The 217,132-nt window shown below is 31.7% G+C and overlaps 20 protein-coding genes, 1 non-coding gene and 1 pseudogene across 29 annotated transcripts; 11 read left to right on the plus strand and 11 right to left on the minus strand.

The window, feature by feature from the left end:
* Positions 1-12,827: 12,827 nt before the first annotated feature.
* On the minus strand, positions 12,828-16,305 carry LOC114411656 (F-box/kelch-repeat protein At1g55270-like). The gene is made up of 2 exons (XM_028375297.1): positions 15,912-16,305; positions 12,828-14,783 (listed from the first exon to the last, which is right to left on the minus strand). Exons 1-2 carry the CDS (start codon positions 15,936-15,938, stop codon positions 13,524-13,526), a joined length of 1,287 nt encoding a protein of 428 aa, XP_028231098.1. The 5' UTR covers positions 15,939-16,305; the 3' UTR covers positions 12,828-13,523.
* A 4,250-nt stretch (positions 16,306-20,555) lies between these two features.
* On the minus strand, positions 20,556-24,674 carry LOC114411657 (denticleless protein homolog). Its single transcript, XM_028375298.1, has 17 exons — positions 24,542-24,674; positions 24,351-24,463; positions 24,108-24,216; positions 23,942-24,006; positions 23,818-23,856; positions 23,493-23,589; positions 23,288-23,384; positions 23,097-23,160; positions 22,946-23,022; positions 22,772-22,850; positions 22,387-22,463; positions 22,212-22,296; positions 22,051-22,119; positions 21,892-21,962; positions 21,773-21,821; positions 21,109-21,580; positions 20,556-21,024 (listed from the first exon to the last, which is right to left on the minus strand). Exons 1-16 carry the CDS (start codon positions 24,606-24,608, stop codon positions 21,203-21,205), a joined length of 1,536 nt encoding a protein of 511 aa, XP_028231099.1. The 5' UTR covers positions 24,609-24,674; the 3' UTR covers positions 20,556-21,024; positions 21,109-21,202.
* Positions 24,675-26,099: 1,425 nt separating this feature from the next.
* On the plus strand, positions 26,100-31,602 carry LOC114411658 (polynucleotide 5'-hydroxyl-kinase NOL9-like). Of its 2 annotated transcripts, none has more exons than XM_028375299.1 (9): positions 26,100-26,235; positions 26,992-27,263; positions 27,354-27,387; positions 28,035-28,204; positions 28,357-28,540; positions 28,635-28,815; positions 29,180-29,279; positions 30,093-30,220; positions 31,171-31,602. In XM_028375299.1, exons 2-9 carry the CDS (start codon positions 27,002-27,004, stop codon positions 31,228-31,230), a joined length of 1,119 nt encoding a protein of 372 aa, XP_028231100.1. In that variant the 5' UTR covers positions 26,100-26,235; positions 26,992-27,001; the 3' UTR covers positions 31,231-31,602. The 2 variants fall into 2 exon arrangements, with proteins under 2 accessions (XP_028231100.1, XP_028231101.1); XM_028375300.1 differs by having other exon boundaries at positions 26,123-26,305.
* Positions 31,603-38,610: 7,008 nt separating this feature from the next.
* LOC114411660 (cyclin-dependent protein kinase inhibitor SMR6-like) lies at positions 38,611-39,721 on the plus strand. The gene has a single exon (XM_028375301.1). It carries the CDS (start codon positions 38,845-38,847, stop codon positions 39,175-39,177), a length of 333 nt encoding a protein of 110 aa, XP_028231102.1. The 5' UTR covers positions 38,611-38,844; the 3' UTR covers positions 39,178-39,721.
* An 11,866-nt stretch (positions 39,722-51,587) lies between these two features.
* LOC114411661 (sirohydrochlorin ferrochelatase, chloroplastic) lies at positions 51,588-55,878 on the plus strand. Of its 6 annotated transcripts, none has more exons than XM_028375308.1 (8): positions 51,588-51,688; positions 52,523-52,545; positions 53,186-53,364; positions 53,462-53,701; positions 53,873-53,934; positions 54,409-54,519; positions 54,628-54,720; positions 55,460-55,878. In XM_028375308.1, the coding sequence occupies exons 3-8, from the start codon at positions 53,352-53,354 to the stop codon at positions 55,559-55,561; spliced, it is 621 nt and encodes a 206-aa protein (XP_028231109.1). In that variant the 5' UTR covers positions 51,588-51,688; positions 52,523-52,545; positions 53,186-53,351; the 3' UTR covers positions 55,562-55,878. The 6 variants fall into 6 exon arrangements, with proteins under 6 accessions (XP_028231109.1, XP_028231103.1, XP_028231106.1 ...); XM_028375302.1 differs by having other exon boundaries at positions 53,478-53,701; XM_028375303.1 differs by having other exon boundaries at positions 51,598-51,688; positions 53,151-53,364; positions 53,478-53,701.
* Positions 55,879-57,040: 1,162 nt separating this feature from the next.
* On the plus strand, positions 57,041-60,325 carry LOC114411662. 2 transcript variants are annotated; one of them, XM_028375309.1, is made up of 6 exons: positions 57,041-57,224; positions 57,311-57,439; positions 58,519-58,593; positions 58,710-58,939; positions 59,222-59,269; positions 59,761-60,325. In XM_028375309.1, exons 1-6 carry the CDS (start codon positions 57,116-57,118, stop codon positions 59,950-59,952), a joined length of 783 nt encoding a protein of 260 aa, XP_028231110.1. In that variant the 5' UTR covers positions 57,041-57,115; the 3' UTR covers positions 59,953-60,325. The 2 variants fall into 2 exon arrangements, with proteins under 2 accessions (XP_028231110.1, XP_028231111.1); XM_028375310.1 differs by having other exon boundaries at positions 57,043-57,224; positions 58,713-58,939.
* A 2,565-nt stretch (positions 60,326-62,890) lies between these two features.
* LOC114411663 (cysteine-rich receptor-like protein kinase 42) lies at positions 62,891-67,430 on the minus strand. The gene is made up of 6 exons (XM_028375311.1): positions 66,226-67,430; positions 65,542-65,649; positions 65,090-65,437; positions 64,503-64,737; positions 63,946-64,090; positions 62,891-63,601 (listed from the first exon to the last, which is right to left on the minus strand). The coding sequence occupies exons 1-6, from the start codon at positions 67,013-67,015 to the stop codon at positions 63,224-63,226; spliced, it is 2,004 nt and encodes a 667-aa protein (XP_028231112.1). The 5' UTR covers positions 67,016-67,430; the 3' UTR covers positions 62,891-63,223.
* Positions 67,431-71,398: 3,968 nt separating this feature from the next.
* LOC114411664 (polyribonucleotide nucleotidyltransferase 2, mitochondrial-like) lies at positions 71,399-79,925 on the minus strand. Its single transcript, XM_028375312.1, has 5 exons — positions 79,369-79,925; positions 73,952-74,164; positions 73,404-73,547; positions 72,587-73,285; positions 71,399-72,162 (listed from the first exon to the last, which is right to left on the minus strand). The coding sequence occupies exons 2-5, from the start codon at positions 74,048-74,050 to the stop codon at positions 72,058-72,060; spliced, it is 1,047 nt and encodes a 348-aa protein (XP_028231113.1). The 5' UTR covers positions 74,051-74,164; positions 79,369-79,925; the 3' UTR covers positions 71,399-72,057.
* On the minus strand, positions 79,642-79,935 carry LOC114411665 (polyribonucleotide nucleotidyltransferase 2, mitochondrial-like). The gene has a single exon (XM_028375314.1). The coding sequence runs from the start codon at positions 79,905-79,907 to the stop codon at positions 79,668-79,670; it is 240 nt and encodes a 79-aa protein (XP_028231115.1). The 5' UTR covers positions 79,908-79,935; the 3' UTR covers positions 79,642-79,667.
* A 2,457-nt stretch (positions 79,936-82,392) lies between these two features.
* LOC114411666 (isocitrate dehydrogenase [NADP]-like) lies at positions 82,393-93,535 on the plus strand. Its single transcript, XM_028375315.1, has 15 exons — positions 82,393-82,706; positions 82,804-82,847; positions 83,325-83,434; positions 84,612-84,649; positions 88,999-89,076; positions 89,216-89,269; positions 89,352-89,453; positions 89,563-89,651; positions 89,769-89,872; positions 90,350-90,418; positions 90,499-90,614; positions 91,328-91,362; positions 91,463-91,605; positions 92,618-92,740; positions 93,096-93,535. Exons 1-15 carry the CDS (start codon positions 82,493-82,495, stop codon positions 93,187-93,189), a joined length of 1,413 nt encoding a protein of 470 aa, XP_028231116.1. The 5' UTR covers positions 82,393-82,492; the 3' UTR covers positions 93,190-93,535.
* Positions 93,536-97,255: 3,720 nt separating this feature from the next.
* Positions 97,256-100,429, minus strand: LOC114411428 (transcription factor MYB115-like). The gene is made up of 3 exons (XM_028375118.1): positions 99,759-100,429; positions 99,235-99,361; positions 97,256-97,811 (listed from the first exon to the last, which is right to left on the minus strand). Exons 1-3 carry the CDS (start codon positions 100,307-100,309, stop codon positions 97,545-97,547), a joined length of 945 nt encoding a protein of 314 aa, XP_028230919.1. The 5' UTR covers positions 100,310-100,429; the 3' UTR covers positions 97,256-97,544.
* A 5,685-nt stretch (positions 100,430-106,114) lies between these two features.
* LOC114411667 (DEAD-box ATP-dependent RNA helicase 46-like) lies at positions 106,115-111,445 on the minus strand. 2 transcript variants are annotated; one of them, XM_028375317.1, is made up of 9 exons: positions 111,240-111,445; positions 110,251-110,595; positions 109,639-109,794; positions 109,341-109,409; positions 108,557-108,826; positions 108,012-108,362; positions 107,646-107,923; positions 107,104-107,514; positions 106,115-106,932 (listed from the first exon to the last, which is right to left on the minus strand). In XM_028375317.1, the coding sequence occupies exons 2-9, from the start codon at positions 110,569-110,571 to the stop codon at positions 106,464-106,466; spliced, it is 2,325 nt and encodes a 774-aa protein (XP_028231118.1). In that variant the 5' UTR covers positions 110,572-110,595; positions 111,240-111,445; the 3' UTR covers positions 106,115-106,463. The 2 variants fall into 2 exon arrangements, with proteins under 2 accessions (XP_028231118.1, XP_028231117.1); XM_028375316.1 differs by having other exon boundaries at positions 109,639-109,797.
* A 3,211-nt stretch (positions 111,446-114,656) lies between these two features.
* LOC114411668 (DNA (cytosine-5)-methyltransferase DRM2-like) lies at positions 114,657-120,974 on the minus strand. Its single transcript, XM_028375318.1, has 11 exons — positions 120,669-120,974; positions 120,539-120,572; positions 120,337-120,381; positions 120,125-120,259; positions 119,657-119,756; positions 119,529-119,575; positions 118,459-118,575; positions 117,987-118,086; positions 116,606-116,697; positions 115,690-116,433; positions 114,657-115,259 (listed from the first exon to the last, which is right to left on the minus strand). The coding sequence occupies exons 3-11, from the start codon at positions 120,337-120,339 to the stop codon at positions 114,825-114,827; spliced, it is 1,773 nt and encodes a 590-aa protein (XP_028231119.1). The 5' UTR covers positions 120,340-120,381; positions 120,539-120,572; positions 120,669-120,974; the 3' UTR covers positions 114,657-114,824.
* Positions 120,975-131,180: 10,206 nt separating this feature from the next.
* On the plus strand, positions 131,181-135,402 carry LOC114411669 (polygalacturonase At1g48100-like). The gene is made up of 6 exons (XM_028375319.1): positions 131,181-131,460; positions 132,110-132,241; positions 132,677-132,892; positions 132,985-133,192; positions 134,194-134,384; positions 134,746-135,402. The coding sequence occupies exons 1-6, from the start codon at positions 131,284-131,286 to the stop codon at positions 135,139-135,141; spliced, it is 1,320 nt and encodes a 439-aa protein (XP_028231120.1). The 5' UTR covers positions 131,181-131,283; the 3' UTR covers positions 135,142-135,402.
* Positions 135,403-136,386: 984 nt separating this feature from the next.
* On the minus strand, positions 136,387-140,775 carry LOC114411670 (mitogen-activated protein kinase kinase 3-like). The gene is made up of 9 exons (XM_028375320.1): positions 140,415-140,775; positions 140,024-140,278; positions 139,224-139,442; positions 138,997-139,134; positions 138,690-138,857; positions 138,116-138,229; positions 137,789-137,896; positions 137,309-137,400; positions 136,387-136,942 (listed from the first exon to the last, which is right to left on the minus strand). The coding sequence occupies exons 1-9, from the start codon at positions 140,514-140,516 to the stop codon at positions 136,582-136,584; spliced, it is 1,557 nt and encodes a 518-aa protein (XP_028231121.1). The 5' UTR covers positions 140,517-140,775; the 3' UTR covers positions 136,387-136,581.
* A 2,942-nt stretch (positions 140,776-143,717) lies between these two features.
* Positions 143,718-147,504, plus strand: LOC114411672 (annotated as a pseudogene).
* A 1,431-nt stretch (positions 147,505-148,935) lies between these two features.
* On the plus strand, positions 148,936-153,597 carry LOC114411673 (ADP-ribosylation factor). Its single transcript, XM_028375321.1, has 7 exons — positions 148,936-149,101; positions 149,261-149,420; positions 150,422-150,492; positions 150,745-150,864; positions 152,313-152,431; positions 152,616-152,697; positions 153,180-153,597. The coding sequence occupies exons 2-7, from the start codon at positions 149,273-149,275 to the stop codon at positions 153,183-153,185; spliced, it is 546 nt and encodes a 181-aa protein (XP_028231122.1). The 5' UTR covers positions 148,936-149,101; positions 149,261-149,272; the 3' UTR covers positions 153,186-153,597.
* Positions 153,598-174,472: 20,875 nt separating this feature from the next.
* Positions 174,473-177,657, plus strand: LOC114411674 (myb-related protein 305-like). Its single transcript, XM_028375322.1, has 3 exons — positions 174,473-174,651; positions 174,848-174,977; positions 176,987-177,657. Exons 1-3 carry the CDS (start codon positions 174,510-174,512, stop codon positions 177,333-177,335), a joined length of 621 nt encoding a protein of 206 aa, XP_028231123.1. The 5' UTR covers positions 174,473-174,509; the 3' UTR covers positions 177,336-177,657.
* Positions 177,658-183,769: 6,112 nt separating this feature from the next.
* Positions 183,770-183,841, plus strand: TRNAP-UGG. The gene has a single exon. It is a non-coding gene; the product is annotated as a tRNA-Pro (tRNA).
* Positions 183,842-194,191: 10,350 nt separating this feature from the next.
* On the plus strand, positions 194,192-198,507 carry LOC114411675. Its single transcript, XM_028375324.1, has 3 exons — positions 194,192-194,384; positions 194,511-194,587; positions 194,923-198,507. Exon 3 carries the CDS (start codon positions 194,956-194,958, stop codon positions 198,202-198,204), a length of 3,249 nt encoding a protein of 1,082 aa, XP_028231125.1. The 5' UTR covers positions 194,192-194,384; positions 194,511-194,587; positions 194,923-194,955; the 3' UTR covers positions 198,205-198,507.
* A 453-nt stretch (positions 198,508-198,960) lies between these two features.
* LOC114411676 (universal stress protein A-like protein) lies at positions 198,961-201,334 on the minus strand. The gene is made up of 4 exons (XM_028375325.1): positions 201,108-201,334; positions 200,175-200,296; positions 199,523-199,641; positions 198,961-199,402 (listed from the first exon to the last, which is right to left on the minus strand). The coding sequence occupies exons 1-4, from the start codon at positions 201,283-201,285 to the stop codon at positions 199,294-199,296; spliced, it is 528 nt and encodes a 175-aa protein (XP_028231126.1). The 5' UTR covers positions 201,286-201,334; the 3' UTR covers positions 198,961-199,293.
* Positions 201,335-205,358: 4,024 nt separating this feature from the next.
* On the minus strand, positions 205,359-206,524 carry LOC114413768. Its single transcript, XM_028378314.1, has 2 exons — positions 206,479-206,524; positions 205,359-206,385 (listed from the first exon to the last, which is right to left on the minus strand). The coding sequence occupies exons 1-2, from the start codon at positions 206,522-206,524 to the stop codon at positions 205,892-205,894; spliced, it is 540 nt and encodes a 179-aa protein (XP_028234115.1). The 3' UTR covers positions 205,359-205,891.
* Between the last annotated feature and the right edge of the window lie 10,608 nt (positions 206,525-217,132).

Consider the following 217,132-nt stretch of genomic DNA (forward strand, 5'->3'; position numbering starts at 1 on the left):
GTTAAACCTAGTCTAATCCCTTGTTTTGTCAACTGTCAAATTATATTTTTGGGACTCTGATCGATCATTGCCGGATAAACAAATCATATAAATTTAGAGACTTGGTACGTAATTAGATAAAATCATAGAAATTTAGGTCAATTCATACAGAATTATTCGTTTAATTGTTAGTCGAACTTAAGTTTTGGATATGTGTTTTAGTATAATTTTAATTATTAATTAATAATTATAAAATTTTAATTATATACATACATTATATAAAAAAGAAACTAAATGTGATATATTAAATCTGATAATCGTAACATTAATTATAAAATTCATAATAAGATAATTGTTAATTTTTTTACATAAATAAGAAGTTTTATCCCGTATAGTACTTAAAAAATAATAATTTTTTGTGTGAACCAAATATCTATTCATTGAAAGTCAAGGACTAATTATCTAATATATTTAAAGGAATGATATATTTTAATATTTTTTTTCATATGCACAGGCTAAAAATTAAACTTATAATCATATATGTTTAAGAGATAAAATTATTTATTAATTATGTCATATCATGTCTAATGCTTTTAAGATTTAGCTAATTTAAATTAAATAGAAATAAAGTAAATAATCACGATCATTAACAAAAAAAATAATAAATGATATTTTAACATGTAGGATTTGTTAATGTAAAATCGATCGTTGATATTCTCATAAACTATATATTGACATTACTCACTTTATTTTCTATTGCTCATTTTAGAGGAGTTGGATACATAATACTATCCTATTTAAGGAAGAATGTTCCAGATAGAAAATATGTGTAGTTTTTTAATTTGTAGAAATCCAACTTAGATACCAAAAGATCAATTAAGAGTATTTTTGGTAGGATCTCATAATATTTAACGAGATGGTGGGGCTTGACACTCCTTGTAACAAACTCCAACCTTTATGTTTTTTAATAATATGAAAATCTATTTGTAGTGTTAAAAAAAAAAAAAAAAGAGTAACTTTCGTAGTTGTGGAACTGGTGTTCATTTGTGCTTTCGTGTTTGAATCTAATCTTTCTAGCTACACTTTAGTTGAAATTTATTCACGTTTGATTATATATTGTTATATATAATAATTTTTATTTTTAAAATAATTATGTTAAATATGATTTTCAAGAGCATTAATTTTTAATATGAAATTGTTTCAATTTAATTAATAATATCAAGTTAAAATTCTAAACATACAATTAACTATCTTAAATACTTAGAGGAATACATGATTTTGTCCTCCATAATCATGTTTATCCTATTAGAATAAAATTGTCCTCCATAAAAATGTGATCTGTAAAAAAAAAATGATTGACATTATATTTAGATCCATATGCATAACAATTATTAAACTTATCTTTCTATAATAAAGTATAAGTATATTTTGATGATAAAATGTGTTGGCATAAATATGTTAGTGCACCACTATCTATGTGGCAAAACCAAAAAATACTATTCTTTTTGGTTTGATACTTTGATGCACAGATGACAGATCAATTAATAAGAAAAAAAAAGAAACAGGAAATAAAGAAAAAGTAAATGATTAAGTGTATGTTTGAATTTTAGTTCAAAATGCGGTAAACAAATTTCAAATAATTCTAATAGTTCACAAATTCAGTTTTGCAAAATGAAAGGTCTAGATGTTTTTGTAAACTTTATTTTACTCCAAACATCCGTTTATAACTGAAAAATAGACATGTACTAAATAATACGCAGCCATAATGTAGGAAAATATACATAAAATAGATGATTTGTGAATGAAATTTTAGAAAAAGGAAGTGGTATAATTACTTTCCGCTAAAATAAGATTTTACATGAATTGAGTTTAAGATTTAATTTAATTCAAATTCAGTAATAATATGAAGATTTTTTTATCTTTTAAATTATTCAATTATAAATGATTGAGATTAATAAATTTTATAATAATTACTTTAATATATATATATATATATATATATATATATATTGATTTTAGCTAAAATAAACTTTGTTCTTTTTATTCTACGTTAAAATTTTACTGACATCAATACTAGTGACGAAAATTACACTGCATTTTCTCACTAATAAATTATTTTCTCTTAGTGCATTAAGAGTTCAAGAAAAGTTTTTATAAAAAAATAATTTATAATTAAACGAGTTAGCAAATTTATTTAGATTTTTTGTATATTTAAACGAGTTTAATTTAAGATTTGAATTTAATTTATTAAAAAATTGATTAGTCCTATGAGATTTTTTGGCAAGTTAAATTTTAAATACTCAAAATAAATGACACCTATGCTAGTTTATACATTTCAAACACTATAATCTAAGTTAACCATTTCTTTCTTTTTGTTTCAGTAGTAATATAGTATTTCATTTTATATTTTAATATTATTTCATATATATATATATATTTAACTTATATATAATTTTAAATTCGTCACATTATTTTTTTATAAATTTAATTTTGTAAAATTCTTTCCATTTATTTATTTCAGTTTTTATTAATTTTTCGTTTATTTTATCTATACATTTGCTGACTTTTTATATTTTAATCCTTTTAATTTTTAATTTTTTGGTAGTGATTTTTTTCTAAATTTTTAAATAACACAAATAAAATTAAATTATTTTTATTACCAATTAAAAAATTTCATTTTGGGCTGTCACAATTCACACTTTTTTTGCAGTGAAATTTTATAAATATTATTTTATTACATATTTTAATTAAATATAGAAAATAGAAAATATTTATTTGTGATTATTTTTCTTATTTGTAAATTCTATTATCATCTCTTTGTTTAATTTTTTTTCATTTTATAAGAAGATTTATAAGTTAGTAAATTAACATAAAAAATCGAAATTAAAAATCTTCAAAAATATGAAAATTCAATAAACATATATATGAAATATGTAAATTTTAATAAAATTAAATCAATAATTGAGTAACAAGTTAAAAGCATGTGTAAAAATTAGAAGAGCAAAAAATAATTTGAATTTAAAAAAAGCTTTTATATCATATATAAATAGTTTTTTTTTAAATAAACTAAAAATTATAATTTACACCATATATTGCATGAAGATATACTGATATTTTTTAGTTGTCTTATGAGAAATGGAAATTCAATGTAAAATAATTAAATTCATACTTTTTATCTTTCAATTCTATTAAGGTAAAACTCACAAGTTAATCTTCTGGTGTATAAATAATAAAATACTTATTTTCATTTTTATCTCAAATTTATTTTTAATTTTACTCTCAACAAATTAATTTGATGTATTTTATCTCCAACTTTTAAGAAATTTATGAATTTTATCCTTTATTATTTATCTATTAATAAGCACAAAAGTTGAATGCAAAATTTGCCAAAAAAAAATAAAATAATTTGGATAAAAAGAATAATTATGATATGAGTAAATGACAAAGGATAAAATTTACAAGTTTCTTAAAAATTGAAAATAAAATATGTCAAATTAATTTGTTGAGATAAAATTCGTTAAAAATTAAAAAATTAAAGATAAAAAATACAATTAAATTTAAAATAATTGCTTATAAAATAATTAGCTAGGGTGTAAAATTTTTAAAATGCCATCATATTTTAATCTCAAAATTATTGTCACCATATATTTATCTTTACAAATGACTAGAATATTAACACAAAAGAATTCTCGAAAAACTAATTTAATGACAATTTTTTTACAAGAATAACTAATATCATAGTAGATGCATGAAAACTTTTAAGATTAAATACACCTTACTAGGTTATTAAATATGTAATGATATAACCAACAAGCCCGTTAGGTTTATATATAAGAAAAAGACTAATATATTAGAATGTGATGAATTAAGATTCGAATCTTTAAAAGAGGGATTCATATTTAATATTCAATAATATTTTAAAATATGATTACTTTCAAGAAAAAAAAAACATTATAAAACAAAAGGGTACGCACTTAATGGTATAGGCATTAATTAACTTTCCTTTTTGTATTTTGTTCTGCGCAAAACGTGAACCCATAGTTCTTCACTGCATCCAAAACAATGACTGATGGACATCCAAACAAACATGACAACCCAAAATGATCAAAGAAAGAATATTGATAAGCTTTTAACTATTTTATGAGATTGTACATCCTAAATTAGGTTCCTCCCCTTTGCTGTCCTCTAGCTTCTATTTTGTAGGACACACATTTAAGGATCCATTTCTTTAAAGATATTCCAAGATATCTCATGCAAATCTCTGTCCTCTGAAATTGTGTGTATGTACTGTGTTGTCCTCAATTATTGGGGGAGGGGGGAAGCTTCACTGTTTAGCTTCCATTATTGATTATATATCATCACTTCATCTGTCTGCAAAAACAGATTCCTCAACGTTGTCAGAGACAAACAACTATGCTGCATGTACAGTTCAAGCTTAAAGAGTAGCTCAAGACAAATATATATGAACACTTAATTTCCATATATCATTAGAGCAAAATCTTCCTAGGTGATCAGAACTGAAATCTGTAGGAACAGACTTTTAGGAAATGCTTCATTCCAAAATACAAGCAAAACCATTCTTTGTATTTATTATTTAGCTTATAAATTTTCAGGTAATTTATCAGTTAATTTCACCATATATATTTGATCAAAATAGCTTATAAACTAATGAAAGGAGTTTATAAACTCTCCTGGACGGCCTTATCAAATACTCAAAAGTGGTATCTTTTTTTATCCTTCATTCATGAAAATAAGGACTATGCATGACACTTTTTCACAAAAAAGTATATACCAAAAAGAGACAATTATTTTTGGAGGAACTAAAAGTAATCATTATTTTTTTTCATAAACTAAAACCACATTTAACCATTTTTAAAATATATTTAGTCCATATTTATTCTTATAAATCTAAATCCTCTCATTAAATGATATCATATCAACATGTTGATGTGATAGATGATATAACAATTCAACATATATACTAACATGACATTAATAATATATTGACTTTGCATGTTAGTATTTTAGTTACCATAAAACACTGGTGTGAGTTATCAATTTACAACCTACATGAAGTAATGTCATTTTATATCTACATACACAATTCTGATAGTGTATTAGTGTCACATTATGTGTTGATCACTTCTACATCCTTTGTTGTTATGTCAACGTGCTAGTTCTATATTATTGTTAGCATGTCTTGTCAATAATTTTTTTAAACAAATTTACAGCACAATAATTGTGGACTAAAATTGTTTAATTTTAAAAATGTGAGAATCAAATGACTAATTAAATTTTTTAAACTACCAAAATTATACAATCCTACAACTATAGGAACCAAAGATTTAAACCTTTATTATTTATATCATAGTATCAAAAATATTGTTTTCTATGCCAAAAAGTGTTATACTCGCTCTTATATAATTTAATAAATTTATACAAAATGTGATCATTAAAATATAAATTACATTATCTAAATTATTTATTAAATTTTGTTAAAACTCAATATCATAAATATAATTAAAAGTTTTTTATTTTTAGAGTTTAATGGTTATACATTGTTAATGTAAAAAAGTTTACACTATCAATTAATTAAAAGTATGATATAATTTTTAAAATAATTATTATAAAAATCAACAAAACTTATTATACATAATGGTGTAAAATTTCTTTACACATAAACTTTTTACTCTTATTTTTATATATTTTAAAAATAGTTTAATAGTCATATATAAATGGTGTAAAATATGTTTATATTATTGTTTAATTACTCACCCTTGATATGAATTTTGAAGTAATTATTATAAAGTCAAAAAACTCACCATACATAATAGATTGTGATTAGGTGATAGTATAAAAATTTTTACGTTGTTGTTATTGGTGTATAATTTTTTTCTTTTAAAAAGTATTATGACAATCTTCAAAAATTAATGAAGAAACTCATTTAGGTACATGTTCTTAGAAGTGTCATAATACTTATTCGAAATTGGTTGAGCTACATGCACTGTACTTTGTTACTGGATTTTTAATTAATAGAAGCACCCATAATACTCATAAAAAAAAGTTTCCATAATAATTTTCTTCGATCTTTTCCACCTTTGTCACTCTTTCTCTTTGGGGTGTTTGAAAAGGACCGTTTTGATTAACCTGGCCGAAAGGCCCAAAAGGTAATATTATCCAATGACATCGAGGAGAAATATGGTTTTAATTTAGAAATTGGATGATGGATTTGTGAGCTGACCTCTTGAACATACTCAAATAACAGTCATTATTCTTGCTATTATATTCAATTCGCACCCATGTTGTGATTAAGCCCTCAACAATATTTGATGCTTTTAGATTATTAATATTGTTACTATCTATAGTTAGTTAAGTGTGTCGGTGTACATATGATTGCGGAATTAAAGCTTAAATTATTAAAGTCGTGATCACCTTCTTTAGATCATCAAATAAGATACATGAATCTACTTTTGTAATCTATATATAGGATCTGTTTGGTTGATATTGATATTGGCAGCCATGCCATGAATGGGCATCAAGAAATGGAGAGCTGCATCATCAACTATCAATTGGATATGATTCATCTAATAATTAATTATCATTTATAGTATTTGATTACGATTCTCGAAGGCAATGATTAACAGTGTAGAATGCTCCTTCGTTGGTTATATATTCATGCATGCGAGCTTGACAGAATTTTGTAACCGTTTAAAAGACTCATATATTTAGATTTATTTTATGTTACAAGGGTTTGCATAAGTGTTTGAGAGAGTTTATAAAAATATTTTATGACTAGGATATAAAATATTTTTTAACTTATTTGGTGTGTCTCTCATTCGCTCGCATGGAAAGTTTTGTGAAAAAACAATTGCAATATTTCTTGATGATAAAGTAAGTCATGTTTTTAACATTGAGACGTTGATTTGGGTAGGTGGCTGGAAATATAAATGATATACTAATGTGTGACTTTTAAATTGTCTTGTATATGCTAATGCTTAAGGTACACTTCTCTTAATGAAAAGACTTACGTTCTCTTTTTATGTATTATTTTTAATGTGCATTGATCCTAATCAAGGACGGAGCCAACTTCAAATGGCAGGAGGGGAGGCAAAGTATAAATTTATAAATAAAAAAATTAAAATTATAAAAATTTCTCTTAATTTTTTTTTACAAAAAGTTAATTATAAATTTTGCATGTTACCAAAAACTTTGATCAATTTATAATAAAAATTTGTATTTACATTTAGTATATTTTTCTAAAAAAATCCTATTAATTATGTTCTAAAAATCTATTAAATCTAATTGAATTATGTTACACTCCACATTGTTTTTTACAATACTAATAAAACAAACATAAACCTAAAAAATCCTATATCTTAGTTTCTATTTTGTTCAACTTAGAATATTTCTACCTTATAATATTTGATTGTATAATACGTATGAACAAATAAAAAGAGAGGGGTTGGGGAATTTGATTAAACAAATTAAATTTCTTCAATAAACTTGTAAAAAAAGAATGAAATGGAGTTTTTTGAAACATCGAAAAAAGTAATCGTTTACACGAATAAAAAAAGATTGGAACGAATTTGCTTTCAAATTGTTCAAAATATGAGAAGAATAATGTTGTATCGTGACAACGATCACTATTATAGAAAACAAATTCAGACAAACATCTTCTACAACTTGATATTTGGTTTCTTTTTCTAAGATTCTACACCATGAGTCTAGAAGCATGTAGGAGTCTCACAAACAATGTCAAGAAGAACAAAGGCAAGAGGAAAGAATTAAGAAAAAAAAAACTATTAATTTGGAGTGTTAAAGTTCAAGCTGTCAATCTTTTATGGACTATTCGTAAGCTTACCAAATTAACAAATATTAATATTAGTAATAAATAGTATTTAATTATCGTATCAATTCTATTCAAATCAATACAGATGAAATTCTAATAAAGTAATTTGACTGCAAATACAATTATTTATAACCTTTAAAACGACGATAACACATTATAAAAGAAAGTGACCATGAAAAAGGATAAAAAATAATACTATTCGAATATTTTATCTAAATATAGAAAAATTGTAATTATATTTATAATAAAGACTCTAAAAAGAGAAATATTATATTTGTCTAAAAAGAAAAAAAAAAAACTGTCATTATTTCGAATAAATACTACAAAAATAAAATAGAATATTCTGTAAAATAAATTAATGTTAATATTCCTATAACCGAACTCCTAAATAAAAATAATGAATATAATATAAAATTAAAGTATTATACATGTTAAAAAATTAAATTAAAAAAAACAATATCTTTGAGAAGGTATTATTTCCTGCGCTTGATTCTTGTGGAGCTTCACTGTTAGATCACCTGGTTGCAAGTTTTAATTTGAATCTCATGTGGGGGTAGGACTATGCCTTTTCATCTTACTTGTACGTAGTTCTTTATAAGAATTCAATTAGAATGCCCAGTAATAAAATTTAATGTCTATGTAATATGTCAATAAAAATGTAACATTTTGAATCAATCACGAGTATAATATTTAAGATAATTATTATAAAAATCAATAAATATATTCTATATGATGATTTATAATTGAATGATAATGTAAAAATTATTATTTACTTTTTGTAATAATTACTTTAAAGTTATATCTAAGATTATTTTTAATAAGTTGATAATATAAAAAAATGTACCCTGACGATTCATGAAAATTAAACTCTCTTTATAATTTCTGTGATTGCTAAGCATGTATAGTAGTACACAAGGGACATGTTATCCGACTGTTTAAATGAGGTATTTTGTTGATGCTGGGTGATACACTCTTGATCTGTTTTGTTTTTGAAGATTTGGTCAAACTGTAAAAATCACATGTTTGCCTAATGGTTGTATTTCTTTGTTCAACAAACTTACTGAGATAAGGACATTATGCGAAGCACCATGTTATGAGGGTCTTGTAGAATTTCATGGGGCATTTTACACCCCAGACTCTGGACAGATAAGCATTGCTTTGGATCGAGTACATGGATGGAGGATCGCTTGTAGATATCTTGTGAATGTATAGAAGGATACCTGAACCTATTTTATCTTCCATGTTTCAGAAGCTCCTACATGTAAGGAAAATAATCTTGTATTTCTGTTTCAGTTTTTAATTTCAAAAGGCCCGAAGATATGCTACTTGGCCTTTTATCTTTTGGAAGGGTCAAAGCTATCTCCAATCTACTAGTAAATCTCAAGGGGGAGCTTGAAGATTACTGATTTTGGTATTAGTGCTGGCTTAGAGAAATGTTAGTGTAATTCTAGCAGTCTTAGTTTGTTGTCACTTGTTGCTTCCGTAAATTTTTTTGCAAATGCCAACTTTATTCAGTTTATTGTTTGGTCATTATTACAACCATGCTGTTAAGTTCATGTTCATAAAAAATTGCTACTTTGCAGTGTGCTACATTTGTTGGAACTGTTACATACAGGTCTTGCTCTTGAGTGTGGAACAGGAGAATTCCAATATACAGCTAATGAAGGTCCTGTCAAACTTATCTTGCAAGTATGTGTACTAGTGGTTAATGATGTTACCTGTTTCCTTTTTTTTTATTGGATGTACATGTTGTCTGAGAAGAACATCCTTCTTGACCATTTTTTCTACATGTATTTTTCTTATCACTTGTAGAAAAACTTGTCATCAGAAATAATAACATCAATTACACAAAGGAAACAAAAGTATATCTAATTTAGCATTGCAATAATGCCACAAATTTTAGATAGACAAGATGAATGCTTTGTCTACTAATAAATCATGAATAATCATACAAGTAAACTTGACAACACACATCAATCCAAAATCTTAAGGCTCAAGTTTTCAGATCTTATCTTCTATTATATGGTGTTCAATCTTTTTATTTCTACCTAATGTAGGACTTCACCTCATACTTACTCTAAAAATTTCTCTCTCAAGTGAGTCTCTTTCACATGTAGTCTTCCCTCAAGTGAAAGTCACTTTCAATGCACAAGTATTTAATGATGGTCCTTGGAATTTAGTCATGACTGTCCTGACCCTGCCTAGCCATTATCTTCAACATGCTCTAGTACAAAACCTCAACTACTACCATTTTGACATTTGCATTCTTGCCTGGTGGAAAATAGATTGTTTTCTCTAGAATGTGTTGGTTCCAACCACTAGATACAGCTTATAATTACAAAGTCAATTTTGTCTTTAGACAATTTATTTTATATATACATGATGGCTTGAAGTTGATAATTCTGTTTTGCCCTGCCCTGCTGCAACTGCTTTCGCACCCCTTTATCACAAAGTATGAGGATGCCAAGGTAGATTTAGCACGCTTTGTTCGAAGTGTTTTTGACCCTACACAAAGAATGAAGGATTTAGCAGATGTAAGTGTTTTTTTATCTCTATATTATTTGAGCTGGCATTACATACTTATTTTATTCCACTATTGTGCGAGTAAAAAACATAAAACAATGAGTGGCCATTGGTTAGAGTGTGAAGTGTCGCTTTCCATAGGTTACTTAATGATAATGAGATAAAGTTTATAATGCTCATTTTAGGCCTTAAATCTGCATTATTTATTTTAGGCCCTCTTGCAAACTATGTTTAAATGAAATGACAAGCTCTTTTTTCTCCGCAAGCATTCACTTGAGTTCAAAATGAAGAAAATTAGAATTTCATTTGTTTGTTTTCATGGATACACTGTTTTTGTTATGTGAGTCACTGTTTATGCCAAGATTTTAGAGATTTAGAGAGGTTGCAATTGAAATAGTTTTTACTTTGCATTTTTCTCTCTCTAGCTAGATGTTGACAATACATCATTACTTGCTATTTGATAGTCCTGATGATTTGTGGCAACATACAAGGAACTTGTATATCGAAAGCACGATTTTCAGGTGTGTACTGTGTTGTATGTTTTATTTCCGCATCAAGAAAAATTGTAATTTGTAGAAGTTTACTCTTTTTCGATGATTATAAAAAAAAACGACAGAAAAATTTGCTTGAAAGTAACTTGCTGCTGTTAGGGAAGCAATTTTTGTTCTTAATTTAGCTCTGGTATGCATATGAGATGGAACACATTGAATAAAATTAATTTCTAGAATTTCCATCATACCAAGGGCCTGGTCAAATTGAGTAGATTACAGTTAATCAGTTTAAAATATCAAGAATGGATGATGACATTTTATTAACTTCCTTCCAAAGTCTTCTCTAGACCTCACTAACAATAACATTTATCCTTCGACATTTTGTAGTTTCTCTGGGAAACAACATTGTGGTCCAAGTAATATCTTCACATCTCTATCAAGTATTAGAACTACATTGGTTGGTGACTGGCCTCCTGAAAAGTTGGTGCATGTTGTTGAGAGGCTCCAATGATGTTAATTATTATTTTTAATAATGTTTTTATTTTATTTAACTTTTAAAATACATTTATCATCATATTGGGCTTATAATTCTTTTTCTAATATTTGCATTAGGGTTGGCTTTTAAGTTTTTGCTTTTTTCTTTTTCCCATTTGCACACTTGATTGACATTTATTTATTAAACAACGTTCACATTTCATCAACAACTTTTGTACACTTTTTTTTTTGTTTTTTTTATACCTTTTTTTTATCACAGCCTTTATTTTTTTTTCTTCTCGTATTCTCTCTCTTCCATATGTAGAAGTTATTATAAAATTTTGTTGTGTATCTAACATTTTCTAGTAATGGAAGAAGAAACTATTTTTAATATTTTTTAAAATAAAATTTTCAATCTAATAATCGAATCACATCATATCGTCTTTGATAATTAAGTAATTTTTTTCGTATAATTTAGACATTTATAAATAGCTAATCACTTGATAATTATCTGCTTATATTTTAAACAATATATTTTGTTAAAATCAAGTGAATAAGTATCAAATAATTTTTAAAAAAAATTAAAATCTACTTTCTACAAATTTTGATTTCAAATATTTCATTATTAAAATCAAGAATATCCAAATTTTGATTTCAAATATTTCATTATTGAAATCAACAAAATCAGCTCAATTAATTGAGTAAAATACATGATTTATTTTAAACACTTGGTACTTATCTTTTATTCTTACAGATAAATAAATTATTTCTGGTAAAATAATATTAAAAGTTTCATTTTATAAGAATTTAATATTTGATACCAATTAATGTTGATTCGACACAATAAAATATAATTATTATTTTCATTTCATTATACATTCATATGAGCACGTGTTTTAAATGTTCAACTTATATAATTTGGATATAGAAATTTTATCAATCAAATTAAATTTAAATAATTTGTGAATTACTGGACTAACCAATTCATTTTTTTTATATAAAAACAAGTTTTTCATTTAAGTTAAAAATCTCTTCCATAAATGAATAAAAAAAAATTGTCGACAGTACAAAAGAAGCCACCCTGTAGGTTCAGAATTTTCCTTTTCTTTCTCTAAAGTGATGAATAATATGCAAAACATACACCCATATGCTAAATATGTATATGCAAAATATCTGATTGATTATTGATATACATATTTAGCAGATGGGTGTATATTTTGCACATTATTCATCACTTTTTTACTTCAATGTTGGGTGACCGACAGAAAGAATTATCAACACCACTTACTAAACTAGGAGTTAATCATTTCATTTTGTTGCCTAAAACTTCATTACATGGGTTAATGACATCTGGTGGAACATGCAGTTACATAGCTCTACCCTATGTACATATACCCTATTGAGCTACTCAAAATTCGCCTCACTGTTCAGGTTTGACTCAAAGTTCTAATGATCTTGCTCTCATTTCTGTCACTACTCAAAAAATTGGAGAGGGGTGTACAAGAGCTTACTTGACGCATTTGTAACTTTTGACATGTCATAAAAATAATTTGTAACCACACAGAAGCTATATCCAAGCTGTCAAAAGTTGTATCTTCAATCATAGTACAAAACAGACTGGTAGTGTCTCACCAGTAAACTTGACTCCACTTGTGCTCATATATAAATATGTAATGCAAAGAGTTTTATATAATATTAAGAGTTGACAGTCAGTTGGTATTGCCACAGAAAATGAGGGTGAAAAATTCATAGATGAGTTTTAATATGAAAAATTATATTCAAAAGTAATTCTTGAATTTTTCACCCTCAAATTTATAAGAATACCAAACTGACTCTTTAAGTATTATTCTTCATTTCTTCTCCCCCGTCCAACACTCCAAGTCATACATTGGTTGCAGCAAAACAAAAGACAAGCTAATGATAAACCATGTGATCTGGTAAGCAGCCTACTCAATTTTTTCAAATGTAACAACTATGTATCAATATCTGTAACACTATATGATTACTTGATTAGTAAAACATCTTATCTATGTTTCACCTCTTGGGATGAGCATGATGCCACGGGTTTGAGATGAAAAGCAACAATAGACTGCATCATGGTGTTCTGGCAAGATTTGTCCCAGCTTCTCACACACATATACCATCAAGATGAGAGATATTGTAACTTGTGACATGCTGATTGTCGATTTTTTAGAACTATACAACCTCTAAGCTTGAAGAACCTGACAGTGAACTATGTGGGTTTTGAGTCGGTTTCTCCCAGCAAGGCTAGACCACAGATTTGTGACCAAGGTCTTGAACTGTCCTTTCCCAGCAATAGTTTCCCATAACTGTTCAGCAGATGATCCTTTCAAATCTTCAAGTTTTGAAACATCAACCAGAGAAATGCTCATGTTATTACGGATGATACATAGTTTCCCATTCAGGGGGACAAGAGCAGCAGCCTCCAAAGCCCGTGAGCTCCCCAAATGCAATTTACTGTCAATATGCTTGCTCCATGAATCAGCAACCTCATCATAAACCCGAATCTTGCAGCCATCCTTGCAGTCTAAGGCATAGAGCTTTCCATTTAGGGTAGTGCTAGGGTTCCTCCAGCCAGAAACCAGTCCATCATAAATAGGGTACCAGCTATCATTCTCTGGCTGGTAGACCTCACTCAGAACCTGCCGATGAGAACCAAGTCCCTTCAGGAACCACTTCCCATCATAGACAACTCCTATGAAAGGCACCATTGCAGTGCTCATATCTGAAATAAATGACCATCTATTCTTGTTGGGATCATACACTTCAGCTGATCTCAAGGACCGGTGCACACCCTCATTCTCCCCTCCAGCCACATACAGACAATTGTTTATGACACAAGAGCCAAAGAAGTGCCTCCTACGAAGCATATCTGGGGCACGGTGCCATTTATTTGTCCTAGCATTATAAAATATGACACGTCTCATGGATCCCTTTAGTGGGTCCTTCCCTCCAAACAGGTACAGGTGACAGCCATTGAGAACAGCACAGCCAAAACCAAGAGCTCCAGAATATTCCTTAGGAACAGGTGGCAGTGGCTGCCATAGTTGGTACACAGGATCAAAGGCATGCCATGATATTTTCCCGTCTCGGTCCCTCTTAATGACATATATCCACTCTTCTGCAATTCCAAGACTCTTGCGGAGAGAGTAAAAGAAGTTACCAACCAAAAGACGATACCATCTTTTGCAGACAAGCCGAAGTTTACGGTGTTCAACTCGTGGGACTCGGATTAGGCAAGCAATAGCCAGATCATCAGGGAGTCCTGGAAGTAGAGGGGATTGACTACGGCTTCTGTCACCACGTGCTGGCTTGTTTCTAGTTGGGTGAATGGATGGTTTAATGTCAGGCCGAAGACAGAGCTTTGTTCCAGGGACATACCTCTTTGCTCCAGCAACAGTTTTTAGGCCTGTATCTACTCTGCATAAACACGCAGTCGTATCAACCTGCACAAACACATTTGAAACAAATAATTTGTTTATCTACTCTTTTAATTAAAATGAAAGAACATCCCTTTTATTTCTGTAATCTGTGAAGTTATGATCCATGGAATCAAACATGAGACATTGATGTCCCTCAGCATATAATGCCGATAATACTTGAGATGCAACAGGTAGAGCACCTTGTTTACCAATAAATTAAACATTAATTAGTGAGAGCAATCTTTCAGTTTCAGACAAAGTCATATGAAAAAATAATCTACAATAAGCTTCTTGACATTTTGAAGAATATTGAACTGCATGAGCTGGCACACACAATATGATAAGGCATTTGAAGGTCGTATGTAATGAGACCTACATCAAGTCCTGGGAAATGCATCATAGTACACAGACCTCAAGCCTCAGAAACAATTGGTCCATGTTAGAAGACAATTAATCCACTAGGTCTGTGTCCACCAACCCCCAGATTTCAGGAGGAACAACATGCTTAACTTTTTAGGAAAAAGCACAAGTGGTCACGGAGAATTTGGCAGTTAGATTATTCAAAATATTGTCCTTATCTAAACACCTGGATTACAACATTTAATTGTTAGTATTTCTCATCTCTTATGCCCCCAAAGCCGGTAGCAACATTTCAGTGATTCAGAGAAAATGACTGACAAATTTCGTAGAGGTTAAAAAGCAACACGTATCATAGAAGGGTAGCAAAAGATATGTTCAGTGAGTAATGGCATGCAATAGAATAAAATCAGAGCTTCTTAAAACCACAAGAATCTTCCAAGCACCGATTCTTAAAGTCTTCCCTTCATCCATCCCCACAACACCCCAAAAAGAAGTCTTGAAGCTCCTTTTTAGACAAACATTTTCTGAAGCTCTTTCAAAACAACAAAATTAGGGCAAGGCAAAAAAACCAACAATTAGAATAGTAACATGGACAATGAAAGACCAATCTCCGATGATCTAAAAACATCAAGAGCTACAATCATTTCCAAAGAGATGACCACACGAAAAATGGAACTCAAACCAACCTAGCATTGATTTACCACTTTACCTCGTAAACTAAACATGAAATGGCATATAAACTAGTAAAAGAAAAAAAAAGGGGATAAGAAAAGTGTATAATAAGCTAATTACCAAAGGAGGCTGAATAACTCTGTCCATCTTTCTTTCAGGGCTTCAAAAATGGAGTCTATATCTTTCAAACGCCATACCCAACACGAAATTCAAGGGAATCAAGTCCCACAACCATCTTTTTCTTCTTCCTCTTTGAAAAAAAATTGAAACTTGAGAAGGAAATGAATCAGAAAGCGTGATGAAGGAGGAGACCCATGTGATGTGGAAAATGAGAAGCTCCAAATCGAAAAGAGGGGGAAAACCTAAACCTAAATGGTCGACAGCGAGAAATTGGGGGCAAAGGGGGAAGCACTGAAAGAGGTAAAGAGTTTTTCTTTGGTTCTTCTCAGTGGACTTTAGGGCCCATGGCCTCAACTCAACTCAACGGCACAACCTACCAAGCATAAGACTAAGACCATGTGTCTTCGTCTTCAACAACAGTACACGGATCCTCTGCACCAACTGCAGCTGCAGTTTCAAATATTTCAACCGTTAGATTACATCAATGATAAGAAGTCTGCCACGTGTCATTACAGGTCGCGGGAAGATAGACAACCCTGATTTCACTTACTTTTTTTGTTGATCATAAAATTAATATGAAGTTATTCCTATAAAAAAATTATAATTGATCTTTATCTAAAACTGAAAGTATAATGAAGATGATATCTTTCTCTAAATACCATTTATTCTATACCAAAATACAAGTTGTCCCAACCTTCCAATTCATTTCACATTCTAAGTTCACATTACAGCATTCGATTTTATTTTATTTTTAATGTAAAAAGGAAGGAAAAAAGTAGCATGACATGTGGCAAGATCAGGGAGACTGATATGATCCAATGGTTTATCTTTATTTAACCGGACATTGTGAAATGGAGAGGATCCGCGTCTGAAAAGACAGGAACATTTGGCAACTTGGGTTGGAAGATAGCTATTGTATTGTTTTGTTTTGTTTTGTTTGGAGACTAGGAGGAGGGTTTTGGTTTGGGAATTGGAAAGTCAAAACTTCAAAATACATACAACAATACAATACAAATACCACAACTACTCTGTGTCATATGGGAATTGGATTTGGTGCACTCAACTAATATAGCAGTTATAAATTTGGACTGTTAAATAAAAATCAAATTATTCATATTTTTGGACTTATATTTTTAGTCTGACTTACAAGTTAAAATATTATCCATCAAATTTTTATCAAACGGTTATTATTGGCTGACGGAGTTGAGTTGAAGATTTGCAAAATGCAAACACAACAAACAAAGGGTGAGATTAAAAGTGACAGACAAAGATTCACAACAAAATAACATGGACCCACCTCTGCAGAAAAAGAAAAACACTCCACCAACTATATATTTAATAATGTAATGTAAGATATGTTGCAGGGTGTATGTTTCATTGTTTTTATTGTTTGACCCACTGCACTGCATCTGCTTCTACATCATCATCATCACCCACACACATCATGCTAACTATTCCCACTCCACCAAAGGGTAATTTGGTAGTGGTGGGTGTCCTATCATCCTTTGCATATGATTAGAAATGGGCCATGCTAGAGGAGTTATTAACTTAGATAGAGCATATTTAGAAATTTGTTCTAAAATTACATTTGAAATAAAATTAATTTTACTAACGAATTAATTTTATTTGATAAATTTGTATCAAAACATTATTATTTACTCGTGTTCCTCCTTTTTCCTGCTTCATGTATTCAAAATTACTCTGATTCTGATTGGATTATCATAACCAGCCTACTTACAGTCAGTCTTACACACGCTTTTTGCCGTTTGATTTCCTTTTTCTAGGTGTATAATTAGTTCAATTGCACTTCACTCATTTAACTGTGCATTTTAGTTTCGGAAGCAATAATATATGTGTTTAATGTATCTATCTATACATGATGTAAAGCTTATTGTGATATTGTCATTTTTTTTTTTACAAAAGCTTATTGTCATTGAAATTGAATTATACTACATTGGTGTATTATAACATCAATTACTAAATAAGTTAATTAAATTATTTCAGAATGATAAAAAAAATTAATTACAATGTAAAGAAAGCAAGATATAATCCTATTCTACCAATTAAATAAATGAAATGTCACATCAATGTATGTATAGAAGATTACTAGGTCGGTAACAAGTTTATATGAATGCTAGGCCCATTAACTAAAAATAAAATAAGTAATATATTTTTTGAAGGATAAATAAGATACGTAAATTTAAAGGATGAAAAATCTAGTCTAATAAATATGCATGAATCACTATTTTATTGATGTAAAATATCATCGGCTTTATTGATTATTAATTTATCTGGTTATTTTGAGTAGAGTGTTGAATCACTATGTTATTATATCTTTTAATCATGAATCAGATTTTATAATAAAAATAATGAAATTTTTAAGATATGCTTACGAATAGAATTTAATCATTCATATTTTTATGTTAATGAGCTTGGTTTGTGATCAAGCACGTTGTTTTCACTCTCATGACAAATTTAGTAGAGGTCCTACCGCTATAAATAATGCCATTGTAGATGAAGTTACGTGCTGAATCTTGATTATATACCTAATAACTCTCTCATGAGAAGAAAAAGGTGTACTTAAAAAATAATTCCTTCAAAGTTGAAGTATTTTCCCAACGTGCTCCAAAAATCTGATACTACTCCAACTATATATATGGCATGATGCAGTACAGTAGTATCTTATTTGCAAAGATACATGAGCCATACTTTATCACTGGGATTTCATTCCCCATTGACACCAAACACCTTTCCAGCTGTACACATGTTGGAGCTCTTTTAGGCTTTAGCTACTTAGGACTATACTTTTGGTTTGCATATTCAACAAATGAAAGCAAAATAAACGTAAAAACACAAGTCCTGAACCGAACTATAAACAAAATTACTTTTAACCAAAAGAACTGGAAATTAAACATGCACATAATTTTTTTAACGATCGGTTTAAAAATTGGACCGGTTTTTAACTTAATGGACACAATGAGTTAATGGATTACTTTTTGAATCAGTAATTCAGTGTTGAACTGCACAAATCGATTAAATATTCATGGAATTTTGATTATAAGTTGATCCATTAAATAAATTTTAGATATTTAGTTTAACTTTTGAGTATCTTATTAAATTTTACAAAATAATCTTGATCCAATGGATTTAACCAAATTGGTTTACTGGTTTGACCAATAAATGAGTCCAATCATATCAAGTTGATATCCGATGATCAAATGGATTCGATCAGACTTCCAATTCACGGTAGAAGAAGTCCTCCTTTTAAAACATGTCTCTCAACCTCTATGACCATTAAGCAGACAATGTCCTTTTTATATTCCCATTTGAAGCAATAATTCCAATTACATGACGTAACCAAAATGGCCCCACTAAACTTTCCACACAGTCTTCAAAAGTTTGAGACAGATCGGCTAATGGAATTTACATGGTATTTGATTAAACCCCACTTTCGGTAACAATTTCTTCAATCATCACGGTGTTGGGTGAGTAATTAATTAAAATCACAGTACTACTACTGGATATTGTTTGGTTAATTGAAAATTATGACCTTTTTTGCATTGAACGATGACGGGTCCAATCTAGAAAAAACATAACCACTATCCGAAACATTACATATACACTCTAATTGTCCGTTCCATTTGAACCTACTCGTGGTGTTAGAAAACCTAACAACACGGTCAACGCAAGGCCATGTGCATATCCTTCAAACCATATCGTTGTCAAGAAAGTTACTATCTATATTGTCCTTCTCAAAATATATATGTATAGAGATTTGTCACAAAACCAAGCAGGGTGCAAAATTGGTAAATGGACTTAATTAATAGTCACGATCATATTTAGCTACTGCTCTCATCTCATTTCGCAAAAAGCAAAGTTCTTTTTCGGTGCCTCCCTACCTATCATAAACAGTTACAATTTTATTTTATTTTTTAAAAATGACTTTGAGAATTCAGTGTAGTGTATACCAATAATGGTATGAAGAAATGTGTTGAGCACTAAGGATGAGAGCGATTAATGAAGCCACTTTTCCTTTTTCAAGGAGATATTGATGTGGAGAGATGTCATTCTCAAACTCAGAGACAAGACATGGTTGAGGTCCTTGTGTTGTGGTAGGTGTACAGAACATGGTCATTTTCTGTGTGGCTCAAACTGAACCATTAAATTCCCATGGTTGAAGTCCTTGTGATGTGGAGAGATTCGGCTACGTTTTTCATTTATTGGCAAAGCGCATTTTGATCCGTAGAAGAAAGCCACTGCAGACGAGTCTCGTTCATATTTCTCGTGCATTAAGTACGATGCATAAAACATTTGTCATTGATTTACTTGACAAAATTTCCAGGATTTTCGCACGAACGAGCTCCAAAGAACTTTAATTCTTTTACCGTACATTTGATTTAGAAAATATGAAAATAAAAGAAGTTTTTGAATTAAAATAAAATATAAAAGATATAGGTCTCATAAAATAAGTATAATTTTTCTTCAATATTATTTCTTTCCTCTCTCTCAAACACACAATAAAAATGTTTGAAAATAGAAAATCTTCCAGAAAAAATAAGAATTTTTTTAATCTTAAATTGTGAAATATTAAAACATTAAATTCTAATATATTTGGAAACCAACACATATTTTTTAAGAGAAAAATGCCAAGGTAATATTCTCTAATTTGGTATAGTTTAAAAAAAAATCAGTGCCTTTTTTTTGTGTGAAAATATCACAGCACTTTCATCTCTGTGCATTGCACTTGTAAAGCATGAATAAAAACTTCTGGCTAAAAGATAGCCATTAGCTGGGGGTCAATTTAAGCACCTGATGTCTAGCCATGTCTTCCATTCAAACAGTTCCACTAATTCACATCAAAGAGGGTGTTTCAGTCAAGACTTTTTTAGCAGTCAAAGAGGGTGTATTGCACAAAACCTGACAGAATTCATATGCACATCATTAAGAAATTTTTAGCATACTCCTTTTTTCTCTAGGAAATCAGCAGAAGCAACATCTGTCCAGCTTTTTCATATTTTCGACCTTTTGCCCACCCCAGCTTGATCTGAATTCGGGTATAAAAAAAGAATATTGCTGCTATAACGAATCCTTTTATGTGCTTTACATTTCAAACCTGTAGAAACCATAACAAGTGCCTTAAAACAAGTTTACAAATACAAATAAAGAAATGTTTCAAACCTCAGGAAAAGAACCTTACCCAAGAACATGGCTGAAGAAGTTCCAACCCACCCATGCAAGCACTATGTGCAAAAAAATTTACTTAACTACAGAATTTCGTTGGTTTAATAAGCCTACAAGGTTCTTGAAGATGCTAGAAAGTAGTCTCGGATAGTTCTTTTTAGGGATGATGGAGGATTCAATACAGATGAGGGGCTCTTCAAAGCAGATTCTGGAGTTTTTTCAGAGGATGCATTTAGATCTAATCTTGAGGAAAGTTGGTTCGTATGGCCTTCAGATATGTTCATTTTAGGTGGTGTGATTGGAGTGGGTGACGTAATTGGGTGTAGAGCATCATCGGGTAAAAAAGCATCTTCATTTGTCTTAGAGTACCTTTTTCCATTATTTAAAAGCATTTTGCACTCTATACTAGGAATTGCCATTACTCTTCTTCGGATGGCAGATGCACATTGTATACTAGAGACATAACTGTTTTTATTCCATGTTCGAACCTGAAAATAGCAAATAGGGAGGAGTTACAACGCTGAAAGAAACGAGTTCAGGCCTTTTTAAAAAAAAAATGGGTTAATAGACAATACTAAACTGAAAGCTATTGCAAATAATATGCAAGTATGCAACAATATCTATTGTAAAGTCAGGTACAATTTCAAGTCAAATGAATAAAAAAAGTTAGTTTCACTTACTGTGAAATCATCAGAACATGTTGCTAATTTCCCAATTTCAGAGCTACACCTGTCAAATAAATAATGTTACAAACCAATATATTAAAGAGAACTAGAACCACGCTAGGTTTCCAATTTACCAGTCAACTGCTGTAACTTCACCATCATCATGGCTTTTCAAAATAGTAGGATCTTCCAGAGGTTTGTCAACCTGAATTTTGAAAATTTAGTGAGATTATATCCCTACTGCAACTGAAGTATCAAACTTGCAACATCTAATTAAAAGTAAGAAATGTAACCTTCCAAACATAGGCATTTCCATCACTAGAACCACTGACTATGTTTGATGCATCAGGGCTAATTGCAGACTGAAATTGCACACGAGACAAAGAAGTCAGGAATTAGGACAGAAACTGAATGCAGAATATTTTGGAACACAGGTGGCAGGTGCAATACTCACCTTTACAAAAAATGATTCAATTCGGCACCCAGAAAAAGATTTTAAGGGCCCTTTGTCAAGTTGAAGAGTGTTATACAAATAAATTCTGCAAAGAGGAAGAAACAGTATATTTTAGGTTTAGCTGTACATTCTTAACTCAGAAGAATGAAAAATATACACTATCAAAGGATGATACCGATTATCCATGCAAGAGGCTGAAAGAAAAAGTCCACTTTCATCTTGGGACAAGCTTGATATTCCATGTAATGTTTGCTGAAATGATAATGAAGAATACTGTCAAGAGACTCAAGAATATATCATTTCAAAGCTTTCCAATATAAATAAATAAATAAATAATCCTAATGACATGAAAGGCGTAATACAGCTGAAATTTCCTACCATAACCATTTTAACTTTAAGGATGCTATAGTGATTATTCTGAGAGTTGAGATCATAAGCCCATTATATAACCTCTTACTAAACTTATGAATTGTAATCCAATTTATCCAACACCATTAATTGGTAACTTCCTGAGTGTATAGACAAATATACTATCACTTTAAAACACAGTTTCAACCAACCTTTTCAGCTGACTGAGGACTAGGAGATGTCTGAGTGACAGTACTTTTCAAATTTCTGGTATCCCAGAACTTCAACACACTGAAATAAACCAATTGCTTAGTAAAATCAATTAATTCAAGTAAAAATATCAGAAAATTAGATGTTTACTTCAATAGGTAATTTTTCCAACTAACCTATCCACCGCCCCAGCAGTGGCTATAGAAACCTGGTCCTTGAGACAAAGAACAGATGTAATGCTCATTGGAGCAGCCTGACAAATACAAATTGTCAAAAAAAGTTTGGTTTTGCAAAATATGAAGGAACCTTAATCCAGCAGAGACTAACCTTTCCTCTCCTAGTTCGTCTTGCTTGAGATGAAATATGTGCTCCTTTGACACCACCCATTGAACTAGTGAAGTAAACAAATGATAAATAAAAAAAAAATTGTAAATAAAAAATAAACTTACAAACTAATCACTAACAGATCAGGAAAACAATCATTACAGGAGTTTTACAAATAAAAAACAGTCACTTACCATATGCCAACTTCTCCATGCCTACTCTTAGCAGTGGATTTGCATCTCAAGTCCCAAATACGAAAGGATCCATCTCTAGAACCAGAGACAATAATATCTGAAAATTTGGAGATAAATGAGTATTAATAGCTTAATACATCACACTACAATTATAGGGGAAAAATTCCATAGTTTAAGCAGAAATGCAGGTAAAATGAAACATCACCAGAATTAGTTGGATGAGAACACATAGATTTCACACTTCCTGTGTGCCCAGTCAACACTCCAAGACACTTCTGTTCTTGAACATCCCATAATTTTATCTGTAAACATGTCATAAGAACATTCAAAGCCAAAACCATCTTGGAAAAAAAAAACTACTTATTAAATACTATATCCAGTTACACAAAAGCCTATTAGATTCTAACTCTGTAACATGGAATCAGTATCTATATAGACTTGATTGAACTAAACGTCATAAAAAAAATTATGTGAAAAAGTCCTATGCTAATAATGAGTCACTGTTATGTGCATAAATAACACAAACTTACTGTTTGATCACCAGAAGCAGTGAGAATCTGCGTATCTTCCTGCGAACAAGTACAAGCCATCTCATGTCATACACAACACACTAGAAAATAAACCGCTCAAACTAACGATTCACCAAATATATACCTTAATCCAACAGGTATCAAAAACAGCATTCTGATGTGAAACCCAATGGCAAATCTTCACTTTCTCTGAGAGCAAAAGAGGGCAAATTTTCACATAAGAGATCATAAAACTCTGCTAATCTCCATTATGTCTATTTAATGATAAACAAAGAAAAAGGCAAAGAAACCTGAGTTTTCTTCAAAGTTTGCAGTAACAGGGAAGTTGCGGCGAGTATCAAACAAGGTGACGTAACCGTCCTCGTCGGACACCGCGAGAATGTGTCCAAATTTTGAAGTCTGCGAGAGAGAAAAATAAATAAATAAGAAAGGAACCAAGGTTTTAATTACGAAATGCGAATTTCGATGTGCGTTCAAAATCATAGTAAATCGCGGACAAATGCAGCAACCATTACAGTGAAAGGGTTAGGTACCTTGCAGAAGGAGAGAGAGAGGGGAATGGTGTCCTCGGCGTTGTGCTGTACGGCGAGGAGACCAGTTTCATTGAAGCCGGAGACGAATCCGTCCATACGATGTCGTTTTGGAACTGCGAAACAGCGAAAGAAAATGAGAAAATGTTGTGCAGTTTGAGAGAGAGAGAGAGAGAGAGAGAAGTGCAATATACCTCGGAAGAGTTCTCGGGAGGCGATGTGGGCGAAGAGAGAGTGGGAGCTTGGAGTTTCCATTGGCATTGAGAGGACGAAGACAATGAAAGGAGGGTTAGGTTAGGAATTTGATTTGTGTTTGAAAGAGGGAAATAGGCGCCATGAATACGCGGGAGGGAGGGAACTTCAATTCAATTCATACCCAATATTCATTTATTATGAATTTTTTTTATACAAAATTAAACATTTATATCGTGTAATGCCCCTATTAAAATACTAATTAAACCCTAAATTAAAAATAAACAATTATTTTAAACTCTAAAAGTGATAAACACTATGAAATTAATGTTAAATTAGACTAAATCACACACCAATAACTTGTTTTATTTAAAGGACTGAAATTTGTGTAAATATGTCATGGTGATTTCATTAGAAAGTAAAAAATCTTAATTATAATTGTTAAAAAAAATAATGTTAATTAATGAAAATGTCAAATAAATCCTTAAAAATGGTAGGTGTTATTATTTCAGTCCCTAAATATATGTTAATATTATACTTTATTACACTTTTTAAAAAAAAAAATTGGACAAATATAAATGTCAATTTACATCTTGAAAGACTTTTTTTTTTTAAAAAATATTTCAATTCAGAAACTAACATGACAACGCCTATAAATCTAAGGAGTAAAGTGATCATTTACTCTTAAATTAATCACTTTTATTATGCTAAAAGATAATATGACAAATTGATTTTGGCAAAAATGGTCCTTTACTTTTTTTTGTAAATTTTATTGTCCTCTTGTATCTATTTAAAAAATTTTTTTTAGACCTTAACTCTTAAATTTGAGTTAATATTATGTGATTTTAAGTCTTATTTTAATTGATTTAAAAAAGCAAAATTTATTTTATTAAATCTACTTACATGAAAATTATCAAACTCAATTAATCAATTAATGTTTAAACTAAAAAAGGTCTTATCACACAGTAAAAATAATGTGACAAGTGAGTTGAACAAATATGAAATAATTTTATGCTAAATCTTTTAGTTTTCTTATTGTTTGTGGGACTCTATTTTATGTGATTTTCCCTTTATATATGACCCATTATTGGTTTGAGCATGATAATTATAATTTAAATGAATATAATGTAACATATTTGACATCTCAAAAAGTAAATGAAGGATTTAAAAAAATCGTGTCACAGAATGAAAAACAATCACAAATTTGAAAGAATAACATCAACTCAATTTCATTAAAGAGCAAAATAAAATTTCTCTTAGATTTTATTTATTAAAATCGTAGGAATAAAAAATTAAAGAATTTGTAACTACTAAAAACATATTAGTGAATCAATTGAGGTAAATTTTTCTTAAAATGAACTAGATTCCTTAATATAAAAATTTTATAATATAAAAGATGAAAATAAATTTTATTAAAAAAAATAAAGAAAAACGAAAATTAAAAACATATATATATATATATATATATATATATATATATATATATATATATATATATATATATATATTTGTTTTCTTTAAATGTTTTCTACTCTTATTTTTTTGGAATGAAGACGACTTGTAACACGTGTGATCTGGAATCAAAAGCCCTAAAAACCCCTCCCTCTGATACTTGTCCTATTCATAATAGAACGTTGACAGTGCCATTCTCCGACGACAGTGCCTTCAGCTGTCATTAAGTTCTCGCACGGCACAGGTTCTCTCTTTCGCATTTTCTGGGCATTCGTGGTTTCGCCGCATGTTCCAAACAATTTTTAGGAGAATGTGTATGTGATTGTGATTGTGATTGTGATTGATTGCCTTTTTATTTTCTTCTGAATTTTATGGGTAAGGTAATGATACATTGAGTAGTGCCCGTTGTTAATTAACCCTGCTGCCAAATAACAGATTACTAAATTGAAGTCATAAGGTTGGTTTCAATCCCTCCTACTAACAGAATTAATAAAAAAAAAAAAGGATTATTAGAGTAGACAAAACAAAAGCATGAATACTAACTAACTATCAGTCTATTATTCTTAAGGAGAACATGTCCTGCATACTCTCTCTTTCCCTACAATCTTTTCTTGACCATCCATGTATGGTTGTAGGACCAAGAACAAGATTAACTTTATGTATGTGTGTACATGCATATAGTTTGATATATTTTACTTGCAGCCACAAATATGTAATGTAATTAATAATGTTGATTTTGGCTTTTTATTCTACTCATGTTGTTGATTGGTTGTAAAGGGCAAATTTTTATTCTTCTCAATTTACTCATCACATTTTTAATTTACTTTTAGATCTATGTAGTTAACTTGGACAGTTGTTAATTTTTCTAACTAATCTGATATGTTGCCTTTGTCTCATATTGAGCATCTGTCTTGAGATCAGGTAGTTTGAGATATAAATTTGCACGACTTGCTAACAAAAAAGCTGTTTAATCAATAAAAGCTGTCTTGTAATTTTACAGAGAGAAAGAGATGGATTCTTCTCCTTCACCAGACATATACATCCCAGAGCAATGGTCAGAGGCTGCAGAGTCCATTGCACACAGTTCAATGCCTCCTATTGCTCTTATATGTGGTGCCAAGAATTGTGGGAAGACAACCTTCTCCCGCTATCTCCTAAATGTCCTCTTGCACAAATACACCAAAGTAGCTTATCTGGATACTGATGTTGGCCAACCTGAATTTACTCCTCCAGCTTTTCTTTCACTAACCATTGTTCATAAAGTAACTCCAGGTATGATAGTGAATCCCTATCTTATTTTTTGCCTAAAGAGTAGCTTATAATTTATTTCAAAATTATTCATTTTTTTTTACATTCTTTTAGATTTGACAGTTCCATGCCTGAAAACACCAGAGAGGTATGAAGTGCTATCCTGTCTCAATAATTTGGGGGCTGAATCTTTTTTTTTTTTAATGCTGGTTTGAATTTGAAATATTTGACAAGGCTGCTGACTTGTGATGGCATTTAACATCTATTCAGTAGTCACATATTATTGGACAATTTGGACTATGTAAAGTTTTGGCATGTTGTATACTTCATTTGTTAGTTAGGTTAAGATGATTATACTGAGGTGTAATGCTTGTTTTCTGGTTTAAGTAGAACTGTTTTGACATCAGATCACTGATTGTATTAAAATATAACAAATATTATATATTATCACATTTTACATATGATTTTGTTCTGTACATGGTTGTTCCTTCTTTCTGAAGATGCTTGTAAGAGTCTAGGGTCCTAGGCTTTCTTTTCTGTCTCTCTCTTGCTGCTTTTTTTTTTTTTTGAAGGGGGGGGGGGGGGGGGGGGGAGAGAGGGGAATGGAGTGGTTGGGATTGGGGCCTTTTCTCATTGTTGTAAAGTTTTTTTATAGGCACTGAGTTGGATGATATTTATTGTGAGTGTTTGATCTTTGTGTTCAATCATGTAAGTATTGACCAATTCTAAGTCAGGTATTATTTGATTGAACATGTGATTGACTTGCTTGGTTATCTGTCATTTGTTCTGTAATAGGTGCCTTTTCTTTGGTGATGTTTCTTCTAAGAGAGATCCATCAACATACTTAAGTTATGTATTTGCCATATATGATTATTACCAAAAGAAGTATTGCATCTATGAAAAGGGAGAAAATCCTTGTAAGGTTAAGTTGCCTCTTATTGTGAATACTCCTGGCTGGGTGAAAGGTATGCTCACCTCTTCAGTTGCTAGTCTGATTCTTTTTAATCCTGCATTTGTACTTTTATTACTTCACATAAACTATTTCATTTCTAGAATTGTAGAAATATATCATCTTTTGTGGTAGTTATTCAATGCTTTCTTTTCTCTTTCATTTCAGGTGTTGGTTACGATGTATTAGTGGACATGTTGAAATATATTTCTCCAACACATGTAGTTAAGATAAGCATAGCCAGTGAAAAGAAGAATCTACCTGCTGGAGAATTCTGGTTAGATGGAGAACACGATGAAACAATTAACCTAATTGAGATAAATTCTGCTCATCAGGACTCATTAAATAGATCGTAAGTTCGAGTCTGATCAGAAAGTTATCAATTGCAGCTGCTAATTTGGTCCTTTTCTTTCTATTAACGTAGAATATTGCTATTTGTTTCCCAGGTTGCTTGTTCAGAAGGATGCACGTCTCCTACGTGATCTACGAATAATGGCTTATTTCAAACAGTGCTTTTCTAGTGATTCAAATATTTCTACAATCAAGGAACTTGCACATGCCTTGGCCTCTCACTGTCCTTATGAAGTTCCCATTGCAAGCATAAAGATTCGACATCTTCATTGTGAGGTTGGCTTAAATTTTACTTTTTTACCTTTCTGATTATGAGTCACACTACACCTCAGTGCAATAGTCTGGTTGCTACCTTGTGACTTGATGCTTTAGAAGTTAAAGTTGCATACATCTAACCCTTAACAAGCACCACAATAGTGGAGTCTTGTGACTGAGTTGCCCTTTATAAGTTTGATTTTGAACTTTTGATGCATTTGGTCCATTTTTTATTCTAATCCCACTTGATTTTCAAATCTTTTTTATATAAATATGAATATTAAATATGCTTTCTTGTTAGGAATTTCAACAATATTTCATATATCTATTTTATTTATATAATGGTAAGCAGAACATTTTTTATGGTCTACCCATATCTTTGTAGGTCCCAAGCTCCGAAATATTCTTCAGTTTGAATGCTACCATTGTTGGCTTAGCTGTTGATTCTGAAGGACCTGAAAATTTACCTTGGTGTCTTGGTCTTGGTAGGTTATTTGATTACTGAATTCTGAAATGTTTCAGTTTCATTATGTCTTGCTCTGAAACAGAGGGTCATTTTACTGAAATACTTCTGCAAAAATGAAATTTCAGATCTAAAAAGCTATTAGGTGGCAGTAGTATCACAAACTAGCTGAAAATGTCCCATTCTGTGTTTTCCAAGTCTTGAAAACTTCAAATGCCTCGTAAAAAAATGGGAATTATAATTCTTTTTAAAAGAAAAATTAAATTATTGAACTTGGTAATCAGTTTTAAACATTGGTGCACAAAGATAATGTGAACTCATGTGCATTTGTGAATTAGCTTCTGTTAGAATATAAGCTAGTTTTATTATTGTCAGAGTAGTCTTGTGGAAAATTCTATTTTATATATGTTGTAAAGCTTTTATAAAGTTGTTTTCTGGTTGTATTTTCCTACTTTAAGTAGGCTGTAGGTCCCTAGACTGTAGCCTTCCTTCTTACCTTTGTAAATCAGCTTCATTATATATGTATATTGAGATATGCTGAGAACTTAACTCAGCACTTCAGTAATGTAATTTAATTCAGAATCTTCAACAATGTAGTCCTTAAATTTCACAGCTTCATTAGATCTTGTATGTCTGTCTATATTGGTTGTAACAAGTTTACCAGTGTCTCTTAGCTTTGTAATATCATACTTCCATAAATGTAAAAGATAAAAAAAGAAAAGTGTATCCATGATGGAAACAAATCATACAGATACTGTTCTAGTTGAGTAGTTATGCATTTCAATAATTCTAAGCATATGAATTGTTAAACACATCTTGATTTCTTATGTTTCAGGGATTGTGAGGGGAATTGACACAGTCAAAGGTGTGCTTTATGTCATTACTCCTGTACCACATAATTCTCTCGAAAAAGTCAACGTCTTGCTACAGGGTTATATCCAAATTCCATCTTGTTTATTGCAGGCAAGTTATTGCTTTCGTAACGTAATCTTGTAGAAATGGAAGATAATATGTTTAATGTTTATCCAGACTGCTTTCTTTTGTTGTCTGACAGCCTTCTTACTTGTTAGAATGTGTCGTGTTAAATATTCCTATCTAGGAGCAAAGTGCCGCCTGTGAGAGGCAAACAAAGACTACCAACATGATGAAGCCGTCCCTTGAGACATAAGTTTTCGCCCATTAGATGGAGCTGCCTCTAGGGAGTTGGCCTATCCTAGGATGAAAGCAACAAGGTGTAGCCATTAGCCACCTTAGATTAGTGTTTTAGTTTTAGCCAATTAGATGTGAATAGGTTTTGCAAGAGTTGTCCCAGGTATTTTGTGGTCTTGGCCAGCCAAAAAGGGGTTGGGGGGATCTTGCGGGCTTCTCTTTTGGCCGGTGCAACATTGCTTTTCTTTTCTTGTCCATGCTGTGTTTTGGTTGTTTAGGATTTTCTATGGTGCTGTTTTTCTCTTCTCTTCTTGGATTACAGCTTCTCTTTTATCTGCCTGTTTGGATGTCTTAAAAAGTACGGATGAAGAAGGTTGTTTGTTTGGTTCTGAATATTGATCAAAGGTTTTGTGATTTGTGGGGAGTGCTAGTCGCCTGTGTTCATTTGCAAGTTAGACTAGTGTTCTTTGTCTTATGTTTGTGGGGTTTCTTACTTCTAAGAAGGAGGTGGAGTATTAGAAAATATTTAAGATATAATTAGATTATCTTAGAACATCTTTCTTGATCTGTTTATTTGTATTAGTAGATCTATTCTTTATTCCTGAATGCTGATGTGATACCTGACCAATTAGTATATATGAGTAGTAAATTGAGATATCGCAACACATCTAACAGTGATATTTTCTGATTATTATATCTGTTTCCCATTGTCATGATTAATTAATCATGTTTTTTCTCATATTAAAATAATGACTTATTTTCAGGTTCAGGGATGCATCTCACCTTACATGTCAGCAAATACTTTGACTTTGACTTCAAACTAGTTATTCATGTGTTGGCAAGAGAACCATTATAGTAACATATTAACAGGGTAATAGCCACCATTCCCTTCACGGGTTAGAAGCATCGTTCCATGGAAGGACATATATTGTAATTTACATATGCCCCAGAGCATTTTTTTTTTCTCTGTTCTTGAAAATCCAATTTTGTTTTCGGTTATTTATATTCAGTTACTATTACTTGCGGTATGTTTAATTCCTTTCAAGCTTGGGAATGTGATGGCCAAGTCTGACAAATGTCATTTAAAGAATATGGCCCTTGATTTAAGGTTCTTTGCATAGAACAATGGATGGATTTTTCAAGTTTCCAGTGTTGAATGAAATGATACAAATAATTATTATTTTTAAGCAGGAAAACAATTTTTTTTTCTGTTAAATGGAAATTACAGTAATGTTATGTTGTTTTTATTTATTTTCTATTTTTAACGATATGTACGGAGAATAGAAATAAAAAATTATCTTATATTCTAATATTTAAAATAGGAAATAAAATTATTTTTTCTGATATTTATAAAACAAAGGAGTTAAAATAAGATTGTTTGCTAAATTAAAATTGTAAGTCCTTAAAATAGAAAATAAAATAAAATAAGATAATATTTATATAATCAGTAATTAAAATACCTCCATTAAAAATTAGAACGATCAAAAGTCAAGCACCTAATTTTAATAATAAAATAGGTAATAGAAATGTAAAACAGTTAAGTATAGAGTAGCTTTTTTTGTTTCCCTGGTGAGTTGGACGCCTTTCTTTATGTATCCAAGATAAACATAGGAGTTGGTTGTAACTTGTAATATATAATATGGCTTTCTCGTTTTAGCTTTTTCTCCAGGGGACACGTATTTCTTGCAGATATAAAATAAATTATAAGCTTAATTATATAAGTTCTTAATTGAACTGTGTACATGTTTTGTGTCTCCAGTTCGTTTTAAAAATAATTGAGTCTATTTTTAAAATTAAGTAATTTTAGTTCTTTATTGATTTTCTTCTATTTAAAACTTACATTATGACTTTCCAAATATTTGAGGGTTTGATAAGATGTCAAGTTGAGGTTTGAAGAGAGGAAGTCTTGAGATTTTTTTTTATAATTGAGTTAAATTTGATGTTTTGGTTACTGAGTTTTTAATAGAAGATAATTTAATTGATTTAAATTGTAAAGATTTTGAGTAAAAAAAATTATGCAGAAGAAAATTGAAAAAAAAAACAAATTTACTTTATTTTAAAACGAAGAGAGCTTAATTAGCATGAAAAAAGAAAAACTTAAACTAATGTCCTACATAATGTAAACTCCACTCAATTTGCTATTCGTACCAACGTTTAAGTAAAGTGGACTTGGATTTTGTGGGTTAAGGCTTCAGGTGTTAGTTGCTGGACTCTTCTGCCGTTTTACTTACAAGCTAAGAAGTTGTGGCAGTTGCTTCCTGCACTCCCATAATTATTTCCTGCACCTAATCTAAAAAATTACATTTCTGGATTAGTCTTTCAAATAAAAATTTACATTCCTGATTAGTAATTTCTTACTGTAGCTAGGGGTGACAAAACGTTAGCCGGTCCTGCCCCGCCACCAACACTTAAAAAATGGGTCAATTCGTCCTGTCCCACATTTCGTATATGAGTTGAAAGTGATAGCCTACCTATTTTTGATCGTGTTGACTGATTGACTCGTCAAAACTAAAATATTAAAAATAAATAAATAAGATATATTTTTTAATTGATTTTAATTAATTTTATCTTGTATAAATATTAAATAATAAATACTTATAAAATTAAATGCATTACCTGAAATTTTGAATAGCAATTTATTTATACAAAAAATAAACTAATTAAAAATAATAATTTATATAAAATATCAAAATAAATATTAATTTTTTAAAATACAAAACAAGTTAGCAAGTTGGCTGGCCTCATTTTTTTTTTCTCAATCCATTTTTTGGTAGGCAAAATAGAGTGAGTTGAAGACCTCAACCCAATCGACAAAAAAAAAAAACTGCCAAAACAGATTGGCCCAACAAATAGTTATTGTTCATCATTTCTTTTTATTGCAATATAATGATTGTAATAAGTAGTTAATCTTAACTATGAGATTTTAAGAAAATGAATAATTAGGATGAAAACTAACTTGATTCCTCCTTGTGCTTGTGTTACACATGTAAGATTTCATATTAATAAAAAAATTATTTTATTATCTCGTTTATATAAATTAAAATCAGTGTAATATAAATATTTCAAAATATATTAAAATATGAATCATTTGATTATTTTTTTATTATTTAATTTTGACAAAATTTGACATAAACAATCTTGATAATATGAGATATAATTTAATAGTTGGATAAATAAAAATTACATTATATATCGAATTATAAAAATAATATAATAATTATCAAAGTTACACTAATATAATTTAATCATTCTCTTTATGTATACATAACATACCTTCATCAAAATATGCTAACTAAATAGCTTGAGACAGTCACAACCCTGCTCGACACTAAATCAAGTAATGAACTTCATGATCTCATCTCCAAAAATGAAAAAAGTAAATAAACGGGTATTCGACTAAAAATTGAAATAATGCATGAGAGGAAAAGTAAAGGAGAAAGACCATGATGTCCACGATAAATATTGATTATTGAAGGTGGTGCTTTCGTAAATACACCAAACTCCCCTCATGTACGTGGAGACTAATTAAGTTGTAATTTTCATAACCAACACACAGACCTTATAGGCCAGACATCTAGGTCGTTCAATAAAAAAGAATATATATATATATATATATATATATATATATATATATATATATATATATATATATATATATATATATATATATATATAGGTTTGATACTCCATTTTTACTAGAGTAACTTACACGTTGCCTGTATATTATTGAGTGAGTTCATGTAAAATTTCACCTAAAATATTAAATGAGAGTTATTAAATAACATGTTACAACTTACAAGCATTTCTCCACAGTATGCGTGTATATATATGTATTGGTTACGCCACGGCAATTATGTGTTGTGGGGGCTAACATGGCTGGCTACTTCATCAAAATATCAAACTGGATAAATTAATATGTAGTTTGTTTAAATGATATTGAACTCGATTTTTTAAGTAAGATTTTACGTTTAAAGATGAAAAAAAAAAGTAATTAAGAAAATAAAACTCCATTAACACTAATCAATCAATTTTTTTAAAGAAAATTAGTTATTAATATTTTTTACCAACAATAATATGATTAAAAAAAATATCTGTATAAACCATCCAACTAGACTCGTACTAAAATATCTGGTTCATTATTTCCACAATATATACAGTGCCATGGTTACTTTTTGTTGCTTTTTTTCTTCTCACGTTTGACATTTTTTGGAGGTGAAGGCTTACTCGAAGTGGCTTTCTTCACCTGCGATGTTAACGATGTGTTTAATTTAGAGGGTAAAAGTGAAAAAGAAAAGAGGATAAAAAAAGTAAAAAGTAAGATGATTTTATAAGATAGTATAAAAGAAAATAAAATGAAAGAAAGTTATAAAAAAAAATCCTCCTATTCTGGTTATATAAAAAGTGGAAGAAACAAAAGAAAAAGTGTACAAAACTAAGGATAAAACACAAATCGCGTTTCCTCTACCATATCAAACGGATTACAGGAGCTAGAAATTTCATTTCGTCCATCCTCTATATATCCTCCCACATGTATTGCAAAATTTCAAACAAAGCATAAGTGTATGTTTGAGTGAATATTTATAATTAAAATTAATTTTGATTAAAATTGATTTAGAAATGATGTGATTTATGTTTGTATTTTTATTTTAAAAAAAGTTAATAGTAAAAATCCAATATAAAATTTTAAGTTATATAAAAGTACTTTAATTCAAAATTAAATACTTGTCTTCACCGCGTGTTTAATTAGTAACTCTAAATGAATCCACATCCAACCAAAGTTACAAAGAGTAGTTTTTACATATATATTTTCTCCATATGTGTCCTGAAAAAAATAGTGCGTAATTGGAGATGTGCATATAATTATCTAAGCACACACACTAAATCATATTATCTAGTATTTGAATGTACTTTTAATAATCCAACGTACACACTTACACGGCATTTGGTTATACATTTGCAATGTTGTTTCTCACATTTAAAGAAATTAAAAGCTAACAGTTACAATTCCACGTTTTATTTTATTTAATAAACTAATGTAGTTTCAGGCGTTTGTAACATGAATGCTTGACCTTGATCTAACACAAGGAAGGGATGCTAAGAAATTTCTTGTATCCCACTTTAATATAACTTTTAACTTAGCGGCTTATTTTTCCGCATTCATCTCCTCCTTTATTTGAGAATTTTTTTTATATGTAGAAATTGAAAATATTATCAAATTTATAATATTTGAGAGGTTTTATTAGCCTCTTTGTGCGTCATGAGTTTACCCTTTTTGTATGCTACCATAGCTTCTGACCCTATTGCATCATCTAAGCAGTACGTAGATCACGTTGGGATATATGGGTTGCATTGTACCACTTGCTTTGTCAGCAACTGTTGTGGTTGCAGGAGGTGTTTCAGCTCTTGCGTATCATCCATGGAATATATCTATGGGCCACCAAATTAATTTATAGAAACGTGACCATATAATATAAGGGCCCCCCATTTGTTTTCATTGGAGTATGATATTTAAAAATCATGCTAATGGTCAATTTGAGTTAGGATTATTGTTTCTATCTACATGATAATATGTAGCCAGTTAATCTTTGTCATGCTAGCTTGTACATATGCCATAGTCTTTGCAATATTATGTGTTAGGATTACTGACTATAATATATTTGAGTCCCTCATTCTTTGTACTTTTTGAAACTCTACACAAAATGCATATATATCTTATGGTTTGTCTAGGGTTATATGTATTATTTATTATAATGTTTTTTTTTTCAAATTGGATAAGATTATTATGAATAATAAATTTTTTCTTTTAAATATTTAATACATGTAAAATATATATAAAAAATTTGAACTCCTCAAAATTTCTAGTTAAATTGAAATAACTTCATGTCAATTGATTTACATGCTTGATGATCTTATGACTTGTGTTTGATAAATTATTATTTATATAATTATTTTCAGTGGTTTAAATTCTCTAGTATTGTTTATTCATATCATGTTTTATATTAATAGAAAAAATAAATAACAACAAATTTAGCATATATTGGTTTGGATTATTTAGTGAAAATGTTAAAATATATCATTTTTTACTTTATGATAAATTTGATTGAAAATATTTTAGAATATAATATAAGATGAATATTAAAAAACACAATATGTAAAAAAAATATAATTATTGAAAGTAAAATATATAATCTAAATAATTGATCTATAAATAAAAAAATTACAAGTGTTTAAAATTAATCAAAAACTAAAATTATAAACCAATATATATTTTACAAATAAAATAAAGTTTATATTAATATGTTACATAAATATATTTATTTATCATTTTATTTTTTCAAAAAGTATATATTTTTACTAAATACTTGTGAATCAATAAGTTATTTTAACAATTTTCATCTATTAATTAGCTTTTTAACATATAGCCTATGAGTAAGTTTTATGGGGGAGGGGGGATATCTACGTCATTATCTTCCCAAATCTCATTTTTTTAGAGCAATATGAAAATCTTGTGAAAATATATTAATCGAGTTTGGAAAACCATTGTCTATTTGTTAAGTGGCAAAAATTATTAACATAAGTTAAGTGCTGGATTAAATGATAAATTTCTTTATAGATTTTAAATTAATTAGGAAAACAATTGAGAGCATAAGCTAAACATTGTAAGCATGTTAATGATTTATTGAATAAATAATTGAACTAAAATGATTTGATCCACTCTCATTTGGTATTTTTCAGAACCTTGTCATTTCTCATAGAGCCAACATTATCCGTATAACTGTTTGTTTGATCTGTTTCTTCTATCCTAATGACTTTTTCTGGAGATATTATTTTATTTTTGACTTATTTAAATTTCTTATTACATATACTACGTTTATCATGCTTGTTGCTCTTCATGCCCCAAAAAGAAAAGAAAAATACTCGTGGAAGAACCTATTGGCTTGATTTCTTTCTTCGTTATGCACATTTGGCAATAACAAATATCAACCAAAACAATCCCAATTTAATGTATGTTTTCTCCTCCAAACTCTGAAAAAAGTAAAACTTTTTTTTTTAAAAACAAAAATTTCATCATTTTTTTCGACACGAAATCTTTTGCATTGAATGGAGTGATTGGATTTTATAGTTGGTGAGCACGAACATGTGTAATTCAATGATACGGTCTATCTTTTGGTTGATCCTTTGGAAAATTAATCTTAAATTAAGGAGACATATGATATAAGTGATTTTTTTTTTTTTATGTTTGGGAATCATGATTTTTTAGAATCACAAATGAGAAAACTTATGATTTTTAAAAATAACTATTTTTTTTATTGGTAATAAAATATCTTTAAAACACTTATATAATTTTTTTTGTAAATACCAATAAAATATAATGTTTTTATCATAAAATTTAATAATTTATTATGTCAAATAATCAAATAAGAGTTATGTAATGTTTTTAGTGAAATAATTTTGTAACTCATAAAAGCTGGTTTCCTTTCTCCTCATGTAACAATTTTATGAAGAACATGGTTTAAAAAATATTATTTTTTTTAAAAAAAAACTAAACATTTTCAATTTTAGATTTTCAGAAAACTATTTTTTTCTGGTACCCAAATGTATCTTAAATTAATTTCTGTTAAAATTTATTTTAAACAAAAACAATTTATGCAAGTACAATTTTTTATTTAATGTAAGAATTATTTAAAATTACTTTAACTTAAAATCATTTAAAAATTCAGAATTAATTTAAACACATAACAATATAATATAACATAATTAATAAATAACATGATCATAAATTTTATCGCATATTTCGACCAAATAATATCCTTGTTGACAAAAATAAAGCACTGTAACCTTTTTTTTTATCTAAAATAATATTAGTATTAATTAATATATTTGGCCGGGTCCACACCAAGAGTACGTTATCTGCCGCAGAAACGACGTCGTATGGATCCCCCCTTCTTCTCTGCCACGCCGGTCTTCGTGCCCAGACTGTCTGCAGAAACAACACCAGTCCCCAGAAAAAACTTATTTAATAAAAATAAACACAAAAAACCCAAGGTCAAAACAGGAAATTCCATACCCCGAAAACTAAAGGCGGGAAAAAGAGCCGTTGCTGCCCAAACCAATGAAATTTTGGCGCCAAAACCACACCTTCACTCCTTTCCCTCTGCCCGTAAAAACCCCGGGCACCCCCCTTCTCTCTCTCACTCTTTCCTTTTTTCTTTTTTTCTCTCTCTGTATTTTCCCACGAAAAATCCTCAAACTCAAAACAAACACACAAACACACCCTTTTATTATTCCCTCTCTTCTCTTCAATCCCTCAAAAAACCTTTAAAGTTTCAATCTTTCTTTCTCTAACCCTTTTCTCTTATTCCCTCTTCCTTCATTCCTCAACCACAAAGCTGAAACCTTTCACACAAGGTTCCTTCACTTCCCTCTTTTTTTCCGACATGGGGTTCTCGCATTCGGACTTAGAATCGGAATCCAAGAAGTGGGTAATTGCCGGAATCGGTGTTCGCTCGCTCAAACCCATCAACACAAAGCGCGTTGGCGGCGGCAGCGGTGGCGGCGATGCTGAGAACGAAGAAGAAGAAGCGCGTTCCACGACGCCGACTGCCAAGGAGGCGAGGATACCGGAAAAGTTTCCGTGCCCGCCGGCGCCGAGGAAACGCCGACCACCGCCGTCGAGGTGTGGTAACGGCGGCGGCGGCGGTGTGAGAGAGTTCTTCACACCTCCTGATTTGGAAAGTGTCTTCAAGTGCCATGTTGAGAAAGCCAAATGAATGATTCCACCTCATTCAACTAACAACAACATCAACAAAACAAGGTTTTAGAAGAGAAGAATTGAGGTGTACTTGTATTTGGTCTTGGAAATTTGGTTCCTCTAAAGTGAGCAATTTGTTTCATAGGGTCTCATATAGTATAAAGTAAGTAATCTCAGTCGTTGATGGAAAAATCAATAGTTGATATTACGTGCACATACACAAACAAATTATGTATGTGCTCGTTATATGAGGTGCACATACAGGATAAATTGTGTATGTGTCCGTGACTTCATGAATGGTTGGAATTACTTATAGCATAGGGGTCAAATTTTTGTTCTGAATGCTGGTTGTTGCTCTTTCTTCTTTTCCTCGCAAAAGGAACAAGAACTTGTGTATAAAGTATGAAGGAAAAAAAAACTTATGATATTTAGAAGTTAGAAAGGAGTAGAGTAGTTTTTTTTTTTTTTTTTTAAATTTTGATTAGAGGCTATTATGTAGTTTATTTAGTTCTGTTTTTTTTTTATTTAAATTATTAATGAGAAGCTTTAAATATTTATTTTGAGATTTTGCTCATATTTGGGTGAGAACTGAAATCATGTGATTCCTATGTGAGAGAGGGTTGACACATAGCTAGTGTGGTGTTTTGGGTTTGCGTGCTTTTTATTTTTTAAGTGCAGTGGTGATTCATACTTTTGTGTTGTGAGTGACGATTCTATATTCTAGTGCAATTTTTAGCCTTTTGAAGAGGGTGTGGTGTAGTGTGGTGCAGCTTTTGTTTCCGTTTTTGGGATAGGTTGGTTGGTTTTCTCTACTTTTGTTGCTCAATCTATTTTGCTGTCGCTGCTGGATGCCTAATTGTTAGGTGAACATAGTGTCTATTAAACCAAAAACTGGTACCTAATATCTATGTCCCAGTTTGGTTTGCTTAATGTGAAACTGTTAAACACACATGGGTGCATAAGTTGGAGTTTTTGTTTGTTTGGCAACTAAAAGTTTCTCTTTCAGAGTATAACAAATTTTTTCATGAAATTGTGCATCCCCTGCATGTGTACTAATGCAACATGCCGGGCCCTGTTACTCTAAAATCTAAATCCGTCTTCAAAAGAAGCTTTTTTCTGACTCTATTCTTTGCCTCAAATTATATTTCTCTCTTTAGTTTCCCTCCTACTCTCACCTCAAATATACTGAGGAAATCCCACCAGAAACTGGTTATTTGTTCAGTTTTAAGGAATGACTGATTCTTTTTTTAAATTTTTTTAAAGTTGTTTCAAACACAAATAAACAAATCCAAATACTTTAAAACAAACAATATTGAAAGACAAAAATCTTATTTCTTTTTATTTGTAAGAATCGAAGATGATATCGGGAGATTTATAATATTCATATATCTTATTCAATTAACTAAGTTAAATTCATCTTGTTTCAGTCACAAATAAACCGGATACTTATGTTTTTGCTAAAGGGTCGGGTCTATTGTGGTGAAGGGTATTTTATCTATTGTTTCTTATTGAAGTTCTTGGGTGCATGTCTATTGTGGTTAAGGTTCAAGTGAGGATACAAGTTAGAGCTATTAATGATATAAAATGAGTATATGAGAATGAATCAGTCTTTTTATTTGATGATTCACATTTTTTTAAACTAACCTGGTTGGACCTGAACTCTATAAGTTTATTACATTTTGATTATCAATTGTGTAATATTTCCCTTAATCATACTTTGATATTTTTAATTAAGTGATTATCCTTAAGTGAATTTAGTGGTGATAATCACGATAGAATGATATTTGTTGTTCATACATGTTAAAGGTCGAGACGTATTATTCAACATATATAAATACATGATCGAAAGATATGTTTGATTTAAGTGTATATGGTGTTTTCTTAATTTACAACAACAACAACAACAACGTCTTATCCCACCCACTAGGTGGGGTCGGCTACATGGATCAACTTCTGCCATAATGTTCTATCAAGTACCATACTTCTATCCAAATCATTAAGTTCGAGATCCTTTTTGATAATCTCTCTTATAGTCTTTTTGGGTCTTCTTCTGCCTCGAATTGTTTGTCTTCTCTCCATCTGGTCTACTCTCCTCACTACAGAGTCTACCGGTCTTCTCTCTACATGCCCAAACCACCTAAGTCTATTTTCCACCATCTTCTCTACAATAGGCGCTACTCCAACCCTCTCTCTAATAGCTTCGTTTCTAATTTTATCCTGTCGAGTCTTACCACACATCCACCGCAACATCCTCATCTCCGCTACACCTACTTTATTCTCATGTTGGCTCTTGACCGCCCAACATTCTGTTCCGTACAAAATCGCCGGTCTTACCGCAGTCCGATAAAACTTTCCCTTTAGCTTGATCGGTACCTTTGCATCACATAACACCCCCGATGCTTTTCTCCATTTCATCCATCCTGCTTGAATGCGATGATTCACATCCCCTTCAATTTCTCCATCATCCTGTATTACAGACCCAAGATATTTAAACCGTGTGACTTGAGGGATAATATGGTCTCCTATTTTCACCTCTGAGTTAGAAACCCTCCTTCTTTTGTTGAACTTACATTCCATATACTCTGATTTGCTTCTGCTTAGGCGAAAGCCATGTGTTTCTAGAGCTCTCTCCAAGTTTCCAACCTCTCATTCAACTCCTCCCTCGACTCTCCGAGGAGGACTATGTCATCTGCAAAAAGCATGCATCTCAGCACTATCTCTTGGATTTGTTCCGTGAGGACATCCAGAATTAAGGTAAAAAGGTAGGGGCTAAGGGTTGACCCTTGATGCAAACCAATTGTGATGGGAAAATCGTCTGACTCTCTACCCTGTGTCCTAACACTAGTCGATACCCTATCATACATATATCATACATATCTTGGATAGCTTGAATATATGCAACCCTAACCCCTTTATTTATTATATACTTTATTCTAAATATGAATTATATGATAATATTTAGTTAAATTAAAGAACACATTTTTAGATATATTTATTACAAATTTCTCTTCTCAATTTCTTTCGATGTCATTTTTGAAGTCTTTCTTTACATGGGTTCAAAAGTCATGCAATTGCATCCAGTAGCCTGGTTACGGAACTAAAGGCCATACAAATATGCTAAGATTTTTAATATAATTTTAGTCACGCATATATTTTTTTTAATTTCTCTACAAGCACAACTTTTTTAAACTCGAGAAACACTAATTCTAAGTGCAAGTTTCAGTAAAAAAATGTAAAAGGGTTTTACTTTCTCAATCTTAGATTGCAACTTCTTTAATCTCTACCCTTGAAAAATGATTCTGTTTGTTTTTTTCACAATTCTTAGGATATATATATGTTTTAGCTAGGATGAAAGATAGATAAGAAGAAAACAAAAAGAAACATGAAAATTGGGTATAAAATTAGTATAGAAAGTAGAACCTTAAGATAAATACAATGAAAAGGAAAGAATGAAGACAAGAAAAATATAAATAGATATAGAAATTACAACATTAAACAAGTTAAGAGTCGTACTCCTTCCACTTCTTGGGGCTCCTAGGTTTCAACTCAAATAGTTTTTCTCCACTATGCCCCATACACAAAAGTCATAAACACAAGCGTGTATTGTGTACATAGGAGGGGTCAAAATGTCTCTCTAACCAGCCTAAAGATGCCTTACCCATGTAAAAGAAAAATCTTTTCAACGGCTAAGATGCTGCACAAATTGATAGACCGTGACAAATTAAAATCAATCCCTTCCAACCTCATTAGTCCCCAAGTACCTTTTACACCCTCTGCCACTCTTGCTTTAACTTCTTCTATGCCCCACCCACTTTAGTTTGCCCTTGCACACCACGGCCAACAAGGTCAAGTCCCTCATAACACCCCTTAGATTATTAAAAGTGGAAATAATTAAGGGAAGTACATTAGATGATTAGAATCCTATGCAATTGTTACTATTCCAAAAGGAATGGTTTAAGCATATAGCATATAATATCATTGACGCTCTTGTTGATATCTGGTGTTAGATTTGTGATTTTTGTGGATGAGATTTTTGGGCATGTTCCTATCATGTACCCGAATCCTTAATTAGTTTAAGGAGTAGAGAGGATACGGTTTACATGACCAAGGGATTTGTTTAAAGGGCGATGATGATAAAGCTTACCTAATCTGAGGTTCTATTTGGTGTTGAATAATAAGAAAGGCTTTTCTAGGGATTAGGATCCTTTTAAGAAAGCACACACTAAAGTTGTAGTAAATGTGGTCATTTTAGATAGCTCCTCTTACTTTGTCACATTGTGGTCATTTTAGAATTGGATTTGCGATGGAGTTTCTACCATGATGACCTAAATGGGTACCACCTGATGCTTTCCTATTAGGAAAAATAAAAAATAAAAAATCTCTTCCATATTAGTTTTGACTTTGGCCCTTGCTTCCTTCCAGGAAGCAACTCCTTGTTTTTGTTTTTGTTATATATATTTATTTATGAAATCACATTCTTAGTAACAGGCCAAATTAGTTAGGATCCCTTATATAGCGTTTACAACATAAATCTGCTGCTGCTTGTCAAAATCATTTACCTTAATTTAAATTCCAGTTAAGTCTACAAAATAGCTAGTGCCTGCAGCCATGATGTCAGCAGTTACTATATCACTTGTAAAAGCATAGGCAAATCTACATTCTCCGATTCAATTTAAGAAACAAATTAAATAATTCATTCTTAAAAAAAACAATAATAATTCTCAGTTTTGCTTCTTCCATTGGGTTGATTTGCATTTAAGATGGACTTTAAAAGCAATATATGACTTACATTTAAATGTTGGGTAAAATGTGTTTTAGATCCGTTGGAATTTTGAAAAAATTAATTTTAGTTCATGTGATAACTGGGGTTGCGACAGTTTCTATATATTTAAAATGATAGGTTATGTAAAGTTGTTATTTGAATCCTACTCGAACCATCTATAATTAAAGTCGAGTTAGATAACAAGAGAATTGATTGTACGCGAGTTGTTAAAAAATTCCTGGTATTTATCTTTGATTTTTACAAATAAAAAAAAATCAAGCTAATTTCTTAAACGAAATTTGATCAGCCTAACCTGGTTGAATGATATTACTATATATTAGTATTGAACGACTTAATTTATCAACTTTAAGTATTTCTAAAATGTAATTTTTGTCCTTGATTGATAACAGGGACGAAATCTATCACTTTTTTTTTAAAAAAAAATGAATTAAAATTACTAGTATTTTAAAAATGTACGTATTAAAAATCAATTCTGACTAAATTATGAGAGACATAGGCTAAATGCTCTTATTTTTGCATTATTAGTGATTTTGATACATACAAGGACACAGCAGAAAATCAACTAGGACACGTGTGTGAATGTTTTCAGACTAGGTGATCGATCTTCATCGGATAAATTAGAAAGGAACATTTTTGTAGCTTTCGATTTCTCTTTTCCTAATTGGAACTAACCAAGCAGTCATTTTCGTCAAAGATACAATTCCTGAGTTATAGTGTCCATCAATATCATTGATTGAAGTTTTGTTTTTGCAGTTAGCTACATATATCCTGAGACACGAGTTAGTGGTTGTCAATATTGTGAACGCTCTTAACTAGCTAGTTCTTGGAGATATATGTCCTCAAGCTATAAATTCTTCTGTGGGGACTCAAAATATATCCAAAGACAAAAAATCAAAAATAAAAAGCACATGTGGACCATTGCTGAACAAAATTTTCCTCCCAACTTCTGGTGTAACCCCACCATTCGAAACAAATGGGATTAAGCATTATACATTGGTATTTATGATTAAGATTGTTTCCCAACCTCTACTATTTTTATTATAGTCATACTTAATGGACTTATGCTATGATGTTTATGAGAAGGATTGAACATTAAATCCTATTATTATTTATCCTAATCTCATTTGTGTTTTTGCTCTAGGGTTTCAGGTTGAGGAAAGTGCATCTTTGGTTCTATATTGATTAATTAACTATCCAAAAAGAATAATAGTTTAAGAATCGGTTTATTTAATATTAAGAGAACTGAATTTTAAAAAACTTGTGAATTTAAAAATAATTTTAAAAAAGAATTTACATTAAAATAATTACATTTATTGGATCTTCTTCCTCGAGGCTGTGGTTATTTTGTGTTGCAACATATGTTGGAGTTGCCTATATTCATAATGTTTGTAACTATGGAACTTAGAGCTTCTTATTTGTCACAAATAAAAAAGATAAAGTAAAATTATCTCTAAATTAGAATTTAATTTATATACGTACGCTATCACATAATTTATTTAAACAAAAATATACAATAAGATTTGATTATTTCACCACATTATCCTATTTATTAATATGATGTGAGTAAGATAAATTCCTATCGGATATTTATGTGAAAATGTTTACATTAACAATACATATATAATTAATTAAATTCTTTAAATATAAGTATGAACTTGTATTTTGGTTTGTGTATGTCTAAAATATATGTTTATTGCTATATAATTATAATTTATAATAAATAAATAATTTTAATCATATAAATTATATTATAATTAAAATTCATAATAAATATTTTTTTGAATATATACATTACTTTTAAATTTACAATAAATAACTTAAATTGTAATATAAAATTATTGAAAAATTAAAAAAGCTATTGAGATTTAACTAAAAAATAAAGATAAAAGGGGATAAATTAAAAAATATAGACAACTAACTAATAACTTGATCATTTTTTTTTTAATAGTTATATCCTTAACAATCCCTATATCGTATAATAAATATTTAAAAAAAATAAAAATACCTCCTTCTTGCAAAAGTTTCACCGTTTTCTTGGTTACTTATTTGTCATGTAAATGTTAGCAAAAATTACAATGGACTTTGCATGTTTTAGATTTGGACTAACTATTAGGAGGTAATTCTATTTCCACTCCCCCCTCCTCATAGAATCATTCCTAAGAAATTGAAGGTGAAATATTAAACAAACCCCCTTATTTTTTAAAAGAAAATATCATAAAAGATAATCATTCTCAGTGATGCGTCCTCTTTCTCTCTCTCTCTCTCTATATATATATATTCTAACCTCTTTTTAATCAATAGTAGTGTAGTATTGATTTGGAAACTCATAAATATTATTTTTAAAATTACAATAAAATTACATTAAAACTATTATAGGGTGTATCAATATTTTTTTATAAATATTATTTTTAATTCTTAAGAATATTGATTAACATTTTCTTATATTATGTAAGAAAAATATACTTAATGTGATAAATGAAAATTAAAGTATAAAACATTAACAACTATACTCATGAGCCAATTAATGGCTTGTAATTTAATTACATTTTACTTATAATTTCAATGATTGATCCACGCGGAGAAATTTGAAATGGTGCCATTTGCAAGCCAGTAATGTCATATTCATTTTACTTTTTTTTTATTAAAAACAAAAATACTATAGGAATATTAAATGAGAACATAATTTAACTACTGCATGGTCCAACTTCACAGACCCCAGTCCCACACGCAGTATCAGTTTTCACTTAACACTTAACACGAAGAGAAACTACAATTATAAAATGAAATAAAGTAATATAAAATAAAAAATAGTACTATATAAGCAGTAATAATGTAATGTATATAATTTTGGTGGGTAAATAAATAATGAACTAGAAGTGTGTATATGATGTCAACAAGAGATTTGAAAAGGGTATGGGTGAAATTAATGTACAAGTACAGAGGGTGCAGTAGTTACTGATTAGCGTTTAGCAGTATGCCAGGATTCTCAGCCCCAATCTAGTGGCACATAGCAATGACGTGACTTGTCACCACGGATTGTAGCCTGGTCCGAACTCTACTACTCTACCCTATATACTATACTATACAACACTTTAAAAACACCTTAACATTACATTATGCAAAATTATTACATACTACTACTACACTACTATGTGCATCTTTAGTTGAAATTATCTCCAAAATCTAAGGAATAAAAGCAGACATAACAATTTTTTATTTTTTTTTACATGGAATTTTCAAACATACTCTCTATGCTTTCATTACTCTCCCAATACTTGTAGCTAAAGTTACTACTACTAAACTAACAAACATTCCACACCCCTATGAATCCTCTTTCATTGAACCTTAGGACTATATGAGTCAAAGCATTAAAAAGGAAAGGGTGGGTACTGATTGTTGTTATCCAAAACCCCATAAAATTAATTCCATTTTGTTTTTGTTTTGGTATGAATATTGAACCAAAACAAGTCGGCGGAATACTAAGCACAATGTGATATCATATGGTACACTGAAATACGGTACTATAGTGCATTTAATTGGATTCGTGTGGCATGCATAAACTTATAAGAAAAGGGGAGGGTGCTGGAAAATGGACATAATTGGAAGAGTGGGAGTATTAATTGGAGGTGGAAAAATTGGAAAGAGATAAATGGGCTAAGAAGGAGGAATCCAATGTATGAAAAAAAAAAAAAAAAGAGAGAGAGACTAGAGACACGTACACATGGGTCTCTGAGGAATCCTAAGCATATGAAAAGATTCTAAATTTGGAACCCCAACAGTGAACATGATGGTGGTGTTAGGTGTTACTAATACACACACTCTCTCTCTCTCTCTTTGAAATTTGACTATTTTTTCTTTTCTTTTGTTTGTTTTTGGAGCATTATTAGATTATTAGTAGTTTGGCTGTGACGCGGTTTCAGTCACATCCTGCCACACAGCCCTGCCCGAGCTGCCCGTGAAATTTCGAAGCAAAGTCGGTTGGCGCCAAAACTGTGAAGGCAGACACAAACATTGTTTGTAGCCCGCGAAATGCGGGCTGTGGCGGCTGTCCTGTCCCACAACAACGAAAATTTCCCATCGCATGCCGTCTGAATTTACCCAATTGCCCTCTCTCCTCTGTCCTTTGTGGGACCCACCTCCGTCCTATCCTCACCGTCAAAATTGTTAGTATAATCCAACAGCTTCTATAGTCTCTACCGTAACTCATAACAATGATTTGTTTGATATCCCCTCTTTGATTCTTTTTCCCTCTTCCGGATCATCATCATCTTCTTTAAATTTTATTAGACATTAAAAGTATAGATTTATATATAAAGTATGTAACATCACATAAAATATGTGACGAGTAATTATTGTATAAGTACATTCTACTATTATTCTATGTTACCTGTTCAAATAAGCATTATTTTATTATGAGATGCTCACATTACATATAAAAATTAATTAAAAATTTATTTTGTAAGATATTTTAGTTATTTTTAATTTTTTATTAATTCTTGTTTAATTGTTTGATAAGAAAATTATTTTAATAATTTTTAATATTTTCTGAAATGTTATTTGATGTATGTAGTATTTTATGAATGCTAACTTTTAAATTTTTTAATATTTATCTTTTTTTGTTCTTCAATGTTTATTAAATTTTTTTATATTTATTTATATAATTTTATATTTTTCAAATATTTAAAAAATTATTTTATTAAACACTTATAATTTAATAAAATAATTTTTTAAGTTTTTTAATATATCCATACATTTTTAACATTTTCATGACTTTTTTTTAAGTCAATTTTTTTACTTCTCAATTAAAAACTTTCATGTATAATTCCTACAGACAGAATATTTAAAAATAATTTTAATTTTCTGTTAAAAATACTTCTTAATAATGAAAAAGAAAACATTAAATAGTAGTACTCCATGTTTAATACAAATTTTCTGTTTCTAAATTTGTATTTAAAAAAACCACACATAAAAACTGTTTTAAAAAAGTCAAATCGCTCTAGAATTGGTATTTGGCAGAAATGCTGCAATTGGTGGAAAAAAGAAGATGCATATTTAATGAGTAAGAAAGAATTAAAGTTAGGATATTGCATTAATTAAAATTTATGAGGGTGTGGCAGAGGCGCAGAGGGCAATCATAGTATATAATGACACTAACAGCAACAGCACTCAACTCATCATTGTCCCTCACTCACTTCCATGTTCACATGGGCCCAAACCGATACCCATGGGCCCAAACTATACAATTACTTTGGGTCTCATTCACCCTTCATGGGCTTCGTTGCTCTCCCAAACAAACTTAATGCCGGGCTTACGTAACAGATAAACCCATCTTTCTATTTAAAGAAATTGAAGAAAAAAATCAAACAATGCTTATTCAAGACACAAATACTTAATTCTTAATTTTGTAAAAATTAAGAAATGAAAGAAATTTTCTTAATTCTAATGAAATACTCTCTGTTATAGAATGTATGACGTTTAAGGTTTTGCATAAGTATTAAGAAATATTTTAAAATATTTTTTTGTCTAAAAGTAGCTGTGAAGTTTTCTATTTTCCTTGTTTCACTTTCTAGTCTACAATAAATATACGTATAAATTAATTAAATATAAGAAAAATAAAATTGCTTTATACGTTATAAGGCACAAAATGCATGAAAAACTACGATAAAATTTGCAAAATTTGAAAATCGAATGACAAAATATACAATTTAAATTCATTACCATGGTAATTGGCTCATCACCATTTGTATATCATGTCATCAACGCATGTCACGATTAACGTGCCACGTCAGTAGTAAGCTAATGTTGTTAGACAATTAACTAACGAGGTGGCAAATTTTGTGTAAAAAATGAAATTAAGTAATAAAATGTGCATTACCACCAACAAAAAACAAATAGCAAAAGCTAAAATTAAGAAGAAGAAAAAAAGAAGAAATAGTATTCTTCCTTCTATGAATTGTACAAGTTGTTTTTTAAAACTATTTTGATATTCGTGTTTTTTCTTTCTTTTACTGTCTTACATTTTTTTTTCAATCTTTGTTATTCTTTTTATTTTTTCTATCATATCACAAGAAAATATTTGCCTTTTCAAATGCCATCCTTGTTCATTTTTATGTGTGTTTTAAGGTTATTTTTATATAAATTAAGAAATATAATAAGTATTTTTATTCTAATAAAATAGTTTTGAAATTTTCTATTTCATCCCTTTCTATTTTTCACTCTATAATAAAGGTAAGTGTAAATTAAGGATAAAAAACAAGTAAGAATATAATTGATAAAAGACTAATTAATGTGATATTAAACTTGGAAACTTGAATTATCGTGTCATATTTAATGCTATTACTTTATAGCCTTTTTTTGGGTACACACTCCATAGTTCTCTGCTATTAAAGGTTTTCAATTACATAAAATTACAAATATCAACACCCTCACATTATTCAAGAGGTATAGTTTTACATTATGAATGAGTTCTTTTTTTTTTTTACTGACATCATGAATGAATGAGTTAAATATGATTATTTTGTTTGATTATTTTTTTACAATTTTTTTGTATATTGAATAATAGAATCATAACTTAATTGCATAATATTTTTTACACCCTCACTAGCAAAAGTGTTAGGAACCCAAAGCAATGTTACTGGGCCAATAGCAACTCCTAGTTACACCCACTTAATGGGCTTGGTTGGTCCAAAACATTCTATCAAAAATTAATGGCGGGCTTATGTAACAGACAAACCCATCCTTTGTTAATGAAATTGGACAAAAATGAAACAATGCTTATTTAAAACAAAAATACTTAATTATAATGTTTATTCAAAACAAAATTGTTTAATTATCAAAGGATCTAATTTAGTTGGTCCAATAAGATGTTGTGTGTTGTTATAAACCTTCCGATGTGTGTCTTGGATTCTTAAAAATAAAAAAAAGTAAAACTGCTTAATTACATTACAAGACACAAAATGCATGGAAATATAAAAATTAAGAGATAAATTCATGAAATTTTAAAAATTGAATGATAAAATGTATAATTTAATTTTGTTACCATATGCTAATTGCCACATAATCATTTATATGTCATGTCATGATAGTGATATTTTTTAAAAATAATATTAACTCCATAGAAAACTTGAATTCTTATGTCATATTTAATGCTATTACTTTATATCCCTTTTTCTAACATACTTTATAGTCCTTTACTATTAAAGGTTTTCGATTATATAAAATTACAAATAACACCCTCACAAAATAGAAGAGGTATAGTTTTACGAATGACTTTTTTTTTTTTATTGACACTATGAATGAACACTTAAATATGATTAGTTTGTTCGATTTTTTTTTAAAAGAGAAAAATTAGAACAAGTTATTTTTATAAATAGTTTGATTTTCATAGATTTTCAGTGTTATTTTTTATTAAATGATTATAAATAATCTAAAATATGATTATTAAAATAATTTATAATTATTATATGAATCAATAATTTTATCATATATTAATCTATAATTGGATGAGAATATAATTTTTCTACACTATTAATTTCTGAAAAATTATTAAATTTAAGAAGCTTAATTTTTATTAAAAAACTAAAATAAGCATTTTTAATTTTAAAAAAATAAATAAACTGGATAATAGAGCTTAGCTTTCATTCAGAAGAAGAAAAACTTGCTCTATTCTGTATATTATCTCTGAACGTTCTGTTTCCTTCAATTCGTGGCCTCTCTCAGTAGAATCACCACTTTCTGCCACCGTCAGGTTCGTTCTGTTTTTCTCTTCCTTCTATGTTTTGGATGATAAAATTCCCCGTTGTCTAATGCTGCGTTCATGTTTTCTCCTTCAATTTAACAATGAAAAGTCATTGAGATAATAATCGAGTTCCATACTTAGTGGAAACAAATTTTTTTTCAGTTCGAAAATTCGAATTTGTTAGGTCTCTTTACATATTAAGAAGCCAAAAACTAAATTAACAAATCACCGCACATGTGACTAGAAACCTTATCAGCATTGATACTTGATCCACACCTTACTAAAAACAGGTCAGAAACCCACAAAACCAAAAATAAGACTTTATTCAGTGTTCACAAAGTTTTTCCTTTCTCCTTGCATACCAACTGTTTGATTCACGTCTTGTAAGCACTTGTCATCACTTAATCCACCCTGAAAGAGGATATTTCAACCCACTCCTTCCTTATATTGTTTCGTTGCCAGGAATAAAGACTTGAGAATCAAACTCTTTATCTCTCCACAGACAAATAAACCATCAAAACCTTCATCTTTCTGCTTCTTGGAAACATGAAGCTGTTTAATTAGAATCTAACGGGACAGGTCGGGAGCGGGTTTAGCTCCCTCTATCTCCATCCTTGCAAAAGATGGGACAGGTTTGGGGTCGGGTTTACAAGACACGAGGATAAAAAATTTAAACTCTACCCTTGGGATCCTGCCTCATAGTTGGCTTCTTAATATGTGAAGTTTTCTTGGTTTTCTATTCTTTTTTTTTTTTTTTTGCAGCTAGTTTCATAAATCTTGGTGCATTAACAATTTAGCTTAAGCTTTGTGAATACTGAATAGAGTCTTTTTTTGGTTTTGTAGGTTTCTGACTTGGTTTTAGTAAGGTATGGATCAAGTATCAATACTGATGAGGATGGTAGTCAGATGTGCGGTGATTTGTTAAATTAGTTTTTGGTTGAATAAAAATGACAGATAAGCACATAATTGAATTGAAACTATGAGTTTGTTGTTTTGTTATAGTTCAATGTTTAAGTTATAGAAATAACTTTGATGAACTGCTGTGTTCGCGTTGGAATTTGTGCATTTGATTTGTACTATTTGTTTTTCTGGACTATAAGGGTTTGGTTGTGCATATGGGTTTTGGTGTTTACATGTTTACAACAGTGACTGTTATCAATGTGAGCATTGTTTTCAAGTGTTTTGTAGACACGAGTCCTAGTTGGTATCCTACAATTATTGTTGAGTTGGTTGTTTATTTTCTGATGTAAATGATAGTGAATTCTGAGATTGGATGTCAATATATTTAGCAGGTTGTTCTTGTTCTCTTAGTTTATTTGTGTGGATGGACAATCAGAATGAAATTTGTCCTTTGTGTATAGTATTATTTATTTTGATTTTAATTACTTTTCCACAAAGTGAAAATCTAAAAAATGGATTATTGTTGTTTGAGTGAGATGCGGCGGTGTCTGATTGTCCTTTTTTTTAATAGACCATTGTGGTCATTGGTTTGATAACCATTTGCAGGATTCACCTTTTCTTATATCAGTTGGTGGAAACTATAAATTGTGGCTGGAGTTGGATAGGAACGGAGCAGAACAGAACTATAGTATCTCATCTCTCTTGATAGTAGAAGTGGTGCTGACTTTCTTGTGATCAGTGATGCTGGTGAAATCTCTCTCACTTCATTCTCATGCCTTCTCAAGGTACTTTTTGCTTTAATTCTCAATTAAGTTTTTGGGTACCCTTTTTCTTTTTCATTGTATACGTCATCTCAAATTTTCTCCTTTTTTCTCTTATTAGCGTTGTTCTGTTGCAGTTGCAGTTTTTCTGCAAGTGAAATTGGAACAAACCCAAGTTGGGTTCCCTTAAAGTCCTTAAATAGCCTCTGCTGTTCCTCCAAGCCTAGAAAGTTATGCAGATTTTTGTGTCTGAGCACTCAAAATGGTGGCTTCAGAGAAAACTCTGGTGAAGTTGGACTTGGAGATGCAGTGATAATTGTGGATCATGGCTCGCGTCGCAAAGAGTCAAATCTCATGCTTAGTAAGCTAAACTCATCTGTTTGTGTATTACCACTGTTTTTGTATTAACTTGATATGTGATTTATTTAGTTTTTTGGTGGGTGGGGTGGGGGGTTGGAGTTTACTAAAATTGGTAATGTACTAGGGAATATTTTAATTTTATGTCTAAAAGTTATCTTGTTTTGGATGTCAGATGAATTTGTGGAGATGTTTAAGCATAAAACTGGGTATGAGATTGTGGAACCTGCTCATATGGTAATTTCTGTAATCTGTTGAGATTTTCATGATGTCAAGTGCCTAAAGACCATATGAAGATAAAATTGAAATCTGAATGATGGTAGATAGATACTTCATACTTGAACTGCTACAGCCTATAGGCTATTTGTCATCTCTTGCCTCAATTTAAGGATAAAGCTTCCTAGGTCTTTGAAAAAGAACCTGCGAGCATGTGAGCAAGTCTGGCATTGTTTTAGGGTTCTTAGCACTTTCCTTGGTTTGTTTGGCATGCACAATAATACATGATTTGCCTGCATGACGAAATGTAGTTGTGCTGCTTACCCTTTCTTTCCCGGTCTGACCTGGGATCTAGATTTGTATGGCAGAAATAACAATTGTAGTAACACCATTTTCTTTGTGCATCTAGCCATGTCTTTGCCTTTTCATTTCATGACAAAATTGTAGCTATGGAGCAAATTCTCGATGCTTCATAATTGTATTTCACATTTACAGGAATTAGCAGAACCATCAATAAGAGATGCTTTTCAATCTTGCGTTGAACAAGGTGCTCATCGCATTATTGTTAGTCCCTTTTTTCTCTCTCCTGGAAGGCATTGGACTCAGGTAAGTCTACATAGAATTCTCTCTTACTTTTCTATTAATTGTCCAAATGATTCTGACTTGATGAAGATAGAAAATAGTAAAAAAAATTTAAACTCCACTATTATGCAGGATATTCCTTCCTTAAGTGCAGAGGCAGCAAAGGAACACCCAGATGTGTCATACATTGTAACTGCACCCCTTGGATTACATGAACTACTTGTGGTATGAATTCTCTTAAGCATGTTTTATTCATATTAAGTATCCTGAGTTGAATTTGTTTAAATACTCACTATAAGTTGTTCCGTTTCCAAATTTCAAGTTTGACTGTATTTTTGTTGTGGTCAGCTTTGATTTGACTTATTATTCCTTAAATATTTTTTTTCAAATAACGTTTTACAAACCTACTGGAGTGTGTTTAATGGTTGGAAGGTTCTTTCTTTTGTAGTCTTGACTTGATCATAGCGATATGCAAGGCATGGAAACAAAACCCTTTGGTTTTAGGTTACTTCTTTAAGATTAATTTAACCTATGCCAAGTGTTCTCTAGGCACCTGGTTTATTTATTTAGGGAGTCAGCTTGGTGGGACTTCTCTCAAGTGATAACCCATGACTGCAATCCTTGTCACAGATTTCAAATAGAAGGATATAGCTGACTACACTAATTGAATGAGGATCTCAACTATCCTGTCTTAAAGTGTGTTTACCATGTTGTGGCTATTGCAATGGTTCATATAGTTCTGCTCTCACAACTAGAAGCTTTTCAATGCTGCTTGTCCTCTATGCACATTCTATACTTTGTTCCTCACTGTAAAGAACTGTACGTCAGTATGTGGAAGAGTGTGTCAATGTGTTTTTGGGGGGGAGGGGGAGGGGGGTTTACAACACTAAAATACCAAATAATGGATATTTTGCATTATAATTATATATTTGTCATTTTAAACTATAACCATCTTGTGCTGCAGGATGTTGTGAATGATAGAATCAAACATTGCTTAAAGCATGTGGCTGGAGATGCAGATGAGTGTTCAGTTTGTTCTGGGACTGGTAAATGCAGGCTCTATTAATTTGTGAAACTAGATTGTTTTGGATGCTATTAAATGAGGCTGGAAGTCGAGGAATCTGTAAATTGGGTTGCAACTGTTCTGAAGTTGTTATTACGACGCACTTGAACTTTGCTTCATGTTTGGTTCGACGTGACTTCTTGAGGAGCTTCGTTTATGTTTCTTACTCCAAGTTGTATCAGTATTTAACATTAATGTTGAGGTTTCGCTTACCCATTTGCAAATCATCAAGAAACTACCCATCTTTCTCTCTATTTATTTGTGATTTGTGTCAAAATAAATAAATGAAATGAAATTAAGAATCTGCCTTATTTGCTCGACACCGCAAATAAATTAAGGACCTTGTTAAGTGTATATATGTTGTTTATAATATATATTCTTTCAATACAATATTTTAATAATAAGTATTGCAAATACTGTTTTTATTATAATAATACATGTTTTTTTTTAAATAAATTCAGATTAACTTTCCCTAAAATAAGTTATATCATCCTTAATGGTGAGAAATTGAGGCAACATGAGATGTCAATGATTAAAGTTAAACTTTAAGCGTGCCTAGCTAGGATAGGATTCAAAACTATTAAATGAATAAATCTAATTATAATTAGACTAACCTTATTTTCTACTTGAAGGCTTACCTATATGCTAATTCTGACGGTAGCAAATATGACATACCTGACCTTAATGTGTGAAGGTCGTGTAATTAAGTATTCATTGTTGATGAGGTTTTCCTATTTAAAGTCAGGTATTACTAATCGGTGATTTTTAGTTACAAAGTATCCATTATTGTCTTTTCACAAGACTAAAATTTATTGAAATATTTAGCTAATTTTTTTGTCATCTAGAATATTTACTAATTTTACTAATAATTAATCTCTATTGAAAAATTTGATTGAGCACTTGTAATAAGATCTTTTCTTTTGACTGTATTTTTTAATTTTGTTTTCTCTATTATAAAATTTAAATAGAATAAATTGCTTTAAAAATCTAGTTCTAATTTCATTTGAACCAACCTCATATTTATAATTATCAATGATGTGCTAGAGGTATTAGAAAAGGAGTAAATAATCTATTTATTGAATGTATAAATGGATTTTACATATTTTAATGTATGACTTTAATAACTCATTTAAAAGTTATGCCTATCATAATTTATGATTAAGATTGGAAGTTTTTTTATTGACATAAAACTTAAACCGTTAGAAATTTGTTAGTAATTTTTTGATGTATTTTTAACTAGTAACAAGTAATACCATTAACATTATTTCTCTTAATTGAAATTCTTAAGCTTGAGTCCTACCTATACAACCGTGTTAAATAGTTAGAGAGATAACTTTGTTGTTGATAGTAATTCTACCCGTAAACAAGATTATTTTTAATTAAGAATACATGTGATCTACATAAAAAAAAAAATTAATTGGCATTTAAAAATATCTTTGAGGAGTTTTCATCATTTTGTTTGTCCTGAAAAAGAGTTAATTACAAGGTAAATAAAGGAGGTAATGTAGTGCCCATTGCTCCATAAGCATGAGGGAGTGAAAGAAGAAGAGAAAGAAAATGAAGGGTCAAACACAGGCTACAAAGTTGGTTAATCTATACAGATTTTGCGTTTCGTCTTCTTCTTCTTCAATCTCTCGCTTCAACCACTTCACTCTCACTACCACCGGTACCTTTCTTCTTCTTCTTTACTTTTAATTTCCACCTCTCTCTCTCTCTCTTCTTATCAATTTCTTGTTTTAATTTTTGTTTCAGATTACAATAAATTCAAATTCGCTTGCGCGAAAGCGAAGAACCTCCAACTCTCACTCTCCCAACGCGCCTTCGTTTTTCTTTCCCCTCTTAACGTTGCCGCTAATTACCTCCGTAGTTATCGCGTTTCTGGTAAATTAACTGATTCTCTTGCTCCAATCATCATTGTTCATTGTCAATTAACTGCTTAAAAATTTGTTAGTGCCACTTTGTAATTGTTAGAGTTTAATTTCCACCGGAGAAAGCAGTGTATGCACTTACATAGTAAATGTTTTTTTATTTTTTACACTAACATCCAATCATAATTTGTCGTGGACGCTAAGTTTGTTGATTTTTACAATAGAGTTTAAATTTATGCATACACTCATTTTTTATTAGTTGGCAGTGTAAAACCTTTTAAAATTTATGCATTCATTGTCATTTCTTATTGGTTGATAGTGTAAAACATTTTAAACTTACGGTGAATAGAACTTAAGCTCTTTCTTTTCACTATAGTTAGGTAGAGTGTAATGTTTTGTACAGTGTAAAAGTTTTTACACTATCAATCTATCAAAAATCATGTTAAAAATGACTTTTAAGATAATTATTATATGAAATTATCATATATGGTAATTTTTGATTGGCTGACTGGATAAAAACTCTTTATGTTGTTTGTGCATGTATTATTTACTTTAATTTTTATTTTATTTTTCTATCAGTGAAGTAGTGCACTACCTAGTAGCTCCAACTGCAAACTCCAAGAAAATGTAGGATTGCTTATACATAAGTTTTGGTTTCATAAGTTTTGATAGAGATAATATTTATTATTGAATATGATTCATGATTTCTACGAGGAATTTGGAAGTTTCCAGGGAGAGACAATATTGAATAGGAATCGTACAATGCAAAACTAGTAATTTGTTCCATTAGCTTGACCCTAGAGATGAAGTTTTCTTGGCTTGTTATTAGGTTTTTAACTTTTATACAAGCTTGGTTTTGTACCATTTCAATTGGTTTTTAACTTTTATACAAGCTTGGTTTGTTTAGGTTGACATGTAGGCATGCGATGGTTTTAATTTGACAAGTTTCTTCAGTCTGGCAATGTAGCATGGTGCTAGAAATGCCAGGAAATTAAAAGTTTGCTTTATTTGATTATAAGTGATACCCAAAGGATATGTGCTAGATTTGAAAGTTGGTAATCACGTGTATGGGGTTGTTTGTGCATATTCCAGGCAGTTACATATGCAGCGGAAGCATTTTAGGTGTGTCAATTGCATCTGCACCAATTATAGCTCATGCCATGGATGGTGAGCTGCATATCTGATTGGTATTATGTACTTTAGTTTTTCTGTTTATTTTCTTAGTAACTGTCCTCAGTGCCGTCTTTTTCTTTCATTGACAAGAGTGTTTTATTTGCAACAAGTAGCTGGGGATGCATTGGTGGATGATCATGAATCACAGGACCTTTCAGAGGAGGAAATAGATGTGCATCACTTGTTGAGATTGGCTAGGAAACTTTGGCTGCCTGCTTTTTTCTTTCTTACAGTGTTGTCAAACTTGGGCGACTCAATTACAATATTATTCATTAAACTTACTTTGTTCCTCCTCAGTACAAAGCCCAGCCCTTTCTCTGTCTATGTATTTGTTGATAAGGTCAGATACTGCATTAATAATCTGACACTGTAAACTAAAGAATGTACCTGAATTATCTTTGTTCCCTCACCCCCCATTCCCCCCCCAAAAAAAATCCAACCACCTTAAGATTTTTTCTGCTTCAAGCTTTCAACATATTTCTGTGGTTAACTCTTGATTTTTCGTTATGTGACAATGATTTTTGTGACCTTATTCTTAACCATATATGTTTTTGAACATTGATAATGTTTTTGTCATCTTATTTTACTGACAATGTGTTGTTTATAATGTCTTATATTGCAGTTGTGCCAACAACATATGCGCCAAGAAACTCGATTCTTTAAAGCAAAGGTGCATGGCTATCTCATTTATTTGGTTATGTATGGAAATCTAATAAACTATTTCAGTTTTCCCCCTTATACTCTAATATCATTTCGTGATAAACTGGTTAAGTAATTGAATTTCCTTTGCAGTTCCTGTAGCATTTAATCACATATTATTGTCTGGAAACCAGCATTTTTTCTTATCTGCAGCCTTCTGAAAGCAAATAGGGGAACCTAAAGTTAGCGTGTTCCAACAAACTAACTTGCATGCCCAATGATACTATAATCAGATATTCATTCAGATGTAATGATGTTGCATTGATATAGTTGATCTGCTATGTTGGGAAAACAAGTATCATATTTTTACTCAGAATTTATAGTGATTATCATCATCAAAATCAAAATACAGGACATTAAAGATCATACTCATGCTCTGAATTTCAGTGATCCCGACAACTAGGAACATTTTTTTGCTGGGTGACTATTGCCTCTGACATCTGGTGATCCTTTTATCTGCAGTCACTGTACGCCAGCAAAGTCGAAGTGCAGGACTATAAGCTTCTTTGCTTGGCTGATGTTGAAGTGAGAGATCAAAAGTTCACGTTGGTTGGAGTTCTTGGTAGTTGGTGGCCTATACCTCATTTGCCATTTTGGGAAGCATTCTCTTTTGTCAGAAATAGAATTGGAAGCATCTTGGTGAAAACAACTTAACAAGGTAGTCTGCTAATTTAAAATTAGCTCTCCTTCTAAGTTCTATATAGTTGGGCCTCTGTTGGTTTTGTCCCTTTTGGAGCTTCAACAAAATCAATGTTGTTCATCGAAGAAGAAAATGAGGGGTAGGAAGAGTTGATGAATGATGAATGAGACAGGACTGATGATTACTTGCAATTAAAGTAGCCTGTCAAATACTAACTGCATAGGCTATAAGGTCATCCCTCTCGTTGTTTAATGGGTCAAATATGCAAAAATTTACATCTTTGTAAAAGTGCGACATCTCAACATTCTGTCAGCCCCTACTCTTCCTCTGCCACTTTTTGATATTTTAAAGTAATTGTTAGTATTGAAGTTTTAGTTTATCTGAAAATATGTAATTTTACAAAAGTAAGGATGTGGTATTTTTTTTTTAAAAAATATTCCGATATATACATAGTAGAGTTAAGAAAGTATTAACTGAATGAGAGAATGAATTTATATTTTTTCAATTAAAAATATGTGAAGACTTTTTCTTTTATCCTTGTATATAATCTTACAGTGAATTACTTTAAGGCAAGTATTTCCAGAGCATTTGTTAATAATTTAAATAAAAAAATAAACTTTATGGTGAACTAGATATTTTACTTTTTTAATTCACCAAAAAAAAGAAGATATTTTACTCTTCTTTTTTAACAAATACTTTTAAGAAACTACTACTAGAATTTTATTTTAAGAGATGAATTATTGGTCAAAGTGTCGGCAACACTTGCATCTGTGAAAATGAAAACGTACCTAAACGTGACTACTTGAATGCCAAAAAAATGGCCTAAAGACGAAACGTTATCATTTGTTGGGTGTGTTCGTTTTGTTTGGAGGAATACAGAATATAGGCTTGGACTTGGACCTATAAGTAAATATGAGACAATTCGGTCTATTTCCTCCCCAACCTGTCCCCGTGTCTGATGAAATACAGGGTCCAAGTTGATTAAGATGCTTTGGGTTTGGTTGCATTTGGATTTTGATATTTTAATTTTTTTTAAGCAACACAAACTTCATCAATTTGATAAATTTTGAGTTCATTCGAGTTTGAGTAATATTTATATTTTTAATATATTTCATTTAAAATGTTAAATTATTAAATAAATAAAGGTGTAGTTACTCATTTAGTCTTTATAGTTTTCAAACTTATTCTTTTTGGTCTCTATAATTAATAAGTGAGTTTTTTAGTTTATGAAATTTACATTTTAATTATCAAAAGGTATTTACTGTTAAAATTCTTTAACTAACAGAGTTGACATTTTTTAACTACATTTGGAAATTAAAATATAAATTTTAGAGACTAAAAAATTCACTTATTAACTATATGGACTAAAATTGATAAATTTGAAAATGGTAGAAACTAAATGAATAATTAAACCATAAATAAACAAATCTAAATATATATTTATATTAGTAATTATTGTAAGAAACAATAACTATATATTTGGATGGTATAAAATAAAATGCACATTATTTTTTCATGTGGTTATATAGTTATTAATTAGTTTTTAGAAAATTTCTGTCAACAGGTGGTGCTCCACTCTTACATTCATAATTATAAATATCGCATATTTAATTATTTTATTTATATCAGAAACATATTGAGTAGGCAAGAGGCATCACATGTTTTGAATTTCACTGGGCCAGCTTATTTAAATTTATTTGTTAAAAAAATATTTCTTTTAATAAAAAAACAGTTTCTCATTTTTTAGTGTGTTTGTCTAGATTGCTTCTGTTTAATTTTTTTTTTGTTTTGCTTATTTTGAAAAGCAAATCCTATCTTATTAAATAAAACACTTATTTAAGTTTAAACAAACTATCTAATATGATGCGATTACAATTGGACATTTAGTCTAATGTTATTGTTGGTTTTATTTTACTTTGTTGGATAAAAAACGTTAAAAAAAGTTTAAAATCTCTTCAAATATAATAGTTTGTGTGCCGAAGAAGTGAGATGGTGATAGATTATTATTGTGCCTATAAGAAAAGATGCAAGATATTTAAGCCTCGAATGTAAATTTGGACAAATCTTATATACATTTTTTTATGCTTTTAAGTGTCATCTTTAGATTTTTATAAAAAAAGTGTCATCTTTAGATAAAACTTCAATTCTAATTGGATAACAACATAAAAAAATATTTAATAAATTGCATCTAAGATAGGGTCATTTAAAAACTCAATTTCTAAACATGAACCCATAAGAGAATCCATTCAGCAAACCTAGAATCCAGCCTCTGTGATTGAAATTTGAACACATTCTCAATAGGAGAATTGTTTTCTATGCTTTCTAACAAGTGACAATGTCAACGCACCCTTTCCACAAAATAAGAAAAAACTCAACACAACTTGGTCTTGGACTTGTTAAACCTGTGCAATTTTTCATCTTTATTATTATATTATTTCTTAAATGATTTCCCCCTTAATATTGTAAGAAAATTCCAAAATTATAAAAATGAAATAAGTGATTTCATCATAATTAGGGAAGTTGCTAGTTTTTCCGTCAGGGTGGTTGGTAAGACATTGCTTATAGCAAATTGTCATAGTAAATAACCAGCAAACTCACAAGCTGTTACATCAGAAATAGAATTAGCAGTTATTCAAATCTTGAAAGTTGTTACATCACTGTCAATTTGAAAGTCAGCTACCACAGCCAAATCCCGTTTCACATCAATGCCGGAAAAATAATGGTACACGACCCACTCCACTTGTATTATTAAAGAATGAGCATGTTAAATGCATGACATTTTTCAAATTACAATAATATTAATAAACACAACATCTTTTCTTTGATATAGTAAGCAAATTTGAAAAGTAAACTCATCTTTTAACAATTATAAATACTAGTAATGACACTGTAGCAAGGTGATGGATATAGTCTATAAATAATTAAGGATATATGATCAGTAGCAGTCAAGCGTTAATTTAATGTTTTGAATCTAGATTTACCAAAATCTGAAATTTTACAAGTGTTTACATACCAGATGTACATGCAAAAAATCTTAGTTAAATTATGTACTCAATGTCTCGTATGTGAACTTATCTACTCTCTTGAAAAATCTCATATCACTTGTCTCAATTAGTGTTGAAAAGTTTAATATTGTCTATCTCAATTACTAGAATGAGGTTTAAGTATTGATGAGTAACACTTCATTTAACGCCAACTGATTTCAAGATAAAATGTAAGATGCCCTATCCTTTTTTTTGGTTGGTTGGTTGGGGGGACCTCCCAAAAACATGGAATTATTGGGAATCAAGCTTCCATAATTGTTTCTTCATTTCTTGTTGGCCCAATTAAGCTGCATGTGCTAGAGAACTCAGAGGGGCTGTAGGACACACCAGTCTTCTTAAATGTGTTTGATGAGGAGCTGCCTATGCTAAAACCTAATGGAGATGCTTGATCTAGCAATCTAGAGTTCAAAAATGGAGGTTGTTTTGGTATAGGGACATCCAAATTTGAATTACTTAAGATGCTAACAACTTGAGTCATGGATGGCCTCAGGGAAGCAGAAGCTTGTGTGCATAGCAATCCAATTTGAAACACCCTTGATGCTTCTCTTGCAGGAAAATCTTCTCCCAAGCCAGGATCAACAGCTTCACCCAATCTGTTTGATTGGTAAAGTTTCCAAACCTGGTGCCAAAAGAACAATATTCTACATTGGTAATCACAAACATGAAGTATTTAGGATGCAACGGGAAGAGCTTATTTATTGCCTTGACTCATCTTAGAACATAAGACAAGTACTTGTGTAAGTGTTTGAGAACGCCAACAATTATAACTTATGATATATCTATAAGTTGTTTTTAGCTTATTTTAATAAGTTCTTTAGAATAATGTATGGAAACAATTTAACCATTATTTATTTTTAATTATAGAAACAACTTATACATAAGCATTAATGTGATAAGCCCTTATTCAATAAGGGTTTAATTAAGCTGATTCCAAGTTTTATGCTAATCAGGCACTAGTCTTACTGTTTGCAAAAGGGAACCAGAATCCTCACGGAAGACATTATTCTTCCTGCCACTTGCAATCTCCAGAACAAGTACTCCAAAACTATAGACATCTGCTTTATCTGTAAGTTGTCCTTGAATGAGATACTCAGGAGCCATGTAACCTCTGCTCCAAGAAATGAAAAAAGCTGGTGTCACTTGAAACTATGAAACTTATGAACAAAAAAATAAAATAAAAACTACACAATTTTAATTACTAGCTCATGCTTTTGTCTTGAATGGTTTCTTTATATGAAATTAGTGCCTTTTCACAATAGGGGTGTGTTAGAATTTTGAATTGAAAAAACTATTCTTGATCCTTCACTTAAAAGCATTAAACTTAATGCAATGGACTTGTGTAAGAGAGCATGTTATTGACAGACAAATGAGTCAAAGCTTATTTCTGTTTTATACCTAAATAGTCTAACTTTTTAGCTTGTTAAAAAACCAATAGATTACATAACAGGAAGTGGCATGCTCATTTGGAAATGTAGGTTTTCTTGCATGCATAATATCATGTGCTAAAATCAAATACTTACAATGTTCCAGCAATTCCAGTGCTTAGATGCGTTTTATCAGTACCGAAACACCGGGCAAGACCAAAATCTGCAATCTTGGGGTTGAGATTCTCATCCAGAAGAACATTGCTACTTTTTATGTCTCGATGAATGATTCTTATTTCAGAGCCTCCATGAAGATATGCAAGTCCTTCTGCAGTTCCAAGAATTATTTCAAACCGCTGCTTCCATTTAAGAATCCTTGTTATGTCCTTTTCTGCAAAGTAGATTAGTATGTCACAATTTGCATGTTGGCTGGTTGATTTTATGAAATTAGGAAGGGTTAAATATATTTTTAGTCCTTGCAAATAGGACAATGCTCTCTTTTGGTCCTTCAATTATGAAAATGTGTCATATATGGTCTTATTTCCATAAATGAGGGACCAAAAGCAGATGATTTTTATATGAAGGACAAGGATTACATCCGACACATTTTTATAAACGAGTGACTAAAAAGAAGCAATTTACTTGAGGAACTAAAAACATATTCAACCCAATTAAGAAATTAATTTGAAACATAGTAGTACAATATTTTCATTAATAGTTATTATGAGAGAAAGGGAACTTACCAAAAATGAATTGATCTAAGCTCTTGTTAGGTAGGTACTCATACACAATGAGGCTCTCAGGGCCTTCAATGCTACAGCCCAATAGTTTGACAAGGTTCTTGTGTTGCATTCCACTAATCAAATTCACTTCATTGAAGAAATCATCCACCCATTGCCTATTATTGAAGACCAATCTCTTAACAGCAACATCATTCCCATTTGGCAAAGTCCCTTTGTATACAGAACCAGCTCCTCCTTGGCCTATTTTTCTTGAAGAGCTGAAATAATCTGTGGCCTTCTCAAGAGTTTCATATTTGTAATTCAAGCTAGAATTCTTTAAGGAAGGAGGAACCTCGATAAAATTGTTTTCTGAGTGATTCAGGAGAAAATGGAATACAGCATCAGAAAAATTGCCAAACAATCATTCCAAATATATCTTATTGGTATACCAATAGTATTCTACAGAACATTACTTTTTCTCTTTTTGGTGAAGGCCACATAAGAGGCCGCGAGAGTGAGCACTACAACAGCTGCAGCCAAGACTGACCCTGCTGCTACGATGGCTCGTTTTCTGGAAGAATCTGAAAAATGAAACATGGACAATTGCATCAACATGTATATAAAAAAAAAGACTTAATGTATCTGTGCCATCTATGAACTAAAATAAACTTAAAACAACAAAACTAACCCAAGAGTTATAGCAACGTAGTAGTATAGTTAAAAGTTGAAAAGCAGCATTTAAGTTACAATGATACAATAACAAATTCATCTCCATCTTCTTTCCCTCTCTATTTGTCATATATTCTATAAACAGGTGAAGGAATTTGAAAGTGCATGGTAAAAAAATATAATTGTAATTCCCAGTTGAGCTTCAGCTTCCCAATCCCAACCACAAGTTTGGATAAACTTCTCAATAAACACTTACAGAGGAAGAAAACAAAAAGCAAAGTGAATCAAAGTAAGTTAAAATTAACTTATGCACCCCAGCTTTTGGAAAAGTTAAACGAGAGAGTTTTTACATAAAAGTTTGATTTTAACTTACAAGAGATGTTTAATTCATCTTTTTCTCCTATAATTACAGGTTGAGAAGTTTATCCAAACGGAATCAGGAAACTGATGAAGAATATAAAAACTTCAAACAAGAACAACACTCTTACCATCTCCTTGGCCATCTTCACCTCCTTGATTGTAGAACTTAACAGTTGAATATCTCAAATAACACCCAGTATTCAAGGCCCTCCCTTCCCTCTTAGGCAAACACCCTTTAACTTCATTTTCAGCTTTCCTTAAGCAATCACTACACCCTTTTACCCCAACAGTTTTCCAGCACTGTGCCAAGGCATAAACTCCCCCACCTTCTCCCACTGCAAAAATGCCTCTTCCCTCATTCACAGCCACCCTCACCACACTCTCAACCACTTTGGCAACACTCTCAGCAAACACCAACTTCTCACCATCACCAACCACAGCACCATACTGTGAGGTGCAGTTCACTGTGTCCCTCAAAGGGTCAGTGTCCTCAGTGTAGAAACTGTAGTTGTCATAGCGAAGGAAGCAGCCATCAAGGTAAATTCGAGCCGAAACCGAAGGGAGGCAGCGAGGGAGCTTGGTGCGGCTGGATGCAAAGCACTGAAGGCAATCAACGCTGGAAAGGTCTTGGAAGCATTGTGCCAAGCCATAGATAGGAGTGGTTGATGACATGCCCTCAGAGTGAGTTCCCCAGTTTTGTTTTGTCACAACTTCTTGAAGTTTTTCCATTTCTTTGGTGAATATGGGGAAGTAATCACCACTTGTTGGTGACTTCTGTGTGCTGCAGTAGTGCCCCACTTCTGAGATTCTTGGATCAGATAGTGCTGAGTGGGAGAAAAAACACAATAGGGTGGCCACTGTGAAGATAACAACAACAAATGATGGATTGTTGTACTTGTTATCATATTTGGAAGCCATGTTACTTGTTATCAAGGCTTTAAAATGTAGTTGTGGTTAAGTTCGTGGTTTCGTCACGATCCTTGATATTCAAGAAAATTACTATAGACAAATACGGCTGATACCACAACAATTGTGGTTGTGATTAATAAAACTTCAAAAAAATTGATGTTGTGGCCGAAATTGCAGTCTTGGACTGTTTATTTTTTTTAAAGCTTTTTTGTTATGTTTGCTCGTATTCTAAGCTTTTCTCTCTATTTCTTCTGCAATTTCTTCTGCAAGAAATAGAGTTATAAGTCTTTTGTTTTTGTGTGTGTTTTGAGAGTTGGAGTGGAAGAGGCAAGGGAGACAGAGGATTTGCGTGTGGTTGGCACCTTGGACTTTTCATTCTTCTTGTTGCCATCATGTTGTAGCGTCTAACATCATCACTTTTGAACATGCATCACTAAAGGAAATGGAATGTTCAAACCAAGTACATATTCATTATTAAGAATGATTTCTACTTCCTCCCTGACATTATAATTATCATTCTAAATTGTTTGAAATACCAAAAAAACTAATAAATAAACACAAGAGAATAATAATAAAGTCAATCTTATCATTATTATTATTATTATTATTATTATTATTATTATTATTTTATTTTTAATTTTTATAGCCCTTATAATTAATATTATTATAGATATAAGTTGAAAAAAATAATTAACGTTACATTAAAATGTTAAATTTGAGATAATTTTTTTCTTTTTTACGATTATTATTGTGGGATGAAGAGAAAAATTTCTAATGATATTGAAGGAGGAAGGTTAAGAACATGTTCTCATGGTAATCATTATTATGGGATGAATGAAGTAATTTCTAATAATATTAAAGGAGGAAGGTTAATAATAAATTCTGATAGACGGAGTTATAAGAAGTCATGAATTTAAATATTTTTAATAAGATAACATATTAATTACTAACATTTTTCGATAAAAAAAATACATTCACACACATTAAAAAAATATTAGTGAGACTTGTTATATAAAAGTGAAATCTGTAAAATTTTATAATTTTTAATAAATTTTAACTAATAATTAAAGGTGTGTTTAGGAGAATATATTAATAACATTTATTATATATTACATTAGTTAGAGTTTAATATATATGTATTATAAGTGTAAATATTACTTATTCAATTAGTTATACCATCTATCATCTAGCCAAAAATTCATCACAGGACATGCCGACATGGTAGAAATGAGATTTTATTAGCTCTTTACTCTGATATTCCTCTAGTTTGTATGCCATTTAAATTGGAATAATATAAGAACATTTGCGCATTAACATAATTTTTTTATTTAAAAGAAATCAGCAAAGGGCTTATATCTTTATTTTTATGGAAAGCTAGAACTATTAAGGTGGAATATAGAGAATTTATATAATATGAAACATGAATCATAATAAAGTTACTTCTTAATTTTTTAAAATTGTATTCCCCATTTATCATTCGCTGAAAATGTTGTTAATTTTTTGGCATATTATATATCAGTCGAGAATAAAAAGCGCAACTCATTTAAACCGTAATTTTTATTTATGACTTTTTTAAAAAAAAATTAAAGCTAAGTGCTATCGACAAATTGAATTTGGTTTTTATTTTTTATTTTTTGAAAAAAATCTCTTCTAAGTGTTTGTTTTGGAATTTTGTAGTTGTAATATGGCGATGTTTATTAACAACTTTTGAGAATTAAATTCTTATGGACCAAGCCCTACGCTTTCTAGAAGGTATGAATGAATAGACACCGTTCAAAGAATCAAAATCCATTTGTTTTGAGTCCAACTTTGGGTTTGAACTGCACAACATATTTCACAAGTTATTCAATGACCCTTCTTAAATGAGAAAATGTTTCGATGTAGAATATAAGTAGACTTACATAGAATGTACATAGACTTCTTAATAAGAATAGAAGCCTAACCAAAGTCATAGATGTCACTCTTGACTTATATTAAAGTTAAAAAAGAAAAATAAAACTAAAAGTTGAGAATAACATGATATATATGAGTTCGATGTCTCTCTATCTACTGGAAGTACTACTAAGAGAAAGAAAGACACAATGTTCTTGTAAGATTTACCTGTGTTGTGTTTTTCTCTTTTTACTGGATGTTTCCCGTCATTAATTTTTTTTTTTAGTTTGGCATATATTGAAAGAATATTAATTAAAAGGTGAGAGAAATTATTTTTTACTGTAAATTAAAACAATTTTGCTATATGGTTATATAACCAAAATTAAGCAAGTAAAATTACTTATGGTTTAGGTGGTAAAGGAGAAAGAAAGGGACTTAGATTCTATTTTTATACAAAAAAAGAAAGGAAAAAATATATCCTAATTATGAGTACACTATACCAGTTAATAATAAAAGTGATATAAATATTAATAGTAGTAAACAACATTTTTTAGAGGCATAAAAAAAAAGGTTGAACTGCCTTATACTTCCATCACGCTGTTTACTTATAAAACAAACTTTGTTAAACTACATACTTTATTTTTGGGTGGCTTTAAACTATATACTTGAAGCAGAAGCTTGTGTGAATATTAATCCAATTTGAAACACCCTTGGCGCTTTAGAGGCAGGAAAATCATCTCTCAAGCAAGGATCAACAGCTGCAGTCAATCATGTTTGGTTGGTGAAGTTGCCAAACTAGGTGCCAAAAGGACAATATTCCAAATTGGCAATAACAAACATGAATGATTACAAAGCTCATGCTTTTGGGTTGACTAGTGTTTTTTAAGGTATCAATGTCTATTCACACTAGAGATGTGTTTGCAATTTAGGTTGTTACTAACAGAGAACTGAATCAAGACCTATTTTGCGCTTTTATCTAATATTTTCATATTTTAGGATCGGTTAAATTGTCAAAAGAACAATTAGACTACAGAGAATTCATAGTGATCCTTATCTTTTTGGTGTATAATAACAGTTCGAATCTAAATCATCAAGCATCTATTCCAATTCACCACCGTTAAGCCGATCATAGTGAATATTTATAGTGACCCTTTTGGTCTTACCTAAACTATAGATTTTATTCCACCTATATTGATTTGTAACTAATGGATTGAATTGAATTGGCTTACAAAGCTAAAGTGCTAAGAATTTAGTCGGTCTCTTTAGTTTGTTTAACTTGATTAGTGGGTTGATTCAAAGGTTTGATTATGAAAAATATATAAAATCCAAAAATTCTTAAATAACATTGAATAGATTTAAAAAATACAATGAAAATTAGCTCGTAGATTAAAGTGCTAACTGCAGACCAAAGTATCTTGTATCGTGAAAAAAAATAAAAATAAAATAAAATGAAGAGATACTTCAAATACTATCTAACAAAGTGCTAATGACATGCTAGGAGCTTCTAGCAAAAGTAATAAATTATACGGACCAACCCACTAGTTTTGACCATATACCCCAGCTAAGCTATGAATGCGTATAAGCTTTCTGACTTTGTGCGCAAGATTTAAATAAGTTGTTTCTGACTTTTGTGGTTGTTGACTTGAGATTACAGAGTTGACTAGCTTATAGAAGAATAATTGTTTGCTTTGACAGTAAAATAATGAGGGCATACTCATTTTGCCGGAGTCAGGATTTGGTTATGCTGTTTAATTAGGGTCAAAATTTTAAGTGATTAATTCAAGAGTGGGTATTGCAAAAAAATAGTTTTTTTTTCTCTTATCCATGTAGATATTGCAAAAAAATTTTAAGTGATCAATTCATAGCTTCCAAGATGTAATGATTATCTGAAAAACATACAACTTAGTGTTATTAAGACTTTTTATGTTAAGATCTTAGTAATAGTAATGCTTATCTACTGTATAAAGATTTGCAAATAACTTGGTCATCAGGGGGAGGATCTTTAACTGAAGCAATCATAGAAAACGCCATCGGAAGATTGCTTTAATTAATGTCGGCGTAATTACTTCTCAAAATTATTCATGTAACTTATAAATTAACTAAAAAGTTAGTGATGCATATCTACATGGATAAGAGAAAAAAAACTATTCTTTTGCAATACCCACCCTTTATATATACACGCGTTAGTCATCATCTTTGAATCATGTATGCAAATAACAATGAACAGGGTACTTCTCATTCTCATACCCACACTTTAAAAAAACATTCGTATCTCAATCCATACTCGCATAGGTAATTAATTTAATATTTGTATCTTTTCCCGTGGAATATCTATTTGTACATTCCCATACCCATTACCTACACTTTAATTATGAGAAATTGATAAATAAAATATTGATAGAAGTGGTTCGAACCACCTCTATAAATAAATTCTTTTAAACTGTAAGAACGCTTTTTTTCACTGTGATACAAGATGCCCCCTCAACGTAAATAAAACACAATAGTACCATGAATAAGAAAAACAAGAAAACTCGGGGGAACTGAGAATAATATACTAGTGCCCAAAATTTAAAGGCTTAGATGACAAGGCCAAAAAAATCATTCAAAAAAATGGGGGTTTGGGATTCCTTGAGTGTAAGCAATGGTATTGTCAGCCCCCTTGAGCTATAGGACGTGAATAAGGCAAACTCTAGTCCCCACAACAGTTGCCACACCATTTAATCAATCTACTTGGGCATCAAAACCCAACAAAAATCAATCAAGAATTAAACCTTATTTTATATCAAATACTATGGATAACTAACATCAAAACATCAGCCGGTTACATGGACGTTCACCACTCAATAGTTTCTTATTGTGAAATGGCAGTCATGATGGCAAACTTGCATCGAGCATCTCAAAGACCCATTTTCCAACAACTTTCTCAAGCTTCATACCGTTAATCTAAGGAAAGCAGTGCAAAGTTCCCAAAGTCCATTGCCGCATTCTCAGCACCTTAACAAATATTAAGCATCATCGTGCCAAGGCAAGTTACATGGATCAAATTGTTGCTATTAAGCTCTACCGAATACCAGATTTTCAATAAAACCATTGATGTTGCTTACACTGCTGGAAGAACTTTTTTCCAAACCATGGGAGTATGAATCCATGGGCTAACGAAAGGAATTACCGTTAGGAAGTTATTGATCATCCACAAAAGACAATACTGGAACTCCCTTGCTAGAAAAGCTTGAGCACACAACTCGCATCTCATCACCTATTTTAAAGTGCCTTTTGTTATTTTCCTGCATGACAAAACAAGAATAGGTTAGCAAGTGAACTGGATGGTTCATGGTGCAGATGAAAAAGTTGGTTAGGCAATTATACATGAAGAGGAAGAGAATAAATACAATTTAATAATAGTGGTGTGGGTTTTAGAACATAAAGGAATTCTTGAGCTTATGTGTGAAGTAATGCTACAAAGAAAAATAGATCAATAGTTGCAGAAATGGAAAACAAGAAGAAAGGCATCAATTTTTTAAGCCTGTGAACTTGTGCGTATGAATGATCAGCAAAGCAATTCCATTGACAAACTGATAATGATTAATAAATACATCATTATGGCCACTAAAAAACATATATTATGGTTAACTAAAAAATGCCAAATGACTAGAGAATATCTCCTTAACATGAAATCTTGAGAAAAGAGGATACAAAAATGACTCCTACCTCAAACCGGTAAATTCCTCTAAGTCCTCCACCCAAATCCAACACTAACCCATGTGCACCAATTTGCGAGACTTTGGCAGTTACTTCGCTTCCGAGTTTCAGATCTTCTGCAGTTACCTTATCTTTAGGTCCCTGCTCATCCCCTTTTGGCCTTTGAAGATCAGATTTTGACTCTTTGTGCATTGAAAGTTTTGACTTCTTAACATTTGTATAAGGCAGGGGACCTGAATGAGAAGATGGAGCATCAACATCTCGAGATCTACAAGATTTAGCATTTTGAGATCGAGATTTTGACTTGAGATCCAATTGCACCCCATTATCTACTTGAGGATTTTTTGAAGACAGATTCAAGCTGGATGATTTCTCCTCTTCATCACATTCTGCAGCACTACGTATTAAAATTACTGGTACTTGGGAGGTTTCGGATTTTGCTTCCCCCAACTCAAGATTGCCTAAAGACAACTCAGAAGCAGAATTTTGTTCTTCTTGTATACTAGACACATTCCCAACCGGTGCCCAAATGTTGGCTGTTTCTTTTACAGATGCAACAGATTCTTCAACTACAACATTAGTCTCCAATCCTCCAGGATGAGGCAAAGTTGCTTTAAGGGATAATTTAATGTTACCATGAACATCTTGGCCTATGCATATCAAAGAAAGCTTCTGGCCAACAGAGACAACCTCTGAAACTCTGGAGACCTAAGGATGCACAGTTATTAAAGACACATTAATACATACAAATTGCTATGCCTGTTAATAGCAGACCTGACACATGATTCTTAATGATTAGCAATTAAAATAGTTAAATCATACATACCGGTTCATGTGACAACTCAGAAATGTGGAGTAGGCCCTGCTGGCCACCATTAAACTCCACAAAAGCTCCGTATTCTTTTATAGTGGTGACAATACCTGTGTAGATACCTCCAACTTCAATTTGACGGCCCACAATAAAATCAATCTGACAAACATGGTTGAACTTCAGTATGACAGCCACAAGGAAAAAGATGAGGGTAAATATTTAACCATTTGTCACTAATATATGCAGGAATTAGCATGTATATGAACAAAAAATGAACTTAACAGATGACTCAGCACCCGAGGCTTGCACCAAGTGGGAGTGATGTAGCCAGTCTCCACAAGCAGAGAGTATGTTTCCAGTATATATGAACAATTATATAGAATAAAAAATGATTTACTAGAGAAATCTTAATTCTTAAGGAAAGTATTGCTTCATGACATCATCAGCAGATCAATTCCTGATATAGGGCAGACAATTATCTCGTGTACAACAACGAGAATAAAATTCCAAACAAAAAGCACAATTGGATAAAAATTAGTGGTTCAACAGAATGGAAGGAATACCTTTTCTAGTATTTTGTCCATTACAGATTGATTCTTAGCAACTATTGTAAGTGTTCCATCACCTACAGACATCCGTGCACCTGATTGTAGTACATACATAACAACATGTTCAGTAAATGTGTTCTGTTCCTCAACGTACACATAATATATACCACAGCATGCAAAAACTCTTCTGCAAGCATGTTCATATTTAGGAGCCAAAAAAGGGACTATATGATAGCTAAAGGAACTAAAAGATAAGCTAAAATTATATTGGAATGGTTCTGATACCCATTTTATTCCATTGCTTCCTTTATATAGCCTTTCTACAAGATATTTTCTGCTAAGTTGTTATAACAGACTTTCGAATTTGTTAAACTATTACAGGTATCAATTAAAACGTGGGAAATTACTTTCGGCGCTTAATGAGTAAGATTCTAGAAGCTGTGTAATGGGCATGTTCTCACACGTAATTTGCAAGGTATTTGGGCCTGTGAGTGTCACGTTTGTTTCTGCTATTTATAGCTGTGAATTCCTCTTTGTTGTCTGCTGTGTAGTTTGGGACTGCTGCAGTCTCTATGTGTTCTGTTATTTGGATGTTGCTATCATCGCCCTCCCCTTCAAAAGGAACCTCGTCCTCGAGGTTAAAAGTGTGCTTCACATCGGACCAAGACTCCCATGAGGCGTCCTCTGGAGGAAGACCTGCCCACTGGACGAACACCTTGCGAGCCGCCGGGGTAACCGAGGTGTCCCACTGCCAATCTAAGAACGCCAAAGGAGTGACGAGGGGATGATGCTCCACGCTGGACGGCGGTAGGGCAGCGGAGGTAAGGGGAAGAGGGCCTTGGTGACGTTTCAGCAGGGAAACATGGAACACCGGATGGATGCGAGATGACGGAGGAAGCTGGAGTCTATAAGCGACGGAGCCGATGCGTTCGATCACTTGATAAGGACCGTAGTAGCGCTTGGAGAGTTTGGAGTAGGCAGGAGCTACGGACTTCTGTCGGTAGGGTCGAAGCTTGACATAAGCCCAATCTCCGACGGAAAATTGCAGATCACGGCGGTGCTTGTTCGCAGAAGTCGTCATGAACTCTTGAGCTTTGCGAAGACGCCGGAGTAATGTGTTGTGAAGTTCGGTGCGATCCGTTAGCATGGAATCGACAGCATCAATAGGGGAGGTCCCGCGGACATAGTCAATTAGAGAAGGGGGTGCTTTGCCGTAGGTAACTTCGAAGGGGGTGTAGCCCGTGCTAGTATGAACAGTGGTATTGTAAGACCATTCAGCGAGCGATAAAAATCGAGACCAGTGGTGGGGTTTGTGATGCACGAATGAGCGGAGATATTGCTCCAGGACGCAGTTGACCACTTCGGTTTGGCCGTCGGACTGGGGATGATATGCCGTACTCATCCGTAACTTAGTGCCACTAAGCTTAAAGAGTTCTCTCCAGAAGCTGCTGAGAAACAGAGCGTCCCTGTCGGAGATTAAACTCCGGGGAAAACCATGGTGTTTACAAACCATGTCAAAGAAGAGGCAAGCAACCTTATGAGCCGTGTGACTGGTGGGTAATGGACCAAAGTGAGCACCCTTCGAAAAACGGTCTACGACTACTAGAATGACTGTGTATCCCTTCGAAAGAGGAAGACCGGTTATAAAATCGATAGATAAATCTTCCCATACCGCGGAGGGGAGGGGAATGGGTTGAAGCAGGCCCGGTGGCTTCTGTGGTTCGTACTTCGTCTGTTGGCAGGTAATACACTGGGCCACAAAACGGCGGACATCGGAACGTATGTTGGGCCAGTCAAAGCTTTGACGAAGGCGGTGAAGAGTTTTGGTGGCGCCGGTGTGTCCCCCAAGGGGAGTGGAATGAAATTCCTCCATAAGAACCTCAGTGAAATGAGTGGGGAAAGGAAGCCAAAGTCGGTGATGGCGAAAAAGTAAATCGTTGTGTACCGTCAGGGAAGGATGAGCCGCGGGTGTAGACCGAACTTGGTGTACTAAGTCCCGATACTGGGGTTCCTGCATAAGCGTGTGGCGGAGCTTATCCATAAAGTCGTAGTGTGGGACTGAGAAGGAAAAGCATTCGCCCTGAGGAAGACGAGACAACGCGTCGGCAACAATATTAGAGCTTCCCGGCTTATATTTGATGTCGTAATCATATCCCAGGAGTTTCACGAGGTAAGTTTGCTGCTCCGGGGTCTGAATGACTTGCGACATAAGGTCCTTGAGGCTCCTATGGTCGGTGAGGATGGTGAATGAAGAGCCCAAGAGGTAATGGCGCCATTTGCGGACGGCAGCCGTTATGGCATGAAGTTCACGGACGTACGCCGATGCCCGTTGTAAACGAGGGCATAGTACTTTGCTGAAGTAGGCGATGGGGTGGTGTCGCTGGAGGAGAACAGCCCCGATAGCCACCGCAGACGCGTCCGTTTCCAGGATAAAAGGCAGAGAAAAATCCGGGGTAGCTAGGATTGGAGCTTGGGTCATTAAGGTCTTGAGGGTGTCAAAAGCCGTGGATGCTGTCGGGGACCAGAGAAATTGATCCTTGCGAAGAAGGGCGGTAAGAGGAGCTGCTACGGAAGCGTATCCCTGAATGAATTTACGATAAAAGCCGGTGAGGCCGAGGAATCCTCGAAGGGCCGTGGTGGTGGTGGGAATCGGCCAATCAATCATGGCCTGGACCTTATCAGGATCTGGAGCAATGCCTTGTGCCGAGATGATATGTCCCAAATAATTGAGCTGAGATTGGGCGAAAAGGCACTTAGAAGCTTTGAGGAAAAACTGTTTGTCAAGTAATGTGGAGAGTACAGAGTCCAGATGAGAAGCATGGGTGGAAATGTCTGGGCTGTAAACTAGTATGTCGTCGAAGAAAACGGCGACAAACTTCCTCAGGAATGGCCGGAGGGCATCGTGCATGGCCGCCTGGAAGGTTGAAGGTGCGTTGCACAGGCCGAAAGGCATTACGCAGTATTCGTAATGACCCTGATGAGTGCGAAAAGCCGTCTTGGGGATATCGGAAGCTGCCATCCGAATTTGGTGGAAACCCTGTCGTAAATCAAGTTTCGAAAAACATGAGGCCTTGCCCAAATCGTCCAACAACTCATCGATTGTGGGCATGGGAAATCGGTCTTTAACCGTAATGGAATTCAAGGCTCTATAGTCCACGCAACACCGCCAGGAACCATCCTTTTTCTTTACTAATAGGATCGGGGATGAAAAAGGGCTATGGCTGGGCTGAATCAGACCCGAAGCCAGCATGGAGGAAATCTGGGTTTCGATTTCGGTTTTTTGGAAGTGGGGGTAGCGATAAGGTTTGACATTGACGGGGGTGGAGTGAGGAAGGAGATGGATGTGATGTTGGATGTTGCGGGAAGGAGGTAGGTGGTCTGGTTCATTAAAAATGGAGGCATAACGGTTGAGGACGATGGTGATGGAGGGAGGGGTAGGGGGTGAAGCTGGTAAAGGGGAGACGGGTTGGGCCGGTATGGGGGTTATGTGGTATAAGGCGGAAATACTGTGAGTTTGGGCAAAACGTTTAAGCTGATGGGCCGAGGCTGAGGTTAAGGTGGGGGGTGCGTCAGCAAATAGGGTAATAGTGTGGCCCAAGTAGGGAAAAGTCATGGTCAGCGCGGAGTAATCCGTGGTAACGGGCCCAAGGAGTTTCAGCCACTGAACCCCTAAGACTATATCGGCGCCGCAGAGGGGAAGGTGGAAGAGGTCAAGAGTAAACTCATGCCCTTGGAGGGAGAGAAGGGTTTGGGGAGAGAGGGTGTCACAATCTAAGGTATTGCCGTTTCCTACCATGACACGTAACGGCGGGGTAGGGGCAGTGGGGAGAGCCAAGAAGCGCGCTATTCGAGTCTGAATGAAGTTATGAGAACTTCCACCGTCAACGAGAACAATCAATTGATGGTGGCCAATCATGCCGAGGAGACGAAACGTCTGGGGAGCAACTGTTCCTTCCATGGCGTTGAGGCTGATCTGGGAAACGAGAGGAGGGTCAGGGTTAGGGTCCGGGGAAATATCAGGGTTCTCAATATCTTCGTCAGCTAGGAGTAGGTGTAATCGAGACCGGCAGCGATGACCATGTGACCATTTATCGTCACAGTGGTAGCAAAGGCCTTGATCGCGGCGGATGGCTAACTCTTCGGCGGAGAGGCGTTTGACGGGGATGCGTGGGGAAGGGAGAGGGGTAGGAGATTTGGGGAAAGGTGATGTAGTGGGTTTTGGGGAAAATGATTGTGGTGGGGCAGGGGAGGGATGCGGCGGGGCTGGGAACGGAGGACGGGACCCGCGACGGCGGTCGATCAACTTATCCTCCTGAAGACGGGCGAGTTCGATGGCCTGAGGAAGGGACATGGGCCGTAAGGCCTGGACCTCGCGGCGGAGCTCGGGGATGAGGCCGGAAACGAAGCAGCTGAGTAGGGAGGAGGGAGCAATGCCAATCGTGCGGTTGGCAAGGCGTTCGAAGGCTGTCAGGTAGTCTGTAACAGAGCCGGTTTGCTGGAGTTTGAAGAGACTGCCCTGAGGGTCATCATAGAACGAAGGGGCGAACCTTGATTCGAGAGCCTGGAGCATCGCGGGCCAGGAGGGAAAATACCCGTTACGGTGCATCCACTGGTACCACGAAAGTGCCGGGCCGTCCATGTAGAAGGAGGCTATAGTAAGGCGTTCGAGTTCCGGGATCCCCTGGTAGTCGAAAAACTAGGACACCTTAAATATCCATCCGAGGGGGTCGTGGCCATCGAAACGCGGGACATCAAGCTTCAAATGATGGTGGCGTGAAATTGGGGAAGGGGGAGGTTGGGTGGCAGAGACGGGGGAAGAATGAGGGACCGCGACGGCGGCGAGGCGGTCAAAGAGGGACTCGATTTGGGTGGTGAGGGAGGCATGGATGTTGTCTATTTTGATGTTGAGGGAATGGTGGTTCTGAGACAAGGAAGCCTGGCCTTCTGTAAGGGAGATCTGACCCTGCGAAAGGCGTTGGACAGCATCGTCAAGTTTATCGAGAGTGACTTGACGCGTGTGATGCTCAGGCATGGGGCGAGGCAGGTCGGACCAGTTGATAGCTAAAGGAACTAAAAGATAAGCTAAAATTATATTGGAATGGTTCTGATACCCATTTTATTCCATTGCTTCCTTTATATAGCCTTTCTACAAGATATTTTCTGCTAAGTTGTTATAACAGACTTTCGAATTTGTTAAACTATTACAGGTATCAATTAAAACGTGGGAAATTACTTTCGGCGCTTAATGAGTAAGATTCTAGAAGCTGTGTAATGGGCATGTTCTCACACGTAATTTGCAAGGTATTTGGGCCTGTGAGTGTCACGTTTGTTTCTGCTATTTATAGCTGTGAATTCCTCTTTGTTGTCTGCTGTGTAGTTTGGGACTGCTGCAGTCTCTATGTGTTCTGTTATTTGGATGTTGCTATCACTATATTTCAATATGTAGTTTTAAGAGAATTTAGATATAAACATTGCAATTAATGACAAAACAAGATCAAGAAGGATCAGAACTAGCAACAACAACAAAGTCTATCTTACTAGGTGAGGTCAGTACATGGATCACATGACGCCATTCAACACAGCATATCAGAACTAGCAAACCCAAAAAATGTGAACAAATGAATCCTTCCTCAAAAAGCATATCAGGAAGTGTAAGAGAACTTCTTCATCATACAGTCTAAATGGCAGGTGAAGACAGGTAAACAATTAATTAAGAATGTTAAACAAAATTTCATTTAGCGGCGGTGACGGTGGAGAGGACGTTGGTGTTGTCCATGGCCAAAACGACGGCGCCATTGGCGAAGCGCGCGATCTTGCAGGTCTCGAGCGTGATCACGCGCGAACCGATTTCGAATTGCTCTGTGAAGGTCTCGAGGTGCTTGGTGGCGGCGGCGACGAAGGTGCGGAAGCGGAAGGCACGCCATGTGAGGAAGTGCGGCAGGGTGCGGAGGAGTGGCTTCGTTCTCTTCATTCGCAACGGGTGAAGGGAAATGAAGGAAGAAGAAGCTCGCTGATGGTACAAACAGTAGTTACGCCTTCAACTTGGCGAATGAAGGGCAAAAATAACATATGGATTTCTTTTACAAATTATTTATCTAAATGGATTAGTTTTGAAATTATTTATCCCTTGATCTGTTTTTTTACTATAATACACCTTCCCGAGGGGCGCATTTTCCCTAAAGGTGACATGACTCAACTAGTGGTGGGACAGGTCTGAACGAGTGGCAAATGACTTAAGACGCGCCCTGCGGCGCGATTGGTAGCGCTGCAGCAGGCGTGTTGGGTCGCTGGAGACCCAGACACGTCCATGTACTTTGTAACCAAATGTAAACCCATTATAACCAAATGTCATTACTTTGTATGATTTTTTTTTCATGTTAATTTTATATTATTACCACTTTAACGTATCAATCTTATTGTGCAATGCTTTTAAAATAAATGACGATAATGTGAATGATACATAATTATAACCAAATATTAAATTATTAAGTTACAAAAAATTACAATTTTTCACACAAAAAATATAAACAAAATTACTATTTCATTTTATCGTCCTTGTAATTTGGATATATAACACAATTTACATTTCTAATTAGGTAAAGTTTAGCAGTGATCATCAACAAATTGTTACATATATAATACAATTTTCTTATTAATTTAAATTAAATGTGTTAAATAGCTTATAAGACAATTAAGAGACATTGACTTGATTCGGGAAACAATGACTTGATTTAGATTTTAATTTTTTTTCTTATTAATACAGATCGTTGAACTTGTCCAGTCTACGAAAGCTAATGAACTTCAAACGAAATAAAAAACATTGGTTGTGGCTTCGGGGGAAGGACTGGCTTGGAGGGGGGACCACGGGTCAGCTGGACGTGTTTGGGTCTCTAGCGCGACCCAACGCGCATGAGTCCCTAGCGCGACCCAACGCGCCCAATCGCGCCTGTACGCAAGGCGCGTCCTAAGTCATCTGCCACTCGTTCAGACCTATCCCATCGCTAGTCGAGTCATGCCATGTGTCACCTTTATGGGGAACGCGCCCCCTTGGGGAGGCGCATTGTAGTAAAAAAACAGACCAACTGGGTAAATAATTTCAAAACAAACCCATTTAGGTAAATAATTTGTAAAAGGAACCCCATTTGGTATTTTTACCATGAATAAAGTGGTAGGGTTTAGGGTTTAACAATTAAAATTAAAAATAAAATAAAAATATGTATTTTAATTTTTATTACACATTAAATTAAGAATTACTACCACATCAAAAATAAAATAAAATTAAGGATTACTAGTACTTAACTAAGAATATTTTTTATAGTACTTAGAATATGTTTGTTAGTGTGTTGTTATTAAAACTCTTTCTATGTAACTATGTCTATGGTTTTTGTTAAGAAAAAATTGAACTCTTGTTAGAATTATTAAGGATTTAATTTTTATATATTATCTTTATAAATTATATACTATCAACTTTACTGATTATCACTATAACTTTAAACGTATATATTGTATATAATAATTTTTAATTGAGTGCCAATATATAAAATTATACTAACAATGTATTTTCTTAATTTTTTAATTAATAATTATACAACAATATAATATATACTGCTATATTTTTTATATAATGATGATAACTATATCATTATATTGTAACTTTAATTAAAATGTAGTAGTTTAACCAACACATTGTTTTGACGCATGTTAGGCTCACATGGTTTTATTTTTATATCATCCTACTTCATAAAGTTAAATATTTGGAAGTTTTAATTTTGGCAACGCTTTGAAATTAGTCATACTTTTTAATTTTAATATTTGAAAATTCTTTGTAAAATTACAATTATTATTTTATAACAATCTACTTTTATATTATAAATCTAAATTCTCATCTTTAATCGAAAATATTTTTAAGAATTATTATTAAATGAAATATAATATGTGGAGAAGGGACATTTTAAAGATTGAACCAATTATCGATTAAGTTAAGATATTAAATTGATGAATTATTGGTTAAATTAATAAATCAATAGTTAAAATGCATAAAACAGTATAATAATATAAAATATAAGTATATTTATTATGTGTCACACTGATCATGGTAGTCTAATAATAGTAAGTTGATATACTAAATAATCTTAAAAACTTTCCAAAATTAAGACAATACTTTTTTGTTTCCTCCTCGTATAAAGTTTTGAATTTGATAGTATTCAAATAAAAAATTAGAAATGTTTTATATTCCTCCTTCTTTTAGCATTGATGTATCCTTCAAAATATCGTGCCGGTCAAAATATTTATTCAATTGATTCAAACATATTTTTATAGTTATAATATATATTTTTCTTTTCAGTCTATTATTTACAAATCTCACACTTAAAAAATATAGCTTTTAGTATATGTTAATGGTGAAATTGCGTTAAGTAAAAATTTAAACCGGAATGAGGATTATTCCAGCTCAATTATGGGAGTATATAGTAATGCTAGAAAAAGCACACTTTGGGTGAAGCTTGTCTAGCAAGTCGCATTGAAAATTGTAAGCTGCACTGCAGAGAGTGAGAGCGAATGGTAAGAGTATCAGCGGTTCGATTAAGCGCCACCATGTTCTCCTCAACCTCTCTCAGAAACCCTAACTTCCTCCTCCTTCCAACTCGCTTCGACGCACCCGTTCTTCGCTCCCACACGCTTTCCTTCTCCAATCGCCTCTCGCTTCGATGCTACGCTGCTCGCGCCGCCTTCGACAGAGTTCCCGTTCTCAATCCCATCGTCGAAATGGACGGTAACATCTTCACACTGCACCAGCATAAGTAGTAGTTTTAGCTTGTTTTGCTTCATCACTGTTTGTTTGATTGGTTTTGCTTTGCTTTGCTCTTTAGGTGATGAAATGACGAGGATTATATGGAGGATGATCAAGGATAAAGTATGAATGAATGCTTCAATTTCTTAGTCTTTATTTATTTTTCTTAGAGTAATACACGACACCAAATTAATTATGGACAAAATGCACATGCAATTTCTTAAGTGCTTTTGGTATCGTTCCTAAGTTAAAATTGGAGTTTCTCATTGATAATCTGGCTGCACTCTGCATAATAAAGGTTAGCATAGGTTACCAAACTCTATTTCTATTTGGAAAATAGCTTCAAAAGCACTAAAAGGATTGCATGTAGGTTTTATCCATTATTAATTAATACTTGGAATTTTAACATCTTGTCAATTTTTCTCTGAAATTATTAGTTTTGTGATGTTCGCAAATGATGTCACTTGAATCCCTCAAATTACAAAAATACGGGCTAAATTGACTGATGTTCAGTAATTTTAGGGTATTACTCTTATTATAATTATTTTGGTGGTTTTGGATTTGCTTTTAATGTGAACAAGTGGTTTTGTTTCACTGCAGCTTATATTTCCTTACCTGGATTTGAACATAAAGTACTTTGATTTGGGGCTTCAAAATCGTGATGCTACTGATGACAGAGTTACTGTGGAAAGTGCTGAAGCCACTCTCAAGTGAGTTTTTTTAATCAATGGGAAGTGGCAAAAACAAAAGGCATGCATAGCACTTTAACTATTTATACTTGATTCTTGTTGTTTTTGAGTATAATACCCCGGTTGAATCACATCAGAATGAGGGGGATCCAGAGATTGTACAAGTATGAAACTGTACAATTGAAGATGGTTTAAAAGAATTAATTGGTATTTCTTATACCAATAAGATGCATCTACTTTTCGGTAGTTATCACTTAAGAATTTCACAATTAAGCGTGTTTGGTTTGAAGTAGTTATGAGATGGGTGACCTTTTAGAAAGTTTTCCAAAAAACGTGAGTGAGGACAAATCACGTTGAAAAGTCTTGTGTTGGTTTGTGGGACAATCATTAATCTTAGAAGCATATTGGTTTGTGGGTGACTTGGACTAGTTATGTGATGGTTGATCTTCTGGGAAGTTTCCGAGAAAGTGTGTGAGTAAGGATAAAACATGTTGAAAAATCTCTTGTTGGTTTGTGGGAATAATCGATGATCTTGAAAGCAGTTGAGCACTGTCAGAGTTGGTTGTCGAGGTCTCAGAAAGGGCTATCTACAGAGAATTTTGACTGGTGAAGGGTTTTGACCAACAAGGATGTTCAGTGAAGTATCATAATGTGAGAACCACCGAGAGGTTGACAATCAGGGGGCTTACATTGAGAATGATATTATGGCAGAGTTGGGTAAGGGAGGTGTAAAGAGAGATTAAACTAGTATATAAAGTTTTTGGACGTGGTGAGAATTCGAAAGACTCTAATGGTACTTATTTAGCTTCAGAAAATTTGCTTTAGACCTAAAACAACCACTTGCTAGGAGAGAGTTGATAAGGGGAAGCTGCTTGTGTTTGTCGTATTTTATTTTCCATTTGGATGCTTGAAGTCTGAGTATGTGTTTAGATAATTTGTTTAGGGTCCTTGATAAGCTTTGTGCTTGTCTTCCTACTTCAATAGTTTTTTGTTGGTTATTTTTGAAGGGTTTGTTTTACCATTTACCAAAAAGGAGGCAAATATTTTGTGGCAATGACATTGTTTTGTTCATGAATCTTTTGGTACATTTGGTTGGAGTGGAACACTTGCATTCTCTTTCTTTATTCTAATAACACTATTTAATAAACAAATTTTGAGTCCCTTCCCATGTGTTAATTGAAGCTGTTGTTTGCTGCAGGTATAACGTCGCTGTGAAATGTGCAACAATAACTCCTGGTTAGTTATATTCGAATTTAAATAAACCAAATATTCTTATTGGAGATTACTTACTCGACATTGTATTTTCTTTTTTAGCTAAGTCAGTAAGTCTAACCATTGTTAGTAGTTCGATTGTTGGTAGTTAGTTAGAACAACTGTTATAATTGTCACTAACTAACTTAGGTTAGTTGACACTTACATAACTATAATTGTTATATAAACAGAGTTGTAAACTGTTTTCAGTTAGGTTGAATTCCTTAGTACAATTCTCTTACTCCTTCTCTCTAAATCTGTTATGGTATACAGAGCTAGGTTGATCCTAAGCTAATTTTCATGGCTTCCGCATTAGAGAACTCTACTGGTGGTTCGCCACCTCCTCCTCCTCCTCCATTGCAACCTCCTGTGGTATTGTCTTCTTCGACTTTGTTTTTGCACTCTATTTTCGAGAAGCTTAGGACTTCCAATTATCTTCTATGGTGCAGTCAAGTGCAACTAGTGGTTAAAGGTCATGGTTTATCTCACTTTCTTGTTGCTCCGATCATTCTGCCGCAATTTGCGCCAATTGTGATGTAGGCATTGTGTCGTCGGAGTACCTAGTTGAGAGAAGCAAGATCAAATTCTTCTTTCCTGGTTACAATCGACGATCTCTGGAATTGTTCTTCCTCGTCTTGTAGGATGCACAACTTCGTGGCATCTATGGGAGAATCTTCACACCCATTTCCATTCGATTGCTCGTGCGAGGAAGCATCAGCTTCGAAACCTCTCTCTTGACATTCACAAAATCACTGACTATCTTCTTCATGTTCAGACGTTGGTTGATGCGCTTACCTCCATTGGTGTTTTGGTCTCGCAAAGCGAACAAGTTGATATCATTGTTGAAGGATTACCGACAGAGTATGAGACCATGGTATCCTATATCTACAACAAATCTAAGCCTATGTTTGTGGATGATGTAGAATCGCTCCTTCTTGCTCATGAATCACGTCTTGACAAACTCAGAAAGAAATCTCTAGGTGCTGTAAATCTTACTAAGTGTAACCCTAATTCTACCACCAATTTCCAATCTCGGATTAGTGTTAGAGTTAACTCTAATCCTCTGGCGCATCTCACTCAAGCTTCTAATGATGCTGCTAACAATTACAATAGTTACAACAATTCCAGCAGAGGTGGTGGCTGGAATTTCTATTGTGACGACCGTGGTGGTAGTTGCTGTCACGGTGGGGGTCGCGGCAAATTTGCATATGCTCATTGTCAAGTTTGCCACAAATTTGGTCATGAAGCATCCTTTTTCTGTCATAGGTATGATGAAAACAACCTATGAATTACACCAATAACCAAGTATCCACTCAGCCCTCACAATCTTATAATCAAACACCTATCCAAACCTCACAGCGGTCTTCTACCACTGCATCCTCCTCTAATCAAACCCCAAATAGTACCTATCCACCATCACAACCTTTTAATCCCTATGACCCTTATCCCTTTTTCCCTTACTCACCTCAATACATGCCACCTCAGTATTTTTATCCTCCACCTCAATTTCAGTCTCAGCTTGTGAACCCTACTGCATCATCACCCTCTCCACATGCCCATGTTGCTAGTGTTCAACCAGTGCAATCTACAAACTGGTATCCTGATTCTGGTGCTTCTCACCATGTGACTAATGTGTCACAAAATATTCAGCAAGCTACCACCTTTGAAGGTCCAGATCAAATCACCATTGGCAATGGTCAGGGCTTGAACATTAATGCCTTAGGTGTTTCATCTTTTCATTCTCCCTTTAACTCAAAAATTCCTCTTACTTTTAAGAATCTTTTATTTGTGCCTTCTATCACTAAAAACCTTCTTAGTGTCAGTCAATTCTGTAAAGATAACTCAGTTTTCTTTGAATTTCATCCCAATCCTGTGATATCTGCTCCAGCACTCCCTACTTCAGTGCAATCCACTGCAGAATCTCCTCCTTTACTGGTCAGACCTGATAATACTCCCTCAATTTGTATAAGAGCAAAAGCTGGCATTGTTAAACCAAGGCTGCAACCAACTTTGCCTCTCACTCATGCTGAACCTAAGTCCACCAAATCAGCTCCATCTAATCCTACTTGGCATGCAGCTATGAAGGCAGAATATGATGCTCTTCTTCTTAACAACACTTGGACACTTGTGGATCTCCCTTCCTCAAGGTCTCCTATTGGTTGCAAATGGGTCTTTAGGGTCAAGGAAAACCCTGATGGTACGGTTAGCAAGTATAAAGCTAGGCTTGTTGTCAAAGGCTTTCATCAAAGACTTGGTTATGATTACAATTAGACCTTCTCACCTGTAATCAAACCAGTTACAGTCAGGTCTCAGAGATGGCAGATCTGGTAGATAGCTTTAACCTGGAGTATATGGCAGCATAGGAATGGGACAATTTTCTCATATGATACCTTCAATGGCAGTCAATTGATGGAGGATGCCACTTTCCTTTGTTGGTCGTGGTTTAAAAACTTGGAAAAGGGTTTTGAAATACCTTTTAATCATTGGTCCAGTAACTTGAGAGAGGGATTTTGTAATCAGGTGAGGGATACATACATAGGATTTTGGTAGATTATAGATAACAGTATGGTCAGTTTTATGGTTTTCTAATTCTAGTATTAAAACCTGTATTAGGAAACCATAATTCTGCTAATCTTGGACATCAATTGTACTCCTTCAGTACCCCTGGTACTGTCTTATATATAATATTTTATCTTTGCTGATAAAAAAAAAAAAAAAAAACCAGTTACAGTCAGTATTCTTTTGACACTTGCTGTTACTAACAAATGGAAGCTTCAAAAACTAGATGTCAACAATGCTTTTCTGAATGACATTCTTGAAGAGGAAGTCTACATGACTCAACCTCCTGGATTTGAGGACTCCAACAAACATCTGGTTTGCAAACTAAATAAAACTGTTTATGGTCTAAAACAAGTCCCTAGGGCTTGGTTTGAGAAAATCAGAAATACCCTTTTTACCTACAATTTCAAATCCAGCAAGTGTGATCCTTCATTTTTTATATGCTGGTCTATGTAGATGATATTATTGTCACAGACAATAATCATACCTTTATTAAATCTCTGGTTTCTAAACTCAATTCTGAGTTCTCCCTCAAAGATTTGGGTGATCTTGATTACTTTCTGGGAATTGAAGTCAGCTCTCAACCTAATGGATCTCTTCTACTTATTCAGTCCAAGTACAATAGAGATTTATTAGCAGAGACTACTATGGATGAGGCTTTTATAGATCAGTTGTGGGTGCTCTTCTGTATGCTACTACAATAACAAGGCCAGATATTAGTTTTTCTGTCAACAAAGTCTGCAAGTTTACGAGTAAACCTACTGAATAGTATTGTATGGCAGTGAAGAGGATACTTAGGTATCTCAAAGGGACTATCAATTTTGGAATAGCTATGCAGCCTAATTTCTCTGTCTCATTATTCTGTTCATGCCTATTGTGATGCTGACTGGGCATCAGATCCTGATGATAGAAGGTCAACCTCAGGCGCAGCAATCTTCCTAGGGCCAAATTTGGTCTCTTGGTGGTCCAAAAAGCAATTAGTAGTGGCTAGGTCCAATACTGGAGCCAAATACCGAAGTTTAGTCCTAGCCACAGCTAAAGTAACATGAATTTAATCTCTTTTGGCCGAGCTCAAAGTTCCTCATGCTCCTCCTGTTATCTTTTGTGACAACCTGAGCACAGTTGCCTTAGCTCACAATCCTGCTATGCACTACAAAACCAAACACATAGAACTGGACTTGTTTTTTGTTCAAGAGAAGGTTATCGGAAAACATGTTCAAGTGGTTCATGTCCCTGCTGCTGATCAAAGGGCAAACATCCCCACTAAAGCTCTCACACCCTCCAACTTCACTGCTTACAGGTCCAAGCTCAGAGTGGTTGAAAAGATTTCTGCCAACCCCTCATGAGCTTGCAGGGGGTATTGGAGTATACTTACTCGACACTGTTTTTTCTTTTTAAGCTAAGTCTGTAAGTCTAACCATTGTCAGTAGTTAGACTGCTGGTAGTTAGTTATTAGTTAGGACAGCTGTGTTATAGCTGCCACTAACTAACTTAGGTTAGTTTACAGTTACATAACTGTAACTGTAACTCAGTTGGGTTGAATTCCTCAATACAATTCTCTTCTCTCTCTTTCTTTCTTCTCTCTAAATCTGTTAATTCTGTATCATGATTCATGAATTAATAGACTACTTTGTTCCATAGTCAGAAGTTTTGCTAGATTTAGTGTACTGGTTTGTTCATATTACATAGTGCACTGCAAGTGGACACTAGTGCATAATCTTGATTTATCATTTTTGTGCAGAACTGATATTATCTTAACCCTTCCAAATTTTCAGATGAGACCCGAGTGAAAGAATTTGGACTGAAGTCTATGTGGAGAAGCCCCAATGGCACAATTAGGAATATTTTAAATGGTATTGTATTTAAAGTTACTTAATAACAAATGTTCAGAACCCAAGTTAATTAAGCTTTGGTTCTTTGTTTGCTGAAAATGTTACTCTATTCTAAACCTTCTTCAAAATTTTCTGTGATATTTTTTTCCTTTCTTTGTAGGTACTGTTTTCCGTGAACCCATAATATGCTGCAACATACCGAGAATTGTTTCCGGTAAGGCCTTAACTCTTGTTTGATCCTTAATAGAGGTGAAATATTGCAAAGTACCATTTAGAACTTATCCTTTTGTTTACAGGATGGAAAAAACCCATTTGTATTGGTAGGCATGCTTTTGGTGACCAGTATCGGGCCACTGATGCAATAATTACAGGACCAGGGAAGCTTAAGTTGGTATTTGGTATGTTAATTTCCAAATCCCTGCTTCCAATGGAGTTGAAACTTTTTTAAAGTTATTATTTAGAATATCACACATGTAGTTTACAAACTTATGTTCATCTCTAATTTAGTCCCAGAAGATGGTGATGCTCCAATGGAGCTTGATGTTTACAATTTCAAAGGCCCAGGTGTAGCACTTGCTATGTATAATGTTGATGAGGTTTGCATCATTTTATATTTTCAGTATGTATACAGTAATATGCTTTTGTTAAATATTTCAAGAAGTTGATTTTGTTGTTTTGGTTGCATTTCAACATTAGCTTTCTTAATGTGGCAGTCTATTCGAGCATTTGCTGAATCATCAATGTCACTTGCATTTGCAAAGAAATGGCCACTTTACTTGAGCACCAAAAACACAATTCTAAAGAAATATGATGGCAGGTGATTATTATTATGTCTTTTTTCATATATATTTTTGTTAGGTGCTTGGCACAAGTATCAGCAATAAGTTAGGGCAGACTCAATTATAGTTATGTTGCCAACTGTATGAACAGTTGGTCAGTAGTTTGACTTTGACAGTGGAAAGTATTAAGAATGGAGGGAAATAATAATGGGGAGGTTTAATCTTTAGAGTTTGATTAGGGATTGGGAAGGGAGAACCGGGACTCCCAAATTTCCTCGGACTTTGAGATATTTAGTTCTGTACTATTTCTTCCCTCTGGATTCTTGCTATCACCATCGATTCAGATTTGGGAATAAGAGTGATAGTGATATCCAATAAAGCTCATCTTTTTATATCTGTTTGTTTCTACTCTTGGAGTGTCACCTTTGTATGATAAACTTATTCAGTTCTTTGTAATTCAAACAGCCTTTTGTTTGTTGTTATTGGAGATGATTTACAGTTTGACATTATTACAGATTTAAGGACATATTCCAGGAGGTGTATGAAGAAAGGTGGAGGCAAAAGTTTGAAGAACACTCAATATGGTTTGTTTTGATGTTTATGAACCAATTTGCTTTGATGCATTACATATACACAGATGATTGACACTTTTAAGTAACTTCAGGTATGAGCATAGGCTAATTGATGACATGGTAGCATATGCACTCAAAAGTGAAGGTGGATATGTTTGGGCTTGCAAGAATTATGATGGTGATGTCCAAAGTGATTTACTTGCTCAAGGTAATATGGAATTGTAGATTGTTGAAAACTCATCTTCTATGTCCAAAATGGGAACTTAGTATGATGATAGTATGTATGATGATAACAAGCAGTAATTGGTTGATTAGCCCTTCCTGCACTTCTGTTTATCCAAAAGTGGTTAAGTTTCACCAATACAAAAAAGCATTATGTCCTAGTCCAGTAGTCCTAGCCATTTGGCTCAATTAGCGTATAAATCAGGATACTTGAAATTGGGATCATGCAGGTTATGTGAGCTCTGTTTATAATTTTATATTGAGGACCCTAAATGTAGAGATGATAACACCATAATTTGCTTTGATTGGATCTTCTAATTATTGCTGGCTAATGTTATCAAATAAATTAACTTTGCTTATGGCATAACTATGAAAATCTTGGTTATTACTGGTTTACTAAACCTTTATAAATTACACATGAGAAAATGGCCTTAAGGAAAGGATTTATTGGAAAAAAAAGCAATCACCAAAAGTTGTTATAAAATGCCAAGTTTTGCAAACAAACAACACCTACTACTCTTGCTTTACATTTACCTGACGCCTGTGAATATGTATCTGTTCTGGGTTGGTTGTTAATTTAATATTTCATTGTTGTCTTTATGGAATGTGGAAGAGGACATTTGAAAATTTGGTGACATAAATACTTCTAACATGCTAGGATGTATCATTTAAATTAAGTTTCTTGAATTCTGTGTGCAGGTTTTGGCTCATTGGGTCTCATGACTTCTGTGCTGGTGCGTATTAGAATATTATTTCAGCATTTTTTCATCAACATTGTTATCTCTATTTTGGTTATTGAACATCATACTTTATTTTCCACCCTAAAATTTGCAGTTATCTTCTGATGGCAAGACATTAGAAGCTGAGGCAGCTCATGGAACTGTAACTCGACATTTTCGGTTTCATCAGAAGGGACAAGAAACTAGTACAAACAGTATTGCTTCCATATTTGCATGGACAAGAGGACTGGAACATAGGTACTTTGTTGCTTTATTCAAGCTGCAAATTATAGTGCATTTTGATGCTCTTTGGAAGTTTTCCTTTGTTAATCTTATTTCCAAGTATGAGCGGACACTTCAATGCTTTTGCTTAAGTTTTAGATTGGAGTAAGCGATGTAATTGGATAAATTGTAATCTCTTTTTAATGCATACACTTGAAGGTGCCTGCCATTTTTTGATGTCAAATTGTCAATAAATTAGGAAATGGCCTTCCATAGTTCCATATACTTATGTGGCCTTCCTCTTTTCCATTAAGCTTTTTCCCAGACTAACATTGAACCCATGATATTTTGGAAATCTACCATGAGAATGAGGTCTAACTATTTTCAAGGTTGACAGTTTTCCCCTTGTCCTGTTTTCCTTTGTTGATAACTATAAGTCATCATCTCTGTTGTGGCATTGTTTTTGTGGCAATGTGGATGCCATTTTGATAACTTGGGATTTTTATAGACAAGGATCACTGGGAGTTCTTATAACCGATATATGCTGGTTCTAGAAATTCTGGGATGAGGATTAAATTTGTTATCTAGTCAAAACAAAGCAATTTGTCAAGGAGATGGGATTGAATCCCTCCTTTAGGGAAGCACCATTCTACTGGGGAAGGGGGACATCAATTTCACTCTCCTTTTTTCCTGAACTCACCTGTGCATGTCCTTTTGCTCATGACTTTCCTACCTGAGATGGGAAGGTATCTCTTGTCAGTTACTGTTTTTGAGGCAAGAGCCCAATGTATTTCCGTACTGTGGTTCATAGGTACAACAGACTAACTTCCGTCAGGAAACAAACAAAACATGTTTCTCTTGATACTCTCCATTTAAGATTACTTAGCTGTTTAATTTTGGGCATGGACTCATTTTGAATTATCTGCAAGAGGGCTTGCGGTGGTGATCTTGTATTAACTGATTTACTCTTTTTTTTCCTTATGTTCCCCCTTCTTCATTCTCCTTTTTCTCTGAATCTGTTATTGACATGATTGTTATTATTTACTAGAGCGAAGCTGGATAATAATGAAAAATTACGGGATTTTACTCAAAATTTGGAGGCTGCATGTGTTGAGACAGTGGAATCAGGAAAGATGACTAAAGATCTTGCAATTCTGATTCATGGACCTAAGTAAGTAGATCTTTCTTCCCTCTGCTTACTCATTTGAATAATTTAATATTGCAAATATCTTCAAAAAGTTTGTGTTACAATTTGTAGCTAACTTCCTTATTCTTGTCTTCTACTTTGAACCATTTCCTCTTAAGAATGAAATATTTAATGAAATATTTGGATCTTGGACAAAATCTAATGAAGTTTGAATAAGCAATGTTTGTTTGTTTAAACCTGTTTATTAATCATTTGATTCCAATTTATTTCTTAAAATTAACACATGAATTTGATTTGCGTGTTTATATTTATAGTGTCTACAATTTAAACTGGGTTGTGGCATCATATTGTTTGACACCCGAGCATGCATGATGTGCAGGGTATCAAGGGAATTTTACTTGAACACGGAGGAATTTATTGATGCTGTGGCACATAATCTTCAGAAAAAGCTCCGAGAGCCTGCAGTGGTCTAGACATTATTTTTGCAGGGGGGAAGAGGAACATAAGTTGGAAAAGCTAAAAAGTGGTTTGATGGGTGCTTAATTTTTTGGCCTGTGATGCTGCTTTTGGTTGGAATCATGGGACCCTAGGATCTGAGGAAAATTTTAATTGGTGGTTGGGTGGATAATTGATTCTTGGATTTTTGGCCACTGACTGTCCCATTCTTACACACACCACCATTACAGTTATTTAAAACGGTAAAAATCCGTCAGTACGGACCAGCAGAATTAGGAAAGTACAAAATTTTGATGTGAATAATGCAGATGATGGATCATGTTTTTATTGTAATTTGATTGGTTTATATATATATATATATATATATATATATATATATATATATATATCCAAACAAAAATCAAGTTACTCTAAAATCATGTTTACTTAAGATTAATTCTATAAATTCACGTTGATTTCAAATCAATTTTACAAATGCTAGTTGGTACACATATTAAGAAATCTAATCTTTTCGTATTGTGAATATTTCCAACAACTTAAAAATTCCTCGCGTGGAGGAAATGAACATAAGGAAGAAGCCAAGGAGAGACACTCAGACACTTCAGGACAGTCATTGGCATGCGGTGAACCATTCACATTAGCAGCTGATTGGTATGTTGGGAGGAGAAAAGGAGCAACGCGGCATACTCAATGGGTTGAAGAAAGAAAAAAAGAAGAGCAATTTTGGATTTTTCATGCAATAAACTATATTTTTTAATATTAATAAATAGCTTTTGGTATATAAAAAAAATTTGAACTTAATTCAACTCACTTTAACTCATGGGTTAAGTGGGTCAACTCTATGTAATCCTGCCAATCTTAATTTAAACTTGGTGTAGAAGTTTCAATACCAATTGTCTTAATTTGATTTGATTCTTGAACTTCAAATAAAGTTCATTCCCACTCTCACTTTCGTTCCACCATTACCTTGCTGTAGGCAGGGCCTACCAAGTGAAATAGAAAGGAAACCCTCGTGTGCATTTCAATGGTTGAAACCTCAGCACCTTCTTTGTACACTTAGTTCATATACGTACAAATACTTGTAACTCAAAATTGTTGGTTCTCTAATGTATACAAGCATCGTTGCTTTCTCAAACTCATTTTCAACCAGTCACCTCTTCAACATTATTAATTAATTAATTGGTCTCAATATATATATACTACACCACATAGCTACAATGCAAATAATTGTAAATGAAACAAATCCAAATTTGGAAATCGTGGTCCTTCTTAGGTTTGTTCTCTGCGACGTACTATATCAGCCACAAATCTCACCCATTCTTTTAACTTTAACAGAGTGATGTGGAACGCGAGTGAAACGTGGTCCATTTTGTAGTATTGTTCAATTTAATTTTTCTTGTCAAATATTTATCTGTTTTATTAATTTATGAGGTTGTGGAAGAACATTCTTGTTGGTCTCAATAAAATTGAATCCAGATCCTTTGAATGAAAAATGTGATCAGAAGAATTCTTTTTATTAAGGATAGTCAATTAAGTTATTCAAAAAATATTAATTATCAATAAAATTAATAGATATTTCATATATTAACATAATAATTAATTATGAAAAAAAAAACACTTGTTGGTCGTGGATATTTGCATTTTTTTTGTTATCAAACTAAATGGCGTTAAAATATCTTTCCTAACTTGTACCATCTTTCACACGTGTTTTTTTTCCTTTCCATTTTTTAGAAGACAAGTTTGTAAGACATGCCACCAGTGTTTTTAGATTAATTTTGGTAAAACAATTTACTACGATAATAAACATGTATAATTGATGAGTATTGAGATTATTTTATTTTGATAAAAGTATGTGTTTTTCAAAAAGCTTCTTTCAAAAGAATAAAGTAATTATTTCTTTAATAATAATTGAACTAAAATAAAAAAATTTGAACCGGTTTTTTTGGAGAGAAAAACTTTTCTGAAGAGTTTTTAAAAAGGTTTCTCTAAAACTGAAACAAACATGAAAAGCATAACACTTAACTATTAACCAGAGGCCATCTTATATTTTATTAAAATATAGAAGGCATGTAAGAACACGCATCATGTGAGGAGTGATCACAACTGAACGAAAGAGCAAGTTCATCGTCACAACTGCATCTAAGCAATGGTTTGAAATAATATTGATTGTAAAATATTTATGTATTAGGCTTGAGATGGTTGTGCCATCTTTGGTGCTTCCCAATCCTGTTGGGCAGTAACTTGGCAATTTGTGACCATTTCTATAGCCCAAATTGGTTCACCAATTCCATAAGAGAACGAACTAAAAAAACCACAAACTGAAATTAATTAAATAGGGTGGAATGAGAATGGAACTTTGTGAAGGAAACATGGTTTGAGTTTGTGGTTTGAAGCAAAAGGCTTCTTGAAAGGTATGGGAGGTGTTGTGGCCTTTGGAAGTTTGAATAAGAGACTGGGAGCTGAGAAGAGAATGTTGCAAGTCATATCGGGAATAAGGGCTTCTTATGGTTATAAGTTGTAGTGAGACCTAGAATTCGAAGTAACAGTGTAAGGGCAAATGTGGAAAATAACCTTTAACGCATTAGCTTTTTACGACTTTAGCTCATAGTTAGTGTAACGCTTCAGGTTCTACTTTTTGCCACCGCTAAAAAAAAAGGGGGGTATTGTTTATTATTTATTTTATTATTTATAAACACTTCATTAATATTTATTATATTTTTCTCTCTTCTTATCAAAAAATATTGTCTGAACTACTATAATTCCAATCATTTTTTGACACAACACACACATATATATATATATAGATAGATAGATAGCATGTGTGGTTCTTGTATAGCGATAATACTTTTAATTACTTAAAAGGTTATTGAATGCTAACATGAATTCACATTCATTTTCATGAGAGTCATTTGGAGGGAGAAATCCTTAATTCCATTTGAGAGCTTTCTGCTCACTTTCTATAAAATTGTTTTAAGTGAGAGTAATTATGCGAAATAGCAAATTTAGGCCATTGTTATATATATACTTTCTTTTATAACTAATAGGTCTTATTAATTATTGCTCCAACGATATTAGTTAAAAAAACTAAAAAAAAATTATATAAATCATAAAAGTTTTATTTTCAAATTATTCTTTTGAGGACTTTTGTATATATTATTCAATTTCAAACCAAAAAATAAAAAAACAGTATTTTTAAAACAACATTTTAAAAAAGATTATAGACAAAATAATTTTTCATCTTTCAATAAAAATATTTTTACTTTAAATTTTTTAATGAATGCTTTTAGGATTTGTTAGTATTTCCCTTACTAATATACCTCATCATATATATTGGTTTTTCAAAAAATACCCTTTATATACACCTTCCTAAACTAAACAAGTAATAAAAATTTTGTGCTGCAGATGAAGTTTTTTCTTTCAAGGCGACATTCTCCCTTGTGTCCCTTTATTTAATCAACGTGAGTCATTGTCCGATCGAGTCCTTGAACCACGGTTCTGTGAGAGTGTTTCCGAACAACAGCAATATAAGCAAAAACATCAGAAGCCATAACTCATCCAATAGCAGCTCCTCCATCACCTCCACTACAACCCCATAACTATAAAGGATGGTGTATATAAAGGGTACCATTGAAACATTAAACGCACCAGGAGGTATATTAGTAACTAAGTGAGGTATATATAGCAATTGTCCAAATTTATAATCCCTTGAGAACCTTTCATTGAACTATTTACTATTGATCCTACCTATCACAAGGTTAATCTTATCATAATTTCATTCAAACATTTGTAATCTACACAGGATAATTTTCATATCTTTAATTGTCGGTTATAACCAAGTCAATATGAGTGGAATTTCTTAGGTACTCATAGATGAATTGACGGTTAATTATCTCTTGTCTTATGAAATCGGATACAAGAAAAATCTTTATATATAGAGAGAGATTAGTCGAACAAGATATAGCAAATTTAGAGATGTTCTATACTTCTACACCAAAAGTTGGAGACATAAATCCTATATAGCCGAAAGTTAGATACATTAAAAAACTGATCGACTATATATGGAAACTGAAATATAGTCACAAATGACACAAAACGATACACCGGTTCTTCCACTTTTATTAATAAATAAAAAGTATTTTGCACCATATATCTTATCAAATTAAGACCTTAACATAAATAACCATGCATGCATATATGCCTCCTTTAATAAGTATTTAGCACCATTCTGATTAATTTCCCTGTTCATTGTACCATATGGTAAGTGTTTCAACTATCAACATTAATAATTATTATCAACTTGCATTGGCGCATGGCTGCTGCTGCTTCCACTGAACACATCACGTACGTTAGCTCAACATACAAAAGAGCAAGCTCACAACTGCATCTTATTCTTCTTTGGTTCTTTTGTAGCATCTTCAGCAGCACTAACCTTTTTGATGTAGCCATGGAGGAGTGACCCTTCATAAATTGTGTGCTTGTGTCTCTTGCAATTTTGGCGCCGTTTGGTGGTGTTCCAATGGTTCTTAATGGTGTTCTCAGGCCTACCAGGCAACCTTTTTGCAATCTCCGACCATTTGTTTCCAAGTTTTTTATGGGCTTTTATTAGAATCATGTCTTCCTCCAGGGTCCATGAGTCCTTCTATAGGATTAATAGACAAATAAAAAACGTGTGTGAATATATACATGAAATTACAGAGGACAAATGAATCAAAATTGGGCACCACTATGTTTTGTTGCTAGCTATAAACTAATGAATATATATAACAGTAGGTGGTGAAATATATAACAAATTTATGTTACATATGAATATAAACCTGAAAATAGTTATGCTGTTAGTATTTTATTTATTTATTTTTAATGACAATTTTTTTTCTTTTTTAAAGAAAAAGTATTTTTTTTAAAATACCAATGTTATTAATACATTTTAATATAGTTTTTTTGTATCTTGAGGTAAATCTCCTTAAGATTTCACTAGTAAAGAATAGGCCCATGATATTTATTAGGCTTTAGCTATCTCACTTTTTATCGAGGTAAATCTTTTTGTTATTGACAAAAGCTTACTGAACTTATAAATTATGTGTTTCGGTTAAGAACACATGTCAGAAAAATAATGAAATTTTTAAATAAGTTCATATAAAAACATCGTAAAGAAGTTATAAAAACAATTTTTAATTTGTTTTTTTACACTAATCGTTAAAAAAATTAATTTTTTTAATTGAAGTATAGGAGTAGATATATCAAGCTAGAAACATCATAACACAAAATAAATTTAAAATAATATTGTTTATATCAAACAGTAAAAATATTACATATAAATGTCAAAAAAATTATTTAAATTTATGTATTTCAAACAATGTGTAATAATAAGAATAAAATATTGATAAAAATGTTACATCATACTATCTCACAATGACACGCAATTGTAAAAATGAAACAAATGTCTATAAAATTTCCTCTAAAGTTATTGCTAAAAGTTTTTGTTTGAATAGATTTCACATCACACAAAATAGTTTCAAGGCTTTTCTTTAATGTTGTGATTAAATAATTTTTTATTGATAACATACGATCATTTGAGGAAAAAAAAACATTCAAAATTTACCTAACTACATAACATTCATCTCTCACTTGAATATACATTGCAAGAGATAAAGACAAATTTTAAACGAGCATATTCTTGTTTGGAAGTATTTGTTAGAAATAAAATAAAATGTATGTTTCGAAGATTTTTTTTTCAGAAAATTGAAATGTTATAAAAGTGTTATACGATCATATTACCATATGTATAAACACACGTGTAAAAGAAAGTTTTGTCATGAATATTCTTAAAAAAAATAGTGTCAGTTATAAAATTATACACATACAAATTTAATTGCATGTTTTTTTTTTTTATTTCTAATGTTTATTTTCGTTATCACCAATTACTATTAAGTAATTGAATGTTTATGTTTAATTTAACACATAAATTATGTGCTATTTTTATGTAAGTTAAACTTTAATCCCATGATTAACAAAGAAAAATGGTGTATGTATATCTACGAAATAAGAATAGAAAGGGAAGGAACCTTAATGTTTGGCATGAGATGGTTGTGCCATCTTTCCCGACACTGCTTCCCAATCCTTCCGGGCAGTAACTTTGCAATTTGCGACCATTTCTTAAGTCCGAATTGGTTTACCAATTCCACAAGAGCACTAAAAAACCACATACTCAACTTCATTAAATATTCACGATTATTTTTCACCATTAGAAAAGATCTTGAAATGAAATTAATCAAAGGAAAATTAAAATCTACTCAAATTGCATAAAATTTAAAGACATAACATAATTGACTTTTCATTTTGTTTATGAAAAATACAGCAAAGAAAACTAAAATTAGAGACAAAATAATTTATGTATAATTATTAAAAATTGTCATGAAAATTTTTATGATCCAATAATAAGTAAGTGAAATGTAATTTTTGTCATTAAATTTTTGTTCATCGATGATTCATTGATTTTTTCATAGTAAGAAAGAAAAACGAGAGAAAAAGATAGAGAAGGAAATAAAATAGGAAATTATATGCATAAATAATTACAACATATATATACTTGTCCTGTTCCAGAGTCCACTGTCCTTTGATTATGTTATCATTTGCAATGTTGGTATCCATATTCACCTTTACCACCTTCATCTTTTGTTGCACACTCCTCTGATTAGTGTGCCAATGATAGTCATCCATCACCAATCCATACTCATTAGAGAGAGAAAGAGGTGATGATGACTTGGAGGAAGAAGCTTCAGATGAATGAACCATCAATTGTTGTGAAAAATCCCAAATGATTTTTCCTTTATGGTGGTGACCATGCAAAGCATCCATTTTGTTGGGGTGGTGATGGTGGATGTTAACAAAGCCTCCAAGGAAAGACCCTCTATACAAGGGGGTGGTGATGTTGGAGGAAGGACCCTCCATCACAAAGGTAGGCACATTCGTGATGAAGTCTTGAAAATGATGAAAAGTAGTGTTGTTGGGGTGAAACATGATGGGCTGGGGTGATGGTGGAATTAGAATCGAGCTTTGCGAAGGAAACATGGTTTGAGTCGTAGGTGGGAAAGGGCTTGAAAGGTATTGTGGCCCTTGAAAGCTTGAATCAAATTCCATGCAGAAAAGCTCTCAATAGTTGAGTTGCGTGAGTAATGAAAAAGAAAAAGAGAAAGAGAGAGAACTTTTTGTGTGTTTGATGTGATGGTGGGACCTGGAAATCCAAGAGACAAAGTCGGGGCAAATGTGAAAATACCCATTGATGCATAAGCATTCTACTCTTTGCTACCTCGAGAAAGAAAATGGGGGTTTTATTCCCATTTCTTTTATTTTTGGTAAGAGTAACGAACAATTCATAAACACTTTGTTTTAAGATCTTCATTAACATATATTATTATTTTCTCTCTCTCTTTTCTAATTGAAAAATTATTGTCTAGACCACTATGACATGCAATCATGTGAGTTCTTTCTCGTAATCTTTTTATCTCTTTTCTTACTAGATGTTAACTGTGTTTGCAAATCATTTTTATAATCCTTTTTCCTTCTGTTTTGCATTAAAGTTGCTTTTTTCCTTCTTTTCTGTAGTAAAGATATTTTTTTTTTTGAGAAAAAGAGAGGAGTTATGATGCAATCGTTAAAAAAGTGTTGTATTTTTAGGAAGGTTTCTGGATAGGTGAAAGAGATAAGAAAGATTCTGTACAGGTAGAAGACATGACTTATTATAATGCATTACTGATTAAGAAAACTTTAATCACAATCACAATTGGTATGCCTATAAAACTTTTAGTGAAAAGAAAAAAAGCCTGGTCTGGGTACTAGAGAACTGAAACTGAGGTTTAATGTGTAAAAAATATAATTATTTCAAAAGAGTTTAATAATATATTATCTCAAATTTTGTTGTTCATTAAAAAATTAATTGGAATAAAGTCTAGTTAATTTATTAGTCTTCAATATATATATATATATATATATATATATATATCAGCTTACAGCCATGTCTAACCTGTTTTTTTTATCGAATATATGTTGTTTATAAATTTTAAAAAGAAAGTCACGAGAATTAACATATATAGTTGGCTAACATTTTTTTCCCACTTTATCATCATTTCATCTTGATTATATTATTTTTATTCGTCAAGGTTGAAGGTGAGAAAGTACAATATATTTGCTTTTGATTCTTTCAATCGAGAAAAATCATCATTTTCTAAGGAAAGTTAGGAGACTGTTCAACAAAGCACCAAACCATATATGGTAAGAGAGATACGAAGTTTTATGATGATTTTCGTAACAATTTAACTAACCAGATATTTGCTGACAAAAGGAGCTTGAATGACATCATAAAATATTAATTGTGAACATCAACATGTAACCGACCGCTTCAAAATTTTGGCGTTTCCTTAACTTTTTTAATGTCTTATTTTTCCATTTAATAAAATATTAATTGTGTAAGTCTTTATAATATTAAAATTAAGCATTTATACAATATAATGTAATATAATATATACACTCATAAATTGTTAACCACCACACTTTCTTATGCAAGTTATTAAGTTCTACATTTCATTATTTAAGAATTTGATTTCGTTGAGGAAAGAAAAATAATGGTGTTATTTTAAGAAGAAAAAAAAAAGGAAAAATAACTTTAGTACTATTTTTACCTTACTTTAGACTATAATTCAGTAAGATCTCTACTTAACCATAAAACTTTGTCTACTCTTAAGGATAAGATCTTAATTTTTTTGTCAACATCGTTCTACTAGGAGAGGAAACTTTTCAAATAGGATGTAACTTTCTCTTATTTTCCCACACTTGCAATTTCTTTGTGGGCTTAAGTATTAAAGTTTTTAGCATGTATATCCTTCACTAATACTACTATCAATGAACAATATTATCAAGAATATAAAATATAAATAATATTATTCTATGTTAGATATATGAATTGCTAGCTTTCATACCTTCATGTGAGGCTAACAAGGCCATATTTATTTATTGTAATTTAATTTAAATTAATTTTAGTGACTTATACATAAATTGATTATGTAGTTTTCAATTATTTTAAATTAAATTTTAGTTGGATGAACAGAAACATATACCAGAAATAACACAATATTCCATAACATAAAAATTAAAGTTCTACACATTACCACAACACATAGACCCCAGGGGTTTAGAAAACTCCCCCATACCTTGATTTCAAAGCTTAAAGTACGTTTAACGTGTAAAAATATAAAATTTAACTATATATAATTAGATTTAAGTGAATATTTCTAAAGAATTTAATCATATATTATCTCAAATTTTGTTGCTTAATAAGAAATTGATTGAAATAATGAATAGTTTACGTTAGTCTTAAAAAAACAAAATATCAACTTACGATCATGTATAACCTATTTTTTCATCAAATATTCTTTTTATAAATTTAAAATGAAAGAATCATGAATTAACATATATAATTGGCTAACATCAAATTCTTTTTTCCCACTTCATCTTCATCTCACTTGATTATCTTATTTTTATTTGTCGAGGCTGAAGGTGAGGAACCAAACCATATATATGGTATGAGAGATACAAAGTTTCATGATGATTTTCGTAAAAATGTAACTAACCAGGTATATGCTAACAAAAGAACCTTGAATGACATCATCATCAATTTCGGGTTTTATGTTTTAAAAAAGAGGGGCAAGAAAGTCAATTTTGTGTCAAGTCTATTGCCATAATTTTTGTCTCATTTAGCATCGTGTTTGAAAATTGAAACTAAGGGTTGGGTTAAAGATCAACATATATATATGTAACCGACCCCTTCAAAATTTTGACCATTCCTTAGCTAATTTAATGCTTTCTTTTTACATTTAATAAAATATTATTTGTGAAGTATTTATATATATTATAATTAAGTAATGAAATAAATGTTGATGTTTTAATAAAAAAGAGACTTTTATTATAATACAATATGATATATACACTCAAACTGTTAACCACCTCACTTTCGTATGCAAGTTATCAAGTTCTCCATTATATTATTTTAGAATTTGATTTATTTAAGAAAGAAAACTAATTGTGTTATTTTAAGGATAAATTGATCCGTTAGTCCCTATATTTTAATCAAATTTTTAATTAGATTTCTAAAAAAAATCTTTAAATTAGGTCCTAAACTTTTATTTATTTTTTCAATTAAATCCTCTCGTCACATTATGAAAATTAATTGTCAACATCTAATTAGAGGTACAAACAATAGACTAATACTTTAAGTGTGTTGTAACCATAGTTAAGCTAATTGTGAGAATTTTATAGAGTTTCAATATTTTGTATAGCCAAACAATTATGAAAAGATTGTGAAACAATATTTGAATTGAGTCGACTTATAAAAGTTAAAATTCTCTATAAACTTTTCATAATTGATTGAGTTGTGTTATAATACACTTTAGAAATATCAGTTTATTGTGTGTATCTCTAATAAAGTATTTATGATTAATTTATCATGACATTAATTAGACAAGAGGACCTAATGAAAATTTAGGGACTCAAAAAGAGAAAAAAATATTTAGGAATCTAATTAAAAATTTGGTAAAAATATGGAATCGTTGGAGGCAGTATTGTAATAGCCGAAAGATTAGCTTCACTAAGAAACTAAATATACTGTGACTGAAATTAAATAACAAACACAAAACAAAACATGGATAAACTTTCAATTCTTCAAGGTATAGATGGATCGGATCCGATTGGATTAGGTTTGATTAAACTTTCCCTTAACGATCCAACATTAATTTTACCACACTTGTACTTAATTACTTGGTCAGTCAATGTTTGAACATTTAAAAATTATTTTTTTATATTTTATAAGAGGTAATTTTTTTTGAACAATAATTTATTTTTGTCTAAAGTTTTGTAAATATATAATGAATAAATATCATCCAAAAAGATTAAATTGTGACTATATTTTTCACATTTACCTTTGGGTCAATGTTATATTGATAGTCAGTCATGATCCATCCATAATCACTAGAGAAGCAAAGAGATGATGGTAATTTGGAGGAAGAAGCTTCAGATGGATGAACCATGGTTTGCTGTGAAAAATCCCATAATGCAAAGCATTATTGTTTGGTGCTAACGTCACAGGGTGACGATGGTGAATGTTAACAAAGCTTCCAAGGGAAGAACCATCACCTATAGAAGGGGTTGGTATCCCATAGAAAGGGGTGGTGATGGGATTGGAAAAACTCTATCACAAAGGAAGGGTTGTAGGTAGGCACATTCACGGTGCAATCTTGAAAATGGTCGAAAGTGTTGTTGGGGTGAAACATGGGTGGTGGTGAAGGTGGAATGAGAATGGAGTTTTGCGAGGGAAACATGGTTTGAGTTCGTGGACTCCAGCAAGAATTTTCAAGGAAAAGACTTGAAAGGTATAATGGCCACCGGAAACTTGGAACAAACTCCATGTTGAAAATTCACAATCGAGATAGTTTTGAAAAAGAGAAAGAGAGAGAAATTGTTGTATGTAATATGGGAAATAGAGGGTATTTATAGCTATAAGCTGTAGTGGGAACCTAAGTTTTCTATGGCTTTGATTCAGAGTTGGTGTGACTACTGAGGTTCTACTTTTTGTTACTGTCGGTAAGAACTGAGGTTTTTTTGGCATTTACTTTTTTTGGGAGTAATTAATAATCCTTAAACACTTCATTAATAGTTATTATTTTTTTAAAATTTAATGGGTATGTACAGTTAATCAATTAGAAATAATTTTCTATATGACTTTTAATTAGTTATTATCAAAGTCAAAAAATTAATATCATATAAAATGATTTGTAATTATATGTCAATGCAAAATAATTTTGTATTATTGATGTATATTCTTTTTTATCTCTTTTTTATCATATTACAACATATGATTGATTTTAAAATTAATAATTAATCTCACATATCAATACAAGATTTTTCAACATGATTTAAATCACTTGTATATTTTTTTAAAAACTTTCAAAAAATCATTCATCCCAAAATTATTTTAAGTAAAATATAAAAAATTCTTAAAGAATAAATTATCAAAAAGTAAATTCATATGATGGTATAAGTAATTCTAAGACATTTATTAAATATACCTCCTTTTTATTTTTCTTTAATTTTTTCTCATACTAGCCTCTTAAACCAGTCTCTCATCTCTTTTTCCCTCCATCTTGTACCTCATTGTCGCACCCACCATCTTTGGATTCATCTCCGTCTTACCCAACCAAAAAAAATTCCCAACTCTTAAAAGTTCCCAAACCAATCCTATGCTAACTGCCAATCACTTTTAATTTAATGATATAAATCTAAGTTTACCAGTTAAGGCGATTGATATTTTCACTTTCCCTCTATTAATATATTCCCCTTTTCTTTTTATTTTCCTAAAATATCCTTGTAAATGCACATTTTCTCCCTCGCTTTCTTTTGAAAAAAGCACTCCCTTAATCTGCAAATTTACCAATTGCATCATACCTCCAATGTTTTGCCTTGTGCCCAAAATCCTATCATGCATTCTCAAAGCATCTACAAGAGTCATGTAGAAGAAAATATCAAACCCTGAACCCTCTCAGTAGTCAATCTTGTTCTTAATTTTTATTTTTTATTTTTGAAGAAGCAAAACAAATTTCATTACGAAAAAAAGATGTCAAAACCACGTGATTAAAATAAATAGATAAAAAAACAAATCTTGTAAATAATAACATTAACTAAATTAACTCGTAATCAATCACAAAATACAATAAATCAAACTAAAAAAAATCAAATTAAAACAAAAAGGCTGTAGAAGAAGAAAAATGTATGATCTCAAGCCACCCCCACCCCAAAAACACACAGATGTGTGTGTCTGAAACTACCTAGAATTGTCCTTCAAACAATTCAACACTACTTCATCACAAGCAATGGACTTAACAAATTGAAACAAAAGGCTGTAGAAGAAGCCGGCAACATATGATCCAATAGATTTCAATAATAACATGCTGCCACTCAGAAAAGTGGAGGAATACAACATCAAAATGATAGTAGTTGAATAATTTCTGTTCATCTATATGAAGTCGAGTTTTACCAAAATAACAAAAAAAACCCCGCAATATTCTTACTAGGTTCATCTATGCAATTTCCAGGCTTCTACAAAGCCCCTCAAAATATATATTTGCCATGAATTCCACTACCAAATCCTAACTTGCTCATGTTCCAATAACAATTCCCTTCCACTAATGTAATAAGACCAAAACAACCTTAGTATTTATGTGTAGATAGTGTCTGGATAACCAAAATCCTAATCCACATTTACAGGATCATCTTGACCTATCATTCCTTCTTCCTCGGGAATCATCCCTTCCTCCACTTCTCCATTGTAAGATGAATGAGATCCACCATGTCTTCCATCACCCTGGGAGGGGGTTGAGTTTCGGTGAGGACTGCATGCACGCTGCCGTTGAGATGACGGAGATGATTGACCTCGTCCCATCATTGATCGATGAAAACTGTAAACTGGGGAATGTTCGCGAACTGCTGGGCCCTTCACCTGTCTATGAGGGCTAGGACTGCGGCTTCGGTCCCGGTTAAAGCTCTTGTTGCGATCACTATCCCATCCACCACGTTCCATCATTGCCTTGTGAAAGCTGCCACCTTGGGAATGTTGAGGTAATGCGGCCCTGTTAGGACTACGACTGCGATCCCGGTTGACGCTTTTGAAGCGATCACTCCAACTTGATCCCTTGTCTGGGCTCCGATCCCTATCATTCCTATACCACAAAATAAAACACTTGTAAGCATTACATAAAAAACATGTAGATCAGCATTAAGAATTAAGAATCCTTCAACAAAACCCAAATCCTCTGGTAAAATAATAAAAAAGGGGGGATGTATTTTCCAAAATATAACAGAAAATATCACTAATAATAAACAAAACTAACCTCTGGGACTCATAGTCAAACCCACGGCCTCCACCTCTGCCAGAAGCAGAAGTACCCCTCCCTCCATAATTTGAATCACTACCTCGTCCACCGTATCCCGCATCATTACCCCTTCCACCATATCCAGAGTCATTATTCCTTCCACCATATCCAGAATCACCACCTCGTCCACCAGAACCCCATCGTCTGGATCTGCCCATCCCACCACCACTCCGTGATGACATATCACGAAGTTCTGGAGGCACCTTCTGGTTTGCACCTTCCAAAACTTTGATGAGATCTGAAGCATATTTAGCATCATGGTCACCAAAGAAAGTGTAAGCTAGCCCAGTGGCTCCAGCTCTTCCAGTCCTTCCAATCCTATGAACATAATCTTCCACTCCTGTAGGGAAGTCATAATTGACAACCACCCTGCAAAATATTTATGGTCATTGTCAAATACAATAGTCACTTTTCCAAGACAAGTTCTACTACAGAGGGTAAAGTACCCAACACATGGGCCTCAGAATAAAAAAAATACAATAAAACAAACAATTAACAACCTAATGTCCTTGATATCCAGTCCCCGGGCAGCAACATCTGTGGCCACAAGCACAGGAGACCTCCCAGTTCGAAACTGATTCAACACATGATCCCTCTCAGCCTGGGATTTATCCCCATGAATAGCAGCAGCTCCAAACTGACGTGTCAGATTACGAGCAAGTTGATCACACATTTTCTTGGTAGAACAAAAAATAATTATCTTTGATCCTGAATCCTGTGACCGCAAAATATGTTCCAGCCGTCTTTGTTTCTCCATTGGTGGCAATACTTCAACATGCTGATATAGTAACAAGAAAAATGGCATAAGAATGAAAGCGGGGAAAATAAAACATTGCACCCAAGTATAGCAGTAGCAGACATCAAACCTGAGTAATGGACTTATTAGCAACAAGCTCATCTACATTCCCAATGTTCACCTGTACAGGCTTGACTAGCAGATCAGCTGCAATTTTCCTAACCTCCTTTGGCCATGTTGCAGTAAACATTAGAGTTTGCCTGCGATTAGGCACCTCATTCACAATTTTCCTAATTTGAGGTTCAAAACCCATATCCAGCATCCTGTCTGCCTCATCTAGCACCAGGTAAGAAACCTGATTAAGACTAATTCTTCTCATCTCAAGAATATCATTCAAGCGACCAGGAGTGGCTACCACAATATCTGCTCCACGATCAATGTCTCTCAGTTGAGGACCCTTTGGTGCTCCTCCATACAAACACTATAAAAATAATGAATGAATAAATAAATAGTAGCAAACCCAGCCAGGCAATCCAATGAAGAATGATACTACAAGCAATATTCATTTAACAATCTCAAATTTGTGAGTTCATCAAAAAATTTCAAAGGAACCCAAGCTGAAGCATGAAAACCCAACAAAAAAATAATTTGATGAAAATGAGAACAATTACTTACAGCACATGAAATTCTAGATGATTTCCCAAATTTCACAGCTTCATCTTGTATCTGTGTTGCCAACTCCCTTGTTGGTGAAAGTACCAATGCAGTGGGGCCCATTTTGGAGTTATTGCCAGAGCGCTTGAGGTGAATAAATGCCGGAACTAAATACCCCAAGGTTTTCCCTGAGCCTGTTTTAGCAATGGCAACTATATCTCTACCTTGAAGAGCAATGGGCCATGACTGTGCCTGAATTGGAGTTGGGGCTGAGAACCCAGCATTTTGTACCTAAAAAAGGAAAATCCAGGAGATTGGTTTTCTTTGGGACTTATAGAGGAGTTAATGCCGGAAGAAGCATTGTCCCTCATATGCAAGCCACCAATGCTTGCTGATGCAAGGTAGCACATGAGGAGAGGCCTCTTCTTCCGTACAGACCAAGTGGCAGACTGAATCATGACCAACAGCAGTCCCAGCCACGAACTTGGATGGTTCGGAAAGCCCTTCCAAAAACTTGGTCCACCATAAAGGACGCTCCAAAGTCCAAACTAAATGCTAGCCCCACAAAAGAGGGCACCACAGCGTACGACATTAGCTCCTCCCCAGGAGCAAATATCGCACCTACGACAAAAAAGTAAAGATGGCAGAAAAATTATGAGCCTGAAACTTATAAATTGGAGCTTCAGGAATCAGAGACTTGCACAAGGAAAAATTGGGTCAGATACCTGTGGAAACTTGGGTATCCTCCTAACTGCCACTACTGAAGACAGACAAGAAAACAAGAAAAGAGAATAGAAGCCGATACCTCTCTCAGAAGCTCAGATGGAAAGCCAGTTGACCCAAATGATGCAAGGGGTGGAGGTACATTGTCTCCCTAACAAAAATATGAAAAACCTCAATTAAATTTTAATTGGAGCAAAACCTAAAAGCAAGGCAATCAAATTATATGGAATTTTCCAAATATATTCTAAAACCATTTAATAAATTAACTTTTTTTACCAAAGTATATAGTAACAATAATGAAAGATGCAAATGTACAGAGATCATAATGACATATAATGTGACATAATTATTTGCTATGTAATTATAATATATATACTCACAGTCACAGATATTTCATGCCGATGTCGATAAGACTCAGGAGATAGTCCAGCTCCAGCATCCGAAGCCCCATGACCTCTGACAGAAGAATCAACATTGCCAGCAACATGTGTTCCATTTGAAACATCATGAGAAGCATAACTTCCCCCTTTGGAACTCTTCTAATACAAGATGAAAGACATGAAAGATAAGTCCCCCAAACAAACTATGATGGACAGAAATATACAATTGATTTACAAATACTGCATTTCTTTTCCCTCTACAGCTCTACCAATATGATGCTTTCATTTCCTACACAACTGTAATGCCCAAACATCTGAAGCATCCATTTAAGAAAAAATACAATTAAATTCAATACATGCTTCTTAATGTTTTAGTTCAATACAGACTAGCTTCATCCCATCCCCTAACTGTAGAGATCCTAATACGTATATCATAACCAGTGGTTTCAAATAAATATCAAAAGTTGCTTAAAAATCATCGTCACTAAACCACAACCAATTGGTATAATATTACATACAACTAACTACATATCAAAAAATTCTGTGCCATAGGTCATGTCAGCTACCACATGAACACATTAAAATACAACAAATAAAGTGAAGCATAAGTACCTGATTATTCCGTGATCCAGCTTCGTTAGACCCACCACTGCCATTTCTATCATACCTATCACTGAAATCAGGACTATGACCACATTGCGACCCTTGAGACGATTGTTGAACCTGGACAGAAGAATTGGGCACTGAAGAAGACTTTGGCTGGGCAGTTGAGCTTGAGGAGGGCCTCTCATACTGGGTGACATTAGTCTCAGGATTCCAAAAGTAAAGATACCCAGTCTTGCCATCCACAAGACCTCGCCATGGTTTAGGGAGTGTCGGGTCTGCTGGTGCATAGCGCGGACCCATCGAAGATGCAGTTGCTGTGGCAGCCATAGCAAGGAAACCAGCAATACAATTCTAATATCCAATAATAATAAATTAAACAAGTCAGTAATAACCTACTCGAAAATAAAAAGTAAAACTAGCTATGAATAATTCTCAGTTAAAACATAAAAATGACTAGGTAAAACTAAAACACATTCAAATTAACACATTCGATTTGACAAGTTGGCAACAATATCACAATTAAATTAAAATAAAAATAACATACATTATCAACCAAATCAAACATTCACCGTTAACCTAAATTTCATAATCCAAGCGAATCTAAAATGTTTACACCCAGCACGTTAACAAACCCTAATCTACACCTACAGCATTCACAGCTACGGATTTTCACCAGGAACCAAAACAAATCCGAAGGAAAAACTTCGAAGCTGAAAAAATATCAGTATAACGCATAAAGTACACGGCATAATCGATTTCAGAATAACGCAAATCCAGCGAAAACAATCGCACGCATGCAGCAGCAAAAATCCAATTCCGAAAAACCGAAGCCTTAGATTCAATCAAAACGCACAAACAGTACTCGTGCGTGGGCACACCCTAAGATTTGACACTCAGATCTGGTCGATTACGGAATGCTGTATGTAAAGCACGACATTCACCTAAAAAATTGGGAGAAGAAAAAAAACAACGAAACGAATCGAATCTTATTATACCGATTGAAGAGCGAGAAGTGGCAGTAGATTCTGCGAGCTAGGTCGGGGTTTCTCTCTCTCTCTCTCTCTCTCTCTCGGAGATTGAAACCAATTCGGGTTCGGATTTCGGGTCGCAGAGACTAACGGCGCGCTTCGTAAAAGGGGCGAAAAGTGAAAAAAAGGAGGAACGAAAGAGGAGGAAGAAGAGGGAAACTACAATGAATGAAAGTGGGTTATTTATAGGATTCAGAATGTGTGTATTAATTTTGAAGGGAAATGAAAGGGTTGGGTTAGGTTGGGCGTGTGACCATGGTTAGGGACTTGAACATGAATTGTTGACCATGGTTAAGCGTCGTGAGGGGGAGCAAGTGGCAAGTTGTTCTGTGTTGGATCGTGTATTCAACCGTGGCTGCATCGGCCCGATCCAACTTTTCATTGCATGTCTAGTAAGTTTTGAACAAAAAAAAAATAAGATACGATAGTTTTGATAAAATAATCATATTGGTGGAAAAGAGTTCAAAATTCGAATCTGATGGACCATTATACTCTTTTAATAACACCAAAATACAAATGGTTATTGGTAAAAATCTAGTTTTTTACCAAGAGTTTGGAGAAAATGGAAGGATACTATAATAGTGAAGCTTATTGGTAAAAATCTAGTTTTTTACCATGCGTGACAGTTATTAATCATATTGGAAGTTATTTATTACTTATAATTGGGTGGCTCCACATGCTATGGAACTTGCCAAGGGTGGGAAAAGTCAAAAAGGTCTTGCCTAGAATTAAAAATTAATTAGGGCTCCCATCCAAATACTTTCATGTAGGCTTATGCAGCATGTTGCCCAACATGCAGGTCTAAATATTGCTACAATAACCACCAATTTTCACATGAACGTGGCCACTATGAATGCCACTTTGAATGTGACATTGATAACAATTGGATACAGAATGACAATAGTTTATGCCTGTAGAAATTATTGCCCTAAACAATATGTTGTTTATAGAGCCATCAAAGCCACAAGACTTAACAAAGGGAAAAGAAAAGGCTCATTTTGAAGAAGGCGAGATTGCTATGGTGGAAAAATCTTCCTTCTGTCAAAATTAGTTAGGGGTTTGCTGCTCATCTTCTTTTCACATGTTTAATGATGATTGGTTTCAAAAACTTTTCAATCATGTCGTGGATCGTTAAGGAGATTTTGGATCAAGGAAGGCTTCGACATACTTTGAAGGAAGTGTAGGTACACTCTATATGAATTTGGGTTTTGGTGAATACTATAGAAACGACAACCCAATGTGTGATGCTTCACATCTCATTGGGTAACTTATCATAGGTTTGCTCAGCGATTTATGCCAGACCCATCCTTCATAGCAGGGGGCATGCTTTAGAAGTATTTGGAAGATCTTAAAACAATAAATAACTCATCCATGGACACATGTGAAGGCTAGGGCTTTAATAAAATCATTCTTCCATCTAGGCAACAAATGGGTGTGTAAGCAAATTCTTTTAAATACTACTTGAATTGTTGAGTACTTATTAATGTTGAGTATTTAGGCAATAAGTTCACGTGGCAAAGACAAAGTGTTGGGAGCAGTTTGGTTTCTCAAAGGCTAGATAGAAGAATTAGTGGCCATGCTTGGCGGTTAGCGACAAGTACATACAAAACTAAAAGTGCATATGATTGGCTTCAAAAGGATAAAAGGGCACTGGAAACTTTATGGTCTTGGACTTGAATTTGGAAGCTAAAACTTTCGACAAACATGCAATTACTCATATGGTTAGTCTGCCATCTTACTATACTTGTTTGTAATATCTTTCTAAGTAGAGGTATTGTAACTTTACCAACCTTCTCATACTAGCATATGCCTTAGAAACTATTGGTCATTACCTATTTTGGTGTCCATTCATTTTTTTTGTTTAGTTAGTGTGTGGTATCTCGTTATCATTAACTCCTATTTCAAGAATAGCTCATATGTGGGGCACAATGTGGTGGAAGATTAGGGTTTAATAACTTTTTATTATAGTTTTTTATAATTAATTATTTTTAATTAATTTATAATTAAACTTAATAATTCTATTAATCACAATTATTAGTTAACAATCTATAAGGGGACTAAAATCACCAATTTGTAAAACTACAAGGACCAAATGTTAATGATTAAAAATTAAGAAAACCAAAATATTGGATTTAGAAAAATGAGGGAACCAAAATTATAAGTCTAAATAATTATATAGGATGAAAAAAAAAAAACCCTAATAAGTTTCTAGGTTTGTCCCTGGTGAACCATTAAAGTATCTAATAATCTTCATCCTGATTCTGCCATATACATACATAGGAGGTAAGCAAATTTATCAACAACTTAAAATAGACATAGGCTATATTTTGAAATTTCAACATCCAAAATAAACAACACTAAAAAATGTGATATAATCAGCAACCTAATTCCGTCTATAATCATTAATAGATTATTAAAATCTCAATATTAAAATCTCCACTATATCTAACATACACTAGTTAAGATGGATTAATTATTAAATATGTTCTAAGTTTGACATTTTAACACCATTTATAACTAATGAAATTTGATAGAAGCAAAATTCATTACGCCTAGTAACAACTTTTTCATACATTGAACATCTAATGTCCCAGTAATTTACCTTCTTGAGGTTATGTTTGTGTAATTGTTTGCATTTGCAAACAGACGTTGACAAAAACATTCAGACCCTTATGTTCAGTGGACCGTTGGATTTATCTTGGAATTTGTGCAACAAGTTAGACATACAACCAAACATGCACTAGGAATATGCGATATAGTATTACATTACAGCATTGATAATTAGAAATGGAAATCCATGATTTAAACCCTCCAATACAATCATTTTTTTTTCTATATACAAATTGCAAATACGCCAAATGCTTCCTTAATCTACAAACGAGGGAATACACGAAGAGGCCCTAAGCTCTACTGAAACTTTATGTCCGAAGGCTGTTTCAATAAATTTTCTTCTCATAAATTTTGCCCTTGAAGATTGTTCTTTTTCTCAAAGCTATATTGATTCCATATAAACTTGTACTTTAGTAACTAAAGATACCCGAGTGGGTAAAAACCAAAGAAAACAACACTAAAATGCAAAAGGCAACACAAGATTAATCTTGCTCTTGGCAACAACTGTTCATCCTGCCAATTCAACACGACTACCAGCAACAGCATCTATGATCATCTCATCTCTTTAAAAAGACAAAAATTGAGCTTTTTGAGGTCAAATACCACCACGAGACCAATTAAATAACTGGTCAAACACAATTGCTGCTATTCGCAGTCATGATTATATCATAAAGAGAAATTTGGAAGAAGAAAAAAACAGCATCGCAAGGATCAATTAGTAGATTCATCCACCATGTTTACTGAACCCACATACGTATTAATAAAATAGTAACCTGGAATCAGAAATTTTAAGATAATTTTTTTATTTGAAAACGTTGCCTTTCTTTGGCAACAAAAATGGAATGAGAAGTATCTGTCTCTAATGTTGCAGGTTTATATACGAAGATCCTAATTGTTTGGATTAAATACAAAACCGGAGAAAGAGGCTTCTTGGGACAAAAATCATCGATATTTGGCCGACATATTTTTTACCAAGTCTAGAATCCTAAAATAATCAAAGAAGAGAGAAGATTCTTTTCCCTCCAGTCCATCCCGGCTGACCCTGTTGCTACCAGCCAGGTTATTACATGGACTGCCACCAACAATTAGATCAAAACCACCAAATGTGCTCATCAGCTGTTCCAAGCGATCACCGTCTAGCTCCCTTACATCATCCATATCATATAGATTACCTTTCTGGTTTGTTTGCTCCCACCAACTTCTAACAATATTCCTATTAACTTCCGATTTTTCAACAGACACAACATTCTTGAGAGGGATGCCAAGCCGATGAAGAGCTACCTCCGCCCCACCAATTCCAGAAAAGAGAGAAAGAAGATTGATACCATTAGGATACATCTCCTTCAGAACTGACAAGTGGTATGCCACAGTGTCAACCTGAAATAAACTGAACCAAATAAGGAAAGAGAAATTTACGTGATAACATTAATGCATTAACCACTAGTTTCATAGAAAAGAAAACATGCTGAAACTGCATATGATTTCACTTTGACAGCATTATTCTTAATACAACAAACCAAAGCCTTTGCTAAGGTCTCACAACATAGATTGAATGTTGCCATAGGGTTCTGCCAAAAATCAATATTCTTTATGGAGGTAAGAGGTTATTTACATATAAATCATTTTTAACAGGTTCTTTCTATTATTCTTGGTCTTCCTCTACTTGATTCATCTGAATATGCATAAAAATTAAAATATTACTGAATAGTTCCAAGCGGTATCACATTTCTTTATGACAGTAAACACATCCGGAAGGATCTCTATGGAGGCTACATTATTTATATAGGAAGAGAGGGAATTATCATACCTGGAATGAATTACCAAGTGACTTGTATCTGTCAGTCCTACTTATCCCACCTCCTCTGGTGTGGTTCCTTGGGAAGCCCAACAGTGTTTCTACTTCATCAGGCTCTAATGGAGCAACCTTATTTCTTCCCACCCAAACCAAATTCCATTTCCTACACTGATGAAGAACATACTTCTGTACACTTTCAGGTGGATCTTCATCATAGATTTCTACAGCTTTCCTAATTCTTTCTGTTAGTTTTGCACTGCCAATACATGTTTGCAAACAATTAAGCTTGGTCCTAATATCCCATGAGGGCCACCATTTCTTTGTTAGGGGAAAAGCCTCATGTATTGTGCGCGGTGGAAGTGGTAGAAGTGGGAACCTATTTTGGATGGGGAGATTGTGAATATATCCCCTTTTCCTGGCTGCAGCACAGAAAAACTTCGAATCTACAAACTCAGGTTCAACATCATACAAGAATCTTGAAATTGTTTGCCAAACACCTTTTGGTGCTAAGGCTACATTCTCGTAATAGAAGTAAGGAGGCCCAATGGCATCTTCTGGAAGCCTTCTGTGTGTTATGAAGCTTGACTCTGTAGGTACACCAAACCCAATCATCGGATTTGGAAGATGAAGAGCTTCAGCATCCTCGTCATCTTCATTGAGGATTTTCTTCTCACATCCCCTAGGCTTTTTCCTTCCCAGCACTTCATAATCATATAATCTTCGTTTATTGGACTTAGCATAGTCATTGTATTGTAACTGTAAAAAGAACATTAAAATAACTTAAACATGTGACAGATAAATGAAAGGGGGAAGGGGGAGCAACAAATGGATGATGCTAGATAATTTGAAGGAAAAATTTACAGAAAATTAAATGCATTAAATTTCTATTTTATTCATCCAAAGATTACCATTATGGCTACATTGCTACCTTTTCTTGAGGAGGCAGAAGAGCATCTTCAGCCTTTGCCATTTGAGCAACACCTATAAAATCTACCAATTCTTCAAGTGAGGCGTTTGGGCCTGCAGTGTTTCATTAGAACAATGAGCCAAGAAAATAGAGTAAAAAGCTCATAAACAGACACTATGTAAACTTGCGAACACAAACAAACAAGAGACTGTGTGAGGTTATTATTGCAGTTGACCATGTTAATTTGTTTAAATTGATATTTGGAAAAACACCAAAATTTAGGACCTATTAATTTATTATACAAGCTTCACAAATGCGTTAAACAGTATATCATTCTTTAGAGATAATTATATAATACATGATCTGATTCTCATATGATGATTTATAGCCATTATATCTGGCATGCAACCCTGATTATAGTGTTAGCAATTAAATCATTCTTCGCTAGAAGTAATTACAGTATATTCATAAGGTGATTGTGTATTAGAAGATTTTCATCATCTATTATCCACAATAACGGTGATTCCAAACTGAAATGAATTTGTCTCTTCTCTGGAAATTATTGAAGCATGTAATCTTCACTTCAGGCAAGGGAAAAAACTACTAGGCACATATGTTCTGTCCATTATCTTGAGTATACAATAGTATAAAATGCAGATTGATATGCATTCAGCAGGTAGGAATCCACTGAGACATTCAAAAAGTTAGTACTGTGGCAGAGAATGAGGAAACACTATCCTGGATAACCATGTGAAATGAGAGTGATGAAAATGATGGATAGCATTGATTCATTAAAAAGATTCCAAGAATAACTTCAAAACCATGGTCCTGCTGGACTAGTTGATCCCGATCTCTATGAAACTAATAGTGTTGGACCTTTCAAAAAGGCTATATGATTAAATCTTCATAAAGCTGGACACTTAACTAAAGCATATTATATAATGCAAGGTGTTTAGATGACAATGTTTGTTCTTCATTCTTCAAGCACTCATAATCACATTTGAAACTACAAGTATTCAAATTCCAATGTAAAAGAGTTTAGTATGTCTAAATCAAACATTAGGAATATGAAGGGTTCACCCAGAAAAAGCTTTCAGAGATGCATTTTAGAAATGTGACAACAACTTGTGCTAAGAGCTCATATAAAATATCCAACAACTTACAGTAAATAGAATATCAATCCTTAAACCTAGGAAACAAAAATAATCGAGCAGCAATATTTTTTTTTATTTAATGGCTCAATTGCCCAAGGGACACAAATCAAGGTGCTCAAAACCAATTGAAGATAATGAATCAGTATCATACAACAAGCAACAATAATAAAATAAATTTCTATCATTTTTGCAAAAATAACAAGCTAACAACTCAAGCCATACATATGAATGGATCATACAAAACGCACCTAATCTTTCTATGGCAATTAAAGCCTCCACCTGCTTGTACCCCATTTTCACCAAAGACCGTAAGGTATCATCATTCTCAGACATAGTTTTTGCAATTTCCTACAAAAAATATCAAATAAAATAAGCAGGCTGTTTCTTATAATATATAACATGCCCCTTTATTGTTTCCTAGCAAGCAATTCCAGACCTCTCATAAATGTTTGTAAAAGCAAGTGGAAGCATGATGACATTTCATTTTTCTTTGAAGTAGGAAAATGAAATTGTACAAGTCCCTAAGATGCCCAACAAAGAAACACAAACCATCCTAATCTGTTTCATGTTTGAAAATGATTACATGCCACATTGCATGTCCTATAGCACAAGCAGAAACCATCCCACTAGATGACACTAAAGGCAGATAATAACAAGATATAAGATGAATCAGATCATACAGTCTAAAAAAAACATCAAAGCACAAAAAGAAGAGATTACTTCATCATCAGAAAAAATATCAGTATCTGAGAAATCATCCCAAGAACTCCCTGCATTCTCTGAAGAACAAGGATCTGGCTCAATTCGCTGCAGTGGACGGGAAGAACTTTCTAGAGCCTGCAAATATGAAAACAAAAATATCAAGACAATTGTAACATAATAGTCAAAAACTTATAATATGCAAATGGTATATTAAAGATATCAGAAAGAAATCTAAAAATATGTCAGTAGAACAAAAGAATCAAAATGAAAGGTACCAAAATTAAAGGAATTCAAGATGAATAACAAGTCACAAATTACACACACAATCTAAGAGAATTAAGAACATTGTCGGGAAATATATATATATAAAAAAAAGATGATGACAAAAATAGAAAAGTGTATAGCAAATTAGATAAAAATTAGAAAAATGTGATATGGGCAGTCTAAAAGAAGAAAAGAACACGTGAAAAAACAGTCGTATAAAGTGTGAAGGATCAAAGGTCAAAACAGAGGTAACTTTTTGTGGAATATTTTACCTAAAAATACCCCAAACAACAGAGTTCCAGGGGTAAAAATGGGTTTTTGAAGGATATATCATGGTAGCGCCGCTATAGTGCCATAGCACATGAAAAGCCACTATTTTGGCCACTGATAAAAACCATTATGCTATTTGAATCCCATAGCAGTCCATGGCCACTCAGTTCCACCAATCCGCTATAGTGCATTATTGACTGCTATGTGTAGATGTATGCAACCTTACCCTTGCACGTGGAGAGACTGTTTTCAAAATTTGAACTTGTGGCTTCCAAGTCACAAGATAGCAACCTTACCCTTGCTACAAGGCTCACCCTCTCCAGATTAGACAGGATGGCCCAAAAAAATTAACTACCAATGAAAACCAACAAGATTCACAATTCATTGTGTAGATTGTAAGATGCTAACAACTTCACAATATGGAAATGAAACTCTATTAATTTCGAAAACATGAGGCAAGACAACTACGGAAGAGAAATTCATTATAATTCAATAATAGCTCAAAGAGACAAAGGTCACAACAATGCTCAAGACTTATGAAAACATTAACTCACCTTGTATGTGAGAAGTTCTTCAAGTAGTTTATCTTCATTTTCCTCACCTGGATATTCATCAGAGCAATATTTATTTGTGAACTTTATGAATCAAATCTATATTTAAATAGAATAAAGAAATGCTTTACCATATTCCTGAATTACTTTAGAAACCATTTCTCTAGAAAATCCCATGCTGACGAAGTGATCAAGCACCTTGGAATTAGCCAAAACTGCAGATGAGCTTGCCTGAAGGGGGAGAGAATAGGACATTAGTAGCTAAAAATTAATACATGTATGAATTCCACAAAATCTAAACAGTAAAATAGACATTATACATGAAAAATAGTTTTGTATGGTTTCAATCCGGAAGTTTTTTTTCTTTCTGCATTGACCTGCAAGGTTAGTTTATCATTTTGGTTCATTATGGTTAGTTGGTTATCAAGTACGCCAGCAACAATCGGAATTAGAGAAGGCCAAAATCCCAAAAGAAAATTTATAGTTGCCAAAGACAACGTATTTGCATTATCTTAAACTTTCTGGTAATATATCCTCAAAATTCTTAATATTCAACCACTCAAAACATAAAGAAAAAGAAAAAGTCTCTAAAAGCTTACCTCTCCAGAGCCAGTAACAGCATCTCCATTAGGAAGGGTTAAACATGAAGACGACGAGTTATAGTTCTGAATTTCAAGCTCATCTTCAGTGTTCCAATCAAAATTGTCACTCTCCAAACCAGAATCATCTCCTCCCTGCCAAAAAGAAACTAAGATATTCTCCCAAAGAAACTAAGAATGAGGACTCGTAAAGAACCAAAATATGCTCATACCATCTTCAATCTCTCAGTTACTTCGCAGAATAAAAGATAATTAGGCTGCCCAAGCACAGAAGTAAGAGTATTAGCATCACACAAAACTAAGCTAATCAAACACAAAAGCCTAAAATCATGCCAAACCCTAAACAAACGAATTCAACACCGATTACAAATTCAAACAACACAGAGATTCACAAACCACGATTAGAATCCCTACCAGTCTGAGAAAGCAGGAGCGCGAATCCCTACCTCTGCACAAAACTCAAAAAAAATGCACGTCAGCTCAAATTCAACCTCGTAAAACTCAAAATTAAACAAACAAAAACGGCAAAGAGAGAGAACACAACCCTTCTTCGCATACGAATTTCGCGAAGAGGAAGAAGGAGCACTCGCTAGTGATGGCGAGTAACGAGAGAGAGGGTTTTGAAATTTGCAGAAACAGACTCAGACTGAGTGACGTCCCTGAATCAAGTACAAATTCAGGGACAATGCAACAACACAAGCATGGAAAAACTTTCCATACTCGCGCAGTTTTTTCTGTGAAAATTTCTGTGTTCCACTCCCGCTGGGGACACGTTAATCAGGGACAAAGTTTCTCACAAATCAGTGCACGTGTTTTGATCTGAACCGTTTGATTGCAACACCAGCTCTAGAGCTGGTTTTGTTTTCGGGAGGAGTAAGGAAAAGAAATGGAAAGAAATGTAGAAATCTTACTCTACAAAGTGAATTAGGGTTAATATAACATTAATTTTATTTTACAAAATTATGTTTAAATGGTTTTTAAATATAAAATAAATAAATAATTCTTTATCATTAAAAATTTGTTTAAATTGTTCTTTTAAATTTTTATTATTTACTTTTCGTATATTAAGTTTTAAAAAAATAGTTTTTATTCTCAAAAGTTTCATTTTATTACTTTTTTGTTAATAACATTTAACTTTGCTTATATTTTAAATTTTAAAATAATTAATTTAATATAATGATGGCTAAAAATTGTTATTATTTTTATTTTATTTTAAAAAAATAAACAACTGAACGCGTCTTCGTATGCTGAGAAGCCCAAAAGTCTTTAAGAACACTAAGAAGAGAGGAAGTTGGAGGGAGTGACGACGTGAGATAGAAGGAAGACGACACCAAAGCTAAAGAGAAGACATTTTCTTCATACTTTCACCATTTTCTTTCATTCAAACATTGTTTTCTCCTTGTATTGAGCTCTCCTTATTATTATTACTAGAGGGCTAGAAACTTCATTGTTGGGGAGTTTTTCTACTGAGCATTCTTAATGTAAAACTTCTAACTATTTATTTAATATTATTTCTAGTATTCTCTGTTTCTATCTGTGTTTATTGTACGTACTTGTGGCTTAATCATCCATTTGTATGCTTGGTTAGGTTTTGGGTGTTGGAAAATGCTTAGAATCCTTAGAACTTGGTAGAGCAACTAGGGGTCTTTATATCTAAGAATAGAGTGCAGTAATCTAGTATATTTTGCATCTTGTGCGTAGTACAACTCCATTAGAATGAGTTTGTTGAGGAATCAAGAACACAAACTAAGAGAGTTAGGCTCTTTCATATAATGAATCATGGTCTGAGTAAATCGATGGTGCAAGAACGCTAGAGTAATATTAAATAGAGAAAAACCTATTAGTACGACAAGAGGAAGTTCAATAGAATACTCCCCGACGCTTTTATTTTGATATTTATTTCGTTCTACATCTTTGTGTTTAATTTGTCATTCGTTTAAGTTTAGAAGAATTAATCGAAGAAAATCAAACCATGAATGAGTCTCTCTATTTTTATTACCAAAGTTGAAAATGTTTACACACTGAATATACGACATCTAAGTAAAACAAATTATCTGTGGACACGATACTTGGACTTACCGTTTTAATTATTACTTGTGCAAATTGATATACTTGTCAATAGTTCAACACATTACAAAAAAGATTTTTGTGAAGTGTGAGGATGGGAGGGAGAATGTATCTTCGGTGAGTTGGAAAAAATATGTTCTCCAAAGGCTTATGGGGGAGGGGTTAAGGGTTAAAGATATATTGTTTTTCAATTTTACTCTTTTGGCAAAATATAAATAGTATTTATTTAACAATAGAGGTGACCTTTGGAATAAGGTTCTTGAGTCAAAATATTTTGGGTGAAGGGAGTTTTGTGATTGTGGGACTTTATCATTTGAGTCCATTTGGTAAGAGATTTGAAATTAGTGTGTGAGGGAACACAAAACATGTGGTTTGATGAGCTTATTGAGTGGGGGGTTGGTGATGGTAAAAATAATAGTGTTTAGGAGGATAGGTGGGTAAGACAATACTCTCTTCAAAATCTATTTTCAAGGATATTTTAAAATTCAAAACAAAAAGGAGAGGTAATTGGAAGTATGGGATGTTGGAGGGGTGGTAATTGGAAGTAGGGTTTTGCTTGGAGAAGAGAGTAGTTTGAGTGGGAAAATAGGGTGGTGGTGGATTTTTTGTTGGTGTTGGATGGAGTTAGAGTTGGTATTGGAGGGGAAGAATATTGGATTTTGTTAGAGGATGGATCTAATTCATACTCAATTAAATCGACATATAAAGTTTTATTGGGTTCAAGGTTTGATTCCTCTGAGGTTGACATTTTCAAAACTTTGTGGGAAATTAAAATTCCTCTAAAGGTATCTTTTATGTTGTGGAGAAAATTCTTGGATAGGATCCCAACAAAGGTGAATTTACATAGAAGACAAATCCAAATTCATGAATAAGAATTGTTTTGTGCTTTCTATAAAAAGGTGATTGAAGATGTATCTCATTTGTTTTTTACTTGTCCAATTACTCATAATATTTGGAAGTGCTAGTACAACATTATGAGATTAAATTTTTCTCTTCCTGGATCTACAATAGATCACTTTTGGCAACATGCACATGGGTTGATTGGGAGGAAAGCTAATGATTGGTGGGTGGTGGGTTAGTGTTCTATTATCTGGAACTTATGGTTTCAGGGGAATGACATTGTATTCGAAGGAAAACAACTTGATTGTAAGAAAGTGTGGCACAAAACCATGTTTTTCGTGTGGACATGGCTAAAAGCACTCCAAAAAGATTTCCCAACCACATATCAAATGTGGCAAGTTGATCTAAGAGCTTCAATGGAAAATTTCAAGTTTATTTGCTGATTTAATACAAATTTTGGTTTGGGATTATGTGGGAGGTGTTGTATCTCTCTTTTTTTAATGTAGTTATTAGTTTGTATAAATTAAGATTCAACTTTTATATATGTTACTAAGTTGTATTTCTTCCTTGTTTTGATATGCACTATCGGGTTGTCCAATTCAGGGAGAGCCATTGGAGATGTATATGTTCATATTGCACACCTTGTGTTATATAATAAATATATTATTGCTGATAAAAAAAAATGAAAGTGATTTTTTTTCTTGCAGACATGCTACATAGGACAACATATATTGTTGAGAAAGTTGATGCATTTAGGAGCCTTGAAAAACACTCAAAACAATGTGAAGCTTGCGTCTTCAGCGCAACCTCAAGCCTATTTTCGTGATAAACTGCGATTTTGTTGTACAATTGTACAATGGAATTGTACAATTTGTTGATCTGAAATCGATACTCATTATAGATTCTATTCATAATATATTTGACCCTCTATTTTATTCATTTTAATTAGCAATACAATTTGTTTATTTTATTGAATCCGTTAAAATATTAATGCATCTCACATGTCACTGATCACTATATAGCAAGCAAATAAACGGAATGCACGGATACTTTTTAAACAAGTGTCACGTGAAAACAAATGCATGCTTTGAGTTCATAGTTTGCCTTACGTATGTATTTCACATGTCGTATAAGTTAAAGGAGCATTTGAACTTTGGAGTATTTTTATTATTTTTTAATAATGTAGCCTCTCGATGCTTCTCTCTAGGCTCTTGTAGACATTAGAAACTCTCTCTTATTTATTTTATTTTATTTTTGATAAATAGATTAAGCTAGAGAAACATGTGCCGTGGAAGTCTAGATTAATGTGTGACATTCTGTACTTAAAATGAAAAAAAAAAAAAAAAGATGGGGTAAGTTTTGGTAATTGGTGCAGGTGCAGTTAACAGGAAATTAATAAAAGAAAAATAATTATATAAGTCATGTGCATGGGATACTTCAACTTCAACATGCAGTTGAAGGAGGGAGAAAGTAATGATAAGGGGAACTGCATATCCTGTGTTGACAGTTATAAGTTTCTTGAAAAAAAAAACTTTGATTTCACATCTTTTAAAAATATATAAACCTTTGGCCAAAAAAGGTATATAATTTTTTTTGGATACTATATAAACTTTTTTTTGGTGGATTAGAAGGAAAAAAAATTATAGACGTAATGTACAATTTTCATTTTTCTTTTTCACGATAGTAGTTACATGGTTAGAACTTATAATATTGTGTATATTATTCAAACTTCTATCACTAATGCGTAGTATTAATTACGTAAATGACATAAAAATTAATAGTGACAGGCTCACATAAGTAAATGAGTTTTTGGTTTGGCTCGCATAAGTAAAGTTACTATTCAATAAGAAGTTTATATATTAATTTTGATAATTTTTTATTAAATATTTTAGATAAAATTTAATTGCAATTAATAATTAATAGTTACTTGCTAAATTTACTGAATTTATGTTTTTAATAAAAAATAATATCACTAATTATAAACAACTTATAGAACATAATTAATGCTTGCACCTTTGGTGGTAATATTTTTTATATTTAAAATTAATGAAATGCTGTTTGCATTCAATTGCATCTCAAAAAAGGTTAAACGATTTAACTATTTTATCAAGGAAAAAAAATATTATATTAAGTTCCTTATATTTTTGACATCGAATTTTCTAATCAAATGATTACACGTGAATATTTATTTTAAATTTCATTGCAGATATTTAATGAAAAGAATGCCTATGTACCATTATTTGAATGAAAATCTTGATTATAAGGACACGATAACTTGATTTAGGTTTTTCCTTTAATCAAATGAAAAAAAAAATTCTAGATTTGATTATATGAATTCAATAACTAATTTTACATCAGAACGTAAGAGAAATAAATATAAATAATACCACTAAATATATATTTTCCATGGCCTTAAAGTCTCAAATATCCCTTCAGCCGACCCTGAAAATTGTGGTGTAAAAATTAAGATTAAGAGTTTTGATTTTGACATTGGTTGTTTTTGCTTTATTTATTTATTTTATTTCAAATCTTGAGCAACTTGACTTGAAGCAAACAAACTTCCTGATTTTATTCATATCTGAAGTCTATAGAGATTGATTAGAAGTTAAATTGTCCATTAAACAACAAATGCAAATGTGTGGCCTATTATTAATGTGTTCCTGATTCCTGTTATAGTACAAGACTAGAATACTACTGATTAATACATGCGGGGTCTCTTCTTGCATATGATCGCAATCATGATCAGACATATCCATACTTTAAGTCTTGGATATTAATTATAATCATCAACCATTTGAAACTTCTTAGTTTACAAGGAGAGATCAGTTAAGAAACAATCTGAAACATGTCAATTTTATACATGTATCTAAAACTTGGATATTGCACATTAAATAAGTAATCTGCACCTATATAATATAACTTCGAAGCCAAGTAACAATTAGGAGCCTCATAATAACTAAGTGACGAATTTCGAACCCACATGTTTGAACATTGCTAAGTTTTGGAAGCAATAATTCTCTATCAGGCTATATTGTTTTTATAGAGAATTTTAGGTACCTGGAGATATTGAAATTTATTTATTTAAAGATTTAATATTTCTTAACACATGTTGTTATACTATTTTTAATCACATGTTTAAAGAACCTGTAAAAAAAAAAAAATACTTAAAGGATATAATTACGGTTAATCATTATTATATTGATTTTTTGTGTCCTATATCATACTTAAATTATTATATTAATTTTTGTGTGTCCTAGATCATAGTTAGAGACTTTCTAAGTACGAATTAAATGCGTAATTTCTTGCCTAGCTATTTATGTGTTAAATTTTCTTTAATTTTAAGAGAAATTACATTTGTTTTCTACCTTATTAGATGAGATATTAATCTCATCACCTGTGTTGCGTGATTGTCATAAATCTAAAGAAATTTTACACATCAAACAAAGAAAATTAAATATAAATTCTTTTCATGTAAATATAACATAGCCTTACTGTCTGCTTCAACCTGTGAGTTATAATTCTATCAAATTATATTTGACATTTGAGGAAATTAAAAATAAATGCTTTGGTTTTGGTAAAGAGTATGACCCACTTCAATCTCAATTTAATTAATGTACCTCTAACTACTAGAAGATGATAGATAAAACCCTAAGTATATAGATTGATGTTCAGTATTGGTCGTTGAAGAAGAGCTAATAACATGGTTACATGGATGACGGCGTGATCTCTGTGTCTTTGAAATGAAATGGGTTGCAAATATATATATAGTACTTTAATTTTCAAACATTGCGTCTCCACTGGATTTCCTTTTTCCGAACGCTTCACTACAATCTTCTGCAACATTACTTGACATGGCCTTTAATTCTTATTTAAAATACTCTTTTCATCAGTTCCAAAAAAAAATAAGTATCGTATTTAAAAAAAAAATTAAACGTCGAAATGATTTTTTTTATTTAAATTAAAAAATATTATATTTTAAGAATTAAAAAAAGTTTTTTTGTAATGGATACTCAATGGAAGCTATTTAATATTGAAATTCACATCTTATCATTGTTTAGAAATAGACCATGTAGAAAAAAAAACTCAATAAAAAAAAGTAAGGTTTAAAGTCTTTGAAAATGTCTTTTTGAACTTAGAGTATAAACAAATTTTGAAGTAGTTCCAGAAGTATTAGATATCATACTAGGTATTTTTTTTTTAAAAAAAAAAATACTCTGAACTTTACTAAAATATTGTAACCTATAAACTAAAGTGATAGATATTTTAAGCTTGGAGAAAACCACGAATTGTAGATAGAGAAATAAGATACAACGTTGCAGTAAAAAAAATGGCCAAGAAGAATATTGCACGAGATATGTTGAATCATCAGTCTATGTGTGAAATAAATATAGAGATATGTTAAATTCAAAATATGAATTTTAGACAATTTTAGCAAGGTACGTAGGTAATTGCAACCAGCTCTCATAATGAGAAACTTCTCCAATTATATACAGTTTGGACATTATCAATATCTTTTTTTTTACTGAAGACATTATCAATATCTAAAAGCTGTTTTATTAATCATTAATCACATTCTTTTCACGAGTTCATCAGATGGCTGAATTTATAAATCGATCCTAAAGCATATTGACTACTTTCTGTCTCCGTTTAATTGGTATAGAACATTAAGAATATAAAGATTTTATGACTAACGAGGATTCCAAATTCTGTCCAAAAAAAAAAAAAGAGGATTCCAAAGTGATCATATATTCAAATATGCCAATCAAAAGTAGTTATGAAGTCATTTAGTATCTATACATGGTGTCACACAAACTTCAACTTTAGGTATTAATTAATGTTGGCTTAAAGAATAATCATATATGCGGTTTTGCCGTGTTGGTTTAACTGTACATCAAAATATAATGTTAGACTAAAATGTAACATATTCTTAAGAAAGATATAACTTTAATAAAATAGGTCAAGGGCAAAAACGATCGATTACAAGTTAACATGTACAACTTTTTTTTTTTTTTCGTTTTCTTACAAGTTAACTCAATTAGTATTATTAGTTTAGGTAAAACAAATATTATTAGAACCAGTTAAGATTAGATAACAATATTTTGTTAGTGTAATAAACAGAATTAATTTTAAATTTTTTTGTTAGTTGAATAATAAAAATTGAATATAAAACAGAAGCAAAAAGAATAGAGGACGAAAATGCTCTGTCAAAAAAAAAAAAAGAGGACGAAAATGCATTTTTTTTCAACCTAATTAACGTAAGCACCACTGATTTAACGATTCTCTTTTAATAATCACAAATTTTAATTACAATTCACAGAATTTTTTTTGATACACAAATCACAGCAATTTCTATTGTGATCACACGGCTAATGAAAATAATTTTGGTTTGATAAAAAAATTAACTGCAACTATTAACATTTAAATATTTTTTAATTACAGTATTAAATAGTATAAGTTTAATTAAATATCTATTTGAATAAGTATAACATTTAAAATGATTTTGTCACATTCAAATTCGCGGCATATGTAGCATCATAACTTGAATTACTGTTGAACATTAATTCACATGCGGTGTCACTTTCATAGGTTGATTTATTTAGCTTCCCAATAGTTCCCTTTGCCGTTTTGGTTGCCGGGTTTGATGGCTTTCTAAGTACGAATTAAATGCGTAATTTATGTGTTAAATTTTCTTAAATTTTTCTTTAATTTTTAAGTAAATAGAAGAAAGATTAAATATTGATAAATTAGTTTATATGTAACAACATTGTGTTGGTCTAACTAACCAACAAAAATGATCTAATTGGTAAAATTCATATCCTATTATGATGTGTGTTAGAATTTTATTATTAATGTGAAGACTTTCTTGATAGATTATTTGTAAATATAAATATTGATTGAGACATGTTCTTGTTTTGATAAATTCCTGTTATTTGATTTTTTTTGTTAGCTAAAAAAATATTATGTTGGTGCAAATGAAATTGGACTTAAATATCTTAAGACTTCAAATTTGAATTTTATAAATAAAAAAATAATTAAAAAGAAAAACTTTATTAAAAGTGGCAAGTCAAGTTCTTTAACAAGATTCAACAAAATTGATCAATATTTTACATCAATCATCCTAAACTAAAAAAAATATACTTGAAATTTTCTATTTTAAAATATATTATATACATATTTTAAAAACTAATAAAATAATATAATTTTTAATATATAGGTACTACTTTTTATGATAATGAAATTTATTTAAATTATATATATATATATATATATATATATATATATAATATTATATATATAATTTAATACAGTATAAATTAAATTGGCTTTCTAATAATACTAAATATTATCTTTATTATGTACAACATAAAGAAAAATTATTAATTACGTTAAATACCATGTTTACAAATATAATATGTAGTCAAATGATTGGGTATAGAAATTAAGAGATAAATTATTAAATATGTTTATAAATTCATTAATATTATGTTATTTATTTTAAATAAAAACACTAAATAATTAAATTCAAATATCTATATATATATGTTTTAATTATTTCTATAATTAGTTTTCATTTCAAAAAAATATTTTTAATATATATAAATTTATATGAAAAGTCATATGTTTACCAAACATATATTGTATTATATTTAATAGGATGTCACATAAAGATAGAATGGAATACAAAATCAGTATGTGTTTATTCTATTTGTTTGTACAATTTTAGTGAAATTAAAAATATCACTTTAAAAAAAATTATGAGTAAATTTGTTTAAACTTAAAAAAATAATTTTAAAATAAGTGTTTTTCATATAAATATTTTTTTAAGAAGCAGATATAATTTGTTTTTTAAAATAAGTAAGAAATTATTTTTTTTAAGTAGAAATAATTTAGATAACAAAAAAATAATAAAAAAAAACTATTTATTTTATTAAAATAAATATTTATTTCAACAAATAAATTTAAACAAATTGATCCTATATCCTATTCTATTTTATTTTAAAATGTGATTTTGGATCCTTTGCCACGTAAAGCATTATTGTCGCATGAAATGTTGTTTAATGATTAAAATATTTATTGAGCTAACCCTTAATTGCCTAATCTTGGAAGAGGAAATCATTGACCTAGACCATATCCTCATGGCAAGGTTCCTTCCCATTAAACGAAACAAAAAAGGATAATCACAACATAGAACATTTAAACAAGCAATAAATTAATAATCACTATGCGATGACAATGTTTTATATAATTGTCAACTAAACTAACTGGAATAAAAGAAAGCAAGCGCCACAACCAACAAGTCATTGGTGCATGCTTGAAGTAGACTTTTGGCAGGTCAAGCAAGTAATAACAGCTAATTATTATTATTATTAGTAGTGTGTCTTTTACTTTTTGGGTGTAAAACCAATTTCTTTAGAAATAATATTGTTTCTTACCAAAAGGATATAAATACTTGGAAAGGAACACATTAGAAAGATGACATGAAAAGAAATAAAAATGATTATTGTTATCACAAAAAGAAGAGAAAAATGTTAGATGAGTCCGTGAGTGCAACACTTGAAATATAAAAAATCATTACTAAATTTCTTAAGTTGCGTCATATCATATGTCATGAGGATTGAAATCAGATGTTCTGGTGTCTTGTATTTTTCTTTTCTTTTTAAGGTATTATCTTTTAATTGCAAGAATAAGCGAGGAGAAAAATAGAGAGAAAAAACCCTAGCCATTAATTTGAGTCCATGGTATGGGCCGGCCTACCACAACGTGCTACCAATAAGATTCAACTCTAACATTACAGTTAAAATTCATCCGTATCGAAACTCAAAGAATGTGAATGATAGGTCAATCTAAATCTAGAAAAAAAGGGAATATTGTATAATCAATACATGTACAATAAAATCCTTGACTTTTAAAATATACTTGATATTATGTGCTTAAATGATACGTACTATGAAAGATATTTATACCATCATGGTACTCTAATTAAACTTTTGTTATAAAAACGAACAATTTTCAATTAAATAACAAAACCATTGCAATTAAATTCTAGCATTGTCCATTACCTGTGAACTGGTCACGATTTGCTACTGTTTGGCTCGTGTTTATAGCAAGTGTCACAATTTTTTTCTCTATAAATAGAGCTTCAACTTCCCGCTTTGTAGCAGCAGAAAATCTCTTACCTTCAAATCATTTCATTCTTCACCTTCTTATTACTTAATTTGTATCTCTGTGTCTCTTTGAAAATAAAGAATTATATGAATATGAAACTAAACACCATTGCATTGATCATTGGCATTGCATTTTCTGTGTGGTCTTCAAGCTGCACAGCTGCACGAGTCAGCCACTGGAGGAAACTCAAAGCTGCCTATGCTACAACTTTTAATGTGTTAGACTATGGTGCTAAAGGTGATGGACATGCAGACGATACAAAGGTACATGATTTCATATTCATTCCTTGTTAGCTAGCTCATGGATTCAATTTCACTTTTGCTGTCAGCCATTTCACTTTTCATAGATGATGACAAAAGTCAATGGCTTTTTCCTCAGCCTAGCTTGTTAACCTAAGAAAAAAGAAAAGAAAAGAAGCAGCCGTAGTTACACTTTTGTTCTCCTTATTATATCATTTTATGAATTTGTTTCTCCCATTTTTATTTTCATGAATTTGATATTTCATTATTTTAATTATACAATTTTGATCCATTTGTTTATTAAAAATCTAACATTTAATAGAAATGTTGACGTGACTTTGTATCATGTCCATGTCCACATGCATGAATGAATGGGTTAATATGACAGTGTGCGGTAAAATATCACCTTAACATTTATGTTAAGTATTGGATATTAAGTTAATAAATGAATCAAAACTACACAACTAAAATAGTGGAGGATTAAATTTGTGGAAAAAAAATACAGACCAAATTTGTAAAACAACTATACTACGAAACCAAAAGTTAATTAGGCTAACAAGTTTAAAAGAAGAAAAAAAAAATAAAACCTCCAGTTTGTTGCACTTATGGTAGCTTCTCATTAATTATATTTATTTCTATATAAGTATTAACTTGTTTCCATATTAAAAAACAGGCCTTTCAAAATGCATGGGTAGCTGCTTGTAAGGTGGAGGGCTCAACAATGGTTGTTCCATCTGGTTCTGTATTTTTGGTGAAACCAATCTCTTTCTCAGGCCCTAATTGTGAGCCAAACATTGTTTTTCAGGTGAAGGAATTAGTTCATCTCTTCCCACATTTTCCTCTCCTATATGTCACCCTACAAGCACTAGAACATAGGTCAATGGCCCTTTTTGACTTAATATTTTGTTTTTATTTCATATTTTTATGGCGAAGACATTTTTATGCAGATAAAAAAATTAATTATTTTTTACTCAAATTGAAGAATCCTTTAAATGTTGAAAGGATGTTTATTAGTTAAAAGTCATGTCCCTTGCCTTTAATATAATGTCCATTGGTTTAAAGATAAATTTTAATATAATATTAAAGTCTATAGTTCATTTTCTTGTAAGGAATATTGAAAAATCTCACGTTACCTACCTAAATTCCTAGTGCCAAATTATATACATGTTGGATAACTTTATGTAATGTCAGTTGATTTTAAAATGAAACTCACATATTATGTTCATAAAAATACATGTAGTTGGATGGCAAAATCATTGCACCTACAGGCTCTGCAGCTTGGGGATCTGGTACCTTGCAATGGCTTGAATTCTCAAAGCTTAACAAGATTACAATCAGAGGCAAAGGTGTCATTGATGGTCAAGGCTCTGTTTGGTGGAATAATGACTCTCCCACTTACAATCCCACAGAAGTGATGCTGGAAAGCAATGGAAGACTTCCTAGCACAAAACCAACAGTAAGAGTCCTTTTGTATCGTTGAACTTCTTAACATATTGAAACTGAAATTCTCATGTGCTATGCTATTAATTACTTCTTTATTATAATTAGGCACTCAGGTTCTATGGAAGTGATGGTGTAACAGTCACAGGCATAACAATTCAGAATAGTCAACAAACCCATCTCAAGTTTGACTCTTGCACAAATGTTCAAGTCTCTGGCATTAGCGTTTCATCACCTGGTGATAGCCCCAACACTGATGGAATTCACTTACAAAATTCTCAAAACGTGGTTATCTATAGCAGCACACTTGCTTGTGGTAAGCATAATAATTATATATAATATATACAAAAAATCAAAATCGTAAACGTATCATTTCATCATTTTGAATGAGATTTCAAACATAATTTACACAAACACTATCTCAGCTCGTGAATGAAATTATATTAATCTTGTATGGGTCCGCAGTCCAATATATATAACTTCTAAGTTCTAACTACCATGCTATGAGACCAACAAAATAAAATAAAGAGAAATTAAGCTCCGAGTTGCAGTCCCTTGTGAGGTCCACCTTCTCAACTTGTATACTAGTCACGAATCACAATCCAATTAATATAATTTCTAAATACCATGATATGAGACCAATATTAACAAAATAAAATAAATAGAAACACTAATAATACAATGGGGATACACAACATAGAGAGTGAAATCCATGTCATCCAATGATTTTTCATGTGAATTTTATACATAAAAAATGATTTAGAAGAAATTAAATCACTTTTTTCATTTCCTATCTTCTCTCCCTTCACGGATCAAAAATTGATACGTTTTGGTGACATTTTTTAATTGAGGAACAAATAAGGAGATAACAAGAAGTGTGTTATTATAGCATAGATATCTTCCCTCCTTTTATGGTGCAGCTGGTTTTTGCTGATGTATCATGTGTTCATTACCTGAGATATTAGTTTCTTTTGTTTGTTTTGTTTTTATTTTCATATGTATAAAAAAATATCATTCTTTAAATGAATAATAGAACCATAAATAAATCATCTCAAAATAATTGACTCATACTTAATTGAGTATAATTTTGATACACTTTTAGTATAATTTTTTTTGTATGATCAACTAAATAGAAATCACTCCACATAACTTTTTAAGAAATTAATACAGAAGTCAATAATTTAATTTCCTCCTTAATAGATATGAAATTGTTTAATTTTTGAAAGAAATCAACAAATTAAGCAGGGAAGTATGAACACTCAAACGTGGTCAATAATTTGTTCATATGAGTTAAATTTGTTGTACTAAATCGTGCAGGTGATGACTGTATCTCTATACAAACTGGTTGCTCGGACATATATGTACACAATGTCAATTGTGGGCCTGGCCATGGAATCAGCATTGGAAGTCTTGGAAGAGAGAACACCAAAGCCTGTGTTAGAAATGTCACCGTCCGAGATGTTACTATCCAAAATACTCTCACTGGTGTCAGAATTAAAACATGGCAGGTATAGTCAAGTGCCACCACCCTTTTTGTTTTACACCTTAGTAGGTTAGGTTACATTATTTTTCCAACTTTTACACTATTGTTAAGACCAATGATATATTGACATCTTTATCTTTCGAACACCTATTTTGAGGCCCAGTTATTGAGTTTTAGTCATTGATCCAACACATTGGCTTACTTTGTTAGGTCTGGAATCTGTAATCAAAGCAACACCTTTTTATTTTTTTATTTTATTTTATTTCTCTCTTGTCAATTATACCACTTATCATATCTATATTTTCTTGAAATGTCTATTAGCAATATAGTGTCCACCAATTATTTTCCATAGGTTAATTGAAAGTTTGTTTTTTTGTGTTCCACAGGGTGGGTCTGGCTCGGTCCAAAACATCATGTTCTCCAATGTTCAAGTTTCTGGGGTTCAAATTCCAATTTTGATCGACCAATACTATTGTGATGGTGGCAAGTGTAGGAATGAATCATCAGCTGTGGCAGTGTCAGCCATACATTATGTGAATATAAAGGGAACATACACTAAGCAGCCTATTTATTTTGCATGTAGTGACAACTTACCTTGCACTGGCATAACCCTTGATACCATACGGCTAGAATCAGCCCAAGAAACTAAAAATTCCAATGTTCCATTTTGTTGGGAAGCATATGGGGAGTTGAAGACCAAAACAGTCCCTCCCGTTGAATGTCTTCAGAGAGGAAACCCATCAAAAGCAGGTGGAATCAATTCTAAAATTGATTCTTGCTAAATTTATCAACACAATGTCAGGGATATATAGATTAACATTATTATATATACATACCATGGAAAGTTGTTACTAGTTAGTTATCATGATATCTTAAAATTAGTTCACATTCATGTAATATAATTCTCGATTCAGTGGATTGTAATATGTGTGCCGAAAAGATGTTGGGGGAGAAGATTTACTAGCCACCATATGCTTAGATTTAAAAATGTATCTAGTGGAAAGAATGAATTAGCCTTATGATATATCATTTTTTTCCCAATTTATGAGTGCCACAACCTTTTACTTTTTTTTTAAACTCAAAGTTAATGCAGTAGTGTAAGATTTTATTGCATTCACATGTGAATTTTTAACTCATAGGATTGACGTAATGGTGTAAAATTTTATTGTGTTGACATGCAGGAGAGCGATTTATTTAGTAGGAGAATTCATATTTGATTCTCTCTGTGTAAAATTTTTTTTAGATCAACAGCAATTATACATCGCAAACAAAATTAATCTTTAACTCGATAGGATAGGAGATGCCCATTATCTCTAACTTTGGGTAAACAAAAAGACTTTTACTTTTTTGGTGTTTTAATACGGGTCTAGGTTGTGGTGGGCCTATAAGAGTGACTTGCGAAGTAATCCTGACGAGACAACTAACTGAATCTAGAATCCTTGCTTGATATATACGAGCCATGATGAGCTAAGTAGAAGACAAGCAGTTCTGATTTGATTTATTCTTTGTTTGACATGTTTCTTACTCTCAACAAATATAGTGCAATTTGGTTTTTGTTATGTTCCAATTGAATTAAGCTGAGGTCCAGGTCAAATTCCGGGGTCTCTTGGCTGAAATGAGCTTGTGTTTGTTGAGGCTGAAGTTGTGTAGAAAATGAATAAGTAGCTACCAAATGCACTCAGGTGATCTTTCGCAGTAATAGAAGAAAACAAAGAAGGTTGAGAGTAAAATATGAAGTGAGAAAACTGATTCATTAAAATCTGAATGAATGAGTCAGTAATGGTACAAACTTGGTTTATATACAAAGAGCTAACTATTAACAGATACATGCGCATCTAATTAACTGTTTTAACTAACTGATACACGTGGCAACGTATCAGGTAACAGCCCCACCACCGTGAGTTTAGGGTTGATAAATGTCAACCATGCCCAGCTTGGATAGAAAGGACTGAAAGAGCCTAGGCAACAAGCTTTGGTAAAGATATCTGCTGTTTGCTCAACAGAAGCAAGAGGAAGTACTAAAGTAGTTGTAACAAAATCAAATGCTAAATTTAAATGAATTCATATCACTATAAACAATTTTTCAAAAAATGGATACATGGCAAATTTGTAAGTGTTTTTACACGTGGGAGAACAGGATTCTGTGAAAATCAAGATTCTTGGTGTTATGTGTGTCGAATTGTGTGACCAAGTGACACCATAATGTAATATAACATTACTGGTTATTGGTTAATGTATAGCTCTTGTTTGACAATGGTGTAGCATCCAATAAGGCTTTTTGGTTCCACAATGAATTGTTCATGAAATATACCCATTCTTTTGCTAGGAATGTCAATTCCAAGATCCTTGAAGTTTGGCAAGCCCTCTACTTGAATGCCATCTCCACATATGAGGAACTGATTTCCAATTATGAAGGATCCCGATACCCTAATTGCAACTCCATCTTCACCGTGAGCGCGGCATTGGAGCCTCTCAACAACATGCACCAACTTTTCAGGAGGCCAGTCACCAACTAATGTAGTTCTAATACTTGATAGAGATGTAAAGATATTACTTGGACCACAATGTTGTTTCCCAGAGAAACTACAAAATGTAGAAGGATAACTTTATTGTTAGTGAGGTCTAGAGAAGACTTTGGAAGGAATTTCATACAATTTCATAATCCATTCTTGATATATTGTAAATTGATTAACCATAATCTACTCAGTTTGACCAGGCCCTTGATAAAATGGAAAGTCCAGAAATCAATTTTACTAGATATACTCCATTTCATACGTCATACCAGAGCTAAATTAAGAACAAAAATTGTTGCTCTTACAGAAGCAATTTACTTTCAAGTGATTGTTTCTCTTGTATTTTTCTAAATCATAGTAAAAACTAAAAAGAGATCAACTGTAACAAATGACAATTTTTCTTGATGCAGAAACAAATATACAAAACAGTACACACCTGAAAATTGAGCTTTCGCTATATAAATTCTTTGTATGTTGCCACAAATCATCAGGTCCATCAAATAGCAAGTAATAATGTATTGTCAACATCTGGAGAGAAAAAATGCAAGGTAAAGATAATTTCCAATATTATGTAATTTCATGCCGTAGACAATGAATGAACCACATAACAAAAATAGTGTATCCATGCAAAACAAACTAATGAAATTCTAATTTTCTTCAAATGAATGCTTTAAAGAAAAAAAGAGCTTGTAATTTCATTTAGACATAGTTTGCAAGAAGGCCTAAAATAAATGATGCAGACTTAAGGCCTAAAATGAGCATTATAAACTTTATCTAATATCAGTGAAGCAACCTATGGAAAGCAAAATTTCAAACTGTAACTAATAGCCACTCATTGTGTTATGTTTTTTTACTTGCACAACAGAATAAAATATGTATGCAACCTCAAATAATATAATAATTGGAAGCTACTTACATCTGCTAAATCCTTCAATCTTTGTGTAGGATCAAAAACGCTTCGAACAAATCCTGCCAAATCAACCTTGGCATCATCATGCTTTGTGATAAAGGGGTGCGAAAGCAGCTGCAATAGGGAAACACTGAATTACCAACTTCAAGCCATCATGTATATGTCCAATGAAGTGTATAAAGACAAGATTGACTTTGTAAGCTGTATCTAGTGGTGTCTGACAAGATTGACTTTGTAAGCTGTATCTAGTGGTTTCAACAGCCACAAAATTGCATAGCATAGATGCCAGACACCATGCTCATATCACATTAAGGTTTATCTCATTTTCCTCACCTGCTCTGCTGTTGGCCTAGTATCTGGATCCTTTTGTAAGCAAGCATCAACAAAAGAGCAGAATTCAGGTGAAAACTTGTTTTTCAATGGTGATGGTGATGGATCATCCAGGATCTGTCACAAAACAAAGTATAATTATTTGCAGACAGAAAAAGTACATGTGAAATCAGATTACTAGAATGAAATAGTCATTCATGTGTAGCAGGGTTTGGACATATTTCTATATCATTGAGCATAATAAATGCCCATTATTTACCATGTACTGGCAAAGAACTCAAAATTCAGATGTACAAACTTGGGAAGATTTATTTTGAGTAACATTGTATGCCATATTGAACATAATATGAATCATCTCATTTATCTGAAATTTATGGCATATTGCAATGCTAAATTAGATATAATTTGTTTCCTTTTGTGTGATTACTGCTATTATTTTAGATGAAAAGTTTTTCTACAAGTGATAAGAAAAAGACATGTAAATAAATGGTCAACAAGGACGTTCTTCTCAGAAAACATGCACATTCAATCATACAAAAGGAAAAAAAATAGCATAAATAAGCATTGGCACACACACCTGCAACATAAGATTGACAGGACCTTCATTTGCAGTATACGGGAATTCTCCTGTCCCACACTCAAAAAGTGCAAGACCAAGGCTCCAAATATCAGCTGGATAAGAATAGCTTTCATTTCGAATCCTCTCAGGTGACATATATGTAACAGTTCCAACAAATGTAGCACACTACAAAGTAGCAATTTTTTTATGAACATGGATTTCATAGAATGGTTGTAATAATGACTAAACAATAAAGCTGACATTTGCAAACAATTTCATGGAAGCAACAAGTGACAATAAACTAAGACTGATGGAATATACTAACCATTGCCACTGAATTCTCTAAGCCGGCACTAATACCAAAATCAGTAATCTTTGGCTCCCCCTTGAGATTTACTAGTAGATTGGCAGGCTTTATGTCTCTGTGAACTAGATGTCTAACTCCATGGAGATAGCTTAGACCCTTCCAAAAGATAAAAGGCCAAGTAGCATATCTTAGTGCATTTTGAAATTAAAAACTGAAAACAAAAATACAGATATTATTTTCATTACATGCAGGAGCTTCTGAAACATGGAAGATAGAATAGGTTCAGGTATCCTTCTATGCATTCGTAAGATATCTGCAAGCGATCCTCCATCCATGTACTCCAAAGCTATGCTTATCTGTCCAGAGTCTGGAGTGTAAAATGCCCCATGAAATTCTACAAGACCCTCATAACACGGTGCTTCACATAATGTCCTTATCTCAGTAAGGAGCTGCTGCCTTTTCTCCTAATTGGCACAAAGAAATACAACCATTAGGCAAAAGGGTGATTTTTACAATTTGACCTTTTAAAATTTTGAATAAAGAGACTATAAATAGAGTTTAATTTTCATACACCGTCCGCATAATTTTTTTTATATTGTGATTAAAAATAACCCTAGATATGACTTTTAAAGTAATTACTACAAAAAGTAAATAATAGTTTTTACATTGCCATCCGATTACAAAGCATCATTTATGGTAAGTTTATTGACTTTTACAATAATTACTTTAAAGCTATATTAACAATAATTTCTTATTGGTTGACAATGTAATATTTTTACACACATAGTGCATAGAAATTAAACTCTATTACAAAAAGTCATCAATCTTATCATACAAGGCAATGTATAATTACATTACAATGTAAAAAACTTTTACACTATCAGTCTAAAAAACCTTCACACAGTGCATGCATTCTAATTAAATTCTTACAAAGAATTACAAGTAACATGGAAAGGCGTAGTCCTACCCCACACGAGATTGATATTAAAATTTTCAAACAAGTGAATTTATAGTGAAATGCAACAAAAGGGGCACGAAACAATACCTTCTCGAAGATGTTGATCTTCTTTAATGCCAGAATCCTATGTGTTGGTATATGTATAGCTCTCTGCACAACACTACTGGCACCACTCCCTATTGCTCCAAAGATTCTCATCTCATGAGAACCACACCTATACGTTTTCTCACTGTGATCAGTTTCATCCACGGACCTAGATGTGCACTTCTGCAACCCAAGCTCGTTGATATTGTACACCCCATATGATCTACTCAACAAGTTCACAGTCCCACCATCCGAGAACTTCTCAATTGAATCAATCAACCAAAACCAAAAAACAAAATAACAAAAAAAAATATATTAGACAAAACCATCCAAACCCTTTTTAATATTATTAAGACCATGTTTGGATAAAGAGTAATGAGTGAGAGAAGGTTACTGTGTAAGAATCACAAGGGTCCAACGTTGAACTTGATGAGAACCCCTTCTCGGCATCAAATAAAGGTGCAAGCTTTTTTCTCAATTCCTCCAACCCAGACATTGTTGTGAGGATTCACATCAAAAAATTGAATGTGGTCTCAAAAGGAAACAAACCCGAGAAGCTGTGACCCTTTTGCAGTTGTGATCTAAGGCAAAAAACAAAAGGGGTTTCAGTTTTAATGGGCAATTTAAGGTTTTTGCGTGGGTTATTGGGGTGGAAAGGAACAAAGGAACAGAATGTGTTTGTGAGATTCAAGGTAAAAGTAAGCGGTGTTGCCAACGTCAGGGTACTCAAACTCGTGCGTGGGTTTCTGTGTCACCCGGACCGTGTTTAGCAGTAATTAGGTCTAAAGCAAAATTTATATTTAAGTTTTAATTTATTATCATTATTTTATTTATTTTTCTATATTCATTAAAATTTAATCTTTTTTAATATATAAACGACAAATTCAATCAACGGTAATATTATATAAGATTTAAATAGTTTTAGTTTTAATTTTTTTCGACAATAATTATAATTACAAAAAAGACTATTAATGATATTTTAGAAACAATGCATGATTTAGAAAAAATATTTTTTTACATAATATAATACTTCAATTAGAGTATAATTATTTAGTATGCACTTTTGCAATATCTTTATTTTTAAAAATAAATCAAGAGCAATATACTATTTTTTTAACTTTTAAAATTTAAATAAAAATTAATCATGATTTAATATTTAAAAATGTGTTCAAATTAACTTTCAATTAAAGATATTCTTTTAAATATAAAATGATTGATACAAACAGAATTTTAGTTAAATATATAAGATGTTGACATCAACATTTGCACCAAAATATTTTTTCATATGTTCAATAATTTAGGAAGGAGATGTAAAATAATTTTCTTAACTTTCTTAAATAAATAATAAAATTACATTTAAATTATTTATAATAATACTTACATCTATATTTAATACCTGTGGTCTTTTTGAAGCAATAATATTTGTGGTCTTATTAATAAAAATAAAAGTATATAATATATTATACTATAACAGAATTTATCATTTAATAATTTAAATTAATAAAAATTATTTTATTAAAAAACGTATAAAATTATTGAGGTCCAAAAAAAACAATTGTAGGTTTGAGGTCTCAATGGCCTAGTGATTTACAGGTCCTGTATGTCACACACGAAAATCAAAGGCTGCATATACAGAGTGTATTTTTTTTCCCTCGCAAGTGGTTTATTCTTCTGTAATACACTATTCTAACTATTTAGTATTGATCGTACAGTCTAATCTTTATACATTTACTGCATAATAAGTTTTAAATGATTAACAATCAAAATTCATAATTTTACTTTTAAAATAATTATTATAAAAATTAATATATATCAAACTAAATTGAGATTGAATGATAATATATACTTATTATCCATGTAAAATGTTTTATCTATTGTTAATCAATTAGAAATTAGTCTATCAATAACTTTTGAAATTCTTATAAAATTAAATAATTTTCAATTAAATGACAATCTATGATCAGATGTCAAGGAAAAAAATATTTACATTATTAGTATATTTTAATTAAATTCTTATAGTATTATTATAAAAATATTGTTATATAATTTTTTACTTGTTTTAAAATGGTCTCCATTATTATTTGTTTAAGTATATAATAGTTTCAAGGTAGAATAACTTTTAGTCTCTTTATTTTCGGTCAAGACTTTGTTGTCACTTCGAAAATTTGGCTTAGAATCCAGAGTGAAAAATTATTATTCATTTATTTTGAGTTGATTTTTCTATTTGGAGTATGAAATTCCTTGTAGAGTGTCTTTTCTTTATCGGGAAAAACTAAAGCAAACCAGGATCGCAACCTGGTCACAGAATTCATCTCATTTTAAGTTTTGGTGAAGAAATTTCTGCACAATTAAAACAATATATTACGACTTTGGTAGAGTAGGAGGATTCACCATATACTCATATTTCAAAGGAAATGAATTCAGGAATAAAGTATACGAATTGTGAATAACTATAACCAAATGCTTTGGGATGATCATGGGCATATGGGTTCAGAGAAATTTTGGCAAATAAAGTCACCAACACTACAAGGCTGAGTGTGAGTTAGCCTCTGCCTTTTTTTTTTTTTTTTTATCTAAATCAATGATGCAGAAAGTTATATAATGAATATGATAAGAAGTATTGTCCCCGTATCAATCAATCAAATTTGGCGAATAAATAATATTATTCATAAAAAAATGAAAAAAGTAGAATTTATATTTAGTGTGTACTATTAATCAATTCAAATTACCATATATGATATATAAATAAAAATATTATATATATATATATATACACATTATTTTTTGCTTGAAAATATGTTATAATAGCTCGTGGTTAAGTTTTTTCTTGAGACTTAAATGATCAAAGTTCAAATTTTGCTTGTGTCAAATTTTTAATTTTGTTAAAAAAGAGGATAAATAATTAAATTTAATATAAATATTAAATATGTTATCAAAAGAGAACAAACATGCTCCAACCATAAAGCCGAAAGGATCCCTCCAAGTTACACCGGCCCAATTACATATTTTATGTTTTATCCTATGTGTAACTCAACCTGGGTCCGGTGAACCATTGAATCACAATCGGACCAATTTGACCACTTGGGTTGGTCCAATTTTTAACACTTTTAATTCTTTATGTTTTAGATTATATTTAGCTGGATCATTTTTGTTTTTAAAAAGTTTAATTTAATAATTTATATTTTTAAAGTGAGTCAAAATAGTTGTTATCAAACAATGATAATTTTCGATTTTTTGAGATACAATTTTGAAAAATCTAATATTAAATTCTTTTCTAGTCCCTTTTAGACATATTTTTCATGATCATTAGTTGAATTTTATAAATAAGTGAATCTAACCGAGATAAGTTTTATATTTCAATTTAATTAAAAAAATTCAAAATCACGTTCTAAAATATATACATATATATATATATATATATATATATATATATATATATATATATATATATATATATATAATCAATCAACATCAAGAGTTTAATTTAATACATTTACTTTTAAAATAAGTATTATGAAAATAAATAATTTTTAATTATATGGCAATTACTAATAATTTGATGACAAAGACAAAAAGTTGTTCTAATTAAATTCTAACATCAAATGCATTGTCCATTGCCTGTGAACTATACTGTGTGGCTCGTCTGCATGACAATTAACAAGTGTTACAAAAGCTTTTTCTATAAATAGAGCTTCACCTTCTTATTACTTAATTTGTATCTCTGTGTCTCTTTGAAAATGAAGAATTATATGAATATGAAACTAAACAGCATTGCATTGGTCATTGGCATTGCATTTTCTGTGTGGTCTTCAAGCTGCACAGCTGCACGAGTCAGCCACTGGAGGAAACTTAAAGCTGCCTATGCTACAACTTTTAATGTGTTAGACTATGGTGCTAAAGGTGATGGACATGCAGATGATACAAAGGTACATGATTTCATATTCATTCCTTGTTAGCTAGCTCATGGATTCAATTTCACTTTTGCTGTCAGCCATTTCACTTTTCATACAGAGTGAACCTCAAAAAATTACAATATGATAAGAATTCTATGTTTGGAATAATTTTGTTACTTAGATGTGAATGGCTGCTTAACCTAAGAAAATATTAAAAAGGAAAAGATAGCGACAAAACTTAAATATAGTTTTATATGTATTTTCGGTGCATTTTTTTAATCGAAATTAGAATTTTATCTCAGTAATCTATATTGACCTTTAATGCAAAGTAGTGTTATGCCAATTATCAAAGTAAAACTCTAATTCTAATTAAAGAATAACAGCAAAAACGCCTAAAAGAGTGCATCTAAGTTTTGTTCAAGTGATAAACACCTAGTTTGTGAGTGTGTATTTTTTGCACCAAGGTAGCTTCTCATTAACTTGGTTCCACATTAAAAAAACAGGCCTTTGAAGATGCATGGGCAGCTGCTTGTAAGGTGGAGGGTTCAACAATGGTTGTTCCATCTGATTCTGTATTTTTGGTGAAACCAATCTCTTTCTCAGGCCCTAATTGTGAGCCAAACATTGTTTTTCAGGTGAAGGAATTAGTCCTATCTCTCTCCTATATGTGATCCTACAAGCACAAGAACATAGGCCAAGGGCCCTTCTGGATTTCTTTTGAGAAAATATTATTTTTTATTTTATATTTTTACTAATATTCATCTGAGTTTAATTTATGTGCATTACTATTTTTTTAAAAAAATTATACTGTCTCTCAATTAATTATAAATCATGATTGATAATTTAATATAATTTTTAAAATAATTATTATAAAAATCAACAAACTTAATTATCATAAATAACAATTTGTGATTACATGGACCATCTACTTTAATCATAAAAAGACAAAACGATGAAGACATTTTTACAATTACAAGTGAGAACAAAATTTTTCAAAACAATTTTGTTTTCCTAAAACTCAAGAAAATCTTTTTTTCAGAAATGTTGAAAGGATGCTTATGTTTATAAAAGTCATGCAACTGGATGGTAAAATCGTTGCACCTACAAGCTCTGAAGCTTGGGGCTCTGGTACCTTGCAATGACTTGAATTCTCAAAGCTTAACAAGATAACAATCAAAGGTAAAGGTGTCATTGATGGTCAAGGCTCTGTTTGGTGGAATGACTCTCCCACTTACAATCCGACAAAAGTGATGGTGGAAAGCAGTGGAAGACTTCCAAGCACAAGACCAACAGTAACAGTACTCCTTGGTTCATTGAACTTCTCTTAACACTGAATTTAAAATTCTCATGTGTTCTGTTATTATTTCTTTGAGTTAAATATGACTTTTGTTTTAATTCTACAAAAAATTTATTCATCATTTTAGTCCTTACATTTAAAAAAAAAAACCCTTTTAGTTTTTAATTAGATACTAATTAAAATACATTTCTTTTAATAAATATAAGAAATAAAAGTGATTCAAAATTTGTGATATTTTAAGAGAGCAAAATCACACTTTAACCCTTCTTTATTACGATTATATACTGGCACTTAGGTTCTATGGAAGTGATGAGTCACAGGTATAACAATTCAGAACAGTCAACAGACCCATCTAAAATTTGACTCTTGCACACACGTTCAGGTCTATGATATAAATGTTTCATCACCTGGTGATAGCCCCAAAACTGATGGAATTCACTTACAAAACTCCCAAGGTGTGGTCATCTATAGCAGCACACTTGCTTCTGGTAAGCATAATCCTGAAAGAAATCAAAATCTTAAATGTATCATTTCATCATCTTGAATGAGATATACACTATCCAATCTCGTGAAAGCAAATATTAATAATCCTTTGTATGGGTCCAAAGTCTCAACTTTTATTGGTCACCATCCAATATAACTTCTAACTACCATCTTATGAGAAGAAGAAAAAAAACTACTAACAGTATAAATATTATATGAGTTTGTTTAAAGTTAAAAAAAATAACTTTAAAATAAGTAAAATATTATTATTTTTAAATAAAAATAATTTAAACAAATACACTAAAAAATAAAAATAAAAAATTATTTTTATTAAAATAAATACTTATTTCAACAAATAAATTTAAACAAAATGACCTATATCATCTTCTCGTGAATGCCAAAAAATTAAGCACCGATTGGGTGGGTGATGGGTCCACCTTCTCAACTTGTTTATTAATTAGTCACATAATCCAATATAATTTTCAAATACTACCATGATATGAAACCAACAAAATAAAAAAAGAGAAATAGTGATAATACAATGGGGATACTTTTCGCAATGATACTCTCGGACATATATGTACACAATGTCAATTGTGGGCCTGGCCATGGAATCAGCATTGGAAGTCTTGGCAAAGAGAACACCAAAGCCTGTGTTAGAAATGTCACTGTCCAAGATGTTACTATCCAAAATACCCTCACTGGTGTGAGAATTTAAACATGGCAGGTATAGTCACGTACTCACGTGCCATCACTCTTTTTCCACCTTTGTAAGTTACATTATTTTTTTCCATCTTAGTAAGTTTCACTATAGTTCTTTTTTTAGGAACACTAACAATAGTCATATAGTAGTGGTGACACGTGAGTACGTAACTATACTTGAAAAACAACACTAGTCCTTAAAGGTGAAATATTTTAGGGAGTCTTCACATATTCTCACGAGTTGAGACTTCAATGCTGAACTCAGTATATGCAAGATACAGATAGAGGATACAAATTTGTGAGAGACTAATTCAAACCTTATTATGTATGTTTATACCATTTTTTAATTCGATTATTTCACTGTTTCTTATGTTAGGTGGCATGAAAAATGACTCATTGGATAACATCCCTACCTTTAATGAATTTTTAGTCATGATCCTGTGTTTCGCATATGAATTGAGGTTCCTTCACCATTGAAAGGTTCCAATTATATGACTTTTGAAACCTAGTTATTAGGCCAATGCATTGGCTTAATTTGTCAAATTAGGTCAAGAATCTAAAGAGACGTCCAAGATAATCCCTTTTATTTTTCTCTCTTCGTATCATGCTTTATATCATCATGCATCATATTTATACTTTCTTTCAATTTGATGTCAATTAGCAATCACCAATTCTTTTCCATAGGTTAATTGAAAGTTGTTTTTATTTGTATTGCAAAGGGTGGCTCTGGCTCTGTCCAAAACATCATGTTCTCCCATGTTCAAGTTTCAGGGGTTAAGACTCCGATTTTGATTGACCAATACTATTGCGAGGGTGGCAAGCGTGGGAATGAATCATCAGCTGTGGCAGTATCAAGCATACATTATGTAAACATAAAGGGAACATACACTAAGGTGCCTATTTATTTTGCCTGTAGTGACAACTTACCTTGTACTGGCATAACCCTTGACACCATACAACTAGAATCAACTCAAACTCAAAATTCCAATGTTACTTTTTGTTGGGAAGCATATGGGGAGTTGAAGACCATAACAGTCCCTCCTGTTAAATGTCTTCAGAGAGGAAACCCACCAAGCACAGGAATCAATTCTAAGATAGATTCTTGCTGAATTTAACAACACAAAGTCAAGGATATTGTTGCAAAACTGAGGAAAATAAATATAAGAAACATTTATGTTAATGGATCACAAACTACTACATAAATAAACTTGACAAAATTTATATATTTTTTCATGTTTATTGATCTTTTCACTTATATGGTATTTGTCTTTTTTTATTTATATTCAAGTTTATTATTATTTTTTTTGCTTATATGGTATTTATCTTTTTTTATTTATATTCAATTTGGGAAGAAGATTTACAAGTATATTTAGATTGAAAATTTTGTTTGGAAAGAATGTGTTGGCCATATTTATAAGTGACTTGCAAAAGTAAAATAAATAAAAAGTTACTATTATGCACAATAATATAATAAAACATCTTTATGATGTAGTATGAAAACAAATAAGCTATACATTAATATTATTAAAATGCTTACAATGTTAATTATAAATTATTATACGCAATAAGTTGTTAACTTTTATACTATATGTTTATCATTCAACTCCTTAGAATAACTCATTATTTCATCTAGCATGAAAAAAAAAATGTACAAAAGCTCAAAAAAATTCCAAGGAATTAATTTAAGACTATATATATATGTGTGGTTTTAGTCTTATAAATAAGTGAACTTAATTTAAGTAAAAAGAATTATGATTTTTATTCATTCAAAAATTGAAATTATGGTTTTAATTCTTTATAAAGTGAGCAAATTTTAGTTTTGATCTCCATAAAAATATTTATTAATTTTTTTCTTTCTAAAATTTAAAATTATTATTTTTTGTCCTAATATTTATTTCATGATAGATAAATAATATGTATATTAAAGATCTAGAAAAAAAATTTAGAGACGCTCAATTTTTTTGATAAACATGTAATCAAATTTAATATCATATAGATGGATACATCTTGTGTCCATTAATTGCATTTTTTCAAATATCTTATTTTATGTAAATCAAAAATATATTTAATCTTTTTTTTACTCAAAGGGTTAGGATGTTGAGAATCAAATCAAATAAAGTATAAGATTGAAGATCGGTTAAAAAAATAAAAAATCATAGAAAAATCAATGGTCATTGGTTTTTTTTTTATGTTTTAAATTATATTATTTCGATCCAATTCTTGGTTTGACGTGCAAAAACTGAATCAAATTAAACCAAAATGATCTAGTAATGTATTATTTTTAATAATTTGCTGGATATGATATGATATATGATTTGTAAATTATGTTTATTCTTTTAAAATGAAGCAAGTAATTGTACTTTATTGCAATTGATGATGCTTTATTTTATACATGACACAAGTCTTGACAATTGATTCTGAAATAAATCACAAAAGATTTGATCAACTTAGTTTTAATGAATTTCATGAATAATTTAAATGGAGTTAAACCGTACCCACAAACACCCTGTTAAGAAAAAATTGATTACAGAAGGAGAATTGGAGGACACACAATGCGTCGCCGTATCGAAGACATTTGTTGTTAAATAACGGTGGAAGTGAAACTGCGATCTCTCTCTCTCTTTCACTCTTTCTCCGAGAACAAAAAAAAAAAACGTGATTCGCTCTTCTCTTCGAATAAACCACAAAACCAACAAACGAGAAGAGGTAAGCAAATTCCACCCCTCTCCGATTCAATAATCCCTTTCGAATTCGATCTCTCATTTTCATCAATCTCTCTGTTCCAATTTTTATTTTCTTAATTTATTATAATGACTTAACTTTGTTATGTGATTGGAATGAAATTGTGATGGATCTGCGATTTAGGAGTGAGAGAAGATGGGGTTGTCGTTCACGAAGCTGTTCAGCAGGTTGTTTGCGAAGAAGGAAATGAGGATTCTGATGGTAGGTCTCGATGCTGCTGGTAAGACAACCATCTTGTACAAGCTCAAGCTTGGAGAAATCGTCACCACCATCCCCACCATCGGTATTTTCACTTTCCTTACTCTGTTACTGTTACTCCTCAATTTTCCTTTTTAATATATGTTCTAACGTAGTTATTATTGCGTTTTTTTTTTTAATTTTCTTTTACTTTGAATTATAATTATAATTATGTGGTAATGTAATAATAGTTGTAATTATTATAATTATAATTCAAACACGGCGGACTAAGATTCGAATGAATATCAACTAGGAGAGGTGCACACATTTAGCGTGTGACGACGGTGTTAGGAACAGGATTGTCTTTGAAGGAGGATAATTGTGTACATCGCACATCTGAAGTTTGTTATTCAGATTAGTGTAGTGATTGTGATTTTTGAATATGTGACAAGATGAACTCGTCACACGAATTGATGGATCCCCTGGGGGTGATAAAATTGTGTTGTTATTTTTCGTTATGGAAATCATACTTTCATAGGAATGTTAAAAACTAAGAGTGTGTTTGGATTAACGTTGGAGGGCTCCTAAACGCCTCTTTGTGCATTCCGAAGTACCAAAAGTAGAAGTAACTCCTTTGTTACTTTTGAAAGAACGTCAGTTACGTTGAATGTAATTGGTTCCCAAACACACTAAAAGTTTGCACATAATGAATACATGTGTGTGAAAGAGGGGTTGTTTCTTTCTAATGACATTTTTTTTTAAGAATAGTAATTGTGGCAATTCAGAGGAGGTGGAAGTTTCTGCTATATGCATGTAGGAGTCAATTTTTAATTATTGGTACATAGACAGTTAAATCAACAGAAATTACATTCTATTCTATGAAAATTTATTTTGGGAGGCATAAAAGTGTGACTAGTCTTTCACAGATTTCAATTGATCTGCTATATTGAATTATTTTTTTTCCACTTATTAATTAATTAATTTATATACTTTGATATTATTCATGACGGTGGAAATTTAAACTTTTTGAATTGGGTTTGATAAGCAGAATGTCCTCTTATGGTTGTACTTGTATAAATTAATGAGAATCACTTTTTTTCTCTGCAGGATTTAATGTTGAGACTGTGGAGTACAAGAACATCAGCTTCACTGTGTGGGATGTTGGTGGTCAGGACAAGGTAAAGCTGTTCTTCCTGTCTCTTTATATTTGTTTGTTCTTGTTGTAATTGTAGCTAAGAACAAGTAAAAGTCATGAACGGTTATGATTCTCAATCTTAAACTGTCTTTCATTTTCTAATCACTGTTTATGTCTGTGAGATGTTTTGGTTACTTATGTCAGATGTATTTTATTTAATTGTTACATCTTTATGATTTTTTTCTATTATAAGGGTTTATGCTTTTTTGGTAATGATTTTAGTTGCTATATTCAGATCCGTCCTCTGTGGAGGCATTATTTCCAGAACACTCAGGGTCTCATTTTTGTGGTTGATAGCAATGATAGGGATCGAGTGGTTGAGGCAAGGGATGAGTTGCACAGGATGTTGAATGAGGTATTTATAGCCATGTTACTTTCACCCACATATATCCTGATAACACCAGTGATAAATTGATAGAAATTTTATTAAATTGCACTGAAATACAAGAATTTATCATGCCCCAGAGTCATATGACTCTTACAGATAGTATTCTCTGTCCCGAATTTAGAATTGCAATGTACATAACTTCTGCATGACACTCTACTCCTGTATTAAACAAATACAATAACTGTCAATGGCATAACCGCCCCTATTACACCCGTTTCCATCGTATCCTTTGTTATCTATCTTTTTATGATTTTCATATTTTGTGTTTTTCGTGCTTCTCTTTCATGTCGTGCAGTGTAAGTCTTTTGAAAATCTTTTTAGGGGTAGAGGGAGTCTTATTGCTAAGTGTGTTAATTGGTCCATGCTTTTCTATATTTCCTTTTTTGCGGTAAGGCTAATATAGTTTTAGCCCATTATGAGCTGTGCATAGGAATAATTATCGTTTGACCTTGTGACATATAGTCTCCCCACAGGGCTGCTTCCCATTCCCAAGGTTTTGAATGTGTTCTAGTCCTAGGGGTACTTCAGTGGTTCAAACCCCCATTTATATTCTTTCTTTTCTGTATTGCTTTTTATTATTTGCTTTTGATCATATCTATCTAAAGCCCTAAGACTAGGCACACCAGCTCTTATTAAAAGTGATATAATCTTGAATGTTTACTATCTTGAAACTAACTTTTCCTCTCAATTTTGCTGCAAAGCCTGACAATTTGTTGTAGGGAATCTTCTTGTTTGGTAACCATATTAGTTTTTAATTTTCTTCAGGAGTGTTTATGTATTTTTTTAAATGTCGAAAGAGAAAATACCCAAAAAAGAAAAGGCATGAAAGGTTATTACATCATGCATTGATTTGGGATTTTTTTAATTATCATTTATGACCTTTGATAGAAACGTTGTAGACATGATGGATGTAATTGGAATTTGGAATGCTTGGGTGCACTACTGACTCATTTACCAAGATATTTTTTGTATTTTCTGCTTTTTTTTTGGAGTTCTCTTGTGATGTTTACTCATACTATGTACATGGGTTGTACAGACTCATTTTCACCGCATTTCCCTACTGATTTTTGTTATCAAAATTATTTCCTATTTTTTGCCCATGTAATGTGTTAAGAGTTAGTGTAAAAGGGAGGATAGTTTGTGATTGTCTTTATGGAATTACAGTAATTACAGAAAAAATTCCTACAATCTCTTTGTTCCAGATGTCTAATCCTAGACATGAGGAGGGTGTTGAGATATGGCTAAAGTAGAACTTGTAAAAAAAATGAACAATCCTCACCTCATGAGCTAGCTTTTGGGGTTGACGTATACCTAACCCAAATTCAAGATAATGTAAATAAGGATTTTGGGATTAAATGAGTGTATTGGAAATTTATAATGTTGGTGTTTGAATCTAAATGTTGATTTTGTTTCAGGATGAACTTAGAGATGCTGTTTTGCTTGTTTTTGCCAACAAGCAAGATCTTCCTAATGCAATGAATGCTGCAGAAATAACTGACAAGCTTGGACTTCATTCACTCCGTCAACGCCACTGGTATGGAGATCTGATATGAATCAAAATAAACTCTCAATTGATAAAAATGATGATTTGAAATTTCTTGCATATATGAGGGAACCTTCGGGGGTTATTCTGTAACTACAATGCTACATTAACTTCTACCGAAGAGACTTGCATTTCTGAGAAACCATTTTTCATTCAATGGCTTGATTTATTTCAGGTATATCCAAAGCACTTGTGCAACTTCTGGAGAGGGTCTCTATGAGGGTTTGGACTGGCTTTCTAACAACATTGCCAGCAAGGTAAGTCTTAATGCTGTAGTTCTAATTAAAATTAAAATGTTATTGTTAGGATGACTCCATTTGCATGATTTGTACTGTTTTCATGTATTTATATTAATATGACTGCCCTCCCTCCTGTGGTTAGGAAAAAATGTAGGACATGTTTAGGGTGCTTACTAGTTGTCAGCTTTTGGTTTTCAAATACAAATATGTCTGACTTAAAAAATAGAGTTGAATTGATTTTTATCTCTGTTTTAAAACACTTTTAGGTCTATTCAGTTCTTGTCTTTTAGCTTTTAAAAATTATTTTATAAAATAGTTATTAAAAATTAACTTTTAGATAATAGAATTGGGAGAAGATGAGAGTGTAAGGAAGAATACGAGTAATAGAAAATTGGAAGTAAAAAAGTTTTAGACTGAACAACTCTCTTCAAATAGTTAATAACATGATGTTATTTTAGATTTTATATTTGGTGACTTACCAATTTTTTCTGTTTTCTTAGGCATGAGACATTTGAAAAATTTTGGTCTTGTCTGGTGATTTCCTGCTGAGTATGGCGGTTCTTGGAGAAAGATGCTTATCCTTTCTTGTCAATGTTGTAATAGCAGAATGCTTGCTAGAAGTATTCTCTTCTTTTGTGTAACTTGGGTTTGTATGATTGCTTAAATTAGCTAATACTTTTAGCTATAATTGGAACTCTTGGACCCTCTTGTGCGTGCCTTGTTTGTGTTCATTTTGTTAGTTTGATTTTTGGTTGAATATTTCCGTGCGTTTTGTTCTTGGAGTGCTGGTTGGTGATGATAGTTGAATGAGGATTAGAAAATTGCGCCAGTTTTTGCTCTTGGGCCAAGAGTCACCTGTTCAAATATTGTCTTTGCGAAATTCCAGTTCAGATAGACTTGGTACCTGTTTGTTTTAAAGTTGAGCAGACCTAATTTTGATAGAATTGGTTAATTATTTATTGTGATTCAGATGTGTGTCTAAATTAATTATAGTAATAAAGTTTATATTGAAACATGTATTATGGTGTACAATTAGAGGATTTTTTTTGTTAAATATCAATTAGAGGATGAGAAAAAGTTGACATTTTAGAAATTAAGATGGGCAAAATTAGAAAAATATTGTGTAGTTCCTAACTTATAAGTCATAACTTATCATCAAAACCGATGGAAAGCATCCTATGCTTCTTTCTCTTTTAAATACGCATATGATTATTTTGAGACATATTAAAATAATTTATATGTATATCTTAATTTATACAAATCTTTATTTTATAAATTAAGAAAAGAAATAATTATATTATTGATCTTATTTATGTTGGCTAATAACCAAGACAACCGTAACTATTTTTCTTGAGATTTTGAGTTGGTTTAGTCTTTCATGTAACATTATCTTCTTTATATAAAGAAAAGAAAATAATTAAGTATTTTATTTTAAGTATCTTAGGATTCAATTTTTATCATGCACATGAAAAACAAAACTTGATATATACATCCTCAATGTATTATCAATGGATACAACTAACAATAAAATCACACATCATTAAAAAATTTAAACAAAAAAGAAATCATAAAATCAGCTTTGTAAGGATAAACGACATCAATTTACAACTTAACGTAATAATTTGTTATTATACTAGTAGAAAAAATCAACAGGGATCGAATCCGCCACTAAATAAAGAAAAATCTATCATTGAATTTGTTGGTGACAAAGTATGTGACAAACTAAAAGTCCTTCCAAAATTTGGCATAAAAAATACTTTAGTGAGGGATTTTTTTGGGCCATCACGTACAATCAATTGCAGAATTTATTCTTTCACATCTTATGAAAAAAATGAATAACTTTTATATGATTTTCCTTCGTTAAACATGACGGATGAAAATCCCTCACAAACTGTGAAGGTTTTTTTCGCATCACAGATAGCAATTAATCCTTTGCTATTTGCGACAAACTCAGTATCCCTCACAAATTGTGAAAATTTTTGGCCATTATAGATAACAACTAATCCTTCATTATATGTGACAAACTTTTTATCCCTCACAAATTGTGAAGAATTTTCCATCCCAAATTGTCGGTTTGTCACATTTAATCCTCCTTTATTTGTTGCAGGCGTATTATTTCTGTGGCAAATTTCTTTCCTCACAAATTAAGTAGTAAGTGTTTTATTTATTCATCTTCCCCAACCCTACCACTAGGTCAATCCAGTGTATAAATACTAAATTAGAATATTAAAATTAACTACAATATTTTTCTAACTATTATTTCTTATATTGGTTAAAAAAATTGTCTTGTAGGTTTGATTTGGTGTGTTTAGGAATGATTGGGAAGCTTAGGAACATATTTGGGATAGAGAGGAACCCAAATCGTGAAGTGTAGTTTTTGGCACAGGGCTTAAGCGAGAAAAGTTATGGCTTAAACAAGAATTCTAGCAAGCGAGAGTGCCTCTTGGGAGCCGAGTTGTCAGTTGAGCTTAAGCTGCAATCTTGCTTAAGTGAGAAAACTTCCAGCTTAAGCGAGAAATGATCCAAATAACATCTTTGGGGAACCTTTTAAGGGGACACTTGGAGAGTATAAAGGCTAGAGTTCTTTAGTTACTTCCTTTGCTTTTACCCTTGTATATCCATAAGTGCGTTTGGTGTTAAAATGTTAAATTGGTACATAATTATAAGGTAGTGATTAGACTATGACTGTTTTATCGAAGAAAACATTATCTTATATTATTGATGAGATGTTTATACTTGATGAGGTGAATATGTATTATGGTTAAGTTGATGATAAATGTTCTTGGTATATGGTGGATGCATAATCGATGCACAAAAATATACCAAATGTCATTGGTATGCAATGGGTGTATAGTTGGTGCACAAAAATATTTCTGTCATTAGAAATATGATGGGAGAATCATTGGTGTACAAAATATTCATTTGTTGTTGTATACGATGGGTGCATAGAATATGCCAAATATGTAAAAAACTCTATGGTGAGAGATTTTGTTATAATGATTGAAATATGAGAGATTTTTATAGGAGATGTTTAAAATGTGAATTATAATGTTTGTTGTTTTATGAAGACTAGTTAATGTTTGAATAATGATGTTGTGGCCAGTTTATGTCTATAAATGTATATATATATGAGGACATTTATATAAACTGAGTTTTGTTATAAAATTCTGGTTATTATATATCTTATTTTTGAAGTGTATAAAGTTTAGTTTTATTCTCTTTTCTTTGATTAGAATTTGTTTATGTTATATGTATGAATTAGTCCAACTTAGGATATTATATAACTAACTTTTAAAAAGACGTTATGCCTGATAGAGAGGGGATGTGAGCTCTAGTTGGACAATTTAGAAAAAAGAAAAGGTTATACACATTTTCATCTAACGTAAGAGTGAAGCGAGATTCTAGTGAGAGATCAAGAGTAAGAAAATGATATTTAGGTGTCTTAGGACACTAGTGGACTTAGAGATGGTCAATCTGATCAACTCTAGGTGTCTAAGTAAAGGTTAATGTATGGGCCAATGAGAAAGAAATGATAATGCGATGGAATAATAGTTATGAGATCGAATGTTTAAGAAAAGAAAATAAGCCATGAGAGTTAAGAGAAGCATCTATAGAATAGAGAGTCAATCTAAAGTCCTTTTAAAACACATTAAAATATTATGTTTCATCTCTTTTAGTTTCATGTTCTTTAACAGGTGAATGTGCTCAAAGAAAAACTTGGAGCATGATGATGCTTGCATGAAGAAATATGTTTATAGTTTTGTATCTCCCAATGCATGAGATTTAGTTTATGTTTAGGTACCTTTCTTATGTTTTGTAAGGCATATAAGTGCCAAGAACTTTATAATAGATTTGTTTATGTAATATAAGTTTAAGTTTTAGTTTTCATGTAATAAACTCTTATATTAGGGTATGTTTTAAAAATTTAATAAGAAGGCAAAAGGTACTTGATACTACCTCTATTTTTATATATAAGATATTTTTCACTTTATTATTTGCCTTTTTTTATAAGACTCTTTTAAAAGTTTAATGTTTTGATTATTCTTATCCTATAATATCCTTAATTAATTACAATATTCTCTTTTCAAAAATTAATTACTTCTTGGTAAAAAACAATTAAGTGGAGAGATAAATAAAAAATAATTTTGAAAGAAGAGTATAAATAATTGACAAATTTAATATGATTAACTAAATTAATCATTTTTTTAAAAAGTCTTTTTATATAAGAACAAAGGTAATATCTTTTAGGATATTAAAAAAAAAAACCGTGAGTATTTACCCCTTGAGAAGCTAATATATCTGCACATGTATTGTCTTCATGGTAAATGTGATCAAGTAAAAAAAAATCATATATTGTTAGTCACAGCTATACAATGTATTATGTTGCCATATATTTGTAAGCCTCTAACGTAGAAGAGACTCATTTTTAAGGCAGAAACAACAAGGAATCACATTCTAACCAAAAGATGGCTCCACCCTTTTCAATATCCAACATAGCTCCTACCAGTTTTGCATAGAGAGCATTCTAGATTCCTAAATGAGAAGAAAAACCTCCTATAAAATCAGCCTTGCTATTGCGAAAAATGCTTGCACATGCTGCCAGATCAAGAGAGCCTTTCGATGCACCCACAATGTTACATTTAGTAGATATGATCTACCTGATCTGAACCCATAAATTTTGAAATAAAATTATTCAATTAGAAGTTATTGAATAATGTCAATATTATTTGATTCTTTTCCAAATAATATATATAAATTGTGAATTCATCCACGCTGGTGAAGGAAACATGATCAGAGACTACGCACCTCACCGTCGCGAGAAACAACGAGCTGAACCAGAGGAGAAAGGAACGAAGAGTACAATTAATCATAGTAACCACGTTAAAACGTGAGGAATCAGATGTAATTTTTCTAAAATGACGTGTGTGATTTCCATCCTCAACTTACCCTAATGAACTAAAAAAATCTTCAACTAGTCTAAATATTAAACAACAGAATATTTTCTCATTACTTTTTGGCTTAAATATATACTTTATCGTTGAATTTAAGTTACTTTTGTTTTTTTTTCCAAATTTAAATTTACTTTTTTTTTAAAATCCGTTAATTTCTAAAATGTTCTTTTAAGTCACTCTTGTAATTAAAAAACTTGTCTCAGATTATGTATCTAAATCTTCAAAAATCAATTAAGAGAGATTGAAAAATATTTTTCAAATTTAAAAAACTAAAAAAATAAATTTAGATTTGAAGAACTAAAAACAAAAATACTCAAATTTAAGGGAAAAAAACATATATAAACCCTAAAGTTTTAGATAACAATGGTATAGTTAGTGTCTCATATGATTTGTCAATCAATTTTGATCGCATATTTATCTATAATAGTAGAAAAAATCCTGAACTAAATAACCTTTTAGTGCTGACCGGTGATATTATTATCGTCAATTTCTATATAATAATTTAAGTTTGGATATTTTTTTAAAACTTTTTTTTTATTATTATCGTCAAATGCATAGAGTAAACACAATCATTTAATTATATAAATTTAAACCACTCTGTTCTATTCTTTCGATGAAACAAATTAATATAAAAATAATACTTAATTTAAATTTAAATATAATAATATTACTATAAAAATAATATTATAGAGACAATAGGATTTTTAGCATTTAAAATAAAATAATTTTTAATTTGAATTTAATAATAATAATAATAATAATAATATACGCATGAAAATCAACACCTACCACTCACATTATAAAAATACACATTTTCATTAACTTTTCTTTAAAAAAAGTTTGAAATGATTAAAAATGAATTATTTTCAATTTAACATGTTTTTTTTCTTCTAAATTTAAGATAAATCAAATCAATCTAAACACGTATGAATATGACACTGTCGTTAACTTGGTATGTACCAATCCACAGCAGGTGGCTTATCTTGGTAGCTACTACTATAGATGACAAATATAAAAGCCTTACTTAGCCACAAAATATGTGTGGTTGGGATGGGTTCTTGCGAGTTCACTTTAGCTCTCTCACATGTGAGTCGTAATTAAGGTCCCTAAATAAAGTAGACATTCCAAAGTCCCAATAGTTTTCTAGCCACTAATCCCATGTTATCTTCTTCTTTAAGCACTTAACGTTTTAGAAAGGAATCAACAACATTTCCAACTAAAGCAACCACATAATGGTCTCTTCTGTAGTGTTGCTGGACTCTTATGCCTATAAGGGAATCCAAATTTTAATGCCTGGATCAAAGAGATTTCTTTAGCATACACGAACTTTGGACCCATTGAAAACACTCATTTTAATTTCTATAAGTTTCTTTGTTATAATTAAGAGTTTAATGACTATATACAGATAATATAAAATAATTTTACACTATTATTTTATTATAAATTATCATATGTATGATTTTTTATGTAATTATTATAAAAATCAACAAATTTTTCATAAATAATGAATTGTAATTGAATAATTATATAAAATTATTTTATAATGTCAATATATATTTCTTGTTCTCTATTAATTAGTAACATGAATCAATATCAAGTTTGTTTATTGGAAAAAAATTTGAGCTTTATTCAATCTATCTAATCTACTTATGATTTATCTATTTTCTAATTTCCATAATAAACAAAACTAGAATTGCTTCTTAAAATTAATAATTTTCAAAATTGTATATTTAACAAATAATTATATAATTTTTACTATAAAGTATTCCTTAGAGCAATGGAGGTGGAGTGTGTTGGATCATGGTGACGGGTGCACTCAAATATATCAAGACCCATAACATGGATTTGCCAAAGGAGCAATGCTTTTATGCAACTTTCCTTGGTGTCTGAACTGAAAAATGCTAGTTGGCCGGTGAGAAAAATTAAAGAAGATGACACATTGATTTGATCATATAATGAATCTAGTGGTTCACTTGATTTAAGTTAGGAAGTGGTCACTTTAACTAAATAACTATATTTATTTTAGTCTAAACCATGGATCATGATGCAACATCCTTTCTTTTAGGGTCACATCCTTATTGTACTTTTCCTTCATTCATTAAAAATATTGATTACCACTATAAGCAATCCCGACCACATTTTATTAATTGCTTTTGATTATATTCTAGTTGATTTTGTCGATTTCCTTCTGTGCTTCCAAAAACAAAACAAAAATATGTACGTCCTTAATGAATTTTTGGTTCATGGAAAGAACTAGAGCTAATGAAAATTGGTTAGGGTATTTTGTATTATTTAGATATTCTAAAATTTAAATTAATTTATAAATATAAAATAAATAAAATAAAATAATAGATAATCTATTATTAATAATTAATATTTTATTTTTTCATATAAAAAACTAAGAGGTAAAACTTCTAAAATGGAGGAAGAAAATAAAGAAAATTTATTTGAATAAATAAATATAATTTATTGATATGGTGTCAAAATGAAAAAAATATATATATAAATTGAGTTTAATTAATATTACGATAATCCTAAAATGTTTCATATACAAAATATATATTTTAAATATAATATAGCATATTAAGATTCAAAATTTAAATAAATTAAAATTAATTAAATTCAAATAGTAGTTCTTAAAATGAACAAACATTATAAATAAAAGAAGACTTACTATTCTAATTGTCACCTATTATTAGTTTCCATATCTCAATTTTCTCTCTCTTTAGTTTCCATATCTCAAAAACTTGGAATCATTATTTTTAGATCTTATTGTCACGTGACACTCATTAACTAGTTGTGTCAACCAAAGGTTAAGTTACTATTCTAATTATCACCTATTATTATATGGTACCATGTCAAACATATGACACTTGTAATTATTTTTTTAGATTCATAAAATTAATGTTATCTATTTACATTAAAATGAACATTAAAGACAAAATAAAAAAATAGTGATTTCAAATGTAGGAATAATGTTACTTTTAGAATTAAAAATTAAATTCACAAATCTTTTTTCTTGATTTTGAAAATGAATATAAAAATATTTTAAAATTGATTTAAAAATTATTTTAACTTCATTTTTCTCAAATACGTTTTATTTTAAAAATTATATTTATAAACCAAAAGCCAAAGTCTTACAATCGCCCCACAACGAGTCCTTTGAATCTTACTATTGTGCATCACTCATTAAGATGTGTCAAATTTTAGGGATAAAAAATAAAAATATTGGTTTCAAATTTTGGAGGAATAAAATTTGAAATAAAGTATTTTATAGGGATCAAAACCAAAGTACACTTATTTTATAGGGATAAAAAATTATGATTTCAAGTTTTAGTGGAAAGAAAAATAAAGAATTTTTTTATAGGGGCCAAAATAAAAATTTATTTGTTTTAAAGGATTAAAAAGATATTTAAATTTTAAAAAATATATACTAGATACCTTAAAAACACTTATATACAAGATTAGAAGGACTTTATTTATATTATAATGGTGAAAAGGTTAAAAACATGTTAATCAGGAAAATGAAAGAGCATTCCACACTCACTTATCAAATTTATGTTATTAATAAAATTTGTTTAAATATATTTTTCATCCTTCAAATTTAACATTTTTTATTTATTTTTGTCATTGCAATTCATTTTTCAATTTTAATTCTTATAAATTATGTTTGTTTTACTTTTCGTTCCTATCATCAATGTTACAAAAATGATGACATGATGATGTCATCACTTAATGATAACATCATGCCAGTCACTTTCACGGAGTATCATGTCATCATTAATTTAGATAGACTAAAATGAAAGACAAACATAATTAATAGAATGATGAAAAAAGAATTTAAGTCTCAAATTAAATATAAATTACATTCTTAAATATTAATTTAAATCCTTAAACTAAATATAAAAAATTCTTGAATTTATAATGTGACATCTAACACCATTAATCTTTCTATCATGAAAAATGTCTTATCACCATCGTTACTATTATCACCACCATTATTATATTGTTGTTGTGACCACCATCGACCCTATTGTTGTCATCTCCACCACCGTAGTTTTCATCACTATCATTGTCATTGTCGTTAGTGGTGGATCTATAATTTTTTTTTTGTAGGGTCAAAAAAATATTCTATAATATTTTCATAAATGAAATATATTACGAGCTTTTAAAAATTACATATTCTCATTAAAAAAATAAAAAGATAAACCGGATAAAATTAGTAGCAAATTATTTATCTATTTATCTTTTATAATTTTTCTGTTCTTTTTTTAAAAAAAAAATCATATGGGGGCAATCCCTATTTTTTTTTGGGAGGGGGGGGGGGGGGGAGGGGACAAAAAATATTTATTCAATATATTGAAGTAAAAAAAATTATGGGGGACAATTGTCGCCATTGCTCACAACATACATCCACCATTAATTGTCGTCATCGCAACCATAGTAATCACCAACAACACCACTATTTTGGTTGTTGCCACCACAACTACCACCTCCACCATTTGTCATCATCGTTGCCTTCACTATCATTATCGTCGTCACTCCAATTGCTTCAAAAGATGTTAGAAATATTAGACTAAATTTTTTAACTTGTGATGTTACAAACTATAAAACGAAACATAGGTCATTAACAAAATGCGGAAACACAAAAATCAAAATGTACCTCCAGCCATTGCCATGAAAGAGTTGACTTGTTTTGAGTCTTTCAAGCTTTCACTCTTTCTCTGTAGATGATGTATCAGACAAAATTAGAAGAGGTGAGCTCAGGGACCAAATACATGTGCTATATATAGGTATTCTACCATCAAGAATGCATTTAGTAGCCATTACCACTCATTAGTGGTCATTACCACCCATTAGTAGCTATTCAATATTTGACTTCTCAATTCCAAAACTGATGAAGCATTTTATTTTCCAAAACGTATAGACCAAATTATTATATTTTCTCACTTGGTCCAAACGTGTTGACTCATTGATTAAAATAATTCAATGCTCAATCTTTTTAAGAAATGAATATAAGAATCATAGTGATAATTCCTCTTATAACGAGTAATATCATCCATGTATTACAATATGCTCAATTTCCCAAGCAGTATACTCCACGTGGTAATAAAACTTAATGAATAAACCCAATGTTTATTCTTGGTCTAAAACATAGTTTTTTCTCAAATAAATCAATGTGCACCTGAATATGAGAAAATATCATAATACAAAAGTTTTAACTCTAACTTGTATGTATACAATCATAAAGTGAAACCAAGTCTCATTCTTTCTACATGATCCTTAAATTTAAATGGTGGCATGCCCTTCGTTAAAGGATCAACGATCATCAACTCAGTGCTTATATGCTCAATGACCACTTTCTTGTCTTTTACTCTTTCTCTAATGGCTAAGTATTTAATGTTGATATGCTTACTTCGGCTTTCACTTTTGTTATTCTTAGCCATAAAGACAACAGTTGAGTTATCGTAGAAAATTCTCAAAGGTATTGAAATAGTATCAACTATCTTCAACCCAAAAATGAAATTCTTAAGCCATACATCATGTGATGTAGCCTCAAAACAAGAGACAAACTCAGCTTCCATGGTAGAAGTAGCAGTTAAAGTCTGCTTAACACTCCTCCATGAAATAGCTCCACCAGCCATCATGAAAATGTACTCAGATATTGATTTGCGAGAATCAACACAACCAGCAAAGTCTGAGTCTGAATAACCAGTCACATCTAAATTATTTATCTGCCTATACTATATGACTACTATATGTGTGTGCATATTTATCTTTTAAGTGTATGTTTATATTTGCATAAAAATATTAAAAGTTAAAAGGACAGATTTATTTATTAAATATTTTTATTTTAATTGTATATTTTTTTATTCAATTATATTAAATTATTTATAAATCTCTCACCCTTTTATTTGTTGAGCAGTTTTTCAGAAATTAAATGTTTAATATTTTTAATAAGATATTGTATAGTCTAACTAGTAAATAATTTTATATATCCAGTAAATAAATTTGTATAATTTATAAATCTATATAATTAAAAAATATTTAATAACTAAATTTATCTTCTTAACTTTTAATTTATTTTATAAAACGGATATGAACATACACTTGTAGAACTAAACGTAAAATTAACAAATGAAGTAATGGTATATATAAAATATAAATCTTTACTTTAATTTATAATAATATTTTTCGTTTTTTTATATTAGGGAAATATCCGATGTCGTCGACGTTATTAATTTTTTTATCTATATATTTTAATGTTATTATAAATTTTTATGTTAGTATATAGATATTTATCAAAGTTATATATAAATATTTGTGAATATTGATATGTATTCAAACGATTATAGATTTTCAAATATTTTATATTATTCTAATTATATACATATTTATTTTTAAATATATTTTCATTTGTATACAACTTAGATATATACACAATTTTAATAAGAGATGTTAGTAATGAAAAAATAAATTAGATTTTGTATTACATTTTAAATATTTAATAAATAAATTTATCATCTCAACTATTTATATTTTTTTGGTATAAATATAAATATATACTCAGGAGATTAAAAGTGCAATTAAAAATATAGTTATATATATGTATATAAGGATTTGTTATCGTGTATATTTTTATTTTTTATGAGTCCGTCAATGAATTATATAAAAACAAATTTTTTAAATGATTTTGGTAGTATTAAAGAAAGAAAAGGTCAATGATTCAATTCTCATTTTTAAAATGCTTAAATACACTTTAAAGGTGACAAAATGTGCAAAATTATGTGAGTTTAGAGATGAAATATGAAACAAATTAAAACCCTTTTGAGGCATAATTTACTATTTTAGGAACTAAACCGATTGGTAATTTATAGTGGTTTTAGATGTTTAATCCAAGGAGAGCATTTTTAAAATTTTTTATTAACTTCTTATCTCTTTCAATATATTAGTTTTTGATTTTATTTATAAATTGAATTTTAATATTTTTTTTTTAAAAAATTATCAATAAAATTAAAAAAACACCTTATATCACAATATAAAATTATTTAGGCTTAAATAACCTTTTGATCCTTGTAAAAAAATGTTTCTTTTAATTATTTTAGTTCCTTAGAGTTTTTTGCTTTAGTCCTTTAAATACTTAAGCCTTTTGTTTTAGTCCTTATTATCGAGTAACAATATTAACAAATCATTAATAATGATATTCACAACCATTGATTTGTCACATCATTAACAGTCATGTATAACTTTTGTAAAATTTATTTTTAAACTTTTGTCAATTAGTCTGATATCATCAACTATTTTGAATAAATAAATATTGAAAAAACAATTTACAAAAAAAATTATATGTGACTATTTTGCTAGACTCTTTAATAATGTGATAGGTCATTGGGCTACCACATGACTTTTTTTGCCAAATTAAGTAATTTTGTAAAATCATATACCAAATTGAATGGTTTTGAAATCTATTAACCAAAAATGAGTGATCTAGACTTTTCATATTAGTTGTAATTTAACTCATGTAAAAAATGTGACTTTTTGCGTTAATTTTAGGTATAATTAATGTAAAAAATTGACTTTCTATATCAATTATAGTTATAACTAATGCAAGAAGTTGCTTATTTACATAAGTCATAATTAAAGTTAATGTCAAAATCATCTATCTTTGGTAAATAATTTTTCGACACCACTTATTTTGGTAAAAAAGTCTGCCAACTTCGTTATTATATCACATTTAACTTGTTATTTGATAGTAAAAACTAAAACAAAAAAAACTTTAAAAGACTAAAATCAAAATAAAAATCTTTAAAGAAATAAAATAAATTGAAAAATCTCAAGACAAAAGGTTATTTAACCCAATTTTTTTTCTTAAATATAAAATATAATTCATATGTTTAAAAGTATTTATTTATAATTTTTAAATTATAATATAATTCGTATATTCAAAATCATTATAATTTTAATGATATAAATAATTATGTATCATGTACATTACATAGATTAAAATACTAGTGTATAGATACATAATTATAAATACATATGTGTGTGTATGTGTTAATTTGTTCCTTTATCTTATTTTTTGGTTTAATTTTGTCTTTTATCTTAATTTTTTATGTTGAATTTGGTAATTCAACCTATTTAAAATTCAAGTTGTTAATCATGTAAAAATAAACTTTTTTGGTTTAGTTTTTTCCCTTTCTCCTTCACTTTATTTTTAACTAAAAAAGTTTCTTTTTAAATTATTAACAACATCAATCTTAAATTAACCGAATGATCGAGTTGAACAAAAAAATAAGATAAATGATCAATTTTTTTTAAAAGATAAAAGGACTAAACTAAACAAAAAAAATAAGATAAGGATCAAATTAAACTTTTTAAGAGATAAATGACCAAACTGAAGAAAAATGAGATAAAAGACCAAATAAGTCGCTTGGCGAAACCTAAAATGACAATTATTTTAAAAAAAATTTCTTACATGATAATTATTATGGTGTGAAAGAAATACTAATAAACTTATAATAACTCACACACACTGTTTAATCAATTGAGGCAGATTTATGAGTAAATTACCAATTTCATCCTTGTAGTTTTCACTCGGTGACAATTTTGTCCCTGTACTATGAAAATAAACAATTTAGTTCACAAATGTGAAAATATACCAATAATTTAGTCTAGCCATTAACTTATCTCTGTTTTCATTAACGTTGAGTACATATGTGACACATGAAGGTTGACGTGGCAAAGCAACGTGTGCAAGGAGGCGTTCCACATCAATCAACAATATTTTGAACTAAAATGTTAGTGAAACTTTTTTAAATGTTGATTTTTCTATTTTCAAACCTAATGACTATTTTGAGAAGTTTCTTCCTCATTTCGTGCTAATACGTTGTTAAATAATGACACTTTGGTCCCCCAATAGATATAACTTAATAACAAAATAGTTCAAGACACTTTCGTGAATTGAAAATATGTAAGCAACAATTGAGACAATAATATACTATTACTCAATATATTTGATGTTTATTTAGAATGTTGTTATTTGTTAATTTATATTAATTTCATTCATTCACTGCAGGAGAAAATTATTTACTCTCAAAGTGCATTAGTCATTGAACCAATTGTAGTTGAAGTTTCACCACAAGTTGTAAATGTCCCAATATTTATACCAACAACACCTGCATTTAGACTACCTCCAATCTGCCCTACAACTCCTATGATCAGAGTTCCTTTTCTAAGTGGGCTATCTTCAAGAATGAACCAACCAAATTTCATGAATTACATTCTAACACTATGTTTCTACTGCCCTGAACCTCCTTCTAAGTGATTCATAAAAATAACTTGGTATTTTAGATGGCTAGGCATGTTGTGATGAATAAGCTATTATTTCTTCTGATAACTATTTTTTAAGAACTAATTACTTTCTTAACTTGTTTTTTTGGAATTTGTGTTGTGACCATATTATGTTAGGCTTGTGGTTAGAATGACGGATGTCAATTCATAATTTGGTGTCTTTTTTTAGTTTTGTCATATTAGAAATTTTGTTACTATTTGGCTATGTTATGAACATAATCTTAAGTTTAATTATGAATACGCGTTTTTAATTCATGAAAGTGTCGTGGACCATTTTTTTCATTAAGTTATATCTGTTGGGACCAAGTATCATTGCGTAATAATGTATTATCAAAAAATTAGGAAGAAGAAAACTTCTTCCAAAATAGTCATTCGGTTCAAAAATAGAAAAATCAAAATTTTTTAAAAAAATTTCATTGATATTTTAGTCCAAAATATAATTGTTTGATGTGGAATATCCCTTTGCACACGTAGATTTGTCATGTCAACATTCACATACCATGTATGCACTCAACGTTAACTAAAACAAAAATAAGTTAACAGTTGGACTAAATTGTTGATACATTTACATATTTATGGTCTAAATTGTTCATTTTCATAGTATACAAATGAAATTGTCACCGAATAAAAACTATAACCTTGTGTTTGGATGGAGGATTTGAAATTTTTTAGGAAATTCAAATAGAGAACATTTTAATTGCCTTGATTTAAATTCCTTTCATTTTGTAAACATTTTGTTTGGATGAAGCAATTCAATTTCTTGTATTTTAATTTCCTTGATTGGATAAAGTAATGTAGTTTCAATGAAATTCAAATTTTCATTTTTAAATATTTATTTAAAAATTAAAATTTCAATATTGAATAAAAATAAATATTAGTAATTTTTTAAATACTTAAATATTCAAAATAATTTTAATGCTAGAAAATATTTAATAATTAATTTTTTAATATTTAATAATTAAATAATCAAAATAATTTTAATGCTAAACAATTTTGAGTCTTACACAATATTCTTGAATTAACACAAAAAAAATTGGATTAAACAATATTACAAAATTAAATATGAATGATATGTAATTCCTTGTTCAATCTAATTCCTTATTAAAATTTCAATTATGTAGTCTTGCAATAATTTTTAAAAGCACATTGGAAATAAACAATTATGTAATTTAAGGACAATCATTTCATACAAAATTCAAATATTAATATTAATTTCATTGTTTATAAGAGAAGAAAATACTCCAATACATATCAAGATCTAAAATCATAAATCATCCACATTGATGTCACTTCAGTGATAATACTCAATCATTCACGAACTATTTTACAAATTAGAAGATCCAAAACAAATAACATAATCAAACAATTATGGAAGAATCAACTTTTTTTCTTGTTTTGTAAGAATGTAACTTCTTTATTCCTTGTTCACAATAACCTAACACAAAAGAAACAAAATAATATAAGTCACAACAGGAAGAAAAAATAACTTAGTATGACACATGATTCCATTTAATAAAAAATTAACTATAACCATCATAAATAAAATGTAGAGAAAAAGTTATTTACCCAACAATTTGTACACGGTTTTCTATTAACTAAAACCATCATAAATAAAAGTTAACTAAGACCATCATAAATAAAATGTAGGAAGGACACTTAGTCCCTGCCAAAGTTTTCAAATCAAAATCTCCCATCTCCGTCATCATGAAGGGTAATTTGTACACAATTTTCTATTCACACAATACAATTGGGATGATACCAAATGTCACAAGTTATTAGAGTATCTTTATAGGATTCAATCCACAAACAACAAGTCAACCATCTCACTTATATTCTCAACCATTTCTCAATTTCATACTCGTTATAATCAAAGTGTGAATGGTAGTTTATCACAAATTAACTAAATTCCACACACACAAGGAAGCAATCCTATAAATAAGCATGCACATAGGACTTCAAGATTAATTAATGCACATAATCAAGCTAATTTTAGACACCTTAACTTACATGATACCAGTATAGAACCATTTAGGCATAGTATCTGTCATGGTATGTTCCAAACAATTGAGTTTCCTAAATTCTTGTACTATAGATATAGGTTATAAGCTATCTTTGTTGTCATTAGAATTTTATAATTTATTTAATGCAGAGAACTATATGTTCCAAAGTTATATCTATGAAGGCACAAGTTCACTCACATTAGAATTGAATACCATGTTGGCTATTACACTCATCACATGTGAAGGGGACAAGAGAATCATATTTAACCAAGCGTAAGGGCTTTAGATGGTCAAACAAGCGCCTAACCCTCAACATTATGCAGAAAAATTCTGCAACTTCACACCTTTGTCATGTTTTGGCATTATATTCATCAAATATTCTATAGACCTCTAAGAATTATGCAACCAATTGAATTAAGTTAAGACATAAATCTAGAGGACTAGGAAAGGTTTTATGCTAACTCTTTGTAGATCAATACCAGTTTCCATTTGCACAAGAGGAATCTCACACAAAAGATTTTATCATATTGCTTGGCAATGTTAAGGATTTTTAACTTTTTCTAAGCTTAGACGTAGTCAAGGACTTGGGCAAGTTGACATTAGGTACCCCTAAGGTGTAGGAAAAATAGGGAATGCAAATCTAATAAGTGGATTGCACATTATTCATCAACCCTAGAATCACTATGAGAGAGAATGAAGATTGAGAAACCTACAACCACTTGAGAGAGAACGAGCACAACGGAAGCGTGAGATAGAATAGAAGTGTGAATGAAAGCGTGAGACAGAGAAGAGAGCTAGGGTGCGAGAGGACGCGAAGAACACAAGGTGTGTGAGAGAGAACAAAAGGGCCTACGGTGTGAGAGAAGAGAATTTGAAATTCTTGCCATTTAGGTGGAATTTTAATTCCTATAATTTTAGTCTATTAATTTTTTTTTAAAAAATGATATCATTTTAAATTCTTTAAAATCTCATATTCAAACAACTAAATTATGATAGAAGTATTTTAAATTTACTAAAAAAATGAATTATGACAATGACTGTAGGATAAAATTGGATATTGACTCTAAATTTCTTGATTAAGTTTCCCGCAGTTTAGTAAATTAAAACAAGTACGGACGGATGATGAATTCATCATATGCTTTTTGACCAAGATGATTTTGATCATTTAAAAAATAATTTTTTAATCATCTATTATAGCTAATTGAAAGGCATTTCTTAAATAAAAAAACTACATATACCATTATAACTATATATTATTCATTAAACAATTTAAACTTATCTTCATTAGCAAGTCTTTATTCAAAAAAAAATAAAATAAAAAGAAAATACTGATCTTATGTACCATGATGATCTCTAATGAAGAATTGTGAGTGCTTTTCACAGGAGACAACTTCATACTAATATATAATAGTCAGCAAAAAAAAGCATAATCTTTATTTAATAAAAATTTATTAATTAAATAATTCAGATTTAACTCAATAATATAATCTATTATGTTAATAGTTAATTTCATTAATATAAAAATCGTTATAATAATAAATATGCAGCATACATTTAATATGATGTATTATTTACCCTTGCAATGTCTATATACATATTAATAGATTAAATTTATTGAAATCAAATATTAGTTTTAATCAAAAAATAATACCATTATTTAATATTATAAATTAAAATTCTATAAAATTATTCTTGTTATAATATGGAAGTGGGTATGTAACTGAATATAAATTAGTGAGCTGCAGTAAAAAAAAATAGTGAGCTTTTCCTTGTTTGGTTCTATCTTGTAAGTTGTAACAATATGGAAGTGGATATGTTGCCTACATCACTTTTTCTTTTTCATTTTCGGTATATTTGATTTCCAACACGATCACATTCTTTTATATCGAACACACATTTTTTTTTATTTGATGATTATTCAGACACATTCTAAATATACTATAAATAAAATTATGGGTCGGTTTATAATGTTCTTGTCATATTTATATATGACCATGAATCATTATTGTTTACTCAAATTATAAAATACTGCTCATTGAGGTCATGCTTGGAGTGGTCGGTCATTTTGTTTATTTATTGTATTAATGGATTTTGTGTTGGAATTTTCTATTCCAATAACGTGGGTTAATATTATAAGATAATTATATTAGTTATTTATTATTTGAATTTTATTTTATGTGATCAAATTAAGTGAACTTGGTAGACAATCAAATTCGATGATATGAATTTAAATGAACATATATCAGTGTTAGTCCATTAGGGAATAATAAAAATCCTATTAGGTTAACACATTATAAGAAAGTTGTGGTCCCTAATATACCGAACTATCACATATAATTTTTCTTCTCCCCATCTGAAGAGTTATGAAGGTCTTGTTAAGGAATCTGATAGAGGAAGAACCATAAAGTCACCGATTACGCTGTTAGTCGGTTATCTGTTCTATAACAGATCCTAGGAGGAGTACATAACCACCACGAACACATTACGTTAGATTATCAAGAAGAGTTTTAGAAATACCCGAATCCATAATGATTGATCAAACTAACGTAGCGAAATATGAATTCGTAGATGATTTTTTATCTATGTACTCCTCTTAGGATTTGTTATGGAACGGATAACCGGCTAACAACGTAACCAGTAGCTTCATGGTTCTTCCTCAACTGGAACTATTCCTTAATAGAACCTTGGTAACTCTTCAGATGGAAAGAAGAGAAATTATATGTGACGGCTCGGTATATTGGGGACCATAGTCTTCTTGTAGTGTGTAGTGTGTTAACCTAATAGAGTTTCTATTATTCCCTAATGGTCCTTCATTTAAGTTCATATCATCTGATATGGTTGTTCAACGATTTCACTTAATTTGATCACATAAAATAAAACTCACTAATGATAAATAATTAATATAATTATCTTATAATATTAATCCACATTAATTATTGAAATAGAAAATTCCAACACTTTATATATATATATATATATATATATATATATATATATATATATATATATATGCAAAATTTAGATTTTGTGGTTGAATTTTTTTTTTCATTTATCATTCTCATATAATTGTAATATGTTTTTTTTTTTTTACTTGGAACATCCAAATTATATGTATAACTTTTTCTATATTAATTATATACATAATTAATGTAAAAAAATATATTATATTTACATTGATTATATGCGGAATCAATATAAAAAATATTATATTTATATTGGTTATACGTTTAACAAATATAAAATATTATCATCGTAGGTTTTGGATGTAATTAAATTTTGTTCCAGATAAAAAGTAATATTATAATTTAATAAACACTAAAAAATACAAATTTTTTACAAAGAGGAAATCCAAAGTTTATGAATTTAAAAGAAAATATATTTTAGCCTTGGGTCGGTCAGAAATTAGTACAAGAACACGCGCACACACTGATAGCTTAATTTTATTATATAATGGCATAGGTCAGTCCTACATTAGAACAAAAACAAATATATTCAACATGAAATTAACGTATTACTTATGATATATGAACTTGGCGTTGATTCAATCATGAAGCAATGATTTTTTATTTTATTTTATAAATAGAGCTTAAATAAGTTTTAATCCTTGAGTTTTTTTTTTTTTGTATTTTAGTACTTTTTTTTGTTTTGAATCTTTATATTTCACAAAGCAATGTAATTTTCATCCTCCATCAGATATTAAAATTATATAAAGTTTATAATTTTTAAGGACAAAAAAAATAAAGTGTGTGTGTTTGTGTTCGTGTTCGTATGCGTATTGTATGTAATATGCTGCAGAGATTGAAATTATTACAAACAATTTTAAACCTTTTTTCTAGTAGAATTCTTCTGTGATGTATGTATATTTGATCTATCAAAGAACAAAAAATTCTACATAAAAATTATTAAACACATTACAAGATAAGATGTGATATTAATAGCTATTAATTAAAGTCACATTTTAATGAAATTTGATTCATAAATAATAAATAATTCTGTTGTGAAAGATATTCCTTTAATTACATTTTATATTTTTATTTTTTAAATTATATACCTTAATAGTAATGAAATGTGTGAATATCATATTTTTTTTTTATCGGTAATGATCAAAGAAATATTAACAGATTTATAGTAACTTATCCATCTTTCACTTTCTATTATATCATATAATTTATTATATTTTATATTTCTCTCCTGATGTCAAATAGATTTGTGGTGTCCGGAAATTATTTTTGATACTTTGAAGGAGGTGTATAGTTACCTTCTTCCATTATCCAATGAGATTTGTGATATTTTAATTTTAAAATATCTTTTCTCCTTTCCTCTTTTGAAAAATGTATCAACACACACCACATGCTTTTGATCAGAACCATGTTTATATATTTTTTGGCGTTACGCAAATTTTGTAGGTGAGTCTTATCTATTTTCATTTTATTTTTCCACTTTTTCATGTAAAAATTGTTAATTAAAATTTAATATTCAAGCAATATTTTCACATTTCATTTAATAGTAATTTATTCTACTTTATCTTACAATATAAATGATCTCAAATTAAATCTAGAAAAAAATAATTTTGAGTATTTTTTTTACAATGACAACAATTGTAACTATTATTAATTATATTTTATAAATATTAGGTGCATATAAAAAGGATTAATTTTTTAATATACTTTAATTTTGAATAAGACATGAATTTTTCTGTTACTATTTCTTTTAATACCTTCAATTTAGAGAACAAAGTTAAGACCAATAATATCAAATTAATATTTACTAAAACTTAAATTCAATTCAAAATAAATATGATATTTGTTCAATTCACTTTCTTTTAGAATTTTCAATTATTATGATTCAAATAAAATAAAAAGTACTAAATAATTTTATATTTTACAATAAGAAAAATGTGTAATCTCACCCTCTCATTTTCATCAAAATATACGTCATATTATTTTTTTTATGAAATTTAATCACTATATTCATTTTAATATATTTTTTAATTTAAATTAAATGGAAACTAATTTTTCAGTAATTTTCAAATGAATTATAAACTTCTCAGATGATTTATAATATATCTGTGTATACATATATTAAAATTTTATAATTTTACTAACAAAATAATGATAAATAATATAATAAAATATATTACCTAATAATTTAAATTAATTATAAATATATATAAAATTAAGAGTTTGGTGGGAGCCTAAGGCAATGGCCTAATTGGCCTTACCATTGCCACGGGCACTGCTTATGATGCATATACTTTTACGGCTTTAGAGGGCGAAGGGATATTAATTAGTTTGTAAGTTATAGTTTATCCAAGAAACAAATTAACATATACTCAGTTTTGAATATTCGTGCATGCATGCATGTTAATATGATTAACATAGTTAGGCACGTATAACCGAGTGTTATTACTAATGAAAATGCATTATTAAAATAACAAATCATCTTATAATTCTCCTCTATTTAAACCCTTCGACACTCATTATGCTTTCTATCTCTCTCTCTCTCTCTCTAACATGCACACAAAGTAATGGACAAAAAACCATGCAACTCATCATCTCATGATCCTGAAGTGAGAAAGGGACCATGGACCATGGAAGAAGACTTGATCTTGATAAACTATATTGCAAATCACGGTGAAGGTGTTTGGAATTCCTTAGCCAAAGCTTCTGGTAAATATACCCCAACTTTTTTTTAATTATATATTAACTATTGATTATTCTCCATCTCTTTTCATTAATTAATTTTCTCCCTTAATTATTTTTCCATCCATAAACCCTAGGGTGATATATATAGTCATTCATCATCTTCTTCTTTTTTCCTTCTATATATATATATATATATATATATATATATATACATATATAGGTCTCAAACGAACGGGAAAGAGTTGTCGACTCCGTTGGCTAAACTACCTTCGTCCTGATGTTAGAAGAGGAAACATTACACCCGAGGAACAGCTTTTGATCATAGAACTTCATGCAAAGTGGGGCAATAGGTGAATATATATATATAATCATAATTTTGACATGGTATATTATAATCATAATAGGGGAATAAAAAAACGTATATATTTTCTACTTTTTTATCTTAATTTTGGTAGGAGTAGTATGTTGTTTTTCTAAAAGAAAATTTAATCACCAACTTTCTCTTTACATTAGAAAGATCATAGAAGAAGGTCTTGGCTGTCTTCTAATTTATGTAGTGTTTGGTTTTGGAAGCATATATACCACCATAAGCCTAAGTATAGTACGGTCATGGAAGACTATTTGAGTGGGGAGAGAACTTTGTGGTTGGGAGAATTTTATCCAAGAAAAAGATTGCAGAACATGGGGGTTTGTAAAACTTATATGGTCATAAAAATATTCCTTATTTTCTATAAAATTTTTCGATCCGTCAAAATGATTGCTTGTGATTCTATCCATACGCGAGAAATTGGAGAGTTTTTCTTTTAAGGTACGTACATGTTATATGTTTGGAGCATATATTTAATTTTATATGCCCTGCCCCCCCATAAATATATAAATGGAAGGTGGGGAGATTTAGATCTTAAAGAACATAAGGAATCAAGAGGCTTCACTGTTAACTTTTATCCTCTTTTTCCTTTGCTAAAAATTTCTCCACGTGCTTCTTTTTGAAAAAAAATCACGACGAATTCATTAAATGCAAAGTGTTTCTTTATATATATATATATATATATATATATTATTTTTTTTTACTTTTGAACTTCGAATTATATTTGTACTTTTTTGCTCTGAAAGTTGGATGTTGGTTATGAGACTATGAGAGAAGAATGTTAATTTTAGCCTCGCTATATTTGATATTAAGACTGGAGTAATTAAGATATATATGGATATGAATAAAAATGGGGAACTAGGTCAAGTTATATTATGCAGTTTAAAAAAAATAAAAAGTATAACAACTTTTCTTTAAGAACAAGTATATGAATTATTAAATTCATATAAGAGAGTAAAACATACTAATATATTATACATTGATTATATCCCTTATTAATTATTTTAATAATCGAAGAAGCTCTTCAATTCCCTATAGTTTATTTTACAATTGGCTAGCTCTATATATAACGATTAAGAACCGACTAGTTTGGACTAGATCAGCTTCTATTATTATCTAGGATAAAAAAAAAAACAGCTACATATTTAGGGCACTTGGCTTTTCTTGAAGAAAGATAAGTGAAGTAGCAATAAGTTTATGAGTGTCAAAATAGGAAAAATATTGATGGACACCAAATTCTAGTTAACACTAAATGAAGGAAATTAAGAAAGAAAAGTGAAAAAATATAATATAGGTACAATAAATTATATAATATAACAAAATAAATATAGACGGTATATGTTTGGCATATGAAAGGTGTCTGCTATATATAATGACTCGTCAAAATACAAGAAAAAAGGAAAATTATGAGGTGATATTTAGAAAAACGATTCCTTGAATTAGTATATTTGTATAAAACACGACAACAAATTGTTTTTACCCAGAGGAATTATATATAAATATGAGAGAATTGGAAACGTTTGAATATTGAATCACACTTTGTACCTGAGGGCTTGCATTGAGAAATTTGATTTGGTGACCTTGAAGCCACCGCTACATATATAGCAAAGGCATCATTCCAAAAAGACCTTCAGCATCTTATTACCATAGTCTTTTTATATGTGAGACTAGCATTCATCACTTTTATTCTCAGCCAAGGAACATGGTGATCTAAATCAGACACATGATACATGTTTAAAATTGGTGCTGTTACTTTCTGCTTATTTACCAATAAAATGTGACATGCGTCCATTGGCAACTTTTAATTAATATCAACTTTAAGCTTTTATTTTAATTTTTTTGAATTAATGTTTTTCTTTTTATTATGAAATTCCCTTTTAGGCACAAACACGCACATTTAATTTAGTTACACACTCTCACCATCTTAATTTACTAGTTTTCATCATGCCATGATTATTAGAGGTTCTACAATTTTAATAAACTTAATTTCAGGTGGTCCAAAATTGCAAAGCATCTTCCAGGAAGAACTGACAATGAGATTAAGAACTTCTGGAGAACAAGGATCCAAAAGCACATTAAGCAAGCTGAGACTTCACAACAACATGGTAATTCAGAGAATAATGATCATCAAGCAAGCACTAGTACTAGCAAAGTGTCCACCATGGCACATCCAAATGAGACTTTCTCTCCACCCTCATACCAAGGAACTTTTGAGCCATTCCAACCTCAATTCCCTACAATCACTGATCAATCAAGTTGTTGTACCACCACCAACGATAACAACAACTATTGGAGCATCGAGGATATCTGGTCGTCTATGCAATTACTCAATGGAGATTAAACCTAGCTATATGCATGCTTATATAAATCATATATATGATGATATATAAACCTAAGCTCTTGTAGAGTGTGTTCAGGCTTAATAACATCATTAGGTCTGTTTATATGAGTAGTCTAAGTTTGGTGTTTGTAATGCATGATGTGAGTTAAGAATTAATTTAGTTATGGATTGAAATATATAGTAACTTATATACTACATGTGCATTCTCCTATTATCGTAAATAATATGGTTGTTGTACCATATAAGATATACTTGAGAACTGCAAATTTGAAGCATTATATGTATATATTATCAGTGACGGGCATGCTCGTATTTTAGTAAATCGGTATAAATAATTGCTTTGTCTCAAATATCTGTAGCTAGATTAGTTAATTAATTCAGAATTAGTGTGCTTTTCTGAAGCTAAACCTAATATAATGATTACCATGTCCTGACATAGTTTAAAACAAAGATTTATTCGTACCTTAAAAATGATTTGAACTTGTCTAACTAGGAGGAAAAAATTAGCAACAATAAACAAGTCACGAAGGTTATAATTATAAATATAAATAGTAGTTTCTAATGCTTAATATTGTAAGTTACTTTTGTCACATATATCAAGTTTTATCAACGTGCCCCCATCAATGATGTAATTTCCCTTGTAGATTACGTGAGGACGTGCACGTCATCATGAGCTAAATTAGTAATCTCAAGCTTTTTTCATTCATATAAATGGAAAGACAACCAGGCGAGTATGGACATGAACTTGCATTTCCATTTTGGAAAAAAGAAAAAAATTTGCCCTTACATTGCCTAACTTAAGCCACAAAATCACGACAAGTGTCCAGGAAATCGCAACCACTCGCTATTTTTGTAAAGACCTCATCTCTACTTTTCTCTATTACCCACTCTGGTGCATGACCATGCAACACATTGGACCCCGATGTGAACCTAATTCTTGACGATGAGTGCATATAGTTGAAAAGTTTTCACATGATTATCTTAAATTCACCGCATCTACTTGTTCAATAATACTTCTTATCCTTGATCATTAAGGAGTATATCATCAATAGCAAATTTACACTATTAATTATCATCGTTGTTATTATATATATTTACATAATTACTCATTTATCCTGATTCTTCGAGGATAGGGATCTAATTTACTTGTCATGTTTTGAGCACAAGTTAGGAAAATGACAGCATTAAAGAATGGCATCCACAATGTAGTAAATTTTAATTTTATTAGCTATATATTCAGACAAAGGGATAAGAGATGGTGACTAGAAGTAGAGTCTATCTTATAAAGGAAACAAGGACAACTTACTTGTGAGCTTTAACTATGCGCCTATGATAATATCAGTGGGAGTTTACAACATTTATTTGTTCATTCTATTCATTCAGTCACATGTTTTACGTGCCTAAAACTTTTTTTTTTCAAATCCAAGGGAAAACTAACATGTGATGGGTAAGGATCATTCACGTTGGGGGTCGGCCACTCAAATTAAAAAAGTGAATAATCGATTTAAGAAGAGACGAAAGTAATATTAATTGTTTTTTTTTGTTGAATAGAAAACTTTTTACATTTAAAACACAAAAAGTGTCTCCTTAATACACAATAAAAAAAATTATATATGTAAGGGAAAAACATTTTTGGTATCTAAAAGTGTAAAATATTATCACATTTATCCCTAAAACTAAAAAAAAAAATCAAAATAAGTCCCAACGAATATCAAATAATCCACAAACTTTTAGCTATTTGTAGTTGTTAGAGTCGCTACAAGCTTACCAGTGGTACAAGTAACAAAGGGAAAGTAAAGTTTTTCGTTTTCATAGGGATTGTAATTTAAATAATAATAGTGCAACCAACTAATTACTTGTTGATTTAGGGATAAAGGAATAATTAATTTTGAAAAATTTTCTTTTTTATTTGTCTGAAAGAAACAAGTAATTAAAATAATAGATAATTCAATTAATAAGAATAGTTAGGTGTTGAATCCCCTTTATTTCACCGGGATAATCTCGTTCTATTACATGAACAATGTAATACTATATTTTTCATAATGTATGATTAAGTAATTTTAATTAAATTTTAAGAATAATTAAATTTAATTTAACTGTCTATAATTAATTAATTATGAGATAATGGTTTGTAGTGTTTATATATATATATATATATATATATATATGTATTTATTTATTTATGTTTATGCTTAAACCATATTTTGTTTGTTATTAGTTGGTTCTAGAGTGTTAGAACCTAAGTGAATGGACCTCAGAGATGGGATAAGGTGGGTGAGCTTAGGAAGTTGTGGGGTGCAAAGAGAGGAAATTGAAAAAGTCATAAACCCTCCAAAAATCCTTGCATGATCCGAACTAATTTCATAAACATATCTTCTTACTTCATCTTCTTCAAGAGAGCTATCTCTTTGGAAGCTTAGATTCTTGATTTACCTTGTTCAAGATAAAACATTTCTTATCCATTTTGTTGTTTGAGGTTGTGTATAGTGGTAAGAATCCTCTTTCCCTCACATTTGATGTTACATTTTCATTTTCCTCATAGAGCAATTATGGGAGTTCATGAGAAAACTTGTCTTGGGGTTCTTACTTAATGTTGTTCGTTTTTGGTCATGGGAAAGCTTTTTTTGGGGTTCTTACTTAATGCTATTGTGTGTGTTCCTCATGGAGCACTCATGGGACCCAAAGTTTATCCTTAATTTTCTCCTACTTAATTCTTCACAAAGCTCTCTTTTTGGTTTTATAGAGGTAAATAAAGCTTACATCTTTCTTGTTTTGGATACATTGTATTGATAGAAAATGTATTGTTGAAGTTTAAATTCGTTGTTGAATATTTTGGGTTTAAAGGAATGATTTTTTTTATGAAAGATGAAGTTTTGGTGTGAAAATTATGTTTTTTACAATTTAGAATTGTTTTAATAGATTACACTATATGTGTAAGCTATTAAAACGGATTATCAAGATTGATTTTTGAGTCTAGGTTTGTTGTAATTGATTACATATATTTGTAATCAATTAAATTGAGCCTAGGGATTGATTTGTTGATCCGAGCTCTATCGTAAGTGATTACAATGGCCAAACCTCAGTTATAGAGTTCAAATTTGGAAAAGTGATTTTCATGAAAGTTGTATTCTTGGATGTTATCTAACTAATGACTTTGGTCTCACTTAAAAAATATTGTGTACAACTCTAGAAATAATCAAATTAGTGAACAAGGGTCAAGTTGTCAGTAATAAATAAAATTAAAGTTTCATATAGATTGTAATTTTAGACAAAGTATGCTTCCAAAATAGGTCATTAGGTTGCATAGAAGTAGGATATAATATTCTTAGTTTTCAAATGAGACAATAATTAACTTGATTGAGTTAGTATATCTTTAGTTACCATGTTTATAAGCTATGAAAGTCATAGACACATAATAGAAAATGAAGGAGATAGTAACCCAAAACTTATGAGATATTTTGATAACCTTAAACATGAAGTGGAAAGTTGCTATAATGATACAGTGATGCATAATTATATGATTTGCTTGGTTTATGATCTTATTGTTGAGAATATTATATTGATGATGAGATAATTATGTTAATTGATGAATGTCTTGAATTGCATTTGTTGATTTTTTTATGATGACATGAGATGTGGTTAAGATGATGTTTTATGATTAGAGTTGACTTTATGTTAAAATCATAACATTCACATTTATATGAGTTTTTGGTGAGTTGTTTGCAAGAATTCAAGGTGTTAGATTATCTTGTTATGCTTATTGAACTATAAGTGGGTTCATGAGTGTGATGAGCATATGAATGGTGATCCTAAGATATGATAACCTCTTACGGTGTTGAGATTGACAAATGAATTTGTGATGACGTATAATTGTTGTAGATGATAATCTTGCCTTGTAACCATCAATATGTGTTGGAAGGGTTAGCTATGATCTTTGGCAAAGTTTTTGTTGAAAAAAAAATGATATACTTGCAACGATGAGTTCAATGCCAAAACTCCCGCCTCTCTAAAGCGACTCGAGGGTCTTGCCTAGTGGGCTATCTTCCTGAGGTATCACCCTTAGTTTTTGACTTTGAACGACATGTCAAGGTATTGAGAATTACTTTCCAAAAGGTTTAGTGATTTTTCAGTGTATATGAGATGAGTTATTATTTATGGTGAAACTTAGATCCTTAATATCAACCATGAGTAAGTACATAAGTTGAGGGTGCTAAGAAGGTCATCAACCTAGTGTTGAAGGTTGTCGATAGTGACTAACAGTGAAAGATCTATATAATGGATTAGTGGACAAAATCCTAGATATGTTAAGGTCTTTGCAAGCCTTGTCGAGGTAAGCCACTACCTACACTCATTCATTTTCGATAAAATCACAATAGGGTTATTTGAGTTTTCCCGAATGCTCATCATCATCTTCAATTTCCCAACTCAAGTCTTTTGTAGTATTGTGCAGCAATGATACCCATTCACAAATCAAAGTTGGCTGGACTACCTGTCCAAGTTCTTTTCATTAATTTTACTAAGATCGTCAATTTCATCCCACTCAAGATCATCTTCTCAATCCCTGATTGCTTAATTTGCAACCAATGAATTGAAGCTCTTTTTAGTGATGGGATTCTTTCTGTTTTCAGTTATTGGAATTGAAATCAAGAATGGTGTTGTAACAGTAGTTGCCATTGGAATCTTGGTAACGGTTAAGAGGAAGGGCAGGCAGCGTTTCACTAACTCCTAGAATTTTAAAGGGAGTGTATTTGTTTTTTGATAATGAAAGGTAGTGTATTTTTTTATTCATAAAGGGTAGTGTATTCGTAACAAGAGGAGTGCAAAATCATTTGTGAAAATCAATTTTAGGTTATTTTTGGAAAATAAATTCGAAAGGGAAGTGTCTAAACAAAGAGAAAGAGTGAATATAACAACTAAAAAAAAAATAGGGATAAAAATAAAGTGTCGGTAAACCACTTGCAACCTTTTTGGTTAAGCAGCGAGTCTTTAAAAAAATTATTCTATTTTCATGTGAAGTTGAAGTTACAAAATGTTGCTTCAAGGTTTTCGTGTAAAATAAGTATGTTTAGTTGACTTATTGTCAAATTAAACATGCAATTAATGGGTGATTTATGATGAATCACTTTAAATGATATATTATAATAAATCATTTAAAGTGTTAAATGTAATTTTATATTGATTATATGGTCCCAAAAACTTTTCCTTTTTTAATAATGGGTGATTTTTCTTCTCTCTTTTTTCTCGACTGTTATGATTCAAATTTGAATATGTGCAGCAGTCCTCATCCTCTACCTTGTCTGTGCATCTCAAATTTCAATTTGCATTTGCACATTATCCAAGTCTATTATTGGGATTAGAATTGGAATATGAGATCTATTTTTGTGTACCAAATCATATGATTCTTTGTTTAGTGTAAGTTCATCTTTTCAAAATTTCAATCGCAATTTAAAATTAAGTAGTATGGGCTTAATGTCCAAATAATTGGACAAGCAAATGTAATTGCACTGCATCAAATTTGCAGAAAAATAAATTGCAACCAAAAGAATAGGAGAATTGAACATCTTAACTAACTCAAGAACAACTCTAAATTAATCAAACTTCTAAATTATCTGTCAGTTGACAAAGCTATAACTTAAAGCAATATGTGTAGAAACAAGTTATAAACTTGTAATTCTACCTCAGTTATATTTTCAATGTAATTGTTACTCATCTTATTCATAAACAGCCTGTGCTTTCATCGTTTGATATTAATTAACTACAATGCAAAGGTTCTTAAAATTTTGTTTTGAAACTTTTATAATGATATATGGCATATGCTGATAAAAACTTTTGAAATTTTATTTTGAAAATTTCGTTAGAATTTTCGTCACACCTTTCCCACTTCAAAACTTATTATATAGTTACACTAGTCATTTGTCTAGAATGTTTATAAAAAAATTGAACTACCAGAATGTGGCTTCTCATATATTATTTGGAAGCAAAAACTCCATATTTGATATATAGGATTCATGTCAGCAAACTTTATCTATATACCTTCTTATTTGGAAATGATTCATCGCTGGCCATATATTAACATACTTCTTGCATCATATTGTATCTGATCCATGCACGGAAAAAAAGTACCAGGTTAGTAGTCAATCCAAATTAAATTACATCTGCTTTCAAAAAATAATAATTAAATTACCTCTTCCTATTGTTTCTAATATTTTTCCTGCTATAAGAAGTAGTAACATTTTCTTTAAGATTAATTTGCATTAACCTTCGAATTTGTTTCTCTACCATCCAAATACAAAAGGTAAACCATGCAGTTTGCAATTGGACAACTTAAATTCCCTCAATAATCCTTTTCTAATTAAAAACTGAAATAGTGAATAAAATTTTAAAAACTATTGGATATAGTATTATATATTAAAAAATCAACATTACTACGGTCAGGGCATTTGGTCTAGTGGTATGATTCTCGCTTTGGGTGCGAGAGGTCCCGAGTTCGATTCTCGGAATGCCCCTGTTTGTTTTTTTTCATTTGTCATTAATATTTCATTCATGTTTTCCTTTTTTGTTGCAATTTGTTGGTTACTCTTGTAGTAGTACTTCCCGGAGCATTTATTTTATGATTGAATTTCAGTGCTGAATTGAATTTTATTTATTTGCTGTATTCTCGAGTCATGAATATCAACAAGTTCATTACTCTTGATTTTGTTGACCACTTATTTACATGATAATAATAATAAATTAAAGAGCTTTTACACTAAGTTTGGTTTATAAGAAAAGTAGAAAAATAAAAGTGGAAGGAAAGAAAAATATACATTAACTCAAATCTTTTATATATTAAAATTAAATTATACTCCAGTACATTTTAGTTTTTTATTTATTAAAATATCAAACCTTTTGTTCATCAGTATATTTTAATTTTAAAAAAAAATTAATGAAAGAACTTTCACCCTAAGTTTGGTTCACAAAGCGAAGTGGAAAAATAAAAATGAAAGGAAACAAAAATAAATATTAAAATATTTTTTTAGTTGTTTGATAGAAGAGAGAGTGAAAGGAAAGCATGAATGACTTTAAATTCATTTTTTAGTTGTTGATTTTTACAACAATTACTTTAAAAGTCATACAAATATTGACATGTGACTGAATGATAATATAAAACTATTTTCTAATGATAATGCATGGTCATTAAACTCTATTTGTAAAGTAAAAAATAATCTTAAACAAAAGTGGTATATAATAAAAAAATATAGGATAAAATATGTTTTTCGTCCCTATAAATATTGAAAAGTTTGAAAAGCATCCCTGCAAAAATTTTGACATGTTTTTCGTCCTCATAAAATTAAAATGTGTTATTTTTTGGCTCGAAGCTAGGCTTAGATGAATCTAAACTTATGTGGCCTTTTTTAAAAATTAAATAATAAAATGCAATTTCTAGGAGTTAAAAATTGTAAAAAAAAATTGCAGTAAAAAGAAATAAAATCACAATTTGTGGTGGTTTTAAAACCCATAACAACCACCACTTGCACCACTTCCTCCACCATGCGATCAACTATCACCCTACCCATCTTGTCTGTGTCACGCCGCCGCCTGCCAACCTCCTCCATCGCGTGCCACTATCGCGGGTAATGGCGCGAGAAGGTGGTGCAGGTGGCAACATGATGCGGAGAAGATGGGTTGGGTGGTGGTTGGTCACGAATGGTGAGGGGGTGATGTTTGGGTAGGAGTTGGTGACATAGCTCCATGTGTCCAATTTTAAGTGAACACATATCACACACTTAGGCTTAGATTCGTCCAAGCCTAACTTCGATTAAAAAAATAATACATTTCAATTTTATGAGAACGAAAAACATATAAATTTTTTTGCAAAGAAGGATTCTAAACTTTTCGATATTTATGGGGAATTTCAACTTTTATCTTCTAGTTTTTGATAAAGTTGGGGGCAATCCTAACGTTCATTCTAGAACAATTTTGTTGATTGTTTTCATTTGTGTGGGTTCGACGATTTAGGTTATAAGGGTCTCTTTTTTACTTAGGAGGGGTAGGGTGTGAAGGAGAGGCTGGATAAGGTCATTTGTGACTCTTCCTTGAGGTTACAGTTCCTAAATGCCCTTGTTTTGCACTTATCCGCCTTGAAGTCTGACCAAGCCTATTTATTCTTCTACGGTTTTGGTGTCCCCTCACTAGTTAATGTAGAAGCCTTTTTGTTTCCTAGCTTCTTGTATGCCAGACCCTATGTTGTCTCCTTGGCAAACGCTCGAAGTTGTGAGATAGTGTTGTGGTGATTTAAGGAACGTGTTGGGAGCTCTACTTGTTAGAACTTCTCTTGATGTAATCTTAATGGATTTTTCTCTTCTTGACATTAATATGGTTATTACTCGCATCTACTAGTATATTCTAACCAAGATCCATTGAGTGAAAGAATCTAAACCACTTAATATCGCTCTCAATCCCTTGACGATTGATTACTAAATGATTTGCATTAAAAGCAAAGATGCATGAACAGGCTAAAAGAAACCATTATATCCCTAGATATGACTCACTTTAGATATTCTTCCCAAGTTCTTAGCATACTAACATTTCTCAATATTTATATCCTAAAATAGTACATAAAGATGGATGATCAAACCATAAGTATGTAAATAAGCACTGTGATGAATAATAATAACAACATTATATTAGAAGATAATTTAGAATCATTACATCACAAAGAGTTTGGGTTGCAGAGTTCCCAACAACAAGTAGTTTTTAACCTCTCATTATCATGAAAGACTTACAAAAATAAAGGTAGGATGAAAGGGAATAAAAATGGTTTGAAATGGATCGGCCAGAGCTCTAGAAACAAATTTTCCTTGCACCAGCTGCTTGCTTTTCTCTCATTTTGTTCATTTGCTTCTCTTGGTTTCCTTTGTGGCTAAGGAAACAAAATATGTTTCATTTCCTTTTATATGCTTTACCAACCAATTGGCCAATCAGAGTTTTCTTGTGCGCTTAGCACGACTCTTGCGCTGAACGCACATGTCCAGTTGGATCAAATGCTTAGTACGCTTACTTATGACAACTATCTTTCAATGTAGCTCCTTACGCTAAGCGGCTAGCTTCGACTGAGCGGGTCTAACTCGTTAAGCCCGACACTTCTAATCATTCATCCTCTTCCATGTCTCTGCTACAACTCAACTCTACATAAAATACAACAAAAATTACTCTAAAATCATTAACTTTAGTATCTTCTAAACAAAAACTCAGAAGAAGCTAAGTCCTATTGTTTTAACACAAAATAAGCAATAAAAGTTAAGAAAATGTTAGAAAGAATAGGACAGCATATAGATGGAAGCTTATGACTATCGGAAAGAAATGATCAGCTACAGCTTGCAGCCTTTATTCATTAATGGTGAAGCTTATATACATCTGCAACTTGAGTTCTGTTACAACTGAAAAAACTAACTAACTAATTCAGCTAACTAACTAACTATTTTCGTTAGATCTGTTTATACTTCTAAGAGCCCCCCTCAAGCTGGGAATGGATATTTATCATTCCCAGCTTGTTACAAAGGAGCTGAAAGGTAGCTGGTGGTAAAGCTTTGGTGAATATGTCGGCAAGTTGCATGGAGGATGAAATCGGAAGGAGCTTGACAAGACCCGTAGTGACCTTGTGGCGGATAATATGACAATCGATCTCGATATGCTTTGTACGCTCATGGAAAACGGGATTTGTTGCTATCTGAATTGCAGATTGGTTATCACAGTATAAAGTGGCTGGCTGAATAAATGATACACCAATATCTTGGAGAATATACGTTAGCCATTGCAGCTCACATACAGTGGAGGCAAGAGCTCGATACTCGGCTTCAGAGGAGCTGCGAGAGACGGTGGACTGTTTCTTTGACTGCCACGAGATGAGTGAAGAACCCAGATAAACCAGGAACCCTGTGGTGGATTTGCGAGAGTCCTTACACCCCGCCCAATCCGAATCACTGAAAGCTCGGAGTTGGGGAGTTCCGTTTGCTGCGAAGAAGAGCCCGGATCCGGGTGAGCCCTTGAGGTATCGCAATATGCGGAAAGCAGCTTGAAGATGAGTAGTGGTAGGAGCTGACATATACTGGCTGAGCTGTTGAACAGCGTACGCAATATCTGGGCGAGTGTTGGTGAGGTAAATTAATCTTCCTATGAGCCTTCGATAAGAAGATGAGGACTCGTCAGAAAGAGAATTCCCTGAGTGCATCTGCAATTTGACGGAATAATCCATGGGTGTCGAGTGCGGCTTGCATCCTAGCATACCTGAATCAGACAAAATGTCTAAGGCATATTTTCGTTGGCATAGACGGATTCCATGATTGGTACGGGCAATCTCGAGTCCCAGAAAGAACTTCAAGTCCCCAAGATCTTTTATTTTGAATGTTTGATCCAAGAGGGTGGTGATCTCTTGTATTTCCAGCATACTGTTTCCCGCGAGTATGATGTCATCGACGTAAACCAAAAGTATGGTAGTAGTGGACTTAGTGAGCTTTAAGAAAAGAGAGTGGTCCGAGTTAGATTGTTGGAACCCATGAGAGACTAAGAAACTTGATAGCTTGGTAAACCATTGTCGGCTGGCTTGTTTAAGCCCGTAGAGAGACCGTTGAAGACGGCAAACAAGCTTTGGGTTTTCAATGTCAAGTCCCGGTGGAATTTTCATGTACACCTCCTCTTCAAGCTCTCCATGGAGGAACGCATTGTTGACATCTAATTGTCGCAAGTGCCAGTGATTTTGTGCTGCTAACGCGAGAAGAACACGAACGGTAGTGAGTTTTGCCACCGGAGAAAACGTGTCGAGGTAGTCTAACCCCTCCTGTTGAGTGTAACCTTTGGCCACCAAGCGTGCTTTATACCTTTCTATGGAACCATCAGCCCGGTATTTAATTTTGTAAATCCATCTGCATCCGATAGCCACCTTGTGAGGAGGAAGAGGTGTGAGTCTCCAAGTGTTATTCATCTGCAAAGCTTGTAACTCGGCCTTCATCGCCTTAACCCAGCAGTCGTGGCGAGAGGCTTCGGCATATGATGAAGGTTCTGTGGCTGAGGAAATGGTCATCACGAAGTTCCTATGAGCAGGTGAGAGGCGTGAGTATGAAAGTACGGAGCTTAGTGGATAACGAACAATCATTGAAGTTTCTGGTGTAGATGAAGCAAGAACTCTATGGTAATCCTGAAGGTATGATGGGGAATGTCTTGATCGGGTTGAACGTCTAAGGTGGGAAGGGTCTGGGTTGGTTGAATGTTCATCACAAGAGTGTATTGTTTGTGTGGGTTGAGATGAGTGGTTTTCATCTGGTAGGTCATGGTTTTTGCCGGAGAAGGATGTCGGAGATGGAGATGGAACGAAGTTATCTAAGTTTAGATATTGTGTATTGGGTAAGTATGGAAAATGATTTTCATAAAAAATAACACTTCTTGATACTGCAACATCGTGAGAATGCAAATTATACACAAGATATCCCTTTGTATGAGTTTTGAATCCAATGAAAATGCATGGGTGTGCTCTGGGATCAAATTTTTGCCTATTTGCTTTGATTGTGTTGATATAGCACAAACATCTGAAGACACAGAGATTGGATATGTCACAGGGTTGGTTATGCAATTTTTCGTAGGGTGAAATGTTATTTAAGAATGGTGTGGGAATGCAATTGATTAGAAATGCAGCGTGCGGCAAGGCATAACACCAAAAAACAGGTGGCAAGTTTGCCTGAAAGAGAAGTGCTTGTGTGACACTGAGCAAGTGTTGATGTTTCCGTTCTACAATACCATTTTGCTCTGGGGTTTCGATACACGTGGTTTGGTGCACGATCCCCTTTGATGCATAATATTCATGCATGAGAAACTCTACGCCATTATCACTCCTTATAGTTTTAACCTTGCCGTTATATTGGTTTTCAATGAAAACGATGAAGTTAATGATTATATGTCGCGTTTCCGCTTTGGATTTCATAAGATATATCCACGTGAATCTGGAGTGATCGTCTACAATGGTTAGAAAGTATTTGTGACCATGCATGGACAGCTTTGAGCATGGACCCCATATGTCCATATGCAGTAAATCAAAAGAATGAGATGCATGTGTGTTGCTAGATGAAAAAGGGATTTTCTTGTGCTTTGCATAGTGACACGTGCTGCAAACAAAATTTTTATTATTACTTAGAAGAGGATAATAGTTTTTCATACATTGTAGCCTTTCATTCGATGGGTGTCCCATTCTAAAATGCCATAAGTCTATGGGGATGATGCGGCAGCTAGGATGAGTAATGGTAGAGTAGATGGCCTTGGTAGTTATCTGGTTTGGTATCAAATGATAAAGACCATGCCTTGCTTCAACTATACCAATCTTCATATGATTGTTCGCTTTCTGCAAAATGCATGATGTAGAGGAAAAAATTAGTTCATAATTATTTGATGATACGAGTTTTGATATTGAAATAAGATTGAATGTGAAAGTGGGTATGTAGAGCACGTTATGTAAGATTAAATTGGGTGAAAGATGTACGGTTCCTGTGTGAGTAGCATGAACGAGATTACCATTTGGAAGCTTCACTGTGATCGGGTGAATTTGCGTGTAGGAATGGAGATTATGCAAAGAACAGGTTACGTGATCCGTTGCTCCCGAATCTAGGATCCAGGAGGTGTGATGCGTTTGGGTAGAGAGTGAATTACCTGGGTTTAAGGGTGTGTTAACAGTGCACGAGGAAACTGATGCAACTTGTTTGGACTGCGCCGTGCTTCCTGCCGGCGGCTGCTGGATTAAGGCAAGTAATGCCTTGTACTGCTCAGGAGAAAAATGAACAACCTCTTGTGACCCATGTTGCTGACCTTGATCATTCGCAGCTTTATCTTCCATTGTTATCATGTTATTTACGGTGGTTCTTCCACTATAGGGTTTGTATCCCGGCGGGTATCCATGTTTCCGGTAACAAACATCTACTATGTGCCCGAACTTGCCGCAATGGGTACACGTCTTTCTTCCATTGTTATTCTTGTTTCTTCCATCATAACTTGCAGGGACCCCATGCTTCTTATAACAGGCGCTTTCTACATGTCCAATGCGCCCGCAGAAATCGCAAGTCGTCTTCGTCGCGTTTATGGAGATGTCCTTGGGTTCGAAGTTAATGTTTGGTCCTGCGTGCCCTAGCAGTTGCCTTTCTTGTTGAGCTACATAAGAGAAGATTTTGGATATGGCGGGTATAGGATCCATGAGAAGCACGTGAGAACGAATGTTAGCGTATTGTTCGTTCAAACCTCGTAAGAATTGCATGGCTCTATCTTTAAGCTTGCGTTGTGCGATGATGGTGAAAGTTGCACATGAACACCTGACGTTACACGAGCAGACTGAATCTGGTCTGAAATTCTCAATCTCGTCCCAGATTACACGCAAACGAGTAAAATACTCCGTGACTGAAAGTGAACCTTGCTTCATCGTTGATGCCTCTTGCTGAAGGTCGGAGATTCGCAGAAGATCTCCTTGTGAATATCGTGACTTCAAATCCCGCCAAATCTCCTCAGCTTTGTCCATCCAGAGTATACTCTGTCGTATGGATGTGGCCACCGAGTGTACTATCCACGATACGACCATATTGTTGCACCGGCGCCAAGCTCCATAGGTTCTATCCGTCTTCAACGGTTCGGGTGCGCTTCCGTCAATGAATTCCACTTTGTTTTTGGCACTTAACGCAGTAACCATGGACTACTCCATGAATGGTAATTGGTTGAGTCTAATACTGGGGAAACGAGAGCTATTGCCGGATTTTCGCTTGGATGAAGGTATAGGAAGCTTTCTGCATTATTGATCGAAGCTTCGTTCATGGTGGATAGTTGAGAAAAGGGGAAGAAGGGTATGCGCAGCAGAACTCTCCGTCAGAAGAGCTCTGATACCATGTTAGAAAGAATAGGACAGCATATAGATGGAAGCTTATGACTATCGGAAAGAAATGATCAGCTACAGCTTGCAGCCTTTATTCATTAATGGTGAAGCTTATATACATCTGCAACTTGAGTTCTGTTACAACTGAAAAAACTAACTAACTAATTCAGCTAACTAACTAACTATTTCCGTTAGATCTGTTTATACTTCTAAGAGAAAATGAGATAATTATTATGTGATTTTAATATACAAATAACGTATGCATAGCACCTTTCTTCATGCTTAGTTTTGGTCCACACCAGTTTTCATCAGTGGATTAAGCTAAATGATAGGCATAGTGAGCCAATGGGGAAGGGTACTGCTTGGTTCTCTGTGTTTGCTAATGCTATTTTTATAGTATTTGGATAGCAATAAGTCAATCTTTCTTTCAAAATGTGTGTGTTCAATCCTTATAAGGTTGTGCAGAGGATCACCAACGACATCTTCATCTTTTGAAAGACTCTACTATGCTCAACGAATAAGAGGTTGGAGCCTCAATACCATTCCTTGCATATTTCTTGAGAGCATCCTCCCCCATTGTGGGTGAAGTGCAATGTTGATGGCTCAGTAAGACAACTTCCTGTGTTGGGATCTTCCGTGATCATTGTGGCAATTGGATTTTTGGTTTCACCAGGAACTTTGGAATGACCAATGTGTTGTGCTTTGAGCTATGGGGGATCTCCTCTGTCTTGAAGCTTACTTGGCAGAATGGGTTCCGGAACCTCATTTTGGAATTTGATTCTTTGGTGGTTGTTAATTTGATTTTATCAGATGCTAATGCTAGTCATCTTTACTGATCCTTTATTGAGGAGATAAGGAAATGGTTGGCTAGAGATTAGGAAGTTTTTCTCCATCATTTTGTCAATAAAGGATTACAATTGAAAATTACTCACACATTATTGAAGAGATATGGTTTTCCCCGCTGGCAATGAAATGCCTGAGAAGAATATAAAGCAGATATTAAGATGAGAAGTAATTTAACAATCCGTTAGAACAATTGTAGTAATTTACTGGTAGAAACCAAGCAAAAACCTACAAGACAGAGATAATGCATTCAATTTGAAGCAAAATATTAAGTTACTTTGTAGTCTGCTTTATAATGGGTGGTAGCAAGGGCAATTCAAATAAGTTCTCTGATGTTTGTGTTTGTTCTGAAAGGTGTTATGTGCATGGACCCAGCATTGAAGTTATCTAAGAAGTTATGATATATTTGGGTATCTTAAGCAAGCTTTCGGTGAACTATGATGTTTGCATATGGAAATCAGCACTAGAATTTCTCTGGTTGAATTAGGAATTCAATAGTAGAATTACTGTTGCAGTTTAATGGAACTTGCAATTTCTAATATATTTCAGTATCTTAAATCTTCAAATTTTGGTTGAATTAGGAAATAAGCAGTAGAATGTCTCTGTATGAAAGGATATGCAATTTTGTTGTAAAAATGAGAGTGACTACTCCACGAAAAATGACTATGCAGATTTAATTTTATTTCCCACAAACAGTTTGATGTACTTGAACACATGTAATATTGGACAAGATAAGTTAAGACTTTTTTATAAATTAAGAAAAATAATGACTCCAAAATAATGATATTTATTACGAATAAGTTTTATAACAATATTGTTACACTTAGTTTTTATAATAAAAAATACTACCTACATTTTTTTTGTACATAATGGATAACATTGTTTTATACATATATATAAATGTATTAGTAAGCATTTCAAAATTATAGTATTTATTAAGGAATAAAATTAGAATAAAAGTTTTAATATTTATTTATAATTGAAAAGTCCATCATTGTAATTTTTTAAATACTAAAAGATTATTAATTGAAATGGAAGTAGTTTTTGTATTTTACTTTTATTGTATACACATTTTAAACATAAAATTTATTTTAATGAAATCAATTTATAGTGTCTCCTTTTGCATGACTTTGGTCAAGGTCGTGCCTATATATTTCTAGGCCTTAGGCATAGGTGACTTTTATCTATTTTCATTTTATTCTTCCACTTTTTTGTGTAAAATTTGTTAATTAAAATTTAATATTCAAGCAATATTTTCATATTTTATTCAATAGTATTTTTTAGTCAGTATTTTTTTTAATATCTTGAATATATGGAGAAAAGTTAAGACCAATAATATCAAATTAATATTCACTAAAAGTTAAATTTAGTTTGAGATAGTTACAAATAGTTGAAGATAACTAGCCAATTTTGATATCATGGCTTTATTACTGTGTAGTTTTAGTTTATAATAATAAAATTATTATTTCTAGATCTTTATAATATTAGTGCAACATATCTATTTTCTTAGTTAATAATTACTTTTTTTCATTATAGAATTTTACTTATCCTGTTCTAAGATATTTATGAAAATTCCTGTTTTCATTGGAAATGTTGGAAATTGTTTATATTCAAAATTTTAAATACTCAAATTACATGAATTTTAAAATAACATTAAAGCAATGCAAAATTTACTAAAAAGAAAAACAACATATAATTTGATATAATAAGAAGAAATGCAGAAAAACTATTACAATCCATTGTTATAATTTTTTAAAACCAAAATAATGATGATTACATGTCAATAATATGAAATAAAATTAATTTATTGTATAATTTTTAGAGACACCCTCTTGATGAATTATCAGCACAAAATTACTATTGACAATCACCATTGTCATATTACATTGTATTTATTTTTTTACATTTATTTTTAATTTAACTTAATGATTTATTTTACTTTATGTTTTGAATTTATCAATTTCACTAAAACTAGACTTGTTTGTGGTTGCACATTTAATTTGTGAGAGGACAAAGATGGCGTGAAAGGAAAGCGTGTAGTGTTGATCATGTACTTGTTTGTCCTCGTCTATCTATCTGAACACAACACAACATTAAGAAGAAATGCAAAATATAGTTGTTGGAGACAAAGACAAACTCATCCCTCACTCCATTTTTTTGGGTAGAGTCTTCAGTCTTGTGCTGCAATAATGAAATTCAACAGTACCAATAGAGGAAAAAAAAATTGAAAATGAACTTCAACCTGTCACCATCTCAAGAATCCTCGATATTTTCAAACACACTCCATAACTAGAAAATTTTTCCCTCTCCACTATCTCACTCTTATTAATGTCAGTATAACTTCATTATTCTTTTTGAATAATAATCTCTTTAATTTTAGTGCTACTAAAATGTCAATATTTTATTTATTTATAATCTGTAATATAATAACCCCAGAATCACATTCTTCTTCTCAGGTCAATATTGGGTTTTAACTTTTAAGGTTTCGTTCTGGTTGAGGGCACAACAACTACACTGCCTTTTCATTCTTCAGGTATTCTCTTCTTCTTCTTCTTTTTATTTATTTTTGATTTATCCCTTCTTCTGGTCGTATAAAAAATTACTATACTATACCCTTTTTCTTGTTTGTCTTTTTCTTTTTTATTTTGTTGAACATTTCTTTATTTTCCATTAGAGGGTGGTGTTCTTGCTTTTAAATCCCCATTTTTGGAGTTATGTTTACTCTTTCGTTTCATGCAACCTAATCCCTAGAAATGTGAGAATGTAGAAATGTGAATATGTGATGAATGTGTTTGTGTGTCTGTGTGTGTGTTTTTTTATTTTTATTTTTTATTTTTTATGTGTTTTAGTTTTTTGTTCTCTGAATAGGTTGTTTTGTCGAGAAAATTTTGATCTTTTTCAATGGGCACGGATGAAAGTGACAGCATGGTTCTAGGTTCAGAGCAGGAGAAGGAGGTTAGGGAAGTTCTTGGGGGTTTGAGGAGTGAGGAGGGTAGTTGTGGGGTTACTGTGAATGGGGATGGGTTTTCTAGCATTGAAAGCGAAGGGTTGTGTTGTGATGGGGTCGTTGACTTTGTCGTCGAGAATAGTAGTGTCTTGGAGACCAAGGTTTCAGTTCTGAGTGAAAACGATTGTCAAGTTTTGGCTGATTCTGAGGTGAATGGGGTGCCGTCTTGGTTAGGAATGCAAGAAAGTGATATGGATGCGGTGTTTTCCGGTGATGGTGCTGAGAAGTTGGACTTTGGTTATGGTTCTGAGAAGCTGGACTATATGTTTGCTTCTGAGAGTACAGTTCCTGAGGCTGCTGTTTTGAGTGTGAACCGTTCGGTAGAGGTTGGTGGAGAAGATGGAAGAGGAGGGAAGAGTGAAGAGACAGGAACATTTGAAGATTGTGATGGGGGCATTGTCGCTGTTGGTTCTGAGAGTAGAGTGGCAGAGGCTTCTGTTTCGAGTGTTGAAGGTTTGGTAGGGGTTAGCACAGAAGACAGAAGAGGAGGGATGAAGGAAGAGGAAGGAATAGATGAAAATTGTGATGAGGATGCCGTCGCTACTGCTTCGGAGAGTAGAGCAGCTGAAGCTGCTGTCTTGAGTGTGGATAATTTGGTACGAGTTGTTGGGGAAGATGGATCAGTTGAGGGGATAAATGAAGAGGATGGAAAAGATGTAGATTGTGATGGGAACATTGTGGCTGTTGCTTCTGAGAGTAGAGAAGCAGAAGCTTCTATTTTGAGTGTGGATAGTTTGATAGGGATTGGTGGGGAAGTCATAAGAGATGGGGGCGAAAGTGAAGAGGTAGAAAAAGATGAAGATTGTAATGGGAACATTCTGACTCTTGAATCCGAGAGTAGAGTTGCAGAAGCTGCTGATTTGATTGTGGACAGTTCAGTAGGTCTTGGTGGGGAAGATAAAACAGAGAGGGGTGAAAGTGAAGAGGAAGAAAAAGATGAAGATTGTGGTGGGAACATTGTGACTATAGAGGTTCCAGTTGCAGAGACAAGTGAGAACATGGATGTAGATGTGGAGGACTTGAGTGTTGAAGGTTATGGTTTTGTTGTTGGTGATTTTGTTTGGGGTCAAGTTGAGAGTCATCCTTCGTGGCCTGGCCGGATTTATGATCCATCTGATGAATCTTACTTTGCATTGAGGCTGAAACAAAAGAACAGACTTCTGGTTGCCTACTTTGGGAATGGAACCTTTGCATGGTGTCAACCGTCACAATTAAAGCCTTTTGGGGATAACTTTGATGATATGGTTAAACAGAATAGCTCCATCGATTTTGCCAGTGCTGTGCAAGAAGCTGTAAATGAGTTTGGAAGGCTTCTGCATTTGAAGTTGAGTCATCCATTTGTTGCTAAGAAAACTGGTCCTGAGTCCAGTCTCCCTTTGGCGAAAAACTCTGGCATCAAGGAAGGAGTTCTTGTACCTGAAAATGCCATAGAGAGACTTGATTTTCTAATTGAACCAGCAGAATTACTTTCTTATGTGAAACAAATTTCGCAAATTATTGAGTTTGGAAGTATTCTGGAGCTTGAGATATTAAAGGCTCAGCTTTCTGCATATTATCTGTCAAAAGGGGGTTATAAATTAGCTGATTATATGGATCCCCAGCCGATTCCTGGAGTTGAAGATAGTGTCATGGATGAAACAGTTGCTGGAGATGATGGTAAAAGTACTGTGGAAGCACCAACCCAAGGGCCATTTGATGAACTGGGTCATTCTCCAGGGCTTTCAGGGAGCATATCGAACCCTGTTAGAAAGCAGAAAAGCATTGCCGAAATTATGGGGGAGGACAAAGATGTTCATACAGCAAATAGGGAGCTGGATGCAACTGTTGAAATGGTGAATGCAATTGGGTCAAATGTTGGAAAGAAGAGAAAAGGTAGTGAGGATGGAATGGCATCTAAACCTGTTCAAAAGAAAATGGAGTTGCTTCTAGATGCTGATGGAGATGTGTCATGTGCTAAAAATGATGGCAATGGTGATGAGGAAAACAGCGACGTTGGCTCATTGCTGCAGTCAAAAGAGAAGAAAGAAGCTTTTGATGAAGGGAAGAGCGAAGAACGAAATGAGAAGGGTAATTTGTCAAGAGAAAGGAAGAGAAGCAAGTACTTGTCCCCTCCTTTCACTATTCCAACCAGGGGGCAAAGGGAGGTATACTTAGAACCGGAATCTCTTAAAGTATCCAGAAAAGCTAAAGTATCACAGCGAAGGGCAGGGGATGCTGGCCTGAGTTCTCTTCCAGTTTACAAGGGGAGGTTTTTTGATGGCTCAAGTTATCAAACACGAGAAGATGATGGGAAAAATATTGTGGATCCAAACAAAATCCAGGCTCCTGTGGCGGAAGTTCTGTCTCAAGTCCTCAATGCAGCTATTAGTCCACTAATTCGTAGGGAAGGCACTTCTCTTGACCAATTTGTTGACTTTACTTATGCCTTCAGAAGTTCCTTATATTGCCAAGGATCGTTGCACGAAGTATACGAGAAAAATCAACCTGGAAGGAAGAGAAAGAAGCCGGAATCTGAAGAAGATGAAATGTTGAAAGGTTTAAATCTGTCTGCTGATGAACATATATCATCACTGAAGCAAAATTCTGGGCAAAAGAAGAGAAGAAAGGAAACTGCTTCAGGCAAGAAGGGGACTGATAAAAATGCTGCAGGTGCTGTTCTTTTTGTTTCATTTTGGCCAGGATCCTCTATGCCTTCAAGATCTGATCTTGTCTCCGTGTATAGCAAGTTTGGAGCTCTGAATGAAGCAGAAACCGACATGTTCTGCACTAACTACACAGCTAGAGTGTCCTTCCTTAGAACTTCTGATGCTGAGAAGGCATATAACCATTCCCAAAACAATAACCCTTTTGGATCTCCTACTGATGTCACTTTTCAGCTTCAGTATTCCTCTGATGGATCCAAGTCTGGACAACAGGGTGAAAGATCAAAGAACAAGTCTTTGCCAGCAGCTACAGCACCTGTTGCATTCTCACAGGGTACTGAAGCATCCAAATTGATCTTCATACAGCAGAAGCTTCAAGGTATGACTTTGATGCTAGAAGCATCGGGTGGCAAATCTCCTGATATGATGGCAAAGGTAGAGAGCGAGATGAAGGCTCTTTTGGAGGATGTTAACAAAATGGTTGAAGCTTCTTTGTTTTAGATAAGACATGGGAGACTAGTCATTATGCAGCAATGATTAGGGTAGAATTTAGTGATAATATGCCCCTTTTGTGGTTCTGTCGTTATCTGGGGCTCTTTTTGTTTGACCTCTTGGCCTAGCTTTATAAAGGTAGTTGTTATATTTTGAATGGGGGTCATGATATTAGGTACTTGTCCAGATATTTTATCCGTTGAATGCATAGTTTTATAGATATAAACATCTTTAGACTATTCTGTCTCTCATGGTAGTAACTAGTAATATGCAAACAGCTTTTAATGATAAAAGATATATTATTCTGTTCCATTCTGTTTGATTTTGTTTTAAATACTAAGTTTTATCTGTTTTGGGATGATAGGAACTCCTGTTTCTTGTGATGATATTGATTGCGTTCATAAGGAGACCGTGCATGTGACATAATTATTTTAGTTGTATTTAGTTTTAATAATGAGACAAGGATAAAATAAAACAAATAAAATATAAAATTGTCTTTGTAAAATGCCTATATCGTGTAGGTAAACGTTGGAAAATCCCGCAATCCATGGTAACAAATATCTACAGTTCGACACTTGATATGAATTGTGTGGCCAATTTATAGAAGCTTGGAATGTTCTGATGATATTCAATAGTGGAAGTTTACGATCAAATTGTTAGCCTGTTATTTGAAATCCAACCATCATCTTCATATTTAAGATCAGAAACAAATGGCTTATATTAAGAAGTCGAGACACGTTAAGAGAAATATTACTACACCATCCATTGAAGAACAATTGAGTATGGCTTGGTAAAATAAATAATGCATGCATCACATTGAAGAGCAATATTACAGCATCCAACTTTCAGAATTACAAACAACATTGACTTAAGCGGATAGATTTGTACACTAAAAGAAATCAACACATCTTGGAATTACAAACTGGACAAAAGGAACAAAGGCAAAAAAGCACCAAAAGTTGGATTTCCTGCTCGTGTTCCCACATTGTAAATCTCCATATACTAATCTTGAATGATATTTTTTCTTTCTTTTGACTACACAAAGCATGGGAGCATAGGTAAACTATCTTCAATGTCTGGTGTATTACAAAATAAATATCAGTCATCAACAGGGTCCTGGGGAGTTTCATCTGGCTTGCGTTTGATACTAATGACAGGGCATTCAGCATGCTTCCAACAAAATTCACTCACAGTGCCAACAAAAACCCTGCACAACATGTTCAATACAATTCCTTAATAACATATCTCATACCAAATTAAAGTCTAGAAGCATTCATGCATTCTCAACCTCAACATCTCCTACAAAAAATAAAGCAATTGGACATACTTTTGAAAAGGTCCAAGACCTCGGCTACCCACAACCAGAAGATCAGGCCTTAGTCGTTTCACTTCATGACATATTACTTCTTTGGGATCACCCTTCATTATCCATGCTTGACAAACCACCTACAAATAGATCATTGGGTTGTCAAATCAAGTAAACCATCAATTCCATCCCTGAAGTATTAATCTCTTCCTTAAATAATCCCTTAAGTAAAACAAACTACTTAAGTAGTCTTAAAAATATTAGAAGTCATGCTAAGTACTAAGTAGTTATCCAAATATTAAAAAATCCTTCAAATTTGGCCATTGAACTTTACTAAAATACATCCACTGAGGGACTAAAGCGATGAATATTAGATACTTCAGGGAAATATTAAATAGTTTTATTACTTTACAGACCATTTCGAAGAAAGATAGAGTAATAGTTCAAGAATGAATTGATGGTTTATTCTTTAATTAATATACATTGTTAACATAAAATAATTTTACATAGACATCTAATAAGATATGATCATTTTATTATGGCATCCTATTCATTATTGGATGTCAGCCTAAACGTATTTTACATTGATAATTTAAAACCAATTTCACTTAACATTTAACAGGAACGAAGACAATGGCTAGAGCATGCAGAAGTTGAGGAGAAAAATCATTACCCCAATTTCATGACACCTATTGACGAAGTATTCCAGCAGATGAACCCCTCTAATTCTATCTCTCTGATTCATGTTCTTAAAATCGTCAGGCGATGCGTAGATACTATCCATGTCATTAAAACCTAGCAAAAACAAGAAATAAAAAAGCACAACAACCATCTTTCACGTTCCTATAGAATAACATAAACGCTAATTCCTGTCACTATATCAGCTGCATATTAAAAAAAAAGTAAAAAAATAATCACAAAACAAGATCAACTAAAATATCATAACAATGTTCTCAAACTCAATTATTACTCATCGAATCAAAGACACAATCCTTTTTTCTTTTGCACATTACACCTTTTTAAAAAATGCATCTAAAATCAACATTTCATGAATTAACATCTATCTTGTTTATAAGAAACCACAAGTATCATCCACAAAAGATAATCTTGTTCGAGCTAGGTAGAATACTATGGGAAGCAGCAAAGCTCTTCCTCCGAATACTTGGGTCTCGAACTCGAAATTACTGATCAAGCTAAGACAACCTTGTGCCTACACGGTGGAATGCTGGGAACTCGAACTCAAAATCACCGATCAAGCTAAAACAACCTTGTGCCTACATGGTTGAATGCTTCGAACTCGAACTCGAAATTACTGATTAAGCTAAAATAATCTTGTGCCTACTTGGTGTTATGAATTAACATTTCTGCATACATATATACATGCTTACTCTCAATTAACTAATTTCACCAATCATGGACACACTCTTAACATAAATTGTAGGGATCAACTAATTTCCCGTCCTTTTTCCGTTTTCTTTCCTCCATTTTCACAGAAACCAAGCAGCACCGAATACAAAACAGAATCCAAACGCCAGTAATCATAATATTTCTTGACACAACAACAAAGAACAATTAAAAAGAAAAGAGAGGGAAATAGAAAGAGAACCATCTTCATCGGGGACTTGAACGTGAAGAAAAAGAAGGTTGAAGGCAGAGACGTTGTTGCGAACGATCTTGTTGATGGTCCATTCGAAAGCCCCTTTGCTGCTGATCGAAGGATGAGGGTATCCCTTCATGCTCGACTCGTTCACTGCCACCATCACCCGAGTCACCTCTTCCGCCATCGCTGAGTCAACTCACCCCGAGTCAATTCACTCTCTTTGTTCTTTGATCACGCAGTTATATATATGCAATGACCACCGAGATTCACTCGCAGCGTATTTAACCATTCAGTGTAGGATAGCACCGTTATCTAACACTTTGCTAAAGTGCGCACTTCGAACATGGTGCTGTCGTTTTCTCATAAGGTAGCGGGCCCGGGTGTCCTTTCTATTATTCTTATGCCTGGATACGAAACATCGAGAACAAACCAAAACGACAACTTCCACAAAATTATATGCCAAAGTTAAAGAAGTTTTTCCTCTGGTGTCCGTTTCATAGAAAGGGAAGAAATGAAAAAAAAAAAATGAGATGTAAGTTTTATTAAAGTAGAGTGTAGTTTCTAAAAAAAATAAAATGTAAAAATATGAATCTGGTATTATTTTATTTTTTTACTATTGATTTCTACTTTCTTTCCACTCAAACATACACCCTAGGTTCTATGCTTAAGCTTCTTTTCTTTGTTTTTTTCACATGCAAAAATTTAGGTACTTAGATGCCCAGAGCCCACCAGAATTGGGACAAGTCTAAAAAGATTCAAAAAAATGTGTATACTTACAAATTATTCACTAATAAAATTCACATTGGTAACAAGAAATCTAAATCTTTTTATTATATAAACTTGTTCCTTATCAACTAAACCATCATTTATTATTCGTTTAAGCATCTTCAAATTTACCTAAATTCAAGAGTTTCGTATAATTTGGAATCTTATGATTTGGTTTCCCTTATAGTTTCTTATTGCTATTTTGATTATCCGGGTTGATTTCATAAGGCAGGCCTACAGAGCTAAAAAATTATTGTTTTTAAAATTGGATTTGTAATTGGACTAGTCAATGCTAATTGCTTAATTGTAATTGAATCGTAGTCAATACATTACTAGAAACACACGTGTTTTGGAGTCGATCTCATATGTTGGTTTATTTAATAGTTTTGTGTCTGATAGATAGATTAGATAGATGCTTCAACTACCTCGTGGCTTACTTATTTGAGACTAGTTCATTTGGTCTCTACAAATACAATCATTGTGATCTGTTGTTTAGTTCTATTTGTGCATGTAACTAGTAGTTTGCCTTGCGTGATAGGATGGGTTGTTATTAATTTATTATTTATTATAATCTGTAACCGTGTCTACATCTTTGTTTTGTAGACGTAGATGTCTGATTTGCTTGCCACATTGAAGTCTGATTTGCCATCTTGGGTCATCTTCTTAGACTAAGGGTCCATTCCGTTGCCGAGAAATGAACAGTAAAATTATGTAGAATTGATACTTCAATTCTAAATTTTCACATTAATTCACTTTCGTTTTATTCTATTCCTTGAACCTGTGGCACAAATATGCTACCATCACCGCAGCAACAATTCAAGAGCTACTTTCTCGCGATTGGGAAGTTTCCATTGTTTATTTATTTATTTTATTTTTTTCTGAGAAGGGAATCCATGTGTGGATTTTCTTGGTGAAGTATAGCACTTCTTCAGGAGCTAATAACTAATTCTTTGCACCCTAAGGATATTTTGCAATGCTGCATATGCCCATTTTCAAGAATGTCAAAGAGGATAAAATAGTTTGGTGGCCAAGTAAACAAGGGTTCTACGCTGAAAACCACTTATAATCTATTATTAACAAGTTAGTGGACTCCACCCATCTTAAGTGCATGCAGGGGATTGGAATGTGATATATGGAGAATGTGCATCCATTGGAGAGTGAAATTTTTGTGTCAAACTTGTAAGGTGTGTGCTTTGCGTTTTTAGAGTTGGAGAATTGTTGGCATCGTTTCTATTGACTTGCCCCTCGAGTATAGAGTATTAGAAACAAGGGAACTTTTGGCAAGTCATTGTTGGAGCTTGTTAACAGCTTTTCAATTCAGAATGATCATTTGGAGTATTTGTAGGAGAAGAAACTTGAATATGAGCAAGGGAGGATACAAATGAAACAACTCAAATCTTAATTACTAGAGCTAGCCATGCGCTTGAGGAAAATTTATGATACCCTGTGATCTATACAGTAAATTCATTTAGTCACTACACAACTTGGTCCAAAACCATCTCCTAGCAGCCTTAAATGTAACACAGGTGCCACATTTTTCAATGATCAAAATATGACAAGTTTTGGGATGTGCTTGAAGAATGATCCAAGGTCACTTTGTCTTGACAAAAATTGATTGCTCGTTTCTGTCTAAGCTAATTGTTCAAGAGGCTATGGGATTGTTCAGAGCAATTCATTGGACAATAGACCGAACTTGGACTACAAAACTTATGTTGATAGCATTCTTTTCCTAAAGGAGGATGCTTTTGAATTTGGGGTCATTATTTTCACTATAAAGAACTCCTTGATACTAAGTTAAACTTTCAAAGTTAAGTTTGTAAGATGATAAGGAAATGTTGCTCATATGCTAGCTCGGGCAACTACTTTATATAGTCCCCATTTTTTTTATTTATAGAATTTCAAATTGTATTGTTATTCCTATTTCTATTAAAATAAAATAAGTCTATTCCAGTAAAATAAAATCAAACAAGTAGTATTACAATTAACGATTTGCCTGACACACCATGTGTTTATGCAATTTATGTGCCTTGATTAGTTTTATTAGTAAATTTCATCAAGTAAATTATGTGTATCAATATTAGAGCAATAGTCAACGAAAAAAAGATGGATAGAAAGAAAGAAAGGAAAGTAAAGAAAACCTGTTTTGAAACTTTCCTTAAGAATTTGATAAAAAAATTTGTGTTCAAGACCTTGTGGTAAAATTTGAATTCAGTGAAAACATGCTGACTCTATATGACTAGGAGGCCCATTCCATGTTCCCTTCAGAGGTTCACACATTCAAATTATTCAAGAGTGCACAGTTACTAGTGGAGGACAATTTGGCATGGGCCCAATAACAGAACATGAATTTAGGGTTGTGTTGTTAAGGACCAAGCATTGTTCTGACTTGTACACCACCTGTCTTTGACAAGGTGCCTCCTTGACTCAAAATCAGGGACATCCTAATTTCCATTTCGAGTACTAGTCTACTAGACATGCACTCTCCAAAAAACATGGCAGTACATTACCTTGATATCTTGCTTGTTTTACCATGTTGCCCCCAATAATGCAATGCATGACTGTATGATGGTTCTCGGTTAGAGACAGCTATAGAATCATTTCTTCAAAATTAACTTTCAGAAGAGAAAAACAATAAACGAATCTTACTTTACTCTTGTCATTTGATGAATTGTTGTCATTATATCTATCTTCACTAAAACTTCAATTTTTTTAAGATTAGCTTGTACAAATCATTGAAAAGAAAGTTGGCAGAATGGAAAATCCTCTCCCATCTCAAATTAATAATAAATTAAAATCGTCCAATATGCTAATAATTGATAAAGGGAAAATGAGAAATGCAAGGACACAATAAAATGTACACATTTTTTGTAGCAACCCATTATAATTGAGACTTTTATCTTTTCGGTGAGATCTCAAAGTATTTATATCAGCTTTAATTCTTTAATTCTCTGTGGATCAACTATTAGACTAATCCGTTAATAGAAATATGTACCATTTATAGATGCGTAGATAAAGCATAACATTAGAACAAAAATATCTCCCAAACTTCCAATTCAGTAAATACAAAAAGTAAAACAACTAAGAGTAAAGACCCCTCATCTATGTTGTCCTAGCACATGGAACAAGTAACAGTTGACTTGACAGTCTAACTCCAACTTTTATTGGATCCCATTCCAAATACAATCGCAATTAGACCGCAAAACAAGATGTCTCAAAAGACTTACGGGTGCTACTTACAAAATGTTACATCGCACTTTGCTCTAAAGATCCCATACATTAAACAAAGACAACAATGTATAGACAAAGGTCACGGATCAAAGTTCAAAAGACATGTCTAGAATTCAATTCCTAATAATATTGAGTGTGCAATTGAATCAAAGAAGCGGGAGACAATATTTTTTAACCTCCTAAAAACTAGGACAAAACTTGATTTTAGTCCCCATAAATAAATAGAATAATATTCATTTTTAGTTCCTCAAAATAAAATAATCTCCCTTGACTTCTTAATTACAGAAATATCTCCGTTGACTTCTTAATTACAGAAATATAACTTGTATAATCCTTATTTTTATAAATGATGAATTAAAAGGAGATACATTCTTGTGAAACACAGGAGTACACCTAATATATTTTTATAAATAAAAGATTAGAAAAAAAAAAAAAACTAAAACTAACATACCTTCACATCTAAAGCTTCTCGTTTCACAAAGGTAGGGAAAGAATAATTGTATGAAGTCTTCTTACATACATAAAAAGACTATTTTCATATTCAACCTAAACCGCACCGGTCACCAAGGCAAAACATTTTTTTTGCCTCAGGACTCATCCTCAAATAAAAAATTAAGAAAGAGACAATATTATTTTGAAGAGACTAAAATTGAATATTTAATATTTATAGAGACTAAAAATTATGTTTAATCCAAAAAAAAAAACCCTAAATTTTAAATCCTAAAAATCCTAAGATTAAAATTTACCAGTTGAGCAAGAGCAATCTTTCATCATTGTGTATTGGCTCTCCAAAATAATTAATCATCATGTGAGGAACTAGAAACCCTCCCAAAATCCATATGACCGATCTGATAGAGCTCCTTCCAAACCTTCTCTGCATCAAATCCAGCATTGACAGTGATATTGTCCATTTCCCTCACAGCCCTTTGAACTCTTTCAATGTTGTTGTTCTTGTTCCTCTCAACAACAACAACAACAACATCATCTTCACACCCCTTTTTCTTGGTGTTCTTGTTCTTGTTCTTCTTTCCCAACCCTAAACACTTTCTCCCCACAAGAGAAGGCCCCTTGACAATAGCCATAGCACAACAATGCAGCACTGCGCAAGGGCAGCAACACACTGCCACACAATCAGCCACGTAGCCGCCGCAGCATGAACCACAATGCTTGGTCGAACACTTTATCTTTTCCCCGCCACCCTCCTCCTCCTTCTCGAACCTGCCACGTGGATTCTTCTCCTCACTCTGATTCTTCTTCTTCTTCATTATTCTCAATGTACTGTCCCCTGAACCTGCAATGCAACAAAAACCCTTTTGTTAACGTGTTGTATCAATCACCAACTTCAATCACTCAACAGTCACACTTCCATTTCAATATCGCTTACCATCTCCATAGGCATATCTTTCTTTTCTCTGTCTCTTTTTATTCATAGCCTATGTAATAATATATGTACGTATTTTATAGATGAGCTAGAGCTAGACGGATCTCCATGCATTTTAAAATATATTTTTTTATTGGATAAAATTTAATAAAAATGGTAACATAACTATTAGCACTTGTTAAATAGATATTGTGATTTAATTAAGAAAAAATAGATTATACACTCACATTATAACACAAATTTACATTGTGATGTAATATAAATCATATTATATGATGATTAATTTTTACAATAAATATTTAAAAGGCATATTAATAGTGATCATCGATTAGTTGATTATATAAAACAATTTCAAACTGTTTAGTTAATAATAAAAATACATTAAAAATGTCAATAACATATTCCTTTGAACATATATTTTTTATTTGATTCAAATTTATTAAAAATTACAACAACAAAATAATTATCAAGAAAAAATTACTAAAGTTTATGAACAAATCCACTTGTGATTTTATAATAGTTTCTAATAAAAAATTAATCAATGCAAGATTGTGTGTTAGATAGAGTGTCCGATAATATTCTTCTTAAAAATAGTATGTTATATGTGTGTGTAATTGTGAATATTTTTTTTAGAAGAGGGACCCATTTCCATTAGTTAGAGTTATTCTTCATCCTCATTATTTATTTTTTAAGATGTAATGATTATAATAAGTAATCAATCTTAATCATTAGATCTTATGAAAATGAATGATTAGGATGAAGAGTAACTTTAAAAAATTTACTCAAGTAAGTAGATCCCTTTTCTTTATATATTGATATGAAATATTTATTGACTTTATCGACAATTAATCTTTGTTGAAAACCTGACTGACCAGTGATTCATTCCTTTCAATGATAAGATGAAACAAGAGACAAAATTTGAAATAAAGAGAATAATATAATAAAAATGTTAGAAAAAATATTAAAAAAAGAAGGTTAAATTATGTTTGTAATCCCTAGTAAATATTTAAATTTTATGTTTATTTCCTGATAAAAACTTTACTTTACATTGAGTCCTTAATATAACAACAATTTTATTTTTTATCCTTGTCACTTCTTTTTAGTCCATGACAAATTATTAATTTTTGATATTTTTTTTCATGTTATTAATCTTTTTCAAATGAACTAATAACAAATGAAAAAATAAATACAAAATTTATTAATTTATTGGAGTCTAAAAAAATATCAAGACAAAAAACAAAACTACTATTTTATTAGGGGAGTAAAAATGAAAAAAAATTATAAAACAAATACAAATTTCGACTATTTGTTAAGGTTTACCGTACATATATTAGAGAGAAAAAAATGACATTATAAAAGGTAGTATGGCCAAGCTTTGCAGGAGAAAAGTTTGAAAATTTGGGGAAAGTAAATTAGAGGAAGGTTGGCGCGTTTGTGGCCACTCACTAGTGCTACATTTAGTCCAACAACCACTCTTCTTGGTTTAAGTATACAGTGGCTTGGTACTTGTGTTTGTGTGGCACAGTCCCTTTGAATGGGGCACTGCTCTTGGCTCTTGGACTCTGTTGACCCTTTTTGGACCTTGGTTATTGCCCTTGTTATTCATTATTTTCTTTTTTAAAGAAAATGATAGAATAGAGAGCCACCTTCAATACTACTCCCTACATAGAATGCAAATGCCTTTAAGTTTATCAAGGTTCGATTCTTGATCATATCAACAAAGAAAGGTGATTTCTATGTTTCAAAAGGAATTAGTTTTTAACTATAAGTTGATGGAGTGCAAGAAAGATAAAGTGCCAATGACAATCCAAAGAATTACCAGACAAGCTTACATCCCGAGCAATTTTACTTGTTGTAAATAATCAATTAATCCGAATGCACCAGAAAATTTTCTTGAGAATGGTTATCCATCACCAAACGAAATTTTAGTAGCCTCAAAAGAAATCAAACTCGTATCTGTAAAAAGCATTAAAAAAAACTCCAAATCTTTAAGCACTTGTGAATTCACATTTACCCCATTCACTTTATTATAGCATCACTCAAGTGCCGAAATTAACGTGTCAAATTAAATTGAGTAAAAGTTACTAGTTCCAACGTTAACCCACTCAAAGGAATAAAGTCATAAAAATTGAAACTCTTATATCCTCTTAAACCAACTAATGTCAAGCTTGGTAGAAATCAATCTAAGCAATTATACAATGATATTTAATGTAAAACTATTTATTATATTAAAAAAAATCAATATATACTTTTTAAAATAATTCAAAGTGCATGATGTGCAATTTAGCTTTTGCTAGCGGGTGAAACCTTTAGCTTTAGGTTCAAATTAGGGGATTTCACCTCTGTTGTGCACTTGTTACAGCTATTGCAGGTGCAGAAGAAAATGGAATCAAGTTACAATGTATTATACAAGGGTATAGTGGGCATGCATGAGATAAACAATGTAAGGTAGTAAAACCATTGTGCTGACATAGTATAGAGTATAACATGTTTTTACCAAAAATAAAAAAAGCTAGACCTTGGAACTGTAATGTGATTGTGATGAAACAGAACGATTAATTGATCCCTTATTCCTATTTGGTTTGAGTTGCAACTGCTACTCTTGTCTATATGCACTGTGCAGGCTCCTGTTATATGCCCTACCCTTTTTTTGATAAATAAAGCATGATGATTTATATTATATGTATAGAGAGAGAAGCAAAATGAGACAAAAATAATTAAATTATTCATGTCCAATTGAAATTTGATGTGAATGGAAATGACAGAGAAAAAGGTAAAATCCCATCAATTGCCTAATTCTTGAAACATCACTCACTTTTTCTTTTTTTTTTTTTTACTTTGAGATTGGAATAAGAAGGGAAAATAACAAGCCCTGCTCTACATATATGGCATATATGTGGTACAAAACATTGCAACCGGAAAGAAAGTGTATGAAAGAAAAATGATGTTGTTAGGGGTAGAAAAAATGTAATTAAAAAAACGAAAGAAAAAAGGGATTTTATAATATAAGACTAGTCTTTCTCCCAAGACAAAAACGCTTTTTAAGTGGCACGAAGAAGGTTATTCACGTGGATTCCTGATGTAAAATAATATTAGAAATAATAGGAGGAAAGTGACCACTATTGATCTAAGCTAACAGTAGATTAAAAATTAAAAATAAATATTTGGAATAATAAAAATGTTTTCTTTTAACTTGTTCCCCTCGACATATTAGGTTGATCTCAACATTATGTGATCAATGATTTTGAGTGAGACGTATTAAGGGTTAAATGAAAATGTATTAAGTCTGTGAGATGTATTAAGGATTAATTGACAACTCCACTAATTCAATGAGACATTTAATTGACAAGAATTTAAGCATGATAGTCCTTAACTCTAACTCGTGGTTTGACATGCATAAAAATTGAACTTACAAACATCGATTACACTACAAGTATAAATGACGTCATAAGTTAAGGATTATTATGCTTAAATTCTAGTTAATTAAATGTAGACTCATAAGTATCGAGTTTTGACGGACTTACAACAAACATCTTTGTGCTTTTAAGTGGGTCTACTACTCAAATAAAATCTTAGATTACAAAAATAATAATCTCAAGGAGTCAATGTGTGTTTGTTTTTCAGTTAGGAAGCTCTCAAATGGATGTTCAATCAAGAGTTCATAATTTTCACTTCTCCCAAAATAAAAAGTATATTAGACGGTGTATTCGTTCAATCTAATATTAATACAAACACACAGTTAATCTAAGTTGTATTGCATCATATTTGTAGGTTTGAGTTCCTAACCCCAAGTGTATTAGAAGGTGTTCATTCAATCTAATTTTAATACAAACACACCGTTAATCTAAGTTGTATTGCATCATATATCTTGTAGGCTTGAGTTCCTACTAGTCTCTTTGGAATGGACTGTCCTTCCCTTCCTCCTCCCCCCATTTAAAAAAATATAAAATGATTTGTTATTTTACAATATCGATATAGTTTTTTCTATTATATTTTTAATAATTTATTATAAAGTGATAAAATAAAAAAGAAATACATATGAGAGAAAATCTAATTAAGATGAAAGATAAATTCTTTTACAAAATCTAAGTGATAATATTGCATAATTTTTTTAAAATTTAAAATGTTAATTATATTTCTTAATTTGTATCCCAAAACCTTAAACGTGAATATCAAAATAAAACGGACGGAATAAATTTGTTGGGGTGAGAATATACATCCTATCAACTAATACATGTCAAACATTCTAGCTAGCCGTGAATCATATATAATCTCCTAAGATGAAAGGTGATAGAATTAAGAAGAAAAATTGTTGAATCAATTAAGTTAAAGAAAATTGTAAACGTTAGCTCTATTTTAGAGTGGATTAAGATAAAATATGATAGAATTAAACAAGAAGAAAAAGAAAAAGACAACATGAGAGATGAATCATGAATGTAACAAATGATATGATAAAAAAAAGAAATAAAAATAAAAATAAGACAGAAGAGAAAGTAAATTAATTTATATTTTATAATTACCCGTAAGTTTCTTTCACAGTACATTTGCATGCGTTAGTGTTATTATTTTCGCACAGGAAAAAAATTATGATCAAGATGGTTTTTTTTTTTATTATTGTGTAGTGGAATAATATAAAATATTACATTATGATCAAGATATGCAGTACTCCAAAAAATTTGTTTGAATTTATCTAAAAAAAAAAAAACCGTTCCTTGAATTCAGTAAAATAGAAAACGGTGTGTAGAGGTAGGTTCAATTAAAAATTAAACGTGGTGTGCTCGTTCTCCAAGAGATCTGCCAGTAAAATTAAAAATTAAAAAAGAAAACCGAGGAGAAAGAGAAAACAGGATCTACTAACATTGCGGCAAGTGAATATCAATATCTAGCCCTGTTATTTCTAATCTTCTCACGCATTGACTATTAGTTAATGATGCTAAAAAAAACTACAAATTTACATGTCTCGTATATTTAATTATGTCATTTAAAATAGCTGTTAATGTAATATGATTAAATGTATGTTATCTCACTAATAAGACCGATAGAATTATCTTTATAAATTTTAAAATTTATTATGTCAAAATTAATAAAAATAAAAAATAAATTTAAATTTAAATTTATAAGAATTAAAAATATATATATATAACGATTATAACTTTATAAAAATAACGGTGGCCCAAAATTCTACACCCTATTAAGGCTGTTCTAGGAAAGTGAGTTCTACATTTGGTAGTGAAACTAGAAGTGACACTGGCCACAACTACTAACCTATAGGGGATGTAATTTCTCTTACAAAGATGCTATTTGTTATATATAAACATCTTTTATAAATACTCTATCATTATTTTTTTTTTTACCATAACATAATACTCTTTCCCATTTTTTTTATAACAAACAAATTTTATTATAAAATACATTAAAATTTATTTCGACTTCATATAAAAAAGATCGAAAATAGTATATACATATTTTTCTCTCTTCACTCCTCCTCTTCCTAAATGTTTACTAACATCCACAATCTTTTTCCTATGCAAAAACTAATTAAGTCCCATTTGTGGAACAGGAACTATATATCTTGCTGTCGCAAGAAATGCTAAATCTATAAATTCTTTTCGGAGAGTGAAAAGGGCCAATGGAGTTTAACTGCCAACACTTACATTTACTAGGATTTGCATGTTACATATATCTTATCTTTTTCATCGTTTTAAAAGCATATTCTCTTTGAAGTCGTATTCTCAAGGTGTATAGTTGCGTATGGAAATTTGAATAATAGGAGTGGCCCCATTTCTTCACACAAGCAGTTTAGTCACCAAAAACAAATAATCAAACTTGCCAAAAAGAAATGGCAGTTTTTAAAAAAATCAGAAATTTAATTATAATATATCATATAGTATGCCTTCCAAAATAAATATCATATAGTATCATATACTACTATATTATAACAAATAGTACAAAAGTTTAATTTAATAAAAGACATGTTATCAAGTACCAACCTAAACCAAAAACAGAAAAATAAAATCCCCACTTACTTAACATTTCAACATTGTGTAGCTTGGAGAGGAATTAATGGGGATCCAAAATGCAAATAGGTGGTGTCGATGGGAAATTTAATTACATATCCATGATGCAAGATCCACTTTCAAATTTTAATATAGGAAAGTAAAGTAAGCAAATTCCAAACTGAAAATAACATAAACAAGGGTTGTATCTTGCATGCATTGTGTTTATATTCTTAATTTGAAACTCAAAGCCGCAGACCAAAAATGCAGTACTTAATGGCAGTGAAATTAAACTCAAAACCTCAAGCATTGACATGATTAACAGAAAAAAGAAGAGCTTAAGAGAGTTCTTATAGTTACCTCAGTGAAAGAGTGATGACACTTCAGAATCACAATGAGATTGGCCTCTTCAATATTCAGCTGTCGGAATTCCAAGTTAGACTCCAAAATTGGTTCTGATAAGATGATGAATCTCTTCTTCGTGGTATTGCAAACAGCACAAACTTGATCTGATACATAAGAAACACCCATTTGATGTAGAAAGAACCCTGGTTAATCTAAGAGAGGAATCTCCTTCTCTCTTTGTGCCTCTGAGTGCTTTATAATTAATATTTTATCGTAGTCTGTAAAACTTTATTTAATTAAAGGCCAAACCTTATTTTATAACCATCAAAGCTCATGAGAACGTAAATATTTAACTTTGTGTAGAAAAACTGTCTCAGAAAGAGAGAAAGAGAGAGGGCTCAGAAGCAAGCAAGGGAAGTGTGTTGAAGAGTTCCAATGAGAGGGAATATGGGGAAGTGATGCTGTTCTGTTTTCCACACACACACACAGAACGAGCTTAGTAACATATTCTTTAATATAATTTTTTTATTTAGTTTTTAATACATACTTTATTGTTAGTTTAAAAATTCAAAATTACAAAATCAATCTAGTTAAGAGTTCTTTATTCCTTTAGTTATGCCAAGAAATAATGATTTGATCTCAACAATATTGTGTGCATGTGTTTGTTTTTCAAATGTGAATCCAACACTCTCCTTTCTTCTCATCAGTTAGTGCATTAATTGAAAAGTGAAAAATCTCCTCTCAATTGATTTGAAACAGATTTTCAAACACACCTACTGTCATTTATAAAAGAAAGAGCTTTTCTCTTGTATTTTTTTTTTTTTTTTATGAAAAAAGTTGAGTTAGATTCTAGGGACTTACCAGGCATATTTATGTTCTTTTGAGACATGAGTCTATTTTTTCCTAATACTGAATTAACTTTTGTTGGTTGTTCTCTTATATATTTATTTGCATGTGTTGTAGTGTGTAGTTTATATAAATATTAGTTTGGTATTTTTTTCTACGTAAAAAATATTTTCTCCTTTTTATAATATTAATATTTTCTATCTCCAACTTGCAAAACTTATTTGTTAAGTTCACATGACAAATAATTTATTTTACCTGTAGTAGACTCGACAACTTTCAATATGATAATATTTATTTACCATTTCTAGACATTTGTTATTAATAATGAATCTGAATGGCCTATTATGTACTTCATACTCAATTGCTTTATTAAGTCAGCAAGTTTCACCCCTGTATATTTCAATCTAAATTTAGAACAATAACAGTCTTCTTCAAAAAGTTAGCCAAGAGAATATATTTTTTTAAAATAAATAAAAATATGCACCTATTTAATTAAAAGCGTGGTTTTTCTAAAAATGATTGATAATATTTAAAAAATATTGAATATTACGAGTTATTCCATCTATTGAAGACGATAATGATGGAATACATACAATTGTAAATTAAAAAAATAATACAAAATTATTTAGTGTTACATTGACTAAACTAACTTGAAACTCACATTATTAAAATAATTTGTAAAAATCTTAAATTTATTGATAGTAAAATAGGTGTACATTTTTTTCTTTTTCTTAAGTGAAAATTATTATGAAAAATGTAATACACATAAAACAAAGATAGAATACATCACAATTCAATAAACCAATGATATAGCTTTTTGAAAAATTGAAATTCTGGAAGTATTTGCCAACCGTGTGACGTGCAAATTATCCCATTCAACAAATAGTGATGGCCTCCATACATAGTCATAGCAGATTCTCCAACTTGGGTAAAAAAGTTCATTGAAATCACTTCATTGCGGGTAGGTGTCACGGATTAGGATTTACTTTTAATTCAATCCGATTTAATTATATTGGATTGGATTTTTAAGTATTCATATTGAATTTGATTTGATCCAATTGAAATCTAATCATAAATAAATTGGATAATAATTTATTATTATATATAAATTAATTATTAAATATAAAATACTTTAATTTTTTACTCACATAATTTATTAAATTAAATTATCCATTATTTTTTTAAGTTTATTTATTTTTTTCATATTAATATAATACTTTATTTGTATCTAAAATAAAAATATCATATTAACATTAAAATTATTAATTTTATTAGTCAAATATTATAATAATTTAATCTCTTTTTTAGTGCATTTAGTTATTATATATTTATAAAATTTTAGACAAAACAAATTTATTGTTTTAAAAAATTATTTTTTGTAAAATAAAAAATATTTATTTTAAATTTTCAAACCTGATTAATCCAATATGATCCAACCTATTTATGATTAAGTTGGTTTGAGTCGGGTATGTAAAAAAAATCCATGAACACATCTACCAAGTACACTACACGACTCATTGTAGGCCATTGGGCATGTTTGCCTGTTGGGCTGTTATGGAGGCAATTGCTTTATGCATTCATTTTTCACTTGGTGCACCCCTAAAAGGTTTAATGTCCCTATCTTACCCTTCTCGCCTCATTCACTCTCTTCACTCCATCTTCCTCTTTATGGCATCATACCTTTTGGCCACCACTACTAATCCGCCCTCATGTCTCTGTGTCACCGACACAACATCCTCCTCCTTCAGATATTGGATTCAAAGTTATAGTTTCATAATTCTGAAATTGAATAATCCAAAATACATTTCTATGTTAGATTACTCAACCTAGAATACATTAGTTTTTTGGATTACTCAATCAGAAATACATGCAAATGTATTTCGGATTGAGTAACCTAAAATACATGCAAATTCATCAGGATTGAATAATATAGAATACAAATGTAATATGAATTACTCAATCTAGAATTATGAAACCATAACTCTAAATCCCAAATCCAAAGGTGGAGGAGGAGGAGGTTGTGGCAACAATGCAAAGGCACGAGGGAAGGGATTAGTGGCGACAATGAGAAGATGTGATGTGATGAATAAAAAGATGGAGAGAAGAAGAGAGTGAGCCAAGGGAGAAGGATAAGATGGAGATATTAAAAAATTTGGAGGTGCATAAAACAATTACTTGCTATGGACCAAAGTTTTGGTTAATATGACATTGGGTCAGCCCAAAATATTAATTATTTTATGTTTTAATAAAAAAAAATATGTATGTTCTAACTCTTTAATGTGACATAATGAACTTTTTGAATTTTAAGACTAGGAATTTAGCTTCTTCTTTAAGACATGATTCAAGATGTTAGTTGGAATGAAGACAAAAGTTATTGGTAGTTAAGTGAAGTTATCAATATATATTAAACACGAAACACGTAGCATTTAGATAGAAAGTTATATATTTGTGAGTGCCGGTCAATGTTTCAGAAAATAGTGGTTAGTAGTGTTTGTTTATAAATATATAAATATACCTGGTAAGTCTATACATCGACTACATAAATTTGAGATCAAGAATGTGTTCCGTGAGTTACTTTGTTTTTAACTTTTCTTTTACTATTTGATATTTATCTTTTATGTTTCTTTTTCAATATCGCTTTGTTTATTCTCCTATCAGTCATTTTTAATTTATCTTCTTTATTAATTGAAATTGAGAACACTAAAAAAAATAATTTTATTCGGTCCTAAATTGATCTTCAAATAGTCTTTGAACCAAAATTTCAGCTGGTAAACAGCTCCCAACAATAATAATTAAGTGATTAAATAATTAATTTAATATATGAAATTATGATTCATTTTCCCTTTAATCTTTAAATTTAAAGATAAAAAAATTCTTGAAATTGTAACTCGTTTAATCTAGGTCCACAAATTTAATTATTTATTATCATTTTAGTCTTTGGAAATATGTTAATACTATCAATTAAGTCATACATTGTATATAAATTTGGACTGAAGTGAATGACAAATTACCATTTCTTTCTTAAATTTCTTTTGAATTTCCTTAATTTTAGGGACTAAAGTAAGAACAAATCACAATTTCAAGGATTTAATTGACCATTTATTACTCTAGTAAAGTGGAGGACACAAATATTAAGTTCACATTCTCTAACATGTTCTTTAGAACACACATTCTTATTGGTTAAAATTTATTGAAAATCACAAAATTTAGTAGGTCTCATATCATATTTAATGACTTTCTCTCTTAATTTTGTAATTTTCAATACATTTTAACCAATAAGAGAGAATGTATATGAAAGAGTGTGTTAAAGACCATGTTGTTAGCACTCCTTAATGACAAAAATGTAATCACACTCTTTAACACCTTCTTTTGAACACACACCGACGGACTCATTGGTTGAAATATATTAACTTTGTCAATGTGTTGAAATTAACTTTGATATGTGCAGATAAGCTCTCCAAAGTTCATTT

Source organism: Glycine soja, chromosome 5 (genome assembly GCF_004193775.1).
Source record: "Glycine soja cultivar W05 chromosome 5, ASM419377v2, whole genome shotgun sequence".
NCBI classification, from domain to species: domain Eukaryota; kingdom Viridiplantae; phylum Streptophyta; class Magnoliopsida; order Fabales; family Fabaceae; genus Glycine; species Glycine soja.

What these genes read in the sequence shown, in the direction of transcription:
- LOC114411656 (XM_028375297.1), bottom strand. Translation starts at nt 15,938, where the DNA reads ATGGACAGAGTTATTCAGCCTCCTTTG. An exon ending in GAGTTATTCAGCCTCCTTTG is followed by an intron (nt 14,784 to 15,911) that starts GTAATTAGCTTA and finishes GTGTTTGTGCAG; the next exon opens with GTTGATACGACTGCGTGTTT.
- LOC114411657 (XM_028375298.1), bottom strand. Translation starts at nt 24,608, where the DNA reads ATGCCAATGGAAACTCCAAGCTCCCACTCTCTCTTCGCCCACATCGCC. An exon ending in CTCCCGAGAACTCTTCCGAG is followed by an intron (nt 24,464 to 24,541) that starts GTATATTGCACT and finishes GCTGTTTCGCAG; the next exon opens with TTCCAAAACGACATCGTATG. An exon ending in GCCTCTTGCATGGATAATCG is followed by an intron (nt 22,297 to 22,386) that starts GTATCATCCTTT and finishes TCCTCTTTGCAG; the next exon opens with AATTTATTTGTATAACACTC.
- LOC114411658 (XM_028375299.1), top strand. Translation starts at nt 27,002, where the DNA reads ATGGATTCTTCTCCTTCACCAGACATATACATCCCAGAGCAATGGTCA. An exon ending in TACTCCTGGCTGGGTGAAAG is followed by an intron (nt 28,205 to 28,356) that starts GTATGCTCACCT and finishes CTTTCATTTCAG; the next exon opens with GTGTTGGTTACGATGTATTA. An exon ending in TTCGACATCTTCATTGTGAG is followed by an intron (nt 28,816 to 29,179) that starts GTTGGCTTAAAT and finishes ATATCTTTGTAG; the next exon opens with GTCCCAAGCTCCGAAATATT.
- LOC114411660 (XM_028375301.1), top strand. Translation starts at nt 38,845, where the DNA reads ATGGGGTTCTCGCATTCGGACTTAGAATCGGAATCCAAGAAGTGGGTA.
- LOC114411661 (XM_028375302.1), top strand. Translation starts at nt 53,321, where the DNA reads ATGCTGGTGAAATCTCTCTCACTTCATTCTCATGCCTTCTCAAG. An exon ending in TTGTGGAACCTGCTCATATG is followed by an intron (nt 53,935 to 54,408) that starts GTAATTTCTGTA and finishes TCACATTTACAG; the next exon opens with GAATTAGCAGAACCATCAAT. An exon ending in GATTACATGAACTACTTGTG is followed by an intron (nt 54,721 to 55,459) that starts GTATGAATTCTC and finishes CTTGTGCTGCAG; the next exon opens with GATGTTGTGAATGATAGAAT.
- LOC114411662 (XM_028375309.1), top strand. Translation starts at nt 57,116, where the DNA reads ATGAAGGGTCAAACACAGGCTACAAAGTTGGTTAATCTATACAGATTT. An exon ending in CTTCACTCTCACTACCACCG is followed by an intron (nt 57,225 to 57,310) that starts GTACCTTTCTTC and finishes TTTTTGTTTCAG; the next exon opens with ATTACAATAAATTCAAATTC. An exon ending in TATAGCTCATGCCATGGATG is followed by an intron (nt 58,594 to 58,709) that starts GTGAGCTGCATA and finishes ATTTGCAACAAG; the next exon opens with TAGCTGGGGATGCATTGGTG.
- LOC114411663 (XM_028375311.1), bottom strand. Translation starts at nt 67,015, where the DNA reads ATGGCTTCCAAATATGATAACAAGTACAACAATCCATCATTTGTTGTT. An exon ending in CTTAGATCAATTCATTTTTG is followed by an intron (nt 64,738 to 65,089) that starts GTAAGTTCCCTT and finishes TCTACTTTGCAG; the next exon opens with AAAAGGACATAACAAGGATT. An exon ending in CTGGTTCCCTTTTGCAAACA is followed by an intron (nt 63,602 to 63,945) that starts GTAAGACTAGTG and finishes TTTTGGCACCAG; the next exon opens with GTTTGGAAACTTTACCAATC.
- LOC114411664 (XM_028375312.1), bottom strand. Translation starts at nt 74,050, where the DNA reads ATGTATGTACTACAATCAGGTGCACGGATGTCTGTAGGTGATGGAACA. An exon ending in TGGACAAAATACTAGAAAAG is followed by an intron (nt 73,548 to 73,951) that starts GTATTCCTTCCA and finishes CATGTTTGTCAG; the next exon opens with ATTGATTTTATTGTGGGCCG. An exon ending in GAGGAATTTACCGGTTTGAG is followed by an intron (nt 72,163 to 72,586) that starts GTAGGAGTCATT and finishes TTTGTCATGCAG; the next exon opens with GAAAATAACAAAAGGCACTT.
- LOC114411665 (XM_028375314.1), bottom strand. Translation starts at nt 79,907, where the DNA reads ATGAAGAGAACGAAGCCACTCCTCCGCACCCTGCCGCACTTCCTCACA.
- LOC114411666 (XM_028375315.1), top strand. Translation starts at nt 82,493, where the DNA reads ATGGTAAGAGTATCAGCGGTTCGATTAAGCGCCACCATGTTCTCCTCA. An exon ending in TCCCATCGTCGAAATGGACG is followed by an intron (nt 82,707 to 82,803) that starts GTAACATCTTCA and finishes TTTGCTCTTTAG; the next exon opens with GTGATGAAATGACGAGGATT. An exon ending in CTATGTATAATGTTGATGAG is followed by an intron (nt 89,652 to 89,768) that starts GTTTGCATCATT and finishes TTAATGTGGCAG; the next exon opens with TCTATTCGAGCATTTGCTGA.
- LOC114411428 (XM_028375118.1), bottom strand. Translation starts at nt 100,309, where the DNA reads ATGGAATTTGATTCAAGCTTTCAAGGGCCACAATACCTTTCAAGCCCT. An exon ending in TGGACTCTGGAACAGGACAA is followed by an intron (nt 99,362 to 99,758) that starts GTATATATATGT and finishes GTGGTTTTTTAG; the next exon opens with TGCTCTTGTGGAATTGGTAA. An exon ending in ATCTCATGCCAAACATTAAG is followed by an intron (nt 97,812 to 99,234) that starts GTTCCTTCCCTT and finishes TTAATCCTATAG; the next exon opens with AAGGACTCATGGACCCTGGA.
- LOC114411667 (XM_028375316.1), bottom strand. Translation starts at nt 110,571, where the DNA reads ATGGCTGCCACAGCAACTGCATCTTCGATGGGTCCGCGCTATGCACCA. An exon ending in GGCATGAAATATCTGTGACT is followed by an intron (nt 109,410 to 109,638) that starts GTGAGTATATAT and finishes TATTTTTGTTAG; the next exon opens with GGAGACAATGTACCTCCACC. An exon ending in TTTGACTATGAGTCCCAGAG is followed by an intron (nt 106,933 to 107,103) that starts GTTAGTTTTGTT and finishes TTTGTGGTATAG; the next exon opens with GAATGATAGGGATCGGAGCC.
- LOC114411668 (XM_028375318.1), bottom strand. An exon ending in TAAAGTAATTCAGGAATATG is followed by an intron (nt 119,576 to 119,656) that starts GTAAAGCATTTC and finishes ATGAATATCCAG; the next exon opens with GTGAGGAAAATGAAGATAAA. An exon ending in CACTTGGTAATTCATTCCAG is followed by an intron (nt 115,260 to 115,689) that starts GTATGATAATTC and finishes AGTTTATTTCAG; the next exon opens with GTTGACACTGTGGCATACCA.
- LOC114411669 (XM_028375319.1), top strand. Translation starts at nt 131,284, where the DNA reads ATGAATATGAAACTAAACACCATTGCATTGATCATTGGCATTGCATTT. An exon ending in GACATGCAGACGATACAAAG is followed by an intron (nt 131,461 to 132,109) that starts GTACATGATTTC and finishes ATTAAAAAACAG; the next exon opens with GCCTTTCAAAATGCATGGGT. An exon ending in AGCCAAACATTGTTTTTCAG is followed by an intron (nt 132,242 to 132,676) that starts GTGAAGGAATTA and finishes AAATACATGTAG; the next exon opens with TTGGATGGCAAAATCATTGC.
- LOC114411670 (XM_028375320.1), bottom strand. Translation starts at nt 140,516, where the DNA reads ATGTCTGGGTTGGAGGAATTGAGAAAAAAGCTTGCACCTTTATTTGAT. An exon ending in TGTTTCAGAAGCTCCTGCAT is followed by an intron (nt 139,135 to 139,223) that starts GTAATGAAAATA and finishes ATCTTTTGGAAG; the next exon opens with GGTCTAAGCTATCTCCATGG. An exon ending in AGCGAAAGCTCAATTTTCAG is followed by an intron (nt 136,943 to 137,308) that starts GTGTGTACTGTT and finishes TACATTTTGTAG; the next exon opens with TTTCTCTGGGAAACAACATT.
- LOC114411673 (XM_028375321.1), top strand. Translation starts at nt 149,273, where the DNA reads ATGGGGTTGTCGTTCACGAAGCTGTTCAGCAGGTTGTTTGCGAAGAAG. An exon ending in TGCACAGGATGTTGAATGAG is followed by an intron (nt 150,865 to 152,312) that starts GTATTTATAGCC and finishes ATTTTGTTTCAG; the next exon opens with GATGAACTTAGAGATGCTGT. An exon ending in TCACTCCGTCAACGCCACTG is followed by an intron (nt 152,432 to 152,615) that starts GTATGGAGATCT and finishes GATTTATTTCAG; the next exon opens with GTATATCCAAAGCACTTGTG.
- LOC114411674 (XM_028375322.1), top strand. Translation starts at nt 174,510, where the DNA reads ATGGACAAAAAACCATGCAACTCATCATCTCATGATCCTGAAGTGAGA. An exon ending in TTCCTTAGCCAAAGCTTCTG is followed by an intron (nt 174,652 to 174,847) that starts GTAAATATACCC and finishes ATACATATATAG; the next exon opens with GTCTCAAACGAACGGGAAAG. An exon ending in CATGCAAAGTGGGGCAATAG is followed by an intron (nt 174,978 to 176,986) that starts GTGAATATATAT and finishes ACTTAATTTCAG; the next exon opens with GTGGTCCAAAATTGCAAAGC.
- LOC114411675 (XM_028375324.1), top strand. Translation starts at nt 194,956, where the DNA reads ATGGGCACGGATGAAAGTGACAGCATGGTTCTAGGTTCAGAGCAGGAG.
- LOC114411676 (XM_028375325.1), bottom strand. Translation starts at nt 201,285, where the DNA reads ATGGCGGAAGAGGTGACTCGGGTGATGGTGGCAGTGAACGAGTCGAGC. An exon ending in TCAAGTCCCCGATGAAGATG is followed by an intron (nt 200,297 to 201,107) that starts GTTCTCTTTCTA and finishes TGTTTTTGCTAG; the next exon opens with GTTTTAATGACATGGATAGT. An exon ending in ATAGGTGTCATGAAATTGGG is followed by an intron (nt 199,642 to 200,174) that starts GTAATGATTTTT and finishes ATCTATTTGTAG; the next exon opens with GTGGTTTGTCAAGCATGGAT.
- LOC114413768 (XM_028378314.1), bottom strand. Translation starts at nt 206,524, where the DNA reads ATGAATAAAAAGAGACAGAGAAAAGAAAGATATGCCTATGGAGATG. An exon ending in AAGATATGCCTATGGAGATG is followed by an intron (nt 206,386 to 206,478) that starts GTAAGCGATATT and finishes GTTGCATTGCAG; the next exon opens with GTTCAGGGGACAGTACATTG.